General features: G+C 32.6%; 3 protein-coding genes across 9 annotated transcripts; 2 read left to right on the forward strand and 1 right to left on the reverse strand.

Moving 5' to 3' along the window:
* Nucleotides 1-4,673: 4,673 nt before the first annotated feature.
* LOC127711747 (sodium-dependent dopamine transporter-like) lies at nucleotides 4,674-90,571 on the forward strand. The gene is made up of 16 exons (XM_052217860.1): nucleotides 4,674-4,719; nucleotides 26,881-27,070; nucleotides 43,496-43,600; nucleotides 52,871-53,044; nucleotides 53,792-53,926; nucleotides 57,848-58,166; nucleotides 65,383-65,521; nucleotides 68,296-68,430; nucleotides 69,340-69,443; nucleotides 79,662-79,786; nucleotides 81,367-81,479; nucleotides 82,324-82,452; nucleotides 83,045-83,144; nucleotides 86,098-86,198; nucleotides 87,433-87,600; nucleotides 89,222-90,571. Exons 3-16 carry the CDS (start codon nucleotides 43,534-43,536, stop codon nucleotides 89,330-89,332), a joined length of 1,920 nt encoding a protein of 639 aa, XP_052073820.1. The 5' UTR covers nucleotides 4,674-4,719; nucleotides 26,881-27,070; nucleotides 43,496-43,533; the 3' UTR covers nucleotides 89,333-90,571.
* Nucleotides 90,572-114,858: 24,287 nt separating this feature from the next.
* LOC127711746 (nose resistant to fluoxetine protein 6-like) lies at nucleotides 114,859-148,501 on the reverse strand. Of its 3 annotated transcripts, none has more exons than XM_052217859.1 (16): nucleotides 148,435-148,501; nucleotides 141,768-141,866; nucleotides 139,473-140,010; nucleotides 137,812-137,957; nucleotides 135,845-135,923; nucleotides 132,796-132,895; nucleotides 131,502-131,734; nucleotides 129,171-129,344; nucleotides 127,525-127,708; nucleotides 126,747-126,924; nucleotides 123,614-123,693; nucleotides 122,273-122,374; nucleotides 121,578-121,725; nucleotides 120,670-120,868; nucleotides 118,553-118,695; nucleotides 114,859-115,777 (listed from the first exon to the last, which is right to left on the reverse strand). In XM_052217859.1, the coding sequence occupies exons 3-16, from the start codon at nucleotides 139,813-139,815 to the stop codon at nucleotides 115,658-115,660; spliced, it is 2,229 nt and encodes a 742-aa protein (XP_052073819.1). In that variant the 5' UTR covers nucleotides 139,816-140,010; nucleotides 141,768-141,866; nucleotides 148,435-148,501; the 3' UTR covers nucleotides 114,859-115,657. The 3 variants fall into 3 exon arrangements, with proteins under 3 accessions (XP_052073819.1, XP_052073817.1, XP_052073818.1); XM_052217857.1 differs by lacking the exon at nucleotides 129,171-129,344 and adding an exon at nucleotides 129,396-129,575; XM_052217858.1 differs by lacking the exons at nucleotides 129,171-129,344; nucleotides 141,768-141,866 and adding an exon at nucleotides 129,396-129,575 and having other exon boundaries at nucleotides 148,435-148,495.
* Nucleotides 148,502-152,213: 3,712 nt separating this feature from the next.
* Nucleotides 152,214-190,541, forward strand: LOC127712502 (myotubularin-related protein 3-like). 5 transcript variants are annotated; one of them, XR_007987104.1, is made up of 17 exons: nucleotides 152,214-152,397; nucleotides 164,166-164,370; nucleotides 169,085-169,377; nucleotides 173,133-173,305; nucleotides 173,899-174,001; nucleotides 174,477-174,590; nucleotides 174,992-175,185; nucleotides 175,910-176,020; nucleotides 176,670-176,781; nucleotides 177,816-178,011; nucleotides 178,381-178,566; nucleotides 179,347-179,520; nucleotides 180,277-181,299; nucleotides 183,242-183,484; nucleotides 184,828-185,015; nucleotides 187,190-189,471; nucleotides 189,654-190,541. XR_007987104.1 is itself a non-coding variant. In XM_052218975.1 (16 exons), the coding sequence occupies exons 2-16, from the start codon at nucleotides 164,356-164,358 to the stop codon at nucleotides 187,359-187,361; spliced, it is 3,297 nt and encodes a 1,098-aa protein (XP_052074935.1). In that variant the 5' UTR covers nucleotides 152,214-152,397; nucleotides 164,166-164,355; the 3' UTR covers nucleotides 187,362-190,541. The 5 variants fall into 5 exon arrangements, 3 of the variants coding, with proteins under 3 accessions (XP_052074935.1, XP_052074936.1, XP_052074937.1); XR_007987105.1 differs by having other exon boundaries at nucleotides 187,190-189,288; XM_052218975.1 differs by having other exon boundaries at nucleotides 187,190-190,541.
* Nucleotides 190,542-208,503: the final 17,962 nt, after the last annotated feature.

A 208,503-nucleotide genomic window follows, 5' to 3' on the forward strand; every position in this document is an offset into this window, starting at 1 on the left:
AAAAATTATCTGTTTTTTATGCTTATGATTTGATTAGTCGAGGCCTTTCAAACTGATTTGCTGCTTGTTCTTGTGTTACGATATTACACCACAATAACTCCATTGTTCCATGTTATGAGATAGATTATAAGTCCTCACAAACATGCTTAACGCCGCCACGTTCTTTATGTGCCTGTCAAAAGCCATGTAGGAGCCTGTTATCCAATGATTGTTGGTGTTGGTTGATTGCTGTCTGCTATATTTGTTTTTCGTTTATTGTTTGAGTATAAGTCATGCCGTTGTTTTACTATTGCCATCGCGCTGGCATTTTTATATTTAACTACACGGCTTAATGTTTGTTCGTTGTTCAAGGCTTACTGTCACGTAGTTGTCCATATCTGTTTATCGGTCGTCCCTCTGTCTGTATCACTCCGCTCAGCTGTCAATAAAATTGCACATCACGGCTTTGTGACGTCAAATGCATTCACCCGGCCTTGATAACTTTGAGCCGAATTTATCAAGTCATCTTCCGGTTTGATGATGAAACAAAAATAATACTTGTTTCTATCATGCAAAATACGCAAATACAACCCGATAAATCGGTTATCTTATATTGTAAAATATCAGATACTCGACACAATATGAAGCATTTTTTGAACTCGTTCGCTGCGCTCACTCGACAAAAAACTTCATAATTGTGACTCGCAGCTGATATTTTATAATATCAATATACAGACAAACTTATAATCGGTACTTATTTGATCTTTGGATGCTTGTTGTGACTTGCAATCAAACCGTATATCTTTATTATAAAAATAAGATGTTATGAGACTCTCCATCATAGACCAAATGACGTAGAAATGAACAATCATATGTCACCGTACGGTCTGCAACTATGATCAAAACCCATACCGCATAATAAGATATAAAGGGTCCCAAAATGGCAAATGTAAAACAATTTAAACGAGAAAACTAACGGCCTGATTTATTGTTTGCTTCAGTTCATTCATACTTTGATCATAAATATTTGTAATAGTGTCTGCTACACATCAACTTCATGTAATTCATTGCTATTTTTGAACATGATATGTTATCGGTGTAAATTTTTCCATTTTGATTATAGAAACATAAGGGGGTTAGTGAGTTTTTTTAGGTAGAAAGAGACAAAAATCTATGACAAAAACGATGATTTCAACCTTCAATTGTCAAATTCCTATATCTCTGCAGTACGTTTTTTGTAACATACCATCTGCCCCATCGTATGGCGTTTACATATCTCAGTTAATACATTAAGCTTGTGCATTTTCACTCTTTACGAACTTAATTAACATGGGTGTGTTCCGTGCACAAAATCTGTTCCAACATAGTTATGAGCTGAAATCGACACTACATAATGTTTACGGTCACCATCACGATTTGGTTGACCGAAACGAAGTGTCTATGACTAAACTACTGTATGTAAAATTTTAATATGTAAGTTATGTTGAAATAATATATATAAAGACTAATGCTCGTATTGTCGTTGAAAATGAGAAATAATAAATTCACCCAAGTATAGATTCCCAACAAACCTAATATAAAAAGGCCAAATTTGCCTTTGACTTGATGTCATAATGATCTTCTTTTCTTGTTATATATTACAATGAAAAGCAATATCTAACAATTGTTTGTTAGACAATGAACTACCAAAAGCAGTATTTCTCGTAGGCAATTTCTTTTTTCAATTTACATTTTTTAATTCCAACAACTTTTAAGGATGATGAGACGTTTTATTTAATCTTAAATCCAAGTTAAGCCAAGCTTTAGCCGCAATTAAGCATTATATATCACGTATCAATTGTATATATCTATTTAAGGAAAAGATACAAAGAATGCCTTTAATTGATAACGAAGGCTTGCCAAGTGTTTGGACTAATGGGAAAAAATTAACAAAGGGGAAAAGATTACGAAGCAATTAAGTCTTAAAGAGATGTTGTTTCCGCAGTTCCAAGTATAAGGGTCTTGATGCGTTTTATAGAATAAAGAATAATAGGGAAAAGGTGCAGAATAAAAGCGCAAAAAAATAAAGAATAGAGAAAAATAGGCTGAAAAATAAAGAATAGAGAATATTGATGTGTTAAAATCTAAATAGAGAATAATGGACAAAAAATATAAAGATTAGAGAAAAGTAACTTAAAAAATTAAAGAATACAGAAATGAAGGACCCCCATCCATACCCTCAAGTATTAAATGCCTTTTGACATTAATCTGTCGTAAACTTTTAATTTCAACATGGTTGTGGGAGGTGATACATTACGAAATCACTCTGATGTTTATGTAAGAAAAATAAAAGTACTACTTAAATGGTAACGAATAGTAATTAAACGAAGGAAAGTACTATCAACTGACAGCTACACGCACAATAGGAACTCAGAAGCACATATAAATACGTTATTTGTGGCATTTGGGCATAAATTTGTCTCTCTTGAAGATTTCTTTTTCTCTTTTTTCGTTATGTTTTGTTAACTCAACACTCCTTCTGTTAATTTTGATGAGTGGAATAACGAAAGTACGTCGAAGGATCATACATAAAATTTAGTTCCTAAAAGGAATTTAACTACTGAAAAAATGTTTAAGGCAACAAACGAGCGGCTGATATTTTACGATATCTAAACGTAGAAAACCCGACCATCTGTAAATCGTTCTATTACTGGTCTTGTTCCTCCTCCCTAGACAGTTTTATGCTTGACGAAAGCAAGCTTGATAACGTCTTCTCACACATTGTGACTTCGCTGATAACTTATCTTCGGACACTGTGACGTCGCTGATAATGTCTGCTCACGTCTCAAAGCCTTGATACGAAAATTACGGAACGACTGAGCAGGATGATATAGGCGAAGGGAAGGACGGTAAGCAATTTTACGGAGAGCTGAGAAGAGTGGGAACACCGATTATCTTACATATCAGCACGTCAAGTATACGTTGAACTTGTTTTCAGAAACTGCGAGAAAACTTACGGTATAATATTTTTGTGTAAGTTTCCAACTTTACGACACAATGTGAAGCTTTTAGCTCGTTCGCTGCGCTCATTCGCCAAAAAAGATTCACATTGTTGCTCGCGGTTGATATTTTACGATATCAATGTGTAGAAAATCCGACAATCTATACATATAACGACTTTGTGACGTCAAATACATTAACCCGGCCTAAATAACTTTGACCCAAACATATCAATGTCGTCATAATAAAAAAAACTGACGATGATAAGTTTAACCCAAACTTGTCAAATCATCTTCTGGTTTGCTGGTGAAACAAAGAAAAATACGTATTTCCATTATGCAAAATACACAAATACAATCTGATAAATCGATCATCAGATTTTCATCATGTTTATATTGTAAAAATCAGCTGCTCAACACGATATGATGAAGTCTTTTTGAACTTGTTTGTAGCGCTCACTCGACAAAAAGCTACATATTGTGACTCGTATCTGATATTTTACAATATCAATATGCAGACAACCTGATAATCGGTGCATACCGTCCTTCATCCCAATATTAACTGCTGTACTTCCACGGAGATTTCATTGGGCAACTATATATACATTGCAGAAGATGTAGTCTTGTGCAATGACTAGAATAGATTTGAAGCTGTGTACATTTGTTATTCTTATTCTTAACACAATACAAAGATATATATATACAAAATGATGACAGAAATTGGTCAAAACAGTAGACATGATACATGTATCAAAATACTGTCAAAATGAATGTTGAAGACCGAATCGTCCACTAATAACATGAAAAAAATATATGAAGATCGTCGATATGCGCTTCTGTTGTAGTAAAATTGGTACAGTCAATGTCTTCTGGTGGACTGTTAAGTCCCCAGGGTATCACCAGGCCAGGAGCCAGTATGTGTGTATTGACCTGTAAATTTCTATTATGAAAATTTCGAAATCATTGTAAATGAAGGAATGTTTCTCTCTCATGTAAAGCTCTGATTCCATGTCCTGGTTTGGCTTTACTTTTGGACCTTATTTGGTTTTTATCAGCTCTTCAACGTTGCGTATCAGGTTTTGGGCTTAAACATAGCCTCGAGCATCCATGAAAACATTAATTTTCGAAATTCGCATCTGTTGCAGCAAAATTGGTATCGTTAATGTTGTTGTTACTACATATGGTATATAGTTATCACAACATATCATCGGTTTTATATTTTCTAGATGCCAAAATATGCTCCCTTATCTAGCTAGACCATATGTCGTTAAATTAAAACACACAAACATGTAAACTAACGTCATCATCTCTGATATGAAGATCGAAATAAAAAAGGTGATAAAAATTTAGAAGGTTGGATCAAAATATGTTATAAGATATAAAATTCATTTTTTTGTTTTTTGTTTTTTTTTTTGTTTTGTTTTTTTTTTTGTTTGCTTTTTCATGATAACCCCAACTAACTCTCAAGTTATAAAATAAGAATTATGCATACGTAACCCATGAATTGACTGGAAAAGATTGTATACCAGATCTTTCACGTCGGCAAATTGTCCTGTTGATTGTGTTGAGGTATGCAGCATTTATAGAAAGACTTAATTTAACATGAAACGTACATATTTTGACGTTAATAGGTAATTTACACGATACAATGAGTTCAAGGTGTCCATTTTTGTACAGGTTAATCGGATAAATTAAAATATGAGATTTCATACTCAAACGAACAATTGCAATGGATAAGTGCTTTACTTCAGTTATTTTAACAGTAAGTAAATTATATCAGTTTTATGGGAAATCTTTCATTACTATTTTATTTTCGTATGCAATAAGTTTGCTTATATTTATATTTTTAATGTCATTTATATATGCAAACTTTTTTCTTTTCAATGTGTATTACAAGCAAACAATACATATTAAGTAATTAATAACATAAAGTTTATAGTTTATTTGGTAATTGATTGATAGTAATTTTATATAATACCACATCTTGTTTAATAATGTTGCTAGATTCGTGTTAATGGCAAGTCCTTTTTAAGAATTGAATGCTTCTTTTGTGATTTATTGGGGTGTAAAAATGTTGACCGTTGTACAATGTGCGCACTCTCAACACTTTTGTAATCCTTTAAAATCACAAAAAAAGTATCCAATTGTTATTATTACATTTGTATGTCACAACCATGATATTAAGATTATATCATGTTTTTGTTAGTTTTCAAATACACTGTTGTTGCGTTGTCATTAGAAAAAAGTACTTTCATGTTGCATTTTATGGAGGAGGGTATAATTTTGGAACGTCTCGCGATTGTTGTGTGCGTATCAAAATTACGATTCTTGTGAAACATATACATGTAATGTAATTATATGTCAGTAACGGAAGGAAATTATACAAATGATATTAAATAAATCAATGCCAATGATGTGCATCTTGTATTATAAACATCTTTTTTATGTTGTAATGTTACACTACTGTATCAGGTTAGGGTGAAGGTTGGCGCCTGTTAAAACGTTTAAAACCGCTGCATGTGTATGCACCTTTCCTAAGTCAGGAGCCTGTTGTTTAGTGGTTGTCGTTTGTTGGTGTTGTTTATAAGTGTTTCTCGTTTTTTTATATAGATTCGACCGTTGGTTTTCCTGTTTGAATTGTTTTACACTAGTCATTTTGGGGCCCTTTGTAGCTTGCTGTTCGGTGTGAGCCAAAACTCCGTGTTGAAGGCCGTACATATACTTCGACCTATAATTGTTAACTTTTTATACATTGTGACTTGGATGGAGAGTTGTCTCATTGGCGCTCATACCACATTTTCTTATTTATATATACATTAAGTGCCAATCTGCCTAAGAATCAGGCAGTGGTGAAAACATGACAAACAAAACCCCACCCAAGTTGACATTATATTATGTTCAAATTGTATAATGGTGCATGAATATAACATTCGTTTCCCTTTTCCTGTTCTGGTAACTCAAGATATAATTTGGTTGAAATGCACTTGAAATTAACAATTAAGGGGAGCTAACTCCGTAATTTGCTATTATCCTAACCAAAAGTTATCTAGATATTTCTCGAATTACCAGACACGCACAATCAAAAGACCTTCTTACTCAGGATGAGAGTAACTTCAAAATAGGATGGTTAGGTAGGTGGGTTTTTTCGGCCATGTTTTGAAATTTTTCTAAATTGCCTGATTCTTACAAAGACTGGCACTTAAATGTCCACACGTTGACGAGGCTTCATATATACGTTCATATTTTAGATTTAGTTATTTTTCTAATGGTCCAGAACCTGTTTAAGATAAACAACGTTTCAATGATAAATATTTGATTGGTATTTTAGCAGATTTCAATTGTGTTTGTTCTACCACTGCAACCGGAAACACGTTTGCCTTTAAAGACCGATCAACGAGTTGTTACAATATTCTCGAACATGCAGTGAGTTGTTGCTATATTCTTGAACATGCAGAGAGTGTGGCTCTGTCCATACATCACATTTGGGTGTTACGTATAAAATAAAGTCAGAGCGAAGCTGCATATTTTTACATCCCGCACAGTCATATTAAAATGGACTCCTTTTTTTGGTCTGGTATTACTGTCGGATTGGAGAAGTCAAACGGGTGGATGACTTTATTTCTATACCCCAGTCAACACTTTAGGGTTGCACGTAAATAAACTCCAGAACTGATCTATTCTTAAGTTTAGTGGCAATTAACTGTCATTAGAAAAGTCATAACATATAACTAGTCTCAACTGACATCTCAATATATCCCAATATATTATACTGGAGTGAATTATCTTGGCTAACCATGCAATTTGATTGGTAACCTTGACAGGGTATATGAGCCTGTATACCATGTGAGCGAAAACGAAGATCAGAATGGTATTTAATGTTAAAGTCAGTGCACTCCTGTATGCATGTAATATAATAGTTATTCGTTCCCCACAGAGGCTATGGGTTCATATTCCCTGTCAGTGCCCCATATCCGAAAACTTAAAATTCACTGTAATTTTTTTAATTTGATAAGAATTTTTACCTTTCTTTCGAATTGTTTAATTAATTAATACTAAGCACTCCAATGAAGTGAAATGATGTAAGTTTAAAATTAGTCACAATCGTCTATTTTTGTAATTCATATTAAGTATATATTAATTATACCTATACATTATAAAACATTTGGTTAATAAAGAATTGAAATTGAAGTTCAGTATGGAAATAGTTTATCCTCGTTGAAACTTATGGCAGAAGTATAGAGACATTACCTGCATTACAGTTAAGGATGTTCGCTACTCTGTTTTAAGATAACAAGCTTTTTAAAAGACTGTTATAAATTTATAGTATGTAAATAAAGGAACTAAAAAAGCAGAAAAAAATGAAAAGGTCCGTGAGCTTGTTTTCGAGATATAAGCCATTTGAAAATTTGGCGGGAAATGATTCTCGCTATATTTTTCATATATTTAACGTTGGCACTTTTTTTCTTTCAAAAACTATGAAAAAATAAAAAGGATTTTATAGCATTTTCAAATATGGCTTTTTAAACTATATGTATTAAAATTATAAAAAGAAAAGTAGGGGTTAGCGGGTAAATTTTGTTAATGGCACTACATCGATAAAGCCAGAGGATTCCGAATATCTGGCAAAAATTTAAAAACAAGAGGAGCGAACATCCTTAAGTAAGAAGTATTGTGTAAATATTTTCTTTTTACCCAATAATGGGTGTTCCTAAGATAGGAAGGTTATACAAAAGAAAGAAGAAGTAATAATTCTATCGCAGACCTGTCTAAATATGAAAGTTACTGCAATTGGAATATTAAAAAATATATCAAAATATTTGAATAGAATAGAGAATTGAAACGGGGAAAGTGGCAAAGAAATAGCAACCCGACCAAAGAGCAGAAAACAGCACAAGGCCACCAATGACCAAAGACTTGTTTTTTTTCGCCAATGTTTTTGATATCAAATATTATTAATTTTGTTGCTGTTAACAATTTTAACGGAATGGCGCACTTTTGTCATTTTTTTCTTTGCTGAAATTTTTAATGAATGCATCTATATCGCTGCTATATTAACCTAGTATGTTTAGCAGTGTAAATTATCAAACGCAACTGATCTTAAACAACGTCCGTGGTACATTACAATAAAGCTTAACAGAATATTCTAAAGCCTAACTTAGCCTGATTTTGAGTATCAAATGCGTCTACTTCTCAGTTTCTCGTTCATCTCCCTCGGGCAAATTGACCTCATATGAATTTGACTATCCTTATAGGTCCTATTTGGTCATATTACTATTAACGTTTACACATATTTTACATCCCTTGTTATTTTCAGGTCTTATATACATCATTGGCCTCCATTTTTTTGTCTTGAGCGTCCCTGGTGTAGGTAAATCTAGAAAAACGCTTCAGACGCATAAAATCTTATAAAGTTTTATGTTCATTCAAATGAATATAACAAGTGCGTGTGAAATTGCATCAGTTATTATCAGATATACGTCCTGATGACATTTCAGATGATTTTAATCGTTATGTAACTTGATGAAATGAAATGGTTTGTGATATGCTTTAATTCAGATGACTAGATCAAGACGTTAATTGTTGATTAATGTTAAAAGTACAAATAATGTCATCGACTATTTTTGCACATATTTACATTAAAGAAAGGAAGTAAAAAATGATTTGAGAGATAAAGATTTGATGTGCATGGAAAAAAATTAAATATAATGTGTTCATTATGGGGGGAAAGATGTGGGATATACGACAATAACACATAATACAATAAAACCAAAAGCCACATCCAGAGGTCAACATACACTTTTCAACAACATGATAGTGTCCATGTCAAGTCCTAAATCCTCATGAGCCAATACAAAATGCGAATAATTTCAACAAAAAAGTAATAAATATATACCAAAAGTGCCACGTTTCCTATAATATGTAGTTCATTTTTATCAAATGAATTGATTGACGTCATTGAACAAGTGTCATTTTTGGAACATGAGCTGTAAATGACTAAAACTACTAATCTATACCTCTTAAAAACGGTATTTCGAGTTATGCCCCCCTTCTCTCTCTCTCTCTCTCTCTCTCTCTCTCTCTCTCTCTCTCTCTCTCTCTCTCCGTATTTTCGCAGCAACTACAAACCAGAGCTTCTGTATATGAGCAACACAATATTATATTGGTAAGCTATAATACCGTATGACACAATTTCAGATTCGTCACTTTTCCGCTCCCTCTCTGTCGCATACCTGTATGTTTTTTGCACTTATACACAAATAATGTTATCAGGAAATGTTGCTGCATTCTTGTTCTCATCTGTAACTCAAAGTTTCTTGATAATTTTTTTACCTAACTTCATACTGATAAGTATTACAGTGTGACATATTTAACCTAACTTCATACTGATAAGTATTACAGTGTGACATATTTAACCTAACTTCATACTGACATATTTTACCTAACTTCATACTGGTAAGTATTACAGTGTGACATATTTTACCTAACTTCATACTGGTAAGTATTACAGTGTGACATATTTTACCTAACTTCATACTGGTAAGTATTACAGTTTGACATATTTCAGATTGTCAATTGCCCTTTTTTTGTTTGCTGTATATATGTTTGTTCTTTACACTCATGCATACGTCTTTAGCCGAACAGTTTTATCATATTCACATAATTCAATTTATTGTGTACCATTGGTGGCCTTCGGCTGTTGTCTGCTCTATGGTCGGGTTGTTGTCTCTTTGACACATTCCCCATATCCATTCTCAATTTTATATATATGTTGGATTTTGTTCATCAACAACAGATCATTGCTTCTTAATATTTGGTACGATGTTTAATAGTGTTACTTTTTGTTGTCTGCTTCCACATTGTTTGATAACTGTATTTTACTTATCTCAAAGTTTAAGTTGAAAGAATGTGTGTATAAATTAGGGAACAGTTACTATAGCTCACACTACATCTTGTTTTCATTTCCTGTAAACGTCTGTTTTGAAATCTCTCCTCTCTGTGTAAATAAGGAAGCTTTACGATTGATACTATATTGACATCAGTTTTGTTTACATAATTAAATATTATGTCCTGTTTTTTAAAATCTAGTTCATTTACATATAAAACCATTAACGAAAAGTCACTTTAGTGTAAATAAAACACACTGATTGCGATACATTAAATATACATATTTTTCAATCAATTTAACAGCGGAAAAAAAGATCAGAAAAAGGTAGAATTTTCTCAAACACCTCAATTTATCAAGTTCAGTAAATTTTAGCAGAAATCGATTTTCCTGTCATGGAGTACGTTTTAGAATATTCAACTATTATCAACATCAAGGCTCAAAAGAAATGGACGATTTCCTTTTTACCGATATTTATTCGTTTCGTTGATCAGACAAGTTTCTGCTTTAAGTGCTGTTCCATGTTCATACAGTGTAATTTCTTATACAACGATGGTTAAACATCACACATTAAATCTTCACTCATCTTTCTTGAATTGCAGAAAGTTGAATATATTTTGTATGTAAGTTGGACTGGACACAAAGATCTGTATAACTGGAAATATCAAAATGTCGATTTTCTGCTGTCGGAAAGACAGTCACAGGCATGCGCGTCCATTGTATTCGTATAATATAAAAATAAGAAGATGTGGTATGAAGTATTTTGTTCAAGTATATTGTTTTCTTAACATTTCACAGCGGTATAACGTATTACTTTAATTATTCTTCCCTTAGTTTATTTATTTTGTATTTGCATTGTACCATAGATCAAATTTATTTGTTCAGTGTATGTTCACTGGTGTTAATATGTCTTTTGATTAAGTTAAGCCATTTCAATTGATATTTTATAGTGTGTTTTTCTATGTTGTGATGTTACACGTCTCAGATAAAGGTGAAGGTTTGGTACCATTAAAACGTTTAAACCCGCTGTTGTTGATGTGGTTCATAAGTGTTTCTCGTTTCTCGTTTTTTATATAGATTAGACCGTTGGTTTTCCCGTTTGAATGGTTTTACACTAGTAATTTTTGGGGCCCCTTATAGCTTGCTGTTCGGTGTGAGCCAAGGCTCCGTGTTGAAGACCATACTTTGACCTATAATGGTTTACTTTTATAAATTTTGACTTAGATGGAGAGTTGTCTCATTGGCACTCATACCACATCTTCTTATATCTATTCAGATTTGTCTGTTTTTGACCTTTATGATGTAAATATGAGTTTGATTAATATTATTTTATCTTTTTTTGGCATTTAGGTGGTACATAACACTACAGGGAGATAACTCTGTAAAAATCAGCTGAACGTTTTAATTACGTTCTATTGTTGTGGAAATATTAAGCTTCTCAATGATCAAAATTAGCGTTTGTCAAACTGCTATATATCCAATGAAATTTTTCCGATAAAGTGTGTGGTTCTAGTTTTTTGAAATTTTTATATTTTTGTCAAAGGGTCAAAGTAAATATTTTGTCAAAATTTTATGAAAATTAAACGAGCCAAATTAATTTTAGTCAAGATGTTTGGTACCACCTTAAGTTTTAAATATGTGAAAAAATATCATCATTTGTGACATAATTCTAATCCATTTGTTTTTGTTTAGAATATCTTTGTTACTCCAATGTTTATAAAACACTCAAAATTGTCAAATCCATACAAAATTTGAGTCACATTTTAGGCGTTCATCTGCAATTATATTTTGTTTAAAACTAAAAAAAAAATGAAGCTGTAATGCAGTGAATTTTAGTAAAGATTGAAATACTTTTTAAAATGCCCTTGGGGTGAAATAAATTCACGGATAATTGACCTAGAATGGTTCCCTGTCCTTTATCTGTTTGGCTCTGACCGATATAACTAAAGGGTGTCTGAGATACCCGTATGTTGCAAGGGAGAGGACCAGCCTATAATTGACCCAACCTTTTTCAATTTTTTTCCGAATGGATATTAAAACTTGTTTTCCGAATGGATATTAAAACTCGTTTTGCTTAAGAGCTGATCAGCAATAGTATTGAAGAGAATTCAAATCTCTAATAGTACAACTGAACGATTGGACATATCGTCCGGAAGTGTGACCTGTGACCCATTATCACAAATGTGAAGCTTTATTGTGCATCTATGTTAATTGATTGATAGTCGGTTTCTATACGTTCAGTAGCAAATATTTCAAAAATATTCAAGATGAAATCAAGTTATATATATAATAAATCAATAAAATAAAGATTCTGTGAAGTTGTCAATCAGAAATTAGAATGTGCACACACATACAAACAGGAACACCAACAAGTAGTGAGTAAATGTTCTTAATCAACATTCCTAGTTTTTAGGTTAACTGTTCACTAAATCATTCAGGCAAATATTTGACTCAAAATAAAAGTTGTAAATCTTGAATAAGTAATATAGAATGAAAAGAAAACTTAAATTCTTTCCGTAATATTTTTGGTCTGGTTTCAACCCGACGCTCTTTCATCACCAACTTCTTTTCACCTTTTTACATAACAAAATTATACTTTGCATCACTCTGTAGTTGTACCTTCGTTTGCAGTTACTAGTATTGTATTGGAGCAAAGCGTCCTCTTTCTTCTGTGAACTTTAGCTATGCAGGTTCAAACTTTATAAAAATGACGGAAACTTTAAATTTATATAACTTGTAGCGTGCAAATTGAATAAAACGTTTTGAAATAAGTAGTAATGCAGAAAGTTAATTAGCATAGTTGTTTATTTCTTCAAGTTCGCGATATCTGACATAGATGAGGTTAACAAGTTAAACGAAAAGTTATCTTCGTTCCGTTATCTGTTATCTAATTTTATGGTTACTTTACTTTGTTTTCTATTCATATCGGTTTCATATTTTTGTAGAACTGTTTGTTATTGTTATAGTTAAGTCTTTCTGCAGATTTTTTTCTCCTGCCACCTGTTGTTTTTGTAGAGGGGGGTTCCAATGAGCATACTAAATATGCATCAAAGTCAGAAAACAGAAAATAAAAATGTTGTTTTGAAATTACAATTGCCGTCTACAACTGCAAGGTTTTGTTTACAATATTATGTATTTCAAATCTCCATTTGGAAGCCACTGACAACGAAGAATTGAAAATGCAACGGAAAGAACGGATCAGAAACCAAACCGCCAATCGATGAAAAATGAAATAAAGAACTTGAACATTAAACAAATTATAACGCAATGGCCCGAAATAAAATGAATATGGACTGAGATAAACCTGTATGTGGCACCAATCAGGTAATGGCCCGAAATAAAATGAATATGGACTGAGATAAACCTGTATGTGGCACCAATCAGGTAAATCCTGCACAAAATCCGGTAGTAAGTCAATCCTGCACATAATCCGAAAACAAGTCAATGCTTTATGAACTGTACGTGTTTGAAGCGCTCTGAGGAACTTGTAATTCTGAAAGAGTTAGGAACAGTACTTTGTTTACCAAGAAATCACATTTTGTCCATTGCATCTAAGTCGACAAATTAAAGACACAATGAAATGTTTCTCACAATTCATGCATTATTGTTCCTATAATCGATTTAATCCCCGGAACAGTTAACACAAACAATAGTGTTGCCGCTTAATATTTCTTGTCATATCTTCATAGAATTTTCAGCCTCGTGTGGATAGAAAATGCTTTTCATTAGATTTAATGTCGTTATTTTTTATCTTAAATTTTGTCACTTTAAGTACTAATATTCGGTGGCATTCTATATTATAGTTAACCATGGGGTATGGATTTTCCTCATGTTCGAAAGCCGAAATCTCATTGGTTGTCATATCATATCACATCTGCTTATTTCATAATACTTTTTTTTCATTTGTCCATGATACATACCATTACATGATTTTGTTTTTTTTTTATATTTTCATAGCAAGGTTTTGAAACTTTAATGCAAATACCTAAACGGTACAATTTTTAATACTGTAAGAAATTACTAATGTTCTACTAAAAAACTCTACATTGAGAAACTGCCGGGAACGTTTACATTATCATTAAACCTAGGTTTAGTTAAACTCGTGATAAAGTACTGAATGGACTAGAAATTGTACATTGTACGAATAATGCAAGATTTGGAGTTCTAAAAACTGCATGATTTGATTTTCGTGCTAGCAAATACCACTTCAATTGCTTGATTAGACTCGACAGGTGATCTCTTTGTCAAGAATTTTCTGCTGTTTGGAAGGAGACCAAATGTGACATACCCAAGTCGCTTTGGAGACACGCTACCACAAACATACATTTTTTTTTTTTTCGATTGTCAGATGCAGTTCAACGAGTTCTAAATACACACAACAATTTCACAAAAATCCGAAATACCGCCACATTAAGTATAGTTTGTATAAATAGTCCATCTTACAAACTGATTTATAGGGCTAGTGATATATAAAAAAATATATCTTTGATACTATCAACATTATCCTGTAATAAGTTTTAAATTTTTATATTATTATCTTGAATCTGTTATATTCTAAATAGATGAGAATTAGTAAACACTAAAAACAAAATGATTTGACATGATTTTTCTAACAACCACATCCGCATCGTTGTACATGACGTTCGTATTCACTGGCAGACATATTCATACTATATATATCGTCTATCATCTTTAATTTTCATTTCATTACAAATTGTCTCCTTTTAGTAAACATTAGACCATCCTTGTAGTCCATATTTGTAATCGGGTTACATTTTAATGTCATTTTCAAATTGTTATTTGACGTATAGTACCATATCATTTGTCAAGACACGATTTGTTTGATACTCTGCCTGTATAATAATGTAAACTGTCAATACTGATGTCTTGTATGGATTTCACTCCTTTATATTGAGGATCATCACAGAACAATGATTAAATTAAGGCTATAGGGTGCTAGATATCAATTTGTAGTCGGGTGGACACCTTGTTTTGCATTTCTTAAATCTGCAATATACATGTATGTGTGTTAAATTTATTGTAAACCTTGATTATAGCATTTAGTTAAAACAAGGATATACAAATCCTTGGTTGAAATGCAGGAAAACGCTGTTTAAATATTATTCTGATAAAAGGGGTTGGGAGGCTTCAGTAAATGTGACTTCCTGAACTTTTCCGCTAGTAAGATTGGTTGATTTGTTGTTGTTTGCTTAACTTCCAGTGGCAAATATTTCAAACATATTTAGGCCGAGAACAAATTAACTATTAATACAATCAACACTATACAAATTCACACTTGTACTTTCGTGTTAATTTAACCTGTTGATACAATTTGTAATGCATTTTTTTGTTATTTAATGTTTACTTATTTTGTTTTATATCTCGTCTCACTATTTTTAATATATATCACCTTTGATAAGTATTTAGTATGACGATAAATTTTCACTTCTGTTCTCGTACTTCGAACAACAAATTTATTTATTTTGTAAAAAATATTTCCATGTACTCCTTACAACAAAATTATTTTTATTAACCTGTGTACGTTATTTTATTTAACTGCATTTTGTCCAAGGTTATAGTTGTCTTTCTGATATTGTTTAACAACAACCCCCCCCCCCCCCCCCCCCCCCCGCTTTTTTTTTATTAATTTTGTATTTACATTGTGTCATAGATCAAATTTATTCGTTCAATGTATGTTTACTTGTTTTTTGTTGATATGTCTTTTGATTGAGTTAAGCCATTTCAATTGATATTTTATAGTGTGTCTTTCTATGTTGTGATGTGACACTATTGTTTCAGGTTAGGTTGAAGGTTGGCGCCTGTTAAAACGTTTAAACCCGTTGCATTTGTTTGCACCTGTCCTAAATCAGGAACCTGTTGTTCAGTGGTTGTTATTTGTTTATGTGGTTCATAAGTGTTTCTCGTTTCTCATTTTTTTATATAGATTAGACCGTTGATTTTCCTGTTTGTTCGGAGTGAGCCAGGGCTCCGTGTTGAAGGCTGTACTTTGACCTATAAATTTTGACTTGGATGGAGAGTTGTCTCATTGTCACTCATACCTCATCTTCTTATATCTGTTGATACAATAGGTAGGTTCAACAAAGTTGGTCGACTTGGTGAAGGCCGGGAATTTTGACTGCTGCTTGAAAATGAGGGAATGTAATGGATAGGAAATTTCGTCTGGCAACAGCCAAACTAAATGTATGGTAAAAATATTGATTTTGTTATCAGTAAATTAAAACCGAACTAAAATTGTTACACCAGGGTTTTCGATATCACAAACTAGTCAAACATTTACTAAATTTTATCATCGGTACAAAGACATCATTCGTAAATATAAATCAACATGCAGACATCTTTTACGTTCAGGTATTTCACATACAATCTTTTATGGTAATATTTTATACAAAGCACACAAATGTCGACATTCACATCAAAAGCTAACCAAACCTTTAAACAGACTTATTCAGAAGGGATATAGTTACGATACTGTTATCAGGTCATTAAAGATGGCATATTTTGGTATTAAAATTGATTCGCTCATAGGGTCTTTGCATCGGAAATAAACACATTTGTTCTAAAACCAGTTGTTGGCATGATACGGATTATGCTCTTCTCATATATTTTATGATGGTATGATACTAAACCCCTAACGGGAGAGATTGTGCTTGATTTTCATATGATGAAGACATAATCTTTCAATCAGTTTAATTGAGGTCTGGAGCTGGCATGTCAGTAACTGCTAGTAGTCCTTTGTTAATTTATGTATCATTGTCATTTTGCTTAGTTTCTTTTGTTACCTATTCTGACATCGGAATCGGACTTCTTTTAAACTGAGTTTTACTGTGCGTATTGGTGTGTGTTTGTTTATTCTACATTGGCTAGAGGTATAGGGGAAGGGTTGAGATCTCACAAAATTTTTTTAACCCCGCCGCATTTTTTGCGCCTGTCCCAAAGCAGGAGCCTCTGGCCTTTATTAGTCTTGTATGTTTTTTAATTTTAGTTCATTTATATGTTTTGGAGTTTAGTGTGACGTCCATGTTCATTGAACTAGTACACATTTTTTTAGGGGCCAGCTGAAGCCGCACAAAGTCATGTGTTCTCTTACATGTGAACACGTGCCTGTGAATGACGTCTTTACACTAAACTCATTGGATGTTGGATGTGTACTTAGTCTTAAATACACGATTTGTTATTGGCTTTGAACCAGCTGTTAGTAACTGCGAGTAATCTCAGATATTTAGTTGATGTCTCTTTGTTGAGAGGGATGTATTTTCACCCCGCCACATTCTGTATATGCCTATCCCAAGTCAGGAGCCTGTATAATTCCGTGGTTGTGGTTTGTTGCTGTATATCATATTTGTTTTTCCTTCAGTGTTTTGTACATAAATTAGGCCGTTAGTTTTCTCGTTTGAATTGTTTTACATTTGTCATTTCGGGGTCTTTTATAGCTTACTATGCGGTATGGGCTTTTCTCATTATTGAAGGCTGTGCAGTGATCTGTAGTTGTTAATTTATAAGTCATTTGGTCTCTTGTGGAGAGTTGTCTTATTGGCAATCATACCACATCTTCTTATTTTTATATTTAATTATACATTAAATGTTTATTTATATACTTGTTTTGTTTTACTTTACACGTATAATCCCTTCAAGATTGAATTTTCATTTATCAAAAAAAGTTCAATTTTTCTGCAATTCTGACTCGTTATTTGATATTCCGTTTTATTTTTATTTCATTTTTTTTTATCTGTTCGACACATGTCAATTTCTCCCTTCGAGTCATTCTCGATTACGTTACTTTCTACATTCAGGCATGCATCTAAATTGCATATCTGCAATAACCGCAAAATTTGAATTTCATGTCAGATTTTAAAGAATGTATACTATGCACGATGCTCTAATTTTAAACCAGTACAAATCTGTCGTATCTTCTTCGTTCGGTAATCTATACCAAGGCTGAAGGTATATGCACTTTAGGTAAAAAAAGTAGATTTGGTATAATTCTTGGTAATGAACGTGAATTATTTTAACTTTCTTGTATGTCGTATTTTTGGAGCTTGGAAGCAATCTGATAAAATAAGGAGAAATGAAGCTTATTTTGGTAGGATGATTTTTCACGTTCTGAAGCAAAGCTTTTTTGAGCGTTACTGTCATTGATGATGAACAATTAGAAACTGGAAGAGTGTCGAATGTAGGTGACAGTGACTTTAGATAAGAATAACTAATTCTTCAGTAATGATTGATAATCTGAGTAATATAACCCAGAGTTCACACGATTAACGTGTCCTTCCAGAGTGTATCGCCACTAATGAAAGTATCGGTGTGTTATAATCGAAGTAGTGTTGCAACTGCATTAAGGGTTGATTTGAAGGATTTTGTTGAAAGTTATTTTGCGTCGCTATTATATTTTAACACAAGATATAAAACAGGTTTATGCAGACCGTGATGGTTTTTTTTTTTATTAATTTCCATTCACAAGTGAATGGATGCATGTTATTCGAGTAAATGGAATTGATTAAGGTTATACTGCTGCATTTACTGGGTAAGTTACATTCAGTATTTTTATTGCATTTCCTTGCAAGAGATAAAAGGATGGGATAATGTGACACTTTTGTTAAAAAAACAAAACAAAAACGAATTATAAAATAAACAGATTACAGACGAACTTATGTCAATAGTTTTAGATTTGTTTATGTCCCACATATTCAATCACGTCATCCAAATTTGAAAAAGAAAATCATCAACCGCTTCACATGTAATTTTGGCAAATATCGGGCCATTCAAAAGCATGATGTATTTCTATAGAATTAAAGATAGATGTTAATTGTCTGTTTAATTTTCAATTAATTTCAGTTTAAGAAGATATTAAGTATACAGTTAACATAACTTGCATTACAAACATCGTAAAAAAAGGGGGGGGGGGGTCGATATCATAACAACACTGTGTATGGGTATTTATATATATATAAACATGGAGTGTCGGTATTGTTTTCGAGCAAAGGCTAAACGCTAATCTATTAAATCCATATTTTTCTCTGAAATTTGTAGTTTCAAAATCTAAAAGACATAAGCTAATTTCATTGCTTGTTAATAGAAATTGATATATCGTTATGCCATTGGTTGAATACTCATTGTTTACGACATGAATCACCAATCACGAAGCTTTTGTGTACGCTCCTTTTGAAAATTATTACCAATATAAAAATAGGATATGTGGTATGATTGTGAATGAGACAACTATCCACCAGAGACCAAATGACCAGAACGTTAACAGCTGTAAGCCACAAAGCGATTTTAACACTGAACAAAACGCATGCCGTATATACAGCTATAAAAAGACCAGTATGATAAAATGTGAAACAATTCTAAAGATAAAAAGACCGTATACTTAGTATCTGCTTTAGCTTCTAAAATGGTGGATTACAACTATTATCGAAATGAAAAAATATCAAAACTCATACTGCTCTGCAGCCGTTTCCTATATCATTAATAGGTTTAGATGTTAACGGTAGAGTATTTTTATGATGATGATGATGATGGATGGCTGTTTAACATTCAACGGCAAATTAATATGCATATTCAGGACGAGAACATGTTAATGTAATATGAATATTAACCCTGCTTTGTACTAGACCGACACGCTGAGCCAGATGTTTAACGTGCTAGTTCTCAACAGTCCGCAGGAAGACATGTCACCTTACCCAGACACATTATTCTGACTCCGAGCCGACCAGTCTTTGCTCTTACTTCTTAATGCCGCGTGCTAAGCGGAGAAGCAGCAAATACCAATATTAAAGTCTTTGGTTTGACGGGGCCGGGGTTCGAACCCGCGAACTCCCGCACTTGAGGCGAACATGCTACCACAAAACCACCGAGGCGGTTTCGAGTATTTTGACTACTGCTACAATATAGTAATAAATTATTAGAATAACCAAATATCCTGTATGCAAGATTTACACAAGCCAAAGCAAACTTTAACGTTCATAAATTAATAACAATAATGCTAATTATAATAATAATGATAATAATATTAATATGAATGTTAATAGTAATAATTGAGAAAGACTGAAGCTGTAGTTACCAAATGCAACGACATTTTAAGGGTAACCTACTTATGATTATTGGATACATATGAAACATACACGAAAAAACCTGAAAATAGGTCACAACTTGATTGTTTACAGAAACGCTATCCAAACATATCCATTCATTAGTGATGCCATTAGTACGTACATATAGTGGTAATAAGTCTAGTGTACGTCTGTCGGACATGTAGTTGTTTATTTATTATCACTTAACTTGTAGTATGAACACCGTGACATCTTAATGTTCTGTTCCTTTTACTGTTTACATTAATTGTTTCTCATGCATAAACTTGTGGTAGTAATATAAAATTCAATCTGGAAACCTATACTAAAGTTTGTAGAAGTATAATGTCCAGGATTATAAATATCGTATCGTTGTGTGTATTTGAGATTTTATTCAAGAGTTATAGATAAATCGAAACTGCAAATAACGATTTTCTGCGCTAGAAATTGTAACAACTTTTCCGCGGAAAACGTCTGTTCAAATGAAAGGATATTGAATGCCATCTTTTTATTCATTTATTCACGTTTTTGTCAGTAACTTTTTACGATACTAACTTGAAGTTTAGTTAATTGTTTCGTGTATGTTATTGTACGTACCTGTTATGCCTGTATATCGTTATATATATTTTTTACCAAACCTACGTTATGTCTGGTGGTATATATATATATGTCGCAATGCTTTCATAGCTATAAATGGATCTGGAAACGTAACACTTTGTGTTATATACACCTACACTTAATTTTGTAGACGTATAATGTCAAAGATTTTAAATATCATATCAGGTTATATGTTTTTGTTGGTTTTTAGTAGTAACTGCTGACCCTTCCGGAGATCCTCTATTACCCTCGGTTTTAAGTGGAGTATGTGTTGCTTAATTTTTAGTTTTCTGTGAAGTGCTTTGTTGTTGTTGTTTATTTTATTTTTTGTCGTTCTTCTTTTTGGCCATGATGTTATTGTTTTTATTGTTCTTTTGTATCTTCTTTCTTTCTTTCTATCTCTTTATGTTGTATCAAAGTTTCTTTCTATCTCTTTATATTGTATCAAAGTTTCTTTCTATCTCTTTATATTGTATCAAAGTTTCTTTCTATCTCTTTATATTGTCTCAAAGTTTCTTTCTATCTCTTTATATTGTATCAAAGTTTCTTTCTATCTCTTTATATTGTATCAAAGTGAATAAAAATTTCTTTCGTTCGTCCAAAAATAAACGTTAAGGTTCTAAGATTCTTCGGATGATAAAAAATTGTAGCTTATCTTCTTGTTGTGTCTTCTTTAGCTCTTCACATATTTGGTTGGACTGATCGTAAATTGCTAGGAGGTGAGGTTTCTCTTTATTTTTGGAATATCGTTTTTATATATCTCTGGTGTATATTTTCTTTTTAAATGTCCTCTTTTATTCATACATATAATAGTTATTCTGGATTTGAGATCTTAGGTATTTCCTTTATATTATAATGTTTACAGATATTATTAAAAAAAAGTGATAAACTATTATTTTAAAATATGATTGAGTTTTTGCTATTGGATTGTTTTATTTCTATCCAATAAAATGTCTTGATTTCGGGGTTTGGTGAGAGTGGGAGGGAGTAAATAAGAAGTCCTGTTTATAGTTTTGTTTAATTGTTTTTTGGGGTTTTAAAAATATCATGTATTTATTTCTCTCTGATGGAAAGTCATGATTTCCGGATTTCGTAATTTTCTTCAATCTTTGTACAGATTTCTCTCTATTTGGTCTTGGATTTTCGATTTGCTCAATAACTGAATGTGAATTTTTGAATTTCTCTCAAGTTACTGTAATTGATGTTTCAATTGATTTCTTGATTTTGTGATTTCGCTGTAACAGAATATGTTGATTTTTTTATTTTCCGATATCCTTGTAAAAGTGATTGAATATGATAATTGTTTGCCGACATTTTTTTCATATGTTGACATGCTTTAATCAAACTAACATTGTGCATGCATGACAACCATTGTTTGTCATAATGGTATACTCCAATCACCCAATTACCTTGATCTACTTACACTGAAATAAAGTACAAATCAATCTGCAGAGAAAAAAATAAAACAAAAGAGAATATTATGCTTTTTATGTAGATATTTATTCATGATACGTGCAATATAATGTCAAAAATAATCACCATTTACTCGTGAGAAACATTTCAGTAGTCATGTCTAAAATATGTTATACGATCTAAAATCAATCACTTTTAAACAATTTAGGTCAAAGGAATATATAGACGTTTTGATTTTTAAAATCATTTCAGCATAAGTCAATGTTAATCATGTATTTAACCCCGCCCATTCTGTTTGTGTTTGTCTTGTAATTCAGTGGTTGTCGTATGTTTGTTTTTCGTTTATTGTTTTGTACATAAATCAGTCCGTTAGATTTCTGGATTAAATTGTTTTGCATTTGTCATTTCGGGGCCTTTTATATATATATATATATAGCTTGTATTACTATGCGGTAGGGGTTTGGTTCATTGTTGAAGGCCGTACGGTGACCTATAGTTGCTAGCTTTTACGTCATTTGGTTTCTGGTGGAGAGCTGTCTCATTTGAAATCATATCACATCTTCTTATTTTTTTATATATTATGTGAATATCATAACACACATATTTCCCATATAAGCGGTGGTGTCACAAGGTCGAAAATCATATCCCGAGGCTCTGAAATATTGTCGAGGGATATGTGGACTGATATACAAAATGAGGCTCCATACCCTCTTTCACATACGCTATGATTTGACTTAAATATCTGAAAAAATCAATTTAATTAACGACTGACTATTTAACGTAACGAAGACCCCTAACACGCTTATAAACGTGTGTTTTCTTATCTATAAAGTGGAAAATTATATTTCTTGCTTCTGTATCAGCATACTATCGGTTATCTGAACGTTCCTATTTCAAAATAAAACGGCGGCCATGTTATGTAAAAGTTCAATGATATGTTGTGACTTTGGCGTATTACCCACAACTTATATTCCTGGTTAAATTTGACCCCAAGATTTTAATAGTTTTTTTTCAATCAGGCCAAAATACAAATTCCACATAGAAATATATATTACTATAAATACAAAGTAACTTCTTTTTAATTGGAACATCACTTTATAAATTACGAAGTCATGACCTCCTTATCATGCATTCGTTGCGTTAAGTTTTTTTCCAATTTTTTCAGAACTTATAACAGTATTAACCTAATCATATTTGGCCGCAACCCATGATCAAAAATATTTTGTGTCTTGGGATTCACTATTAACCTTTACACCTATAGGTTACAAAACATTTTGGATTGTATGTTGCGACAAGGATTTCCCTTAAGTTCTTAGGTAAAAAAAAAAGCACAAACATTTGCAAAATGTGAATGACTTTGGTGCTTACAATATACTCTTATGGAGAGCATTAAAACTTTCTTGAAAAAGATCCATTTAAGAACCAAATTCTAGCCTTTTTGATATTTCATGATAAAGTTTAAAATTCAAGACATCGTCCTTTGACTGGAATTTGGCACTTGAATGTATCTTTTTTTGTATTTACCTCCTAATGTATTTACACCTCTTTCGACTGTCCCATTTTAAACCCATGAGTTTTCCTTTTAAATGTAAATCTAGAAACTAAGCAAAACACATTAAAGTTAAACCTTTTCTTTGATTCGCCTAAAAAATTGAAAAAAAAAAATGTTATTAGAGTCATTCTAGTACGTTAGCATTGATTCATACCTTATGCTAGTCATTAGCAGATATTTGGAACAATGTCCGTTTGAATTTATATGAACACTCTGATAGATTCGTACATAAATGTTTATATACCATTTTACACGGATTGGTAGACAAAGTGGTAGGGTATTTGTTACAGATGAGGACATTAGTCTATGTGATTATAGATCTAGAAGGAGATTTATAAAATGATACATTTGAATATTGGCTTTTTAAAGTGTCTCATTGATTGTAAAGGACCTAATTGTTCCACAAAAATACAATATTTCAATCGATCTCTTGTTTTCAAATGTTGTGATTATTAATCGGTTTCAAATTAAGCACTCTTTTTATGTAATACAAATCTTAGATTTATGACCAATAGATTAATGCGCTAATTGTTTAAATGTCTAACACTTTGTCAAGCTTACAAAAGTTGCAAAAACTTATCGACCATCCTTTGACTTATGCTATACCCAATACAATAACTTTTGAAGTTGGCATTTTAGAAGCTGGGAACGCGTTGACAAGTTAGATGTTATTATAGTAATTACATCAAGCTGAGATTGAGGGAAATCATAAACGTGCTTTACGCTGAGTTGGTCTTGTTTGATTAATCTATTACTACTTTGTAAACTTATAAAGCATGTTATGACAGAATAATTACAGGGTTACATTACTTCTTTTTTCTGCTTTTACACCACTTATAAAAAAATTAAAAACATCAGAAAAAATCAGAAAAACGCTTCGGACGCATGAAATTATTTAACGTGTTGTTTTCATTTTGTACAGAGCTGGGTCGATACCTCTACTTGTGGACTATCAGTCCCCGAGGGTAACATCAGCTGAGTAGTCAGTTCTTCTGTACTGTCATGATTTATAACAAACCTTTCTAAAATTGTCCGTCTATAAATTTTGAAATTATAAAGAAACTAAGGTTTCAACTCCCTAGGGCGAAGTTGACCTTAGATGAATTTGGCTATTTTTTAGGTATTTTTTTGTCATATAGCTCTTCAACTTTTTCGGTTCTTATACATCCGCGGCTTTCAAATATTCGGCTTTGAACGTTCCCGATGAAGGTAAATTCAGAAAAGCGCATCGGGCGCTTGAAATTATTAAACGAGTTGTTTTCATTTTATAATGCAGCAACCATCCGTCTTGTGCGTGGGGAGAGGGCATCGGTTATTTTCTCGGGATAATGTTTTGAAACACTTTGATAAAAAAATGTACTTTTTCAATAAAATGCAGGAACAAGGATTTTTTTGGGGCAATTATTTAAAAAAAAAAAACGATAGTCCCCCTATTTCAGAAAAGTGAAAGGTTTGTTCCTAACTCGGTTCAGTTTAATGTTGCTACCCTTAGTAATCGTAGCGAGATGCCTTCTTGTATTTATGCATATATTTTTTATTTTAAATACATATTACAATAAAGACGTGTTCGTCTACTTCTCTATTTCGTCAATTGCAACAACAAAACTCCTATGCGTTTTTTAAGTCAATACCACTGGTCCCCGCGGGTATCATTAAGATTTTGTTGTTTTTATTGAAGTTAATGTTCCAACTTCCTAAGGCAAACTTGTCCTTAGATGGATAGACTTTTTTTCGGCTTCTTATTTTGATAGTCTTCTTGTGTAAAAATTATATTGTGACTTGTGGCTTTGAGCATTCGAAATGAAGGTTAATCCGGAAAAGTGCTTCGATGACAGCAATTTCTTTACTGAATACATTTTATTTAAATGTTCAGTTCGTTTATGGTGGTACTTACTGATTCTAAGGTTAAAATCTCGTAATAAAGGGCTATTTTGTTGGCTCTTCTTTGTAAATCTTTTTTTAATTTGTTCATGCAACTTTAAAATACCCATCTTACAGCAACACATTAATGTTATTCAACTAAGATTTACCCATCTTACAGCAACACATTAATGTTATTCAACTAAGATTTACCCATCTTACAGCAACACATTAATGTTATTCAACTAAGATTTACCCATCTTACAGCAACACATTAATGTTATTCAACTAAGATTTACCCATCTTTCAGCAACACTTTCATACTTACCTGTAATGCAACTTAAAAATACTCCTTAAAAATACTCCTCTTCAGTAACACATTCATACTCACCTAGATCCGACTAAAATATAAAAACTGAAAGACTCTAGCTAAGTAACGTTTTAAAGCTACATTGCATCATCATATAAGATCGAAATCCGACATGCAACATAAATACTTATTAAGACAATGTTGGAATCGAAAAATGAATCGCATGAACTCCAATTAGAGTTTCATCAGGTGTTTTGGCAGGGGAATTTATTAAGGCTTTTTAGAGACATACATTTGACCTCTGTAGTACGAATATACAAAATGCAGCATAAAGGATATGCGGACTCCTTACGTTTTTTTTTTTCTCTCGCCTGGTTTAAACATACAAAATGGGTTAACGAGTTTTGAAAATCGGTTAACAACTGTTGCCTTGTATTCATGTCAATTCATTTACTACTCACCAGTACACATTTCATTCACTTAAGCTATAAAAAAATACACATTCTTATATCTTGCCGTGAAACAAAAGACAAAAATGACAAATTATTATTGCCAACTTTTTGTCATTATGGAGCCTATAGGTAAAGTTATTTGATATCTATATCCGATGGTGAGAACATACTAACACAGCTACAGGAATGATATATGTGTAGTTATATCTAATGATAATCGCTCTGTCTAACCAGATTGTTGACTTTATTTAAGTGTTAAAATGGCTATCGATAATACACTTTGCGGGTCTGGACAATCAGGAATAATTTGTCTTCGTTCGAACAAATTCCATCGATCCCTTAATGTGTTTATAATATCTTTGCACCATTGATTCGTCCAACCATTAACACTGTTCGTTAGTTACCCTTTTCCGATACCATATACGAACTGATCCATTTTCAGCAACATTAAAGCAGTTTGGAAGAATTTTACACTCGACGTACCATCGGTGCTAAATACGGTTCAATTTACATCGATAAATCCTTTGATGAATAAATGAATTTTATCTCTTTTAGTAAATAAAATTCGGATTTTAAAATGACGATTATGAAATATAGTTTAATTAGTGGTTAATTACGATCAAACATTTGTCAGAAACGGACAATGACAGGTGCTCGTTTCAAGTGCATTTCTTTGTAAACTTATCAATATATGCAGTATTTATACATTAAATAGTATCATAGTACCAGTGTAAATGTAAATGAGATATTGCTTTTAAATTATTTCAGATCACGTGACCTCAGAAGCAAGGAATTTGTTTGCATAACTTTGATTTAGTCTAGGACCGTGAGAACTTCGGAATGGATTATCGAAAAAAGTTTTTGTAACAAAAATAAATGGATTTTCAATCAACTTTAAATCGCCAATACCAGAATACCATATTAAATTCCTCTTACATGTGTAAGACGTAAATGTATGGTAAGTACTATTTATCGTATTTACCAAAAATTATATACATCATAAAATTTGTTTTACTATTACTTTTTTTAATAGTTTGCATTGCTTGAAATAAATTCTAGCACAAAAGTCAGAAATTTAGTTCTAAGAATTATTTCATTAAAAATAGCCTTAAACACGAAAAAAAATAATTTTGTCAAATAAAACTCCTTTTTTTGTGTGTGTGGATATTTAAAAGAATTGTCGCAATATTACTAACACGTTTTGTCGATACTTACATAACTTGTAAAATGTCCTTTTAAGGTACTCATTTTTATGATATAGTATCAAATATTTCATGTAGATTTCTTAGTAAAATAATAAAACTGCAATATTTGCTAATACATGTAATTTACTGATATTTCTTACTAGATTTAACTAAAAGTAGAGTATATAAAAAGAAGGAGCTGTGGCAAAAGAGACATGCGTGAGGTATTCCGATCAGTTAAAATCTTGAGCGGTATCGCTTTGACGTTTGGTCCGCCTTAATAGGTTCCGAGTAAAAGAGAGTCGAAAGATACCAAAGGGACATTCAAACTCATAAGTCGAAAATAAATTGACAACACCATGGCAAAAAAAAAAGAAAAAGATTGAAAGACAAACAACAGTATACAAAACACAACATAAAAAACTAAAGACTAAGCAACCCCAAACCACACAGTAAAACAATGATTGTACGAAAGTAAACAGAAATAAACAAGATTACGGACCCGGACATTGCGTCCTAATAATATCAGAAGTGCAGAAATTGGACGGAGAATCATTTATATTGTTGAAATATTTGGTATTTTATCATAAAAGGATATTTGCACTAAGATTGAGGAATATTGTTCTTCGCAGTATATCATATTGCTATCGTAAGCTTCGGCACAGCTCGGGACAAAATTCCTTCATATTAATGCAATGATCCAGTCATATATTCCGACATGTGTAAAGCATGTGTTGTGCATGTCAAATAAAAAGCACAATCAACAAACCAACAATTCAACTGGCTTATCAGTATTAATCTTAATTGATTGATTAGCACTCATTTGCATGGCATTTTTATGTCCAAATCTCGCATTTTTAAGATAATAATTCATATTTCCAAATGGGAGCAAAATTTAAATGCATTAGAAACTTATTTTCCGCACAGGCGCCAGTTTAACGAAAAGTGTAAGGATTAAGACATATATATATATATATTAACCATATTATAGCTTCGTCAACAGATCATGTCAATTAATACTATACATTTACAAAACAAAATACAAACTCAGGAATTAAATAAATCAAATCAGACTCCAGACTTAAAACTATATGGGCTATAAATGTCTGCTTTCAAATAGGGTTTTTCGCGCTGATTCAGATTGTTGACGGTCACCACGTAGACATGTTACCTACAATAATACAATTATTACATGCCGACCAGTCAGTGCTGTTTCTTCTAAACATATTGAATGTATAGTGATGTTGGGTAAAAGTTAACAGATTACATATCATCAATACATTAAAAGATGAACACGCATTACAATGAAGGAAAGAGTACAGAAGCGATCGAGTCATTAAAGAAATATATTTTTTTTTAAATCCAGAAAAAAGGCCACAACAACCAATTCCAATAAAGCTTTAAGTATGTGCACGTGCAATAAATCAAAGCCATTATAAACATTAATCAATACCTATAATGATATCAGAAAGAAGTCCTCGTGTGAGAATCACTCCATTTCCTTGTTGTCCTTGCAATTATTGCTTGTCATCATTCAAATCTAAAAGTACAACTATGGCTATAATTTTAGGTTCCTTTTAGCCATTTAGCTCTTAAAATTTTACGTTTTTATACATCCATTTCTTTAGAAATTTTGCTTTGAGCAGTCCTGATGAAGATGAAATCTTGAATACTACATGATAAACCTTTACATCGTCTACATCGGTACATGAAACATGTGTGGTTATATGATGATGTTTTAGAGTTTCGACTATAACACTATATAATATATAAAATATATAAGTCATTTTCTTGATAGTGACATCACCGAATTTGTACCTACCATAAGCAACATGACGGAGGCCACTAGTGAAGCAGGATCTGCACCTGAGATCCCCCATTTGTTGCTCAGTCTTTATGTTTTTTGGGGGATGTGTTTGTCTTTTCGTCGTTTTTCGTTTGTTTGTCATGGCGTTGTCAGTTTGTCTTCGACTTGTGAGTTTTGGACTCCCCCTTTGTTTCTCCCGCCTTTTTCTCAAGTCAATTTTGGTATATGTAGTGGCGAGTATGTTTTTTTGTTTATGCTGGAGTATCCAAATCTCCCTCAAATAACTCTGTTCCTATCCCTTTTTTATTATAATCTTCAATCTGAGCCTTTCTGAGCGACTGCTGTTATGCAATGTTGGTCAGGTTATTTTCGTACAATCTAGAACGTGGTACTTCAGCAAGTTCGATTTCGTATAAAGCATGTTGCTTATATTGCGAGGTTTTGTGTGTTTTTTGTTGTCTTTATTGCAAGAATAGAATTGAGAATGGAAACGGGGAATGTGTCAATGTATGTTTTTTTTTTGCTGTTTGCCTGTTCTGTCGATCCATTTCTTCTGGTAGCCACATGTTAGATATAAGTTTGGAGCGTTGTCGATTTTCTGAAGAAAAAAAAAATGCATTGTTTGTTTCATAATTCGAGATAGGAAGATTATTTATTCTTGTATTAAATTCAAGATTAAAGTGTTGATAGTGGGGTTGTTTTTATCAAACCAACCTGAGGAAATAATATATTCTTGCTTGTTGTGCTGTTTATAAAACTGTGTGCCCAATTTCATTAGCAAAGTATTCTATATAATACGAACATTAAACCAGCTGCATTTTTATGCAACTGTCCTAAATCAGGAGCCTGTTGTTCAGTGGTTGTCGTTTGTTGGTGTGGTTCATAAATGTTTCTCGTTTTTTATATAGATAAGACCGTTGGTTTTCCTGTTTGAATTGTTTTACACTAGTCTTTTTGGGGCCCTTTATAGCTTGCTGTTCGGTGTGAGCCAAGGCTTCTTGTTGAAGGCCGTACTTTAATCCAAAATTGTTTACTTTTTACACATTGTGACTTGGATGGATAGTTTTCTCATTGGCACTCATACCACATCTTCTTATTTATATGAATATATATTGCCAAGTGGACGTTTTTTTTTATTTAGCTGGTTAAAGCTGCTGATTCGATTTCCAGCAGCTCACGTTAAGATGCCGAAAAACTATCGTTTCGCTACTAGTATAATTTGTCTGTCCGCTTGTAAATTTCTTATATAATACATAAGCACTACGCTATAGATATTATTGCGGAATCATAGTTGAGAAATATATTGTCCTGGTTAACAATAATTTTAAGTATCTATAGAATCCCAAGGTAAGAATATATTTACTCTTACTCAAATGAAGTGTTTTATACCAGAACATTGTCACGAATAAGGAAATAAAATGGCAGGTTAGTTACAATCAATTCAAAAAATGAGTTTATCAATTATAATTGATTGTTTGAACATCATTGGCCACTTATATAGGAATTTTAATGATTCAATTTTAAAATGGAAAACAAATCAGTCCTTTGGTGACCTTATGTTTTTATTTCACATTCTGCAGCTATAATGGTTCAAGCAAGGAAATGAAAACGTTATTGTGAAACATTAAAAAAGATTGTTCACAGTATTTCTTCTTAATGAAACATCAACCAATTTAGAATCAATAACGATAGGAAATTCTTTCAAATACGGTAGCTAGTAAGTTAGTTTAATTAAAGCGGGAATGTGTATACCGCACCGAGCACCGGAAGTCGCCTGAAGTGCTCGTGCTTGTATTCACGTGTTTATAGTCTGAAATATACAAATTCATACAAATGGAGACCTAGATATTCGATCAAACTTTATAACTTAGACAAAACTGTTTCAACTTAATTTAAGATGAAAAGAAAATTGAGAAAACATAAAATGTCATTCTACATGAAATCTAAGGGTCAATTATTGCTCTAGAGACCAATCCTGCAATGTAATACGTTTCATTAATTGTGAATATCACTAGAAAAAGCAGATCATGGTACTTCAAAACAAACATATACTACTGTGGTCCGAAAGTACTCGTGTGAATGAAATCCGTGTATTCATAATGAGATTGGAAACATGAATCACATTTTTCAAATATCTTTGATTTGAAGAGGTGTGTAATAATATACAAGAAAATCATAATCATACTTTATCGAGTGTCAAAAATATACACGAGAAAATAGTTGCTGCCATGTGAATCAAAACCAAATTATCGTATACTTTGCAAATTGTATATAAAACAAATCTGTTAATGTTTTACCACCAGCACTTCATAAAACAAAACAAAGTTTCTGCACATGCAATGTTTTTTACAATTAAGTTTGAAAGAAAGACAGAATCAACAGTCCTTTAGCGAATCCTTCCATATATGTGTATAAGTACATTTCTTTAAAAGCCTGGCTCAACTTCCTCTTTCAGTCAATAAGATACTGTCGAGCAGTGAGCCACGACCCCAGGCTATAAAACGTAGAGGAACAGAAACATTCTGTAACAAAGTAATTAATGCGAGTGTTGTTTCCATAGAAAGCCATTATGATATATGATCATATATAGATTCTCAAACATTTGCAGAAATTTGTGTTCTTTATATGTGACGTCATCAGGCAAGGTCGCCTTTTTTCATGACGTCACAATAGGAAATTCAGAAGAAACCAAGAAAATTTTACGTCATAATTAAACTTCGACCAATCATTTGCCGAGAACCAAGTTTTCTCTATAGATGAGAATCGTTTTTCTCACACCGGTCGAAAAATGTGAAAAAAGCATGAAAATTAGAGAAAGAAAGATCAACATACTGTATTTAAATCTGGTCCTGAGCCGTGAATACGACAGCAATCGCTAAATAAAGTATATTACAAACTTTTTTGTGTACTAGATACACACATGAGGGCACGTTACCCCGATTGGGTGTACATGATTTACAACATGCATGTTACTATGGTTAATGCAAAATGATAGCTTTCAATGATTTAAGAAGACGGGTCTTTTTGAAATTTCATTTTATATCACGGTATTTTAAAGCCAATGCAGGATATCCGATAACATTTAATGACATCATAGTGTAAAATTAAAACAGTTTCTTTTGTAATCACCTCTTGATCTTGAGACCTCAGACTTACTACAACTGCTGAACATATTATGCACAGTTATTTCAAGCATATGCTCTCTCTCTCTCTCTCTCTCAGTATTATGTCTGTATGTCTGTCCTATAGACATTTAATTTGTACAACTATTTCATTCTATAAAAAGCCTTGTTGAGATGAAATGTTGATATCATTGAATAGAAAAAAATATGCATTACATATTGTAACAGTATGATTTAAAATACTGTTGAAGTCTTAAATCAATTATTGTAGTATTAATGCTATGATAGGTCTCCATTACAGTCTTGTTCAAAGCGGTATGTTAAGTAATTAAACAAAGCCCCAATAAACATTTAAGTGTTATGATTGTGGTTTCTGTGGCCGAGTCTATCATTGTACAGATTTGTGTATTGATAACTATTGTTTATCACGTCATCCTAAGAGTCATATGTATTTCTAGTGGGAATGCAATTAATGAAATACAAACACTATAATGTTGTTAATGCTTCGAGTCTTATTACAAATATTGGCTTTGTCTTATTTCGCTCGTTTGGAAATCTTTTGACAACAAAGCTTAGCCTTCCAGTAAGAAGTAGAAGATTTCATAATAGGTTTATTAAATGTTATCATAACATATGTGTTATTTCCGTATTCGGTTGTTTCGATTTTCAATTGATATAGTTAACAATTATGTCAAATATAAACAGATAGCTTAGTTCATTTAGTAGGACTTCTTGTTTTTGGTATCAAATATGAAAATGTGCATAGCATAGTTGTGAAAAAGATTTTAGAATCATGTAATATTAAAAAAATGTTGTCCGCCGCCGCGACGAAGAACGACAGTAATAGAAATGCGACACGTGTACATTATTACGCCCGTCTGACGTCAGTCGATATGGATTGTAGTCGACTTCATTCATATAGTTCTTCATGGATTTAAAAAAACAAACATTTTGGGGTTAATAATACCAATATTTCGACCGATTTCACAAACCTGCATGCGCTAACCAAAAAAGAAAAATATGTAAGATGTTGTTATTTCATTTTCAAATTTAAATACTTGAAAATTGCTTATAAACGCTTTACGATTTATAGTAATTGACGGACTTGCTAAAATGTATATCAATATTTTATGTAAACAGAAAGTCGATTTAGAAAAAAAAACCTATGGTGTCTTCGATAGTGTCATGGTTAGGGACGACATCAAAAGTTCAATGTAGGATAAAAAACTTAATTCACATAGTTTTTCCACTGACCCCCCACCCCCTCTTAACTTAATTTGGGAAAAATTGATTGACCAATATGGCTATATGTAAAATCGATGATAAATAAAGAAAACTTGCAGCAGTTTTTACATCCCCCCCAAACTATTTGATTTAAGTTTTTTTTATCCTACATTGATCTTTTGATGTCGTCCCTTAGACAAAAAAAGTTATCCACATCCTTTAAACATGCAATAGTGTCCGACAAACAAGCTTATTGACATTACAAAATCCTTCACTCACTAAGTGAGTAGTGATTAAGTTACTCTAACTACATTTATCATCCTTAATGGGGCATCGGTGGCCAAGTGACCTCGGTGGCCAAGTGCATAAGTAATCCAACTACTGTATCTCTAGCCTGCCAACACTGAGGTTGTGAGTTCGAGTTCCGCACGTGACAGGTGCGTTCTACTCCCATCTCAATTGACTAGGATTGTTTTTTTAGGTGGTTCTCTCTGGGCACTCCGGCTTCCTCCAGCAATAAAAACTGGCCGCCACGAAATAGCCAACAGCGCTGAAAATAGCGTTAAACACCAATCAACCAATCAATCAATCGTTGTCATAAAAATGCCAGAAAACACAATTGTCTTTATATATTAATATTTTGGTTTAGTTCTTCAAAGAATTACTACTTTTTCGTGAGCAACAAAAGAAATGTAAGATTGTAATTCTCATTGTGCATGTTGTGATGACCAGAAATTAATCGATTCGACGTCCTGCATAAATTCTAAACTTAAATCGCAGTTTTTCTGGTTTGCTTCATTTTCAGTGTTACTTTTTATTGATTAACTATTGATACAAGTAATAAATGTAAATGATGTCTGGTGTTTCTGAAAAGCATGTTTAGAATAAAACCTCACATTACCTTAAACTTCATGTATAATTATGAAAAATACAAACTCCAACTACATTTAAAAAACTCTAAATTAATAAATAAATAAATACAAACTTTCATTCACGAATAGACATTTTAAAAAACGAGATCAAATGTTAAACTTTAATTACACATCTAAACACTTGTAGCATGCATTTTCAGCTATTCGATACATTACCATTGACGATTTACATGTAATAAAAATGTCTAGATCTTACTCGATAAAACCTACTTTGATACTTAAGTAATTTTTCAGATCTTGATGTTGTTTTTCAATCGTTTTTACTACTAGTAATCGCATTTTTGTATTTTTTTTGTAATGACTGATATATAATATGAAAAACAAGTATGTCGAAAGAAATCGACCTATGAACTAACTTAAAATGCAATTTTTAGACATAAATAAATTGTGTAGCCTTATCTTTTTTCAGTAAAAATAGGTATATAATTTAGACTTATACAGTTAATCAAAATATTTCTGATTCATTATCAATGTACTATTCACTTCTAAACACATTTAAAAAAACATTGATGATGCCCTTTCCCCATCATTAATCCTGATCTTTATCATTAATCTTGATCGCAGTAAGTGCTTTATCTTAAATATCCTATTGAACTTTAATTATGACGTCAATATCTTCATTACGCTATTCCAAGCACCTGTTAAAGCCACACTATTTTCCTGACAACAGTAGTTTAATATTCGAATGTAGTTAAATAAAAAAAGTAGCAAGAATGGTGAATAATATTAAACAAAACAGCAGACCACTAGCACCGGACTACTCCGAGGAAATGACAAACATCATCGATGATTAAATCATTGCCTCGATAGCCTGACTTTTTACAGTAACAAAATGTGCTAGGGTTACAAATATTCCGTACATAAAGTCCTATTTAACAATAAGCTCGATTCCGGAAACAATTGAGGAACCACACGCCAAATGACCTATATGGATGTAAATTCATTTAAAATCTATTATAATGATAAATTACTGACCGAACAAGTGGAACAATAGTTTGGGAATTATGGCGGCATGGAAACGCCCGTTTGCTAGTGGTTTATAGCTTTCAAGTCTTATAAAAAGTTGTTTATTTTGTAATGTAGTAAAAATCGACATGGACAAAAGATGTAGTATATATATCAGACAGGTAGAATACTAGTATATATCTCAGACAGGTAGAATACTAGTATACACAGTGAAGATCACTTCTAACCTCTAATTAGAACTGTCAGAATAATCTGTCATAGAACTGTTCTAAACTGTCCTAGAACAGTACTACCTAGAACAGTTCTACCCTAGAACTGTTCTAAGTAGAACTGTCAGAATCAGTTCTAGGTAGAACTGACCAAATCAGTTCTAGGTAGAACTGTCAGGATCAGTTCTAGGGTAGAACTGTCTAAAACTGTTCTAGGTAGAACTGCACAAATCAGTTCTAGTCGTAGAACTGTCAGTAGAACTGACCAAATCAGTTCTAACCGTAGAACTGTCAGCAGAACTGACTAAATCAGTTCTAACCGTAGAACTGTCAGCAGAACTGTCTAAAACTGTTCTAACCGTAGAACTGACCAAACCTGTCAGGATTGTAGAACAATTCTAAATGACGTCACTGCAATTTTTTAATATATATCATATTCTTTTGACTTATTTATATTTAAGACAAAGAGTTCTTAAAACTGTTCTATGGATAGAACTGACTAAATCAATTCTAGCCGTAGAACTGACCAAATCAGTTCTAATCGTAGAACTGTTCTAGTCGTAGAACTGTTCTAGCCGTAGAACTGTTCTAGTAATAGAACTGACCAAAGATTTGGTCAGTTCTAGGTAGAACTGTCCAAAACTGTTCTAGGGTAGAACTGTCAGGATCAGTTCTAAGACTAGGTATAACTGTCTAAATCAGTTCTAGGTAGAACTGACCAAATCAGTTCTAGATTAGAACTGTTCTAGCTAGAACTGTAGAAAAGGTGTCAGGATGACAGTTCTACATACAGTCCTAGAACAGTTCTCCTGACAGATTCTACAGATTTGATGAGAGGTTAGAAGTGATCTCCACTGTATCTCAGACAGGTAGAATACTAGTACTTTCTATATATGTTGTCTATTAAGTGATGCTCGAGGCCCAAATATTTGAAAATCCTACTAATACTACCTTTGATTAGTAGATACCTTTGAAAGGAACCAAACGTAACTATACTGAGCTAATTGGCTCGTGATAGTCGCGGGGACTAACAGCCCAACAGCTGAGGCCGAGTATTGTCCTAGTGGTTATAATTTGTTCTTTAATATACATTTATGATACCAATGTTACTGTGCCAGATGGAAATGACGACTATTAAGGTGGTACCAAACACCTTGACAAAAATAATTTGGCTCGTTTAATTTTCATAAAATTTTGACAAAATATTTAACTTGACCCTATGACAAATATATAAAAATTTCAAGAAACTTGAACCACACACTTTATCGGAAAAATTTCATTGGATATATAGTAGTTTGAAAAACAATAATTTTGATCATTGAGAAGCTTAATATTTCCAAAGCAATAGAATGTGATTAAAACGTTCAGCTGATTTTTACAGAGTTATCTCCCTGTAGTGTTATGTACCACCTCAATGTCTTCTCAGTGATGCACAAGGTCAAACTACTTAAAAATCCAAAACTTAAAAATAAATGTTGAAAAGCGAATATAACCAAAATTGCCCAAGTTTGAACTAAAACTGGGCAATGATTCAATGCTATAAATGAGGGAGATACATTCCTTAATTTATAATGATTTCCTTCTTGTTATATCTCTGCAAATTCTCTAAAACCAATATCCGCGCGCGTATTTTCATGTGACTACCGAAATACTGAGCTATTTGGCTCGTGATAACTTTCGGGTCTAACAGTCCAACGACAGAGGTATAGACCTTGGGATAATGATACTAATCGGTACCAATTTGACTGTTTCCATTTTTTTGTATTTGTGTAATTTTTTTACAACTCGAACTCTACCATATTGAACAGACACCTGTCCGTTGTAAAGACTACATGTCAATCTCAACTATCTTTTGTTATTTTTGTTGTTGGGTTGTTGTGCCATTGATGGATACCCAAGTCTTCTTTTATTCTTTTTAACATAGGAATGTAGCAAGGGATATTTTCTTTAAATTGTCTATATTATCAAAACTAATAATTTCATCATGTTTATTGTTTAGACCTAATGCGAACTTAATATTGTTATGCAATAGCTGTACTGAGAATATTTACTATTCGTAGGAATATATTTTAATAAGTAACAATATGTTCCGAAAATTAAAACATCACATCGAATATTTGTGAAAATGCATTGAAAGATATGATATGTTAATATCTCGATACAATGTAGAATAGTGTCTGTTTATATAGACAATAATTAGGTTATAAATATGTATTTTACACCAAAATTGTCAAGAAAAAATAGTTTATATTTAATATAGACAAACATATTGTTAAATATTCACATCCACTATATTCTTGTCAAAAGTATGCGTGACAACTGCGAATAACCATCGTTTGGTAGCTATTATGTAGTGAAACGTTACCAAATAATTTGAAAGTAAAATAAGACGCAGCAACGGTTTTTATTGTGCTTTTTGTCTATTGTTTTTATGTGAGTTGGTTTGTTTGTGCTTCGTACCGATTTAATGAGTTTGGAAATCATTTTTACAGTTTGTTCTTATGTTGTGCTGCGACACCACTGTCCCGCCACATTCTTTATGTGCCTGTCCAAATTCAGGAGCTTGTAGTACAGCGGTTGTCGTTAGTTCATATTTGTCATATTTGTATTTCGTAAATTGTATCGCATAAATTAGGCTGTTAGTTTTTCTCGTTTGAATTTGTTCACATCTTTCATAGCGGGGTCTTTCATAGCTGACCATAAGGTACGGATTTCTCATTGTTGGAGGCCGTACAGTGACCTATAATTGTTTTTATCTTTGTCATAATAACTCTGATGGATAGTTGTCTCATTGGCAACCATACCACATCTCCTTTTTTTTATATTTAATACAGTCAATGCTGAGTATCTGAAACACTACTACATGCGTGTAATTCGTTCTTAGTACTAACTAATAGTTCATTCTAGGTACAAACTACTAGTTACGAGCTAGTATGTTTTAGGTACAAACTATCAACAATTGTTGATACAGTTACATTTTCTATAGTAGTATAAGTTCTTGAAAAAAAAACTTCTGGCATCTTGTGGGTACAAACTACCAATGTAATGTAGATACGAACTATCCGTACACTCTTTCTATTAATGATTGGTAGTATTAAGCTACATGCTAGCAATAGGCTCTAACTACTATAGTACGTTATACGTACAAACTAATATCGTACGCTCTGTGTTCGTTCTTGATACACATCACTGCTATGCTTCAGATACAACTTAGTAGTTTGCCTCAGTTGTGATAAACCAGAAAACTCTGGGTACAACTGCCAGTACGCTGTAGATGTTGTCTATCCTATAGGATATCATTCTTCTCACAATTTAGAATATTTTCATTTTGCTTTAAGTATCGTACTATCGTACACTGTGATATTGGTGGCTGCATTTGGGAAGAGGCTTCATATAACAACATCAAATTCGTAAATGACAATAATGATTTAAAAATTGTTACCATTGATGAGGTTTCCGGCCAGTTGGGACAGCACGTGAACACATGGCGGGGTTAAACGATATTATTTGGATTTCTACTCTCTTCTTTTTAATCTCAATCAATGGATTAACAAATGGTATTTTAATGAACGTACAGTACAAATCAGTATTAAAAAAGGTGAACGGACAGAAAGTCTCAGGACAAAAAGCCACAGGACATAAAGTCACAAATTTGATACGACAAAAAGTCACAGGACAAAAAGTCACAAATAATTTGTTTATAATTGTTTAAATATATAAGAGAAAGTTCTTGGAATAATTTCTTTTTATTACACATTTTCATTTAACCGTTCAGGAATTGTTTTATGCCTTTATAAATGAAGATGTTTCAACTGTCTATCATGAACTTGAGGATAAATTCATGTCACCATGAAGCCATTTAAGTACCAAGCCACCTTGACAAATTGTTTTCGTAACGAGTATTTGATAATTATTGATTTTGATTGGAATAATTTGTTAACAGAAGTTGCTTTATATACAATAGTCAAAGAAAAATACAAAAAATATTTTTTTTATGTAAATCAAATGTTTTCTTAATCAAATAAAAATAATCTCAAAACTGAATTGTGACTTTTTGTCCTGTGACATTTTGTCCGCGACTTTTTGTCCGTGACTTTTTGTCCTGTGACTTTCTGTCCTACATTCTTAAAAAAATACTTACCTCAGTGATATCGGTAAAATATAACGTACATACATTGATCGGTTGATGACGCTACTTTCAGCACTATTGTGCTATTTCGTGGCGGTCAGTTTTTATTGGTAAAGGAAGCCGGAGTGCCTGGAGAAAACCACCGACCTTCAGTAGGAAAATTGACAATCCTAGCCAATTACGCTACTTTCAGCACTATTGTGCTATTTCGTGGCGGTCAGTTTTTATTGGTAAAGGAAGCCGGAGTGCCTGGAGAAAACCACCGACCTTCAGTAGGAAAATTGACAATCCTAGCCAATTAAGATTGAAGTCGAATGCATCTGCCTCGTGCGGGATTCGAACTCACAAACTCAATGTTGACAGGCTAGTGATACAGTAGTTCGACTACTAAGTTCGACTACTTAGACCACTCGGCCACCGAGATCCCTAACTTACATACAAGAACCATCACAACAGTAATCATTAATACCGTTTCAAGGAATGCTGAAATAAGATCGAGTACTTAGCTTACTGATGTAAAATTATGTCGTTCAACACTGTAATATCAATACTGTTTCGGGGAATGCTGAAATAAGCTCGAGTACTAAGCTTACTGATATTCAATCATGTCGTTCAACACTGTAATATCGGTGGTTGTACTTCTGAGTTAACAAACTAATATAAAAAAGGGACGATCTTTCGTTCCCTATTATTAATTTTACTTTTTTGGGGTGTGATGTTTCTTTGGCTCTATCGTACGGTGTTTATTATCCCAACTCGTTCGCAATGCCCGTGTTTGTAGAGAGGTAAAGATTTCAATAAAAGTAATGTAGTTTTCTCGGTATGAATTGTCTTGCATTTTTCATGTCGAGTCCTTTTTAAAAATCTTTCTTTGCGGTATGGGTTTTGCTCATTGTTGATGGCCGTACGATAACCGTCTTCGTCATTTGGTCTCTGGTGTAGAAAGTCGTTTCATCAGCATTCTTACGACATCATCTTATTTTGTATTACAGGAAAAGTACTAAGTTAGGGATTTCGTTTCCACAAATTGATTAAAACCTTTAGTAAATTATTTTGTAGAGTTATATAAATATTTCGCATGGAATTTTGCCTGTACCTAAAGAAAACTTATTCCAACGCAGTATCACATTCCTCATGTGTACGGCGATGGCGTTTATAGAGCCCGTAAATTTAAATACGATTCATGTAAACTTATAAAAATCTTTGAAAACACTAATTCTAAAAAAAATATCAATTAAACACTATAATAATATCTTTTCATATTGTTTTCACCGGATTTGTTATTAGTAAATGAACACATAACTAAACATGTACAGTTATGAACACTTACGGTCCTAAACCTGTCGATTCTTAAACATATTACGAACGGGATAGCACATTCTCATTTAACGGGGATGTTGATTGCAGAGCCTGTGAATTAGATACGAATTGTGTATACTACTCGATCTTTGGAATAAACTATCTAGAAGGTTATCAATTTAACACTGTAATAAGATACCTGAACTTTGTTTTTATCAGTACTGACATTGATTTTGTTATTTGTAAATAAACACATAACTAAATGTGTACCTTTATACAGAAATGAACAGTTATGGTAAAACATCCTGTCGACACCTATATTTTGGTATTGTACAAGGGCAGGTTTTTCTCGGACTATTTTCCAATGTCTTTACACTAAATCCACATTATATTAGTGCCTGTCACAATCCAGGACTGTATATCACAAAAAACGTACTGATTGTTCAAGACTTACGATCAATTTTATTCGTAAGATGTTTGGTCAAACCTTGGCCAGGGGCCTGTAATTCATTGGTTGTCGTTGCTCGCTGTCGTTTATTTTTGTTTTTAGTTTTGTACATAAATCAGGCCGTTGGTTGTCTCGTTTGAAATGTTACACACTATGTCGTGTTGGGGCCTTTTATAGCTTACTATACGGTATGTGTTTTGCTCATTGTTGAAGGCTACGTCATTTGTTTTCTGGTGGATAGTAGTCTTATTGGCAATGATACCACATTTTCTTATTTTTATAACAAAAATTACAAGAAAAACTCGTGTGCAATGCCAGAGTAAATCTGTCCAAAGAATCAATGCAAAAAATAACGAAAAGAAAAGAAAAAAAATCTTTCAAGTAATTTGGCGAATTGAAGGTAATCCAAAAAATACCGGACGCAAATGATTAAAACAGCAACAATGTTATCAAAATCTTTATCTTTAAACCTATTAAGCCAAAACAAAAAATGATTAGGAAAATATCTACTCTGGTTTGCATTTTTATCATAAACACTAATGGTGTGAAATGCTACTTGTCTTTAATCCTGGAGATAGAGGAGTACCAAAATAAATCTCTTTTAACATTCATTACATTTTTTTTTAAAATGACAAAGAAAAATGTTCTTATCTAACAAATTCAAAATACACATTCAACAATCAGAAGCAAACGAAATTATATTAATTTATTTGTATATTTCGAAAAAAAACTGGATTTTTAATGCAGTGAAACCTGTCTAAATCGAATCTTCATAAACCGAAAACATGTCTAAATCAAACATGTTCTTAAGTCTGGTTTCTTTGGGTTTTTATGAAGTTCGGTCATGTTTTGTTTTTCATAACAGTTAGAGAACACATTGCGTTAAGAGGGACACAGTTACTTCAAACCAATTACTTTTTTTTATTTTTGGATTGCGATCTTATTAACATATACCTAAAATGTTTTCTAACCAAATACTGTATCGTATGACATTGCAGACGTTTCCTTCCATTCACCCCGTGTCATAAAACGCATATTTTTTTTCCTACTGAAAAACTTAGGTATATATACATAGAGCAAATTCTCTATATTAAAATACAACATTAACTTTTTATAAGTTAGCTTAGTGATTGCCAACAATAAAAGGCAACAAAATAAAAATCAGATTCAAATAATTTTTAAATCTAACAGAAATCGAATTTAAATATTTACCAATGCTATTCATACACACGATTTATTTGAAACACAAATTAAGGGCATCTTTTTTTAAACCTGAACTTAAAAGAAAATATTTAAAATGTTTAAATTCTCTGTGAAAATGTTTCAGTTATCAAAATATGATATGTTCATATACGTCAGCGCAAACAGTATCCTAAATAGTATTTTAGTAATAATACAATATTAGTTTAGCCACTTGTAGAAATATCGAGTATCAATTAATGTTTCATTATTATTCATTTTACTTAAAATATCTTAAGTGATAGTCTGGTCATTCATTGATTCAAGTATAATTCACAGACCATTTCGATCATTTAAATTCATTTTTACATGAAAGACTCGTACAAATAATTCCTATAATGTATCGAATTTTTCTGGTTTCACCATTTCAGGACGTCTATTAACAACAAACGTTGATTATTCCTATTTAAGCTTGATAAAGTTTTTGTAATCATTTGAAATCCTAAGTTATTTGTACAGCTAAGTTTTTACATTAATTGGAGTTAAATCTTCTGCTTCGGATAAATAGACAAATTGACATCGATTTTAGATAGTATATGTATTAAAAGTTAACCCGGTAGATTTAGTTAACAATCTAACATAGCAAGAGACAACTTCCGAATCAAGATAGTCGGTTCTCCGAATTTTCCCGAGTGATAGCTGAGTTTACGAGCCTCGGAGCTTGGCCTGAATTGAGCAAGGGACTGGAAAAATTAGTGACAACGGCGTAGAGTGAATTTTATAGTACAACTGTGCACTCTGTAAGAAAAAATAACTATGAACCTTGAAATTGGATAAAAAAATACAATATTATTCTGAGTTTTGATTTTTCGGATTTTTTTCAGTGACGCTTACACAGTAATGACGTAATTTACAACTCAGAATGAATGACTTTGAAGCCGACGTTAAGCCACTCTCTGTAAATGCAGTGGTGGAAACAACACCTCTAGGTATGTAGTCGACTTTTTTTTTCTCTCATTTATTTCTTGTTTCAGAAGTTTTTAAATGCTTGATTTCAAAGTAACTGTTACCTTAACCTTCAAATAAAACATCTTTTCACGTAATCTAAAGTTCTCTTTTGTATAGAAAAAAAACATTTTTACCATAATAACAGTAATCGTCATTTAACGTCAGTTCAAGGAAGTAAATAAACTCATCTGATAAAAGATATCAGGATTAAAATTTTGTACGCGTTTTGTTTACAAAAAACTCATCAGTGACGCTCGAATCGAAAAAAGTTAGAAAGGCCAAATAAAGTACGAAGTTGAAAAGCATATAAGAGTAATAAATGCAACTTATTTCTGTTTCACAATAGTATGTATTCCAGTCGTAACACATTTCCAATAATTTGTACTTGGTAACAAAAATTACCTTCATGCATAAAACGTTATAAAAAGCTATATAACACATAGCTGAATTTAAGATCATTGACTTGTAATGTAAATTTCGTCATCAGTTAGATCTTTTATTTGAAACTACTAAATAAATGACGCAGTTGTATATAAATTATATGTGTACATTGACTTAAATTAATATTTTTCTTAAAAAAAAAGAATAAAGAAAATTTCAAATCAATATGACTATATTTTTGCACAGATGTTACCCTATCAAAACAGTTATTAATACAAAATATTTGTGATCATGCAAAGTATGTTTAACTTAGATAATAATATTGATGATTGTAAATGTTTATTTTGATTTTGATTCGGTCGTTTTTGTTCAATTACGCATCGAATTTTCCGTTTAAATTGTATTTGTTAGCACTGCATCCGTTTAATGAATTATCTTTTTTTTTTTATATTAAAGTATTGTTTGTTTAATTATCTTTTGACAAAAAAAAATCATAGTTGATACACACTTTCAAGCTTCTAACAAACTAACAAACGAGGTCAACATACGGTATGTGTTCACCAAAGCTTAAGCTCAACCCTATTGTCTTGAGTTGAAAATAGATATATCCTTGGCAGAGATTACGCAAGATCTGTGATAGCAAATTCCTAAAAGAGCAAATACACATGGGGGAAACAACAGCTAGCCTGCTGGCAATGATTTTTGTACTTCTAACGTTCACATAGTATTATATTTTTGTCCCTAAAACTCTCTCTTTTTATTTCGGTGAGTAGGATGACAAAGTAACAGAGATACAATAAAGAACGCAAAACAAAAACAAGAAAACAGTTGCAATAGCACTTAGCTGTTTAATATCGCTATTACTTGGAACACAGACACATTCACTAGAAGAACAATACTAAATAAATCCGTTTCAAATAAACTCATCATAGATCAAAGAATTCTTGCAGTTACTGTGTTTTTGGTTACATTTGATGGGTTGGTGTTTTATTGTTGTAAACCTTACACCTCTTTATACTCATATTTGTAAAGTTTTAATCTACTTAAGGTTTATTGGAAAAAAAAATTTTTTTTATTGGAATCGAAAAAAAATACTAATATATACTATTTGGTGTCATCGGATATCAAATAATATTTTATTTTCTTTTCAAGGAAGAAATTCAAAATTCTTTCCAAAACATGGCTTTCATTTACTTTTTTTTCAATCAAAATTCTATACAATATTTTTTTTTCTAGATATCGTGTTCCTTGCTTTTTGTGCCAGGTTTCTTTATTAATGCGCACATCAAACATTTCCTAAAAAGAGGAAATTAACATTGAATATTTTTACAAAGAAAGAATATCATATAACTAATAACAGAATGAAAGATTTATTTCAATTGTAGCCTTTTGTTATTTAATTTTAGATTTAATGAAGGTATAAATTGTCACAGGATGGAAACTAACGTTTAGACTTTGGTCGGCCAATTTTATTTCAGGTTTTGGAGTATTTATCAATAATGTTAATAAGAATTCAAAAAAAGATTCCGATAAATAGCCAATAGACAATTATTTACATTGCTTTACGATCAGTTGAACAAAGCACCTTTAGCTTTACATTTGAGTATGTATATTCAATTAGTTCAAAGTGTCTGTTTATTCAGCTTTTATATGATTCGTTGACTCTTAAAGAGTTTAGTACCAAACGCCGAAGAATCAATAGACGCAAGAAAAATATGCGGATATTTGTCATGACCAGATTGATTCTGGTGTTTATATTCTCACTGAATTGTTTGTGCTTTATGAGTAGTCACTGACGGAAACTAAACAAATAATTTGGAATGAATAGCTTTGATTTATTATTTAAGTCATATCTGAATAGTGCAAGCCAAAAATTTATCAACAACAAACTTATCAGCAAATTATAGGCCATAGATTGCAAGAAATGATGCAGAAATATTTGTGAAACATGAATTTAGTTAAACTAGATGCACGCAACAAAAGTTAAAAATCAGCCATTTTACCATACAAACAAGGGTGCAATAGTTTTGTGCAATACGGTAGTGTAGAAATTTCTGTTTTTTTCGGGATTAAACGGTAATTATTGAATAACTGTTTTCTTTACACGTCATTTTGATGACCTCACAGTGTCAGCCTCCCGGATATATAGAAAAACGTATTTATGCTCACTGTGAAAGAGAAGAAAAATGGACGATCTTCGTTTTTCATTTTGACGGACATTTTTTTTAATGGAATCGAAAAACCCTCTCAAATATATGCTTCTGAAAAGTATTGTTTGTTTTCAAAAATATCTTTTGACAAAAAAGTAATCATGATTTGAAATCTCGTACAAATAAAAAATATATTTCCTACAATGTACGATTATAGTGTATTAACATCATGTCGTGTTATAAACTTATGTCTTTTAACTTTTTATTCGCCAAATAACCTGATTTGCATAATACTTAGCATTCAATTTGATTTGTGTAAAAGAATGCGTTGTGCGATTAATTACTTTTTTCTAGCAGCACAAAACAATTTTTGACATTTTTATCTTTGAAACAGTTTACCAGTTTTCCTAATTAATCTTTTCTTGTAAGCAGTAAGGTTAACTTTCGCGAATTTAGAGATGATTTCAATCTTTTCCTATCTTCAAAACTTATCTCCCCTTTACTTGTTTCCTGTAATAGATACTTCTGTTGTTTTTCTGTATAACTATTTATATTTAGCTGTTGATATAGAATATCTGAAGTTACATTGAAAACTACACCACCCACCTTGTATGGCATATCCCGTATCAATGTCCCACATCAAACGCATTGTACCTCATACCATGAACCACATACCCTGTATCACATAGCTTGTATGGCATGTCCTGTATCAAATGTCTCATACCACATACTATGAATCACATACCCTGTATCACATACGAGGTCATACCCGCCAACTTTTCGAAATTTCCATGGGGAATTTTAAGCGCAAGAGAACCTAATGCTCCTCTTATATTTTCATAAGTGTTATAATCAACTTCTACTTTTTTGGATGATTATGAATGTGCTTTAATACCCTTGTTACTCATTACAATGCCTGTTTTGAGGTGTTCACTTTATCTAATAAAGATTTTCAAAAGTCAGGTCAACATCTCTCATTGGGGATATCCCCCATAAATTGGGATAGTTGGCAGGTATTACCTGGTAAATGTATCGCAAATTATTCTGTTCACAGTTGCAATTCAGAACAAATGGAAATTTTTGTATCCGTTTTATTTGTAAATACTAGTAAGCTGAAATATGGTTTTAACGATATTTTAACATTATTTCTATGAGAGAAAAAAAAAACCTATCTTTAAAAAAATCATTGATATTTCGTCTTCAAATGGGAGGCAAAATGCAAAATTCAAGAAGTTTTAATTACAGAAAAATTACAAATACATGAAAGTCCCTTTTTCAGTTGTTTTTTTTTAAATTGAGAACAGTAAGGGATTATGTGAAAAGATTGATACCAACCGTAAAGGATACGTGTTTTGAATTGTAATCTCCCTTTTCTCATTGGAATTTGCCTTGTTTGTAAGACTTAAAATAAGAGAAACATAACTTACTACGGTGAACCTAAAATCTTTGAGTGTCGAGTTTTGTACTTTTAAGAATAATATATTAGTCTTATCTGTTAATTATAAAGTCTGAGGATGGAAGTGTTTAATATGACTTTTGTTAAATATATGTCCCTTGATATAAAGTTGCAACTTTACCTTACCTTTACACACAGATATTTATTAGCAAAATATCGATTACAAAACTACTCCCATCACATGCGTGGTTAAACCAACACAAAGACGAGAAACGTTTTGTCGTTATATAGTTCTCAGTCTTTTAAACGTTTTAATATCACAACGCCAAAGAGATCTAAAGTTCTGTTAAAGCGCTCAAATGAGCAATAGAAGTTTCTCTCTTGATAAAGTCTATTTAGGCGTTAAACGACGTTTGAAATTAATTGAACGACTAAAGAGATATTTAATTTCAAGACAACATCGTAATATTGTATCAAGATATTATCAGGCCTATTTATCATGGATATTATTTTGTGGTTATGATTTATCTTAAACCCGTTATCCGATATCTGTTACAGATCCATCAATTTTCATTGCAGAATTATATTGCTTTAAATTGCTTTTTTATAAGTGTCAACAAAAGAAACTATAAAAGAGAAAGCATTTCCGTAAAACTTATAATGGAATTGGAAACATGATACAAAGCTTAAAGATTGACCAATTGATATAACGCTTACAGAGTGTAGTGTCCCGTCAAAACCATCGATAGAAGGCAGACAACACAAAATGTTGTCAATAAGTGGTATTTGAACTTAAAATTTGAAACGTAATCAATGTCTTATAGATTGTTTGTCATGATTACCTTTTGGGGTAGATCTTTGTCATCTTTTTCCGCAATATATAATAACCGCTATGTTCCGGAACACGGCATTTCCTTACTTTCCGACTTTGTTAGATTTTCTGAATCCTATGCACTCGTTTTTCATTGGATAATTAAACAGTACTTCCTTTTCAAGTTTTATTAGCTTTATGATAAAACCGAGTACCAAGTTGTGTATCCTTACTGCTGTTGACGTATATATTTGCAAACGTAAGGATAGTCGCATTCTTGCAGAAATATTAGTTGAGTCATCACTTTAAGATCATATAAAAATTGCCAAAATCAAATACTAGTATAATCAAAACATTCGATATATTATACCAGTAAAGATACAGTTTCTATGAAGAGTTGAGGTTGAACGCCATTATGAGAGTAACCGACAAAAAATTGTTTGACAACGTTTACAAAAACAAGCACCTGACTATTTCGAACCTGTTTACAATATGTGCAGTGTACCAATGAGTTTATATTGAGTTTTGAACCTCGCATTGTAATCTTTTTTTTCTTTTTGTTCGAGCTATATACACAAAAAATTTCCAATGTCATCTGTTTTGTTCACACATTGTATACGACTGTCATACAAGTGAGAGGTTTAGTTAGCTATAAAACCAGGTTTAATCCACCATTTTTTACATAAGGAAATGCCTGTACCAAGTTCCTGTACCAGTCAGGAATATGACAGTTGTTTTCCATTCGTTTGATGTGTTTGAGCTTTTGATTTTGCCATTTGATAAGGGACTTTCAGTTTTTAATTTTCCTTGGAGTTCGGTATTTTTGTTGATTTACTATTAAAGGCAAAAAGTGATAATTGCCGAAAGTCGAATAACGCGTACACCAAAATGACTGATCTGAGATTGTAGTATACGTCAATCAGAAAACATGCAAGAACAGAATACATCTGAAAAAAGTATCTTGAGGTTCACCAAACACAACCCAGAAAACATGCAAGAACGGAATACATCTGAAAAAAATATCTTGAGATTCATCAAACACAACCTAGAAAACATGCAAATCGGAATACATCTGAACAAAATATCTTGAGGTTCACGAAACCTAACCCAGAAAACATGCAAGAACGGAATACATCTGAAAAATGTCTTAAGGTTCACCAAACACAACCCAAAACATGCAAGAACGGAATACATCTGAAAAACAATATCTTGAGGTTCATCGAACACAAACAAGAAAACATGCAAGAACGGAATACATCTGAAAAATGTCTTAAGGTTCACCAAACACAAGCCAGAAACATGCAAGAACGGAATACATCTGAAAAATGTCTTAAGGTTCACCAAACACAACCCAGAAAACATGCAAGAACGGATTACATCTGAACAAAATATCTTGAGGTTCATTGAACACAACCAAGAAACATGCAAGAACGGAATACATCTGAAAAATGTCTTAAGGTTCACCAAACACAACCCAGAAAACATGCAAGAACGGAATACATCTTAACAAAATATCTTGAGGTTCACCAAACACAACCCAGAAAACATGCAAGAACGGAATACATCTGAAAAATGTCTTAAGGTTCACCAAACACAACCCAGAAAACATGCAAGAACGGAATACATCTGAAAAAAATATCTTGAGATTCATCGAACACAACCAAGAAAACATGCAAGAACGGAATACATCTGAAAAATGTCTTAAGGTTCACCAAACACAACCCAGAAAACATGCAAGAACGGACTACATCTGAAAAATGTCTTAAGGTTCACCAAACACAACCCAGAAAACATGCAAGAACGGAATACATCTGAAAAAAATATCTTGAGATTCATCAAAAACAACATAGAAAACATGCAAGAACGGAATACATCTGAACAAAGTATCTTGAGGTTCACCAAACACAACCAAGAAACATGCAAGAACGGAATACATCTGAAAAATGTCTTAAGGTTCACCAAACACAACCCAGAAAACATGCAAGAACGGAATACATCTTAACAAAATATCTTGAGGTTCACCAAACACAACCCAGAAAACATGCAAGAACGGAATACATCTGAAAAATGTCTTAAGGTTCACCAAACACAACCCAGAAAACATGCAAGAACGGAATACATCTGAAAAAAATATCTTGAGATTCATCGAACACAACCAAGAAAACATGCAAGAACGGAATACATCTGAAAAATGTCTTAAGGTTCACCAAACACAACCCAGAAAACATGCAAGAACGGACTACATCTGAAAAATGTCTTAAGGTTCACCAAACACAACCCAGAAAACATGCAAGAACGGAATACATCTGAAAAAAATATCTTGAGATTCATCAAAAACAACATAGAAAACATGCAAGAACGGAATACATCTGAACAAAGTATCTTGAGGTTCACCAAACACAACCCAGAAAACATGCAAGAACGGAATACATCTGGAAAAAAAATATCTTGAGGTTCACCAAACACAACCCAGAAAACATGCAAAAACGGAATACATCTGAAAAAAATATCTTTAGGTTCACCAAACACAACCAAGAAAACATACAAGAGGAATACATCTTAACAAAATATCTTGAGGTTCATCAAACACAACCCAGAAAACATGCAAGAACGGAATACATCTGAAAAATGTCTTAAGGTTCACCAAACACAATCCAGAAAACATGCAAGAACGGCATACATCTGAAAAAAATATCTCGAGGTTTACCAAACACAACCCAGCAAACATAGTTTAAACATTACTTAACCCACTAAAAATCTTTGATGAATGCAGGTACCATATAAGGATAAGCAAGTTACTGTTTACAAAGAGCACTCGTTCTGCCGCTCTAAACACGAAAAAAGGCGGGAGATGTTCGCTGATGTCATGGCAGTCATTGTGGTGTAAATGGAAACTTTTGGTGAATAGAATCCTTGTGAGCAAATACCTTCTACTTGGAGGTTTTTCAACACCTTTAAATATTTAAAAGATATATTAGTAGCTACAACCCTTTGGTTTCTTGATATAAATTCAGTCTAAATCTGTGCAAAATATAACTGAATTTAAATTTAACCACAAGGGCATTTTCGTCGTATTTCCTATTGATAATTACTTACATTCTGAACAGCTTTGTGGTTAAATATATTTGACTTTTTGAATTATCTTTGCACTTAATCATTCAAGAGGGATTTAAAATTAAGCTTTAAGACAGATTTTTATTTACGCTACAATGTTCATTTGTCTTACATGCACTAAAAGCGTAGTATATAAGTGACATTTGAAAAATGATTTTAGTTCTTAGAGCACTTACACCATAATCTATTAAAAAAGCAAATTACTCTGGATTACTGACATCTTTAAAAATGAAAATGAACTCACTAAATGCACATCTGCCAATTCTATGGAAGTACTTTTTCTATTATATTGTTCGAAAGGAATTTTATACACTGCTATGTTTAAGTTTCTATTAAAGGAATAGTAGTGAAAATCTCTAACAAAGGAACTTCCTGATCACACATAATTTCTGGTACGAATAACTGAAAATATTTTATTGATTTTAATTAAGACTGAGTGCTAATTCCTATTACATTTATACTTCGACCTGTACTAGATTTTTAACACATTGCATCACCGGAAAATTATATTTATTGATCAAATGTATAAGGCAGCGTAAGTTCAAACTTTTTCAAATTGGGGACATTTATTTATTTTTTGGACTTTTCCCCCAAATAAATCTAGTTGAATTTTATCAAACATATATCTTTTTGTGTCTTCAAGAAGTAAAAATGCAATAAATGTATTGGAACCCCAAGATACATGCATTTAGATTTTTTACACATATAAAAGTGACCACAGAAAGAAAATGCATTTTTTTAACATTAAATTAAAAAAAAAATCATTTTATAAATAAGTTGCGTCCGGAGCGCTTTTCTAGAATTACCTTCATCAGGAACATAAAAGCCAAACATTGTCCAATTATAATTGTTTTATTAGCAATTGTACAGAATTGCGATTTTTCTATTCACTCGGTACTGGATGTATTAAACAAATATGATACGGTTCGTTCATGCTCTTTGTAACAAATTTCCAACTTGTGTTAATCTAGGGTGATGAATAGCTTGACATATAATGTGGAGGACTGTATTTGACCTTTGGAGTTTTTAATTTGCTCTATTGTTTGGTTGCTGTCTTAACGACCTCTTTCCCATATCTTTAATATTCAAAACTAATGTTTTATTAAATGTTTATGAAAATAACACAGTCAGTGTGTTATAAAAGGTATATAGTTTCTAACTCGTGCTTTATTCTTTACAAATTGTAGGCAGGCAAAAATAAATCAGAAGTCTTTATTTTTTTTTACTTTGAAATAAAAAATGAAATTACAGAAGTTTGAAAAATAGTATATTTTTTTCTCTCTTCAAAGATCACAAAATCATTTTAGCGTAAAGAAGAAAAATCATCTATTCGCATCAAAGTTAATGAGTATGGAATGATTACAGAGATCAACTTAATGTCTCGTTTTACTCTTTGTAGCAATGGAAAAGACGGAGAAGATGCCGTTTGATAATCCGGATAAATCAGATGAGAAGCCAGAAGAGAGAGAGACGTGGAACAAGAAGATAGATTTCTTATTGTCTGTGATAGGATTTGCTGTCGACTTGGCAAATGTTTGGAGGTTTCCATATCTTTGTTATAAAAATGGCGGAGGTAAACTATTTTAACAAATTTATGTTTAAACATCACAATGCCATCTTTTTTTCAATCTTGCTGCTGGATAATGTGACCATGTTTTATTGAATAATTTTCAGCAAACCTAAAGACGAGTTACAGTACTTACGTGTCTGTTCTGATACTCTATCACTTATTCCATGTATTTTATCGCACTTTGATACATTTTCTAGTACTTATTATAATTTCTTAACTTGATTCAAAAATAAAAAAAGTTAGATTGTCATAGCACACTATCAGACTTAATATATGCCCAGATAGAAATTAGAGATGCAACCATATTTTTAAAAAGAACACCGAGATTATAAGTATTTATATACTAGTATACAACACTGGTTTACCAACTATCCTCAAAAGTATGTAAGACTATTAGAATACACACCTGAACATCAGATACTCAACTTAATTTTTAAAAGCCAGATTTGAACAAAATTTCATTTGATTATAAAAATATACAGTTATATTTAAAAGAAATGCATTAATGGTATATATGTATAACCTATAACTATTTATGGAAGTAATTATGAAAAAAAACCAGCAAAGTAACATAACACATTATCCAAAATGAAAATATAAAAACACTTTTTGTGTTTAAAGAGTTGACAACGTCAATGGGGATTTGACGTTGCAAATGCATGCGGTTTTAATCGAAACGGAGAATACGTGATATAAAATATATGCATAATTCCTTTTGTATGACATAGATATTTACTTTTGTTTTTGCAGGATGTTTTTTGATACCATATGTAATGATGTTAGTAGCAGCTGGTATACCGTTATTTTATATGGAATTGGCTTTAGGACAATTCAATAGGACAGGAGCTATTACCTGTTGGGGAAATCTGTGTCCGCTTTTTAAAGGTAATATTGGTGTTGTGTATAACACTTTTATCAGTATTGTATATACATGTACTTACAATGTCAACAACTTCATTAAAATGCATAATATGGGTCTTGTGCGTGTTGCCTCTATTCAGGTACCTACGGAAAAGTTAGTGTCATTCTTACCAGTAGCTTTGTCCGAATAGCCGGTTTATGTCTCTCTTGCCAGTAGCTTTGTCCGAATAGCCGGTTTATGTCTCTCTTGCCAGTAGCTATGTCCGAATAGCCGGTTTATGTCTCTCTTACCAGTAGCTTTGTCCGAATAGCCGGTTTGTTTTATTGACTGTCTACACGTTTACTCGTTTAATGAAGGTGTCGTAGGGGCAGAATGTGTTGATCAACGCTTTCCTACTTATATAAAATTAATATAACCCAACGACACAAAACAACCAAAGGACACATCTAGTCTTTTTTCAATTGTTTGCACCTGTCCTAAGTCAGGAATCTGATGTTCAGTAGTTGTCGTTTGTTGATGTGGTTCATAAGTGTTTCTCGTTTCTCGTTTTTTATATAGATTACACCGTTGGTTTTATCCGTTTGAATGGTTTTACACTAGTAATTTTTGGAGCCCTTTATAGCTTGCTGTTCGGTGTGAGCCAAGGCTCCGTGTTGAAGACCGTACTTTGACCTATAAGGGTTTACTTTTATAAATTTTGACTTGGATGGAGAGTTGTCTCATTGGAACTCATACCACATCTTATATCTATTTATTACAATATGTCAACCTATAAATTAAACTAAATCTATAAGAGCGTAGTATTTTTATATAACAAATGTACAAAATGTTCAACAAGTAGATGTTGTTAGAGGATCAGATAGATGTTAATGTGATTTAAACACTTACTGGATATATCAAGCTATTTTATGTACAAAAATATAATTTTGAAATACTTTTAAATCATTTCTTAATTGCTTAAACAACCATGAAATGAAGGCGTAATTATACTAAATACGTAAGTAATGTTTCGATGACCTAAAGCTAATTAATAAATCATGAAAGTTAAAGAGCCATTCGAGATAACCACATGCATGTCCTGACGAAAATAGCAATGATTGATATCTGCTTATCATCTTTAAACATTCCTGTTACACGTGTTCTGGGTAAACACGATAACATTTTCTAAAGAGTAGCTACAGTGATCGAAAATCCTCCACAAAAAGCCAATCATTCGATATATTTAGTGTATATGTTTATTTTGGCATTTTAATTTATTATTGTATTCTACTAATTAACTGTTTTTATTATCAAATTATTTGGCTTGAATCGGGTGGTCTATGTTTCAATGTAGGTCATATGCTGATTTTTAAGTTAATAATTATCAAAATTATTTTATCATAATTGCCCACAGAGGAGCTATCTAAAAACCCTTTTAAAACATGGGTCGAGCAAGTTAGTTCCGCCCAGGGCATAAACAGTTCAGTATTGGCTATTGTCAACACTTCAATGTATTTTTATGATGTTTCATTTTATCTTAGTATTCTGTAAGATTGTCGGCTTTTATTGTAGTAAAGGCATCCAATAATTCAATGTCATTGATTGATTGATTGTTGGTGTTTAAAGCCACTTGCAGCACTATTGGCTATTTCGTGGCGGTGAGTTTTTATTGGTAGAGGAAGCCGGTGTGCCATTGGAGAGCCCAGGAGAGAATCACCGACCTTCGGCAGGAAAATTGACAATCCCAGTCAATCAATATTGGAGTCGAACGCACCTTCCACGTGCGGGATTCAAACTCACAACCTCGGTGTTGGCGGACTATTGATGTAGTAGATGAAATACTTAGATCACTCCGCCAAAGAGGGCCCAATTCAATGTGAAGAAGTGGGGGAATATTTTTTTAATCAGACGCTAAAATTTCCTTTTTTTCAAAGCAATGGCAGTTGAATTCATTTTCAATGTGTGTATTATGAAATTGTTAAAAAGTGAAATAATAGTAAGGGACACACAAATTCACAAGTCTAAGAAAAGTAGACAATGAAATGACTAAAACAAACAACAACAAAAAGGCTAACAATAGTCTACAAAGTACTACAAAGACAATTAGACTTCGCAATAATTTAAACTCAAAAACGTTTGTATGTTTAACAAATCTTTCAAATTTAAAATTATATTTTCCTCCGTATTTTTTTTATGCTGCAACACAATCGCATTTTGTTATTTTTTCTATCGTTAAACGGCTCTTTATGAGGCAATTCATGTTAAACAGGTTTAAAAAAAAAACATCAACGCGACAGCTTTTGCTAGTCTCATTTATGCCGAATGCTAGTTTGATTTATTATCTATTCCGCTAACAAGTTTATACGCAAATTTAAACTGAGATGTCTGGGTTATTTAAAAAGAACAGTTTTCTCATGTGAATTTGGTTTCCAACTGACTGATATTAAAAAAAAAATTAGGAATTTGATGAAATCAATGACACGAAAAATTTTCAAATTCACCACACTTTCAGAAAACTTCTTGTTAAAAGCCAACGTCTTGATTAATTTTTGATACGTCAGTGCTTGTTAATGGTCAATTATAAATCTGTTTGAGTAGTTGAAAGCCGTTTTTTACGCTAATTATTTCGTTAGCGGTACTTTTTTACAGTGAATGATTTTACTTAACTAATTTGTTTCCAACGTATTTATATAATACATAGATTCAAATTGATTTATTTCGTCGATTATTTCGATAAATACTTGAAGGTCTTCATTTCATTCATAATATATCAATTAAACAGATAATCGTGTAGTACATTTCAGTAAAGACGTTCAAACACATTCGAATACATTAAAATGATCAAAAAAATGAAACGGTTTCTGTCTTAGGAATAGATATACATGCATCTTATGTCATTAACTTAACCCCCATCCCCATCAAATCTTTATCAGTGGTTCGATAAAAGATATAGTAAAAGTTAAAGTCGGTTCCACTACTTAAATTACAGAAATTACTGAACCAAGTGTTCATGACGTTTGAATACTCAGGGATTCTAGTATTTTATAGCCGGAAAAAAGCTGTCCAGATTCAATCGAATAGGTACTTTTGAACAAAACTCATGCAAAGACCAACCTGTACTCATATGTAAGATAAGTTGAATATTTCAGAAAATTAAATGTAAAGAAATTTTTCTTGCTTACGTGATGTCTTTCAAAAAGTCACGTAACTTGCTGAACAAATGTAAAAAAAACTGCACACTTGAAGGGGGAACAGTGGCGTACAGACATACATGTATTGTTACCAAAATATAATGAACTTTGAATACAAAAGCACAGAACAAAGTTTTTTGGAAACAGACTAGATGTTGAAGCGGTATAGAAAGAGGAAATGCGTGCCATGTACCTTGAAATATTAAAACCTCTATAAAAAAAAACGTTTACAGTATGTTAATTCAAACTGCAAACAATAAAAATCCTATAGAAACAATACTCACTGAATACGGAATGATAACGTGGTATGGTTGCTCATCTAGGGTAACAATGTAATGAAGAGTGTGTGCAGTAAGACACATAAATTCATTTTGGAAGTCGAAAAGTGAAGTCAGGTCAACGTATGACCTTCAACAGTGAGCAAATTCAATACTGTATAGTAAGTTATAAAAGGCTTGGAAATAACAAAATGTTAAACAAGTCGAACAAAAAATTAGCCTTATACGGGTTTTGTTCCCCTATATTAGAGTCTGGGTGGGGTTTATAAAATAAAGAAAAAAGGGCCAAAAAAATAAAGAATAGAGAAAACTTAACTCCAAAAGTTTTAAAAAAATATACAGTTCGTTACGGAATTGATGTTCTCAAACTGTTTGCCTATTTATCTTACTAAACATCCAGTCTCGAGTGTATTTAATACGTATTATTTCAGAAGTATGTGTCGTTCGAAATGAAATCTGTAACATAAGAAATAACTACTATTTTGTTCTTTTTTAGGTATAGGTTGGGCTGTAGTTTTAATTGCATTTTATACAGACTTTTTCTACAATATCATCATAGCATGGGCCCTTCATTTCTTGTTTAGTTCTTTCACAAGTGAACTTCCATGGAGCTCATGTGGACATGAATGGAATACAGAACATTGTTATGACGGTACATATCGTGGTTCGTCACCTGACACAAATTCAACCAATGGGACTACGTCATTTTCAATATTTGAACCAATAACAGTTACTGCCAGCAGTAATATAAGTGCAAATATAACGACGAATGTCACCCGAATATTCCGAACATCACCTGCAGAAGAATATTTTAAGTAGGTATTGGTGCTGTTTTATCTTACAAAAATAGAAGATGTTAAACAAATCCATAAGATGTTTTTTTCACTAGAAATTAAAATTGTCAACTTATACTTTTTGAATTTAAAGGTATTTCTCCAAGTATCAACATCATTTTGATGTTTATGATATGCATCTGATGCCGTGTTTGTGACCCTTACTTTAACGATAGTAAACTGAGCTTCGGTTAAGTCCGGGCACAAAACAGCAAAATTTGGAATTGAAAATATTAGAATATCCTTGCTTGAACGAGGTCAGACAGATACAGATATAGAGACAAGATGTGTCGATAGTGTAAGCAACTCCTGCTATGACTGATTTAGCCGTCAAAATATATCAGAAGCAAAGGTAAATGTTATAAATCTGACTCCACTAGTTACAATGTCATAGTTAACATTTACGAACCTGACCCCACTAGTTATAACATCATAGTTAACATTAATGAACCTGATCCCACTAGTTATAATGTCATAGTTAACATTAATGAACCGGACCCCACTAGTTATAATGTCATAGTTAATATCAATGAATCTAACCCCACTAGTTATAATGTCATAGTTAACATTAATGAACATGACCCCACTAGTTATAATGTCATAGTTAACATTGATGAATCGGACCCCACTAGTTATAATGTCATAGTTAATATTAATGAATCTAACCCCACTAGTTATAATGTCATAGTTAACATTAATGAACATGACCCCACTAGTTATAATGTCATAGTTAACATTAATAAACCTGACCCCACTAGTTATAATGTCATAGTCAACATTAATGAACCAGACCCCACTAGTTATAACGTCATAGTTAACATTAATGAACCGGACCCCACTAGTTATAACGTCATAGTTAACATTAATGAACCGGACCCCACTAGTTATAACGTCATAGTTAACATTAATGACCGGACCCCACTAGTTATAATGTCATAGTTAACATTAATGAAACAGACCCCACTAGTTATAACGTCATAGTTAACATTAATGAACCGGACCCCACTAGTTATAATGTCATAGTTATCATTAATGAACCTGACCCCACTAGTTATAATGTCATAGTTAACATTAATAAACCTGACCCCACTAGTTATAATGTAACAGTTAACATTAAAGAACCGGACCCCACTAGTTATAATGTCATAGTTAACATTAATGAATCTGACCCCACTAGTTATAACATCATAGTTGACATTAATGAACCGGACCCCAGTACTTATAATGTCATAGTTAACATTAATGAACCGGACCCCACTAGTTATAATGTCACAGTTAACATTAATGAATCTGACCCCACTAGTTATAACGTCATAGTTAACATTAATGAACCTGACCCCACTAATTATTATGTCATAGTTAACATTAATAAACCTGACCCCACTAATTATAACGTCATAGTTAACATTAATGAACCTGACCCCACTAGTTATAACGTCATAGTTAACATTAATGAACCGGACCCCACTAGTTATAACGTCATAGTTAACATTAATGAACCGGACCCCACTAGTTATAATGTCACAGTTAACATTAATGAACCTGACCCCACTAGTTATAATGTCACAGTTAACATTAATGAATCTGACCCCACTAGTTATAATGTCAAAGTTAACATTAATGAACCTGACCCCACTAGTTATAATGTCACAGTTAACATTAATGAATCTGACCTCACTAGTTATAATGTCACAGTTAACATTAATGAACTGGACTCCACTAGTTATAATGTCATAGTTAACATTAATGAACCTGACCCCACTAGTTATAATGTCACAGTTAACGTTAATGAACCTGACCCCACTAGTTATAACGTCACAGTTAACATTAATGAACCGGACCCCACTAGTTATAACGTCATAGTTAACATTAATGAATCTGACCCCACTAGTTATAATGTCATAGTTAACATTAATGAATCTGATCCCACTAGTTATAACGTCATAGTTAACATTAATGAACCGGACCCCACTAGTTATAACGTCATAGTTAACATTAATGAATCTGACCCCACTAGTTATAATGTCATAGTTAACATTAATGAACCTGACCCCACTAGTTATAACGTCATAGCTAACATTAATGAACCAGACCCCACTAGTTATAACGTCATAGCTAACATTAATAAACCAGACCCCACTAGTTATAACGTCATAGTAACATTAATGAACCGGACCCCACTAGTTATAATGTCATAGTAACATTAATGAACCTGACTCCACTAGTTATAACGTCATAGTTAACATTAATGAACCGGACCCCACTAGTTATAACGTCAAAGTTAACATTAATGAATCTGACCCCACTAGTTATAATGTCATTGTTAACATTAATGAACCTGACCCCACTAGTTATATTATAATGTCATAGTTAACATTAATGAATCTGACCCCACTATTTATAATGTCATAGTTAACATTAATGAACCGGACCCAACTAGTTATAACGTCATAGTTAACATTAATGAACCGGACCCCACTAGTTATAACGTCATAGTTAACATTTACGAACCTGACCCCACTAGTTATAACATCATAGTTAACATTAATGAACCTGATCCCACTAGTTATAATGTCATAGTTAACATTAATGAACCGGACCCAACTAGTTATAACGTCATAGTTAACATTAATGAACCGGACCCCACTAGTTACAATGTCATAGTTAACATTTACGAACCTGACCCCACTAGTTATAACATCATAGTTAACATTAATGAACCTGATCCCACTAGTTATAATGTCATAGTTAACATTAATGAACCGGACCCCACTAGTTATAATGTCATAGTTAATATCAATGAATCTAACCCCACTAGTTATAATGTCATAGTTAACATTAATGAACATGACCCCACTAGTTATAATGTCATAGTTAACATTGATGAATCGGACCCCACTAGTTATAATGTCATAGTTAATATTAATGAATCTAACCCCACTAGTTATAATGTCATAGTTAACATTAATGAACATGACCCCACTAGTTATAATGTCATAGTTAACATTAATAAACCTGACCCCACTAGTTATAATGTCATAGTCAACATTAATGAACCAGACCCCACTAGTTATAACGTCATAGTTAACATTAATGAACCGGACCCCACTAGTTATAACGTCATAGTTAACATTAATGAACCGGACCCCACTAGTTATAACGTCATAGTTAACATTAATGACCGGACCCCACTAGTTATAATGTCATAGTTAACATTAATGAAACAGACCCCACTAGTTATAACGTCATAGTTAACATTAATGAACCGGACCCCACTAGTTATAATGTCATAGTTATCATTAATGAACCTGACCCCACTAGTTATAATGTCATAGTTAACATTAATAAACCTGACCCCACTAGTTATAATGTAACAGTTAACATTAAAGAACCGGACCCCACTAGTTATAATGTCATAGTTAACATTAATGAATCTGACCCCACTAGTTATAACATCATAGTTGACATTAATGAACCGGACCCCAGTACTTATAATGTCATAGTTAACATTAATGAACCGGACCCCACTAGTTATAATGTCACAGTTAACATTAATGAATCTGACCCCACTAGTTATAACGTCATAGTTAACATTAATGAACCTGACCCCACTAATTATTATGTCATAGTTAACATTAATAAACCTGACCCCACTAATTATAACGTCATAGTTAACATTAATGAACCTGACCCCACTAGTTATAACGTCATAGTTAACATTAATGAACCGGACCCCACTAGTTATAACGTCATAGTTAACATTAATGAACCGGACCCCACTAGTTATAATGTCACAGTTAACATTAATGAACCTGACCCCACTAGTTATAATGTCACAGTTAACATTAATGAATCTGACCCCACTAGTTATAATGTCAAAGTTAACATTAATGAACCTGACCCCACTAGTTATAATGTCACAGTTAACATTAATGAATCTGACCTCACTAGTTATAATGTCACAGTTAACATTAATGAACTGGACTCCACTAGTTATAATGTCATAGTTAACATTAATGAACCTGACCCCACTAGTTATAATGTCACAGTTAACGTTAATGAACCTGACCCCACTAGTTATAACGTCACAGTTAACATTAATGAACCGGACCCCACTAGTTATAACGTCATAGTTAACATTAATGAATCTGACCCCACTAGTTATAATGTCATAGTTAACATTAATGAATCTGATCCCACTAGTTATAACGTCATAGTTAACATTAATGAACCGGACCCCACTAGTTATAACGTCATAGTTAACATTAATGAATCTGACCCCACTAGTTATAATGTCATAGTTAACATTAATGAACCTGACCCCACTAGTTATAACGTCATAGCTAACATTAATGAACCAGACCCCACTAGTTATAACGTCATAGCTAACATTAATAAACCAGACCCCACTAGTTATAACGTCATAGTAACATTAATGAACCGGACCCCACTAGTTATAATGTCATAGTAACATTAATGAACCTGACTCCACTAGTTATAACGTCATAGTTAACATTAATGAACCGGACCCCACTAGTTATAACGTCAAAGTTAACATTAATGAATCTGACCCCACTAGTTATAATGTCATTGTTAACATTAATGAACCTGACCCCACTAGTTATATTATAATGTCATAGTTAACATTAATGAATCTGACCCCACTATTTATAATGTCATAGTTAACATTAATGAACCGGACCCAACTAGTTATAACGTCATAGTTAACATTAATGAACCGGACCCCACTAGTTATAACGTCATAGTTAATATTAATGAATCTGACCCCACTAGTTATAACGTCATAGTTAACATTAATGAATCTGACCCCACTAGTTATAACGTCATAGTTAACTAGTTGGGTCCGGTCATAGTTAACATAATCAATACTAATGTCGTAAGTAACATTAATGAACCTGACCCCACTAGTTATAATGTCATAGTAACATTAATGAACTGGACCCCACTAGTTATAATGTCATAGTTAAAATTAATGAACCGGACCCCACTGGTTATAACGTCATAGTTAACATTAATGAACCAGACCCCACTAGTTATAACGTCATAGTTAACATTAATGAACCAGACCCCACTAGTTATAACGTCATAGTTAACATTAATGAACCTGACCCCACTAATTATAACGTCATAGTTAACATTAATGAACCTGACCCCACTAGTTATAATGTCATAGTTAACATTTATGAACCTGACCTCACTAATTATAACGTCATAGTTAACATTAATAAACCGGACCCAACTAGTTATAACGTCATAGTTAACAGTAATAAACTTGACCCCACTAGTTATAATGTCATAGTTAGCATTAATGAACCTGACCCCACTAGTTATAATGTCATAATTAACATTAATGAACCGGACCCAACTAGTTATAACGTCATAGTTAACATTAATGAATCTGACCCCACTAGTTATAATGTCATAGTTAACATTAATGAACCGGACCCCCACTGGTTATAATGTCATAGTTAACATTAATGAATCTAACCCCACTAGTTATAATGTCATAGTTAACATTAATGAATCTGATCCCACTAGTTATAACGTCATAGTTAACATTAATGAACCTGACCCCACTAGTTATAACGTCATAGTTAACATTAATGAACCTGACCCCACTAGTTATAACGTCATAGTAACATTAATGAATCTGACCCCACTAGTTATAACGTCATAGTTAACATTAATGAACCTGACCCCACTAGTTATAACGTCATAGTTAACATTAATGAATCTGACCCCACTATTTATAACGTCATAGTTAACATTAATGAATCTGACCCCACTAGTTATAACGTCATAGTTAACATTAATAAACCGGACCCCACTAGTTATAATGTCATAGTATCATTTATGAACCGGACCCAACTAGTTATAACGTCATAGTTAACATTAATGAACCTGTCCCCACTAGTTATAACGTCATAGTTAACATTAATGAACCGGACCCCACTAGTTATAACGTCATAGTTAACATTAATGAATCTGACCCCACTAGTTATAATGTCATAGTTAACATCAATGAACCGGACCCCACTGGTTATAATGTCATAGTTAACATTAATGAATCTAACCCCACTAGTTATAATGTCATAGTTAACATTAATGAATCTGACCCCACTAGTTAGAATGTCATAGTTAACATTAATGAACCGGACCCCACTGGTTATAATGTCATAGTTAACATTAATGAATCTGACCCCACTAGTTATAACGTCATAGTTAACATTAATGAACCGGACCCCACTAGTTTTAACGTCATAGTTAACATTAATGAATCTGACCCCACTAGTTATAATGTCATAGTTAACATTAATGAACCGGACCTCCACTAGTTATAACGTCATAGTTAACATTAATGAACCTGACCCCACTAGTTATAATGTCATAGTTAACATTAATGATCAGGTTGGATTTATGATTATTAACAAATTTAAATATATCCATTGAGTTGAAAATTTTTGTTCACTCTTGTGCGATCAACAAATTTACCGATATGAAGCAAGAACAAATTCTGACATATTTTATAAACTGTGATGTGTAAATATGACTTGCTGTGGCAGATGGTCTGCTGTTACTCAAACATGTATTTTCAGACTAAGAAGTGTTTTGTCATAAATTTCTACAAATTTGAAAGCCTTGATTTTTGAAAATTTATTTTTTTAACTTTTCAATCTCCCCGAAGTTGCCAAAAATTGATCTAAGTTCGCAATTCTTTTCATATGTTTCATCTTAAGACACAAAATCATAATTTGAAAAGGTATCCCTACAGTGCACAATTAGTTAATCTCACTTCTAAAACTTCAGGAACAACTTTTAGAAATATATTTACATTGTCATGGGTTTAAAATACTTTTTTCCATTCACAATTTAAACTATTTTGATCTCTCTGAAAGACAGGAATCATTGAATTATTCTACGGGATTCAATATTCCAGATGAAGAAGTTTGATTTCAGAAATGTTGCTATTCTATCTCTATTATGAGGTCACAATGAAAATAAAAGATATGGAAACAGATACAATGGATAAAATGGGGAATAAGAAATATTCTGTTAGGCAATGACATTTAAATAAAAAAGAATCAAATTTGTTGGAATTTCTATCCATTTTGAAGCCTTGTACAAGTACTTTTGATATTCTTAGACAGTATTTTGATATTTAATATTTTTTTTTCAGTCGTGGTATGTTAAAATTACATAAAAGTACCGGAATTTTTGACGTTGGTGGAATAAACTGGGAGATCACTTTGTGTCTCCTTGGAGTTTATGTAATCTGTTACTTCAGTATGTGGAAAGGAATTCACACATCGGGAAAGGTAACACTTGTCTCATCGAAATTAGTTATGATATAAAATCATCTGAATATTCACATGCCCACTTATATCATTCTGAACTTAATACCAAAACATACATTGCAGCAATAAACCAACTGACAACTGAAGTGTCTACTTTCCGGTACCGCATATTCGTCTCTGTGTAGTATTGCAATATGAATAAACTCATCATAAATACAAGGATTGAAGTGGCTCAAGAATTTTTTTCATTTATAGATATCTTCTCATTTTAATTACTATAAAATGGTATAATTTTCGCGGAATTTTGATATCGTGATTTCTGTTGCTGTAAAACTTTAAATTTTCACGGAGTTTAAACTTCGTGATCTCTATGACATCTTTTCAAATCCGTTAAAAATGAAATTACGTTATGTTGAATCAGATCAGAATGGTACAACCTTCAACCAATAACAGTTGCCAAGTTTCACAATAAATAAAAAAAAATTAACAAAAATTTCGAACGCCAAGGCAAATTCAAAAAGGGGAATTCCATAAAAACCGACAAAAACAAACGCTATCAATCAACGGAACAAGTGAAAAACAACTATTACAATCAGGGTCTATTTGTACCTGCAATACAATTGGTGGACTTATGTCTATATAAAACAACTACATAAATGCTAAAATAACCAAAATGAAGGACTCGGGTATAGAAATATGGTTATCACTGGATTTCTCCGACCCTGCAGTAAAACCATGACTCGGGTATAGAAATATGGTTATCACTGGATTTCTCCGACCCTGTAGTAAAACCATGACTCGGGTATAGAAATATGGTTATCACTGGATTTCTCCGACCCTGCAGTAAAACCATGACTCGGGTATAGAAATATGGTTATCACTGGATTTCTCCGACCCTGTAGTAAAACCCTGACTCGGGTATATAAATGTGGTTATCACTGGATTTCTCCGACCCTGCACCAAAACCATGACTCGGGTATAGAAATAAGGTTATCACTGGATTTCTCTGACCCGGAAGTAAAACCATTGCAAAAGTGATATGTTCATTATGGTGTGGTGCGGGATGTATGAGTATGCAATCTCTATTGGTCGGAATATGGATTTTGAATCTGAAGCCTCTATAGGGAGAGTTCAACGCTCGCTTTAACTGCTCTCTCTCCACCTTGCTTTCCAGTGGCTGTTCAAATTTTCCATCCTTTATCCCGGTGGACTTAACTTAAAAAAATCCACCCATTGTGTAATACCGTTGTTTTGATGTCTTCTTGAATATAAATGCGATAATTGTAATTGGCTGTTAAATGTGCTTTCTGTTATAATTTACATTGGCTATTGGGGTTAAGTTAGCGCGCTTCGAACAATGATGTAATATGATTTAACATTTCGTACTCAATTATGTTCAGTGTGTAAACATGCATTTGATACCCAAGTTGTTTGAAATAATCAGCAACAATTATCATCACAGTAGAAGACTACAATTTCAGAACAAATCGTTTAAAAAGATCGAAATACATTTGATCTATTGATAGTATTACCCCATGTAAAATATAGAGGGTGGGAAATTATAGAGAAAATAAAATAATTGAAATAATTATGAATCGATTTTTTTCTTCCTTTATGAAGTAATATGAAAATACTTAGTATTGAATTTTTATACCTCAATTCTTCACTTTTCATCGTATCTGCTGAGAAATTAAGACAAAACATCGTAATTTAAGGCGACAGTAATTTCCCGATGTTCAAATCTTGTTAAACAATTGGGAAGAGACAAATCAAAGTTACAAGCAGAAACTGAGGAAATCGCATGAACGCCTAAAGAAGAGAGACCTTGTGCATCGACATGGGTACGCGACTCCTGTTATGTATGCGTCACCCACTATGCAAATTTATACTCAGTATAATATCACAATCGAAAAATGGATACAATCGGTAAAATTGCAGATCTAAAGATCTAAGATCGCGAAAACATGTCGCTCACAAGTGAGTTGAGAAACCGACACATCATATCGGTCAACCGATTGAAGAGCATAGCAAGCAAGAAATTCCCAAAAAATATGTCCCAAATACTTCAAAGGTCATCTGATTCTTGAGGTAGAAATACTCTTATAGTGTTTTAATAAATAAAACGTTTATAATAGAAAAATTACAGAAATAGTTTTGTCTGTTCTGTTTTTTTTGTTGTTTTTTTTCGATTTGGTTTTATGCTATCAATCGTATCATAATTTTCTGGCTTTCCATATTTGGTGAACTTATAGTTCCAGTTACACAAATCATTTATACGGGTAGTATACGATTAATGCAAACTAATACCGAACCATTAGCTTTAAGGTGAACGGTCCAATTCAAGGAGGACGGACTAGATTGTTAGTCATCATATACTTTATGTACTGTTTTTCTTATATATGTGCATTGTTTTTATGCCCCACCTACGATTGTAGAGGGGCATTATGTTTTTCGGTCTGTGCGTCCGTCCGTTCGTTCGTCCGTCCGTCTGTCCCGCTTTAGGTCAAAATTTTTGGTCAAGGTAGTTTTTGATGAAGTTGAAGTCCAATCAAATTGAAACTTAGTACACATGTTCCCTATGATATGATCTTTCAAAATTTAATGCCAAATTATATTTTTGACCCCAATTTCACGGTCCACTGAACATAGAAAATGATAGTGCGAGTTGGGCATCCGTGTACTATGGACACATTCTTGTTTTTTTATATATGTGCATTGTTTTTTATGTTTGAGACTATACGCTTTTTATACAGCCTAAGATTAATGTTCAATTTGATAATGTTGATATTTGACAGGTTGTATGGTTTACAGCTTTGTTTCCGTATGTGGTTTTGTTTATTTTGATGATAAGAGGAATGACACTTGATGGCGCCTGGACAGGGATTTATTACTACCTCACCCCTAATACCACAAAACTTCAGGAATCAGAGGTAAGCAAGTTCCATTCCTTTAAACTTTTAACAATAGACACTTCCGTAAAATAGCCTCCTTGCTAAAATCATCCCTATCGAAAAAATTATGGAATGCTGTATTTACTGAGAAATACCTATACTACATTATGCAGGGTTAAATAAAGGCAACAGTAGTATACCGCTGTTCGAAAACTCATAAATCGATAGAGATAAAAACAAATCCGGGTTACAAACTAAAACTGAGGGAAACGCATCAAATATAAGAGGAGAACAACGACACAACAAAAACACAACATTAAAATGTAACACACACAGAAACGAACTATAATATAACAATGGCCATTTTCCTGACTTGGTACAGGACATTTTAAGAAAATAATGGTGGGTTGAACCTGGTTTTGTGGCATGCCAAACCTCCCGCTTTTATGGCATTTTTAACATCTCTTCGACGCCGGTATATCTAACCTTAGTTGGACTTAGTAAAATAAATAAGAGCCTGTCCTTTACATATATTTGTCATTTGTTGCGGTTGGTTAGTGAATTTTAGCATCAGAAGGACTTTGAAATCCTGTTCGGTTTTTTTTCTGAATTTATTTCATCGGAAACTATCTTATCAGGAGCAGTATAGTTTGATAATGAACCATTTTACGAATCTTATAACTATCTAATCATATCGGATACAGATCTAGAACACCAGGGGAATTTAGTAGTGCGTAGTTAGATTGAATGCGGAAAATGTACGATAGGGACAAACGATAGGGGACAATGAAACTAAATTAGCTCACTTAAACATCTACGTTGTTGAGTTGTCCCGAAAATTATGTGTCTTTTTTAAAAGTGCTTTACTTTCAAGAGATCATTAAAATTAATTAAAGAATAACATCCATGTACGATAGTACCTACTTGAGTCAAACGTTTTAATTATAGGTATGGGTAGATGCCGCAACACAAGTGTTTTTCTCATTGGGTCCAGGATTTGGTGTTTTACTTGCATTTGCCAGTTATAATGAACTTCATAATAATGTTTATAGGTAAGTGATTGATATGTAATTTCATTTCCTCCATTTATTTTATAATCTATTTAGAAATGTGTTATATGCATGGAGCAATTTTTAGCCATATGTACGTTAAATATTCAGACAGCAATTACACTTTAAAGGTTCACCCAACAAGACATCTTTGGGTCATTATGTAGTCTGTAACGATTATCAAGAGTCTCGTTTGACAATCTTTAAAAGAATCAGAGATTAAACAAGATGAGAATATCTAGCGAAAATACGAAATATGTGACATAAACACCAAATTTTGAATTGACTCAATTTTGGGCAGAGAAGACATTCTTCTGAAAATGAATCTAAATAAGAAAACAAGGAAAAATAAATATAAAATTTATACAATATTGAAATAGCGCATTCTTCAGAAATTTTATAAACTTTACAGATCATGCGTTTTCATTCTTTTAAAAAAGTTTTTACTTTAAAAAGAAAGGTTAAAATATATTTTACGCACTTCTACACAAGGTCAAAAGCTTGTGTGTCTTAACAGAAAATGGCATTTATTCAGTCTTATTAAGCTGTTATCATTTCAATCTAACCAAAATAAAAGCAGTGAGTAAATGAATTTAAAAATGACCGATCTGCCTATTTTTAAACATTAAAAGTCGATTTGATCATTTAAGGCCGGATTCTTCTACTTCACAAAATCTTGTCAGGCAGAAATTTACCTGTGACGTTACTTTTTGTGGCGTTGATCCATTCGTGTTACAGACACACACTTCGTAATTCTATTAATCTGTTTTTGTGTACTGTCCTGAATTATTTTAGTTATTCGTTGTTATTCTGTGGTTAACATGTCGAAATGTACTATTATATTATTTATTTATGTATTTCTCTGTCTTTGTTGTTTTTGAATTAATTTGTACTCTATTCCCGTTATGTAATGTTGCCATTTTAGCGGTATATTTAACATTGCCATAAAGCGCGGAGGTTTGTCAATCCACCATTTTTTCTTAAAATGTCCTGTACCCAGTCAGGAATATGGCAGGTGTTATTTAATAGTTCGTTTCTTTGAATGTTTCATTGTTGTTTGTTTTTTGTTGCACTTCTGTGTTCTGTTATTTCGTTGTTTTCCTCTTATAGTTGATGTGTTTCCCTCGGTTTTGGTTTGTTGCCCGGATTTGTTTTCTCTCGGTCGATTTGTGACTTTTGAACAGCGGTATACTACTGTTGCCTTTATTTGGTACGGCAGACTAGTATTTTCAGTACGTGTTATATTTTGTGTAAATCAAGGGACAACAATACAAATTTTAATCGCTATCTTATTATTATTATTATAGTTTATTATTATACCATCAAAAATAAATTGAATTACTTGACTTTCACATATTTTGAATTCCTCCAAATATGAAATTAGTGATATACAAATCAATAATTTGCTTCATTCTCTTTATGAACTAATGTTTTTTTAAACAATATTACTTAAAAAAAGAAATGGGTTAATGCATTGTAAGTGATTTAAATCAGCAATACAAACAAAGCTCAGTTATAGAATAAATACGCATATTCCCGAGAACTTGAAAAGCAGCAAAATACCAAAATGTTATCTTTAGAATCACATAGACTGAATGCTTGTTAATTGGTAACGATTAATTTGTGAGCATTGATTCAACAGCAATAGTTATCACAATGATACAACATTGAATACATACAATATTTTTCATGTTGAAACATATAAAAGCTAGTTGTCCAATATTTTTTTCTCTTTAAGAGTGATAATGGCTATTTGATTTTATATTCTTTTGTTATGAATTCTTTTTCATCTTAATATTTTACTTTGAATACCATAGAGCTCTTTCTGCCTCATTTGTCAGGGAAAAGAAAAATATTTATATTAATTTGGATAGTATTGATATATCATATCAATATTAGTGAATCAAATCAATAAGATGTTAGGTGCCGTCTTCACATTTACAGCCTTTGCTCATCTTGACAAACTAATTATTTTTTAAGTCTCTCCTTCAGCGTAAAATTATATTATGCTAAGGATAGTTTGATCATATTGCTCCACTTAAGAATATGCTATTTGGGGTCTTTGTATAATGATACAGTTTTGATAATGATACTTGTCATCTAAATATGGTAACTTTTATTAATAATACCGATCGTCATGATCTAAATTAAAGACAACAGTAGCTTACCGATGTTCAAATCTAATAAATGCATTACGAAGATTACAACGATACAAATCAAGGTACAAAAACATGAAAAGTGTGAGAAAGTCACACGAACTCCAAACTGGCGAGTTTGGTTGTTCAAAAGTTTAACTTAGGCTTACCATTCAGGTAGTTTTGTCACATGGTTCCACCTTTGTTAAAGCTTTGAGTAGACTTTACATGCGATTAATTAATTAATGTTTAGAAGTCATTCTGTCAAAAGTTTTCTTAATAAAAGTTTTGATATTGTTACTAGTATTACATTACAACAGGTAGCCTTTGGAAAAGGGTTCAAGCTTTTTCAATATTTAGGACGTTCATGATTACAGGTCGACAAAATAATTTCTGCACAGGTGATGTTATGTTTTCTGCACATATGATATTATGTTTTCTACAAAAATCTTACTATGCGCCTTTTGAATTTAACAGATGTATTTTTTAGCGTCTCGAGACTCTAATTCTATGCAACGAGTTCTTAATTTTATTTATATAAAACATGAGTTTTTTCCTCGATTTTAAGTTATAATCCTAAACTCACGACTAAAACCAATGTATTTATCCAATTATCAGACACATATTTCTATGGTGTAACTCCAGTTTCATAGACAATTTTAAATAGAAGACTTACAAAAGAGATGAAGCAATTTATTCTAAATTAATGTGCAAGAGTTTACTGGTTGCAGCTATGTTATGATCGTTGCTGTTCTAATCTTAAACGATCCAATCTATTAGTGAAGAATCGTTAGGATGTCTTCTGCTTCCGGAATTCGAATAAAATGACCCCAATATTGTTTTGATAATGGTAATTGGTTGGAAATTGACTTCGTTAATTGGTACTTAGGTCATTATTGTAATGACATCAAACAAAGAGGTTCATATGAACTCTGAGAGATTTTTCTTGTATCTAACCATTTACAGTTTTAGTAAAAGGATTTAAATGAGAAATAAACATAGAACCAATCAGACTAATTTCAGAAGTATTACAGTCACTTTATTGGATTTTTTTTTCTTACCATTCACATACCAAAAACAGATATCAATGAGTTAAACATATATATTTAAAATAATGTTGTAAACAAACTTATGAAAGATACCAGACTTTTACGACATACGCGCGTTAAGTCTACAAAAGACTCATTAATGGCGCTCGAACCAAAAAAGTTAAAAATCTAAAAATAAAATACGAAATTGAAATGCATCACGGACGCAAAGTTCAGAAGGCTCGCCACAGTTCTATACCTTATTTGAAAGCGGATATTAACTTATATAGGAATATATAAGAGAAGTACGGTATTCTGAGTGTGAAAAAGACACAAAACCATATCTAGATGTCGCTAGAGAGATTTTAACAATATGCAAGTATCTGTACAGTGTGACGAGCTCTTAATTCCCGATGGTCTGGTCTTAAAATTAAAGTTTTAACCATGAAAGATTAATGGTATTTATTTTAAATTTGAAGAAAAAAAGAGTTCTTATATTTCTGTCCATTGCAGGCTTTTATGATTTTTCATTTCCTATCGTTAATTATCCATTTTTAGATGGTGACGTTCCCTTGTCACCATCTTATGGTGTTTATATATCTCAACTTTTACGATTCGCTCGTGTATGTAACAACGTATTAGATTTTAGCGAGAGAAATTTATGTATTACTGAAAAATTATTACATCAGGGTTTTCGATATCATAAACTAGTCAAAACATTTACTAAATTTTATCATCGGTATAAGGACATCATTCGTTAATATAACTCAACATGCAGACATCTTATACGTTCGGGTATTTCACATCCAATCTTTTATAGTAATATTCTTTACAAAGCACAAAAATGTCAGTATTCACCTCACACGCTAACAAAACCTTTAAACAGACTTATTAAGAAGGGATATAGTTACGATACTGTTGTCAGGTCATTAAAGATTGCATATTTTGGCTTTAATATTGATTCACTTATAGGGTCTTTGCATCGGAATTAAACACATTTGTTTTAAAACCAGTTGTTGGCATGACACGGGTTATGTTCTTCTCATATATTTTATGACGGTATAATACTAAACCCCTAACAGGAGGGATTGTGCCTGATATTCATATGATGAAGACATAATCTTTCAATCAGTTTAATTGAGATCTGGAGCTGGCATGTCAGTAACTGCTAGTAGTCTGTTGTTATTTATGTATTATTGTCATTTTGTTTATTTTCTTTTGTTTCCTATTCTTACATCAGACTCGGACTTCTCTTATACTGAGTTTTACTGTGCGTACTGTTGTGCGTTTGTTTTTTCTACATTGGCTAGATGTATAGGGGGAGGGTTGAGATCTCAAAAAACATGTTTAACCCCGCCGCTTTTTTGCACCTGTCCCAAGTCAGGAGCCTCTGGCCTTTGTTAGTCTTGTATCATTTTTAATTTTAGTTTCCTGTGTATAATTTGGAGTTTAGTATGACGTCCATTATCACTGAACTTGTATACATATTTGTTTAGGGGCCAGCTGAAGGACGCCTCCGGGTGCGGGAGTTTCTCGCTGCATTGATGACCCATTGGTGGCCTTTGGCTGTTGTCTGCTCTATGGTCGGGTTGTTGTCTCTTTGACACATTCCCCATTTCCATTCTCAATTTTATTTTGTAATGTTTTTAAATCCATAAAAGCATTGAGCTAAACATCAGCACAACAAAATTTCGTTTGAGTAGTACTAGTCATCTATTTAATGAAATGCATTTGTTTGCATAAATGAGAAAATAGTTAATTTGATATAAGAAGATGTGGTAGGAGTGCCAATGAGACAACCCATCCAAGTCACAATTTGTAAAAAGAAAAAAATTATAGGGCAACATGGTCAAAGTACGGCCTTCAACACGGAGCCTTGGCTTACACCGAACAGCAAGCTATAAAGGGCCCCAAAAATGACAAGTGTAAAACCATTCAAACAGGAAAACCAACGGTCTAATCTATTAAAAAACGAGAAAAGAGAAACACTTATGAACCACATCAACAAACGACAACCACTGAACATCAGGTTCCTGACTAAGGACAGGTGCAAACATATGCAGCAGGTTTAAACGTTTTAATAGGCGCCAACCTTCACCCTAACCTGAAACAATAGTGTAACATCACATCATAGAAAGACACACTATAAAATATCAATTGCAATTGCTTAACTCAATCAAAAGACATATTAACAAAAACAAGTGAACATACACTGAACGAATACATTTGATCTATGCCACAATGTAAATACAAAATTAATAAAACAAGGGGGTTGGATGTAAAACAATATCAGAAAGACAACCATAAACTTGGACAAAATGCCGCCAAATAGAATAACGTAAAAGTTAAATAAAAATAATTTTATTGTAAGGTATACATGGAGTACGGAAACATTTTTTACAAATATATATATATATATATATATATATATATATATAGTACGAGAACCGAAGTGAAAATTTATCGTCATACTAAACACTTATCAAAGGTGGTAAATATTAAAAATAGTGACACGAGATATAACACTAAATAAGTAAACATTAAATAACAAAAATACATTACAAATTTTATCAACAGGTCAAATAACACAAATATACGATTTGAGAGTATTCGCAGTTACTGAAAGCTAGTTAAGAGCCAAAAACAATTAATAATAAAAAATCATGCATCAGAGACTAAAATCAACTAAAACACATCCCAGGGATTTAGTGTTTTAATGTCATGGACAGTCATGAAGATATAACTTGTGCAATGCCAAAATAAAAGTATCGACAGGCAGTAGGATAGTTAGGAGTTAACCTTTTAATAAATATGTATAATGTTATATATAGGTAGAGTAATTTTTATATAGAAAATGAACGTGGATGTGTATTTTTACATCACAAAAATACGTTTGAAAAGAATACAAATTTAGTTATGTTTTAATTTGCTGATGACAAAATTGATATTTGTGCCAATGTAAACTATATTCAAAGATCTAATTACATCATTGGTTAGATAACCTTTACTCATAAGTTTGTTTAAAGGTTCGATGAGTTTACACGGATCACATAGTGATTTCCGCGCTTTTAGTACAATATTACCGTAAAATTAGGATGTGAAATACCGTTTTGAATAAGTTTTCTACAGGTACAGCCAAATTTACTAATCAAATCTTTGTATCTATGAAAGAATTTAGTAAAAGTTTTAAGTAATTTATGATAACGAAATCCCTGACTTAATAATTTACCAGTGATACATTGATTACGTTCGTTAAAATCTATGACATCACTACACACACACCGGCATAACGAACGAGTTGGGATAAATAAACACCGTATGATGGAGCCAAATGAACATCACCGTCTAAAAAAGGAAAATTAACAATAAGGAATGAAAAATCGTCTTTTTTGTCGTAAATTTTAGTATTGAGTTTCCCTTTAAATTGAAATGTCTAAATCTAGAAAAGAACAACTACTGCTGTTTATGTTAGATTTATTTTAAATAAGTTCCTTTGGGTAAATTTCGGTAGTATATTTAGAGAACTCTGGATTATTTAACGACAAAATATCATCAAGATAACGGTAGGTATTGTGAATCTATCAACTAAATGTAACAATGACGTGTCTTTACTGAGTTTGGTCATAAACTGATATTCATAGCAATACAGGAATAAATCTGCTATTAAAAGGGCGCAGTTAGTGCCCATAGGAATACATACTACCTGTCGATACACTATATCGCCGAAACGTACATATATGTTGTCTAGGAGAAAATTTAAAGCGTCAATCATATCGTCACATTTCCAGTAAGTGTATCTAGCATACTTTCCTTTTTTCGTTACAGAAAAAGGCTTTAAACGAGTTACAGCAAATAAATTTGCAATGAGATTTTTCAAAAGACCATCTAATTAAATATGAAAACTTTTCTTGATAAGATTGTGTGGAAGTGTTCTGTAGAGAGTAGAAAAATCATAACTGTCAACAGAATTAAAAGGACAATAAAAAGCACGTAGTTTATCTAAAACCTCTAAAGAATTTTTAACACTCCAAAAATAATTAATACCATTATTTTCATAAGCTTTAACAAATTCTTTGATAGTAGTAAGGGAGGTAGTTAGAAGCACTGACATATTAGTAGTAGAACACTTACAAGATGCGGAGATGAAACGGAATTTAAATGGTTGTTTGTGTAATTAAGGTAACCAGTACATAGTCGGGACTTTCAAATGTTCGGAAGAAGCTTTAAGCTGGGTAGTGGCAGTGATATGCTTGTTTACAATTTGACTCTCTGTGGAGCGTAGGGACCCGAATGTAGACGAATTAAAATTTTCGTTTTGGAGAACTCCCGTATAGTATATGCGTCACACCATCACTACATTATTGGCTGCTTTGTCTGCCGGTACGAACACAAACCGCTGTGCGTGTACTTGGAGTTTTTTTTTTATTCTAGAAATTGGTATATCATGGACCCTATTATTAATTTCAGAATTGTCTTCAAAGTGAGATATACGAATATCAACAGTATTCATAATTTTATTCAAATAACTGAGATTTGTTATCAGATTTTTCACGTTTACACCAATTTTTACAGTAGGCAGACAAAGCGTATTTAATGACCCGACGCCAATCTATTATAGATGAAAGACGATATTTAGGGTCCTTTCTTAAGAAAAGTTTTGACCTCACGGTCTTCGACGATGTTGAGGTCTCCTGTAATAACATGACCATAGAGAACTAATCTAAAACTAGTTGTGTCACAGTCTCAAGTGGAAGGAGCATTATTTTCTATGTTGACATCTGATGTAACTGACGTATAATTAAAAATCAAACTTCTGCTGTTTTTTTTTTATAAGAATACGAAATAATAGGTGGTTCTGTATTATCAAAATATGGAGATATTTGGCTATAGATGGTAGAGTCATTGAATATACTAGATAAGTTAATAAAATCAATACCTCTATTTATATATTTTAATTTAAGAAAATGCCGTTTATGATTTTCAGGTATATCGATACTAGGAAACAGCCTGTGATGACAATAGGCTGTATTAATACGGGTGTGTTCATACAACGGGCTAAAAATGAAATTTTATCACACTCCTGAAAAATAGCATATAATTTACTTATTGGTATATGACCCAGTTTGCATAATACTTGATGTCTATCATTATTTTTTATTATAGATAACAGATCAGCAAGTGTATAATTTATACGATGTTTAATACGTTTATTACGGTTTTTGTGTTTACTATGAGACCTATTATGTCTTAGTCGTTTATCGACAATATTAATGACATCGATAGAAGTTTAGATATGTTCCCTTGTCCAAATTTACATTTGACCCCTTGATGTCTTCTGTATTTTTTACAACATGTGCGAAGGAATTATTGTAAAAATATTAGATTTTTCTTTAACTTTGTAAAAACTAGATAATGCACTAATCATATAAGTAATAGCAAGAACAACTAGTTATTCGTTGTTAGCTATGAAACGATCTTTTAGTCCAGTCTTAACTTTAATAATATTTGTGTTTTTGTTGTAGTAAATATTATCTCGGTTTTGATTATTGTCTTAATGCAGTATAAAGTTATCATTCAAAAAGTAGTAAAAGTTCATTTGGTTTCCTTCATTTCAATTATAGAAAATTCGAATGTCGATAAATTATCAATGATTGACAGAACAACACACAAATTCATGAATGGGCGTATCGCATGAAATTTTTTTATCAGCGTTGTGAATATTTTCAGTGATCAAATAATTGGATTTGTAATCCTTTTACTTACCTTGGCTTCAAATATAAAATTAACATAATGTGTTATTTTCATTTTATATAAATAAAGTAGAAAATTGCAATGAACTATATTCTTTTTTCGTGCGTCGTTTTCACTCCATTTTATGCAACGTTATGGACACCGCTTTGATAACAGATATTGTTGTATGACCTCAGGGAGATTACATGTGAAAAATAGGTTTTCATTTCATTTGGGATATCACTTTATTTCATCGTTACCAATATAATAATATATACTTAACTGAAATACCCTTAGTAGTTTTGTGGAGAGAAACTTTCCTTGGTGACATTTGACTCTTATTTGGAAATGGACAATGAGGGTGGTTGAGAACAAAACTCTGCGACAAAAGAGATGATTTCAGTTTTCCATTTGCGAACCTTCCATTTCTATTTAGCAACATTCCAGCAGCGCCTGCATACGGAGTATATATCTCTTGTTAGATATTCCAGTGCTTGCATTCACTATTGAAAGAGGGTTACCACTAACTAGGGAGCTATTTTTTAACAAAAATTTCCATGTGGTTAAATTGAATTCATTCCTTGGAAAAATTTATGGACGCTATCACGACTTGGTGGACCATTCCGGAATATCTGTTTCACTGATGACAACGAGTGAACAAAGTGTCTTAACCACAAACCCGTCCTCCTTTCCTCAAATGTAACCTACAGAACTTGACTTATCACCAACTTTTACTTAAATGAACAAGGTCAGCGCCACAGGTGGAGCAGGATCTACTTACCCTTACGTAACAACTGAGATCACCCCCTGTTTTGGTGGGTTCGTGTTGCTCAGTCTTTAGTTTTCTATGTTGTGCTTTGTGTACATTTTTTTGTGTTTTGATTGTTTTTCGTTTTTGCCGTGGCATTGTTAGTTTTTTTTTCGATTTGTGAGTTTGGATGTCCCTTTGGTATCTGTCACCTCTCTTTTGCACATCATATAATCCACATTTATAATTGAGCAGAAAGTATTGGCTGTGTTGATTGAAATTATTGACGCCTTTATCAGGATGTGCTTAGTTTACAAAATATTTCTTCAGATAAATCATCACATAATGACATAATACGGTTGAAATAAATATCTAGAATTCAGCAAACAAGTAAAGTTTCTTTTACAGATCTGTCTCTAGTATACAAATAATGCACGTATTGGTCAAAACATAAATATTAGTATGCTCTGAAATAAATATATAAATATGAAAAAATATATATGTATCTTTATTGGTATCAAGCTATTCGCATTTTTATTGATTCTCTTTCATAATTTTTTATTTTTTTCTTACCTTACAGAGATGCTTTGATCACAAGTGCAATTAATTGTTTGACTAGTTTTTTCTCGGGCTTTGTCATCTTCATGATATTAGGATACATGGCTGAAAAAGCAGGCGTCCATATTTCTAGTGTTGCCCAAGAAGGTAGGTTTTATTGAAATGGCATTGCTAAAGTGATGTATACGCATGATCCTAATACATTTTCATTTAACTTTAAGCAAGGCTCTACCCATCAGCATCAGTTACAGTATTGATCGAGCTAGAGGTCGTTAAGATCAAAATTATCAGTAATATTATAAAATCATATCTGCGTTTGTTTGTATTACATGTTGGTATGATTATAGAACTGATTTTTTTCATTTTTTTTTTGTTTTGCACTAATGTGTTAATTGACGTTTCTTAATTCATTATATGCGAAACCTTTCTTTCATTACAAAATTCCTAATTATCCAAATGATACCATATATGCAATAAACGATGTGATAGATTCCTTAAATTTCGATTATTACTGTTAAATGACGAAAAAGTATTTTGCCGAAAGCTCCGACATATTCATTAACTTTGTAATTGCAATAAGTTTTAAGGTCAGAAACCTTTTATATTCAACTTGTAAATTATTTTTTGAATAATTGATGTATCCAATACATATAAATGATATATATAAATATATATAAAACTTTAGTGGAAATTCATATTCATGATAATAGTATATGGATATACAGTACGTATATTACATATTTAAAAAAAAAAACGATACAAATTAAAATACAGTCTGCAAATCGCAAAAAAAATGGTATAGATATATTTCAGTTTACAGTACTAATATCAATGTAATTCAAAATGTGAGCTATATTCAGCAAATTTGCAACTAAGCACACAATAAACAAGAAAAATACAATGAAGGGCAAACTTAAGGTTAAAGGGTATTGTTGCTTTTTATTTTTGTAATTAATGTATTGCTGTGGATTTTTACATATGTGGACTGGTATCTTCTTCCTGGTTTTGTCCACTATTCACCAATAGAACAATCTATTTGATAAGGAGAGTATAAACAGTATCGTTTTATGTTCACATACTTGTTAATCAATTTGCATGTTAAGAAACCAACTGAAAAAAATAAGAGAATATTATTACTTTTCAATGGAGCGATACTGTCTGTGTCGATCGAATAAACATCTCTGGCTATGCATCATCCGACATGCTCATCAAGACTTATTTAAAATTGTAAAAAGGGAATATGACACAATCGGTAAATGTACAGATCAGACGACATTTCTGATGTCTTCAAATATTAGACCTCGAAAACATGTCTCTCCGGTGATAAGACACAGACACTCACACTAAATAATGTTAACAATAATAACTCAAAATAAATATCATATTTCTATTTGCTTTATCAAAACTCAATTAAGGTGGTACCTAACACTACAGGGAGATAACTCTGTAAAAATCAGCTGAACGTTTTAATCACGTTGTATTGTTAAGGAAATATTAAGCTTCTCAATGATCAAAATTAGTGTTTGTCAAACTGCTATATAACCAATAAAATTTTTCTGATAAAGTGGTTGGTTCAAATATTTTGAATTTTTTATATTTTTGTCAAAGGGTCAAAGTAAACATTTTGTCAAAATTTTATGAAAATTAAACGAGCCAAATTAATATTAGTCAAGGTGTTGGGTACCACCTTAATTGGATTATTTGATGATGAGTTATTTGTATTGTAGGTCCAGGACTAGTATTTATAGTTTACCCGGAAGGAATAGCAACATTACCCGGTGCACCATTTTGGGCCGTTATATTTTTCTTGATGCTTCTCACTCTTGGGCTTGATAGTTCCGTAAGTAAATCTATATATAGAAATAGCTAACACCACCAGTGAAAAAAAAACACATGAAAATTCGTACTTTGATTTCAACTTATCAGTATTTTCTTGAAGAGCGCATGGTGAATATGTTTGATATTTTTTTTAAATGAAAATAACTGTCTGTACACTGCCATGTGCGTCATTGTGTCTCTGGTTGATATATAGTTGTCTCACTGGCAATTATACAACCTTTCCTTATTTATATTGATATATATTGTTAAATCACCCATCAAAATGCATTACTAGTGTATTGATTTCGATTGAGTCCAGAACGTATATGAATATGAAATATAAGATGAGGGTATGCTCCAAATGTTAATACAAGATTTCTTATCAACCCATAATTATTCAATCAGAAAAAAACATTTTACTTATTGCACTTCAACAAGATACGTAAAAAACGCCTAATATATGAAATCAATTTATACCGTAGCCAGTATGCATACATAGCGTATCGAACATCAACAGTGCAACTCTTAACACTTATAACGTTATTCTGTAACTGCTCTACATTTTCAAAGTAACACAGTGCCTATCAAACAAATGATTGGTTACTGAGAATACTGTGTAAGTTTAAAATTGATTAAAGGATATGACAAAAAATTCGTATCAACCAGACCGACGTTCTAAAGATGAAATTCAAATTAATTTCCTGGTATTTGGAATGTGCAGTTTATGCGTCTTCGTAAAAGACTCTTGAACCAAACAGAATATCCAAAGTTCTGATATTCTTATAATGCAACATACTTACTTATTGTCCAATTAGGTGGATAAGTAGAAAATAGAAAACTTTATTTTGTTTAACATTTTTTTGTAGTTTGGAGGTTCAGAAGCAATCATTACAGCCTTATCTGATGAATTTCCTATATTGAGGAAACATAGAGAGTTGTTTGTCTTCTGTTTGTTTTCTCTTTATTTTATAGTTGGCTTGGCGTTCTGTACAGAGGTAAGAATATCAAATTATCAGTCAGGTTTTCTTAAGTCAAATGTTTCGATGGTTCATTATCCAGGATTGCAATAATAAATATAAATATACCCTTTTAATGGGTTATACACAACATAACAAGTGAAGTCCCCACAATATCGAAGTTACCTAATTCGGGACTATTTGGCGCAAAAATGGTTAGTTATTATGTGAAGCACAATCGTCGCCCGGAAACCAGCATAGTATTTAGCGTTTATTCATCCACTAGCTAAAAAAAATTTTTGCTGTGTATTTATAGCCAAATCTTTCGGAAATTACCCTATATTTTTACGACAAAAAAAGATGATTTTAATTTTCCCATTTTGAAATTTGAATTTCTCAGTCATCAATTTATTATATTGCGACAATAAAAAGTAAATGTTCGCACCTGATGGTGTTATTTAGTACTCAATTAGGAAAGGTTTTTTTTCAGACGAGGAAGTTTGATAACACAATACTTTTTAGTTGCATGATTTGTCGTTTCTTTACTGACGAACGATACCAAAGTTTTTCCAGTAATGTGTTACCAAGTTCATGCATAACGAGGTTAATTTTCAGACAATTTATTTTACAGGGCGGAGTTCTTGTTGTGAACTTGATGGATAATTTTGCCGCTGGATATTCTATATTGTTTGCAGTTTTCTTTGAAACTATGGTCGTATCTTGGGTCTACGGTAAGTTATGAATCATAGTTCATATTTTTTACATGTTGTTCATTAGAGTGATGTTTTAAGCAGTAGATTGCTTTAGTTTCACTATTTGTAAATCTCATTTCTTTTTTTTTCCTTCCATATTTATTAGTGTTGTTTGTTTACACCAAACAAATTAAAAAACCTAAAAGCCAAATCTGAACTCCTACATTTTAGAATAAGTCGCTGTATTTAGTACAATTAGGTGAAGCGTACTGCAATTGTTGTGTTCAATGTCTCGTGACTCATATACACCTTAGGTCTTTTTTACTTTGGAAATGTTTGAATAGAATAAAATGCCATACACCCTGGTATTCAAAGTTTTAATTAACAAACACAAATTAAGAAAGAGTAATACGTTTAAGACAATATTGACAATTTTGAATGACGTCATTTATTATCAAAATCGATTTAATACTGTTGAACGTTTTCAATTTAGTACAAAAGTACAAATAATAGCCTTTGGTCACCACTCCAGTGTTGTCAGACTTGGATATTAACGTCAAAGGCATGTTTTTCTAATAACATGAAAGTAATATTGCTGTTTTGTGACAACTTATAGATTTGTTGTTTAGTCAGAATGGAGATCGTGTCCTATGTATTTACTGTATCTCCGAAGTGTCGACATTTCATTTAACTTGGCGTTAACATATTGCATAACTTAAGAATAATTGCTAGTGATGTCATATTTAATCTTGTTTGATCAAGTCTAAATGTTTGATTAGCCTTGTTTTTATAAAGAGAAATCAGTCTCATATTGTACCTTGGTAGTAATACCTTTTGAAAAAAATGATAATAAGTAGAAAAATAGAAGTTGAAAGCAGTCGTCCCTTATCAATAATTTAAACAAAATTGTAGCTTATCTTTTAGAAAGCATTACCTTTTGTCCTTCAAAATATTTAAATATTTTACAATGAAATGTTTACGACTTGTCTTATCTATATAAATTCCAATCAAATTTCCAATTCACCTCAATCAACCATAGTTTATTAAACGATTGACATGTGTCCGTTGTACTTAATTAAGAGCTTAATTGGGTTTTAACAACCACTGAGTTGATGCCATTTATGGGAACGTTTTGTTCCCAAGGGATGGTATTCTCAGCGCAGTGGTCACCACTCCTATACGGACATATCACAATGAATCATTGATACAGTCATTTTCTGTAAACTAAGGAGAATATGTTAACTTCACTTTTCGGTCCCTTGAATTGAATTCGAACATCAAAAAGAGTTGTAAATTTATCCAATAACATGTTTCAGGTGTTCATTAGACAGTAATCAGTCACATATCTGTATTTGTCTTTCAGAATTCTGTTTAAATATTTGAATGAGAGCATCAATTGTATCTCTTTAATGTATAACTATAGGAACTGCAAAAATAGTATCACTTTTTCAACAACACACATTAATCAAAGATGCTTAATGTTGGAAAAAATCATTTTTGGAAAGCATGTGCTAATATTTGGTTTGTAAAAAAATCAACGTGAAAAAATGTTTTCAATGATTCTCAACTACGTATTTGATTTTGTCTTTTATCCGATTTGATTTGAGCGCCACTGATAAACATACTAAATTATGAGCCTAGTATCTAACAGTTTTTAATATCAATTATAAAATAAGAAACATGACGGGTGCCACATGTAGAGTAGGATCTACTAACTCTTCTGGGGCACCTGAGATCACACCAGGATTTTTGATTGGGTTTGTGTTGCTCAGTATTTAGTTTCTATGTTGTACTTTGTATACTGTTGTTTGTCTTTTGGTGGTTTTTCGTTATTTTGCCATGTCATTGGCAGTTTGTATTCTACTTATGAGTTTGTATACCCCTATGGTATCTTTTGCCTCTCTTTAATTCTCATTTCAATTTTTTTGGACGACGACAGATGCAAAGTTTGTATGAGAAAAAATATAAATGTAAATACTCTGTCTCATCTTAGATCCACTTCATTTGAACTTAGGTGGATATTTGTCTCATTAGCAATTATACCACATCTCCTTATTTTATATTCAGTTTAGAATGGAATGGATCTAATTGTTTAATGCAAAATGAAGAAGTGAATTTATAAGTAAGAAACATGAATATAAGAATCAATCTTATCAAATATTTTGATGTCTAAAACATCTTTTCACACACAGAACTTAAATGTTGACGCTGCCGAAGGAGTGTAGCAAAGCTTTACCTTACATTTTGGTTTGACGTTACTTTAAAATCGTATAAAATAGTTTGCACACATGCATATAAATGATGACCCTTTCTTCGCATCTCGTCCGACTCCAATATGAATTGGTGCGATTAATTTTGTTCCCCTTTTTATTCGTCTGTTAATACCCGCAAGTTAATAAATTGACCATCGGTAAACTACATACATTTATGTAAACACACTGCACCGTGCACTTCTTTAAACAATGCAGTGAAAATATAGAAATGTTGTCATCAAACACAGAAAAGGTCGAAATCAGTGTCAGAGGTAGAAAGCTTTTTTAAATTGTCCCGCGTCTTAGACATATTGTGATCAACGAAATATCTGACACAGATACTTCATTCCAAAATAAAGAAAACAACACAACGCATTGAAGTGACATTAGCCAGTCTCTTATTCTCACGTTAGAAAAAATGAAAACAACACTTATAAATGTCATGCGTTCGAAGTGCATTTCTGGATTTACCTTTATCAGGAACGCTCAAAGCCGAATATTTGAAAGCCAAGGATATATAAAAACCGAAACAATTGAAGAGCTATATCACCAAAGGACCTGAAAAATAGCCAAATCCTTCTAAGGTTAACTTTGCCTGAAAGAGTTGAAACCTAACTGTTATTTCGATCAATGAATGAATGACAGATGAATTCGTGGGTTCTGAATGTCAAACATATAATGTACAATGCAGTTTCTGGAGAAATTTAAACTGGTGAAACATTATTTTGTGTTGATTGCAGGAGTAGGCCGATTTTCTGGTGACATTGAAACGATGATTGGACATGGACCTGGACCTTACTGGAGAGTCTGTTGGATGGTGGTTGCACCAGTTTTCCTCCTGGTAAGTGATTGTATAACTTTAGAATAAAAAATTAAAAACTAAATTCTTTTATTTTCGTTCGTTTATATAACATGCAAGGAAAAGAAATAATTCACGTAGCGTAATAGGGGACGAGGTTGCATGCAAAAAGTCTACATATCTCGGTCATATCGGTGTTACAACTATAGTCTTGATACAACCTAAAATATTCTAAATTGGAACTGCTTTGCCTACTGTTGTTTTGAAATTAAAACAGTTCTTCTTTGTTTAGATGTCTGGTTTTTTTTGTGTTGGCGATTGATATGATTTGTTGTATTGTGTAATACCTTTGAATACATATTATATGTATTTTTGATCAACAAAACAATCATTTGCTAGATATCAAATTTTCGTTTATCCCCAATTGAAAGATATGCTTTGCCTATAAATTGTATTCAGAAACAATACAAATTGTATTTGTTCTCAGTATGCAAGATTGTCACTGGACGTTAACACGCAAGTGAGCACATGGTTCTTGGTTATCAAAACCTCCCACTTGAATAAAAGTTTTTTTTTCAATTCCTCCCCTTGGTTGATATAGTCGTGCGTTTGATTATGCAAAGTTTTATGGACTTCCCACTTTTTTTAACCTTGGAGTTCGGTATTTTTGTTAATACTTTTTTCAAAACACGCTTGAGTAGTTGTGTTTACAGGCTCTTGTACGTTCAGACATCATTGCATTTTTCTTTATACACTCTATGTAATGTACATATCAAATATTGCGACAGTAGTTTACCGGTTTTCAAATTTCGTAAATCGATAAGGAAGAGACAAATCAAAGAAGCAAATGAAAACTGATGGAATGGCATGAACTTCAGGACTGAAACCGGGTAAGCGTCCACTGCTATGCATTGATCACCCGTCATGCGAGTTCACACCCAATCAAAATGTCACAATCGAGAATAGGACACACTTGGTACAGGGGAGATACTTGAACTTGTGGGGCATTGAATCCTTTTGTGGGTTCACTCACATTTCTTGTTTTAACACGCATTTTAAGTTAACAAATGATAGTTGAATAACTTTTGCATTTTTCGTTTGATTAATAATTCGCAATACTTTATGATTTTCATGATGAAGTTAATGAAAAACGAGAATATTACTTAATAGTACATACTAAGACGGATAATAGCACTCACAAAAACATGTACATTGTAAGTTTATATGTTAAACTGTAAAATATTCTTCCAGTAATTTCTATTTTTTCCTGAAACAGGTGATCATGTTGTATGGTGTAATATCATTCAAACCAATCACATATGCGGATTATGTATATCCCGATGGAGCAAATATCATTGGTTGGTTTGTGGCTGGTTCCTCTGTCATATGCATTCCATTGTTTGCCCTTATAGGGTTTTGTCAAGCAAGCGGGTCTCCAGTAGAGGTAACTATGATAATTGTTTTGCAAGCTTCAGGGAACATACACAGTTGATTAACATTCATATTATTGTCAGTCCCTAGTTTGAGGACATATGGAAAACACATCAAGTACCTGTCCATGTAAGAATCATACAATGGGTGATACACTGATAGTTGCAAAAGTTGATTCTATATCATGTGTATGGCTGATTTGTTCAAATACGGTGAAAAGTTCACACAAAAAAAAAAAAACACTTGTACATCATTTGGTTGCTTTGGTAACAATGTCACCATAACAACTCCTTTAATTTCCATAATTTGCTTTTTCCCTTTAATTTTCCAACAACATTCTAAATTCTAAACGACTGGTAAAATATAATTGCCAATGGGTAATGGCGAAAATATACTGTAACAAAAAAGTATACAAATAAATGATACATCAATGGCAACATCAACATCAATATATGTGGTAGTTCAATCTCCCACATTTTTTTATATTAGATCAATGAAAAAACCTGAAATGCACTGTAAGAAAATAATATCATTTTTGAAAGAGATATCTTTCTTGAAGCATATCAGATGATACAGATTTCTAAAGGAAAATACATATAGTGAAAAACACAGTTTAGGCTACAAATGAAAGTTTTTGATATCATATGTAGAAGTGTTCCAGTTTTTTTCAGATTTCAAAGTATTGTAATTTTACTAAAGTGACCAGTAAAGATACTTAGCTTTAACGATGCACTTTATACAGAGGATGAATTAGAAGGGGGCGAAATGTGCATAGTTCTATCTTAATATGACAAAAATCTATATATTTGAAAACATTTTTATTTTGATCAAAACATCAAAACACACAATATATGAAAATATTGGAGGAACTGGTAATGGGTCATGAATCAGTATTTTTCAAATGTGCAGGATTCTTACGTGGACTGGTACTTAATAAGACAGCAATATAACAACACCTAAAATACAAACATCGTCAGGCCAAGTATATGTCTTGTTAAAGATTTCGAAATTTCATTTTTGTGTACTAGTATACTCCTGTCACGGTCAATGTCAATGTTGAACGTTAAATTTTAGAAATGTACTAAGTACTCCATCATAATGTAACCGAATTTGATGAACGTGTGATTTTTGGGTTGTATAAATGCTTTCTCACATGCAAAGTTGGCAATTAATACTTTTGTATCAATTGTTGGTATGTTAGGAGTCTGGACAAAAACATATCTTCTATTGTTGCTTATCTATCAATTATCTAATTAGTAAACGATTCATATAATCTACTCAACTACAAACGCATTTATAGTGCTAAGTAATAAAGCGAGATTCAACGAGATAGAGACAGTACATTCATTTAACAGTTACGTTTTGCAATGTTTTCTTTAAGAAATAGAATTTGAAAATGAGACAGCAAGAAATAAAAACTGTCCTTTTCACTTTAAACTTTTTGGTGGTTTATTAAGTCAAATATATATCATTTAAAGTATGTGGTCATGTTGATCTTTCTTTTTTTTTAATAAAATTATTCCATTAACAGTTACTTTTAAACTGATCAGAATAAATACTTTGAACTATATTATTTTAACAATAGAGTGCCTGTATCATTTACCTTTTTGCACTCAAATAACTTTAATTTACAGAGGATACGTTATTTACTCAAACCTACAAAAGACAGAGACAATTATATCACAGCAACTTACAATGATGTAAGAATGAATGGCGGAGCGGATGTTGGAGGAGAAAGAGTATAACTAGTCATAAGGTTATCATCACATGACTGCCAATTTACATATTCATGAAATCAGTAAGGACATCTCCATTTGATGGATTTAGTGAATGAGTTTAGAGTATACTTACTGTTAGTATTTGGTCATTCATGATGTGACAGTATGATTAAAGTGAAAACGAGAATTACATTTTTGCATTGTGGTAGTTCTGTCATGTTAAAGTTTTTGGCATATGTAATGTGTAATGAGTATTGTGAGAAACAAAGTTTGTATCTGAAGTTACCAAATGATGTCGCTTTCATTATTCGGTTTCAATACGACTGAATAGTTCTTGATATCATTTGTAGGTGTGTTTATTTTTCTTTTTAGTTTGAATATATCTGCCATAACATATATATTGTATATCTCGTATACGGCCTCAATACAGTATAAAATATTTAGATCATATTCAGTTTTTGGAAAGTAGATATATTAAAGAAATGACATAAATTGTATTGGCGAAACCGGTAATCTATTTGTTAATGTATTTAGGCTAAAAACAACCTTTAAGTCGTAATTCAATTCAGCTAAACAATGGTTTTTACATGTTGTGTATAGTAATTGACTGCACAATAAATTTTGTTGGTGTAGAAAACTTTTCCGAGCAAATAAATGTATCATAAGAGATTCAACTGTATTCATATAATTTTTACACAATTTCCATCTTAATTTTATTTGTTTTAACTAGAAGAAAAATATTCAACTTTATGACACTCACTGTATATATGATCAGAATTTGATGAATTATAATGTGCAATAATTATAATTGTAATTACTTAATGTATAATAATCTTGTTACATATTGATGTTTTATTATTCAGATTTGTTTTGTAAAATAAGTAATGTTGTGAATTGTTCTTACGTGTAATTGGCAATACTGAACAGTGAATACTGTATTGGATTTTTGTACATTTACTTACTCGTGTACAGAGGTATTCAACATGTAATTGAGCAGTGCATAACGATTTATTTCTATATCAAATCGTTATTCACCAGAGCAATAAGATATTTCTGTTTTCCTATGGATGTATATTTGTTGAAGAGTATAACTAATAGATTTAATGTCTTCTCTAAGCTACTTAAAATAATAACGGGTGTACTTATTTCCTGACATGTAGGTTCCAATGTATATATTGTCTACACTAAGAATCTGTTTGTTTTCACAAAATGTCATAAAGTTCCATGTATCTCTCTTTTGTGGCTAAGACTTATGGTAAAATTATTATTATTACATTTTTATAATGTTTACTTACTGTCAGTGACAATTCAATTTTTCGAATCCGGGATTTTTACAGAAAAGCAGCTTATGACGTTTTGAGTCGATTTCTGTCTTTCCAAACCAGGTTTTTTGGTAGTTTTGTCAGAAACCCAAGAAGAAATCATTTATTATATGCATTTGCGAAGTGCAGGTTTTGCACAATTAACGATTAATGTAATTTTTTTTTTCGGTTATTCAATTTCAGTTTTTTCCCTGTAAAGTCTATGAACATACTTACTCATTTGTCCTCCTTCCCATTCATGTTAAGACAAAAAATGTTACTATGCTCAACTATACATGCATACAGTGAGCAAATAAGAACTTTTATTGTTGTTTTTTATTTATCCGGAATTCGAACGAGTTTACCCATGAATAAAGCACAACTTAGCCATTTCAGACCGGCCCTTATTGTGGAAACAAATATTCTAATTGTTCTTTTTATAAAGATAAATTATGATGGCGAAACGCAATTGCCGGAGTTAAGATGTATAGAATAGAATTAAGATATTCAGCAGCCTTCATATCCAGAATAGGTCAAACCACAAATGACACTATAGTTTAACCTCTTCATAATCTCAAGAGTACTGTAAATTCAGAAATTATTGCGTGCATTTATTATTGCGATTTTTTAAAAATGGACAATAATGCGAGATTAATTATTGCGATTATGGGAAAATCTGCATACAGTATTATGTATTAGATATCAAAATGCGAGTTTTTATTATTGCGATATTCACCCAGTCGCATTATTCGCATTAATAAAAACATCGCAATAATTTCTGAATTTATAGTATTCCTTTCTCTAAAAGAAAATTATTAAAAACAACTTTACTCAAAATATATCAATTGTTAAGATATAAAAGGTATGAATTGTTATAATAAGGCATTTTTTTATATGTTTTAACTTTATGTGTATATTATATAGTCTTTTCAGTTTAGTTTCATTAAATGTACCAGGAGGCCTTTAGCCCGAATAGGTATATCTATTTATCACTTATAGGTGTTTTCCAGGAATTTGATTTTATTTTAAGATGATAATGATGATGGACTGGTGTTAAACGCTAAGAAGCATATCAGGACAAGAACATGTTAGAGTAAAATATACGTAATTCGGCTATATTTCAGATTGTTACAGAATTTTGTATATAATTTGATCTCGTTTCAACTGCTGCCTTTATCATTTTGGTTAGAGTGATGTCTAAAAAAAGAAAATTGCTATTTTGCAGTGTGTGACGTTTGTTTTGTATTTTTGACGTTTTTGTTACTCTGTATATCGAGACAATTTAGAAAAAAAAAACGAATCCGGTGACCCCTTGATATTTCCATATCATTAAACAAACTTATGATCAAGGAATTTCGAGAATTAGCAATATAAAGAAATAATACATTGTGTCACCACTTTTTATGCGCATTCTATACATTGATAGATCTATTTTATAACTACACGCTACTATGAAACCAACAAGGCGGCCTTTATTTTATGAGAAATAGTTTTTAAAGAACTATATCCAATTATATTTAATGGTATCATGGTGTTAGTTTTGATATAATAAAAACAAAGAGTATTCTTCCGATCATTTTCAATCTACTTCCAAAGTCTGTACATCAAGCATTTCCATCATCATTTGCAATATCCTCGCCAAAGCATAGAAACGCGGACATTTACTTTTAAAGATTAACACCCATCGACCCTATGTTATAGACGAACAATTATCTACAGAGAAGTGCCTTAATCGGTCTCTCTAGCAATATGAACAGTATTGTATAATGTTTATGTTGTTAAATGTTGTTGTTAATGTTGTATAGTATACATTTGTATATTGTATAATAAAATTGATAAATGTAATAAATAGTGTGTAATTATTTGATACTTCTACTATCAACTTAATTACCTGATAGCCTTTTATTTATGGGTTTTCTGTATATGATTATTGCAGTTTTAAATGGTCAATATGCGTTGCACTTACACCACAATTATTCTTCATGTTCGGAAAACTATAAACCAGAACATTTCCGCAACAGCTGTAAAATCTTTGGGGAGGATAAAACTGTTTCGAATTTTCAATAGTATTTTGCTAAGAATTCAAACTCGACACTTTGAAACGGTCGAATACAAATATGGAATCACAAATGTATATCTAAGGAGTCATCCAATATATGTGTAAGCTGTATGCAACTCAAAAAGTTTGGTGTCAGAACTCTTTTGTCTGGATTTTTGCCTTTGCACTACAAAAATGCAGCTTTAGAATAAAGTATCTTGCTTGTTAGACAAGGTTAACTGTTTGGGTATGGATGACGACTGACTATAATGCTATCGGAGCTCAAAGTGCTACTCTGTCGTGGTTCTAGCAGACATATGCTCCTCTTCATTATATATCGTCATTACTTCTTTTTTTTTGTGGAGGGAGAGGGGGTCGTGTTGCTAAGTCTTTAGTTTTCTATGATGTGTTTTGAAGGCTTTTGGTCGTATTTCGTTTTTTTGCCAAGGCATTGTCAGTTTGTTTTCGATTTATGAGTTTGAATATCCCTTTGTTATCTTTCACCTCTCTTTTATATTAATTTAGATGTAGTGTTAAGCATACATAATAATCAGATTTTTGTTTTGTTTCAAAGATTCTAGGTTGACAATTTAGTATGAAAGACACACCTTTCGTCTACATAAGATTAGTTAGTGACGCTCCAATTAAAATAGCAAGAAACACAACATCAAGTAAGAAGTTGAAGAGCATCGAAAACCAAAAATTCCAAAACGTTGTTCCAAATACGACTACGGTCAACTTTGACTGGGGTAGAAAAACCTTAGTGTTTCGAATAATTCAACATTTTGAAAACAGTAAATTTATAGAAAATAACAGTCTAAATAAAGGCAACAGTAGTATACCGGTGTTCAATTCATGATATGTCATGTCAGTACAGAAGTGTGGACAACTGGAATGGTAGCCTCGAGGACGAAGCGTCCACCAACAGTGATATCTACCAAGTGGTTGTTAATAACTTATCAAAGATACCATGCTTACAGTTTGGTATGACAGATCCATGTTTCTTCTACATGAGACTCATCTAAGGCGCACGAGTAAAAAAAGTTGAAGAGCTTTGGAAACCAGAAATTCAAAATACAGTTAAATGTTTTTAAATGACTAATGTTGTAAATACTGGACACTGACTGTTACTTAATGCAGCAATTGTTCACTTAAATCGTATTACCCAAACTTTTCATCTTTTTTAACTTCACCAATAAACCAATCTTATAACCAAAACTTTTCAACTTTTTTCAACTTTACCAATAAACATTAAAATACAATCAAGGTAAAAGTACCCTTGTAAGACATACATTGGTGTTCCTTTGTTTTTGATTTTGTCAAGTGAGTGTAGAGATTTTGTTGTGTCATAAATGGATAAAGAATATCTTTTTTGTCAATATTAACCAAATAAAGATTCTATAGAGGAAAATAGAGGATCCGAATCCCGTCAATGATCGAATAAACCAAAGTTATGTGACCTCTTTCTTATAGTAACAAAATATGAACTTTACCTTCAGCTGTTGTTTGCTCTTTGGTCGGGTTGTTGTTTCTTTGATATATTCCCCATTTCCATTCTCAATTTTATTTATATTTATCAATGCACAATGCAAAATATGTTAAGGTCAAGTGAATTCTGACAGACAGGTTAAGGGCAGGTCAAGCACTCATAATCATGCTATAGAAATAATCAAGTTTACGTAATTTTCACAGTAATCAACAGACCTTATTCTGCAAACTTAATGTGTTATGATAAAAGAAATATGAAAATGAAACCAACGTCAGGTGAACCTTGTTGAACGTTAAATGATTGTATGTCAAATATTGGTTAAGGTAAGATTTACTCTGGCATAGACATGAACCCTTTAACAAGAATACAATTGTATTTGCATACAACGAAAAGCAAATGGGAATAAACTCATCATAGATACCAGGATTAAAATTGTGCATGCCAGACACGCGTTTTTCCAACAAAAGACTCATCGCTCGAATCATAAAAGTTAAAAAGGCCATATAATGTTCGAAGTTGAGGAGCATTGAGGACCCAAAATTCCGAAATATTTTGTCCTATACAGCTAAGGTAATTTATTTGTAGAAAAACTAATCGGTAAACAATATTTTAATGAAAGCGAGGCCAAGGACCGATGTATCCTGTTAGACAAATATGTATCTCTTACGATGCCTAGGGCCGATGTATCCTGTTAGACAGATATGTAACTCTTACGATGCCATGAACCGATGTATCCTGTTAGACAGATATGTATCTCTTACGAAGCCATGGACCGATGTATGCAGTTAGACAGATATGTATCTCTTACGATGCCAAGGACCGATGTATCCTGTTAGACAGATATGTATCTCTTATGAGACCAAGGACCGATGTATCCCGTTAGACAGATATGTATATCTTACAGTAAATCTGCAGACGAAACGGCGTTGAGCTTTTACTACATAGTTATTGTAATTACACACTAACAGGCTCTATCGATGTACGGTTAATTTTCACAGGTCTCACTACAAAAACCTTCCAAATGTCATGATGATTAACAGCAAATATCCGGGTTTTAGTTGAAACTTTAAAGGTCTTTCTTAATTTCGACAAGGAACTTTTTGTGCCATTCACATGTAAATCACTGCTGTATTTTCAAAGTTATCATTCTTTACCACCGTTTTTAATTCAAGAGAAATGGTCGTCTCTTATCGGGCTAATATTAATGACAAGTATAAAAAAGAAGCTACCATATACTACAAATATGAAAATCACACAGAACAAAATCTTGCAAATAAAAAATAATAGATACTGATGGAGTGATTGCAGTTTGTCTACAATCTAGAAACAAAGATATCAGTCCCTATTCAGGATCAGAACACTACAAATATGAAAATCACACAGAACAAAATCTTGCAAATAAAAAATAATAGATACTGATGGAGTGATTGCAGTTTGTCTACAATCTAGAAACAAAGATATCAGTCCCTATTCAGGATCAGAACACTTTGACAATTATTATAATAGTCAGGTTCTGGAAAGTTGGTCGACCCGGAAATGAAGTTTTGAAAATAGGACCGCCAATGTGAACAAGGGTATGTTGGATAGGGGCAAACATTTTACTCGTCAAGAGGACGGATACATGCACCTCAAAGATTTGTTGCAACGGTTCTTCGATGTACGACAAGCAGGGCACTCTCTACATAAAGCATGGGATTTAATGTCCCATTTCTGACATGACGTGGCTACACAAAGATTTTTCTACCTAAGACATTGACTGCCTTTTGACAGATTTGGCACAGCTTTATGTAATTTTCGGTGTTTCAATTCTCATCAACTTCACATTTGAATTGGTCACTAGTATCCAATTGTTTTGATCCAAGTGCCGCTGATGAGTCTTGCGTAGACAAAAAAGCACATTTGGCGTATTAGATTATAAGCCAAGTATCTTCGATGAGCTTTTAACATGGGTTCTAGTGTCAAATGAAATTGGCTCAGGAGTCACCATATATATATATACACACCAGTCAACCTTGGAGAATAAGGGACAGTGAATAACCTGAACTAAAGACACAGAGGGACACAAAATAAACCAAAAGGGATTTCCAACAAAAAAATATTCGTTGATCTGTATCTGTAATAAAGAAAATCTTGGGAACTTTTTAACTCCTTTCGCTCAAATATAACCAGACTGCATTTAAACATATGTTGCATCAATAGGCCAAATGAAACTTTAGTCACCTGTACATGTATAGCATTATAGAATCCTGTACAAAGAAATCAGCAATTTGAACTGTTTAGCTTCTTTTGGTCAAGATACAACCTGAGTGCATGGGAAATCTGCAATTTGAACTATTAAGCTTCTTTTGCTCCAGATACAACCTGAGATCATGGGAAATTAGCAATTTGAACTGTTTAGCTTCTTTTGCTCAAGATACAACCTAAGGGCTGTCCCAGCAAAACATATATGGGACGGGGTGAAGGCACTTGAAAATTTGAGTAACTCCCATTGAAGTGATTTTGTTTTACTCATACCCACCCAAAGGGGCAAAAAAGAAGCTTTATAGGCACAAATAGAAACAAATTAAATTGAAAGAAAAATATATAATTTTTACACCTAGTAAAAGTTTACCTATCCAAATAGAAGCACTGCAAATCTGGATTCATTTGATTTTTTAATTTTAATTATACAGCAAAAGATAATATTAATCGTTTGTCTATCAACTTCCTTTTCATTTCAGCTGTATTTTATATATTTTATACAGATGACAGCAAAACTGTGCTTGATTCCATGAATGATTCATCCTATTTTTACATCTACATGTATATCCTGTAATGTTTCGTCTCATCATTGTCTTGCATGCAGCACTTGTGTATATTTATTCATAATGTATTTAATACTTGTGTATTCATATGTAAGATATATTAAAATTATTATCATTTCATGGACTCACATTCTTTACATGGTATATCCTCTTTTTAGATCGCACATTTATAGACGAGAGAAATCAGTTTTCAGTTTAATATTTATTCTTTGATGTATGCAGAGTTCCTAAATTTTTTTGTTGTTAAATTTTTACATTTACCCCAAATCTTTGTATGTGCATGTTAAATTAGCGCTTCATGAAACGGCAAGTTAAAACTGCACCCTGGACTGTTCATTCGTTTAGGTTAATATGATTCAAACTTTGTAACTAATATATCCCACTGCAATGTCACAAGGCATTTTATGGGTGGGGCATATTTATCGCATTTGACCTGGTCTCATTGTTATTCTCGACAAACTTGTGAGATAATGTCCTCTCCCACCCCAGCCTGAAAGAATGTGAAAAAAATATATATTAAAGCCAAATTCTGAAAAAAAATAGATGATTCAAAACGACACGAATGACCCCGCTCGCAAAAAAAGCTCGAAGCCACTTTTAGGAGTGGAAATTAATGAAAGTCTGTATAATTGTTATTTTCACGAATTTTCAAAGTCCAAATCCCATAATTTCAGCATAAATCAGTGTAGCAGAACCAGACATAAACTCAATCTGTAACTCATTATAGTAGACTCACATACTACAAATCAAAAATATATTCCAACAGTGGTGTCAATCAGATGTGGATTCTGAAAAATTCTAAAGATCTACTACTAAATCAATATATGAAGGAAAAAAGTCTGTATAACAGTTCGTTGCGGAATAACGGATAAGGGTAAAACTAAATGGCCCTGACAACAGATGCAGAGCCATTAAAATGGACAGCATCATGAGCATGGAATCCGTGTCCGTTCGCACAAAATCACATTCGGTCCCATTCCATGTCACCCCCTTTCACGTTCGCATCCTTTTATAGGTTTTGTGTTGAATACATTTTTAATCGTGTTTAAGTAAATGTATTGCTATAAATAAGTTTTTTGTATTGTTTCCTCAAAATATAGTAATATTCTTAAAATGTATTGTTTCCTTAAGGGTTTTCTGTCCTTCTTTCTTTTGGTATTAACATCAAGGAAAACGATTTTTTTTGGACTCGTATGAAGCAGAATTCATTCAGAACCTTCTAAAAGACAAAAAGAAAAAGCACCTTGCGAAATTCTATAATTTTACTTTCAGATATATTGATGATGTCCTATCACTGAATAACCCATATTTCAGTCAGATCTTGCATCTCATATACCCCAGTGAACTTGAAATTAAGGATACTACTGATATTAGAAGGACTGCTTCATACCTTGATCTTTTCCTCAATATTGACACAGATGGACGACTTCAAACTAAAATCTATGACAAACGGGATGATTTCAACTTGCCAATTATCAATTTCCCATTTCTCAGCAGAAACATACCGTCTGCTCCGTCGTATGGTGTTTACATATCTCAATTGATACGTTATGCTCGTGCATGTTCACACTATACGGACTTCATATACAAGAGTGTGCTCCTTATGCAGAAACTGAACCAACAGAGTTATAAGGAGGAAAGATCAAAAATGACACTCCGTAAGTTTTATGGACACCATCACAAATTGGTTGATCTATACGATGTGTCTGTGTCTAAACTAACTAACGACATTTTTACCACGTCTTAGATTGTGGTTTACTATCTACGTCGTCTGTCTGCTAAGAAACGAACGTGGCCTATTCCGGAATATGACTGTTTTGCCGAGTGTGAATTTGCATTGCTATACGACGTGTCTCGGTATTTATACATCCAACATTCATGTATTTAGTTATGTTTCTTTTGTAAGTACGGTTGGATATTATGTTATGTCTTATCGTTTGTGGTTTAAATTCTGTATTTTCGGTACATTTCACATATGTCTTATTTGTCAGTATAGTCAAGTTTATTTCCATATTCCATGAAAAAAGTATTGTGTTAGTCCAAATAACAATGACGTCGCCACAACATTAATTTAAAATAGCCTGTCATAATCATGATAATTATTTGGACTAGTATTGTGAAAATAATTGTGAAATTTTGGATCTCGTTCCATATAAAATTGAGAATGGAAATGTGGAATATGTCAAAGAGACAACAACCCGACCAAACAGCAGACAACAGCCGAAGGCCACCAATGAGTCTTCAACGCAGCGAGAAAATTAAGCACCCGTGGGTGGTCCTCAGCTGGCCCCTAAATAAAATTGTGTACTAGTTCAGTGAAAATGGACGTCACACTAAACTCCAAAACATATAAATGAACTAAAATTAAAAAACATACAAGACTAACAAAGGCTAGAGGCTCCTGACTTGGGACAGGCGCAAAAATGCGACGGGGTTATACATGTTTTGTGAGATCTCAACCCTCCCCCTACACCTCTAGCCAATGTAGAATAAAGAAACACATAGTAATACGCACAGTAAAACTCAGTTTAAAAGAAGTCCGAGTCCGATGTCAGAATAGGTAACAAAAGAAACTAAGCAAAATGACAATGATACATAAATGAACAAAGGACTACTAGCAATTACTGACATGCCATCTCCAGACCTCAATTAAACTGATTGAAAGATTATGTCTTTATCATCGTATAATTGTATGAATTTCAAGATCATATATACGTCACAAAAATACGTCACTTTTTGTAGCATTGATCCATTCATGTGACGTGCAGTGTGTGGTGTCCTGTGCTGTCGTTAATGGGATATGTCCGTTGTTATTCTGCGGTTTACATGTTGTAATGTACTATTACATTATTTTTTTATGCATTTCTCTGTGCTGAGTGTTCTTGTGTTTGTTTGTACTGTATTCCTGTCACGTAGTGTTGTCATTTATGCGATATTTTTTTAACACTGCCATATAAGCGGGAGGTTTGTTAGCCATAAAACCAGGTTCAACCCACCATTTTTTCTTAAAATGTCCTGTACCAAGTCAGGAATATGGCAGTTGTTATCAAATAATTCGTTTCTATGTATGTTGGCGTTTGTATTTGTTGCACTTCAGTGTTTCTGTTGTTCCTTTGTTTTTCTCTTATAGTTGAAGTGTTTCCCTCGGTTTTAGTTTGTAACCCGGATTTGTTTTCTCTTAAACGATTTATGACTTTTGAACAGCGGTATACTACTGTTGCCTTTATTTATTAACTAGTTTTGACGAAATGAATCATGAATAAAAGATTGTCATGAAGATTAAGGAAAAGTTCATTCATCTAAGACTTGTATTAAAAAGAAAGGCGGAATATACCAAATCTTCATTAATTGTATTCAAACTAGAGTTGGGGCCTCGGTGGCCGAGTGGTCTAAGTAGTTACTACTGTAATCACTAGACAGTCAACACTGAGATTGTGAGTTCGAACCCCGCTCATGCGGGTGCACTCGACTCCAATCTTAATTGACTAGGATTGTCAGTTTTACTATCGAAGGTCGGTGGTTTTCTCCGGGCACTCCGGCTTCCTCCACTAATAAAAACTGACCGCCACGAAATAGCCCAAAAGTGGCGTTAAAACACCAAAAATCAAATCAAATCAAATTAGAGTTCATACTAAGCAAACTACATGTTGTATATACATCAAAGCTAGTTATAACAACAATCATGAATTTCAAACACAGAACAATAATACCTTCGGCTTTCTAAATACCAATTAACAGTAATCATACCCAATTAACCATGTTAACACTTAATAATTAATCATCAAATCACAAACAAAATATTTCATTAAAAATTCCCGAATTTTTATTAATGAAAATTTAAATATTTTGATAAATACATCTAAAAAACAGCTAATAGTTCAACCAGTATTTGAATAAAAATAGTGTGCGAACGAACCCAGGGGCGAACTTGTAGGATGCGAACGTGTATTGGGAGCGAACGGACCAGATACCATAAGCATGACCCTAGGTCTAGGAAATCAACTTTTTTTTCTTTTATCATTGAAGTAAATTGAGGTCATAAAAGTATTGGGAACAAAGAAAGATCTGGTGCTAAGAAGGCGGACAATTCCTCTTATCCTAAAGGAATATCTCCTCAGCATGAAAAGATAGGTTGCAAGAAAATAAAAATTTTAAAAAATTAGAATCCAGACGACCAGAAAAGACCCAAATATGGGTCTAAACTATGTGTAATTAATCATATAATTAATTTGGGACTTGGGCAACAAAGTGGTGCCTTCGTATCTCCCGATCTTTATTTAAAATCGTAAGTAAAAAAGGGGTTGCAAAGCAAAAAAAAAAAGCACTCTTTTCACATAAACCCTAGAAACGGCATCTTAAAACTCCATTTCAACATAGTATACTTTATTTCGTAAGTTGGTCGCACACTCGTGCTATATTCTATGTGGGACAGGGAGGTAAGCCATAGCCTGGCATCCTAACCCGATCTTATACTTCGTCGATAGGTCTACTGTCAGTGAGCCAGGATCCCAGGCGAGGTCAGCCATTGTTTCTTATCTTTTTACCTTACCTTACCGCTGAATCTTTTTCCGTCCTTCAGGACAACCTCCATAGGAGTAACTATTGTAGTTTCATGAATAACCTCCACCATCCTGAATATAAACAGTTGTATGTACAATCTATATACATTTTCCTATATACAAAGTGTTCTTTTTCTCTTGCGGTACGTTGTTTAACTTTATAATCCAGTCTACAGTGTTGGGTATAGGTCCCTTTTCACCGAAATTTAAGCTCACAACGTTAATCATATTATCATACAGTATAGTGTGGAGAAACACACGCTTACTGTACTTTAGTAGGGATTCGTTCACATTCAGCTGAAATATCGGAGTATAGTGTGGTGAGACCCACGCTGACTGCATATCAGTATACTTTTAAGATGGATTTGAACTGTTCCTTGATTTCACTAATGAGTTTTCCTGAATCGAAGTATACGCGATTATCTTTTTAATTTAGCTTTCCTTTTCTCTTTTAGTTGATTTATCGTTCTAGCTCTGATGGAATGTTACGGAAAACACAATTTTCGGGATATAAATTCACAATTTTGCTCTATTTTCATGTTTAAGATTACCTCTGGCCAACGATGTTTAATTCTCGTGCAGTCTAAAATTAATTGCAATCTAGTGTCTGTTGTCATGCTATAAAACGACAGTGTGGTCTCTCTTATCAGATAGTCATCCAATTGGTTTAGAAATGGATAACGTATATTTTTCAGAATTTTACACTTTAGTAGCAGATATTCTATATCTTCGTCTTCTTCACCGCATAGTTTACATGTTGGTGATTCATACTTAGTAAAGCTTGCACGTTTTGCTTGTGTTATGTATAGTGCAGTGACCAGTTTAAGTTTTATTCCTATTGATAATGCCCCTATTGATGGATTGTTGTCATAATTCAGATCGATGATTGGATGACAATTTCTTGGTAATAATGCATCTTAGTTTATATGAATTAGTAAGGAATAAAATATACAGTCATGAGTTATTCTTTTAATCCAATACGAGTCCATCTTTTTTGTACCAATTTTTTCCATTCATATTTTCTTGATGGATTATCTAGAAATTGAAAGATATCACTAAATCCATATCTGTAAAGAAGTTTTTGGTAATAACATAACAACTGCTACTGTTGTCTAATATAATATACAATTGTCTATATGCGAGTTGTTTCTCCATAGAGTTGTCATCTTGTCTGCATATATTGTTTAAAAGGGCTAGACATTTTGAATCAATTGATGCTTCTATTGGAAGTAAACTCGATATGATGTAAATAGCTGGATCTGGGGTGTTTAGAGGAAGCTATAGAATTTTCTTCAGCAGTAATTTTTGCATATTTGATGGACCTGGTTGTAATATTTCTAACCAATAAGTCAGAATTGGTTGAATGTATGTTTTGTAGATGGATATTGGTATTACTGGGTCTAGCCCGTTTGTTCAATGAAAATCAGCTGAGAGTAGACTATAAGCAATTCGACGTGCTTTTGTGGTATTTTGTTCGACATGAAGTGTTTCCGATTTCATTCTTGATGTTGATCGAATTATACCTAAATGTGTTGAACTGGCTACATTTGGCATTTCTTGGTTATTCAAGTTAAAAACGCAACTATGATTGGTAACTTTTCTAGTTTTATTATCCACCTGAATGATGACACCGTTTTGCGGTTGTAACGTGTAGTGATGTAACTGGCTATATTGTAGAGCATGATTAACTAGAATTTGTAAGTCATATGGATTGTCACTCAAAACTGCAATATCATTTGCACATGCTACAGCATTAATGTTAATGTGACCGATCTTACATCCCTGAGCTGATCTTTCATATAAAGATAATAAGTCTTCAATATCAAATTTATATAAATCGGCACTTAATAATCCACCTTGTTTGACTCCTTGGTGCACTTTTAACTCTTTAGACAACTGGTTTTTCCATTTGATGTTACAACTGGTGGTCAAATGTAGATCATCAATTAGTGACCATGTTGCTGAGTCAATATCTTATAGAAATAAATTTCTCATTAGCATTTTTATGAGGACAACATCAAATGCTGATTTGGCATCAAGTAAAGCTATGTAGAAGGGACTGTTTTTTATCACTATATTGTCTGTATACTTCTTCAAATACGACCGCTGCATTAAAAGGCGATGTGTTCGGGTGAATCCTCTTTGTAATGGTGATTGTTTCTTCAGCAAAACAGGTCTAAAGTTAATTCTTGCAATATAATCCAAAATTCTACATAGTATAGGTAGAACCACAATTCCTCTGTAATTTTTTTATTCGTTTTTGTTTCCTCTGTTCTTGAATATAGGAGATAATAATCCTAACTTAATAATTTCAGGTATTAATTTATTCTGTAATATGATATTGACCAAAGTAAGTAGATAATCTGTAAAGTCGTCTCCTGCATATAATATATGTTCAATTGATAAGCCAAAATATCTTCCGATTTTCCAGTGTTAATTGCCTTAATGGCTTCCATAAGTTCCGATCTTGATACAGTTCTAGGCGGTACTTGGTCGCATATAGTTTTAATTGCTTTATAGTCTATTACCATCATATGCTGTGTTTGGAATATGTTCGGCTAGGGTTTTGAAATGTTCATGCCAACCTTCAATTACTTCCTCGTGTTCATACTTTTTATTTGCAACGTGCAAGTCATTGATAAAGATGTTTTTATTATTTCTTTGCTTCTTTACAAGTTGGTAGAATAATCTCTTATCTTGCATGTTTGCAGTTATTGTTCTGTCTCTTTCTATATGTTTACTTTTGTTTTCGTTTTCTTCTCGTATTTCAGATCGTAAAATTTTTCTAGTTTCTTTTTTCATTCTAACTGAAGGATGTTCAGGGTCATTTAGTCTACCTGCGTCTTTCCATATTTTATATGCTGTTTTTATTTTGGTACAAACTGTCTTTATTTTGAGGATTCAAGATTTTTAGCTTCAATTTGTTTTTGCCGTCTGTTTTGGGGGCATAACATTTCTTTGCTGACATTGAAAGCATTTCCATTGTTTCTTCAAATCTATTTGTAATTGAGTCTTTTTGAGTATTTAGTTTTTCTGACAGTATTGGTATCTGCTTAGCGATAATATCACTATATTGTTTAGTGTCTACTTTGTTCCATCTGATCCTTGATTGTATATTACTTTCTAAAGGGGTCTTTTTTAGTAAGCTCACATGGAAATACAATCTTGATTGGATAATGGTCAGATACATTGGAGGGTATATCAACTAGCTTTGTAAATTGAGATTTTCAGAATTGTTCACCTTATATATGAAATAGTCAATTTCAGAGACTTCAACTCCTTTGACATTAATGAAAGTTTGACATTTGAAATATATTTTCATGCTGCATTCTTCAATAAGTTTGTTTAGTTTAAGTGCTCTTCTTGAATAAAATTGAGAATGGAAATGGGGAATGTGTCAAAGAGACAACAACCCGACCAAAGAGTAGATAACAGCCGAAGGCCACTAATGGGTCTTCAACACTGCTGAAGTATTTGTTTTTGATATATCTTCATTGAAGTCCCCTCCTTTAATAACATCATGGGTCGTATCATATTTCTGGGTAAGTTCAAATAATCGGTCAATGCATTCACTATATTCTTCAAATTTGTCATTTTCTGCTTTTGTTGGTAAATAAGCTGAAACAATTAGCACTGACTTTTTTATTGTCAACTCGATGCATTGAATTCTATTGTTGCCATCATTTATAGGTTTTACATATTGTCCCATATAATGGATACATCTCCATAGCCTCTGTGAGATCTAATAAGTAAGTCAAATGTATTACTGTCTGAGTCAACTGCTTTGCCTTTGCCACAAAATTGAGAGTGTATTTCGTCTATCAAAATAAAGTTCAAACAACCAGGGTTCTTGTAATAATATGATATCCATTTTATTTCTTAAATTTTCCATGAACGGGGAAATTGTCTTCACATTTTTACAGTTAAAAGATAAAATGTGTAGGTCCTTTTGTTGTGTAAATTGGCTTCATCGTGAGTTTTGCAAATTATAGTTGGTTTGGTCTTGCCCATAAAAAATGGTTCTGTTGGACTGGATAGTTAGAGCTGTTCGGAATATAATTAGAAGCAGTTGAATAACCCTGATTCTGCATGCCATGGTTTGGTCTTTGGTGATGAGATCTGTTGTGTATACTATTGTTATTCGGCGGTATCTGTGGAGTCACATTCATATGGACATTGCATCGTGACTGATTTGTCGCATTTGACACTTTATCATTGTAAAATATTTGTTGCCCAAGCACGGGTGTTGCTGGTATACGGCTAGGAGTCTCGACCTTCTAGATTGTTGATATACTTAAGATTGATCACTATATTGGCAAGATGTGGGAGTTGGTAGTGTCATTGGTTGCGTCGTATTGGTTGTTGGTGCATTGTGGGTCATATGCGTTCTCAGAGACGGTTGTTATACACTTCTGTACTATCCTTATAGATCTTTGGTTCATGAATTCGAGTGATTATTTTGTCAAATTGAGTAACCATCTGTTGTAATATAAATCCTAATACTTTTTCATGTAGTTTTTTGACTGCTTGTTCAATGTGTTTGTTCGCAGAGCCTTGTTGTTAAGGATTGATGTTTGGAATCTGCTGATTCAGATTATAGATTATCCCTATTGTCATGATTGTGATCACTAATGTCACATTTGTTCAGTAAACTTTGGTTTGATTTTTCTAACTCATTGATCCTCATTTCAAGTTTGCTGACATATGACTGTAGCCAACTCTTTCATTTTGCATTTCTTCATTTAATGTTTATCTAATTTTGAGTTCTTCTTCCCTTTTCTTAAGTTTTTGTTCCCTTTGTCTTATTTCGCTCATTTTAGTTCTTTTAGTTTTCTTTGGTATATCTGCTTCAGGTTCAGGTGACTGAGCATCGTTGCTTTCAGTGTGATGTGAACATGTTCCTTTTGCACATTTTGGACGACATTGTTCAGAGAGGAAATTCGTAAACTATTGTTCATGATGTTTTTCATAGATGACGATTTTATGGAGTTGTCATTTGCTGTTGTCGCAATCAGTATGCCTGATTATGGATAAGGTACCGTACTTTGAGTGCTTTTTTCTTTTTCTAATGCTTTTATCGTCCGAGCATTGGTTTCGTCGGATATATCGTTGTCAATTTCACAGCTTGAGCATATGTACTCATTTCCATCATATGATGTACAAGACATGTGTCATGGTTGAGTACAAGATGAACAGCGCACAACCTGAGCATCTATAATTTGTTGCAGATATTACACACAGTATGCAGTTCTTCATCTAGTAGTGCATGTAATCTACTTTGACAATCATGATTATTATTTGACTGAGTAGATGGATTGCTTGAATCTATAAATGCATTTTCAATTGCTTTCGTCGTATTCAATGTTTTTGTGCTAGCTTGAGCATTGAACACGAGTTTCTCGGATCGCGTCGACCAAAAGTGCGAGAGTAGCGAAAGTAAATATATACATGTATAAAGTGAAAACAACGTTCAAACCTATGATTGCGTTGGAAAAAACCGCAATTTTTATTCGTGTGCATGCAAAACAAATTTCTTGCTGTATTTAGACCCCTTAATTTACCAAGAAAGTAAATATTTATATATATAATAAAAAACACGGAGCAGGGCATTTCCGGACGATATCTGAAATAAACTGTTGACACAGATAAATGTCTCGCCTATGGGCATAAAATTCAGAAAAAGACAACTTGATGGACATTGCTTATTAATTCAGTCACTGGACCATCATCTAGTGGGAAGGGCCTGAAAATGGTCGACAAACTGAGATTTACAGACAGTAATGTAACTTTATAGAAAATATCGTTGTTTATTGTAAGTAGTTCCTATCAATATAACTTAGGCACTGGCTACGATTTCGATGAAATGTAACAATAATAAAAACTAGAGGCTCTAAAGAGCCTGTGTCGCTCACCTTGGTCTATGTGCATATTAAACAAAGGACACAGATGGATTCATGACAAAATTGTGTTTTGGTGATGGTGATGTGTTTGTAGATCTTACTTTACTGAACATTCTTGCTCCTTACTACTATCTCTATCTATAATGAACTTGGCCCGGTAATTACAGTGGAAAATACTTTGTAAAAATTTACAAAAATTTACAAAATTTATGAAAATTGTAAAAAATTGACTATAAAGGGCAATAACTCCTTAAGGGGTCAATTGACAATTTTGGTCATGTTGCCTTATTTGTAGATCTAACTTTGCTGTACATTATTACTGTTTACAGTTTATCTCTATCTATAATAATATTCAAGATAATAACCAAAAGCTGCAAAATTTTCTTAAAATTACCAATTCAGGGGCAGCAACCCAACAACGTGTTGCCTGATTGGTCTGAAAATTTCAGGGCAGATAGATCTTGACCTAATGAACAATTTTATCCTCATCAGATTTGCTCTAAATGCTTTGGTTTCAGAGATATGAGCCAAAAACTGCATTTTACCTTATGTACTATTTTTTAGCCATGTCGGCCATCTTGGTTCGCGAGCGGGGTCATCGGACACATTTTTTAAACTAGATACTCTAATGATGATTGTGGACAAGTTTGGTTAAATTTGTCTTAGTAGTTTCAGAGGAGAAGATTTTTGTAAAAGATTACAAAAATTTACGAAAAATGGTTAAAAATTGACTATAAAGGGCAATAACTCCTTAAGGGGTCAACTGACCATTTTGGTCATGTTGACTTATTTGTAGATCTTACTTTGCTGAACATTATTGCTGTTTACAGTTTATCTCTATCTATAATAATATTCAAGATAATAACCAAAAATGGCAAAATTTCCTTAAAATTACCAATTCAGGGGCAGCAACCCAACAACGGGTTGCCTGATTGGTCTGAAAATTTCAGGGCAGATAGATCTTGACCTAATGAACAATTTTATCCTCATCAGATTTGCTCTAAATGCTTTGGTTTCAGAGATATGAGCCAAAAACTGCATTTTACCCTATGTACTATTTTTTAGCCATGTCGGCCATCTTGGTTCGCGGGCGGGGCCATCGGACACATTTTTTAAACTAGATACTCTAATGATGATTGTGGACAAGTTTGGTTAAATTTGTCTTAGTAGTTTCAGAGGAGAAGATTTTTGTAAAAGATTACAAAAATTTACGAAAAATGGTTAAAAATTGACTATAAAGGGCAATAACTCCTTAAGGGGTCAACTGACCATTTTGGTCATGTTGACTTATTTGTAGATCTTACTTTGCTGAACATTATTGCTGTTTACAGTTTATCTCTATCTATAATAATATTCAAGATAATAACCAAAAACGGCAAAATTTCCTTAAAATTACCAATTCAGGGGCAGCAACCCAACAACGGGTTGTCCGATTCATCTGAAAATTTCAGGGCAGATAGATCTTGACCTGATAAACAATTTTACCCCATGTCAGATTTGCTCTAAATGCTTTGGTTTCAGAGATATATGCCAAAATCTACATTTTACCCCTATGTTCTATTTTTAGCCATGGCGGCCATCTTGGTTGGTTGGCCGGGTCACCGGACACATTTTTTAAACTAGATACCCCAATGATGATTGTGGCCAAGTTTGGTCAAATTTGGCCCAGTAGTTTCAGAGGAGAAGATTTTTGTAAAAGTTTACGGACGACGGACGACGGACGCAGGACGACGGACGACGGACGCAAAGTGATGAGAAAAGCTCACTTGACCTTTCAGGTCAGGTGAGCTAAAAAGTTATTGTTACATTGGACACTAATTGCTAGAATGCTATTAAAAACTTTAGATGCGTTTAAATCAAAACTAAAACAATATCAAGAATCAAAGTTTATACAAATGCAATTCGGGAAAAATTGTTACATCAAAAGCAAAGTTAGACAGCAGTGAACTAAAAAACTGCAAACTTCTGTATGTAACATCAATAATGGATGAAAATGAAATGATATTAAAAGACAACATAACACAACCTCACATATTTCCTTTCAAAAATTTAGGAAGAAAATATAAAAATTAAAAAAAAAAAAAAAATTTCACCTGAAGCATGGCAGACATTCAAAGTTGCTTTAACTTCAAAAAGGGATATTGCACAGTGAATCTGTCAAGTTAGTCTTCAAAACCACGTGCACATTGCTGCATCACTCGTTTGTGATGGCTGCCTAGAATGGTTTCACCAAAAATGCGTCGGACTAAAACATGCTCCTAACAGCACATACTGGATGTGTAGAAGCTGCCATCAGTTTAAATGAAATAAAAAAAATTGTATGCAATATTGTAGCATTGCAGTGTTTACGAATAAAAGTTTTCAAGTTATATTTTAACACATATTACTAGTCCCAGCATACATTGAAGTGCATTAAAGTAAATATAATGCAACGTAGCAGTAGACACAAATATTATTGTTATGTTCGTAATTAATCAGTTCCTAACCCAATTTTGCATTCCGGCAATTAGAGTCCGATGTAACAATAACTTTTTTATCATTGTTACCTTTCAAGGTAATGGTAGCCAGTGCCTATAACTCAAAATTGAAAACTGCTAATTAATTCAAAGTCACTGGACCATGACCTAGGGGACAGGCCATCGAAATAATCATCAAACTGATATGAACTGACAGTGATGCAACTTCATACAAAATATCATTGATCTACCACAAGTAGATCAAATCAAACTTAATTAAGCAGAAAACTTAACATTGAAAATTGCTTATTAATTCAAAGTCACTGGACCATGTCCTAGGGGGCAGGCCCTCAAAATAGTCGTCAAACTGATATGTCATATAGTAATGCGACTTCATACAAAATATCATTGATCTATCACAAGTAGTTCCTATCAAACTAACTTAAGCAGAAAAACTTAACAATTGTTGATGCCGTCGCTTTCCGTGACTTTCATCATAGTGGAGACAAAAATAGCACTACGTGATGAAACTATTTTGAAATAAACGTGGCAGCATTTCATTTAGAAGTATTTCGACAAAAAAAGTTTCAAAACAAACTTTTATTTTACCAGTTACCCACCCACAGAAGCAAATTTTAAAGTCCAGCAATGGACCATAGATTCAATTTCCACTGACCACAACCAAGTACGTATTTTTTTTATTTTGCCATCCTCTGATCCCATGTATGTTTTGCTGGAACAGCCTATAGTGCATCTAACGTTTTTTTGCATGAAAAAAGTCAAAATAAAACCAGCAAACCCTATATTTCTATACATGTACAACTAAATCGTCAATTTACTTTGTGAATAATTGAGATAATTTCTGTGCAGTTGATATTTTGTGGCTCCTCTGGGTTTCTCCTAAGCTATGCATTAAAAAGATCATAAATACACAACATTTCAGTTTTATCTGAAAATATATGTGACTTGTATGCTTCTACTCATTAGTAAAACCAGATTAAAATTAATCATTAACTTTAAATATATAAAACATAAAGAAATTTGAAATATGTAGGTCTGACTATGAGTTTAAAGTAAACAAGAAGAAGACAAAATACAATGTTTATTTAAAAAAAAATTAGAAACATCAACAATAATTAATGATATTTATAGTATATATAATTCATTACAAAAACAAGTGAATGTGTAAAGATTATCCAAATGTTCCCGGCAGATGATTCTTTCTTCAAACAACTTTAATCATATATCGATGATAAACAAATAATCAAGAATACCTTAATTGTAAAACTTCTTGGAGGTCTCATGTTCGTCTCGAGTGTGTGAGGTCATGGGTTGGCACCCTGGCTGGATCAAACCAAAGAATTGAAAATTCGTATTTGCTGCTCCGATAAGCACTTGGTATATAGGAGTAAGAGCAAATACTGGTCAGCTCAGGTTCAGAATAATGTGTCCAGATAGGGAGACATGTTTTACTGCAGATTTTTAACTTGTGAACTACCACCTTAAAAATCCAGCTAAGCATGTCGGTCTAGTACATAGCATCCCCGGTTTATACTCATATCACATTATCATGTTATCCTGAATATGCATTTAATTTGCCACTGGACGTTAAACAGCCATCCATTCGTTCTTAATTATAAAAATATTCAGTGATTAAATATTATAATGTGTTAGGTTCAACAATTCAATTGATGAACTTGTGGCTGAAAATCTAATCGATGTACAATATACTTTTCAACAGCAATTCAACAAACAATAATTAAATTAGGATGCAAGTTTGGTTGCTTTTTATCAAATGGTATCATTTGAAGTTGAGCAATTGAAGCCATATAAAAAAGAAGATGTGGTATGATTGCCAATGAGACAACTCTTCACAAGAGACCAAATGACACAGAAATTAACAACTATAGGTCACCGTTTGGTGATTGGCGATTTTAGTTTGGCGATTAAAAAAAAGGAACCCATGCAGTTTTGCTTCAAGAAACTGCATAAATCTTTGTTATCAAATATTTAAAATCTAGGTGAAAAACTTCACTTGCTGTAGATGTGTTTGTGAAATAAAAATAGCACTTGATTAAATTGGTGTTCCTCAGTCTTCGTCTTTGGCAGTGAGGCCTTGGGCAAAAACACTCCATCTAGCTGAAAGTTCAAGACAGACCCTAGCAAATGTATACTTAAGTTAATCATTTGAACTTAAATGTCTATTTACAAATACCAAGAGAGTACTCAAAGATTGATATGTTGACATCTATGAGAACTTGATAATTATATTTACAAAATTGTCTTTCTTAGTAAACAAACATCATTAATACATTTATAAAATTACAGGTGTACCTGTGGGAAATCAAACAAGAGAATGAATACAAGTGAAAAAATATCATATCCAAAAAAAAAAACTTTCCCCTAATTTCAATCTATTAAAGCTGCAGTAACCTTGACCGTTGATCCAACAATCTAAATACCATTCATTTGAAGAAATATCCAACAAAGATAAGTAAAGATATGATTTATTAGCACTGTGACCTTGTTTTCTGACCTAGTGACCTAAAAATCAATAGGGTTCTTGTTCTTTGCAAGGGACATTTTCAAGCTAATTTGGTGAAGGTTGGACTTATGGCATGAAAAGCATTTATCACATTACAAGCCTAGTTTAACTTCATCTCAACTATGATAATAAAATGCTCCGCAGGGCGCAGCTTGATACGACCGCAGAGGTTGAACCCTGAACAGTTGGGGGAAGTATGGACACAACATTCAAGCTTGATACAGCTTTGGATTTGGATTGTGATTAAATATTTGACACAGCATAGGTTTCTAACACAGATTGAATGTGGTCTAAGAACTTAAAAATTTTAAATTGGACATTCACCTATTATGGTCCAATATCCAAAATCTAAATACATAGTTAGATTCAGCATATCAAAGAACCCCAAGAATTCAATTTTTGATGAAATCAAACAAAGTTTAATTTTGGACCCTTTTGACCTCAATGTGGACAAAGTTGATAACGGGGCCCAAAAATCAAAAATCTAAATACATGGTTAGATTCAGCATATCAAAGAACCCCATATATTCAATTTTTGTTGATTTCAAACAAAGTTTAATTTTGGACCCCGATTTGGACCAACTTGAAAACTGGGCCCATAATCAAAAATCTAAATACATGTTTAGATTCAGCATATCAAAGAACCCTAAGAATTCAATTTTTGTTAAAATCAAACTAAGTTTAATTTTGGACCCTTTGGACCTTAATGTAGACCAATTTGAAAACGGAACCAAAAATTAAGAATCTAAATGCACGGTTAGATTCGGCATATCAAAGAACCCCAATAATTCAATTTTTGATGAAATCAAACAAAGTTTAATTTTGGACCCTTTTGACCTCAATGTGGACAAAGTTGATAACGGGGCCCAAAAATCAAAAATCTAAATACATGGTTAGATTCAGCATATCAAAGAACCCCACATATTCAATTTTTGTTGAAATCAAACAAAGTTTAATTTTGGACCCCGATTTGGACCAACTTGAAAACTGGGCCCATAATCAAAAATCTAAATACATGTTTAGATTCAGCATATCAAAGAACCCTAAGAATTCAATTTTTGTTAAAATCAAACTAAGTTTAATTTTGGACCCTTTGGACCTTAATGTAGACCAATTTGAAAACGGAACCAAAATTTAAGAATCTAAATACACAGTTAGATTTGGCATATCAAAGAACCCCAATAATTCAATTTTTGATGAAATCAAACAAAGTTTAATTTTGGACCCTTTGGACCTCAATGTGGACCAATTTAAAAACGGGGCCCAAAATCCAAAAACTAAATACACGGTTAGATTCAGCATATTAAAGAACCCCATGAAATCAAGAATAAAACCCCATTGAAATTGGTCAAGAAATAAGCAATTTATAGGAAGTATCTTCTTTTGCTATTTCTTGCTATTGCGCAATATTGTGCTATTGGATATTTCTTGCTATTGCGCAATACTGTGCAATTGAAGATGTCTTGCTATTGCGCAATACTGTGCAATTGAAGATTTCTTGCTATTGTGCAATACTGTGCAATTGAAAATTTCTCTCTATTGCACAATACTTATTATATAATAATTTACACATCCTGTTTGGTGTGTATCTCCTACCATATCATTATTATTTGATTTTAAATATAAATCAGAAATAACCAACTTAAAATGGAAAATTTTAAAAGAAACAAAAAAGGAAAAAAAAATAAATCCCCCCCCAAAATTTTTTGAACCCCCATTATGATTCATCACCCCCAAACTCAATACCAGCCTTCCCTTTGTGGTATGGTACCTTGCAGTACAATTTCAGAGAGATCCATACACTTGAACACAAGTTATTGTCTGGAAACTAGAAAAAAATGTGTTTTTTTGGCCCCTTTTTGGCCCCAAATTCCTAAACGTTTAGGGCAATTACCCCCAAACTCAAACCCAGCTTTCCCTTTGTGATATGGAACCTTGTAGTACAATTTCAGAAAGATCCATACACTTACACACAAGTTATTGTCATGAAACTAGAAAAATGCTTGTTTTTTGCCCCTTTTTTGGCCCCTAATTCCTAAAATTTGGAGGCAATTACCCCCAAAATCAATCCCAGCATTCCTTTAGTGATATGGAACCTTGTGGTACAATGTCAGAGAGATCCATACACTAACACACAAGTTATGTCTGGAAGTTACAAAAATGCTTATTTTTGGCCCCTAATTCCTTTACTGTTATTACCATAACCCCCAAAATCAATCCCAACCTTCCTTTTGTGGTATTGAACCTTGTGGTAAAATTTCATAAAGATCCATTCACTTAAACTAAAGTTAGAGTGCGAAAACCAAGTGTCTTCGGACGACGCCGGACGACGACGACGACGCCAACGTCATACCAATATACGACCACAAAAATTTTTTTGCGGTCGTATAAAAATCAGGACCTGGCTAATATAGTGAATAAATGTGTGTGGAGTTAACATCAATAAGAAAGCAACCAAAAGAAAAATTACCAAAATATGTCTTCAGTCGTACTACAATGATTTATATTAACACATAAAAATCAATAACAAAAACTTACCTTTATCAAAACAAAAAGGTTATATTATGATAATTGCTACATCAACATATAATCTTAAACAATTTGTTGTTGTATAAATAATTGGCTCAATAAATTTCTATACTTATTTAGATATATTTGTGACTTAAAAAAAAAATTACTACAAAAATTACATCAAATGCAGTTAGCAAAATCAGGAGAGATAACTCTTTATAATATGACTTATTTACTGTCATATTTTTTTTGTAAACATGATAAATGTTCAGATCTGTAAAATTGTAAATGAGATTTGTAATACATAATTCTATCATGCATGACTGTTAAAAATTTTCATTCTTTAAACATCTTCCTGTCTCAGAAAAAACAACTAAAACTTACCAAAAATTACAAAGCTTTGCTTCAAAAATCATTGCTTAAAAATAAAAACACTACACATGTGTTATTTTAATCATTTCTTTTTCTCAAGAAGTTAATTAAAAAATAACTTTCAGATCAAATATTCTAACAATTCTACTAAATACTAAATTCTGAATACACTCAGAGGCAGTTATAAAGCATTTATAATGCTTGCACCAAAATACTTAGAAACAGCATCAAGATAATACATAAAATGTGTCCATATAGCATGATATAGTCAGTAAAGATCTATAATTTTTCATCTTTTTTTCTAAAAATGAGAATACATCTCTCAATACTATTAGTATCAAATTATGGTCCACAAATAAAACAGTTGTACTTGATTTCTACTTTAACCATCTCTTAAACAAAACTTTCTCCAGTCCCAGCATAGGTGCTTCCACCGTCATAGACAATACAAATGCCACACCATAAGAAACCACCACTAAGGAAATATACTGTTGTACCTAAAAATACAATTACATTGTTTGAAATAATAATCAATGTCATTATGATTAATTGTTGTTTGCTAAACGTCCAGGGGTCCAGGGACAAATTGACAAATTTTACGCATGTTCAGGACCAGGACAAACTAACAATTAATTAAATATGAAATTATCAAAGGAAGGCGTCTAACAGAAGAAAGGGAGGGAAATTTTGGCTGGCACTAGAAAATCATGATATGTTGGACAGTTACAGAAATTTTGCTTTGTAACGAGCTATCTATGAACCCTTCACGGGTTCTTTAACATGCATACTGTGGATTCATTGATATTCATTGGATACCAATTTTCGTGGATTTCGTGGGTACAGGGGAACAACAAATTTCAATGTTCAACGAATTACAAATTTTCTAAAGGAATGTATGCAGACTTTGCCAAAACAACGAAATTAAATATCCATGAAAATGCAAGTTTTCCTCAATCCATGAAAATTGGTACCCATGAAAATAAATGAATTCACAGTAGATCATGACAACCTCTTAACATGTAGTATCAAATTTAAAATACCTAGTCTGACTGGATGTTGCTGAAAATTAATACATCCCCAATTTTGGCAAGGTATACAGTCGGTTGTAAGAAGAACAAAATAATTATAATTTTCTGATATTTCTATACCCCAAGTCACCCTTGGGTTTCAATGTCATTTTCCTTTGATCCTACTGAACATGCATAGATCATGACAACCCCTTTACATGTAGTATCAAATTTAAAGTCCCTATTTTGACTGGATGTTGCTGAAAATTGATACATCCCAAATTTTGGCAAGGGTATACGGTCGGTTGTAAGATATATCTGATATTTCTATACCCCAAGTCACTCTTGGGTTTCAATGTCATTTTCCTTTGATCCTACTGCCTAATATTTACCTACTATATTAAGGACAGGGTGTGATACTTAAAAATATTAGGATATGACGTCATGTAACAATGCTGTGATGTCACATTTCATGTCAATCAAAGTCAACCTATCAATGAATTGATAGCAACTTCATTCATAAACAGAACAACTATTGCAATGCTTTGTACACATATACCTTTAGGCCCTAAAGTATTGATAGAGATACAATGAACAATAACGGTTGCAGTTCCTTGAAGAATTACTTCCCCATTCTCAAATTTACCTGCCAAAATCTATTTTTATTATTTGTAAACTGCAAGCCTTTGATTAAATAGTAAGGAAACCAAATGAATCATTCTAATTACTGTGAATTCATTTATTTTCTTGATAGAAAATGAAAGGATATGGAGTAAATGTACATGGGACAAAATCGCACACAATACATAGAAAACATAGAAAATTATCAATGAACAGGGCTTTTATTACTGTTCTTCATCTTGACAGTTGATGTAGGGTCTTCAACAATGAACGAATCATTCATACCCTACAAAAAGGTCAAGACAGCCCCTAGCGTCGACTTAAGCGGTACTATTGATAAAAATAAACCACAGTTCACCTTCTTGCTCCCCACCAACCTGGGAGTGCCAATTTTCTTGAATTGACGAAAATTTGCATTTTTGTGGTTTTGGCAAAGTCTACATACACGCCTAAAGAAAATTTGTACTTTGTTGAATATATACCAAGGCTTTCAAAACGGTCATATATTCCGGACATTTGTATAATGTCCGGTAAAAGTCCGGCTGGGCAAAGCATGAAACGGACATCTACTTTTTAGTTTTCAAGGCTTAAGAGACGGTCATTTTAACATAATTCACGATCTTTTTGACCCAACCTTTTGCCTTTAACAGCCACACATTTCCGGTCATAAAAGTGACATGATCATTAAGTACTATCAAAACAACCCCTACTTTAATACCTTCTCATTTTAATCAAGGCTAATTAGTTGTCGAACAGCTGAAATTTACCTGTTCAGGTGACAGGTAAACTATTTTGAACCGGACATTGATCGGTCTATTCAAAGTTATTTTCTTACATTTCAGTGGTTTGCATCTAATTAATTTAGTCAAAAAGATTTAAATTATCAGAAATACGTTTACAATTATGATTTGATGAAAAAATTAAAAAGGTGAAAATGAAAAATCCTCATAACCACGTTGTTTGAACCAGAGACATGTCTCTGTTTGAACTAGTACACGTGTACGCATGTGCGCAGGTGTGAAATTTAATTATGCATCCTAATTTCTTCAAAAAATGCTTAAATTGTCATTGATACCTTTATCTTATTTCCAATATTTTCTTGAAGAAAATAACGTAGAAAGAGCTACTTACACTCATTCATGCTTTGCAAACATACACGGAATTTACGTATCCGTCTCTGGTCCATGTTTTACCATTGTCAAGATAACATCCGGTTTAGATTTAAAAACGAAAGTAAAATTTTTGACAACGTTATTTTGCACAAATAAAGAGTCTAAGCAGATATAAGTTTACGCCAGAACTTCGAATTTGAATCAAAGAAAGTTTAATATCGTTTTTTTTTTATGTCAATCATTGGGATGGCCAACTCGGCAACTGATTACAATAATTGCCTTTTATTTATTTAGTCTTGAGGGATTAAAATCGGGATAATATATAAAATGTCCAGCTGGCTAAAAATAATTTTGGAAGCCCTGATATATACCGATGTTTTACCCATACACAAGACCTCCAATAAAATTAGTATCCTTCAAAAAATAATGAATCCACAGTATCCAAAAGTAATCAAAAGAAATGAATATAGTCCCTTGATGCATAATGATAGGTACAGCTGAAATCGGCAACTAGAATATTCTGATAACTTACAAAGACTAAATCTGTATAATGCAGGGTCTTCTCCATTGTTATACCAAAGTAAAATATCACAGCAGGATGGACTATGTATGCACAGTAAGTTAGTCTACCTAGAGGGGCCCAAACCTTCCATGATAAAATGGTGTTCACTGGTCCTACAAAAAATATATATGTCATATTATAGAGTACAAACATAAAAAGTTTCACTGATGAAAATATAAATCATTGAAATAAGACAGTGACCCAACAGGACAAAAACCTCCTTTGTCCTGTTCCATTTAACATATACGATACCCAGGGAAATCACTCTGAAAATGGGGTAACTATCTATAGAGGCAATATTAGAATTTAAAATGTGTCTTACATTATCTCTATACAACATGTACAAAATAGTCTTATACACCAACCCATAGAAGAGATTTCAAAGTGTCTTCTCTGGGTCCAATGTTTTTCAAGAAACAGCCCTAAGTGAAAAAGTGTTGTCTGTTCAAAATACATAAATCATTTTACAATGTACAGTATATATGTCAGTGTTCAAAGACGGACTAAATATTTTAATAGTTTTACAGTTTCACCACCAGGTAATACCCAAACTTTATTTCTGTGAAGAAAAAAATGGTTTACAGTATGTATTGCTAATAACATTCAATGTAATTATTTCATCCAATGAAACATTAACTAATTCTTTGTCTGATTCCATATCTCAGGAAATATTACCAAAATCAGAATAAACATTATAGGATTAAACACATTTTTTCTAGAGGTTATTGATGTGTAAACTGGGGCAATTAACTCACAAACTGAATAAAAGTCCGAAGGAGTAACTAAGGAGTAAGCCCCCAAATTGACTTTCTGAAAACATTAATGTTCGATTAATGTAATAGAATCTAAGATGAAATAACACATACCTCAAAAACCTCAATATTATTTAAATTTGAAGCGTACAAGTAACGGAATAACTTCATCTTGAGAGTTTTCATTCATATGACGTCAAGTGTTCCCATGACGTTAATGCAGCAAGCTCATTCATGAAATTTCGCAGAATTTTATTTTATTGTAAATTTATACATTTTCCAAGCTTTAATGTATCATTTCTTTTTATTATTCATTAAAATAGAAATAACAGTTATGTATTTGGTTTTTTTTTTCAAACTCCATTTGCTTGAACCCCTTGATCCCATGCATCTGTATCGCGCATGAATAGATCACAATGAAGGTTACGAAAATAGTTTCGGCAACATGGTCTATTGAAGTGTAAACCAAGGGAAAAAATGCTAACGGACCAATCAAATTTAAGTATCTGTAGATATGCAAATCATATAAGAATTATAGTCTCTTAATAGAAAATTCATTTGAGTGATGTATAGAAACAGAAAGAAATGTGAGGCTTCTCAGGTAAAAATCAAAAGGTTTATCCAAGACACCATAAATTATGGTTATTCTCCATAAATCTGTAACATTGGAAAATGTTTGTCAGAAATATTTTGGATAAAACTGTAGATGATATGGATGACATTAAATTTGTGTGATGTGATGCATTACATTTAAAAAAATAAATGAAGAATGTGTCCATGGGACACAGATGATGCCCATGATGCTTGCAATTTTTGCACATAACGTTATAAAGGGACATTACTCAAAAACTGTAAAAGTGACCCTACCCAAATTTGTACTTGATCCGAGTTTTGTGGTAATAAGCATTGTGTATACGTTTCATAACATTTAGTTGAGGCAAACTTAAGTTATAGAACGGAAACGAAAAATTCAGCAATTTTTCAATTTGTAAAGGGGCATAACTCTAGAACAGTAAAAGTGACAGCACCCAAATTCAAACTTGATCTGTGTTTTGTGGTAATAAGCATTCTGTATAAGTTTCATAACATTTGGTTGAGGCAAACTAAAGTTAGAGAACGGAAACCAATTTTGGGACGTACAGACGAACAGACGGACAAGGTAAAAACTTAATGCCCCCTCTGTTACAGCGGGAAATTATTCTAAGAAATCATATAAGTTCATAAATAATTTGAAGAGGTATGTCAACACAATAAGGCAGCGCAAATAGCATGAATAGGAAGGTTGCAGTAAAGATTTCAATATTAAAATATTTATACACATAATAACATATTTACCTCCATGACCAGTCGCACATACAAATATGACCCAGGCTAGAGCTATGCTCCATCCAAATCTACTACAGCCAATGTAAACTATACTTTCTGATTTGTTTCCAGGGTGGATGACAGGGAAATCTTTGTAAAATCCATACAACCCATAGATGATAGAAATTCCTATTGTTATGGCAACACACCATCCTATCAGTAGTTTTATCTGAAATGGTCAATAGTATTGAGTGATTAATTGTTGATGTTTAACACCACTTATCTGATAAACACAAGTTTTGATTGGTAGAGGAAGTTAGAGAACAACCAACCTGGACAGGGAAACTTGTGATCCTAGTCAATTTAGATTGTAGTCTTAACATATATTGTCATGAGTGGGGTAAGAACTCACAACCTCCGAGTTGACGGGCTAGTGATTAATGTAGATGAACTACTTAGACCACTGGGCCACCAAGGACCCAGGTCAATAGTAAATGCAATCAAAACTGCTTATATTTATAAATAAAAGAAATCCAATTATAAAGGCTTTACAAATCATCTGGACTTTAATCTGCTTATAAAGTTAAAATTTCTACTGACCACTGAAAAGTTCTTATTGTCCCAGTATACTTATTGTGTTTTCTCTTTGCTTAAGACCAGACATCACAGACATACACTTACTGACTGTTTGTTCGATGACATTTTTGCATTTTTGATCATGTTGATATATAGGGTAATGATAAGTAATTATTTTGTAAATTTATCTTTCAGCCTAAAATTCAAATTTCAAATATGAAGACTTCTTTATTTTTAAAATTTTGATGTATCAAACATTATATTTAAAATAAGATGTCATCTATTAAAATAAATTTTGTTTCGAAAATCAGCTGTAAACTTCCTTAGGAAAGTAATATGTTAGACACATATAATATAAATACCTTTCCCAATCTGACTCTGTTACTGTTTATCACCAATAAATATCCCAGCCACATGCCCACTAGGTATGGTGCTATTCTTGTATATGGTTTATTATATAATGGAGAGGAATCAGCCCAAGCCTCATGGGTGTGGTTCAATGGTGTATTACTGTATAAAAAAAATCTCATTATTGAATAACCAAGTTTAAAGGTATTCAACAATAATGACACATACACAAAATATTATATTCTCTTTAGCTTTATAACTTTTCAAAAAATAGTGTTATGTGTAGCATTCATTTGGAGAAATTTTGAGGTAGTGGAAACTTTAAATCTGTAAAAAAAAAAAAAAAGGCATTTTAAAGCACAAATATATCTGTTAAAATTTACTTTGCAACTGCAGGTGATTTACTGTTCCATACCTTTGTATGTTGTAAACCATAATTTGACTTTTTGTGTTACTGGGTTTCTGTCTCATTGACATTGAAGTCAAGGGAAAATATCTGATCAACTCCTAAATGCGAAATGCTTTGAGGAGAATCTAGAAACACTAATTTAAAAGGGTTTTGTTTGAACTTGGCAGGGATTAACCTTTGTGAATAATAACTTACATTCAGTGAATAATAACTTACATTCAGTGAATATTTACTTACATTCAGTGAATATTTACTTACATTCAGTGAATAATAACTTACATTCAGTGAATATTTACTTACATTCCTGGTAATCTCATCCCATAGTAATCTGCTGTTATCATTCTTGATGTCAGACAACCAGTCAGGAAAAATAACATAGCGCCATGTCCAACATATTTCATTCTACATTAAAAAATAGATCATTATATATTTAATTACATTTTTTAGCCTGCAGTGGATACTTATAACATACCTGTCAACCTCTGAAACTGAAAATGCAGGTCATGACCTGCATTGAAGAAGAAAATGTCAAATCATAACGCATAAGAACTTTTTCTGTTCAATTTTAGTATTGAGAGTTTTTTTTATATACTATAACATATAAATGTACCACTGAGTTTCCTAAAAATAATCACTTTTGTATTTGTTAAGTATATAAATATTTATCATTTATTAAATATTTTTCTAAAGCAATGCCCTTTTATTGTTTTATTCACACTAGTTTACTTCTTTTTATTAATGAATGTCATAAACCCCAGCTAATCAATTATAGCTAATGTGCTCCTATACACAGGAGGAAGATAAACAGAAAGAAGTTAGTGTGTTTCCTTTCAGTGTAATATCTAGAGCATATGGATTTGATTTAAAGCTTTTACATTTAATTGATAACAAAATTATTCTCTCCAACAGAAATGTATTAAAAGGTTCAAATTGATTTTTTACAAAATATTTGATATTTGCAAACGGCAAATCTTTTAATCAGGACATAGAATTGACTGGCTTCAACTTTCTGTGGTACAATTAACAAACAATCCTCGAATTGTTGCTTTTCAATCAAATGTAATGTTTTGATAGCTGTCATTGGCACGGTAAATAAGCATATTCTAATTTCAACGCCATGAAAACCGAAAGAATATTTGACTTCTAAATACCAGAAATAATACTGGTCAGAAATACGGATGAAAACAGGTCATTTTCTGAAATCCTGGGTTATTCAAATACCCAGCAGGTATTTAAAAAATCCAGTGTGAAGGGGGAAATTCTCAGGTATAACCCACAGAATACGGGACAGTTGACAGCTATGCGTATAAGGATAGTAAGAGTAAGATCACCCTTGGCAAGTGGCACGTCCCAGGTAAATCTATAGAATCTATACTACCTATATAAAGTGATCATTTATCTCTTGCTTATATGAATAAGATGTTGGGTTCATTGCAAAAGAATTTAACTTACCCTACAGAACAGTAATATCTATACCCTAACCCTTTACCAAAATTTAAATTGCCAGGTATACACCAACTGATTCTGGCGTTTTATTTCTTTGCAATAAATGTTTTTTTGTTTTTTTAAGAAAAGAGAAAAAAAGAATATTAATCACAGTTTAAAAAAAAATAGAAGAAACTTCCCAACTATACTACTTACTTGTGTAGAAGTATCAGAAACAATGGACTCAAAATGTAAAACTGCATGTCATTAGCCAAGTACCATCCCCAACCCATACACTGAAATAAATAAACAAACAAGTATTAAAGCAGGCCTTCCAAAACGGTCGTATTGTCCGGAATTGACCGGTAAATTACATCTGTGACATGTTGTGCCAAGCTTGAAAAGGACATATAATGTGGGTTTGCCATTTTAACATAATTCAGAAAAGAATTGAAGTTTATGCGATCTTTTTGACCCGACCTTTTGCCTTGGACAGCCACACATTTCCGGTCATAAAAGTGACATGATGACTAAGTACTACCAAAACAAACCCTATATTAATACCCTCTCATTACAATCATGGTTAATTAGCTGTCTTACAGATAAAATTTACCTGTTCAGGCGACAGGTGAACTATTTTGTACAAAAAATGTCCAATTGGCTCGAATGTTTTTTGGAAGCCATGTATTAAAGAAGTGTGCCAATCTCACACTCTAATATGAATCAACAAACTTCAGCTGAATATCATTTGCTGTCTTGTACTAATTATCAGAGACAATTGTCTTTGCTAGAACATTTGTTTGATATGAAGAACTTTTTAAGTATATCATCCTTTAGGAATAGATGTCAAATGTGCTAGCCTAAAATTACTATGTATACTGTAGGATACATTGATTTAATTACTATGTATACTGCAGGATACACTGATTTAATTACTATGTATACTGCAGGATACATTGATTTAATTACTACTGTGGATTCATTTATTTTCGTGGGTATCAATTTTCATGGATCAAGGAAAACTTGCATTTTCGTGGATATTTGATTTCGTGGTTTTGCCAATCTCTTCATACAAAGCCTATAGAAAATTTGTATTTCGTTGAACATTTGAATTCGTGGTTCACTTTTACCCACGAAACCCACGAAAATTGGTATCCAACGAATAATAATGAATCCACAGTATGTATACTGCAGGATACATTGATTTAATTACTATGTATACTGCAGGATACATTGATTTAATTACTATGTATACTGCAGGATACGTTGATTTAATTACTATGTATACTGTAGGATACATTGATTTAATTACTATGTATACTGTAGGATACATTGATTTAATTACTATGTATACTGTAGGATACATTGATTTAATTACTATGTATACTGCAGGATACATTGATTTAATTACTATGTATACTGCAGGATACATTGATTTATTACTATGTATACTGCAGGATACATTGATTTATCAGTTTCTCCTATCCACTTTTAGTAGCTCACTACAAGTTAACCACAGAATTTTTTCTTCAAAATGTAACACTGTGTACGTGTGAAAATGACTAAATCTACATAGAGTTATAGGGTACATCAATCTATTTCAACCTAAATGTTAACACTAATCACCAATCTTTATGCACACCTTAACTGTCAAAATGAGATCATAAGATCCTTTTTGTATCAAGGACAGTGTTCTCCCCAGGCCTTTTTAGCATCGCGGCACCGAGACGCTATATTTTTTTCCCGTGATGCTAAAATAATTTCCGCGATGTTATAATTATTTTGAGGATACTATTTTTCTTGTCTCTATATCGCAAAACCATGTCCTAAATTTTGAACTTTCGTCTAATTACCGCTTGTGATCATAAAAATTATATCACCCATAATTGTAATCCCTTGAAGTCCGACAATAGAGGCAATTTAGAGTGATTAAATAGGTGTTAATTGCCCTTTGGGTGATAACTGAATGGATACGAATATACCCCCAAGCTGACACTTGTGACATGACTATTACCACATGGTCCAATCGCAAATTTAATCAGAAAATCGAAAAACAATTCGAAATCTGCGTTTGCATAATCCAAATTCAAAGATACAAACGATTTCTCTCATTAGAAAAGAGGTTAGGTCGTATATTTTTACAACTTTTAAAAATTTACTTTCATTTCCGGTATCTAGTTAATCGAGAGCGTACATGGCGTATATTAACATTTTGATTTTGAGTTAAATAAGTTTGATACTACTTTAGAAAGAGATCATAATTGGCTTTAGTTAACGTTTCATCCATTTAATGCATTAAAAGCGTCATATGCATCATTCCCAATCTCTTGTCAAACATTGTTTTATTTTCGTAAATTTTTCTTCCGCCGCCATTGAAATATATGTGTAAACTACGGATCGGAACCGGACCAGATATGACAAAATTCCGCATTTTAAGATAATAACTACAGATGCACATATGGCACAGTAGACAGAAAAAATGATCACAACAGAGAAAACTACGCATTCCACACGCTTTAACAGACTATTTATTAGATAGCTTTGCTAAATGTATTCTTTTTAAAAATGCATTGTTTTAATATACTGACTAAAGTAGCTTAACTTTGTTAAAAATATATATCATTTTGATATAAAGAAACAACTGGGACTAATTCATTGAGTACCATGAAACAATGAATTTCATAGACATGATAAAGAAAAAAGTTTTTTAATTGAAATTTTATTGCTAAATGATAATTTCTCTTCCCTTTTTATATAAAAACCAGTTCTTTTTTTTGCTAGATATTTAGTATTGTATATATACAGGTTGCACTATAATAAACCATTCATTCATTTAGTTGACTAGGTAGGGTAACTGGAACCACACATGTATTTTTATTTGGCCCAAGAGGAAAAAAATAATTCTGTAACTATAAGTGAATATAGAAAACATAAACTGAAACAACTGTTATCATGGTTAAAGTTTAATTGTATTCTCAGTTATGAATTGAACAATATAAACATATATAACATAAAGGAAATAGATCATCGCCACTACGCGTCAAATGACATTGAAAAAAAAATACAGTTTATTTTTTTATGCCAAATGTGATGCTATCCAAAATTTCTGGGGAGAACACTGAAGGAGATCTCTTCCTTTGGTGGTTTTCCTGCGGAAGGTAGTGGTTCTCTCCCGACACACTGGCTTCCTCCACCAATAAAAACTTACAGCCAAAAAATAGTCAATAGTGCTGAAAGTGATGCTAAATATTAATCAATCAATCCTTCGGTGGTTTGAAAAATGACAGCAATGTTTAATAGTTAATTTAGTGTACTGTAATTTTAGAGAATTATCTTTGTACTTTCATACCTGTTTATTAAGACTTCCATAATTTGGATGAAAGTTGTTAATATAAAGAATATTTGTCCACCAATATTTATCACATGGGTCAGTTTGCCTCATCGTAGTAGCAAACGTGCCGTTCCATATCCAACGTTTATATAAGGTTGTCCATATCAGAATGGCAAAGGCATATACTGGAGTCAGTCTACAAAACACACAGTTACATTTACAGTATAGACATACTATCTGTTGATATTCTTCAATTTGATTAAAGCTTATATTGTCTTACTAGCATATGAATTTGGAATTAAACTTACTGAACACTTTTTGAAAATTTAGCATAAAATAAAATTTGTTGAAAGAAGAGGCATGTTTAGGACTTAAAATACAATTCTAATATGGCAATATTCTCCATTGAGTAAACAAATCATGTTTTTTTCCAATAAAATATGGGATAAATGTACTTGGTCTAGTTTCACTCTATTTTAGTTTTTGCCCGAAACTCAAAAATGGGTAAAAATCATCAATCAAGGGCAGTAACTCTTATAAAAACTGGACTGATAATTTTGGAATTGTTGATTGTTCTTGCTAATCATTTTTGCTGCTTAGAGTTTCTCTCTATTGTCTGTAGCTTTTGATCAAAATGTGAAAGGTAAAAAATGTTCATATTGGCTGAGTAGTTTCATAGAAGAAATTTTATTTGTACAACCAATAAGAAAAGCTCACTTGACCATTTGGGTCAGGAGAGCTAATAATCTGACTTCTTTTGTAAGTAATCCTTACCATATATAAATCAAAGTCTTACCTCCAAAATCTGTGAATATAAAACATAACCCAGTTAATATTTCCTCCATCCCGTAGTTTTTTTATTACAGTATATGCCACAAGCAATCCACTCATGAAGAAGAACGTATCCACAGAATATGTGGCATTCATTATAGCTTGAAAGGAGAACCTTTTAAGTAATTCCACAAAGTCAAGCACGTTATCTAAAAAGTAATAACAAGTTTAGTGAACTGTTATTTGCACAAGTCTATATTTTATTCTGTTAATTCTTGTCATGAAGTCCATTTGTATTTTGTGAATTCTCATCGTGAAGTCAAAATCATTTTATATTCTGTGAATTCTTGTAATGAAGTTCATTTTATATTCTAGGAACTCTTGTCATGAATATGCATGAAAAATTTTTCACTGGGTATTGGAAGACCACAATCAATCAATCAATCTGACAATCATTTTTGTACATTCATTAAAATATGTATTTATAAATTTTTTATTTCTGTATATACACAACTTATTGCAATATACATTAGACTATATGAAATGCATTTTCAATTAATTTTACATAGATAGGTTTTAAAACAGTGAATTTTAGTCATTAAAATCAGTTTGCCTATGCGTGAAACCACAAATAAATTGCATTAAATCTCATTTGATTTTATTTGAGGCAAAGAAATAAAACTGGAATTTCAGATGTTTTTTTATTCAGCACAGTTAACTTTTTTATTAGAAATTGAAATTATACTTCAAATTTAAAATTTTATATAAGAAAAATAATGGAAAGATTCTCAATGTAAAAACCATACAACAGAATATTGTATAATGTATAATAATTATAGATAATAACATGTCCTTTTCAATATCGACCCTAATATCATCCTGAGACTCCCATATTAGCCCAAGGTGCCAGCCGAGTGCTCATATGGGTCGAGGGATGACACAAGGGCCCATATGGAAAAAGACATCTTATAATCTATTTATCACATATTATACAAATACTTAAAAAAGTAGACAAAATTTTATTACATAGTCCGGTCAGATCATATATTTTTGTCCTCCATTGAAATAATTCCGCTGTCGTTTTAATCAACGTTCCTCGTCCCTCATTGTTGTTATGAACGCTTATGACGTCATTACAGGGCACAATAACCAGTTATTTGCCCCGGGCAGGAATATGACTAGGGCAATTCTGTGGTTATTACATAACCCTACGTATCTATTACAAATATGTGATAAGGAAAAAAAAAAGGAGAATGTGTCCTATGAGACACAGGTGATGCCCCCAATTGCATATAACGTTATAAAGGGGCATAACTCGAAAACAGTAAAAGTGATGCCACCCAAATTTGAACTTGATCTGTATTTTGTGGTATTAAGCATTGTGTATAAGTTTCATAACATTTGGTTGAGGCAAACTAAAGTCATGAAAGTTAGAGAATGGAAACCAATTTTATTTTGGGACATATGGATGGACAAGGGTAACACTTAATGTCCCCTCTAGTGACAGCGGGGGCACAAAAAAACTTTATTTGGATTTAGTATATTGACGACCATTTGAATATCAGCATTGATGAGCTCTTCAGAAATCGTGAATATGACAAGACTATCCACATAAAATCAGCTAATAATTTGTCTTAACAAAATATCCATTTATTCAGTTCTAATACCTACCTAACAATCCTATGTTAAAAACATAGGTGTGGCCTAAAATGACCCACCACATGCTCAGAACTCTCATCCCATTGACAGCTGTGAGGGTGCCTGATGATGTTGATGTACTAAGCAATTTTCTGGTATTCGTAATTAGGGAAAATGCAATTAAAATCTGTTTGGCACTGGAACCACCTGCAAAAATGTCAGGTGACAAAATGTTATGACAAAATTGACATGACTTACCTACAAGAGACAGAAAAGGTAGAAATCCATAGGTATGACCTAAAATCACCCACCACATACTCAAAACCCTCATTCCATTGATAGCTGTAAGCGAACCAGACGCTGTAGATGTGTTTAGGAGTTTTCTGGTGTTAGTTATTAATGAGAAAGAAAGAATGATCTGTTTCAGAACAGAATTACCTGTAAGTAATTTAAAAAAAAGTTAGTTTCACTACATCTTTCCTGTTACCTAGGAAATTTAAAATAAATAAAAAAATTTCAAAAATTAAATCAATACAAACAAGACAAAGGTAATGCAAAAAAAAAAAAAAAAAATAAATTTCAAAATAATTTTTATAATCCCTTATTTTCATGGTTCATCAGTAACTTATCTTTGGTTGTTAATTATACATAGGGCTATTCCAATAATGTGAATATGGCAATGTGAGTAGAAAAGTTTTATTTTGGACATAGGTTGACGATCGTTAATTGTATGTCCATTGGATGTATGCAAAATAACTCAAAGGAAGTAAGATGGTTGGGTGGATTTTTAGAAGTTCATTCCTACCTAACAATTTCCATTTCAATGGAAAAGACCTTAAATAGATCAATGCTAGGTACATGTGTAAAGTTGAAGGTGAATATTTAAAGGACAACAAGGTATAATAAACCATGTGAATTCTTTAAGCTACCAGCAGCCGGTTGTACGAATGTGTCATTAGTCTAATGAGTCATTAAGTCTTCATTAGCCTAATGCATCATAAAGGCTTAATGAAGACTTAATGACCCATTAGGCTAATGACACGTTCGTACAACCGGCTGCAGTACGATATCTAAAGTATGTGTTTTAGTACTATTGGTACTATGTAGGATGGTTCAATTTTCAGAAGAACTGCAGTTACATGTCTAAATAGAAGTAAATTTCTCAAATTCTTAGCCCAATTTATACTTTCCTCAAACATTTGATTATTTTTCTTAATAATCAACGTACGGTTACGGTAGCTTCGTCTCATTTCTTTATTTAAGAAAATTCATTTATGACGTCAAATTTTCTTGCATTCCACTGACATGACTGATTTGTCCTTTGTTATGACACTAAAAAAGGGACAATGTCTGATTTTGTCACATGCAAAGGAGTCACAATTTTGCAAATCATTGAAAAAGAAAGATAAGGTTTGCTCACTCATGTCTAAAAATCATTTGAAAAACAGATCTTGATTCTTTTGCAATACAATATTTCTCAAATCTTCCAATGTATTTTGTATGTTCATAGAAAACAGATGTATATATGCTGAATTTTGTTCAACATATACATTTCTCACCATTAAAATACAAATATGATCTCATTATGGAATTAAGAGGTGACCTCAGAGAAAACCATGCAAAAGGGTCCAGAAGCAAAGTTGTCCAAATTTTATACAACTTGGACTGTAAGTTGTAGCAAGTATAAGCTTTCAAATGACAAATTATTTTTCCTCAAAAATTTTAAATGGCTGTCGCACGGAGTCCATCTAGGAAAATCAGACCTATCTTAAAATAGCTCCAAATGAAATAAAAATGTAGGCAAATCATAACAATTAATTTTTTTATACTGTCATGACTGTAATAATAATAACAAACACTATACACCATTTTTAACACTAACATAGCACAATTTGTTTCTAATTAGTATCAGTAATGAAATATAAGTTTCAATTTGAAAACTGAAAAGTTAACTGTCAAAATTTGTTACACTTGAGCATTTTCATCAGTGCTTTTTGTGGATAAATGGTGAATGCGTCCATCAGACACAGATGATGCCCCCAATTGCATATAAAGTTATAAAGGGACATAACTCAAGAATGGTAAAAGTGATGCCACTTTGATCTGAGTTTTGTGGTAATAAGCATTGTGTATTTTAAGTTTCATAACATTTGGTTGAGGCAAATTAACTAAGAGAACAGAAACCAATTTTTGGATGTAGGTATGTACAGACAGACTGACGGATGGACAAGGGTAACACTTAATGCCTTCTACAGTGACGGGGGGGGGGGCTAAAAATTAAAGAGTATATTCCCATCAAATAGAACCAAAGGTTTGTATTTTTACATTGCCTGTGTCACCTTTATTGTCAACCATAATACTCACATGAACTTGGTGGACTTTCTCCATAAAGAACTTCATTTTTGGGTATATTTGATAAAAGTCCTAATCTCTCTGTAGTATCATTTACACTATTGGCAGGAATACCGTTATAATTTGGTGGACTATCAGATCGTACTTGGATAGTATCTTTGTCACTACTACTGTCTAAATAAATGTATACAATGTCTGCCAATGTTCCCATGACAACAGCAAAAGCTATGATACTGGAAACAACTCTGAAATGTAATTAACTACAAATGTTAGAAAAGATTAATCACAAATACTTAGCCGATAGGCCTCAATTTTTTTTCACTTGCATCAAAGAAATCCCTTTAATAGTCTGATGAACATGACGAAAAATGCCCCAGTGTACATCATAAATTCAACAACAAACAGATTGCAAGATCGTGAATCTGAAGATATCTCTAAAATATGAATTTGTTATATTTTACCTCAAAAATGTTAATCTCAATTTTATCTTGAAAACATTTTTCCATGTATTGACAATGTTGCCTGTCTCTATATTCTCAAGGATTTTCACAACATTTATAAAATATGAATGTTTGATGAAACTTCCCAGAAAATGTCATGCAACCTAGGAGGCAAACAGATTTGACAACATTTCAAAATTTAAAACAAAAAAGGCTGTATGATCAGATTGCAGCTTCAAGTAAATTGGGCTATTAGTATTGCTAGGCAAAATCAAAATCCAAACAATCAAAGTCACAATCTATGATGGAAATATATGCGCTAAAAATTTTAAGAAAGAAACCTGAAAGCACATACCATGAAACTGAAAATCTCCTTGAGGGATTTTAAACACAGCACAGCCTAATGCATTTCTTATACATGACATAAGTTTTGTTTTTACATTCTATCATTTTGAATTACCAAATATATGATTAAATGCCATTCTGACTTCTTTTGATGCCTATTTTTGAGGTATTCAATTTGTATAATGAAGGATTTCCATGTATAACATTGAAAAGGCAAAATTGCAATTGCACATGAGTATCTACATCAATTTCAAAACATACCTGTAGCCACAAGGGTTCAAGTCGTTTTCTGAACCCCTCTTAAAACAAAAAAAATACTTATCAGAGACTATCAAAGTCGAGACGCTGATTGTTTTTAAAGTCACAGTGTCTTGATCCAATCTAACCCGTATCAGAGACATCCAGGCAATTGGCCTGCAAAATGCAATAGATCTACAAAGGAAGTTTTTAAAGGTTGGCAGGTACATTTTGAGGTATGCGACTCTGTTTTTGTAAAGGTGTAAAATACCATGCTTACTTACATGGCTACTATATCTTTCTTAGCATATTTTAGATCTTGTGGACAGGATACTCCAATTGGGTATATTAAGACTTTTAACTGTGCATCAATAATTTGCAATGCTGCAAAAAAAAAAATCCATCCATAAGAAAATAATAATAATGAGAAATTACAATAAAACAGTTTTTGCATATTTATTGCCTTACTTGTGACTGTATAAAGAATAGATAAGAAAACAGATGTTTGTTGCAATTTTCTCTTCAACGTTGAAGGAATGTATAGGAAAGCAATTTTCTCTTCAACGTTGAAGGAATGTATAGGAAAGCAATTTTCTCTTCAACGTTGAAGGAATGTATAGGAAAGCAATTTTCTCTTCAACGTTGAAGGAATGTATAGGAAAAATAGTCAAACTCCATAAATACACAAACAAAATATTTTGACATTCTTTTGTTAAAACATAAACATGATAAATAGGTGTCTTTTGGTTTCATTATGTGAATGCATCACATTGTTATCTTAGTTATTGTAAAATTTCATCTTTCATAACATTTGTAGCCTTTTAATTTACTATTTAGGATGAAAATGTTGATTGCTGGGATATAATTAATAATAATTCAGATCCGTTTCATTGTCATACAACATATATAATGCGATGCTTATATATCTATCATATCTAAAACAGTGTGCCAAAATTCCAGTCAAGCTAGATCATTTATCGAACAAATATTTTCCTTTGAACTTGTTTAGACAATCAGCTACTGTAAATTCTTAAATTTTTGCATGCATGCAATAATGGGAAGGCTTAAAAATTGATAGAGATATGAGATTGATTATTGGGAAATGGGAATACTGCATACAAATAATCCTAACAAAATTTAGAATGCATACTTTCATTTTTGCGAAAAATATCCCATCACAATTTTCATAATAATAAAAACATCCACAAAATATTTGATAACAGTATTTGTTTCAACATATGTTTTGTCTTAGCCAACCATTCATTTTTTCTAAATTGCTTTTTTTTTTGTTTTGTTTGCTCAGGGGAAAAGCAGCCCAAACAAAAGTCAACCAGATCAAACCAAGGACATTCTGCCTTCAAGTCTGACAAACTTAAGTTAGGTCATCTCTGTATACTGGGTCTTAAAGTGTGTGTCATGTGTGTGTTGGTGTTAAACACCTTTTTTAGCAACCCTGGTTATTTCATGGCGGCCAGGTTTATTTGTGGAAGAAACCAGAATATCTGGTGACCTTAAGCAGGAAAAATTGGCAATCTTTGTCTATTTTGAGATTTGAGTCAAATACTACACCATGAGCATGGTTGGAACTCACAACCTCAGAGTTGATAATCTAGTTATCACTGTAAATTAACAACTTAGAACACTCTTGCAACAAGGCCCTCTGTTTGCATTATTTCCGTGGATTCATTATTATTCGTGGAATATCAATTTTCATGGATATAGTGGGTACAAGTGAACCATAAATTTGAATGTTCAATGAAGATGAAAAAAATAAATGGGGACTGTGTCCAAGGGACACAGATGATGCCCCCGCTTGCATTAACCATATAAAGGGACATAACTATAGAATGGTAAAAGTGATGCTACCAAAATTCAAACTTGATCTGAGTTTTGTGGTAATAAGTATTGTGTATAAGGTTCATAACATCTGGTTGAGGCAAACTTAAGTTAGAGAAAGGAAATGCCATTTGTAAAGGGTATAACTCCAGTGATCTGGAAGGATTTTTTCTCAATGGGCACAGGGCCCCCCAAAAATAAATTTAATGGGCCATTTTTAGAATTAATGGGCCATGTTGTCAAATGAGTGGGCCATTCGTTTACAATAAAAAATAAATAAAAAAAAGTGTATATTTCACTGTACTAATAGGTATGATTCTAATTAATATCATGGATATTGTTCCTGTGATTTTGTAATTTCAATTTCAATGAATATACAATAACTTCTTCCAAACCGGGCAATATTTACGAAAACCTTTATTTACAATATTAAAACTGGTATTGTTCCCTTGTTCATGTTCATGTTTTTTTTTACATTAAATTTGGGTCTTCGTCGATACCATACATATTCCAGACGTTCCATATTAGAAGACGTTTCTGGCATTTCCTCTGCACTTGTATTATTATTACTTCATCACGATGACAAGAACAACAGTAGAGAGCAACGTTTATTGATAAGACACAACAATTCGCTGAAGGCATGTTTACAAAATGTCAAAACGAGCCAAAGACCAAAAAAATTGACAAGGACAGTTAAGCCCCTTTTATGGAGACAAATACTATACTATTCATAAAAAGGCTTTTGGGTTTTTCAATCAAAATAATAGCAAGTTTACTTAAAAGATTATAATTAGAGAAGAATTCTCGCCTGTACTAGCCAATTTTCACAAATTTAAAGTTGTTTATAAAAAATTATATCATGAATGATGGCTAATTACGTTTTTTGGGTAATCAGTCATACCGCATGTTGCTATTATTACCATAGGAAAACACCCGAGACGTCCCAAAAATATATAGGTGCTCCTATCATTGGAGTAAACACTACACAGTTGTGTACTCACACATGGCGGCACGAAATACGATCGGAAATCCATTTGACGATATCTCAACGTTTCAAAACGAAGTGAAAAATATCATGCGCCAAGCGGGCGCTTACATTTGTCACTTTATGCGCCATTTCTGGTCGATAAGCGCAATTGGCGCAAGGCGCATGTCCTTCCCGATCACTGTAACTCTAGAACGATAAAAGAGACGCCACCCAAATTCAAACTTGATCTGTGCTTAGTGGTAATAAGCATTTTGTATAAGTTTTATAACATTTGGTTGAGGCAAACTAAAGTTAGAGAATGGAAACCAATTTTGGGGACATACGCGAAGGATGGGACAGACAAGGGTAAAACTTAATACCCCCTCCTTTAGACTTGCATGCAGCTTTAGTAAAACCACGAAATCAAATATCCTCAAAAATACAATTTTTCCTTAAACCACGAAGTTGGTACCCATGATAATAAATAAATCTACAGAAGTTATCTAATGTTTTAAATGTAACTACATTACCATCCCAAACTATAACTCCAACATCTGTCTCAGAGCAAGAGTCTGGTAAACATGCTCCAAAAGCTAAATGCAAATTCAACTGTAAATATAGAAATAACAACTATAAATAACTTTGATAATTCATATAAAATAGAAAAAAACATATATTAATGATAAATGAGTTTTGAAATTTACAAAAAATAAACTAGACAACTATAAAAAACTTCTGAAAATAATGACAACTACAAGTGTATAATATCTTGGAAGTTATCAAATTTTGTTATAAAAAATTGACTCTGTACAGTCATGACAGTGACCTATAGTTGTTAATTTCTGTGTCATTTTGGTCTCTTGTGGAGAGTTGTCTCACTGGCAATCATACCACATCTTCTTTTTTATATCTTTCAAACGTGTCATATATAAAAGGATGACACGATCTGTAGCTCACATCATACACTGAACCAATATATCAGCTTACTATCTACAGGGTAACCAAAAAAATCTCTAGAAGTGAAATTTCAATGAAAACTCCAAAGGACTTACTTCCATGAATATCATATTATAACAAGCATTCTGAGAGTATTGCATGGCAATACATAGTCCCCTACCGGGTAAAAATTCATTATACTGGAACAAAAAGCTAACTTGTTCTATAACTTGTCATGGTGTAAACAAAAAGAAAATATCAAGTCAATATCTTCAAGTGTGACTAAAAACAGTGTGGAAAATTGATTAAAAGAGTGAATTTTCAAGTCCAAGGACCATAACTCTGCACAAAATTATCAGACCGAAACAAAATTTCGAACTTGATCTGTATAACTTGTCATGATAAAACTATATACCAATTATCAATCAATATCTTCAAGCATGATGAAAAAAAGTGTGGAAAACACTTTAACATTAGATATGATTAATAATTCTCTAAAATTAGATATGATGTAATACAGTGTACATCTATTTTCAAATTATAATCAAATATAAGTAATAGTTCCAAATATTTTTTCTTTTATTTGTCACAAACTAATATAGATTTGTAACTTATCTATAAAATGTCAACAATTTTTATCTACACAATGTAATGTAATATATACATTAATAAAAATAGATTATTATCTAATTAAAGGATTTCACTTCATAATTTTATATATATATATATATATAGCATTCAGAAAATTAGTTTATACAAAATAACAAACAACCTGCAAAAAAATTCTTCAAATAATTTACCAAAGAATGTCTTTTAAAAAATGAGTTATCTCCCTTTGTACAGAAATATGGTTTAACATAGTACTCCAACATTAGATATGGTCTAGAGTTATGGTCCATAACTCTGGACTAAATCATCAGACAGGAACAAAATTCGAACTTGATCTATAACTTGTCATGGCAAAACTATATACCAAATATCAAATCAATATCTTCAAGAACGAAGAAAAAAAGTGTGGAAAGCAGATTTGCCAGACTGACGGATGGACAGACGGACGGACGGACAGAGTGCAAACCTAAAGTCCCCTTCGACTTCGTCGGTAGGGGACTAATTAGGTCATCTGAAACAAAATCTTTGCTGAAGAATTACATGACTAAATCATTACTTGGACATTTTGATGATTTTGTTATTGATGGTCAGTTTGTTTAGACAACCTTTTATCAGAAAACATAATCCTAAAATTTACAGAAATTAGTTTGCAGTAAGTCATTGTACAGAACACATCTGCGGCTCTTTTCACAAAAAATCTTAAGAGTAAAAATACTTGTAAAGTCATACACATTTCAGTATAACTTACATTTTAATCGTAAGATTTTTTGTGAAAAGAGTCGCTGACCCCGAAAATTTGGTACCCTTGGGTCTTTACACTTACTCAGTGACTGAACACATTTTAACAACATAACCAAATTAGTCATATTAGAACACATTTGACATGTTGGACCACTGGAATCCTGTGCCCTTTTGCTTTCAGTCTATATACTACTGACAATCTGACATTTACCTGACTGTAGCCTGCATTAGTGAAAACAGAACACATCTGACCATTAAAACCTGGTCCCCTGGCTTGTTTACACTGTGGATGGTTACCAGTCCATATCAAGTTTCCATGCTTTATACCACTTCCAGGTTTCCCATCAGAGTCCAGCACTAAGAGAACAAAACAATAACTAGATAAATAATAATAATAATGTTCAAGGAGCCTGTATCACTCGTTTACCGTCTATCACTTACCATAGTTATAATCAGCCAAGTGTTTTTCCCTGTTCTTTTCAATCTTAATCAATTAAGATAAATGAGGAATGTGTCAATGGGACACAGATGATGCCCCCGCTTGCATATCATATTAAGTTATAAAGGGACATATGATAACTGAAGAACAGTAAAAGTGACGCTACCAAAATTTGTACTTGATCTTAGTTTTGTAGTAATAAGTATTGTGTATAAGTTTCATAAAATTTGGTTGAGGCAAACTTAAGTTAGAGAACGGAAACGAAAAATTCAGCAATTTTTCCGTTTGTAAAGGGGCATCACTCTAGAAAGGTTAAAGTGACACCACCAAAATTCAAACTTGATCTGTATTTTGTGGTAATAAGCATTGTGTATAAGTTTCATTACATTTAGTTAAGGCAAACTAAAGTTAGAGAACGGAAAAACCAATTATGGGACGTACGTACGGACGTACTGATGTCCAGACGGACAAGGGTAAAACTTAATGCCCCCTCCGCTACTGCGGGGGCCTAAAAATACTATTTTTTCAATAATATACATGTATAAGAACACTATATCCTTAACAGAGTCAAATGTGGCTGTATTAGAATGGTTGAGGGTTGACAACAAAACTTTTTTTTAAATTGATCTATTATTGGTTACCCCTTTTTCTGATAAATAATGACTGGTCCTCTGGTGAAGAGGAACCTTAGGGATCCTGTACTGGAAATCAACTATAGATAGTGAGTAGATCCTTTTACTATTGATCATCAAATTTTACAATGTGTAGCATAATCAGGATGACCAATATATTTTAGAAATACAAATAAAAAATTTGATCAAAAGGCAAACAGAAATACCCTTAGCCCTTAAAATCAAACTTCCATAAAAAATTGTAAAAGTCCACCCTGGACTAATGTACTGGGTTTCCCAACCCAAGGATGAGAAATGTTTCTGCCTTAAATTATTATTGACTGTGTACATCATGTACATATACTAACGGTGTAAATCTCCAAAAAAAGTCAGGCATTTTTCTTGATTCTAACACAGTGTTAAAATGAATAATATGGCCTAAATAATACATGTAATAATACCTGTGTTTCTGCAAACATGTTGGTTAAATTTAGAGTGGGTCACTATGTACATCGTGAAGGTAGTCAAATAATTTTATTTTCTAAAACAGTTTTGACTGGCATGACTGGTTTAGTAAACAGGGGAAATAGTCTGACTTTTATAGCATTTAATAATCCATATGATTGACATGTATAAAAATGACAAATAAATCTTTAAAGACTAGGGAACAAAAAGTAAGAGTACATATAGTTAGGATTAGTGGGGGAAAAAACATGTATATTTTATAGGCTCAATTTATACTATTTTAACGACTTTATAAAAAGTTTAGCAAAAGATTTTTCGTTACTTGAATTTTTATTAATTTTTTAATCATATACCTACTATCAAATGCATAGGTTGTTCCATTGGTTATATCCTGAATCATCTTCAATGTGTCATTCATACAGATAGCAGATATACTTATGTTTGGAGTAATGGCAAAGTGACCTGTAAGGTATTGAGACTTCTTCATCAGGAGAGATTTTATTCCATTTCTAAGTAACAGATCTATAGCATCATTATATTCCACTGTTGTGTGTTGAGATTCTGGCTGGTATTGTAAACCATAACCAAACTGATGATAAGTGTTCCTCCAAAGCAGGTTTTCTTCACCTGCACTGACATATGCAGATAATACTGCAAGGATCAGCAGACAAAATATGCAGAAATCTGTGATTTTGTTCATTGTTAGGTGTACATTGTTTCAAAAAGCCAAATAAAACACTGCAGGTATAAAATATTGTTTATTAATGGCAGTGACAAAACAACCATGTGATATTTAATCACTATAAATAGATCTGTTTGTACACTGTTTATCAACTTTGGGTCTAGATAAAATAAGTATCAGGTTGTTCTTATCACTGAAGTGTGGTCTTGTAATCTGAAAAAATAAGAAATTAACAATGTAGTTATGAATTTCCATATGATTAAATATTTATCTAGTAAGATACAATTATAATCAATTTTCAGTCTGGACATTCTCCATTGGTATGATTTTTGTTCAGTATTTGACCTTTCTCTAATGGAAAAAAATAAGCTGTCATATAATGTTAAGACATCTAAATATAATTAATAATATCATATACTTCATACATTTATGAAAAAATAGCTGACATTATTTTTTGCATAGTTTCGTACAGTGGATTTTAAAAAGATTATAGGTCACATTTTCTAAAAGAAAACTTTTTAGAAAAAATATATTCAATCTGCTGTTCAATCTGTGCACATTCTTTTTAAGAGGTGATAGCAACCTAATAGCACCACAAAAACCCTTTAAGCTGTATATTTGTTCTTCTTTCTTTCTTTCTTTTTTTTTGAAAAAAGGGGGGAGCTGATGTCAAATGTTCATCTACTGAGCTAAAAAGGAGGGATATGGGCAAAACTTTTCCAAGAACCTTAGCATCTCTCAAATATCAAAGTTTCACTACCACTCAATACATGACATAGTTTCACTACCAGTCAATACACGACATATATAGTTTCACTACCAGTCAATACATGACATATATATATAGAAACAAAAATAAAGCTGGCTATTTGTGATTTGTTGAATGTTATTTACATATTTTTCTCCTGGTTAGCAGTATGAATAAGGTTTCATGCAAACATAAGTTTTTCCTAAAAAATATATTATAAAGGATCATATTTATTTATATTGATCAAATTTCTGGTAAATTTTCTGTAGAAGTACTAGATATGATAAAAAAAAAAATTCAACTAGAAAGCCATGGAACCTTATGTTATATATTCAAGGGAGGTAAAATAGATACTGTACCATTAAACAACAGCAGGTTTTCCATGAATAATTTATATAAAGCACCATTTAAGAATATTTTCTAAAATCACGATTGTTGGCAATGTGGAAAAATTTAATACTTTAAGATTCTATAAATCTTATCAAAAACTATGGTTATCTCCCTTTGTTTTAGGGCCAGTTTTGCTATTAACCAATGACCATTATGCACACCATGCTTTGTTCAGATCAATGCACCCAGCCATATAGATAACATTTAATGGAATAATATATGAGCTGTGTCGGATAAAAAATCGACCTTGTGCAAGTGCTTTTATACATGTACATGTATAAAAATTTGACTGATTTTGGAACATTCAAATATGAAATGAAAGATTAATTTTGGTCTGTTTAGTAGGGTTCTTATAATAACTCAATTTTCAAACAGTTACAGACTTTCAGTAGAGATTTTTTCAACCGAAAAAATTCAACAGATGTATTAATATTCATTTGCATAAGGTCGATTTCTACTCGACGCAGCTCATATATTTACACTTATAAAATTAGAATATAGGCTGAGCATACATGTACAATGATGTACATCCAGTTTTGTGATAGAAAAAAACTACAGGTGACTGTACACTAAGGTTTATTTGCTTGACTAGACTATAATATCAAAAGGGTGTTGGTATAGAACTTGATTTGTTTAAACATGTTAAATTAGAATTTTACGATCAGCAGGATTAAGCAGCATGTCTCTGCATGTGTATATCGCACTAAAATTATTCAGTTAATCTGCAGGAAACATCTCAGCAACTGTAAAGGCGAGAAACTTTAAGCCTGTATCAAATAGGCTCAGAAAACTATTTTTTTAACCTTAATATATGTAATGTATATATACTTACATTGTAGAATGAAACATTTATATTGTACGTCATTGAATCATCTATTCAACAACTGGGAAAAGTCATTTTAAACTTCTGTCCATTGGCATGGCAATTTCTCTTAAAATGAAAAATTGCAGATCTAAGAATTAGAATAAGTCTATAGAAAACAAGAGTGCACACGCTGAAATGTCTCGCCTTCTTTACTAATCATTGATATTATGTTGATAGTCCTAAATATAAAGCTTTATTACAACTGTCACATAAACTTAACATTAACCAAGTAAACTAAACATTGACCAATGAACCATGAAAATGAGGTCAAGGTCAGATGAACCATGCTAGGCAGGCATGTACAGCTAACAATTCTTCCATACAACAAATATAGTTGACCTATTGCTTATAGTTTAAGAAAAACAGACGAAAACACAAAACCTTAACACTGAGCAATGAACCTTGAAAATGAGGTCAAGGTCAAATAAAACCTGCGTGACTGACATATAGATCATAAAATATTTCCATACACCAAATATAGTTGAACTATTGCATATAGTATTAGAAAAAACGACCAAAACTCAAAAACTTAACTTTGACCACTGAACCATGAAAATGAGGTCAAGGTAAGATGACACCTGCCAGCTAGACATGTACACCTTACAATCATTCCATACACCAAATATAGCTGACCTATTGCATGCAGTATTAGAAAGAAAGACCAAAACTCAAAAACTTAACTTTGACCACTGAACCATGAAAATGAGGTCAAGGTCAGATGACACCTGCCAGCTAGACATGTACACCTTACAATCATTCCATACACCAAATATAGTAGACCTATTGCATACAGTGTAAGAAAAACAGACCAAAACACAAAAACTTAACTATAACCACTGAACCATGAAAATGAGGTCAAGGTCAGATGACACCTGCCAGTTGGACATGTACACCTTACAGTCCTTCCATACACCGAATATACTAGACCTATTGCTTATAGTATCTGAGATATGGACTTGACCACGAAAACTTAACCTTGTTCACTGATCCATGAAATGAGGTCGAGGTCAAGTGAAAACTGTCTGACGGGCATGAGGACCTTGCAAGGTACGCACATACCAAATATAGTTATCCTTTTACTTATAATAAGAGAGAATTTAACATTACAAAAAATCTGAACTTTTTTTTCAAGTAGTCACTGAACCATGAAAATGAGGTCAAGGACATTGGACATGTGACTGACGGAAACTTCGTAACATGAGGCATCCATATACAAAGTATGAAGCATCCAGGTCTTCCATCTTCTAAAATATAAAGCTTTTAAGAAATTAGCTAACGCCGCCGCCGCCGCCGCCGCCGGATCGCTATCCCTATGTCGAGCTTTCTGCGACAAAAGTCGCAGGCTCGACAAAAACACTGTATCTAAAAAAAATACTGCCCATGCAAATCAGAATAATTAAGAACTTTGTTTGCAGAAACATTTAAACTCATGTACATATTAGCTCCTGTCTGTTTACATAGTTTAGTCTAATATCCTAAACTGTGTAATTTAAGTAAAACCCTTCAATTACATCCATTGGAAATCTTTTAGGTTTGCTGTAAATGCACTGCTGAAATGTATCGAACAGTCCTTAAATGGCTTTGTGAGTTCCTTTTTTATGTGTAGTTACCTTATATTTTGTTTGGGCCAATTCAATATGCTAAACTTTCTATATTCAGTCTGAATAATGTTGCAGATATGGGCAAAATAAAAAAAATATGGTACAAATGCAAGTGCTATAGATAGCTTTAACACAATTTGAGCAAGAGTTACTTCCCTTTTGTCACCATGTTGGAGGGGTCTAAGAGGACAAATGTCTTCATAACCAATTTCAACTTGACCGGTAGACTTTAGAAAAAGGTTTTTTTTCTGAACAATTCTTATTTCTTTTTGCCTTGCTTAATTCATCACTACCAACAAGTAAGGATCTCTTATCGGACTTGTGTGTATCACATATTTCAATTTGGCTAGTCAAATAAGAAAATCAACAGATAACTTCAAAATGACAGCCAAGGGAAATAAATCAAACTCAAATTACGTCATTTGAATCCTATCTAAAATCTTGTGTTATTGTTTATCAAGTTCTTGGATTGAAGTTTAACTGCCAGTCGAGTCTAGGCTAATATCAACAAATTGAATAAAACTGAAACTTTCTTATTGGTCTTGATAATTACCAAGATTTTCAAAAAGGGGGGATGCTCACAAACCAGCACATCAATGAAAAAGGGGGGGGGACTTTTCAGACAAACAGAAGATGTGGTCCATTTAAGGTCAAGGATCAGTAAATGACCAGTCCATAGATTTTTTTTAAATTTAGAATTCAATTAGATATTGAAAATATACATCAGAAAATTTAAAAAAAAGTATATGTCACCGACTTCGTTTTCGAGAAAAAGCCATTTTTAAAATGGTCCGAGAGGGTACTAAATTACATTGAATATATAGGGAAAATCCTTATTTTTCTTCTACTCTTTTCGGTTTCCTGTATAAATCACGAGATTCACTCCATAGAATTTTTTTTAAAAATGATGATTTCTTCCTCTATGTCTAACAAATAAGATGATGTGAAAAAAATATATGGTCACCGACTTCGTTTTCCCTCTAGAAACGACGCAACCTCAACATTTTGAAAAAAAAACCATCAAAAATCGTGACGTCTTCATTTTTATTACATAACGTCAAGTTATCATGGTATGAATTTTCAAAGTTCTTGGTGTTGATTACGCATGATGATTATGTGTTTTGTATTGATAGGTTCTTTTTATCATAAGGGTCTGGATAGAGGGTCCTTCATTTATTATTTTTTTATTTTGTATTACCAGTATTGTATTCTTTATTCTTTATATTTTAGCACCTCATCATTCTCTATTCTTTTATTTTTTTTTGCCTGTTATTCTGCAGTTTTTGCCTTTTATTCTGTATTCCGTAAACCCCAGTCAGACCCTCTTTTATGGACACGTATTTCAAATTAAATTATAACTGTTACAGTTGTAAAAAATGTGATATGTTCATTATCAATAATAATGTTTAAAACAATTACTAATTCAGAAGAAAATACTTTGTAAGTACATGAACGCAAAAATAATAACATAAAAATAGAAATCATCCCAATGTCTTGACTCAAAAAAAGATGTAATATAATTATTTTATCTTTTGTGACTCTGGCTTTTTCAAAAAAAGAAGTTCCGATAGGAGATTGGCAACACCATCAGACCCCTCACGTTCGTAAGACTGTGAAACATATTCCACTGAGAATGAGTGTGGTGCCTGTGCCACTTTCTCAGTGGGAAGCGACACATGTTCTACTAGTTGTTGTAATGCTTGAACATCTCCAACCGCATTATGTGCGTCGTATTTGACACAAAGAATGTCAAATACTAGGCTCTCCTGGTTATAAACTTTACCCTTTTGTTTCCTCTCTGGTAGCACAGTTTTCAGCAAAGATAGCGAGTCAACAGAACCCTTACATTTTTGTTCAAAACTATCAAAGAAAGAATTATTCTCCATGGAATAAACTAAAACTCTCGAATAAAAAGCTTTGCATTGTGTCCGGTAACCAATTAATAAAATCTCTTAGACTATCTTGCAGGTCATCTGTTTGCATTATTTCTCCGTTCCGATATAAGATTTGGCCACTTTTTGAAAAACCGGTAACTTTACAAGCGGAACATTTGATAGCTTCTTTTGGTACTATATAACGACAGAAAGTGTTCTGCTCATATGCTGCTGCAATTTGTATTATGTCTGTACAGTCGTCTGTTTTACAAAGATTATACAATTGTTTAATAGAATTTTACATCGCATATATCGACAAATATTATCATCAATGAATTTTCTACAAATTATTGAAAGAGTGTCATGTGGTTATTAATACATCTGCAAGTTAACAAGTAAAACACGCATACAAACTGACATCTTTGATAATTTCTTTTCGTTTTGTATAAAATTTATTGTATAAATAAAAACGTTAAAGATTACTCCAAAAGTGAGCACGTATATGCTCGAAGTATATATAATAGAATCAGTACACGATACACAAAATGCAACAAAATAGTGGGGGTATAGTATTAACATGAAACTATACTAAACTAAGGCTTTGATCAATGTGAACTTCAATAAAAATGGAAGATACATTAGGAACGGGAAGATAAGAATATAGTGCATCAAATACAACACCCTCTGCATAATTTGACTAGTGATTTTTTTGTTTATTACCAACAACACCGAGATAATACAACGATTATCTTAAGGGTCTATATGAAGTGTGTCTCCTTAACTTCTGTATTCTTTAATTAATTTTAATGGCAAATTTCTTTAATTTTGAATATAATGCTTATTCTGTTTAATCCTCAATAAATGATTTTATTGTAAAATTCTTCTAATATTGCATGATTGCTTTATTCTGTACATGGTTCATGTCTTTAACCACTACACTTGTATATTAACTTATTATTTTATTTTCCATTGTTATTCTTTATACTTTTGCGAACCATTCTTCTATCCTTTATTTATTTTTTGGCTCTTTTCTCTATTCAATTTTCAATTCGCCATTATCTTTTATTCTGCAAACCCCCTTTTAAATCTTATTATATGTGACAATAAATTAATGTGCATCAGAGAGCAACTGTATTTGACACCAATAAATATAAAAACAAGGTGATGTGGTCTGATTGCCATTGAAACAACTATCCACCAAAGTTCACATGATGTGGATATAAACAATTACAGATTATCGTAGACAACGGACTTAAAAAAGACAAAAAACTTATGTCGTTTAGTCGGCTATAAAAAGCCCCGATTTGAAAAATGTGAATAAACCCAAACAAGAAAACTAACGGCCTTATGTTTAACAAAACAATTTATATTAATGAAGCTCTTGAAAAGCGTATCAACCCTAAAAAAAAGCAACCACACACAGACTGAAACATGACTGAAAATTTTGTCTTTAACTTGTTAAATTCCATCTGCACAAATGCACAACATGCACATCATCAGATGTCTTTTCCTTTTCTATTTTTTGTGGCCTGGTGTTATTGTCTGGTTGCTGTATTACTGAAGTACTTTTTTCATTTTACTTTGGGTACTGAAGGTGTGTGTGCATATTTTTTTAGTAGATACACACACATGTATATATTAGTAGTTTGATATCGACATGATCGATAGAATCTCGTTCTTAACCTTCAAGTTGTATGAGTGAAATAGAATTGAATAGAATTGAGAATAGATGCGAAACCGTAGCTCTTAGGTCCTTATGTTATTTTTTAGATAGATGGTCCGCAAAAAGTCAAAAAAATAACACAAGGACCTAAGAGCTACGGTTCCGCAGCTAAATTTAGAACAGTTCTATTCTGTATTGGAGATGCAACTTTCAGGCTACAAATTTTTATTTGTTTCCAGTTATTTTTTTAACCATTGATATATCAATTACCTTGAGGAAATAACAATACTAATCAGTACTAAGAAAATTCTTTTAGGATCCACTGGATGTTCTTTTATTAGGAAAAATATACCATGTATAACCCATCAAACCATATACTATTTATACATGTATCTATTTAAGGATTTGTGTTCTATTTTTAGCTTCGAAAACTTTCCAGTAAATTGCGGACGTGAAAGAAAACACCATTACAAAAAATCGTTAGAAAACAAACTGTAGCGATGAATCTCTATAACGTTTTGTTTATCATCATGTGTTATATATTAGTCTTAACAATTGTGATGTATAAATATTAAATGATTGTTGCAATCGTAAAGAGGGTTAATGTTAATTTAAAATCGTTTTGTGTCATCTGTTTCAAGACTGACTGACGCAGCTGAGAATTGTATGTGGTTCATTCCCTTTTCTGGAATTAGAAAATATTTTTACTTGTTCCGACTGGTGTGGTAATTTTCAAAATAGGGGATATCTTACCAAGACTAAAAGTTTAGTATTAATGTCCCAAACTTGCATCCCCTTCTTCTTATTTTCTGCTGGACGATATCTTTTCCCAGTGAATATAGGGTTTCTGTAGGGACGTTTTCTAGTGGTGAGCTACAGTTTTTACACTGTTTTAAATGGTCGGCGAGATATCCAAGCTCAAACGTTACCACCCTACCTCCCTGACGCAAGTCAAGTTCCCTATTTTCATTTTGAAGATAGTCTTCTTGACTATATTCATATTAATTTTCAAAATTCTGTAGCATTTCTTCATCTTCAATTTTAGCAAACAATTTCATTCTCCTAGAAGTAACATACTTTCCATCAAATTTAACGTTGTCTCGTCAGAAAGTCGCCGGTTGCAACATTGCTAAATCTGGTCAATGGGACGTAACTCATACAAAACGTCGCAACATTTCGCGGAATCCGCTAGATGGCGTTCATTTACTGTAACTTGACCTTAAGCTTACAGGCTACAATTTGAACAAAGTTTTGACATAGTACAAAGATGTCAAAATGGTTCAAAGAAAATAAGGAAAAATATGTTTGTGCCCCCTGCCTTTCATTGTGCAAGAGATAAATATTAGCCCTGGTAAAAAGTGTCCGGGCGGACAAATATTACTAAGCATGCTAAGTTTTTAGTTGAAGATTTGAATTTTTTCTAAGATGTTAAAAATTGGTGATTCTAGAAGAAATTTCTGAAATTTGCATTTCTATAATTGTCTATTATTACTAACTGTTTGAAGTGTTTCATGAAAATCAATTATGACTGTATTATGACTTCGGACAACTCTTTTCGTTTTCTCATAGTGTAAACATATAATCTAGAATTTTGTGCGAAACGAACAATATTGTAAAGTGCCAACATCGAACTGAAAAAAATACGTTTTGTACAAGTTGAATGTTCTATTTATATTGTTATTGTAAAATCTGTTATAACATTCAAGATGACGGAAACGCATACACTAATGTATATATCCTGGGACTATTACAGCTAATAGTATAATAGTCCCAGATATATCTATACATGTAATCGATCAATGATTTGTAAAGTAAGACTAAGTATGCAAATCCTGGTTACTAGTAACAGGAACATACTGTTCCCAGCTAGTAATACCGATATAAATAATAGCTTAAAAATAAAACTAGAAGAACAACAAATGAACAAGTAATCAATAATAAACAATACCATATCAGAGACATAATATACACATTACATAAATCAGGCCGTTAGCTTTCTCGTTTCACTTTGCATTGTTTTACTTTGTCATTTCGGGGCCTTTTATAGCTGACTATGCGGTTTGGGTTTTGCTCATTGTTGAAGGCCGTACGGTGATCTATAGTTGTTAACTTCTATGTCATTTGGTCTCTGGTGGAGAGTTGTCTCATTGGAAATTATAACATCTTACAGTGGCGGATCCAGGGGGAAAAGGGGGGGTTCCGAGGGTTGGAACCCTCCCTTTTTTTGACGATCAATGCATTTGAATGGGGACATATATACATATATGCTGGGACTATTAGTATAATAGTCCCAGATATATGTCTCTGGCCATATTAAACAATGCCCGCAATCACTGAAGCCAATATCAAAGTGCACAACCTGTTGACAATAAATCAAGACATTCTACATAGTAGTTTATATCGGTGAATTTGATTCGAGAAAAATTACATACCTTTTACAACATCATAGAAATTACAGGAAGACTTGATCTAGTACCATATTTCCCGTAATATTCTCATATTCGTGAACAGTGATCAGATCTCTAAACTTTTTTTTTCAATTTATCCGAAAAGGTTTTGTTTGCATGATATTCGAAAAAATCTATCATAATTACTTAATTAGTATGAAATGATGAAGAATCGAACTGCTGAATTCTTATATTAAAGTGATATCAGGAAGCATGCATCTATACCTAGAGTTGACAACAATTCGAAAATGTATTTTTAATATGTAGTTTTGTGTATCATCACTTCAAAAATACACCAGATGGTGGACTGAATTGCAAACGGAAGAAGATGTAGTGTACTCAGTTCATCTAATATTATAAGAGTTGATGTGATCAATTTAATCGTCAGGCTCAACTGGTTTTCAAATGTCACACTCGCATCGACAGTATTAAATCGTTACCATCGATTAAGAGTATATCAATTCAATCAAACTGAACTATAGCTGGTTGTCAGGGGTCACGATCGTATCGATCATAAAACTGAGAGAGGCGAAAGGTACCAATTAAAGGGACATTTAAACTCATAAGTCGAAAATAAATTGACAACACCACATGGCTAACAAGAAACAGACAAACAACAGTACACAAAACACAACATGAAAAACATAAGACTGATCAATACGAACCCCACAAAAAACTGGGGTTAAACATAATATTTAATCGGTACTATCGATTGCGGGCTGATCAATTCAATCAACTGGCATTCGTGCGATCCTATTAAGACTTGAGCAATTCAGTCAATTGGCTCTACTACCCAGTACGGATCAGTACGGGTTACAAAGGGTCACGATCGTATTTATCGTATCCAATCATGACTATAGATTAAGACCTGTCAATTTAATCAACTTCCTCGACTGGTTTCAATACTCACGATCGTATCGATAGAATTCAATGGTTACCGATAAATTGAGAGTTTATCAATTCTATCAACTGACTCTCTTGCTTTCAAAACTCAAGAACGGTTCGATCGTAGTTAATCGTTACGATCGATTAACACTTCAATTCCATCCATGTATTTAACTGGTTTTCAAGGGTCACGATCGTATTAATTTTTTTTATAGATTTGAGTTGATTTATTCAAACAACTGGCGTTACTGATTTTGAGCCTATCATGGCATTGTGACGTCAAATACGTTAATAACTTTGACCCGGACATATTACTAACGTCATAATGAATGAACCGACGTTGATAAGTTTGACCCGGACATATTACCGACGTAATAATGAATGAACCGACGTTGATAAGTTTAACCCGAACTTATCAAGTCATCTTCCGGTTTGCTGGCGATACAAAGAAAACATTTGTTTCTATCATGCAAAATACACAAATACAATCCGGTAAATCGATTATCAGGTTGTCTAAATATTAGCTGCTCGACACAATATGAATCCTTTTGAACTCGTTCGCTACGCTCACTCGACAAAAAGCTCCATATTTTGTCTCGCAGCTGATATTTTACAATATCAATATGCAGACAACATGATAATCGGTACATTATACAATGGTGTTATCTGCAAAGAGGCGAACGTTACTGTTGAGGTTGTCTTGTACGTCATTTATGTAAATTAGAAAAAAAGACCTGGACCAAGAAAAGGCCTCGAGGGACAAAATTTATTATCTAGTCCTCTTTGCTGATGCCGATAGACAAAAATACTACACTGTCCGCTCCAAAATACAATAGTCACCAAGAGCAGGAGCAAAATGGACACACTAATATGTAATGTAAAATGTAGTGCAAAAATTATTTGGATTTGAATGCCGCCTCTAGCACAAGTGGTCCCAATGCTGTCAGAGAGAGAAAAATACCCAAAGCCCCTTAATTGGAACAATAAATATCTTTATTCATATTATATGTGTTCCAATTACTTATTTGATTAACTTTTATTAAATCTGAATATATTGAATTAAAACTAATCACATACCTGGGACTATTACACTAGCATATATATATATCAGTCCGAAGTTATACTATGATTATTCTAAATTTTTGGTTTTAGTTTTGAATTAGTGCGTGATTGATTGGCAAATTATTTTTTTTTGTGTAGCAGGAGCAATTCTGCTGGAGATTCGGTGATGCGGACCACAGCTTGTTCTAGCTTGTGAACTGATTTAAACGGAGACGATGGGTGCCAAATGTAAAATCGCTATCTAAATATCTAAGTAAATAAAACCCAAAACAGTGAAGACAATATATAATTTAATCAACAAATACAACTTTTATCATGTAGTCCAAAAGAAAGAAATGGAGCATTCAATACTGTAATTTTACCCGTATTAAGAAGACATATGGCAGATGCACTAACCTTAAAGGGAGATTTGGAAAAGCACGGCTTTCCTAGGATGGACTGAAGATCAATCCTCAGACAATCCAACATAATAATTTCAAACTAGTTCTATCATGAAAATGTATAAATTTTTCAAAGAAGGTTATAAAGGATTTGCAACGATGCGAATACTAAACTTTGGAATATAAATAAATATCTTTAACCAATGAATTCAAAATACCAATATCTATTCAATTTAACAAATATGCACTGAATAAGCTTCATGTAAATTATTAATTAAAGAAATATGAAATTTAAAGTTTTAAACAAGGTAAATAACAACTACATAATAATACTGTCTGCCACAGTTGTATTATAAATTAAGTTTGATATGTTTTGGCGAAACAAGTCACTGTCTGAGTGTCCGTATGTATTCTCACACACTTTTCGAATCACTTGTCGATAATTTCGTTTTGTCCAATATTCTTAAAGATTTCACTGACCTTGACCTGTTAGTCATATGATTACATGACGTCACCGTCTGTTGACATTCTCCGCCATGTTAAGGTTTAGCCGGGACACAGGGCTTTGTTTACTTGTTTTCATTTCTTAAAATCATAGATAACTATCAAATGCATTCTTTAAGCACACAAAAGATCGAAGATTCGTTAATATAATTACCAAAAAAGAAGAAACAGAAAAGAAGGAGTGAGTAGTTTTACTCTAAAACATATGATGCACTTAAAAATTTGGTTTTGACACTTTCGCTTTTATTTTCCCCTTTAGCTACAGTGTCAATGCATTTCTTAAGTGTCTTGTTGATTATTACTGTTTCTATGATTATTCTGTTTTGTTTGCCTACAAGGTCAACACCAAAAAAGATGCCCAAGATGATTATATTATTTTTCTTTCTCTAATCAGAAAATCTGTCAAGTGTTCATGTGTGTAGACTGATGTGACCTTATCATGGTTATGGGGAAATCATCATTAAAATCATACATTTGCACAGGAACATATATATTGATATACTGTTCCCAGATTTGCATAAACTTGCCTAGGACATGCAATTAAGCAATATCCCATTTGCATGATTTGGAAAAAACCCTCAAGTCTGGTAATTTCATTTCTCAGATAAATCTGGGGTCGGTCTTTTCACCGCCGAACACCCAAAAAGACCACTAACCCTTAAGAAAAACAGTAATGTTACAGAAGAAAACAATAAAATCGATTAAATTACGTAAAATTTAATCCTATTGTCATGTTTTTCACATTTTTATGTGCATTAGTGATGTTAAAGTTGAGAATCAAAATAAAAAAACCTTCCGGATCAAGCAATATTTTTCCGGATTTACATTGTCTGTATTTCATTGTATTTTATCTTATGGTCTTTACTTTTCAATTATTAGAAATAAATTGTTCAAATAAGTTAAAACATTTTATTTAATGTGAAATTATCACAATAATTATATTTAAAAAAATGTTAAGACTTGAAAGTGTACTGTTCTGACAACAGCCCTGTATGACTATTATTTTTGGTTTTCTTGATATCATTTCTTATTAATTTGTGTATATATGTATAAACATATTCATCCTCGTTCAGAAGGTAAGTCAAATATATAAATAAAGATGAAAACAATGTATTTAGGTGTGTTAGATGGTATTTTAATGTGTTTGGTGGTGTGCGGTGGTGAAAAGACCTACCGGATAAATCTGTTCGTTTCGTTAAAGGGGCATTAGCTGTCAAATTCATGTTCACTAATTTGACTCAAATTGTTGTATTTAATTTATAACATACTAAAAGGTATATCCAAATTACAAAATGTCTAAAAGTAAACAATTTACAATGCATTGACTCAATAATATGTATCAGTATTCGTGTGTGTTTAGACACCATCTAATTAACCATCGAGATGATCTCTTAAACCGCCAAAAGTCATATTACCCGATATAGACATAAATATAAATATATAATGAGCATGTGCAATCGATTTTTTCTAGGTCAGTTGATTTCATATTATAGGTTAAAAAATATGTTAATCATTGTTCAGGCTTCTCACTAAGGATTTTTGAAGGAGAGTCCAGAAACTCATCATATTTGTCCAAGTAGAGTCCCAACAGTAAGGAGATAAAATTCTATTGCTATATAATTTATTTTTTCAGTCTTTTTGAGTAAAATTGAGGAAATGACACCAAATTTATATAGTTATAAAATGATGATACATGTACATGTATATGTGCTCATTTGATACAACATTTACAATTATGAATCTTTGATGCATCTGTGGACTTACCAGTTTTGAAAATGATGAGTCTAGGAATCATGGACTGGTCTTGGTGAGAAACCCTGATCATTAATACCTGTACAAGAAAGAGTTTTTGTGGATCGAATCAGTCACCAAATGGTTCACCCTTGTTTTACTTTCAATGTTGACATTCTTTTCCTTTTAATAGCTGAAAACTCCTAGAACATGTGTAACCCATCTCTAGCTAAGAGGTTAAATTGAATCAATAAGTTGATTGAAGAAAACAATCAAAACTCTTTCATGCAAGGACCCTGTACTTAAGATGATAAAGGAAATGAGTTGCAACGTGATGCATATTTATGATTTTTGGCACGCTGACCACAGTGCTATCCAAAAATCATGCGGAGAACACTGACTGGTTAAAATTGATAAGTTCAAGAATAAATTTTAATTAATTTATACTTGCAATCACATATTTAACCATATCTAGCAATTTTCCGTTAAAATAATAGCATCTTTTGTGTGTCTTTAAAGTTGTTTTTCTTAGATACTATAAGCAATACATGTAGGTCAACTATATTTAATGCATAGATTGATTGTGAGGTGTACATGTCTGTCTGGCATGGTTCATCTGACCTTGACCTTATTTTCATGGTTCATTGGTCAATGTTTAATTTTCCTGTTTAAGTCTGTTTCTTAGAAACTATAAGCAATAGGTCAACTATATTTGGTGTATTGAATGATTGTATGGTGTACATGTATTTCCGGTTTGGTTTATCTGACTTTGACCTCATTTTCTTGGATAATGTTAAGTTTATGTGATACTTTTAGTAAAGCTTTATATTTAGGACTATCAACATAAAATCAATGGTAAGTAAAGAAGGCGAGACATTTCAGCATGTGCACTCTTGTTGTCTGTATGGACTGTTGGGGATGTCAAATTACAGTTGTTAACTTTTTAACCATGTTAACAGATTGTTGTAATTGGTAATTTTTTCTATCAAATATTTTCTAAACTGGACACAAATTCCTAATAGGATCAAAGGTAGCAATGTTCCAGCCAAACCATTTTCACATGGTGCAGCGTATGCCCTTTTTATCTAACGCTCTGTGTTTTTTTTTTCCATAAGGTCTTGGCACCCTGACCTTTTACTAAACTTTTTACAACAGCTAAATTTATTATTTTTTAAATTTTTTTTAAATTTACTTACAGTTTGTCTGTGTCATTAAATTTAAATTCAAATAAAATCAATTTGGACAATTGAATGATTTAATTTAACAGCTTGGATATCAGATTGTCTGTTACCTTATTCATTTGTAATATAAATTTGTGTGTTTTGAATAACAAAAAAAATGTATTAAAGGCAATTTCCATTGTTTAGCAATGATTTCAAAATACATGTGTATAACCCTTTGAATTAGATTAATTGATACCTGTAGATATATAAATAAATATAAAATTAAATATTAACACTGATGAAGGCTATTTGTTCTGTCAAAATATTTGTCAACATGATTTTATAACATCACCTTCGTAATATATTACCATCTTTGATTAGTTCGGTTGCACAAAGACTTTTTTATTTTTTTCTTATCTGCACAGTGTTGTCTATTCTGGACAATCCTGTACATATTAAATTCGCTGGTTGGTCCTTTTTTATATACTTGTATATATTTATCTAGTATACAAACCCCTGATGTCTTTTCCAGAACAGAAACTTGTAATGATAATGCAAAAGATAAACTAATGACATAAAACACATTGATGTGACTTTATGGAAAATTTTTCCTTTTATGGTGACTGATCAAAGAGTAAAATAAATCTCTAACAGATTACTTTGTGTAAATGTAAAATAATACCCATTTAATAAACAATTTTAGAAATCAATAATAGCTAATGTCTTGCTTAAGTATTCTGTTTTATATGTGCTGAATTGTCCTTTTAGGGATAAGTACCTTGCCCTTTTCAAATTCTGGCCAGAAACACTGTGTAGTGATGGATATGTGATAATCGTTTAATGCAGCCACGGCAGAATGTCCTATAATATATGGACACATATTCTTGTTTCATTTTTCAGTCGTGCAAGATATAAATTTGTCATTTCCTTCATTTATACAATACATGTCCATGTAGGTGTATGAAACTAGGAACTAATTTAAACTTTAGATCTTGTCAGGATAAAAAAAAAGATCAATTCTCTGGACTTTTGTTGCAGTATTGTGTTGTATTTATTAAATTTGTGATAATTTTGACTTAATCTACATTTGTAGGTAAGGAAGTTAAAAACAATTGCAAATAGATTTAGTGTAGAACAAGTAGATATATAGGTCAAGACAAGTGGAAACATACTACTTCAGCTGCAATATGCATACTTATGCATGAAGTGACCTTGGAAAAATAGATTATCTTTATTATATACATGTACATGTCGTTGTCTACCTAGTAATGTATTGATTTCAGTGACAGGAAATTGAATATTTTTTGTAAGCTCAGTTTATAAGGACACAATAGAGATTATGTAACAAAAGCTGCATGTCATCACACAATAATCATACCTTGATTAGACCTCAATGCTTACTCAGTCAATATTATATTATATTATGTGTCTAGGATATAGACATTATGTCACGTCAGCATAATTTTCTAATGAATTTAAAAATACGAACTCCATTCATGTAATACCTGGGAACGGCTTCGAACCGTCCAAGAAAATCAATATTCAGTGTCGAAAGATAAGTGCAATAAATGACTGTTTGTATACTTATATCTCAACCTTGGTAATAAAAAATAAATAGGTGAATGACTATCTGGTTTTAAATTTCTTCATAGACATGATAGATATTGCACACCAAGTCTATAATACATGTATTACTGGTGCTTGAGCTTTTACTCATGATACATGTACTAGTGCATGTAAATTTGTAAATTGTTGCATACTAAGGCTTTCGTGGATTGCATCAGTCAGTTGAACAATACAAGGTAATCATGGTAATCTAGTATGTTTTAATATCCATAGTTTTATCATAGAATAAGACAAAGACTTATGTTGCTGATGTATAACTTATCTATTTACCATGTTTATTTGTTTTTACTATGATGTACACATGTTCATTGATCAAATTCTCTCATTTTTCTTATAACTGTGTTAATTATTTTTTACATACAATGTAGATGTTGCTCACCTAATTTCCAGTGGCAAATATATCATGCATATTCAGGTCTAGAACAAATAAACAATTAATGCATTTGGTAAGTTCTGCAAGATACAATGTAGGTTGACTGAGATGAAGGGCAGGAAATTTGGACTGCCACTGGAAAATTAGGGCATGTTGAATAGCTTAGGTTTTTCCCTGAACAGACCTGTTTCTGTAAAGTTGAATATATGTGTGAGTGTGTCTGTCAGTCCGAAGGAAAACTTTCGTCAAGGTTTTCTTGGCTTCTGTGAAAGGAATGATTTAATACTTGGTCTGCAGCTTGAAAATGTTGAGTTGTAGCCGGTAAGCAATTTTTATACGACGGCAAAAAATTTGGTTTTTATTGCTTTGACATCGTCATCATCCAAAGACATTTGGTTTCCAGACAATAACTTTAGTTTAAGTGTATGGATCTCTATGAAATTTAACCAAAAGGTTCAATACCACAAAAGAAAGGTTGGAATTGTTTTTGGGGGTGAATGTCACAACCGTATAGGAATTAGGGGCCAAAAAGGGACCCAAAACAAGCATTTTTCTAGTTTCAGGACAATAACTTGTGTATAAGTATTTTGATTGCTCTGAAATTGTACCACAAGGTTCAATACCACAAGTAGAAGGTTGGGATTCATTTTGGGGGTAATTGCCCGGACTGTTCAGGAATTAGGGGCCAAAACAAGCATTTTTATACGACCGCAAAAAAATTTTTGTGGTCGTATATTGGTATGACGTTGGCGTCGTCGTCGTCGTCCAGCGTCGTCGCCCGAATACGCATTAGTTTTCGCACTCTAACTTTAGTTTAAGTGAATAGATCTCTGTGAAATTTTACCATAAGGTTCAATACCACAAAAGGAAGGTGGGGATTGATTTTGGGGGTTATGGTACCAACAGTTAAGGAATTAGGGGCCAAAAAGGGGCCAAAAATAAGCATTTTCTAGTTTCCAGACAATAACTGTGGAACAGTGTATGGATCTCTCTGAAATTATACTACAAGTTTCCATACCACAAAGGGATGGTTAGGATTTGCTTTGGGGGGTTATGGCTCAAACCGTTTAAGAATTAGGGGCAAAAAAGGGGGAAAAACAAGGTTGTCCTGGTTAATGGACAAATACTTTAGTACAAAACATAATTTAAAGCAGTGTAAGGGAGATAAATCAAATACATCATTGAAATTATCTCCCTTACACTGCTTTTAAATTATGTATAAAGTAATGGTTAATGAACAATTAAGATAATTTAAAACAGTGTAAGGGAGGTAATCCAAATACAACGTTTTGGTTACTTCCCTTACACTGCTTTTAAATTATGTTTAAAGAAATGCATATTTATAAAGGAAGACCAGAAAAAATATCTGCAAATGTTGCATCTTTTTTTTTTACAAAAAAATCCATATGAAAGATTTGACACTATATTTTAAATTCTATTATAAAATAGATTAAGTTAGCACTATGGTAAATTTAAATGGGTAATTATGGCTGCAAATTCCATTGGAAATTTGAATTGAGATTATGACCATATCTTGAGGGAAAGAATTTTTTGGGGGAAAGGGGGGGGGGGGGGGGTAAAAAGAAATTGTGGGGGGTCAATTTTTTCTCATTTCAGATTTCAGAAATTAAAAAGAATTATTCTTCAAATATTATTTTTTTTTCAAATTTCAAATATTGAAAAATTTCAAGAAGTAATCTTTAATTGCACAGTATGGCGCATTAGATTTGTAAAATCTTTGACCAACTTTATTTATTTGTTATGCCGAATCTAACCGTGTATTTAGATTTTTAATTATGGGTCCAGTTTTCAAATTGGTCTACATTAAGGTCCAAAGGGTCCAAAATTAAACTTTGTTTGATTTTAACAAAAATTGAATATATGGGGTTCTTTGATATGCTGAATCTAAACATGTATTTAGATTTTTGATTTTTGGCCCAGTTTTCAAGTTTGTCCAAATTGGGGTCCAAAATTAAAATTTGTTTGATTTCAACAAAAATTGAATATATGAGGTTCTTTGATATGCTGAATCTAACCATGTATTTAGAATTTTTTATTTGTGGGCCCCGCTATCAAATTGGTTCAAATTGAGGTCAAAAGGGTCCAAAATTAAACTTTGTTTGATTTCATCAAAAAATGAATTAATGGGGTTCTTTGATATGCCAAATCTAACCGTGTATTTAGATTTTTAATTTTGGGTCCTGTTTTTTAAATTGGTCTACATTAAGGTCCAAAGGGTCCAAAATTAAACTTAGTTTGATTTTAACAAAAATTGAATTTTTGGGGTTCTTTGATATGCTGAATCTAAACATGTGTTCAGATTTTTGATTATGGGCTCAGTTTTCAAGTTGGTCCAAGTTGGGGTCCAAAATTAAACTTTGTTTGATTTCAACAAAAAGTTGAATATATGGGGTTCTTTGATATGCTGAATCTAAACATGTATTTAGATTTTTGATTTTTGGCCCAGTTTTCAAGTTTGTCCAAATTGGGGTCCAAAATTAAAATTTGTTTGATTTCAACAAAAATTGAATATATGAGGTTCTTTGATATGCTGAATCTAACCATGTATTTAGAATTTTTTATTTGTGGGCCCCGCTATCAAATTGGTTCAAATTGAGGTCAAAAGGGTCCAAAATTAAACTTTGTTTGATTTCATCAAAAAATGAATTAATGGGGTTCTTTGATATGCCAAATCTAACCGTGTATTTAGATTTTTAATTTTGGGTCCTGTTTTTTAAATTGGTCTACATTAAGGTCCAAAGGGTCCAAAATTAAACTTAGTTTGATTTTAACAAAAATTGAATTTTTGGGGTTTTTTGATATGCTGAATCTAAACATGTGTTCAGATTTTTGATTATGGGCTCAGTTTTCAAGTTGGTCCAAGTTGGGGTCCAAAATTAAACTTTGTTTGATTTCAACAAAAATTGAATATATGGGGTTCTTTGATATTCTGAATCTAAACATGTATTTAGATTTTAGATTTTTGGCCCAGTTTTAAAGTTGGTCCAAATTGGGGTCCAAAATTAAACTTTGTTTGATTTCAACAAAAATTGAATATATGGGGTTCTTTGATATGCTGAATCTTACCATGTATTTAGATTTTTTATTTGTGGGCCCGCTATCAAATTGGTTCATATTGAGGTCAAAAGGGTCCAAAATTAAACTTTGTTTGATTTCATCAAAAATTGAATTAATGGGGTTCTTTGATATGCCAAATCTAACTGTGTTTTTAGATTTTTAATTTTGGGTCCCGTTTTTTAAATTGGTCTACATTAAGGTCCAAAGGGTCCAAAATTAAACTTAGTTTGATTTTAACAAAAATTGAATTCTTGGGGTTCTTTGATATGCTGAATCTAAACATGTGTTTAGATTTTTGATTATGGGCCCAGTTTACAAGTTGGTCCAAGTTGGGGTCCAAAATAAAACTTTGTTTGATTTCAACAAAAATTAAATATATAGGGTTCTTTGATATGCTGAATCTAAACATGTATTTAGATTTTAGATTTTTGGCCCAGTTTTCAAGTTGGTCCAAATTGGGGTCCAAAATTAAACTTTGTTTGATTTCAACAAAAATTGAATATATGGGGTTCTTTGATATGCTGAATCTTACCCTGTATTTAGATTTTTTATTTGTGGGCCCGCTATCAAATTGGTTCATATTGAGGTCAAAAGGGTCCAAAATTAAACTTTGTTTGATTTCATCAAAAATTGAATTATTGGGGTTCTTTGATATGCCAAATCTAACTGTGTTTTTAGATTTTTAATTTTGGGTCCCGTTTTTTAAATTGGTCTACATTAAGGTCCAAAGGGTCCAAAATTAAACTTAGTTTGATTTTAACAAAAATTGAATTCTTGGGGTACTTTGATATGCTGAATCTAAACTTGTGTTTAAATTTTTGATTATGGGACCAGTTTTCAAGTTTGTCCAAGTTGGGGTCCAAAATTAAACTTTGTTTGATTTCAACAAAAATTGAATATATGGGGTTCTTTGATATGCTGAATCTAACCATGTATTTTGATTTTGGACATTGGACCATTATAGGTAAATTAAAAAAATTGAAGTTCTTAGACCACATTCTTTCTGTGTCAGAAACCTATGCTGTGTCAAATATTTAATCACAATCCAAATTCAGAGCTGTATCAAGCTTGAATGTTGTGTCCATACTTGCCCCAACTGTTCAGGGTTCGACCTCTGCGGTCGTATCAAGCTGCGCCCAGCGAAGCATTTTATTCTAGTTTCTGGACAACAACTTGTGTATTCTATAAGTGTATGAATCTCTATGAAATTGTACCATCGAGTCATCCATGTTGTTTACCCTAATTTTTATTTACGGATTGTCTCAAAATAAACAAGTTTTAGAAATAATGAGCGTTTACTTTATTATTAATGAAAATATACTTGAATTATATTTATACTTTCGCTTACTAGGCGTAAAATACCGAGGTGTTGAGAAAATTGAGACCTTGGTAAACTCCGGAAATTTTTTCCAGATTTCTTTATTATGGGTCGGATACCTTAAGTGTTTGGATGTCTCTTAAATTGTACCACATTTTACAAAAAGAAAATTTCTTCAAATATTATTTTTTTTGGAGGGGGGGGTCAATTTTTTTTCCTCAAGATTTAAGAAATTATCAATTTTCCAAAAAATCACAATTTATTTTGCTAATTCTTTGTATATAGTCTGAAAACAGATTTAATAAGTATTGCGCAACAGCACAGTGTATTTCACAACAGCAAGAAATCTAAATATAAATTCAAATCATATAACCAATTTCAAGTTCTTTGACCACATTTATTCTGTGTTAGAAACCTATAATGTGTCAAATATTTAATTACAATCCATATTCAGACCTGTATCAAGCTTGAATATTGTGTCCATTTTTGCCCCAACTGTTCAGGGTTGGACCTCTGGGGTCGTATCCAGCTGCGCTCGGCGAAGCACATTTATTACATCTGACGTGAAGACACTTCCTGTTTGCTGATAGTTTGAAATTTTACAGCACTCATTGTACAAGGAAAATTTTTGTCAAAGTTTTCTTGGCTTCTATGAAAGGGAATGATTTAATATTTGGTCTGCAGCCTGATAATGTTAAGTTGATGCGAATGTGTAACCAATTCCTGTTTGCCAATAGTTTGAAATCTTACAACACTCATCATACTCATTGTAGAAGGAAAATTTTTGTCCAACTTTTCTTGGCTCCTATTGAAGTGAATAATTTTGACATTTGGTCTGCGAATGATCAGTTATGCTGCGGTACATGTATTTATATTGCCTCTATCAATTTCTTACATTGACTCAGGTCCAGACCTGGTATTGATCTTGTTGTCCATTGCTCTCCCAAAGATATTGAAAATTTGATTTAATGTGAAGCAAATTAGAAAACAACAGGGCCTTACTTTTTTATGCCCCCGTCGTTGCGGAGGGGGCATTAAGTTTTACCCTTGTCCGTCCGTACGTCCCAAAATTGGTTTCTGTTCTCTAACTTTAGATTGCCTCAACAAAATTTTATGAATCTTATACACAATGCTTATGACTACAAAACACAGATCAAGTTTGAATTTTGGTGGCGTCACTTTTATCGTTCTAGAGTTATGCCCCGATACAAATGGAAAATTGCTGAATTTTTCGTTTCTGTTCTCTTTCTTATGTCTGCCTCAACCAAATGGTATGAAACTTATACACAATGCTTATTACCACAAAACTCTGATCAAGGACAGATTTGGGTAGCGTCACTTCTACGGTTCTTGAGTTACATCCCTTTATAATGTTATATGCAAGCGGGGGCATCATCTTTGTCCCATGGACACATTCCCCATTTATTTATAAATGCATTTCACACCGATCAACCTAATAATTTTTTATTTAGAAGATATATGTTAAAAGTTCATTTGAACTATACTCTAGACAATCCTACAAGTATTTAACATGTTTGACAGAGATTTTATTGCATGTATTGATCAAAAGACTTAGTATGAATAATACCCTAGATTTTTATCTGACAAGTTGCATGATTTTGAAAGCTTTAATGATTTTACATTGTTTCATATCAGGTATTGGAAATATATATTTATTAAAATTAGAAATAACCAGACCACAAAATTAGAATCAATTTTGAATAAAAAGGTGAGAAAATTAAATAATTCAATTAATTGTTTCAATGTAAACTTCTTGTCACAGAAATTAAAGAATTTGGAAGGAAATAGTCTCTTCTTTCAGTGGATTACATACATTTAGTACAAAATGACAACTTTTCTTGGCATCCATTCAAACAATTTAAAAAAATATTATTTTAAGAAATGTTTTTAACTATGCAATTGTATGTAATTATATTCAACATGTAACCTTTATTTTGAAGGAAGTAGGTAGATTTATAAATATCTGTATATGTCAGCATTTTTTTTTCATTGACATATTTTTTAAAGTCATTCTTTTCTCAGAAAAAGTCATATATTTATTTATGTGACGAAAGTAGTAGGAAAAACCTTTTAAGGTACGATAAAACTTTAAGATAAGCATAAACACTGTATTTTCTGTTAGTCTTTATATTCATGGTACACCTGTCAAGTTTAGTTCACACTGATAACATGGATTAAGACCTGTAAATTAGGTGATTAAGGTTATGATTTATTGGTAATTTCTGTAGTGGGGTTGCTGTCTCATTTATCATGTTGAATTAACATTGTTGAGTTGTGGTGCAAATACATAATTGGTACAAAAGGATTTCTGCCGAGGTGTACCTAATCTCTCCTTTTATTCACATGTTAGGAGACTAGATTTTCAAGAAAACACAATCATAGTTACATGTACATTGTAAATATTAAATAGAATCACACTGTATATGTAGTATTTATGAAAATTATGACCAGTTAATTGAAAATCTATGATTTGGTGTCAGAAGTTGTCTGGGAAATTCATTGTATATATTACAAGACGTAAAATAACACATTAGGCCCATAATTCTGGAACAAATGTTATTTCATCCATAATTCTGGAACAAATATTAATGTTATTACAGTTAGAAGATCAGTTCAACATTTTGAAATTTATTTTCCAGGTGTCCAAGGAAGTAAATTGGTAAATAGGACAACACGTAAAAAAGTACTGAGACGATTAGACTTGTTAGTTAGGGAAGTTACACTCTAAAGCAGTGCTAGCAGCTATAGGATACTCTTTCCTAGACAGGAGACCAGTACTGGTGTTGTAAACAGTGTTTCTGGCTGGTTTGTGGTCAGTCTGTGAGCCAAATGCATGACAATATGGTATGTAGAACCTCTTTTTATTGAGATTCTAGTTAAACAAAAAACAAGTTAAGTTCATGTTGCTCAAGTTTTTATTGTGTTCTGTGTGACTGTTGATTTGTCTTTTCTCTATTGGCCATGAGGTTATTTATTTTTATGCCCCACTTAGGGGCATTATGTTTTTGGGTCTGTGCGTCCGTTCGTCCGTCTGTCCCGCTTCTGGTAAAAGTTTTTGGTCAAGGTAGTTTTTGATGAAGTTGGAAGTCCAATCAACTTGCAACTTAGTACACATGTTCCCTATGATATGATCTTTCTAATTTTAATGCCAAATTAGAGTTTTGACCCCAATTTCACGGTCCACTGAACATAGAAAATGATAGTGTGAGTGGGGCATCCGTGTACTATGGACACATTCTTGTTTGTTCTTTTTCTCCTCCTTCAAGTGGTCTTACTTTTATTGATTTCATTACAGAGTTCCTCCATTCTTAAATAGATAAAACTATCATTACCATGTACATGTAATTTGCCGTTTATGATGTTGATTATTAACGGAAACAAAATTATCATGTTAACAAGATCAAATTTCTATTTAAACTTTTATTGCAGATTCTGTGATATACGAACATTAAGCTCTCCTACAACCATTAATTGGACGGACAAGTAAACACTAAAAGTTTACATATTATCATTGAATTGTGTATTTATGTTGTACAATACTTAATCCCTGGAGGTAATTTCTGTGATAAATAGATGGGTCACAATTTCATGTTATCTATGTCCAAACATTTGATTTAGGTCTTATTTCGTAACTCGGTCAGTGACCTTGATGTTAATATAATATAGTTTTTAACTAGATTTAAAAATATTTTGAATACTTTGTAATAATTCAAGCATGGATTATTTATGTATATTTAGTTAAGGATATAACTATACTTACTCAGCACAAACATTTTAAGATTATTATATGATAGTAAATGTATGTTACAATATAGTAAGGATGTGTTCATTTACAATATTTAAAAAATAAACAAATACTAGTAACCACCTGAATTTAATTACTTATATATTTCATGAAACAAAAAATAAAAAGATATTTAAGCGAATTTAGTTTTCATAGATCTAATATTCATGAAATTTACTGAACAATTTGCATCAAAACTGCAGGGATGGTCTGAAAAGGAATGTTATCAAAACTAAAGTCACACAATTTTCATAAATTTTTAATGACTTTTCAAATTCAAAAAGGTTTTTGTAGACATGGGTTATTCTGGATGAAATACATGAAATATGCTTTGGTATTTTTTAAGATATTGTTGATTTTAATTATTTGCAGGGTTTATTGGGAACTTATTATGTAATGTAAAAAATATTACAAAAAATTATAAATATTGCTCCATAATTGTATGAATTGAAAATTGATATATAACTTTTGTAAGTCTTAAAGTACGAACTAAATGAAAAATGTAAGGAATGTCAAGCTGTTTCATTGCATACTTTACAATTAATATTGATGTTTCTATATATATGTAAATGTATACATGTCCTTGGTTGCATTGTGGTCTTTTGACCGATAAACAACGATATTGTATTAACATAATGAATCTCATTGTCTGTGTCTATATAAAGTCTATATTGACAAAGATGAGGGGTTTAAATGAGTTTTGAATTACACTACACTGGTTACACTCAGGGGTGACAAATGTATATTGTATCCATAGATATGATCATTCCTCATTTTCAATCTGTTTATGGTACGCCTATGTACATATGAGTATTGAGAATGATATGTTAGACTCCTAACTTAATAATACACACAATCACATGTAGGAAAATTATATTTAGGATGTTACTCTTACTCAGCATACTCAGACATTATCAGATTATTTACTGTATATTTCATCACAAAAATTGATTGATCATGATTTGTAAATTATCATACATGAAAACAAAAATTTAACAAATTTGCTTCCCAGTAAGCCCTAGAGAAAAAGATCAGTGGAATTGCACTGGAATACCACTGATATTCCATTGTAATTTCCACTGGAATTACAGTGATTTTCAGTGGAATAATTTGGCTGGAATTCCACTGGAACTACATTGGCTTTCCACTGGAATTACAGTAGAAATTCCAGTGTTATTTCACTGGTATTCCAGTGGAATTCCAGCCAAAATATTCCACTGCATCACTGGAATTCCAGTGGAAATTACATTGTTATTTCACTGGAATTCCAGCCAAATTATTCCAGTGGAATGCAAATGTAATTACAGTGGTATTTTGCTGCAACTCCAGCGGAATAACAGTGCAGTTCCTGTGGAATTGCTACTCTAGATCTGTGACATATAAGACCCATTGGTTGTCTTATCACTACTTCTGAGAAACACAAAATATAGTGCTTTGATCATATGATTGATCTGATCATATTCAAATAAATAACATTCTTAACATCCTATCCATGAACAGAAAAATGGCCTGCATGGTTTGTATAAGTAGAATAAAAACAGTGACTATGGTCAGCTTAAACCTCACCAACAAACTGATTAACTAATATAAAAATTATGTGTCAGATATAAACTTCTCTTCCTTTCTGTAGTTTAAAACTTGCTGTCTCTGTTCTTCAAACTAGAATTTATGAGGTTGAATTTTAATGATTTTAATTATTTAATTATTTAAATACAAAAATACCGGCCGGTATCCGATTTGAAGGAATGACCATTTAATTAATTGCAAATCTGCTGGGTCTTCTTGATTTGGCTGGTATGGTGGGAGACCTGTATTCAGAGAAATTTCAATGTATAAGAAACAAATAAGGGTGTTGCATTTAAAACTTTTTTCAACAGAATGGCTATTTTTTTTGCTTTGACGTTGCTGCAGAAGGTGTCAAAGCAACAATTAAATAGCCTTTCAAGACATCATAATTATTTGGACTAGGTACAAATGAATTGTACTGATAATAGCTTTTAGAATTTAATATAAGTACTTTTTTCTACCAAAAATAATGCCCATTAGTATCTTAATGATAAATCACGCAACCCTGCTTTAATTTTTGAAAACAATCTTTTAAAGTGCACTCAAGTTTTTGTTGTTCATGGTTTTTCATCACTAAATTATCAAACTACTCATGAGCTTTTTTTTATGTACACTTGGTTTTCCAAGGTATTTTAATATCATGAAAATAGTTATAAATGTATGTATATATTTAAATCAAGGAACAATGTATTCCAGTGGTAAAATTTTCCAATGTCATTATTCCAGTGGAATTAAAGTGGTAAATTTTTCAAATGTCATTCCAGTGGAAATACCAATCAAATTCCACTGGAATTTTTAGTTTTATATGATTTACCAGTGGAATTCCAATGAGTCACTGGAATCCAGTGGAATTCCAGTGGAATCAACTGATATTCCAGTGGAATTCCATTGACATTTTCTATGGGGAGAAAATAATGGTTTCTGTGTTAACACTTTCATGACTTTCACTCGTGAATTTGATTTTTTCGCTGGATTCCCTGGCCCAAATTTTATTTGCACGAGCTGTTTTTGTAAACTTCAGTTTAGTCAGTGTTCTGTTCAGGGCCTTTAAGCATCATGATAACTTGATGCCACATAATGATTTACTTGAATAAGAGGCAATAATTTCTTGAAAAAAGATGCTATTTCGAAATTTTTTGGTTACCTAAATGTCATTTGACTTCTTCATGTTCTTGCATGTTTAGAAAAATGCATATGACTTTGCTATTTACAATATAAAATAAAACTGCTGTATAAGAATTAAGTTAATTGACCTAAGCTTGCTGTAAACCATATTTATGTTTCTCACAAATTAGTCTTCACAATTAACCACAAGGACAACAGCCTAGGCCAATAAAAATGTTGTTGAGCCAGGATAATTTTCCTGAAAAAAGCCTCACAAGCCATATATTAGAGTATGAATTTCAGGAAAGAAAGACCAATTTTCAGCCTTGTTAGTCAAAAAGTTTAGTGTAAAGACTGCATATATATATAATTTTATAATCTAATTTAAGTATTTTTTTTAAATCCATCTGCTTGACATACTTATAATCTGTAAATACTATTTCCTTCCTGAAATCTTAAGTGAAAACAAAACAGCATTGTGATAATTGTGTAGACATAGTAAGTGGATCAATAGTCTGTATAACCATAATAACATATATGATCTATAAGTGTCTCTATTCCTATTCACGTAAACTGCCTAGTAAGGATTTTATAACTAGTTTGAAAAAAATGTATGTATGTCCTTGGACATTTATATATTGGTCCCAGGTATGTCTATAAGATAAATGTATATATTTATTTACAGATTTTGGGCAAAATTCCTTTAATATACATGTATGTAGCTGAAGATATGCTTTACATGTATGTGTAGACTCAAGAAAATTTGAAGTCAAGGCTATTGAATTAATAAGATGGTGGTTTACTGATTTGTGAAAAAAAAACATGTTCTTGTTGCCCAACTGAATTCTATATTCTTCAGTATCTTAAACCTGTTGTCTTTCTACAGATTCAAAGCATGTTAACTGCTGTGTACAATCCTTTTTTTTTTCATTTGAATTTTTTTTTATTCGTGAATTTTCTGTCAAGCATTGAAGAGATGGCAGTAGATAAAACATTTAAGTAATCCAGGCTTAGTGAGATACACAAGGATATTTCTATACTGTATCTTATTTGAAGACAAAATATCAAACTGAAAAGAATTAATTAAAGAGTTGTTAATTTCAGGCCTCAGCTGACGAACCAGCCAGTATGGAATGCATACTGAAGTCTGAGCTGTTCCCAAAGAAATCTTTGGTGTGTGAGGATGATTCTCTGCAGGTACCCTTCCCACTGCTATGTGGAGAGGCTGTAGAGTACCTAGGTAGGACAGCTGATGGTGTGATTGCTCTCTCCAACTTCAGATTGTTGGTCAGGTCCAAGGACAGCTTTATCAACATTCCTCTAGGGATGGTGGAGTCTGTCGAGTGTAGGGAAATATTTTCCGTTAATATCTATTGCAAGGATGCCACCGTTGTCAGGTAAGCCTTACCATATAAAGCAGTTATCACTGTTGGAGTCTGATGAAAGGGAACGACAGACAAAATTTCAAAATGTTAAGTTATACATGTAAAAAAAAGTATATGGAGTTCCGTCTGCTTATCAGTGCAAGCCTCCCTCATTCATATGTCTTTCTGTGTGATTGTAATTTAGGGTACATATGAAAAGATGCCACTATTGTTATGTCAGGTTATTTTGACCATAGTCATCATTACCCAAACAACCTGTTTGAGTGCATACATGTATCTAGATATTTCCTTTTTCCTTCCTGGTGATTTAGTATTTCCCTTGATGTCTTAAGGCAAAACAATACATCATTGTCATGATAGTATAGCCTAGATGAATATCCTCTGGAATAAATTTCATATTTAAAGAAGATGAGTATCAGCATGTTCAGGGACAAGAAAAACATGAAAATAAAATCTTACAAATAGGTTTGACTCAAGAAAACCTTCTTATATATTTTGTAAATTATGCTTTTGAACTAAGGCCCAAAAGAAAAAACAAATACAAGTGTTTAGGGTTCATTGCTTACCCATTTTATGCCTCAATATGCATACCCTTAACATTTTTTGGGGACTTTCAATGGTGAATTGGGATAAAATTGCAGATCTCTCCTTATACTCATGGTAAAAAAAATACCAAAATAAAAAAAGAATTCCTACCCACAGTGACCTACCTGCCCTTAATGAGGAAACCCTAAAATGTTTTTTTTTTTGTTTTGCTTGGTCTAACTAAGATCATTGAGATAGAAACAAAAAAAAATTTGAAACATCTACAAGAATATATATCAATGTATATATATTTTGTAGTGTACTGTATCATAATTATATGATCCATCGCCCGGTAAGATTTATCCTTGGCTATTATTCAATCATTTAATATCAATGTATATATATATATATATACTATGATATAATGTACTACTATTTCTTAAGCTGATATCTATCTGTCAGTTTAATGTAATAAAACATTTGTTATCTGTTGATCAGGTATTATTTGTATGATGTGTCCTTGTAAGATTTATTTTTAGAAGACAGCAATAATACTCCATAAAATACAATAGTCAAATTTAAATCTTCCTGTGTTATAGAATTTTTTCCTTTTGCATGTAGTTTATTTGAAAGTGCTAGATGTTCAATGCAAAGTCTAAAATATCATTTATAACTATTCATAAATCATATATGTATTTAACTGCCATTTTGATGCTGGTCCTAATCACAATAAGAAATGGTTATATGTAGAGAGGGGACTGGTAACAACTAAAAGACCTGGAGTCTTGATAAAGAAACAGTAGTGAATGAAATTTAAATGTTGGTCTGATTAATGCGAGGACATTTTATTCTTTGAAAAGCTTTTGTCCCTGTGAATGGTTGACAGGTTTTGGAAACGATCACCAAGTCTTCATTGCTAGTGAAAATTTTGTAAGATAAGATAACTGTCAATTATGTCTGATGTTAAAATTTCATTAAATTGATTTGAGAAATATTACCAGAGGCCACAGACAGATAAATACAAGTGATAGTATATTTGTGGCTTTCTTTTTAATTACTTGACATTTTCAGAAATATAAAAGAAAAGTACAAAAAATTCTTGAGCTGGTCTTGATATACATTTTTCAAGATTGCCCTAATTCTGTATTGGTCACAATTAGGGTTAATTGTTTAACATGTTGCATTACGACTTGTACATATATTCAAAATGAGGGAGGGGAGTCCATCTTGGACGTTTGATTCAAATGAAAGAGTACAATGTTATTTTGTATTGTTGTCTTTACTTGTGGGTTTATGTTTATGTCCATTATACTAGAATTGATAGAGTAAAGCAGTCTTCACGCTGAACCACAGGCCCAGCATCCCAGGCTTGTAAAATTGCTCTCGGGCCTGTAAAAATCATATCTACAAGCCAACAGAATTTAACTTAAATTTTCCAAAAATTGAGCTCCGGGCCAGTAGATTTTCAAGTTCATCGTGAAGACTGTAAAGTGTTCTAAACTCTTGTGCCATCTTTTGTTAATTTTGTTGTTCAGCTGTAAAGATAAAAACAGATGATTGTGTTATCGATTTACCCCACATCTCCTTTTAGTAAACAAAGTTTGCCTGCCCTTGTTCTCCAGAAAGTACAGAATGATAAAAGATGATAGAAATCACCTGACTCAACATTCTCACTATCAACTTGATCAACTTGAATTTAATTTGATTGCATTATATAGATTTACATGGATTGGTGTAACAAGTCTGATCTAGTGTAGATAATTACCTTATTCACATCTCATTTCTTACTTTTTATTATACGATCGGATTAAAGATCTCAGATTAATTTTTGACTTTTTTATTTATTTGAACAGATTTTATCAATTTTTAAATGTCTTTGTTGTGTTATCTTTAAAAGTAGATCTCTAGTCTTGTATAAAGGAAAGTAAATCAGAAACCCTTCATCAAAATCTTATGCAATATGAAAAGATATATGAATATGTATAAATATGATTTTTTTTAAATTAAATTATAAAAGTATATGAAGAAAAATACAATCCTAGTTTGAATATAAATTTACAAATATAAATATAAAAAGGAACTTTTTAAAGTATTTTGAATTGCATGGACAAATTCATTTCAACATGTCGAAGAAAGAATAATTTAATAGTAATTGGGTGGAGTTTATAATATAAAAAAGAAATGTTAGATGTAAACCTGAATTTTAGTAATAAAGCTGGATACATGTATCTTATTGCCTGACTGCTTTATAACTAATCAACTGGTCTAAAGGGACCAATGTACACACTCAAGTGCTGATAGTAACAAAAAAAACATAGTTTTTTTAATTTTGTACATTACTTGCTTCTTTGTGATCACCTACATGTATTATACCACAGACATATATTGCCACTCTGCAAGTTGGTGGGATCACATTGTCTTTCAATCCTTTTGTTCAACTAATATTTCCGTCACATTTTTCTTAGAACCAACTTAATAGAATGACTTCATATTCAGTCAGCAACTTGACAGTGATGAATTGTAATGCATGAACACTGTTTGTATAGATCTGTCAGATACCTCATGTACCTCCTTGCTGTTTGCCAATACTTCAAATTTTTCAATATTATGAATAAACTTTTGCATTTAAAAATAAGGAGATGAGGTATGATTGCAAATAAGACAACTATCCAAAGACCCCGATACTACAAATGTAAAACAATTCAAACGAAAAAAACCAACAAGTCTGTTGAATTCGACACAGCACGAATTACGTTCACGAGAAGTCAAACATGATCACTATATAATTATATACATGTATGATTCATAATATCAACCAAAGTTCAAATAAAGTGGATGTAAGCAATTATTGGCAACCGTACGCCCTTCAACAATGAGAAAAACCCATACCATATAGCAATGTATAGTCGGCTACATTACTCCAATACTACTGAGCAAAATGACTTCATATATATAGTTAACAGCTCAACAGTGATGAGATTTATTGTGTGCCCTGATGGGAGATGTTAGTTCTGCAGATCATGGATATCACAAGGTCCCCTTCTGTTAAGATGTAGAAAAGCATAAAAAAATGTGTTCCCTTTGTATATGGGTATTTCCAAGTATAGTTTGGAAATCAAATGTTGACTGGTTTAAGTCCATGCCCATATTATCCTTTTACCACAATTGACTATTATAAATGTCAACATATGAATTAGACTTTCTGTAGTTCAGTGTTATTAATCTTTGATGTTTATTTTCAGATGTGACTTCAGTACCAATGATTCTTGCCAAGACTGGTTCAAAAGGATTACACAGAGGACCAGTATACCTAAGGAATTAAGTGGCCTATTTGCCTTTGCCTTCTTTGCCTGGTGCCAAGACAGAAGTCCATGTCCGTCTGAACATGAAGTCTGTTATCAACTTTGTCAGCAAGGTGAGATTATATAATAAATCCAGAAAAGGAGGACCTTCTTTGGTTCTGTTCATACAAAATATATACCAATTTATTTAAAATTATTAGTGTTTATAAATAAATGTCCGGAGTTGTTCGACATCATATTTTGGGAAAGTTTATAATCAGGTACAAGAAAAATATGAAAATGAAACCCACAAACAGGTTTTTTCTTTGAAACAGTGGAAATAAAACCTCACAAACAGGTCTGGCCCTAGAAATCGCAAAAAAAAAACTCGCAAATAAGTTTAGTCCTGGAAATTGATAAATAAAATGTTTTACAGAATTTTCATCAATTCAGTATGAATGAAGAGAGATGTGGTGTAAATAGACGTCAATGAGACAGCAACCTAACAACAAAAGCAACCAAAATACATGATCTTCTTTGATTATACATTTTAGATCAGTTGACTTATAACTGTTCCTATTCATATTCATATTAAATTTATAACGTACACATGTTTGTGCATAAATGGAATCATTATAAAAAATGTTCTACCATTGACTTATATTTTCTTCCATTACCTAAGTATATTATCAAAATATTTAGAATATGAATCTTTTATTTTTTGTAGCAGAAAGATTCAATTTTAGCTTTGGGAAAGAAGTGGAAAGGATGAAATTTGATTTGAAGAGTAAATCTTCTTGGAGGATAACTTATATCAATGAAGATTTCAGGTAAGCTAATTGAGAAGATAAAAATGATAGCATAGCTCCCAAAATGCACACACATAGCAAAATCAGTTCTAGCAAAGAATTTCACTCAAAGATGTGCTAGAAGCTGTCTTGAACTTTATAATGTGAGGAAGTGGAGAAATGTCATATCTTTCTAGATACAGTAATAAAATCAAATTGTTTCTTGAAAATGTTACTTTGAAACAGAACAATGTTGTGTAAATGTTAGAAATAATCTTGATATAGTTGAAAGCAAAGAATTTCAGTGATTTCTTTGTAGTTGAAAAACAAATAAATCTAATATAATGTTAATCAGCAGGAGCATGTCTGAAATTATTCTTCAGGTACAAGAGTACATATAAAAAAGGTGCAGATGCCTAAGTGGAGAATGTTTGTTATATTTGCTACTGCATTCAGTATTAATTTTCAAAAGTATACAAACCAGTCTATTAAATCATTATACATGTTATAATTTCAGTGTGTGTTCATCCTATCCTAAATGTCACATAGTACCAGCCTGTATTACAGATAAACATTTAAAGGATGTGGCAGGATTTAGAGCTCAGAGGAGGTTTCCTTCAGTTGTATGGAGGTATGTTTGTATAATAGGTTTAATAAGTACTTTCAAGTGATTATAGGTTTAATAAGTACTTTCAAGTGATTATAGGTTTAATAAGTACTTTCAAGTGATTTATGCAAGTAATTATGGAACTTGTGTTTCCTCGTGCACTCAAACTAATTGCAGTGAAATTAACATTAGTGCAATGAAAAAGTGAATATTAGATATAAGTCAGAAACACTACTGAGTTCAATGTTACAAAATTGGAAGTTAGGCAAACAAAGTCAATGAAACTGACAAAATATTCATTGCAACATGTCTAAAAATTTAAATATGGAATTACAATACTAATGTTTTTTTTTCGTCCTTATAAAAATTTTTAAAAGTGCATTTATATCTTGCATTATTAAAGTAAAATTTTACAAATTTTGTAGAGACCAGAGGAATGGTGCAGTGTTAGTTAGATGTAGCCAGCCTGAATTAGGTTGGTTAGGATGGAGGAGTACAGAGGATGAAAAAATGTTAGAATCTGTTCCTATAGCTTGTTCACAGAACCCAGGAACTTATACCAAGTATCCTGGTATAAATGATGATTCATCTGGCTCTGAGTCTGGTTCACAGAATGGAGGTAGGTAACATGTTCACAGAACCCAGGAACTTATACCAAGTATCCTGGTATAAATGATGATTCATCTGGCTCTGAGTCTGGTTCACAGAATGGAGGTAGGTTACCTGTTGAGAGAACCAAGGATTTATTTCAATATAATTTAGAATCCAAGTCAGGTTCACACAAAGGAGGCACTTATTGATCATAGAATCCATAACTTGTTATCAGCAATGATTAAATAGGCTCTTAGATGTATTCAAATAATGAAGAACTTAGTTTATTCACAATACCCAGAAACTTATACCAAATATCCCGGTACAAATGATAATTGTTCAGGGTTTCTATCAGGTTCACAGAAGGAAGATGCATATCAGTTGACTGCTATACAGAGTTCTATCTTGTTCACAGAATGGAAATGTCAGTGATTTTAGAACTTACTTTAAATACTTTTGATCCCTGTTCACAAAATAGATGTACATAAATGTGTGTATAGCTTGTACCTGTATGTGAACAAAACTTACTTTAATTGAAGAATATGTTTAATTTTGTAACAATGAAAATAGGATGGCAGATATTTATTGATTTACAATTCAATCATATATGTATTTGTAACTTGCTGCAAAATATAGGTACTAGTCCAAATTGAAAATTTGAGAAATGCCACATCAATTGATGAATAAAGTGATTTGCAATATTTAAAAAAGAAAATGGAATATGTATTGTACATGTATTGTTTTAATCGCAGATGTAGGAAGTGACATGAATACAGAGAATAAAAAGATGATTATAATGGACTGTAGATCTTACAGTGCCGCTGTGGCCAACAGGGCCAAAGGAGGAGGTGTGGAGTGTGCAGGTAATGTCCTAACGTAAACACAAGAAATCATTTACATTTTCATGTGGGGTAAATGTTCAGAATTGTACATGTTTTATTTGATTCTCTTAAATACTTTAACATAATAAAAACTGAAGACAACACTTTATAAATTTCATGCGTCAGAAGCGCTTTTCTGGATTTACCTTCATCAGGAACGCTCAAAGCCGAATATTTGAAAGCCAAGAATGTATAAGAAACGAAACAGTTAAAGAACTATATGACCAAAGGGGACCTAAATATAATAGCCAAATCCATCTAAGGTCAAATTTGCATGAGGAAGTTGAAATCTTAGTTTCTTAATAATTTCTGAATTCATAAACGGAAATTTTAGAAAGGTTTGTTATAAATCTTGTCAGTGCCAAAGTACCAACTACTGAAATGATAAAACCCTCAGGGACTGATAGTCCACCAGCAAAGGTTTCAACTTAGTTCTGTACAAAATGAAAACATCACTTTATTAATTTCATGCATTATATTTATTAGGTATTAAAATAGAATTTGTGGAAGTAAGTAAATGTTTACAAAATTGAAAGATATTTTCTAATGAATTAAGTAATACTTCATGACTAGGTAGCATTATTAAAAATCGGAAATGAACATACCAATAGATCATATTTATTATTTTCAGAGTATTACCAGAATTCTGAGATACAGTTTATGAATTTGGCCAACATCCATACTATACGTAAAAGTTATGTTGCTTTGAGAGCTTTGTGTAGTGGTGGTGCTGATCAACCAAAGTAAGTAAAACAACTTTCATACCAAGTTTCAATAAGCATAGGGTAGTATAACAATACACCTTATCGCTATTTAGTCCAATCAGGAAAAAAAACAGTCACTTATACAACTTCCTGTTTGGGTCAAGTCTTGCAAAAACAAAGGTCATCAGTAATGAGCTAAGGAAGGAAAAAGTTTAGAAAGCAAACATTTTGAAACTTTTATAGATTATGATCCACTTTTTTAAAACACAAATTAAAGTAATAAAAATGCTTTCTTTAAAGTGTTTAGGATGGTTTAAACACTTCTCTTTGAAAAGTTTTATGCATAATACATTGTTTAAACAGTGCTCCGGATAGCTTCAACTGGATGAAAAAGTTTTGTAATTTTAGAACTTGTCCGGGATCCAGATTCGAATAAATAGCGATAAGGTGTATTTGTTGAGGTTGACTTTATTTCCTTTGCATTATCTAGATGTGCTGAAATGGTTTTAAATCATTCTGTTATTTGGTTACTGTGGATTCATTTATTTTTGTGATACCAATTTTCGTGGATTGAAGAAACATATATATTTTGTGAATATTTGAGTTGTTGGATTTGCCAAAGTGTGCATACAAGACTATATATTTGGTCATTTTTCTTTTGTTAGCCACGGTGTTGTCAGTTTATTTTCGATTTATGAGTTTGAATGTCCCATGGGTATCTTTCGCCTCCCTTTTGTATTCGTTGTACTTTTAATTCGTGGTTCATTTATACCCATGAAATCCACGAAAACTGATATCCCATGAATATAAATGAATTCACAGTATATAGGACATAATTCAAAGTTAACTTGCAATTTTTCTAAATTTTTTCTTCTAATATCTATTACATTGGTTGATGAGTTTCCAATAGCAAAGGAGTTTTTATGGTGAATCTCCTGTGAACAGATCTAGAGTACATAATCTGGAAATACTAAAGCTGCAATAACTTTAAATGTACAGTTGTTATTATAACTGGTTTCAGATTTCTGATTAAGTCATGCACCATCTGTTTTATGTTACTGTTTTTATTACAGTTGGTTATCAACTTTAGAGACTACCAAATGGTTTACCTATCTAAGTGCCATACTGAAGTCAGCTCTAGTGGCTGTTAACTCTATTGATAAGGAAGGGAAACCTGTACTGGTTCACTGTTCTGATGGCTGGGATAGAACCACACAGATTATAGCCTTAACAGAACTACTACTGGATCCTTATTATAGGACGTTAGAGGTTTGTAAAAACATAAACTGTTTGCTTGGAATTGATATAATGAATATTTTTCTGTGGGATTCATAAAATAGTTTGAGTTGTTATAACAATGTATCCACCATGCATAAATTGAAATAATTTTGAATGATGAAAAAAAATGCCTCAAATTAGACAACAAAGGAATGGCATTTTTTTATTGTGCAAGAAAGATGTGTAATATAAGCTAAAAGCCAACTGTACCCAAAGTTTAAGATATTAGTTATAATTATTAGTTTAGAAAAGGAAAAAAAGGTTCCTATCATAATTTCAAAAATATGGTATGTATATTGTCATGATTTTCATCATTAATAAAATTACAAAATTAAATTGGAATAATTATATTGTTTTTAGGGATTTCAAGTATTAGTAGAGAGAGAATGGTTAGATTATGGACATAAGTTTGCTGATAGATGTGGTAATGGTATCAACACAGAAGATTTAAACGAGAGATGTCCTGTGTTTCTACAGTGGTTAGACTGTGTGTATCAACTCTACAAACAGTTCCCTTGTGCATTCCAGTTCAATGAAGCATATCTGGTAAGATTTTAAATAGAAGATGCATGATTAAATGGTGTACATTGGTATACTCCCTGCTCAAATTTGAGAGTGATTTACTGGATTACCTCGGTCTCTATGTGCATCATCTGTCAGTTACATTTTCACATCAACTATAAGTAGCTTCTCGAAATAAGACATTTAAGTTTCATCTGGTTATGGTAGACCCAATATATATGACACTCTTCAGTTCCTTAAATTTCCTACTTCCTGTTTGACTAAATCTTATATCTTTAAAATGGCATGGACATACATGTACTAGTAAATGATTTTTTTATGAGCAAATACAAGACATACCTGCTTGATTTATTAGTGAAGGGGTATTATTAGTGAGCTCACAATGCATCAAGTTGTAGCTGCAAAACAAAAAGATGAATGAAGCAGATATAAGACTGACTTCTATAAACACCATAAACATGAACAATACTAAGAGCATTTGTAACAAATAATGAAATGTGGAAAGTTAACAAATAGCATGCTGCTGATCTGCCTTCACAAAAGGATCTGGCAAAATAGACTCAAAAACCTGTTAAAAAAAATCTTTCTTTCGTTCAATAATGCATAAAAATCTTTCATTTGTCAATTTTTTTTTCAATTTCAATTAATTATTCAGCCTCAGCACTTAAAAACAATGTACACCTTAAAATCTTCATTCTGTTCCTTGTTTAGAACAGAAAAGTGATGAAATAAAATAATCAAGCCTGAGGTCAAAACAATTTTGTTTATACTCAATGTATCATTGACAATGTTTTATTTTGACAGGTAAAGTTGATGCAGCATACCTATTCTCATTTGTTTGGTACATTCCTCTGTAACAACACTCGGGAAAGGGAAGCCAACCAGCTCAATCTTAGAACAGCTTCTGTATGGTCGCTACTCAACAACAAAAATAATAAATTTACAAATCATCTATACTGCCCATCTCTAGAACAACAGGTAAGAAATACAGTTTCATCACAAACTTAAAACACCATCTCCATTATTGGTTCTCTTTTACAAGAATTATCAATTTTCAAATTGCATGTACCTATACACTCCATTGTTGTCCATCTCGATCACAATATGAAAATTAGAATGAAAGGAAATGTGGAGTTTATGTCAATGAGACAGCAAGTCAACAACAAAACACAATTTCAAAGAAAGATTTTAGAGTTAATTTAGTCGTAATAGCTGCTTTAATTCGGAAACTTGCTCTTTCTCGTAAGTTACGTTACACGGTCTCAGTGTCCTTAAAAATTATTTATTGACTATCATATTGTCCAAAACAGTAAATATTCAAATAATACAAACACCATTTCTGAAAGGATTAATAATATGCAATAGGATTGGACCGGTAGCAGTAACAGTTATTTTGAAAAAGTACTTCTGATACATAAAAAGGGTAAGAGGAATTAACTAAAACAAATGACAGTACAACAGATCACCATAATAACTATAAACACTAGATTCCTTTGTTTGTGCACCACCCCTTTCATCAATCTAGACCATATGTTGTATAAGTATCAGTATTCAATGTGATTAAGTTGCAAAGTTTAAAAAAAAAACTACAACAAAACATCAATTTTCACTTTAAAAAAAAAAAAATAATTTACACTTTCGTATTGACCCAAAAAAGACTAAGAAATACTGAAGTGTCAATATGACATTAATGTAGCCCAAAAAACCAATATTAACTTTTTTTTTCATTGACAGGTGTTGTATCCATCATACAATGTGAGAAGTCTACAGCTTTGGGCATCAGTATATCTATCAAATAATTTATCAAGGACAAGTTCTGAAGATTTATCTGTGGACAAACAGGAACAAGAGCCTTCTTGTATGACTTGTAATTTACAAAAAACTAGGTCATGTGAAAATCTTTTGGCCAATCAGGAGGCTCCAGTTCCCAGTCCAAGTCGACGCAAAAGTGATCCTAGCATTGCACTAGAAAATTTTGATCAGGCTGTTCATCAGACCAAAGATACAGGTCATCATGCCCTGTCAGATTTCAAAGATATTTCTGATAGGCGAGACTTGAACGATTCCAAAATACCAAAAAGTATTCCACTAGAAAATGGACATGGACCTTTGATGGTAAATGGACTGGTTACAAATGGAAATAGTAATGACCTAAATAAAAGTGATAACTTAGATAATCAGATTTTAGTGAATGGACATTCTGAATTGACTCCTGACTGTGATGATAAACTAGGTAAAAACATTGTTCAGAATGGACATATGAACGGAAATACTTCCGATTCAGACAACGAAAGTAGTGGAAGTCCAGTTAGGACATTAGTCAAAACAAATAGTGAAAAAACATTAAGTGATAAAAATGGAATTGAAAGCTCAACAGATACTTTAGTTGATGAAAATGATTTGTCAAAAATTAATGGACGACTTAAAATAGTGTCGAGGAGTGTAGAAAACTTAATCCCTGCCAAAACAGCGATAGGCAAATTAAAATCATTAGAAAGCAGTTCTACGATAAGCACGAGTACGAGTGAAATAAGTAATTCCAGTATTGAATTATCAGGTTCTACTGATGGAGACAATCTGCGTAACCTTACATGTTTACTGCATCAATCAAATGCTCTGAAGTTGTCGTATAAAACCAATGGCTGTGTCAAACAATTAACTAATGGGTCGTTGTCTCCTAACAGATTATATCCTACTCCAGCTAGTTCTAGAACTCCTAATTCTACATGTCCGCCTACACCCGGAGCTGATAGTAAGGTAAAATACTGATATTCATGGTCTACTAGTTATTATGGTAGAAGTTTTTCGTAAATCTCCGATATTTTATATGGATAGCATTAGGGCTGTTCCAAAATTGATCATAGTGGGCAGGATGGGAGGCACTCAAATTAATTAACTGTGAGTGGTTTCATTTTCCTTATAATTTTTAATTAATTTAAGTAAAATGAAAGTTTTGTTTTATGGGTGGTTGGGGTCTCATAAAAGTGCAACCCATGCACTCCCAACCCCCACCATTTAATTCTGAAACAGCCCTTAAACATTTTGTATTCCCATAGTCAAAGTAGCCATGTAAAAAATATTTAATATTATATTAACAATCAAATCAGTAACAAAAGAAATGTTCTATGAACATTTCAAAAATAGTCAGACAACTCTTTTTATCTGATTCTTTGCCAACATTTTCACTGCACCTATACCTATACAAACTAAACATGTTAGACACAAAAACAGAAACTTCTTGTACATGTTGTACTCATTTTAGAATGTCAATTGAAAGTAAACTTTAAAAATATTTCCATAAAACAACTTTACAAAACTGCTCAGTAAAGATCAGAACATATTGTATTGTTTGGTATGTGATTTCAAAATTTTAATCAAATACTGAAAATCTAGAAATTATTCATGTTATTGTCATGTTTTTCCTTCACAAAATTTATGTAATTGCATATATAAGGTAAATCTCACATTTCTACCAGTAATTAGTGATGCTCAATAATAAGTGCATGCATTAATTTCTGAATTTACAGTAAGAAGTGAAATCATTAAAGTAGGTTAATGTTTTTATGCCCCGCCGTAGCAGAGAGGCATTAAGATTTACCCTTGTCCGTCCGTCTGTCTGTACCTCCGTACGTACTTCCCAAAGTTGGTTTCCGTTCTCTAACTTTAGTTTGCCTAGTTTGCCTCAACCAAATGTTATCAGTTATGAAACTTATACACACTGCTTATTACCACAAAACACAGATCAAGTTTGAATTTTGGTGGTGTCACTTTAACCGTTCTAGAGTTATGCCCCTTTAAAATTGGAAAAATTGCTGAATTTTTCATTTCTATTCTCTAACTTTTAGTTTTCCTCAACCAAATGTTATGAAACTTATACACAATGCTTATTACCACAAAATACAGATAAATCTTGAATTTTGGTGGTGTCACTTTAACCGCTCCAGAGTTATGTGGGTATACATGCTATATGCCCATTTACAAATGTAAAATTTATGAATTTTTACTTATGATTCTCCAATCTAAGTTTACTGCAACCAAATGTTATGAAACTATACACAATGCTTATTACCACAAAATACAGATCAACTTTGAAATTTGGTGGCGTCACTTTTACTGGTCTAGAGTTATGCCCCTTTACAAATGGAAAAATTTCAGAATTTTTCGTTTTTGTTCTCTAACTTAAATTTGCCTCAACCAAATGTTATGAAACTTATACGCAATACTTATTACCACAAAAATTAGATCAAGTACAAATTTGGATAGCGTCACTTTTACCGTTCTTCAGTTTTGTCCCTTCAAAACTTTATATGATATGCAAGCGGGGGGCTTCATCTGTGTCCCATGGACACATTCCCCTTTTATTTTTTATCATTGCAAAAATAGCAGTGTTTTCGAAAAGTGGTAGATGAAAGGTTTTTACCCTAATTTTGCAAAGGACCGACAAAATTTTGGTATTTTACAATAGAAATAATAGTCAATGATAGTGAGGACCAGCACAATTTCTTCAAGAACCACCAGGAAAAAATAGATTTCAAGGACTTTAAAATCACAGTTATATTAAAACCACGCAATGATATGCCAACATATATATCATATACAGTCTACATGAGGCAATACTTTTCCTCAATACAAATTTCTAGAGTTTGACCATTTACCACTGAAAATACGAATCATTATTATTTGAATGATTTGTTTTTAGTCAACGACAGAATCGCACATCCATAGACAGTTAAATGGTATCAGTCGCTATCTTGACGTTGATGGATTGACAATCTTCAATGAACCTGTACAACAAAGAATGTTACAGGTGAAGTCTGACTTCGAACGACAGATTCAGCTTCTGACATCACAGCTGGAGGAGACAAGAGCTGCATTGATACACCATGCCTCAGCATGTAATGGGGCAGGCAGATGTTTGTTAGACAATTTTAGAGATGACTTGGTGAGTATAAGTAAAGGTTAGAAGGTTTGGTTTTTTATAAAGCAGGGAGATTTTAAGTGCTTGTAACAACAATTTCATGCTTATTATCTCATCAAAGGCCTTATTTTATGACTTTGGTGGGTTTTTTTGTCTTTTTTTTCTATTGTGGAATATTTCTGGAATAAACTGCTGTACGGTTCCCTATGATTGCTTACATTCACTTCATTTGATCTTGGGTGGATAGTTGTCTCATTGGCAGTCATACCACATCTCCTTATTATACCCCACGCAACGTCAGTCCGTCTGTCAGTCCGTCAGTCCTGTTTCTTGTCATCGCAACTCCTCTCAAACCACCCAACAGAATTTCACGAAACCTTTTTAGATAATAATGACATACTATGTAGTTGTGCATATCAACAGGAAATTGCGATTCAATTTTTTTTCTAGGAGTTACGTATACGCCCCTTTGAACTTATTTACTTTAATGTACTACTGCAACAGTTTTTCATCGCAACTCCTCTGAAACCACACAACAGAATTTGGATGAACCTTTTTAGATAATAAGGACATACTATGTAGTTGTGCATATCGACAGGAAATTACGATTCAATTTTTTTTCTAGGAGTTACACCCTTTGAACTTATTTGCTTCAATGTACTACTGCAACAGTTTGTCATCACAACTCCTCTCAAACCACACAACAGAATTTCATGAAACTTTGTAAATAATAAGGACATACTATGTAGTTGTGCATATTGACAGGATATTATGATTCATTTTTTTTTCTTATACAATTTTTTTTTTTCTTACACTTATTTTATTTCTCCAATGACAATGTGGGGACGTGGGGTATGTGAGCGCGCTCACTAAGCTTCTTTAATTTTTTTATTCATAGGGTATGCTCAAGACCAAAGTTTAAAAACTTAAAATACAAAGAATGAAAAAAAAAAAAAAAAACTCAAGTTCATAATTAGAACAGCTTAACACCTAGATTAAGCTCACTGTAAATTTACAGAAAAAATATATCATTAAATTCATGTCAATGATATGACAGGATGAGCATTCAAATGATAAAACAATTATTTAAGATTTGACTGGTAACATTTATAACATAAACATGATATTTTCCTCACACTTTTCTCAAAAACTACAAAATGACTTCATATTTGGTCAGTGATGAGTTGTTATGTGTGCCACCTTTTCGAATCTGTCATAAACCTACTTCCTGTTTCGAAACTTTAAATAACCATGATTATGAATGTGGGTATTCTAAGACAACTGTTATATTTTAGGGTGAATTTATGTTCACATCGTATTTTCATCTTATAGAAATTTTAACTATGCCGATTTGTATTGAAATATAGTTGATGTCACCAGATTCAAATGGAGAGATGAATTCCTTAGGAGGCTGTAGTAATGCGTCAGATGTAAGCTGGGAACAGCTGGACGAATCAGATGCTAAGATTGTTAAATGGGTTCCTGACTATGTGGCTACACATTGTGCTGGATGTACTGTAGGATTTAATATCATGAAGAGGAAACATCACTGCAGGTAAACATTGGCATTATATAATTTATAGCTTGATCATAGGTATAGTAAGATTTACAGCTCAGGGCTCTTCCATTAAAACACACATGGTAAAAAATAGACATATTTACACTTGTATGCAAATTTGTCCACCATTACATAAAATCACGCAAGTTCCCATCACAATTCAAAAAAATTCGCATCAAAATCAATAAGTGATAGTTGCTTGATGTCAGAAGGTTATTCAGAGACAAAATTCAGATAAAACGGTAAACATGTTTATGAAATGCAATTGTTCATTACTGGAACATTGGAGGGAAGAGAAATATGGTATTATAATTAAATATTTAATATTTGAAAATGAAATTTTAAGATAGTTGTTTGTCAATGTATATATATATATTAAAAAGTGAATATTCATGTGACACAATTAGCTCTTATTAATATTATTGGCTGCTATCCCTGTCTATGTAATTCGGTGCAGCTGGTGTTTAAAAGATTAAAATGAATGATGCAAGTACAAAGTATGTTATATTATACAGACTCGTAAACACTGTATAGTAAATGTAAGTAAAAAAATGTGATGCCACATTAGCTTTTTATAGCTTAAGGTATTCTTGACTTCTGTGCTAGAATAGTCTCACCCTCTCCCCTTCCGCCCAAAAAAAATCCTTATTAGATCAAGTGCTTTAGTGACTTTTTTTATAAATACTTTGATGGCTTAATATTACTGTAAATTCAGAATTTTTTGCAATGCTTTTATGATGGGATCGGTATGGCAATGTTTAGAATTACTATTAAACAAATTTTGTCTTATTCCTATGCTACATTTTCTGAAATTTAAATAATTAGTATTATAGGAAAACAAAGGATATGGGGTATCCATCCATGACACAAAATCAGTACATGCACAGCAAAAATCACACAAAAAGGAAAGGAACAGCACTTTGGTTGCTGTTATAGTATTACCTTTTTTTCTGTAGATAAACAATCGTTATAATGAAGCAATGATTGCGGTATTTAAAAAATTTCAAATATGGTTGTTTTGTTCTTGATGTATAAATGTGGAGGTTACGGTTACACACTTTAAGTTATTTTCAGATGGTTAAGTGGTAGAGGACTAAAAATGCATAGAAATAGAAGACAAAACAGTATGATCTTCACATTGCCTTTTTTCTTGATACTTCTATGATTGTATATTACTGTATATCTTATGTATTGTAAGTCTTGAGATTTTATAGATAATATCATGTTTTACTGAGGGTCTCGAATAAGACCCTCATTACACAAATTATTCCAAGATGGTTTTTTGTCGAGCCTTCGACTTTTGTCGAAAAAGCGAGACATAGCGATCCTACATTCCGTCGGCGTCGTCGTCGGCGGCGTCCACAAATATTCACTCTGTGGTTAAAGTTTTTGAAATTTTAATAACTTTCTTAAACTATCCTGGATTTCTACCAAACTTGGACAGAAGCTTGTTTATGATCATAAGATTATATTCAAAAGTAAATTTTGTAAAAAAAAAATTCCATTTTTTCCGTATTTTACTTATAAGTGGACTTAGTTTTTCTGCCAGTTAACATTACATTCGCTCTGTGGTTAAAGTTTTTAAAATTTCAATAACTTTCTAAAACTATCCTAGATTTCTACCAAACTTGGAAAGAAGCTTGTTTATGATCATAAGATAGTATCCAGAAGTAAATTTTGTAAAAAAAAAATTCCATTTTTCCGTATTTTACTTATAAATGGACTTAGTTTTTCTGCCAGGAAACATTACATTCACTCTGTGGTTAAAGTTTTTGAAATTTCAATAACTTTCTTAAACTATCCTGGATTTATACCAAACTTGGAAAGAAGCTTGTTTATGATCATAAGATAGTATCTAGAAGGAAATTTTGATAAAATTTTGTTCATTTTTTCTGTATTTTACTTATAAATGGACTTAGTTTTTCTTCCAGTCAACATTACATACATTCTGCAGTTTAAGTTTTTAAAACATTTATTAGATTCATAATTTAGCCTGGATTTTTACCAAACTTGGACAGAAGCTACTTACAATCAAAACATAGTATAGAGGGGAATATTTTTATTTATTTTTTTCTTCATTTTTGTTGAGCCTGCGATTAACACCAAAAGTAGGCGAGACACTGGGTTCCGCGGAACCCTTACGAATTTTTTTAATTTTTTTTCTGTTTCAGGAATTGTGGGAACATTTTCTGTCATGAATGTAGTAATAACTACACGCCTATCCCTCATCAGAACTTAGCTGGAGAGGAACGGGTCTGTTTTAAGTGCTTCAGTTTTCTTCAAAAACTACCATTTAATGGAATGATAGATGAAAGACCATTGGCTGCTGCTGCTTCCAACTGACTAATCAGAAACATTGGTACTAAAAGCTGAAAATGACTGTGAAAGCAAGAAAGATAACTTTCAGTTTCATTTTTTCTTGTAAAGATATTCAGTAACTTGTACTTATCTTTAGGGTTCAGTTTCTTCAATTAGAATTTACTTCAAATTTGTATATGATTTATTTATTTGTATGTGATTAAGAATATATCACAAATAATTTATTTTATTTAATTTCTAAAATCTGTATATATACCACTAAGTTTTGTTTAATGATTTCAGTGAGAAGAGAAACTCCTGTTTTTATGTGTAATTAACTATTTCAGTCTGCAGATGTCTGTTAAAGCAGCTTTGATTGATGAATTTTGACCAATGTGCTCCAAGTACATAAAATGGAGGAATATAAAATAAGCTATCTGAACCCATAGATAAAGTATGCCTTACTGTATATCACATCTAGTCTTTTAAGTTATATAAACAAAAATTGAGAATTATTTTTTTTGAATTTTATGTCTACTTTTGTTAACAAGGGCAAATTTGAATTTTGTATTTCCCTTGGTTTTTGATTCCATGAAATGGAAGAGTGGACTTTAAATGGATTGGATTACGTAGCTCAACTTATAATTAATTAAATCATTGTTAATGCCTCAACTAGGCTTTTAATTTAATGAATGTCATGCTTACAAAAAGAGGTGGTTGGCCAGTCATTACTTTCTGTGAGAATGTTTTATAGGTTTTTAATTTGAATAATTTTGATATAATGGTGTATTGCATTTTCACTTGAGGCAGTTCCATAATTTAATGTATGTGGGTTTGTTCGCTTTTCATTTTTAATTCCAGAAATGCATAAAATATTTTTTTTTTTCAAATTTCTGTAAAATAATTTAAAGATTTCTTGGGAACAACCACTCATCAATTATTAATTTTCAGGGACCTGACATCACAACAATTTCTGGAATAGAATCTTTTTTTGGATACACCAAATTCACAGTATGCCATTTTTTTGTTGAAAAATTTATCAAAATAGCAAATTAAGAAAAATATTCTGTATATTTTCAAAAAGTTTCATCACTTGCTTAGATATAGATTGATCATGATAAATGTTTTGTTTTATGTGTAAGAACTTTGACAATTATGGGACAACCTTAAATTGCTAAAACATGATAGCTCCTAGAAATTCATTAACCTTGAAACAACTATTTTTTCCATATCTCAAAAATTGGTATTCACAAATTGAAATAAATAACAGTAAAAAATTGTTAACACATTTTGTATCCAGAATAGTTACCTTAAAATAAATCCTAAGAAAAAAGCCTCTTTAAACATGAATGATCAGTCTTCTTTAATAAGAGATGATATATATCCCTGTTTTAAATTGGAATTCCATAAACCCTTTCTCCAGTTTTCATCAAACTTACTATAATATAGCAAGATTTTAAAGCGTAGATTGTATTAAAGTTTAAATCCTATATTTGTAGTCATAATAATACACTGTAACTAGAACATGTAGTTCACGTGAAATTTGAAAAATAAAAAAATAAAATGCAAGTGGAGACAAATTTGGAAAAAAAAATTTCTCATTAAACATGGAAAATGAAGGAAAATTTAGAATAAAAAAAATTCTGTTATATCAGTAAAAAGAGATTATTTGATGTAATCTTTTGTACAAATAGCGATGAAACAGTACATATATTGGAAGTATTTGAAATTTACAACCACAAATTTTTGTTCTTTAGCTTTTGTTCCATTCGACTTTTTATTTGATTCCAGATTTGTCTCGGAAAACTATTTTTAACTCTTGAATATTCCTAAAACATAATGCTATATAGTTCTTTTACCTATGAAATGAAAATGATTAAAGATTGAACGTAAACAAAAATCTATATGTGAGCTGCATCAGATAGAAATCTACCTTATGCAAATGAATATCAATACATCTGTTTTACTCTGGGTTGAAAAAATCTCTATGCATTTTTAACTCTTGAATATTCCTAAAACATAATGCTATATAGTTCTTTTACCTATGACATCAAAATGATTAAAGATTGAATGTAAACAAAAATCTATATGTGAGCTGCATCGGATAGAAATCTACCTTATGCAAATGAATATCAATACATCTGTTTTACTCTGGGTTAAAAAAATCTCTATGCATTTTTAACTCTTGAATATTCCTAAAACATAATGCTATATAGTTCTTTTACCTATGACATGAAAATGATTAAAGATTGAACGTAAACAAAAATCTATATGTGAACTGCATCGATAGAAATCTACCTTATGCAAATGAATATCAATACATCTGTTTTATTCTAGGTTGAAAAAATCTCTATGCAAAATCTGTTACTGTTGATTTGATATAAGAACCATACAAACCAGACACAAATTCATCTGTTCATTTCGTATTTGAATGTTCCAAAATAAGTCAAAGTATTATACACGTACATATAAACATGCTCTTGCATAAGGTTGATTTCTATCCAACACAGCTCATGTCATAAGGTACAAAGGGCTTTTATGCTTTACTTATTTGTGTCATAGGGTTGCTCTCCATAGATGTAAAACTCATTTATAATATATTAAAAAATGACCACCTAATTTTTATGCACAATTTTAACAGCATAATTTTACAAACTTCATATAAAAATAACACACCTAAATGTGAATTGAAGAGGCATATATATTTACAAATAAAGATTAATTGCTTAGTTTTGGATTAAACCCTAATTGTAAATGATATATATCCACTTACAAACATTCCTTTTTCCATGTTTTTGTTTGTTTTTTTAAATTCAAGTGCTACATACATATACATAATGTTTTCATTGACTTTATTTTATGTGTTTTATATATTCTACAAAGACAAGCACCTGTAATTGCCATAAGTATTTTTAGATTTGGTTTGGTACTAGCAACTTTAGCATTGAAATGATATTACGGTTTTGATGCATTGTCAGAATGACCTTCCAATTTTATTTTTTTTTGCTTCCATTAAGTTCCATGATTTTTTTTTAAAAGAGCAAAACTTACAGTAATTTTTAGAAAACAGAGGGGTAAATTTTCTACACATTTTAAAATTTTTTAAGTCACAGTCTTCTTTGATTGAAAACAATGAACTTGAAACTAGAGTTATGATTGACACAGTAATGATTTGTGATATGATTTTGTAAGCTGACAGATCTTGTTATTAAATGTTATAAACAGCTGCTGTTTTTTTCATTTCCTAATTCTGTGATAAAAAAAAAATTGACTCGTTATAACCCCTGCAAAAAAATATTGGGGTTATATTACCTGATCTGTCTGTCCAGCTTCTGGTCTGGGGCATATGTGTTGTACCATAAAATTGGTATGCAGATGCATCATGGGAAGATGGTGTGTCACATACCAAAATAAGTTCATATTGACCTTTGATCCCTATGAAAGGATAACCTATTCTGATTCACATTCAGGGAGTAAATGTTGTACCATAGAACTTAGGTTGACCAAAGTCACATACTAAAGTCAGGTCACTGTTACCTTAACTTTGACCTTTAATCCCTGCCATAGTAAGCTCATTTTAGAAGTTTTCTGTTATCAACAAGGAAAGGAATCCCATTAATTCAAACTCACATTTTGGAAAGTTGAGTCCAGAACTCGTTATAATAAATGCGAGCACTGATTTCAGAATTAACAGTAAACAAACCTGGGACTTTGTTCCTGAGTCAATATAATTTTGTCAGATTGACATATTTAAACTGAATTTCAATATACCCTGGTACTGCCGTGCAAAACTAAAATGCATGTGATTGGGGTATTAGTCCCGTTATGCAGACAACTCTAGATTTAGTGGATATTTTTTGTGGATTTAAAGTGATCTTGATAATGCAAACAAACGAACTAGCACACAATTTTATTTAGGGGCCAGCTGAGGACCACCTCCGGGTGCGGGATTTTCTTGCTGCATTAAAGACCCATTGGTGGCCTTCGGCTGTTGTCTGCTCTTTGGTCAGGTTGTTGTCTCTGACATATTCCCCATTTCCATTCTCAATTTTATAAAGTATATCCTATGAAGAAAAAGATTAATTTTAATGTCTTTTGAAAGAGTTTCAAGAAAGAAAACGGAATAACAATAGAAATAGAACATAACTATAAAGAAAATAGAGGATACAGAGTTTCCAAAAGTGCAGAAGAATGAATAGGCAAAGACTTGGTTTTCTCATTTGAATCGTTACCGGTATACATTTTGTCAAGTCTCCTACTTTATAGCTGACTATACAGTATGGGTATTTGATACAGTTACCTATAGTTCCTTACATCCACAACATTTGGACTCTGGTTGATAGTTTTCCATTGGCAATCATACCACATCCTGATATTTTTTATAAAGGATGAGAAACCACACAAAATAGTACATAGTAAAACAGTAGAGGTTAAATTGTCAAGCCTGGTTATTCATTTGATACCACAAAATTCATTTCTCTGGCCCTAGAATTAGTAATCTATGCTATATAACTACTGATTACAACTATTTTAAGAAATATAGGATAACTTAGTTTCGATGTCAGTTGAGCAGGTAAAGGATACCTCTAGTCCAGTGGACACCAACCGTGAAAATCATAAATGAGTCACGAAGGCAGTCATCTGTCTTCTGTTATTTGGTGATTTGTTGAGTTGCTGACTCATTGACATATACCCACGTATCCTGTTATTTATATAGAAACTGTAAACACTTGAGACTTAATAGCTTTGGAGAAAATAAACACCCACAAAAATAAAGAGTTATCTCCCCTAATACATCAAATTTGGAATGTTTGTTACAAATCCATATCTCTGTAGTGGTAAAACAAATTAAAACCATACTGGTCGATAAATATAGGTAAAAATAGTGCAATAAATTTTCTAATTTTACAGACAGCTTGCTAATTGTATAAAAATTATGTAACAGACGGAGATCAAAAGATAATCTTAATTGTGGACCCTTGAACTAGACTGATAGGAGAAATAATATTCAATAGTTTATAAACTAATCTATGTTGCTCTTGAATAGACAGTTGATTTGAAAATTTACCCACAAAAAATAAAAATTTTCAGATTACTGGCTGTATACGCATGTATATTTGTTTTAGTTCTCATCATTGATACCAGAATTAACATGTCAGACATAGTTTCTACATCGTTTTAAAGTATGCCAGCCAACCAGAAAAATAATATACACTTTCCCACTTCAAAACCTTCATGAAGTCGATTATTGTTTAGTGAAGTTCCAATAATTATGCCCCCGCCGTCACCGGAGGGTGCATTAAGTGTAACCCATGTACGTACGTCCCAAAATTGGTTTCAGTTCTTTAACATGTACGTACGTTCCAAAATTGGTTTCTGTTCTTTAACATGTACGTACGTTCCAAAATGGGTTTCCGTTCTTTAACTTTAGTTTGCCGTAACCAAATATTATGAAACTTATACATATTGCTTATTACCACAAAAAACACACACCAAGTTCGAATTTGGGTGGTTTCACTTCTATCGTTCTGGAGTTATGCCCTTTATATGTGGAAAAATTGCTGAATTTTTCGTTTCTGTTCTATAACTAAAGTTTGCCTCAACCAGATGTTATGAAACGTATACACAATGCTTATTACCACAAAACTCAGATCAAGTTCGAATTTGGGTGGTGTCACTTTTATAGTTCTCGAGTTACGCCTCTTTATAACGTTATATGCAAGCGGGGCATCACATGTGTCCCATGGACACATTCACCGTTTATTCAACATAATATAAGACAAGACGTTATTCCCCTTTATTTACCTTGATTGAGCGGTGGCGACAGAATTGTTAAAATTTGTGGTTAGGTTAGTTTAAGGTGGGTTAATTATTTTTAGTCAATTCTATTTGGTATGCAGTTGTATTAATCCACTGTGTATTGGCTTTTTTCTCGTCTTGTTATATAACGTCCCACATCTAATATACTATTATGTCTTGTCGGTTAATTGTCATGTTCGTAAGCAATCGATCCCACGCTATATGGACTTGTCTGTTCGGTTGGCACTAGTTTTACTATTTGAATGTGTTTGTCATTTTGGATGCTGTATGCATGGTCTTCCACGATATGATAACCTTTTCAATTATGTGAGCACTGTTATCTACCCCTATGTGATTTATAAGTTCGATGGGATTTGATCTACCACTATATTCATTGTTCTCACTTTACAAGGATATATTCTAAGCTAAGTGTAGTTCGAGTGCATATTTATTTAGTGCAGTTTTGGATTATTTATGACTATTATTATAGTAATTAGGGAAGACAAGGCGAGATATTCTATGTCCTAGTATGCGTTTATTCAAATACTCGATAATCTGAACATTCATTGAATTGACTGTCTTCATTCAAGTACGTTTACAAATATTATGCAGTTTTTTTTTGTAGACTAGTTGGTACATATCGTTTGTTAACTAAAAGCCGTCTGAAAATACAGTATTAAATAAATAATTAAAACCACGCCACGAAACTGTTTCCACATAAGACCATCTCTCGTCTGTATGAACACCAATCTTCAATATACACCAGTGCAAGGAGTAAATAAAGTTATCTGGTGTGGGGGGGGGAGGGTAATTCTATTTTTTTTTATCTGTTTTCTTCTTATTCCCTGTATATGAGTTCTGTACTAGATAGTGAAACTTGCTTGGTACCGTACAATTCCGGAAAACAAATTGAACAAGAATTATATTTTCCGGAAGCCGGGAAAAAAAATTGAATTTACAAGGATGAACATTTAAAGAAATTTACCTGAAATATATTCATAAATATATTATATATTTTTGTTTAACTATTTTAAAGACATAAATGTCGTTTCGTCTATTGTCGTCTCATACTGATGACAGGGGATGGAAAGTCGGGATTGCAACCGACGGGTACCCTTAAAATCGAAAAACTATCATATTTTCTGCATAAAACACGTCAAATTTTTTTCACCATACTCTCCTTGGCAAGATTCTTAAGGTCGTGTCCCCTTTAACCTCAAATCATAGAACGTGTCTGCATTTTAAGATACCGTTAACAGTTTATAAACACGAAAAGCATCTCGCCAAATTACATTATTGTTAAAGACCGTCTGTTGCCTTCTACTATAGGGTGACTGTCGCATTAACGTGTACTCTCGAACTTATTGGATTCCATCTATCTTAAAAACAACTCGCGTTGGCTGTTTGAATGATCTGGTTGGTCAGAAAGGACGGAGAGAAGAAAACAGAAAATCTATTAATTTGTCCATATGTCTGGTCAAAGATGATAACATATAAACTTGATGTATGGGAGGTAGAATGTAAGGGGTTAACTTGAATTGAACAAACATCTTATGAACGGCATATTGTGTTATAAAGAAAAACCGCCTACCACCCCCGCCCCCTCCCCCCAAAAAAAACCAAAACAAACCCCATCCCCTCCAAACAACACGAACACACACAAAACCAGCCTGCTCATTGGGCACAGCTATATTTAGCTATATATACTGTTATCAATAATAAACCGACAATTCTAATTTAAAAAAAATCTTTTTGCGATTGACAGTTTTATAAAGAATTCCAAATATTTGTGTATCCAAATCATATTAGTTCATAAAGTTAACAGATAATACATCAATATCATGTTTACTTCCTTCTGAAGTCCAAGGATCAGATAAAGATTAACAATGACCTTACCAAAACACTTGTTAGATCACTTTTATCTTTATGAGTAAATATTTATTTTATTCATATGATATAGATATATATTTGATTTTTACAGAATAAACACGTAACACTCGCTTTAAATTTTATCAACTGTTGCGTAAATTTGATAAATGGACACTGAACGCATTTCAAAGCCATTTAACATGTTTAATGTATAGATAGTTATAGATAAAATAGTCAAAGGTAATTTGCGATAGTATACTTCAAATTTATAAGCTGTTCAAAAGATCTGTGACATTTAATATGTCAATAATGTGCAATAAAATTACGATAAAATGAACAATTTTCACATTTTTGTATTTTGGGACTAGATTCAAGTTAGCGAACAATAAGCCATCGAACAATAAGAAAAGAAAAAAAGAAAACCATTAGTGGAAATGATTGCCTTCAGTTTTCAAAATACGTTTTATTGTTTGGCAAGTCTTCGGTTTTATGCCATGATCAGTTTGGAGTGTTTAACTTATTGTTCACTAGCTTGGGTCTGGTTATTTTGTTTCTTGTAGGACCTGAATTTGAATGCTTTTCGAACTTATTTTACTCTAATATTCTTGTTTCTTTTATGGTTCCACTGAGTGAACATTAGCATTCACAATTTTCTGACACGCTGACCGCCATGAACTTTAATAAGGATTTTTTCTCAGTCTTGAAGCAATCATTCCTTTGAGGACAGGTGGCTTTTGATTAAAATGAGAAGTGGGTGTACTTCATTTGGACAGCAACCCAGTGACACTAAAACAGGGCAAGGACATCAAATAGTATATAAGTATAGTCCTATGGGGGTGTATATCTTGACTAACAATTAGGTTCTTACACGATGAGTATACGATATGAATAAATAGAGATGTGATGTAGTTGTCTTCAAAACAGTAACACGACAACATTAAACAAAGAGGGTGATAGACAGTCTTCAAAAACAGACAGGGTGTCTATATATGTTTAGCTCAAAAAGTAATAAACAAATGGGAAAGAAACTATCAAAGATCTGCCATGAGGGTCTAGATTGGGGAGGGGTCCTTCATTTCTGTATTCTTGATTTTTTTCTCGCCTTTTTTTCTCTATTCTTTATACTTTTTGCTCATTATTCTCTATTCTTTATATTTTAGCAGTAAAATAACCCAAGAAAAAAACTCTATGATAACGGTTCAATAGAGAAAAAACAACATAAACCTTTAATTTGAACAACAATAAAACATCTAATCGAAGAATGCTCGCAGTTACCGAAAGCAAACTCGAAGATCTTAACCAGCTAATATGAAATCATGTCGTCGTTTATTCTAACATCGGTGAATGTATTTCAATATACCAGAGCATAGTCATTAACAGACCAGGAATAAACTATGTTGTGCCCTGAATAAAATACAAAATTCAAATGCAGAAAAAGTATTAATTTTTCTGATTGCTTCACACCAATTCTATTGAGAACAAAGGGATTACAAAAGAGAAAAAAGAATCAAAGTAAAAAATCTTCCAAGACATTCTATGTCCGAGACTCCCTCCCTCTCATCCACAGTACCCAAGCAATACAAACACTATAGTACATGATTGATACATATAAAAACAGGTTCAGAGTAAACTACATCGAGAGTCAATAGGACTCCCAGCAAAACTGGTACAGAGAAGCACTGGTCACAGTGAACAACATCGAGAGCCAACAGGAGCTCCCTCAAAAACCGATATAAAGAAGCATTGATCACAGTAAACAACATCGAGAGTCAATAGGACTCCCATCAAAACCGATATAAAGAAGGAGTGATCACAGTAAACAACATCGAAATTCAACAGGAACTCCCATCAAAACCGATATAAAGAAGCAGTGATCACAGTAAACGACATCAAGAGCCAACAGGAACTCCCATCAAAAGCAATATAAAGAAGCAGTGATCACAGTAAACAACATCGAGAGTCAATAGGAACTCCCATCAAAACCGATATAAAGCAGTGATCACAGTAAACAACATCGAGAGTCAACAGGAACTCCCATCAAAACCGATATAAAGAAGCAGTGATCACAGTAAACGACATCAAGAGCCAACAGGAACTCCCATCAAAAGCAATATAAAGAAGCAGTGATCACAGTAAACAACATCGAGAGTCAATAGGAACTCCCATCAAAACCGATATAAAGCAGTGATCACAGTAAACAACATCGAAAGCCAATTGGACTCCCATCAAACCCGAAACAAAGAAGCACTGATCACAGTAAACAACATCGAGGGTCAATAGGACTCCCATCAAAACCGATATAAAGAAGCACAGATCACAGTACACAACATCGAGAGCCAACAGGAACTGCCATCGAAACCGACATAAAGAAGCATGCATTGATCACAGTAAACAACATCGAGAGTCAATAGGACTCCCATCAAAACCGATATAAAGAAGCAGTGATCACAGTAAACAACATCGAGAGGCAATAGGAACTCCCATAAAAACCGATATAAAGAAGCACAGATCACAGTAAACAACATCGAGAGTCAATAGGATTCCCATCAAAACCAATATAAAGAAGCAGTGATCACAGTAAACAACATCGAGAGTCAATAGGATTCCCATCAAAACCGATATAAAGAAGCACAGATCATAGTAAACAACATCGAGAGGCAATAGGAACTCCCATCAAAAGCAATATAAAGAAGTATTGATCACAGTAAACAACACGGAGTCAATAGGACTCCCATCAAAACCGATATAAATAAGCAGTGATCACAGTAAACAACATCAAGAGCCAACAGGAACTCCCATCAAAAGCAATATAAAGAAGCAGTGATCACAGTAAACAACATCGAGAGTCAATAGGAACTCCCATCAAAACCGATATAAAGAAGTAGTGATCACAGTAAACAACACGGAGTCAATAGGAACTCCCATCAAAACCGATATAAAGAAGAGTGATCACAGTAAACAACATCGAAAGCCAATTGGACTCCCATCAAACCCGATACAAAGAAGCACTGATCACAGTAAACAACATCGAGGGTCAATAGGACTCCCATCAAAACCGATATAAAGAAGCACAGATCACAGTACACAACATCGAGAGCCAACAGGAACTGCCATCGAAACCGATATAAGGAAGCATGCATTGATCACAGTAAACAACATCGAGAGTCAATAGGTCTCCCATCAAAACCGATATAAAGAAGCAGTGATCACAGTAAACAACATCGAGAGGCAATAGGAACTCCCATCAAAACCGATATAAAGAAGCACAGATCACAGTAAACAACATCGAGAGCCAACAGGAACTCCCATCAAAACCGATATAAATAAGCAGTGATCACAGTAAACAACATCGAGAGTCAACAGGAACTCCCATCGATAACCGATATGAAGAAGCAGTGATCACTGTACAACATCGTGAGCCAACAGGAACTCCAATCAAAACCGATATAAAGAAGCACTGATCACAGTAAACAACATCGAGAGGCATGCAACAGGAACTCCCATCAAAACCGATATAAAGAAGCAGTGATCACTGTACAACATCGTGAGCCAACAGGAACTCCAATCAAAACCGATATAAAGAAGCACTGATCACAGTAAACAACATCGAGAGTCAATAGGACTCCCATCAAAACCGATATAAAGAAGCAGTGATCACAGTAAACAACATCGAAATTCAACAGGAACTCCCATCAAAACCGATATAAAGAAGCAGTGATCACAGTAAACGACATCAAGAGCCAACAGGAACTCCCATCAAAAGCAATATAAAGAAGCAGTGATCACAGTAAACAACATCGAGAGTCAATAGGAACTCTCATCAAAACCGATATAAAGCAGTGATCACAGTAAACAACATCGAGAGTCAACAGGAACTCCCATCAAAACCGATATAAAGAAGCAGTGATCACAGTAAACGACATCAAGAGCCAACAGGAACTCCCATCAAAAGCAATATAAAGAAGCAGTGATCACAGTAAACAACATCAAGAGCCAACAGGAACTCCCATCAAAAGCAATATAAAGAAGCAGTGATCACAGTAAACAACATCGAGAGTCAATAGGAACTCCCATCAAAACCGATATAAAGAAGCAGTGATCACAGTAAACAACACGGAGTCAATAGGAACTCCCATCAAACCCGATATAAAGAAGCACAGATCACAGTACACAACATTGAGAGCCAACAGGAACTGCCATCGAAACCGATATAAAGAAGCATGCATTGATCACAGTAAACAACATCGAGAGTCAATAGGACTCCCATCAAAACCGATATAAAGAAGCACTGATCACAGTAAACAACATCGAGAGGCAATAGGAACTCCCGTCAAAACCAAAATAAAGAAGCACAGATCACAGTAAACAACATCGAGAGCCGACAGGAACTGCCATCAAAACCGATATAAAGAAGCAGTGATCACAGTAAACAACATGGAGTCAATAGGAACTGCCTTCAAAACCGATATAAAGCAGTGATCACAGTAAACAACATCGAGAGTCAATAGGATCTCCCATCAAAACCGATATAAAGAAGCAGTGATCACAGTAAACAACATCGAGAGTCAACAGGAACTCCCATCAAAACCGATATAAAAAAGCAGTGATCACAGTAAACAACATCGAGAGCCAACAGGAACTCCCATCAAAACCGATACGAAGAAGCATTGATCACAGTAAACAACATCGAGAGTCAATAGGACTCCCATCAAAACCGATATAAAGAAGCAGTGATCACAGTAAACAACATCGTGAGCCAACAGGAACTCCCATCAAAACCGATATAAAGAAGCACTGATCACAGTAAACAACATCGAGAGGCATGCAACAGGAACTCCCATCAAAACCGATATAAAGAAGCATTGATCATAGTAAACAACATCGAGAGTCAATAGGACTCCCATCAAAACCGATATAAAAAAGCAGTGATCACAGTAAACAACATCGAGAGCCAACCGGAACTCCCATCAAAACCGATACGAAGAAGCATTGATCACAGTAAACAACATCGAGAGTCAATAGGACTCCCATCAAAACCGATATAAAGAAGCAGTGATCACAGTAAACAACATCGTGAGCCAACAGGAACTCCCATCAAAACCGATATAAAGAAGCACAGATCACAGTAAACAACATCGAGAGGCAATAGGAACTCCCATCAAAACCGATATAAAGAAGCACATATCACAGTAAACAACATCGAGAGCCAACAGGAACTCCAATCAAAACCGATATAAAGAAGCACTTACTACAGTAAACAACATCAAGAGTCAATGGGAACTCCCATCAAAACCGATATAAAGAAGCAGTGATCACAGTAAACAACATCGAGAGGCAATAGGAACTCCCATAAAAAACGATATAAAGAAGCAATGATCACAGTAAACAACATCGAAAGCCAATTGGACTCCCATCAAACCTGATACAAAGAAGCATTAATCACCGGAATCGATATCAGGTGCTTTCTTCGTTCTTGTCTCAGCTAGAACAAAGTGATAACTCCCACGTCAAAAATATTAAATAACTAGATAATGAATGAAAGAAGACATGCGGTTACATCAATGACACATATCAACCAAACACCATGTGACATCTATTCTTTTTAAGCCCCTATTGGTCTTATAGCTCTTCATGTTTCTACGTATCTATACATTCTTTGCTGTCAAATATTTGGGTTAGAGCCACGGGGGGGGGGGGGGGGGGGGGGTCTCTTCCTATATAAAGGTATATACATATGTGCCGCTGGAATGGATCCCTTTTTTGATACGTCAAATATATCAATGGGGTGCAATTTTACCGAGGAAATATATCAATAGGTAGTAACTAACCAATTGTGATATATCAATGGGTCATTATTTTTCAGTTTGTTGTGCAACGATCTTCACTGAATGTCCCAAACTCTTTGTCATTAAAATTTCCACATCTGCTAAAACTTATTGAGCTGATAAATATAGGAATGGGTTATGATTTCGCTGTGAAATATATTTATAGGTAGGGATCCAGGATGTAAATCCAGAAAACCGCTTCGAACACACCAAATTTATAGAGTGTTATTTCCATGTTGATGATTACAATATATTAGTACTAGTATATGAATTCTCTAAACTTGTCAATATTTCAACATGTCTTTCATCATATATTTCATGATTGTAAGAAGTAAGGAAACACACTTTCTGATTTCCAAACTTCGATGAAATTTCCCTGTGTATATTGTCTGTATCCGGCACATATATTTCCATGTACCGTATAAGATGTTTCACGTATCTTTTAAATCCATGTATTTATCTATAGATAATTTTTAAGTGAAATGATAAAGTCAAAACAAGTTAATAATAGAGAAATATGGCATATGCCATACAGATCCTCAAAAATGTAAGATATCAATTTCAGTTCCCATAACACCTGTTTCTTAATGTTTAAGAACTCTGTATGTTTTCCATCATACACCTTTTTCTTTTCATATAAATTCACTATATATAAATGATAAATTTTAATTTCAATAAAACAAAACAAAACAAAAAAAAAAAAAAAAAAAAAAAAAAAAAAATAACTATTCATAACTATTCTGTCCTGTTTTGTGTAAAATCAGACTCCTCTCGGTTTGATCCTTTAACTGACATGTTTTCGTCCTCAACTGAGTCTAGCTTATAACTTGTAATAGGTGGGAGAAGTGAATACCCAGATAATGATGACGTAGGTCGGCATATTTCAACTGTATTTCCAATTGGTGGAAGTCTTTGTGATCAAGAGGCCGATAATGGTTGGTTTGCTGTATTCTCATTTGCAATCAACAAAGGCGATAACCTAGCAGGATTCATCGGTCGATCCATTTCTATTTTTTTTTATTGTGCTAATCATTAGCGGAAGTTTTGTAAATCCAGAGGCCGGCAAGGGTCGGTTTATATGAGTGTCATTGATGGTGACTATTGGTGGTAACGTTGCCATACCAGAAGGCGATATTGTTCTGTTATCATCTAAGGATTCCTTTCTTCGTTTTTTCTGCGTTAGACGAGTTAATCCCGAGGTTGATAAAGGATGACTCGTTTTTACCATTGCATTCTTAGTAACGGTTATGGACGGTAACTGCAGGAACTCTGGTGCTAACCCTGGACAATTTCTTTCGCCTTTCTCGCATATGCTCATGAGAATAGGTGAAACAGGATTTTGATTTGCTTCCAAATTTTTAGCTTGATGGTCTCTCTGAAATACTTGGGGTAAATGTTCATTCGGATGGATCCTTGGTATAATGCAGTTACTAGGTCGATGTATCTTATTTTTCGGAATTGGAATTCTACTTATAGGAGCAATTAAGCGTCTAATTTCATTTATTTTTCGTTGTTCTTCACATCTTACACTGTTTTCAGTACTCCAAACATAACTCTTTATTCTGACCGGTATTCAAGATTTTCCTTACGATTCTCGGTAATTTTGTACCCCTCTCTCTTTTTTTAGATGATTCCCTTTCGTCACCGTTCGGGCTTTTAGTATTTCTTGTGCTGTTGATTTTGAGATTAGTTCCTCGTCTGACTAGTATTTTACTCTCCGGGAACGATCTTACAGCTAACGGGGCTGTTAATGGTGTCCTGTTTGCGTTAGTAATCCTCTATACGCCGACAGGAATACGTCTGGCTGAATTCACTGATGTCTTTCTCTAGTTTTGTAACCGTTGGTACTTTTATTATTTGATTGTGTGTTAGACATGTTTTCACCGTTAAATCTCCTAACCATTACAGGGATTCTGCTTGGGATATTAGTGGTACCATGAAGAAGTGAGAACCGAAACCTGACTTCACTGTCATCTTTCCTCTTAATATCAACGTCTTTTGTTGTGTTTCCCCTGAGTTTTCCATTTGAATATGTTTCCTCTGTTGTTTTACTACGTATAACGTCGTGTGGTTTCTCATGCTTTGTCCCTTCATTCTTCTCTACTTTTGGGACCTCTTTATCATCAGTATTGTTTTTGATTGCGTTTTCCTTCGTTCTATTGATAATAAAAGTCAGCTTTGGTTCAGACTTCAGTTTGTTGGGACTTTCGAAAAATACATCAAAACTTATATTTGTCTTCAATGCGTGCTTTTCTTGGTATGCATCATCAAGATCTTCAATAGCAATTGCACTGCCAACAATTGTTGCACCTTCCTTGTGTTCGTGGCTGTTATCTTTCTTTTCGTCAATCGAAGGTCTCGATTGAAACTGTGCCTTTCTTTCGACTGAGGAGAGATTTGGTTTAGTCATATGTTTCTTTTGATTTTCAAACATAATATCAAAACTGATATTTTTCTTTTCCTCCAGTTTCACATCTTCTTTGTTTTCATTGATTTTTATCATATTATTGTCTTTGACGTTAGTAGTCAGATTGGCTGTTTTTCTTTTATCAGAAGAGAGTTTGGGTTAAGGCATTGGCTTCTTAGGTTTTTTGAAAAAAATGTCAAAACTAGTATTAATTTTTTCCGCATAACCGGCTTTATCTGTACCGTCTATATCCTCATAAAAACACCCACTTTGAACTGCTGGCAGAACTACCTTTTCCTCTTCGGCTCTTATTTTCTCGTCAAGGGTACCATATTTAGCCTCATTAACTTTCCCAATGTGGACTTGGTTTAGTGCTGATTTTGCCTTTTCTTCTTCTTCTCTTATTAGTTCATCCAGAATTCTTAAATTCGACTTAATTTTAGTTTCATCAATACCAATTCGACTAGCTTTAATTTCTTATTCATACAATAAATTTTCCTCGTAGTCTCCTTCTACCTCTTCTTCGTTAGCGCGTTTTTTGACAGCTTCATACAATTCCTCTGGATTTTTTGTGTACACTTCAATGTACTTTTCTAGAGAAACGCATTCATCCCCCGTCCGCCATGTAAAACTGTGACGCATTTTCATACCATTTCCTTCAAAAACTGATTCCATACTTATAGATTTCTTAAGAACGCATTCCTTGAATGTTTCAGTTGGAAGTTTCTTGCTTATTCCACTATCAATATTAATGCTAGATAGTTTATTTCCAATGGACAATTCTTCAGCATTGGTATGTTCTCCTTGCGTCCTGTCATCTGATTGTTGTGGTGTATTTGGGCGTGCACGCTTTGGCCTTTTCCTCCTTCTAATGACAACTCGCCTTCTGCTTCTAGTAGCTCTCCGCATATTATAACTGTCTCCATCAGGCCACCAGTTATTCTTAGCTGACTCACCACTCTTCTTTCTCGTCTGATTCTCCTCAAAGTTAACTTGCCTATCAAACTTGAGTTCATAGGCAATGTTTATCGAGGTCATTGATTTCCAGCCGTCATCTTGATCATACAGACTATTCTTGGTCGTGACTAAATTTACTATAGAATACACTAATTTGACATCATCCAATCCGGTTAAAGACCGGTTTGCAGGAATTTCGGTAAACCTTTCCAGATCACATGCCTCTGCGGCAGCTGGGAGTAACTCTACCTTACCAAGATGACCGGAAACCAAGAATTTTCTTTTACCCTCTTGTTGAATACACGATGACTGGAATGGTCTCAGGTGTGTATGAGGTGGTGGTTCTAGTTTAACTAGGAAAGACTTTTTTCATAATCCATAGAAAAACATTCGCTAAACGCCTTTAAATATTCGTGTTTTAAGAATTCCATTGCCATGGAAATCTGGTTAAAATAATGGACATTATTTGGGTATTGGCCTTGTTTACGAAATACTCCTATTTCTCTGTGATAGACTGGCATGTACTTTGATTGGAATGTTTCTTCTTTCTCTTCTCGCTCTAGATCTTTGAATGTTTGTTCTAAAGATTTAGGGACTAAGCTTGTTCCAGTGTCAATCCTGTTTCTCTTCCAACATCAATTCCAATTCAATTATTCTGTCATTCTTCCGTTTAATTTCTTATTCAATCAAATTTAATTGTTCAGTATTTGACTCTGGATCTTGTTCTGTCCGTGCCTACCTGAAAGGAAAAACGTAATTTGTTGTATGCAATATTTAGAATGAGAATATTACCTTCAAATATTAAAACTTTTCTCAATATTAAGTGACACCCCCGGCTCTTTTTCTCAGGCTATATACCGGGATTAAGATTTCTCCACAGCAACTTCTCTATTTGATTTGTCAATTTTTGTTTGAATATTTGAGTCTCAAATAAGCCAATAATATCCCATATCGTTTGTTTTTCTATTATTCTGGTTAAAACGAGACGGGAGATACCAAAATGATATTCAAACTCATAGGTCGATGACAAACTGATAATGCCAGGGCAAAAACCTAAAAACGACAAATGACCAAAAGACAAACAGCCGTATACAAAACACAACATAGAAATCTAAAGACTGAGCATCACGAACCCCACCAAAATCCGGTGGTGATATCAGGTGCTCCGGAAGAGTTAGCAGATTCTGCTCCACATATGACAACTACTCCTAAAGTATTTCACATGTCCGTTTCTTTACTTCTTAGTCTATTTTTAACCACATGGCATCTTAATGTCTTAATCGTTAAGTTTGTCTCATATCTTGACTTGCATCTAGAAATTGGCAATGAAGTTCTGTTTAGAACAAAACTTTACGACGAAATAGATGAATTCAGCTTCCCAAGTGTGAACTTCCTAGCAACACTACAGCAGCACCTGCATATGGAGTATATATCTCCCAATTGATACGACATTCCAGAGCATGCATTTCCAATCATGATTCTCTTGATAGAGGGTTGCTGCTGACAAAGAAGCTATGAAATCAAGAGTTCCAAGTGGTGAAGTTGAATTCATCACTTCGCAAATTTTACGGACACCATCACGAGTTGGTTGACCGTTATATCTGTTTAAGAGACGACGATGGATATGTTCCAATTGTCGTAACCACAATCCAGACCTCTTTTCCTCGAATGTGACCTACCGAATAAGACTGATCACCGGATTTGTACTTACATGAGCAACACGACGGATGTCACATATGGAGCAGGATCTGCTAACCCTTCCGGAGGCTAGCACCTGAGATCATCCCCGGTTTTTTGGTGGGGTTCGTGTTGCTCATTCTTTAGTTTTCTTTGGTGTGTTTTGTGAACTGTTTGTCTTTTCGTCGTTTTCTGTTTTTGCCATGGGATTGTCAGGTTGTTTTCGACTTACGAGTTTGAATATCACTTAGGTATCTTTCGCCTCTCTTAAGTTGGAGCGCCATATCGCTTAGGTGAATCAGTAGAGCAGTATTTTCCTACTCTACCACTGGAAATTAGGACCCCTGACACAGAAAGGCACCGCTTTGTCAAACTGATTTCCACTCGCGTACATTATTGAGGGCGGTTATAAATATATAGGTCAAGGAAAGCACTGCAACACAATCTGATTTAATCAAGTACAATGTAAGATAAGATAAGACTGATTTGAGACGAGACACTTTCAGACATTAATATATACATATATATAGTTTTTATCTAAATCTATGAGTTGTTTCTTTATCTTTTCTATTTTTTTATTTATTTTATTGAGGGGGAGATTTATCCTACACGATGCTACTGACTTTCTTGCTTCAACTTGTCTGCTTAATTTTGGGGGTACTCCACAACTGACTGTACCATCACGAATCGGAACACACGAAAGATCGATATTCAGTAACCGTGCATACAGCGTATATAGTTCGATATAAAAGGCAAGACAAAACGTGAAGAAAACCAACGGCCTAGCTGATTTCAACAGTGAACAAAAATTCAGTCTTTTCGTCGTTTTTCTTTTGGTCGTAGTGCTGTCTGTTTTTATGGGCCTGTATGATTTTGGTACATTTTTCTACTTCAAATAGCCAATGTTTTCATTGTCTGTGCATATCGAGAGCATTATTGTCCATGCAAATAGCGAGAAGTTTACGTAAAAAATATTTGCACTAAAATGACCATATGTAATGGGCTATTTTCTGAAGTGCTTAGTCTGGTATACTGTTGTTTGAACAATGGTAAACAGACAAAACAATAAACACATTAAATAAAATAACAAACAGGTACAAGTGATCTTGAGATGACAATATTAGAAAGGAATATTAAATGTACAAATATGGTATATAATACATTTCATTTAGAGGTCAAAACATGAATGTAAGATTGAGTTATTAGCTCAGAGAACCCACCTTTCATTTATAGTTCTAATGAATTACCAAGTTTCCTCAGTTTTGACCTTTTTATATATAAAAGTTATAATTACCCCTTAAGTTTAAAACGTCACAATTATATTGATATTCAAGAAGATAGTGATATTTATCCCCAATTATAATACTAGTATTGCATGATTTACAAGTTCTGTTTCCTCCCGGAATGTTTGACCATCTTCCACCATGAATTGGAAGCTTGATTATGATTGATCATTCTATATTCATAAAGAGTGAACTCTGTTCTATATACCTTATATCAAAATAATTTATTTTGGATGTAACGCGTCTTCTGATTGGCTGAAAGTGTTTTGTCTATCAGCTCATAGACACAATTTTGTCATGTGACCGCGACGTCATCAACGTTTTTATCATTATTTACTCCTTTTTAGAATTAAATTATAAGGAATTACTTTAATATTTTTTCTGTCTATTCGAAATAACATAAAAAATGTGGTGCACACTTTTAAATAACCTGCTACGCCGGTTATTTAGTGTGCACCACATTTTTTATGTTATTTCGAATAGACAGAAAAAGATATTACAGTCATTCTTAAATAAACGGCAATAAAACATGCCGGTGCTTATTTAATGTGTCACCTTGCATGATATATATAAATGATAAAAGAATATACTTACTGAGAAAACATTTCTTCGTCCTGGTATTCTTGATCCGCAACCATATCGTTAAACTCCATATCAAACTCTAGGTCTGACATTTCAGGCTTGTACAGTGGTTCTTCTTGTGCATTATCACAGAGATTTCTAAGAGTGAAAAAGGGGGATTCTTTAATCAGACAAAAGAGCATGTTGTATACGTAAAAATAAGTCTATATGTTGTTTACGTAAAAATAAGTCTATAACAGGGCAATAATAAAACATCTGAAGTGTAAGAGCATGATAAAACCATAAGACCCATGGCATTCCAAGTAACATTACGAATTACGATTGGACTTAAGTCCAGCAAGATGGTAACCGGAATCAGGTGAACCGTCGAATATGAACATTAGGTTTATCAGCGAGTATATACGTGAAGGACCCTTGGTGTTTCTTTGTTTGTCGTCTTCTTCGTTATATATACTTTTTAAAGTAATATTCAGAATTAGTTCTTTTGTTAAGAGGGGCGTAAAGGGGGGGGGGGGGTATCTGCACGGAAGAACGCAAAATAAGATTGTCATTTCACGATGAACGAACAATTAAAAATTTCTTGCACGTTGATCTTTTTACCGATTTCACGAAACACGGTGAATAACTGTGACGAACCTTTTTCACGGCTGCACGTGAAATAAAAATGGCAAAACACGTTGCACGAAAATAACCCTTTAACACCTTCTGTTAACATTTCCTCGTGTGGTGGACGAATATTAATAACTAAGCTCCTGGCTCTCAGTCCCAGCGTTAAAAAGTTAGATTTG

This window comes from Mytilus californianus, unplaced genomic scaffold, assembly GCF_021869535.1.
Source record: "Mytilus californianus isolate M0D057914Y unplaced genomic scaffold, xbMytCali1.0.p SCAF_8, whole genome shotgun sequence".
Taxonomy (NCBI): Eukaryota; Metazoa; Mollusca; class Bivalvia; order Mytilida; family Mytilidae; genus Mytilus; species Mytilus californianus.

Coding starts and splice junctions, on each gene's coding strand:
- LOC127711746 (XM_052217857.1), bottom strand. CDS start 139,815: ATGAACAAAATCACAGATTTCTGCATATTTTGTCTGCTGATCCTTGCA. Junction 132,896..135,844: donor TGGAGTTATAGTTTGGGATG/GTAATGTAGTTA, acceptor TTTTTTTTGCAG/CATTGCAAATTATTGATGCA. Junction 118,696..120,669: donor ATGTGCGACTGGTCATGGAG/GTAAATATGTTA, acceptor TATTTTTTGTAG/GACCAGTGAACACCATTTTA.
- LOC127711747 (XM_052217860.1), top strand. CDS start 43,534: ATGAATGACTTTGAAGCCGACGTTAAGCCACTCTCTGTAAATGCAGTG. Junction 69,444..79,661: donor CTTCATAATAATGTTTATAG/GTAAGTGATTGA, acceptor CTTACCTTACAG/AGATGCTTTGATCACAAGTG. Junction 83,145..86,097: donor GGTCGTATCTTGGGTCTACG/GTAAGTTATGAA, acceptor TGTTGATTGCAG/GAGTAGGCCGATTTTCTGGT.
- LOC127712502 (XM_052218975.1), top strand. Junction 169,378..173,132: donor AAGGATGCCACCGTTGTCAG/GTAAGCCTTACC, acceptor GTTTATTTTCAG/ATGTGACTTCAGTACCAATG. Junction 181,300..183,241: donor CACCCGGAGCTGATAGTAAG/GTAAAATACTGA, acceptor ATTTGTTTTTAG/TCAACGACAGAATCGCACAT.